The 269,611-nt window shown below is 44.6% G+C and overlaps 3 protein-coding genes and 1 long non-coding RNA gene across 7 annotated transcripts; 2 read left to right on the top strand and 2 right to left on the bottom strand.

Annotated features, from left to right (window-relative positions):
* The first annotated feature begins 36,972 nt into the window (after positions 1-36,972).
* On the top strand, positions 36,973-168,405 carry INSR (insulin receptor). 4 transcript variants are annotated; one of them, XM_032627100.1, is made up of 22 exons: positions 36,973-37,426; positions 54,453-55,004; positions 115,482-115,803; positions 122,601-122,749; positions 123,394-123,538; positions 124,697-124,911; positions 125,876-126,002; positions 127,152-127,402; positions 129,382-129,549; positions 135,096-135,297; positions 137,465-137,500; positions 141,621-141,895; positions 143,496-143,635; positions 148,870-149,029; positions 152,306-152,405; positions 153,822-153,889; positions 156,434-156,678; positions 157,701-157,811; positions 157,900-158,059; positions 160,302-160,431; positions 160,760-160,894; positions 163,423-168,405. In XM_032627100.1, exons 1-22 carry the CDS (start codon positions 37,327-37,329, stop codon positions 163,775-163,777), a joined length of 4,146 nt encoding a protein of 1,381 aa, XP_032482991.1. In that variant the 5' UTR covers positions 36,973-37,326; the 3' UTR covers positions 163,778-168,405. The 4 variants fall into 4 exon arrangements, with proteins under 4 accessions (XP_032482991.1, XP_032482990.1, XP_032482994.1 ...); XM_032627099.1 differs by having other exon boundaries at positions 152,303-152,405; XM_032627103.1 differs by lacking the exon at positions 137,465-137,500.
* Positions 168,406-178,344: 9,939 nt separating this feature from the next.
* On the bottom strand, positions 178,345-188,178 carry LOC116752259. Its single transcript, XR_004349433.1, has 3 exons — positions 188,122-188,178; positions 185,095-185,183; positions 178,345-179,449 (listed from the first exon to the last, which is right to left on the bottom strand). It is a non-coding gene; the product is annotated as an uncharacterized LOC116752259 (long non-coding RNA).
* A 14,199-nt stretch (positions 188,179-202,377) lies between these two features.
* Positions 202,378-206,357, top strand: LOC116752237 (methyl-CpG-binding domain protein 3-like 2B). Its single transcript, XM_032629044.1, has 2 exons — positions 202,378-202,422; positions 205,576-206,357. Exons 1-2 carry the CDS (start codon positions 202,378-202,380, stop codon positions 206,158-206,160), a joined length of 630 nt encoding a protein of 209 aa, XP_032484935.1. The 3' UTR covers positions 206,161-206,357.
* Positions 206,358-211,320: 4,963 nt separating this feature from the next.
* ADGRE1 (adhesion G protein-coupled receptor E1) lies at positions 211,321-257,386 on the bottom strand. Its single transcript, XM_032627090.1, has 22 exons — positions 257,155-257,386; positions 253,963-254,025; positions 247,076-247,222; positions 243,729-243,884; positions 243,486-243,605; positions 241,689-241,835; positions 239,462-239,611; positions 238,436-238,576; positions 238,204-238,350; positions 237,404-237,492; positions 236,054-236,137; positions 233,020-233,197; positions 232,256-232,375; positions 230,090-230,289; positions 229,459-229,629; positions 226,188-226,382; positions 224,225-224,460; positions 220,817-220,883; positions 218,467-218,558; positions 214,762-214,930; positions 214,544-214,648; positions 211,321-211,755 (listed from the first exon to the last, which is right to left on the bottom strand). Exons 1-22 carry the CDS (start codon positions 257,183-257,185, stop codon positions 211,750-211,752), a joined length of 2,814 nt encoding a protein of 937 aa, XP_032482981.1. The 5' UTR covers positions 257,186-257,386; the 3' UTR covers positions 211,321-211,749.
* Between the last annotated feature and the right edge of the window lie 12,225 nt (positions 257,387-269,611).

The following is a 269,611-nucleotide window of genomic DNA, read 5'->3' as shown; positions in this document are numbered from 1 at the left end:
ATTTCCATTTCTCTAGGAGGTGGGTCAAAAAGGATCTTGCTGTGATTGATGTCATAGAGTGTTCTTCCTATGTTTTCCTCTGAGAGTTTTATAGTGTCTGGCCTTACATTTTGGTCTTTAATCCATTTTGAGTTTACTTTTGTGTATGGTGTTAGGGAGTGTTCTAATGTCATTCTTTTACATATAGCTCTCCAGTTTTCCCAGCACCACTTATTGAAGAAGCTGTCTTTTCTCCATTGTATATTCTTGTCTCCTTTATCAAAAATAAGGTGACCATTTGCGTGTGGGTTTATCTCTGGGCTTTCTATCCTGTTCCATTGATCTATAGTTCTGTTTTTGTTGCTGTACCGTACTGTCTTAATTACTGTAGCTTTGTAGTATAGTCTGAAGTCCAGGAGCCTGATTCCTCCAGCTCTGTTTTTCTTCCTCAGGATTGCTTTGGCTATTCGGGGTCTTTTGTGTTTCCATACAAATTGTGAAATTTTTTCTTCTAGTTCTGTGAAAAATGCCATTGGTAGTTTGATAGGGATTGCATTGAATCTGTAGATTGCTTTGGGTGGTACAGTCATTTTCACAATGTTGATTCTTCCAGTCCAAGAACATGGTATATCTCTCCATCTGTTTGCGTCATCTTTAATTTCTTTCATCAGTGTCATAGTTTTCTGCATACATGTCTTTTGTCTCCTTAGGTAGGTTTATTCCTAGGTATTTTATTCTTTTTGTTGCAATGGTAAATGGGAGTGTTTCCTTAATTTCTCTTTCGGATTTTTCATCATTAGTGTATAGGAATGCAAGAGATTTCTGTGCATTAATTTTGTATCCTGCTACTTTACCAAATTCATTGATTAGCTCTAGCAGTTTTCTGGTAGCATCTTTAGGATTCTCTATGTATAACATCATGTCATCTGCAAACAGTGACAGCTTTACTTCTTCTTTTCTGATTTGGAGTCCTTTTATTTCTTTTTCCTCTCTGACTGTTGTAGCTAAAACTTCCAAAACTATGTTGAATAATAGTGGTGAGAGTGGACAGCCTTGCCTTGGTCCTGGTCTCAGAGGAAATGGTTTCAGTTTTTCACCATCGAGAATGATGTTGGCTGTGGGTTCGTTATATATAGCCTTTATTATGTTGTCTCAGTCATGCTCTTGAGGTTATTTATATCTACTGAAACTGCTTGATGGAAATAGTATATAAAGGCGTTATATAATATTCCATATCTATATAGATCTATCATCTATCTATCAAGATATACATTTGCATACTGGACTGTATCTTTGCAATTCTGTATTTGGTGACATCACATTGGTACTTTGAAGTTGATCATGGTGAGGGTATTTACACCACGCAAATGGGCAAATCAGCGTCCTCCGCTCGAGAGCCAGCTGTTCGCCATTTACTAGCACACCACTGCACCTGCACGTGTGACACCTCATACATGAATGCAGGAGCCCCCCCTTCCCCCACAGGACACCAGAGACACACACAGGCACAGCAGGCTCCTGGACTCCTGGAAACATGAACCTGCAGAGATGCATCCAGAGGGGGGCAGGCAAGGAGATACTAACACAGACCACTGTGCTCACGCACACGTGGTCACACATGAGCACGTGCCATCACGCGAACACTCAGGATGGACATGAGGACATACACACAGAGTGCACACCCCTGGACGCACATGGGGCCACATAATGACTCACACACACATACATGCACACAAGGGCAGATGCTGGGCACCTGTGAGAACACACGTGGAGACACGGACACACTGGTTGTCTTGTGACACAACCCCCCCCCCCACACACACAAAAGCCACAAGTACACAGACCCAGGGGCCTTCAACACAAACCCTTGCTGACTGAGAACCTCTGCTTGTCCTCTGGGACCCACACACGACGGTCCACAGAAACGTGCAAATGCAAGATACACCTGGAACCAAGGAGACACGAAGGCATACAGATTCACGTGCACGACACATCCTGCAACCAGTTGATTATTTGTTTAATGCAGCACGCATTGATTGAGCGCCTACTGTATGCTGGGCACTTTTTTTTTTTTTAATTTTTTTTTATTTTGCGGTACGTGGGCCTCTCACTGTTGTGGATTCTCCCGTTGCGGAGCACAGGCTCCGGATGCGCAGGCTCAGCGGCCATGGCTCCCGGGCCCAGCTGCTCCGCGGCATGTGGGATCCTCCTGGACCGGGGCACGAACCCGCGTCCCCTGCATTGGCAGGCGGACTCCCAACCACTGCGCCACCAGGGAAGCCCTGCTGGGCACTTTTGTAGGCGTGGGATTATGGTGAAAAAGACAGAAGCAGCCCCCTGTTCTGGGGAAGCTCACGGTTCATTGGGGAAAACAAACTGTGAACCAGGAAACAGACCCACAAGGTAACTTCAGATGTTGTTAACTGCTGTGACAGGAAGTAAACATCGTGATGTGACAGAAATTGGGTGGGGGTGGTGGCTGCTTTAGCTGGGCACAGGGGGAAGGGCGTCAGGGAAGACCATGGGAGCTGAGACCTGAGTGCCCAGGAGCCAGGCGTATAAATGAAGGTCTGGGGAAAGGGCATTCTAGGTGGCAGGAATTCCCTCCTCTTTCGTTCTCTTGCTGTCTCTCTCTCCTGTACCTTGATTTTCTCTCCACCTCTCTTCTTACTCTTCTCTTCCTGGGCTCCCCCTCCTCCAGAGTTTAAACTCTCTCAGGCTTGTCCCCTGACTCCACTGCCCTCTCCCTGCCACCCTGCCCTGCTGCCCTCTCTTATGGCCCAAGTGCTTGAGAAGGTTGTAGACTCTCAGTCTCCATCCTCATGGCCCCATGTCCTCCCTGCTGAGGTCCCCACTGACCTCCTGGTTGCTGAGCCCTCAGCCGTGTGCCCCTGGCTCCCCTCTCCCCACCCACTACCCTGTCTCACCTGCAGGAGGCTGAGGCTTTCCCCGCGCCCCCCCACCCCGCCCCCCGCCTGTGCTACCCTTTCCTGCTTGCCTTGGTGAAATATACATAACGTAAGATTTACCATGCCAACCTTTTTTTTTTTGCTTTTTACGCGGGCCTCTCACTGCTGTGGCCTCTCCCGTCGCGGAGCACAGGCTCCGGACTCGCAGGCTCAGCGGCCATGGCCCACGGGCCCAGCCGCTCCGCGGCATGTGGGATCTTCCCGGACCGGGGCACGAACCCGTGTCCCCTGCATCGGCAGGCGGACTCCCAACCACTACGCCACCAGGGAAGCCCCATGCCAACCATTTTTAAGTGCACAGCTCAGTGGCATCAAGTTCCTTCCCATTGTTGGGCAACCATCCCCACCAGACACCTCCAGAACTTTCTCATCTTCCCAATGAAACACTGACTTTCCATCCCCTCCCCTAGCCCTGGAACCCACCATTCTACTTTCTTTCCTTTTTTTTTTTTTTTTTTTTTTTTTTGCGGTACGCGGGCCTCTCAACCACTGCGCCACCAGGGAAGCCCCTCTTATTTTTTTTAAGATTTTTTTTGATGTGGACCATTTTTTTAAAAAGTCTTCATTGAATTTGCTTCTGTTTTATGGTTTGTTTTTTGGCCATGAAGCGTGTGGGATCTTAGCTCCCCAACCAGGGATCGAACCCATACCCCCTGCATTGGAAGGGGAAGTCCCCCACCATCCTACTTTCTGTCTCTATGGATTTGACTCCTCTAGGGACCTCATATAAGTGGAATTCGTCCTTTTGTGTCTGGTTTATTTCACTGAGTTTCATGTCCTCGAGTATCAGCACGTCGGGACTTCCCTGGCGGTGCAGTGGTTGCGAATCCGCCTGCCAATGCAGGGGACACAGGTTTGATCTCTGGTCCGGGAAGATCCCACATGCCACGGAGCAATTAAGCCCGTGTATCACAACTACTGAGCCCGCGTGCCACAACTACTGAAGCCCGCGTGCCTAGAGCCCATGCTCTGCAACAAGAGAAGCCACCACAATGAGAAGCCCATGCACTGCAACAAAGAGTAGTCCCCGCTCGCCACAACTAGAGAAAGCCCGCGCACAGCAATGAAGACCCAACTCAGCCAAAAGAAAAAGTTTCATCCTGTCGTAGCCTGTGCCAGGATTTCCTTCCTTTTAAAGGATGAATAATATTCCATGTGTGTGTGGAGAACATTTTGTTTATTCATTTGTCTGTCAATGGACGCCTGAGTTGTTTCCACCTTTTGGCTACTGTGATAACGCTGCTGTGAACACGGGTGTACAAATACCTGTCTGAGTCCTTAACTTCAATCCTTTTGGTATCTGCTGCTGGAGAGTTTTAAGCCCAGGCATGTGAATAGATCCTGCTTTTAGCTTTAAGAGATGGCTTTTTCTTCAGGATGTGGGTGCTATCACTTTGATAGCCAATAGAAGGCAGTGCTTCCCCGGGGCTTCTCTGGCTGAGCTAAGACCACAGAGAGATGAAAAAGGAAAAACCAGACCAGGGATAGAACACCCGAGGCCAAGGGGCCAGACCATGGCTGAGTTAGTGAGGGACATGGGTGTGGAACACACGTGGACCTTAGGTTTACCTTTCTTTCTCCCACTGTTCATAGAAATGTGATTGAGTGAAATACTTCTGTGCTGCAGAAAAATCCAGAAGGGCTAAAGATAAAATGTAAAAACAAAACAAAACCGAGGGACTTCCCTGGTGGTTCAGTGGTTAAGACTCCACGCTCCCAATGCAGGGGGCCCAGGTTCGATCCCTGGTCTGGGAACTAGATCCTACATGCACGCCAAAACTAAAGATCCCAAAGGCAGCAGAGAAGATCCTTTGAGCCACAACTAGGACCCGGCGCAGCCAAATAAATAAATATTAAACAAACAAACAAAAAAACCAAAAACGAGAAACCCAACAAATGTGGTAGAATGAATTTCAAAGCTACTTTTACAACTTAGGGCTAAAAACTGTTTTTTTGTTTTGTTTCGTTTTTTTTTTTTTTTTTTTTTTTTTTTTGCGGTACGCGGGCCTCTTTTTTTTGAGGTACGCGGGCCTCTCACTGCTGTGGCCTCTCCCGTTGCGGAGCACAGGCTCCGGACGCGCAGGCCCAGCGGCCATGGCTCACGGGCCCAGCCGCTTCGCGGCATGTGGGATCTTCCTGGACCAGGGCACGAACCCGCGTCCCCCGCATCGGCAGGCGGACTCTCAACCACTGCGCCACCAGGGAAGCCCTGTTTCGTTTTTTAAACTAAGACAGGAAACTTGGAAGGCATAAATGAAAGAAATATATGATTATATATAAACCTACAAAATTTTAGGGAATTGATATTATAAACAAAACCAATAAGTAAAAATCAATTAGTCTGAGAAGGGTTAGACTTTCATATATAAATATAAAGAGTTTCTACACATTGATAAGAAAAAGACAAAGAACGTAAACAGAAAATTTAGAAAGGATGTGAACAGGTACTTCTCAGACCCAAGAGCCAAAGTATATGAGAAAATAAAATCCCTGGGAGCCCAGAGAGTGCAAATTTCAGTAACAATGAGCTATCACTTCACACCCAAGTGAGGGGCAAAGACAACAACCAAAAAGAGGGAAAAACATGTATTTGATTATCATCTTATTGTAGTTAAATTGTGGTGGAAATCAGAAAATTTGTGAAATTCTACAGGTTTAACTTGTCTATGTTATGGAAAATCCAATATTTTCTAAAACTGAGCAAAAAAATTTTCAAACAATTGTCCTAAAATATTTAAAAAGTGATAAAAAAAACATTAAAAAGTGATAACACCTACTGCTGACAGAGATGCAGAGAAAAGGGTACTGGCACATCTATCATATGTTTAGTTACTCTTCCTCTAACATGTATAGACCATAAACAATCACAGCTGAGGCTGCCCATTTGAAAATTAATAAACAGAAGTCTCATTAAAAATGGAGTCAGATAGAGAACAGATGTGTGGTTGCCAAGGGTGGGTGGGTGTGGGAGAGGGATGGATTGGGAGTTTGGTAGGCATCCTCTTTCTCTAGCCCTGAAAGTCACTGATTTCTTTGTCCCTATAGTTTTGTCTTTTCCAGACTATTAAATAAACGGAATCATTCAGCTTTTTAGCCTTGAGTCTGACCTTTTCCACTCATGCATTCAAGATTCATCTGGATTGTTGTATCAGTGATTCCTTTCTGTCTCTGAGAAGTACTCCATTGTATGATATATACCACTGTTTGTTTATCCATTCACCCACTGAAGGTCATTTAAATTGTATCTAGTTGTTGGCAATTATGAATAATGCCACAATAAACACTTATGTCAAAGTTTCTGTGTGAAGACAAGTTTTCATTTCTCTTGGGACAATATCTAGACATGGCATTGCTGGGAGTCATATGGTAAATGTGTATTTACCTCCATAAGAAAGATGTAAACTGTTTTACAAAATAGTGTTAATAATACACCATTTTGCATTCCCACCAGCAACATTTGAGAGTTCTGGTTGCTCCAAGCCCTTGTCAACACTTAGTGTTGTCATTTACTAATTTTAGCCATTCCAGTTGGTGTGTAGTGGTCTCTCATTGTGTTAGGGCCCCTTTATAACATCAGAAAAAATTTTAATAGCTACATTGTTACCAATGTTGATTTCCTTCCTTTTTTTATTGAGGTATAGTTGACTTACAATATTATATTAGTTTCAGGTGTACAACATAGGGATTCAACATTTTTATAGATTATACTCCACTTAAAGTCATTATAAAATATTGGCTATATTCCCTGTGCTGTACAATGTATCCTTGTAGACTATTTTATTTATTTATTTTAAAAAATATTTATTTAGTTATTTATCTTTGGCTGCATTGGGTCTTAGTTGCTGCACGAGGGCCCTCTCCAGCTGCGGCGAGCAGGGGCCACTCTTTGCTGTGGTGTGCAGACCCCTCACTACGGTGGCCCCTCCCGTTGCGGAGCATGGGCTCCAGGCTTGCGGGCTTCAGTAGTTGTGGCACGTGGGCTCAGTAGTTGTGGCTCACGGGCTCTAGAGCGCAGGCTCAGTAGTTGTGGGGCACAGGCTTAGTTGCTCCGTGGCATGTGGGATCTTCCTGGACCAGGGCTCAAACCCATGTTCCCTGCATTGGCAGGCGGATTCTTAACCAATGAGCCATCGGGGAAACCCCAGGTTATTTATTTTATACATAGTAGTTTGTACCACTTAATCCCTTACCACTATCTTGCCCTTCCCCCTTCCCTTCCCCAACTGGTAACCACTAGTTTGTTGTCTATATTTGTAACATCAGAAAATTGGATGATTGCTCTTGGGGCTTTTACTATCCCTGGATGGAAAGTGGAGGTGATAGGATCTGCAGGGGCTAAGAGTGTGGGGTCTGGATTCAATTCCTGATTCTGCCAATGACTTGCTGTGTGAACAAGCACCTACATCTGTCTGTGCTACAATCCCGCCTCTGTAACAGAGGTTTAGATGAGGTGATGCAGGTAAAGGACTCAGAACAGGATATCGTACACCGTAGGCACCAGGTGGGTTTTCTCTCCACTTCTGCCAATAGCTTTCCAGCCTCAGGGCCTTTGCACCTGCAGATCCCTCTGTTGGAATAGTCCTCTTCTGGTGCCCTTTTAACTACATAACCCTGTGTGTGTGCGTGTGTGTGTGTGTAGGCAAAAAGCTATGATTATTTCATTAATGCCTTTAATCCATTTGTATTTTTAAAGCAAAACCGTACCTGCCCCTTTACAAAGAGACCTACCTATATGCAGGGCACATAGTTTATTCAGGCAGGAGGGGCTTCCTAGCATACCTGTATACTCAGGCTTGCCAAATAAAATAGAGGCCACTGGACATTTTATATATATATATATATATATATATATATATATATATATATATATATATAATATTTATTTAGTTTTGACCACACAGCGTGGCATGTGGGATCTTATACAATAGCTCCCCGGCCAGAAATCGAACCCCCACCTCCTGCATAGGAAGCGTGGAGTCTTAACCACCGGATGGCCAGGGAAGTCCCCGGACATCTTATATTTTTATTTGTGAATTGTGGCAACCCTATTCAGGGACCATTTGGGGTCCCCCTGGGGGCTGAATTCTGAGTTCAGACAGCAACACGAGGTAGGGAGAGGCTGGGTCCCTTCTCATGCCCACTCCTTACTGAGGACCTTCTCCTTCCCCTCCTGTTGAACCCCCGGAGAAACCACAGAGGACATGAGAGGCTCCAACAGGAAAACCGCATCTTAATATAACCCAAGAACCCAACGTTCTCACAACGAGATGCCCACAGAAGCACAGCATCATTTCCTTACATACTTCCAATTGTAAGCTGAGTCCTGAAATGGATAGCCCTGCCTGTCTCTGCTAGTTACCTGGACACGTGAGTCCTGTGCCTTCTTCCAGCCCAAGCTCCCTCTTGAGGTGTGTCTATGGTGGGGCAGGGGTCATCCTCCACTGCATCCTCCACTGCTGGGTGGGGTGCACAGAGGCTCGGGAGAGATGGTGCCAGAACCTGCCTTCTCATGGTTAGGGTCATCAATGGTGAGAGGTAGTGAGCACCCCAACACCAGGGTTAATCAAGCCCCCCCTGCTAGGGAAAGTTAAGCTTTGAACGTTTAGATGCTGATTCTTCCCTGGGCACCACTGAGAAAGTTTCTTTTTTTGGCCCATGAAGCTCGTCTTGGCTAAGAGAGCAGAGGAAATGATCACCTATGTCCACCCTCCGTGTGAACCATGAAGAATTACTAGTAAGTGCCTGGTGACCACTCATCCATCTCAACCATGGAACAGTGGTTAGGACAGCAGCAGGCTGTCCCCTGCCTGGCCCAGTCTCCTGAAACCCACCTTCCTGTACAAGACATCTTGTGTTATCTGTTAGGCATCTATTTTGAACCAGACATCGTGCCAGGTGTGGGAGGCCCCTGCAGAGCTCAAGTCTGCTGGGGAGACAGAGACACGGGTAAGAACAAAGCAATATGGCCTGTGCTCTAGCGGGAGCCCAGGTGGACTTGGACTTGGGAGTCCAGGAAGCCATCCTCAGGAAGCGATGTTCAGCAGACCCTTGAAGGATGGGGGAGGCTGGGGGACCCAGTGACAAAGCTGCAGGGGAACCCAAAGTGATTCCACCTGTCTGCTGCAAGCAGAACCATGAAGGGGAGAGGCTATAACGAAGGATGCTAGAGACAGAGGCCATGGTGTGCTGGGTTGGAGGTCGTGGGTTTGGAAAGAGTTTAGGCTTGGCTCCAAGGGCAATGGGGAGCCATGGGAGGATTTATGCTGGGGGCAGGTGGCAAGGTCTGGGGTTTGTTTTAGAAAGAAATCCCTTTGGCTGGGGCTGGGTGGGGGCAGAATGGAGAGAGGGTGCAACCAGCAGGATGGAAAGCGGGTCGGTGGCGGGGTGGGGAGAGGGTGGTTGCTTGGCCAGGGCACAGGAGGGAGAGAAACCGGTGGCTTTGAGGGGGATTCAGGAAGCAGAATGAGCTGGATTGGATGTAGATATGGAGGGAGGGTATGGAGTGAGGATGCCTCCTGGATATCAGCCTGGTTCCCTAGCAGACAGGCCCTGGGAGAGGCTCCGGGACTCCGCACTTGGGACGCATGGCTTCACTTCCCACCAGTCTATGGGTGTAACGTCCCTGCCTGCTTCCCGCCATTTGTCCGTTTCTATTTCCCATGCTTGGAATTTTCCAGCAACCCCTCTGGCCACCCTGGAGGGGAGAGTGCTGGGAAGAAGTTCCCCCACCCCAGTGGCTGGCCCACCCGACAAGGGAGAGGCTGCCCCGGGCTGACGCTCTTCCTTTTCCTTCCTGGGGAGCCCACTGGCAGGGCGTCTTGGAACCTGGAGGAAGGGCGGGGCATCCCAGCCATGGGGACCTCTCTTCCCACGCCCTCAAGGACTTAGGGGTCAAAGAAGCCCAGGTCTGCGGTGAGGGGCCGGGGAGCTGGTTATCTGGACACGTGTGTGTGCATGTTGCCCTGGGGGTGTGTCTTGCGTGCTGGAGCACGTGTTTCTGCTGTGTGCATTCCTTCCTTCATTCGCCCATCACAGCTGGAATTGAAATGACAGCGCCAGCCTGACTTAAAGTGGTCGTCTTCCCATCTTTCCGCTACTCTGCCTCTCCCCCTCCCAGTCTCCAGACTCACTCCCTGTTTTATTTTCTCGATGGTCTGCATTTTCTTGCCACTTTCTGAAATCATATTTTTTGCACTCTTTAGATTGGACTTAATTTTTTTTAATTAAAATTTTTTCATTGGTATATAGTTGATTTACAATGTTGTGTTAGTTCCAGGTGTACGACAAAGTGAATCAGATGATCACAGCTCTAAGGCTGGCAGATACTCTTCTGTACCTTCACTGGGTGCTTTATTACATTTTATGACGGCATGACTTAGTTCCTTCAGCCAAAAAATAAATTGAAAACATTAACAAAACAAAAACAAAACAAACAAAAAACCCCAAAGTGAATCAGTTATACACATACATATATCCACTCTTTTGTTTTTTAGATTCTTTTCCCATTACAGAGTATTGAGTAGAGTTCCCTGTGCTATACAGCAGGTTCTTATTAGTTATATATTATATATATATATATATATATATATATATATATATATATGTTGATTTACAAAGTTGTGTTAGTTTCTGCTGTATCTGAAATCATTTCTTGCTCTGCACACATTGACCTGCCTTCTTGAATGCAAATTTTTTGGGAGCAGGGATTTTCGTCTATTTCCTTTGCCCGCTAGGCACATAGTAGGTGCTCAATAAACACTTGTTAAAAGAAAGGAGGAGAAAGCCCTCATCCCCAGGGGAGTGAAAGACAGATAGTAGATAGGTTAATAACAGCAACAATGATCTCTAACGTTTACGCAGCTTTAAGGGATATTCATGGAATACGTACTGTGCACCCACACCATTTGGAACGGAGACACCAGCAGAGCATGAAGCCCACAGACATCCTTGTCTGGAGTGACCTTTCAAGTGGCAGGGGACAGAGAACAGACATGAAGACCGAAGGAGGTTAAGGGAGTGAGACTGAATATCAGGGAGAAGAGCTGTCTGGGCAGAGGGCGCAGCCCGCGCAAAGGCCCTGGGGCAGTGCTGTGCCCACCTTGTTGGATGAACAACAAGGAGGCCTGTGTGGCTGGAGCAGAGTGAGCGAGGCGGAGAGAGGCAGGAGGTGAGGTCAGGGAGGAGACAGGAGCAGGCCGTGCAGGACCTTGTGGGCCACGGGGAGGACTTGGGCTTTTACCCCAGGGAGGTGGGAGCCCTGGTGGGCTGTGGGCAGAGGAGGGACGCGACCTGAGTCGGGGGCTCACAGGCGCCCTCTGGTGGCGGCTACGGAGAGGACAGACTGTGAGGGCGAGAGTGGGAGCCGGGGTCGAGGGCTGAGGGGACTGCAGGGGTCCAGGTGAGCGATGCTGGGGTCAGACCGGGTGAGGGAGCGTGGGAAAAGGAAGTGGTTGGATTCTGGGTATATTTTGAAGACTGAGCAGGTGGTGAGATTTGAGGTCGGCTATAGTTCAAGATGGAGGGCAGACAGTTGGGGGGTGAAAGAACGTTTGGTGGAGGCAAGGATGAACCTGAGAGTTTTGGCTGCGAGGAATGTCAGATCCTGAGTGTGAGCGTGTTGGGTGCCAGACACTCCCGAGACCCCGACTTCGGGGTGCCGAGGAGGCGGGAGAACCCACGAGATGGAGGCTGGGGAGAGGCCTGGAGCTGCTTCCCTGTGAGTCGTCCCCCCCACCCCCACCCCCACCCCCACCCCCGCCCCACGTGAGTCCTCCGGCTGCTTCTCTTTACTTTGGGGATAAATATCGTGTGGAGTGGGCCTGGGGGAATGCAGGGGCGCGAGGGAGGTGGGGATGCAAGCTTGTGTGTGCCCTCCAGTGTAAGCACGTGTCCCCGGTGTGGCATGTGTGAGTGTGTCAGCAAAACACACCATCTGTCAAAGTCTTGCTCCCGCATCACCTTTCCTGACTCCCAAATCGAGTTTGGGTCTCCTGCCATGCCCCGACCCTGCCACCTCTGTGGAACTCTGGGAATCCAGGAACTCTGGGAACCCACATGTCCCCCAGACTTTTCTCCCCGCTTCAAGTCTGTTTTGGCAGGTGGCTGGATTTGAGCTTTGGGCTCCCCTCTGGTCTCTCTACTCCTGCAGGGCAAGACCCGCTTGTTTGTTTGTTTTTCTTTCTTTTTTACTGACGTGTAGTTGGCTTACAATATTGTGTTAGTTTCAGGTGTGGAGCAAAGCGATTCATATATATATTCAGATATATATATATATATTTTTTTCTGATTCTTTTTCATTATGGGTTATTCCAAGATATTGAGTATAGTTCCCTGTGCTATCTAGTAAATACTTGTTGCTTAGTTATTTTATATATAGTAGTATCTGTTAATCCCATACTCCTAATTTATCCTTCCTCCTTTTCCCCTTTGGTGACCATAAGTTTGTTTTCTACGTCTATGAGTCTGTTTCTGTTTTTTTAAATAAATGTACTTATTTTTGGCTGTACTGGGTCTCCATTGCTTCGCGCGGGCTTTCTCTAGTTGCGGCGAGCGGGGGCTGCTCTTTGTTGCGGTGCACGGGCTTCCCATTGTGGTGGCTTCTCTTGTTGCGGCTCACGGGCTCTAGAGCACAGGCTCAGTAGTTGTGCACGGCCTTAGTTGCTCTGCGGCATGTGGGATCTTCCCGGACCAGGGCTCGAACCCATGTCCCCTGCATTGGCAGGCGGATTCTTAACCATTGCACCACCAGAGGAGCCCTGTTTCTGTTTTGTATATAAGTTTATTTGTATTATTTTTTAGATTCCACATATAAGTGATGTCATATGGTATTTGTCTTTCTCTTTCTGACTTACTTCACTTAGTATGATAATCTCTAGGTCCATCCATGTTGCTGCAAATGACATTATTTCATTCTTTTTTATGGCTGAGTAGTATTCCATTGTATATATGTACCACAACTTCTTTAGCTATTCATCTGTTGATGGACTTTTAGGTTGCTTCCATGTCTTGACTTTTGTAAATAGTAAGACCAGTTTGTTTTTTTTAAGTCCCCACTGGATCCCAAGAGCAGAGCACAGACCGCCCCCCCCCATACACAAGGTACTCAGTAGACATTTGTTGATTGAATCTGACAGGTGTATATGCAGCAGGGCACTGGGGGTAGTGGCATGAGCAAACAGGATGTGGGTGACACTGTGCTGGTCTGTGCATGGGTCTGAACACATCTCTGCATGCGTCCCGCATGTGTTTGCATGTGCCACGTATGTACCGGCGTGTGCTGAGCACATCTGTATGTGTGCCCGAGGCTGTGTAAGGTGCATGCCCACCCAAGTCCCTGTGCGCCATCCCACACGGGTGTACCTTGCACATAGGAATCTGTGCACATCTGCCCAACAGGCACACGCACATACCTGATCACACCTGTGTGTGCGCCCATGTCGGTGTGTTGGAGCATATCTGTGAGTGTGTGATTACACGGGTGTCCACATGCCCCTGAGCACGTGGGTGTGTGTGTTTGCATGGGTGTTTTGGAGCGTATTCTTGCCTATGTGCTTCCTGATGCACAGACGTATGCTTGAGCATGTCTGCACATGTGCCCACATGAACACACGTGTGTCCCCAACATGCCTGCGTGTGTACCCAGGTCTGAGCGTGTCCATGCATGGTGCCCATGCACCTTCAGAGCTAGCCTGTCCTGAGCTAAGGGATCTCCCGACGCCCTCAGATTGAGAGAAGAGCTTGACAGGCCCTGACTTCCTCTGTCCCCCAGCCTTGACTCTGAACCTTCTGGCTATCCCCCAAGCCAAACTCGCCTTCAGAGAACCAGGATGCACTGGAGGAAATTCCTCCCTGTGGCTTCCGGGCCTCCCTGTGGTTCCCATGGAGGGATCCAGAGCTGTCTGGAGTGGTAACAATCTTCTTGGACGGGGGCCCCGGCTCCCAGGGGGCAAGAGCTGGGACCACAAATTCTGGGATGTTCAGGGTCTGATTCTGCTGGCAGGATCCAGCTCCATGAATTCACTGCTGAGTTCACACGTGGAACTAGACGATACTTAACCAAACAGAGGTGATCTATTGGGCAGCCAGTGGGTACCTGGACGGTGCACCTGGGAGGCCATGGTGCCAAACCCTCAGCACACCCTGAGGGGCATTGTCAGTAGTGTCCAAATTTCAGAGCTAGGGAGACCCAGAGGGATTTAATCCAAGCATGGGTCACTCTGAGCCAGTGGTCCTTAACTGCAGAGTGACTTTGCCCCCAGGGGACATTGTTCAACATCTAGGGGTGTTTTTGATTGTCACTCCCGTGGAGTGGGGTGCTACCCTCATCTAGTGAGTAGAGGCCAGAGATGCTGCTAAACGTCCTACAAGGCACAGGACAGCACACTGCCTTCCCCATGGCAAAGAATGAGCCAGCCCCTAATATCAGCAGTGCTGAGGCTGAGAAACTCTCCTGTAAGTCTTTTTGGGGACAGACAGGATCCTCAGGCATGGGCTGAACTTAGAGACATAAAAGGTGTCTCAGGTGCGAAAGACTTGACAGATGCTTCAGAGCAAAAGAACAGATGAATAGCCAAGAGCCCACGAAAATATGCCCAGCATCCTCAGTGATCAGATGCTTAAGAACAAAAGAACAGATGAATAGCCAGTGAGCCCCTGAAAAGATGTGCAGTGTCCTCAGCCATCACAGATTAGAACCACCGTGAGGTACCACAACACACCCACCAGAATGGCCAAAGTGGAAATTTCCGACGATACCAAATGTTGACAAAATCATGGAGCAACTGGAACTCTCCGTACTTTTGCTAGTGGAACATTAGATGGTACAACCACATTCTATTGGTCAGACCAAGTCATGACGTCACACAACCGGCCCAGCTTCCAGGTCTGGGGAAGTGGATTCCTCTTCCTAACAGACTTGCAAAGAATTACAGTCATATTTTCTGATCAAGCCGAGTAGCCCTGTGCAGCCTCAAGACCAGGGGCTTAGGGTTCATGGTGCTTCCCACTGGAAGGAGGAACCCAGCTCAAAGGCCATGATTCAGGATTTTAAGTCCCTGGTAGACACAAGCATCCGTGAAAACCCTGCCCTGATCATCAATCATCGCAGTGTGCTTTAAATACAGTTAATACCTACAAGCATTTTGAGTAAAGATGAATTTTGAACAAAGCTGCCTCCCTCCCTCCCCCCCTCCCTCCCTCCCTCCCTTCCTCCCTCCCCCTCCCTCCCTCCCTCCCTTCTTCCCTCCCTCCCTCCCTCCTTCCCTCCCTTCCTCCTTCCCTCCTTCCCTCCCTTCTTCCCTCCCTTCTTCCCTCCCTTCCTTCCTTCCTTGCTTCCTTCCTCTCTTTCTTTCTTTTTTTCATTTTTTAATATTTTGGCCACACCGCATAGCATGTGGGGTCTTAGCTGTCCGACGCCATTGAACCCATGCCCCCTGCATTGGGAGCATGGAGCCTCAACCACTGGATCGCCAGGGAAGTCTCTCTTTCTTTCCTTCCTTCTTTCTTTCCTTTTTCCTTCCTTCCTCCCTTCTCTTCCTTTCTTTCTTTCTTTTCTTTTCTTTTTCTTTCTTTCTTTTCTTTTCTTTCTTTCTTTCTCTTTCTTTCCTTTCTTTCTTTCTTTCTTTCTTTCTTTCTTTCTTTCTTTCTTTCTTTCTTTCTTTCTTTCCTTCTTTCTTTCTTTCTTTTCTTTTCTTTCTTTCTCTCTCACTCTCTCTCTTTCTTTCTTTTTTCTTCCTCTTCTTCTTCTCCCACCCTCTCCCCTTCCCCCTCCTTCTTCTCCGTCTTCTTTTTGGTTGTTCCTTTCCTCGGTTTCACTATTGTGTGAAAAAGAGTCACTGACCTCTGACGGAGGCGTCTTGGGAGAGTGGGAAGTTGGTGCTGACTCTCCAGCCCTGTTCCTGGCAGGTGGGTGTGGGTGACCTCAGGGCAGTGTTTGAGGACTTGGGAAGAATGATGCACTGACTGGTCAGGGCTTCCCAGGCAGGGTGTTCCCGAGCCAGGCCTTGGAGAGGTTCCCATGGCTGACACTTGTGCCTCAGCCACACCTAAAGGCCAGGGAACTTCCCAAAGTTCAGCCTCTGAGACAACAAAGGCAGCTCCTACCTCTTTGAATGCAGTCAGAACAATCGTGACATTTATTGAGTGTGGGCTGTGTGTCAGGCCCAGGGCTGAGATGCTATAAATGCTGTTTTTTATTTTCCTCCCAATAACTTGGACCCCTCTCCTCTTGCTCACAGCCCTCCAGACACACCAGCTACATTTTTGTCCTTTGCACGCACCTTTCTCCAGCCTCAGGGCCTTTGCACTTGCTGTTTTTGCTCCCTGGTACTCTCTTCCCTCCTAGATCTTTATGGCTGGTCCCTTCTCATTCTCTGTGTCTTAGGTCAAATGCTACCTCCCTTCCAAAGTGAACCCCCCACCACCACCCCATCACTCACTATCACATCACTTGACTTTATTTTCTTTATTATGTTTATGACACTCTTTGAGTTTCTTTCTTGTTACTGGGCTTATTTTTTCTCTCTCTGCAATTAGAGAATGGAAACTTGTGTGGTCAGGGTCCTATCTGGTCTATTTCCAACTGAATCTCATACTCCATTACTTACCATCCATGTGGGCAAGCACTTTAACATCTCTGTGCCTCCTTTTTCTGGTCTATAAAATGGGTATGATAATATTTCTTAATTCAGAGTAAAGCCATGGGAAGTGCTTAGAATATGGTGTCTGGCACATGTGGGCTCAAAAGTTATCCATTATTATTATCAAGTGCTCAAAAAAATCTTACTAGAAGGAGGGAAGGAAGGAAGATTCCCTGGGCATACAGCTCCATTAATGCAAAGATTCATTCATTCAACAAATGTTAGTTGAGAACCTGCTATGTGTCAACTGTAAAAGAGAGGCACAGACCGGTAAGCTCACACCGTAGAGGCTGAAGTTAAAAAATAATAGTAATCATGATACCAGTGAATATTTGCTGAGCACATACTATATGCCTGTCTCATTGAACTTTCATTCCCTCTTTGGGAGGTATTTTCATTTTCCAGGTCAGGTTGCCGAGGCTCAGAGAAGGTAGGTATTTCCCCCTATCATACAGTCCGTAGCTGGCTCAGACCCTCTCTATTTAACTCCCTTTCAACGTGCTGTTTTCCCTTGTCCAAACTGAGGTTTGTAAAACAAAAACAAAAACTGAATCAAAACAATCTGATATAAAAAAAATGGGTAGAGGAACTAACTAGACAGTTTTCCAAAGAAGACATATAGATGGCCAGCAGGTGCAGGAGAATGTGCTCTGCAGAGTTAATCATCAGGGAAATGCAAAACAAAACCACAATGAGATCATCTCACACCTGTCAGAATGGCTGTTATCAAAAAGATAAGAGACAGCAAGTGTTGACCAGGATGTGGAGAAAAGGGAACCTTCCTGCACTGTTGGTGGGATATCAAATTGGTACAGCCACTATGGAAAAATGTATGGAGATTCCTCAAAAAGTAAAAGTAGAACTACCATATGATCCAGCAATCCCACTCCTGGGTATATTCCCAAAGGAAATAAAAATAAAATATAAAAGAGGTATCTGCACTCCCCTGTTTATTGCAGCACTATTCACAATAGTCAAGATATGGAAAATCTAAGTACCCATCAATGGATGAATGGATAAAAAGATGTGGAATAAAAATACGCTATTCATCCATGAGAAAGAAGGACATCTTCTCATGTACCGCAACATGCATGGACCTTGAACACATTATGCTAAGTGAGATATTTCACTGAGCATGAGTTACATCATGCTCAGTGAAATAACTCATGCTCAGAGAAAGACAAGTACTATATGATATCACTTATACGTGGAATCTTAAAAAGCCAAACTGGGGCTTCCCTGGTGGCGCAGTGGTTAAGAATCCGCCTGCCAATGCAGGGGACACGGGTTCGAGCCCTGGTCTGGGAAGATCCCACATGCCGCGGGACAACTGGGTCTGTGAGCCACAACTACTGAGCCTGCGCGTCTGGAGCCTGTGCTCCCCAACAAGAGAGGCCGCGACAGTGAGAGGCCCATGCACCACGATGAAGAGTGGCCCCCACTCGCTGCAACTAGAGAAAGCCCTCGCACAGAAACGAAGACCCAACACAGCCAAAAAAAAAAAAAAAAAAAAAAAAAAAATTAAAAAAAAGCCAAACTGGAACTTCCCTGGTGGTCCAGTGGTTAAGACTCCATGCTTCCACCGTAGGGGGCATGGGTTCGATCCCTGGTTGGGGAACTAAGGTCCCACATGCCGTGCAGCGCAGCCAAAAAAAATTTAATAAAAAAATAAAACATAAATAAAAAAGCCAAATTTGTAAAAACAGAGAGTAGAATGGTGGTTACCAGGGGATGAGGGGGATGGGAGGATAGGACAGATGGTGTTCAAGGGTAAAAACTTGCAACAAGTAGTAAGTAAAAGTCCTAGGACCCTAATGCGTGGTATAGTGAATATAGACAACTATATTATATTATAATCATTAAAAATATGTAGATTTACATATTCACCATAGCCAAAAAGTGGAAGCAACTCAAATGGCCATTGATGGGTGAGTGGATAAACGAAATGTGATACACATACAATGGAATATTATTCCGTATTAAAAAGGAGGGAAATTCTGACACCTGCTATAACATGGATGAATCTTGAAGACATCATGCTCAGTGAAATAAGCCAGACACAAAAAAGAAAAATAGGGCTTCCCTGGTGGCGCAGTGGTTGAGAGTCCACCTGCCGATGCAGGGCACACGGGTTCGTGCCCCGGTCCGGGAAGATCCCACATGCCGCGGAGCGGCTGGGCCCGTGAGCCATGGCTGCTGAGCCTGAGCGTCCGGAGCCTGTGCTCCGCAACGGGAGAGGCCACAACAGTGAGAGGCCCGCGTACCGCAAAAACAAAAATAAAAACAAACAAACAAAAAAAAACAGAAAAGAAAAATACTGTGTGATTACACTTATATGAGGTCCGGAGAAGAACCAAATTCATAGAGACAGAAGGTTTCATGGTGGGTACCAAGGGCTGGGAGGGGGGTGTTAGTGTTTCATGGGGACAGAGTTTCAGTTTGGGGAGATGAGGTAGCTCTGGAGATGATGGTGGGGATGGTTACTCAACAATGTGAATGTAACTTAAAGCCACTGAGCTGTGCACTTAAAAATGGCTGTAATGGTATATTTCACTTTATGTGTATTTATTTTCCCAGAATTAAAAAAACAGAGCAAATCAGAATGGGGAGGTATTCTGGCCCAGGTTCCTGGGTCTGCCCCTTCAGGAAGCTTCTTTGATATCTCATTCTGGGATGTGACTTGAGTCTGGGGGTGTGGTCCAGAGCTGTACACCCATGGCTTTGCTGGATGTGTAAGGTTAGAGCTAATTTCATATTGACCCCCATCACCGCGGGGCTGAGTGAGTCAGCTGGGCCAGGGTTGGAGGCCAAATCAAAACTCCCAGGTCGGGGAGCTGGGGTTGAGCTCAGGAAGATGGTTCTGACGGAGGGTCCCAACAGGGTCATTGTGTGGACAGAGTAGGGGCAGGGCAAGTGCAGAGAGGAAAAGGCTTTTAGCCCCTCTGAGGAGCGTCTGAGACCAGCTCAGAAAATGCTCATTGACACTTCTTCCCACCACGGTTGGGAGGGGCACTGGACATCAGGGAAGTCTTCTTGGAGGAGGAAGCTACAACTGGACCAGCTTGGTGTAGCATATTGTGATATAATAAGACATATATATTTGGGGGACTTCCCTGGCGGTCCAGTGGTTAGGACTCCGCGCTCTCACTGCCGAGGGCCCGGGTTCAACCCCCGGTCAGGGAACTAAGATCCCGCAAGCCGAGTGGGGCAGCCAAAAAAAAAAAAGAAGTATGTATTTGGTCTTCATCCCTTGTTCTGGCACAGAGCTCCTAGAATGCCTGGAATTTCTCAAGTGCTGAGAGAGACAAAGGTGTCTTTTGTTATGTTAATGAAGTGCTTTTTGGGAAGCCTCCCAGGTTACCTAAGGATGGGGCTGATCACCAGGGGAACCAATTCTGTGATGAGAAGTTTGGAACTTTCACCCCCTGACCTCTGGGGAGGAAAGACAGGCTGGAGGTTGAGTCAGTCACCAGTGGGCAATAATGTAATCAACCATGCCTGTGTAATGACGCCTCCACAGACCGAAAAGGATGGGGTTCAGAGAGCTTCCGAGTTGGTGAACACGTGGAGGTGCTGGGAAGGTGGTGCTCCTGGAGAGGTCATGGAAGTTCCGCCCCCTCCCCCATGGCTTGCCCTGTGCATCTCTTCCATCCGGCTGCTCCTAAGTTACTTTTTATTTTTTCTGTATTCAGTAATAGATATATTAAAAAAATTTTTCTCAGTGCACAGATTTCAAATCTTAAAAATAAAAACTAACTTTGGCCCTATTCTGAGACATATTGTGAGTTGACATAAAACTTGCCTTTGTTATGAATGTTGGTAGGCTAAAGTTCAATGAAGAAAGTTTTAGAATGGTTAAGAGAGATTTATCTAGAATTCATTACATTTTTTTTTCCCAAAGAAAGAAAATGAAAATGTATTCAGGTAATTATATAAATTTCACATTTTGACTGGGTAGGCAAGACACAAGAAGAAAACTTACACCCCTATATTAATCCTGTTCTAACTTTTCTTTTTTTTTTCTGTTTCTTTTTTAAATTAATTTTTATTGGAGTATAGTTGGTTTACAATGTTGTGTTAGTTTCTGCCGTACAGCAAAGTGAATCAGCTATACGTATACATAGATCCCCTCATTTTTGGATTTCCTTCCCATTTAGATCACCACAGAGCATTATGTAGAGTTCCCTGTGCTATACAGTAGGTTCTCATTAGTTACCTATTTTATATATAGTAGTGTGTATGTGTCAGTCCCAATCTCCCAATTCATCACCCGCCCCCCCCCCCGAGTTATCTCCTTTTATAATAAACTAGTAATCTAGTAAGTAAACTGTTTCTCTGAGTTCTGTGAGGGGCTCCAGCAAATTAATCGAACCTAAGGAGGGGGTCGTGGGAACCTCCTATTTATACACTGATGGGTCAGAAGCACAAGTGACAGCCTGGACTTGCAATTGGCATCTGAAGTTGGGGGCGGGGCCAGTTCTGTGGGACTGAGCCCTTAACCTATGGAATCTGACGCCATCTCCAGGTAGACAGAATTGAGCTGAATTTAGGACACCCAGCTGCTGTGTGAGAATTGCTCGCAGAAACATCTTTGGGATAAGTGTCAGAATCATACCTATGTATATATCAGCTTTGACTATACTTGTGAGCTGTGTGCTCTCAGGCAGCTCATAATGTTCTGATGTTCCCAGCCTTAATCCCTGATGGAATCTCTTGGCTGCTGTGTTTGAGATTCTTAGCTAAAATGGGGTTGAAGCAGTGATCTGATTTATAGAGGCAAGCGGATTTTACGTTGCCACGGCTCCACCCCACCGAAGTGACTACCTTCTGGGATTCACATCTTTATGTAAGCCTCTCCTTTGAGTGGGAGCTGGGTCTGTGACTTGCTTCTTACCAATAGAACATTGCAAAAGTGACGGGATGCTTGTGATTATGTGCTCAGGATTATGTGATGTTAGGATGATATGATACTGTCTTCTGCTAGCAGTCTCTCTCTCTCTCTCTCTCTCTCTCTCTCTCTCTCTCTCTCTCTCTCTCTCGACCTTGATGGCTTTGAATAAACAAGCTGCCAAGTTGTGAGCTACCCTAGGAACATATGGCACGAAACTGAAAATGTCCCCTGTCCAACAGCCAGCAAGAAACGGAGTCAATTATTCCAACAATCTGAACAAATTTTAGGGGCTTGGAGGCTATTGTCCATGGAGATGGTGAGGGTGGGGGAGAAGGAAAACTATCGAAAACTTGTGCCCACTTGTTTTTTAAGGAAATTATTGTTTATTCACAGCTCACCAATGCAATTCTTAGAGCATGGGCTCAGATGGACTTGTCTCATGAAATTGATGACTTGGGACAGAAAACATACCATCTATCACTTTGCATTTTTTGTGACGACAACATCTGTCCAAAGGTTGACTCTGTATCTGACACATAGTAGGTGATTTATGAATAAAAAACTCACAAGGTGAGCTTACGAGACCAAGCTTCATGGAAAGTCATACTGGCTTCTTGTTTTTTTGTTTGTTTATTTGCTTGTTTGTTTTTCAATCTATGGCAAACCACAGGCAAGTCCCTGGCTTCTTGTTTTTTATTGTAACACTGTAAAAAAAATTATACATGCATATTTATTGTGAAAAAATCCAAGTGCAGATAGAAGGAATAACATAAAAGCCAGTTGTGATTTTATGTTAACATTTTGGCATACATGTCCAGAGTTCTTATCTATGTCTGTATAATGAATGTTTACACAGTCTTAAAAAGCTCATTTTTAAAATCATTTTGGATTTACAGAAAAATGGTAAAAGCAATACAGAGAGTTTCCATATATCCTGTACCCAGCTTCCCCTAAAGTTACCATCTTATACAGCTATGGTACTTCTATCAAAACGAAGAAATTGGCATTGGTACATTCCTATTAACTAAACTACAAACGTTATTTGGATTTCATCAGTTTTTCCACTAATGTCCCTTTTCTGTTCCAGGAATCAATCCAGGACCCCATATGGATATTCCACAGTCTACTGTGTCAGTCCTCTGTTATTATACAGTTAGATTTTTCTAAATGGTTCATTTTTATGTGTTATGTATTATGCTATGACAACCATCCGTATATACAATTCTTTGCATATACTCTTCCTTAAGAGAATTCTTTTTAAAATTTTAGGTTTATTGAGGTATTGTTTACATACAGTAAGATTCTCCCAGTTCAGTCTATAATTTTATAGGTTTTGACAAATACCTACAGAATTTTCTGTCATCTGCCCAGATTCCTGCAGGCTCTTTTGTATTCAACTTCTTCCCTCCACCCATGTCCCTGGAAACCACTGCTCTGATGTCTGTTACTACAGTTGTGCTTTTTCCAAAATGTTGTGTAAATGGAAGTATGCAATATTTAGCTTTTTGAGCCTGGAGTCTTTCACTCAGAAGAATGTATCTGAGATTCATTCCTCTAGTTGCGTGTGTTTGTCATTTGTTCCTTTTTGTTGTTGAGAAGTAGTCTAGCGTATGGATTATGCCACAGTTTGTTTATCCTGTGGGGGGACATTTGTGTTGTTTCCAGTTTCTAGCAACTATAAATAAAGCTACTATAGTATACAGTGTATATCTGTATACACAGTAGAATACATAAGGGTTTTTTTTTTTTTTGTCTTGCCAAACTGATTGGCAAATACCGCATCTCATTTTAATTTGTAAAATTTTGATACCTAACGAAGTTGAGCATTTTTTATGTGTCTCTTGGCCATGAGTCTTTCATCTTTTCCTTATTGATTTCTAAGATTTCTTACGTATAAAATAATCCACTGGCAAATAGGTTTCAGATAGCCTTTTCTAGTTTTTCCTTTCTTTTTAAAATTTTTGAAGATGGTTTTGGCTCCCAGAATTAAAAAAAATTGTATCTAGTCAAATTTCTCAGTCTTTTTCTTTATTCTTGATACCTTTGGTAAATATTCCATCTTGTATTTTCTTCTAGTGGTGTGTTACTGCAATTTTTTTTTTTTTTTTACATTTTACTTCTCTATCCATCTGGAATTTATTTGGTTGTGAGGGTTGAAGTGAAGGTCAAATGTAACTTTTTTTTCCAAAAGTTTAGTCAGTTGTCCCAGATCCATTTTATTGAATAAGTAGCTGTTTGCCTTCTGATTTGAAGTTCCTCATTTATAAATACGAAATAATTATGTATATTTGGGTCTGTTTAAGGATCTTCTGTTTTTTTTCTATAAAACTGTATTTTTTGTTTTCTGTACCATAGTAGTTCTTCATAATATTCTTCCCATTCAGGAATATTTATTTGATTCATTTTTTATATTCCTTAAGATTTTAATGATTTCACTCACATCTATTCACATTAAATTTTTAATGATTTCGTTCACATTTTATACATATATTGGGTTGCTATTATAAAATGAGTCATTTCCCCATTATATTATTTGATAATTGCTGGTCTATAGGAAAGGGATTAGTATTTGTGTATTTTTTTCTACCCTGTTGCCTTCCCGACTTCCTGTTAACTCGAATAGTTTTTCAGCTAGATTTTCTAGGGCAAATAAGGCTATTACCTGTAAATAAAGATGATTTAATCTCCTTTTCTCTTGATATTTATTTTTTCTTGTTTTATTGTGATGGTTAGAACATCTAAATGTTAACTAATAATGGCAACACAGTCTTTCCTTAATTGTGACAAGAAAGCTTGTGTTTCTCTGTTAAACATAATAGACTGGTTGAGATAAAATAATGTGTTATTAGGAAAGTGTTATTTTTTTCATATTTAACAATTAATAGCTTATGGTTACCAAAGGGGAAAGGTTGGGGGGGGAGGATAAATTAGGAGATTGGGATTGACATATACACACTACTATATATAAAATAGATAATCAACAAGGACCTACTGTAGAGCACAGGGAACTCTACTCAATATTCTGTAATAACCTAAATGGGAAAAGAATCTGAAAAAGAATAGGTATATGTATAACTAATAGTATAACTGACTCACTTTGCTGTACCCCTGAAACTAACACAACACTGTAAATCAACTATACTCCAACGAAAAAAAAAAACAACTTTCACACACAAAAACACCCTAGCAATAACTACCATTTACTATTCTTACTATTTGCTTATCACTTTCCTATGTGTTTTATAGGATGGTTTCATTTAATTCTTTCAATCCTCAGAGGTAGGTACTATTCTTATTCCCATTTTCACAGGAGGAAACTTAGGTTCAGAGAACCCGAGAAAAAACAGCTAATGGAAGAATCAAGGTTTAAAAACAGGGAATAGAACTTCTGAGCCCGTGTGTTTCATTGTACGCTAAAATGCCTTCCTGGACAATAAAAATGTCCTTGCATTAGTAAACTTTTATATGAGGAATGGATCAAGATTTTACCAAATAACTTTCTGACTTCTCTGGAAATGAACATCTACTATCGTTTCTTTCACTTACCGATACTGAATTTTATTTAAAAGATTTTTCAATGTTCGGTAGAGTGCTGGTAAATGGGGGGAAAATTTCAGAAGCACTTGCCAATTTATGTGGTGTAAAGACTCTTCCCACGGATGATTTCAAACTACCAACGTGATATCGCTGAACGAGGAGATGGAGAAATGCACCCTGATGCTTCCTGTGACCCAAATGCCAACATAGATTCATCCTTGCATTCCTGCATAAGCCTCTAAGGTCATGGCAAGTGACTGTTTTTACACACACACACACGTATGCAACAGAGTGCATATACTAAATTGTCACTTGACACCCCTAGTGGGTTGTAGGAGACCTTGTAATCAAGCACATTAATATTTCAGCAGCAAAGATGCATAAATATTCACATTCTGTGTCATAAATACTATAAAGGGGCTCACATCTCTCTGGGTCAAGTTGGCTGTCAACTTAGTTTTGATGCCAAACTTACGAAGAAAAAATGAACTTTGCGGAACTTTTTAGTTTTTCAGAATTATGGATAAGAGTCTGTGAACCTGGGTCGTATTTAGTACTTTTCCTCTTTATTTTTATTTTACTTTTTTGATGAGCTTAGTCTTTAAACATTTTTTCCTAGGTTGTCAGGTTTTGTATCAGGGTTGGGCTGTTTACAGAATGATTAGGAAATTTTCCGTCTAGCTTAGAAATCTTTATCTATTTCTTGACCTTTTGAAGATTGAACTTTTGAAGGTTGAATGGTGAAAGCATTTGAGATTTGACCTTTTGGAGAGGGTTTATTTTTGATAATATCTTTAGGTTTTATTCCTATCATTTTTTATTTATTCATTCAGGTGTTTTCGTCCTTCTTGAGTTAATGCTGGTAATGTATATATTTGTAGAAAGCTCAGTTTCACTGAGATCTTCAAATTTCTCAGCTTAGAGTTGTATGTCATATTCTTTTACTAAAAAAACCCCTCTATATCTGGTTTTAGATAATTGTATTTGTTTTCTCTTTCTGTTTCTTGAATAAATGGGCTAGAGATACGGTTCTTCAGTTCCTGAATTCCTTTCTTTATTCTAGTGTTTTTATGCGTTCTCACTGATGGAGATCTACTCTGTCACTCATTACAAATTCCTTCCTTGCTTGTTTTGTTTCTCTCTTTCTGACTTATTGAATTAAATGCTTCAGCAGTTCATTTATTTCCACAGTAGCACAGTGGAGGGAGGTATTCATCTCATGATGTGGAGGAGAGAGGAGAGTCAGGGAAAGTATACTTTAACTTGGGCTTTGATGGATGAATAGGAGTTTTCTAGAAGGAGAAGAGGTTCTTTCCAGTTGAGACACCAGCCACAGAGGAATGAAAGACCAGTTGTGTTCTAGAATTGATCATTGGCAAGGTGCAGTTGAATGGACAAATAAATGGCATCTGCAATAATTTATTTGTTAAGTTTATCATATAACACAATGAATTAATATATTTATGATGTACTATAATATATTAATATATTTATTTGTGTGATTATTTGATTCAACTGGAAGCTCCACGAAGGCAGAGACCACTGTTTTCTAGTACCAACTTAAGGAACTGGTCCAACGTGGGCATCCACAAATATTTATGGAGGAAACAATTCCTAGGATGCCTGCTGTGTGCCAAACCTCCGTCCAGATGTGGGGGACACAGCAGTGAACACAGCCTATCTGTAGCTGATGGATGGTGCCGAAAGACCTCCGATGGCTGGAACATAGGGAGCCAGAGTGAGTGTCACGGGAGGTCAGCAGGGAGGCCCACGAGTGGCCTTGCCGGCCCTGTGGAGCCCTGGGAGGGACACCACATAAAGAAAAGTCCCATGACTGCAGTGCTGAGAAAGGCCTCTAGGGGGCAGAAGTGGAAGCTCGGAGTTCAGGAAGGGGGCGCTTAGTAGTACCGGAAGGAGATAGAAGGATACGGAAAGTAGTGACCCTCTTTGCCAGCTGTGTGTGCAGGAGAACTACTTTGGACTAAATGCATCTCATTGTTTTTACCTTTAGTTGCTTTGTTGACGTATAACTGGCAAACAATAAACTGCACATATTTAAAGTAAAAAAATGGATGAGTTCTGACATACAGCCATCGTCATAATGAAGATAATGAGCATACATAGACTCAAATGAATAAATAATACCCATACATTTTGCCAAAATGGAATTGTACGATGCATAATTTTTGCAACTTAAAAAAAAAGTAATAGATAGCGTTCGTCTTTCCATGTCATTACCTGGAAAACAAGATTTATCGTGCCACTTTTATTATTTATTTATTTATTTAGGCTGAGCCGGGTCTTAGTTGTGGCATGCATGTGGGATCTATTTCCCTGACCAGGGATCGAACCCGGGCCCCCTGAGTCTTACCCACTGGACCACCAGGGAAGTCCCACTACATTTTTTTTTTAAACATCTTTATTGGAGTATAACTGCTTTACATTGTTGTGTTAGTTTCGGCTGTATAACAAAGTGAATCAGCTATATGTATACATATATCCCCATATCTCCTCCCTCTTGCGTCTTCCTCCCACCCTCCCTATCCCACCCCTCTAGGTGGTCACAAAGCACCGAGCTGATCTCCCTGTGCTGTGTGACTGCTTCCCACTAGCTATCTATTTTACATTTAGTAATGTATACATGTCAATGCCACACCCTCACTTCGTCCCAGATTCCACTACTTTTAAAGAGGGTATATTCCACAGCAGGACTTTGCAAATTTTTCTTTAAGGGAAGGAGAGTAAATATTAAGGCCTTATGGTCTCTGTTGCAATTAAAACCCTTCTGCTTTGGCACAAAAACAGTCACAGACAGTATAAAAGATGAATGAGCATGACTGTGTGCCCATAAAGCCTTGTACAAAAACCAACCCTTGTTCTATGACTTGAATCTTGTTTAGTGTTTATTTACCTAGTCCCCTGCTGATGGACTGTTGGGTTGTTCCTTCCCTCCCCCTGCCTTTCAAGGGATGCTACTGCAAACATGTGCAGAGATCCTAGGGATGGCACAAGATGGAAGGGGGTTACATCCCTGAATCATCATCCATCAACCCAGAATACCCATTTTACAGATGCAGAAAACGAGGTCTAGAAATAAACAGGCACATACATGAGCAAGGAAGGACAAAAACATTGGGGTTTATTTGTTATAGCAGCTGGCACTATCCTAATACAGTCGTTCTCACCTGGTGGTCATTTTGCCTCCCAGGGAACATTTGGCCATGTCTGGTGACATTGTTGACAACTGGAAAGGAGAGCGCTACTGACCTCTGGTGGGTGGAGGCCAGGGATGGTGCTAAACATCCTACAGTGCACAGAACAGCCCCTATGCAAGGAATTATCCTGCCCAAAATGTCAACAGAAAACCTCTCCTAACTGAATGAACACCCCACTTGGAATCACTTTATTTCTTTTTTTTTTTTCCTGTGCCCTTGAATATAGTCACATTTCTCAGCCAAGGAGAGAGAAGTGTCTTTCCATTTAGGGCAGGGCAGTCTGGGTGTGTGGGGACTTACTCAGAATGGAGTTGGGTTTTCAGCCTCTGCTTGTTTGGGGCTTTGCCTGTTGGATAGAAGGAGGACGTGACTTCAAAACTGACCTTTGGGCTCTCCTGGGATGGGAACATGCCTTGAGGTCTCAGATGGACCCACTCCTTGGACTCAGAGGTCGGGCCACTTGGAGAACAGCTGAGGCTGAGTTCTAGGAGTTTTCTTGGCTGTTGGTAATCTGATACGCGCTGGTGGGAGATGGTTATTTTATTACTGGGACCGTTTATGATTTTCCAATGCAATTTACAGAAGGCTCCATTTTGTTTTCTGCTGATGGTCTCGAGAAAGAATCCTTGGCTGGTGTTGGCTGAACATTTGCTATATGCCAGGCTCTGTGTGAAGTGCATGGCCTGTACCAACTCATTTAATCCCCATGATGACCTAGGAGTTGGATCTGAAATCGTCGTGATGAGCTGTGAGACTCTGGGGTATATGAGTACATCCCTCCTTACCTGTCTGATATCTCTGCTCACTTGCTCACTCAGCTTCAGCCCCACCAGCCTCCCTCTGTTCCTCCAACATGCGAGTCATCATCCTGCCTCAGGGCCATTGCACAGGCTGTGCCTTCTACCTCGTATGCCTTTCCTCCGCATACCCACACGAGATCTGCCGCCACTCCCTTCTGATCTCTGCTCGAATGTCGTCATACCAGAGAAGGCCTCCTGTTTAAAATTTCACCTCTTTCTCACCCACTGGTAACTTCTATCCCATTTTCATTTTTCTCCACAGCGTACATCCCAGTCCGACTGAGTCTGTATATGTCAGTCACGTAGTTTGCTTATTGTGTGTCTCCCTGCACTGCTGTATGAGAAAAAGGGAGTTTTAATGGCTCTAATTTCACCTCTAGATCCCCCGTCTCGGCCCACGGTAGGAGCTCAATATCTGCAGAATGAAGGTACAAGGTAGGTGCCGTTTTAACGATGAAACTATCGCACAGTTGAGGTCCAGAGACACGAAGGACTTGGCCAAGATTGCACTCAAATAAGTGGTACAGTGGACTTGAACGGTGCCCTCAAAAATCCCTCCCCCGTGCTTTCCATTTTATTTTATTTGTTTTTAAAAATTTATTTTATTTAAGTATAGTTGATCCACAATGTTGTGTTAATTTCTGCTGTACAGCTAAGTGATTCAGTTATACATAAACGTATATTCATTCTTTTTCTGATTCTTTTCCATTATGGTTTATCACAGGATACTGAATACAGTCCCCTGTGCTAGACAGTGGGACGTTGCTGTTTATCCATCCTATGTATAATACTTTACATTTGCTAATTTCAAATTCCCAATCCATCCCTCCCCCACCCCCCTCCACCTTGGCAACCACAAGTCTGTTCTCTATGTCTGGGAGTCTGTTTCTGTTTTGTAGGTACGTTCATTTGTGTCATATTTTAGATTCCACGTGTAAGTGATATCATATGGTATTTGTCTTTCTCTTTCTGGCTTACTTCACTTAGTATGATAATCTCTAGGTCCATCCATGTTGCTGCAAATGGCATTATTTCATTTTTTAAAGTAAATTTATTTTATTTTATTTATTTTTTGGCTGCGTTGTATCTTTGTTGCTGCCCAAGGGTTTTCTCTAGTTGCAGCGAGCGGGGGCCTCTCATTGTGGTGGATTCTCTTGCTGAGCACTGGCTTTAGGCGCGTGGGCTTCAGTAGTTGTGGCTTGCGGGCTCTAGAGCGGAGGCTCAGTAGTTGTGGCCCATGGGCTTAGTTGCTCCGCGGCATGTGGGATCTTCCCAGACCAGGGCTCGAACCCGTGTCCCCTGCATTGGCAGGCGGATTCTTAACCACTGTGCCACCAGGGAAGTCCATCCCCCTGTATTCTTTTAGATACAGATTTTGATTTAAATTGGATCTGTAAATGATTTTCTTGGAGGGGGAGGGGTGGCCCTTAGACAACACTCCGTTTTCTTATCCAGAAATAAGGCATATTTATTTATTTATGCAAGTCCTGTTTTATGTCCCCTTAAAAAGTACTATAGTTTTTTTAAAGATATGGGTCAGAGCTATTGCTGTTAAAATTTTTCCTCTGTATTTTATTTTATTTCACTTCGTAGATATGATGATGCTGTTCTGAAAAAAGTCTCTGTCTTATGCTGATTTTTGAAAAGGGAATGCACGTACATGGTTAAAACAATCCAAACAGGTAAAAAAGGATTACCAGCTCCTGTGCCTTCTCTGAGGGATATTTCCTGAGAGATCATTCACATCTGTGAATGTGTATATGTTAATTTGTGTTGCTGTAGTCTACTCCCCTTTCAAAATGCAAATGATAGCATTCTATTTACACCATGCTTCACTTAATTCTTTTTGGGTAATAATATGTATCTTGGAGATTTTGTCATCTCTGTACCTGTGGATTTAACTCATTGTTTTCTAAAAAGGTCACAGAACCCCACTGAATATTTTTCCATTATTATCTTTATGTTAGAAAACAGTTATTTTATTTTAATTTATTTTTAATCGAAGTACAGTTGATTTACAATGTTGTGTTCCTTTCTGCTGTACAGCACAGTGATTCAGTTAAACATATATATACATTCTTTTTCATATTCTTTTCCATTATGGTTTATCACAGGGTATTGGATATTGTTCCTTGTGCTATACAGGAGGACCTTGTTGTTTACCCATTCTCTATATAATAGCTTGCATCTCCTAACCCCAAACTCCCACTCTATCCCTCCCCCTTACCAACCACATGTCTGTTCTCTATGTCTGTGAGCCTGGGAAACAGTTTTCTCTCAATTATAATTTTTATGTATATATTTTTCCATCTAGATTTGGGTAACTGTCACTCTAAGCCAGTAGAAAAGAGTCCTGGACATTGCAACAATGAAAGGAAATGTTTCTGAGAAATAAAAATATTTTACATGAGTTTCATCCCGTCTTTCATCTCTCTTGAAAACTACATTGGGAGGAGAGAAGGAGGCAGAAGGAGAGGCAAACACCACAGTGTTAATCCTTTTAGATTTAGTTGGCAGTACTTCCTTAATATTTTTGTCTTATTCGGGTACTTATTCGGTAGTTCGTCTCGGAAGCTTATCCATCTCCTAAGCATTTTATTTGTCAGGTCCAGTCATGATCTAAATTCTCTCTGAAACTGGTTAAGATGAAACTTCAGTTTGGACGATGGCCCCAGTAGCATCAGAAACCAGGGAAGCCCAACACTCAAAAATTCTCATGGGTTGCAGCTCAGCCATGCTGCACATTTCAGAAAGTGTAGTTTCAAGTGTAGGTGCAAAATGGGATCATGGAATGGGCCTGAGGATTCAAAATCCATATCTACATCTATTGATAATGGAATGTCATTCAGCTATAAAAAAAGAATGAGGCATTAATTCATGCTACAATATGGATGAACCTTGAAAACTATTATGCTAAGTAGTGAGAGTCACAAGGTCACATAATATACGATCCCACTTATAGGAAATGTCCAGGATGGGCAAATCCGTATAGACAGAAAGTAGATTAGCAGTTGCCAGGGGCTGAGGGGAGGGAGACTGAAAAGTGATTGCTTAATGGGTGTGGAGTTTCTGTTCGGGGTGATGAAAAAAAATTTGGAGCAAGATAGTGGTAAAAGTTGCACAAATTGTACTGAATGTCACTGAATTGTACACTTTAGGATGGTTTCAATGTTAGATCCTATGTTATGTGTATTTTACCATAATAAGAAAAAGCAACCAAAAACGATAGCCCAGTGTATTTGAATAAGGGTCAGAAGTGAAGACTTTACGAATAACAGAGCTATGTGGAAGTGTTGAAATAAACCCCCACGAGACCAGGATGGGTAGACACCAAGCTGTGTAAGTACAGGATGTCTGTTTTCTTATACCAATTTCACACCCTGCCTTTATATCCTCAAAGTACCCCCAAAGGAAAAGTAAAACCCAGGAAAAAACATGAGAATATTACGAATTACTATAACTTGTCAATGCAAATCATATGTGAGTGGTATCAGAGGAGAAAGAAAAGAGAGAGAGAGAAAAAGGAAAATTTGAAATATTTGAATTGATGAGGCATTTTTGGAGAATGTAGAGGTCTCCCTGTTTCTTGGGGGGAAAATTAATTTAGGGTGATTCCAGGTTGTGCTGCAATGATTATCTTTGAGAATACTTCTTTCTACACCCATGGGAGGATATTTCTGCAGCATATAATTTCCTGGAAGTGCGACCAGTGGGAAAAAGCATCAATGCAATTTACATGTTGAAAGTCTTTGCCAAATCTCCCCCCTGCCACACCCCTTAGTTGAACTCATTTATACCAGTGTTGATGAGAATGGATTCTCACAAATCTTCACATTGTGTTGCCCATTCTCCTGACAGTTGGCAAACTCAGTGAAGATGACATGGGCATATCTCTAACTATGAAGAAGGCTGAACATCCTTTTATATGTTTGAATACCTTTAGTATTCCTTCTTTTTTTCTTGTCAGTGGGTCTGTTTCTGTGAGCTGCCTATTCATGTCCTTTGCCATTTTTATTTTGGCAAATAAGAGTTTGGGCTTTTTTTTTCTCACTGAAAAAATTAGTATTATATATTATGTAAGATCTTATAATGCATACCCTTTATCTGTCAGTTAAGTTGCATATATTTTCCTCACTTTTAAAAATCTGACGTTCAACTTTATGCATGGATTTTTAATTTTACTATTCATATAACTTAATTTTTTCATAGCCAGATTTGTTGTGTTTAGATTTTATTTTATTTATTTAAATTTTATTTTTGGCTGCGTTGGGTCTTTGCTGCTGCACGTGGGCTTTCTCTAGTTGAGGGGAGCAGGGGCTACTCTTCGTTGTGGTGCGCAGGCTTCTCATTGCAGTGGCTTCTCTTGTTGCAGAGCACGGGTTCTAGGTACGCGGGCTTCAGTAATTGCAGCACTCGAGCTCAGTAGTTGCGGTGCACAGGCTTAGTTGCACCGCGGCATGTGGGATCTTTCCGGACCAGGGCTCGAACCCATGTCCCCTGCATTGGCAGGTGGATTTTTAACCACTGTGCCACCAGGGAAGTCCCTATTTTTAGATTTGGGATTTGCATCTTGCTTAAAGAGATTTTCCTTACTTTGCAATTATAAAACAAAATTTCCAAATTGCAGTCTTATGGTTTCATTTTTGAATGGCTATGGAATTCATCAAATACATTTTTAGTAGCATGGAGATGTTCTTGTACCTTCTCTTCTTGGACCTGCGAATACTGTGATCTTGGTGACTAGACTTCCTAGCATTGAACCATCTTTGCCCTCCTGGCCCAAGGTCCACTTAATCCTGGTATAGGTGTTGTGTTCTTTCAATCTTCAGCCTGATTCTGTTGGTAAGTTCTCACTGCTGTGTTTTTGCCCTGTTGTTCACAAATGAAATCAGTTTGCAGTTTTCCCCCCCTACTCCTAAATGTAATGTATTAAAGCAGGTTTCCATGACAACACAGGAGTCAGGATTTACATTTGGTTTCCTGCTTTAATGTAACAGAAAACTGCTAGATTGAGGGAGATTGTCCCAGAGGGACCGGCTAAAGGAAGACCCCAGCAGGGTGGTGGTGGGCTTCCCTTAGCCCTCCTTGATGGACAACAAAAGTAGAGTATTTGGTGTTTATATTCATGAACGATGAAAAGATCTCTCTCATTACATCATGCCTTCAAAGTATGGTGTGCTTAAATGTCAGACCAAAGGCAATCTAAGAGAAACAAAGCCAAACAAAAAGTCCCAAACGGTTTTTCAAAACTTTTAAAACTTTTAATTTTGACATGATGTCAGACTTCCAGAAGAACTGCATGAATAGTACAATCAATCCTTATATGCACACTTTTAGCCAGATTTACCAATTTTATCACACTTTCTATCACATCTGCTTTGTTCCGTCTCTGTCTCATTTTTGTTTTCTGAACCATTTGAGAGTAAGTTGCAGATATTATACTCCTTAACCCCTGCGTACTTCATTCAGTGTGTATTTCCTAAAGCCGGGGACATTCTGCTACGTCACTTCAGTACAATGATCAAAATTAATATTGATACAGTACCATTGTCAGATTGACACACCCTTTTCAGTCTTCCCCAATTGCTCCAGTAATATCTTTTATGACAGAAGAAAATCCAAGAGCAACTTTGATCATTTAGTTAAGCCAGCTTTCTCCTCCATGAAGCTTCTATTTTTCCTTTCTTTTATTATTGACAAGTGTCCTGCAGTGAGATACTGGCAGACCGCGGAAATACCCTGTTACTTTTCAGACTTCCAACCATCACTTAGCATTCGTGGATGGCTCTTGCCAGAACCAGTTATTTTGGAGATTAGCAAATGGTGATTTTCTACTTCCATTCTATTGATTTTAATAAAAGGCAGAGGTTGACTTTCAACTTTTAGATGATTGTATTTTTTGGGGGGAGCACGGTGGTTTACAAAAGAAACAATGAGTTTTTTTCGGGAAGTGGGTGTGTCTTCATTTCCATCCAGCAAGTCACAACTGCAATGATTCTCTTGACTTTATACACAACATGGAAGTCTTGCGTCCTGAAAGATTTCCAGAGAGCATCACGTCCCCTGGAATTTCAGCAAATGCCACTGGCCTGGAATTGTTGGTGGCTTTTGGGGGCCCCTGTGGATCAGAGGGAAGCCCCTCAAGGAAGGGGAACAACATTGATCAGACCCACAATTCTTGGTACTCTGGGACTGCAGTTGCCTCTTGTCTGTTCTCCGTGGGTCCATTCTTGCCCCATTGTCCACAGTGAGATATTATTGGAAAGAAAATCTGATCGTGTTAACCTTTCGGTGTAAACCCTCTAATGCATCCCCGTTGCTTTCAGGATAAAGGTGGTGGTGGGGACAACCCTTCACATGGCATATCAAGATTCTACCCTGTCTAGCTCAGTTTCCCCTCTTTTCTTTCTGTGCTCCAGCTACAATGCCTGGTTCAGTTGTGAGAACACCAACCTGTCCTCCTCTGGGCCTTTGCACATGCTGTTCCCTCTACCTGGAACACTTCCCTGCTGCTTCCCTGGGCTGGTTTCTCCTCAACCTCAGATTTCAGTTCAAAAATCACTTCTTCGGAGGATCCTTCAGTGTCTCCCCACCCCACCTTATAACACATCTGATGTATAATTAATGGCCTTCTCCCCCACTGGATTGTGAGGTCTACAAGGAAATGGATGGTGTTTATTTTGCTCCCTGCAAATCCCCATTACTTACTGCACGTTGATTCTTCCATTCAACAAATATTTATTAAGCAATGGATATGTCAGGCACCGGGTATAAAATTGTGAACAAGACAGACAAGATTTCTGCCTTCCTGGGGTGGGGCGAAGACACAGGTAGGGATACTGGCGTGCTGTCAAGAACAGGGAGGGGAACAAAGGGAGGAAGGGCTGGGGAGCGTTTGCAAAGTGTGGTCAGGGAAGGCTCATTGGGACAGAGAGGTGAAGCCAGACACTGGAGGGACAGGAAGGCAGGAATAGGTTTGAGTTCAGAGGACAGTGAGCCCACCTCCTGGCAAATTAATATTTGTTTAATAGATGAGAGAAAGAACGAATGCCCTCAGACAAGAGCTGTGCTGGGTGCGTTGTCATACTTTATTTCTACTGCAACTTCCCAAATCTGACCCGCAGGTGTTATTCACATACAGGTGAGGCTGATCCAGAGAGAGGACTCTGGGTCTGCAGTACTGAAAAACTGCGTGTGTCCATTTGTGTCATATCCAAGATCTCCACCGCCCCGTTTGCACTTTTGCGAGGTTCTGCACGTTCTCCAAGGGGTCATTTCTCCGACTTGAACCACAGACCGCGCGGAGGGGCCCAGGCCACCAGTACATTGAGCGCACGGGGCGCTCGTGCACGTGGCTGTCCCCAGGGGCCTGCGCTGGGCTGGGGAGTACTCGGGGTAGGACAGGGCGCCCGCGGGACTGGGACGAGGGGGAGGCGAGCACAACATTTAAGGGAGTAACAAAAAACCGAGTAACCTAGATAAACAATATTTTAATGCAATACTTTTAAAAAATCAAAATGAATTTTCCAAAGTCCCATGATGAACAAAATAGCAAAACGTTAAACACAGGATCCGTCTCGCTGGGTCGGGCATCTGGGGCGCCCCCAGGCTCTGAGACGGGAGTCACGGGGCTGGAAGGGGCGCTCCGGCTGGGCAGGGATCTGTGGCGCCCCCTCGGCTAGGGCGCGCCGGGGGCCTCCAGCGCGGGGCCCAGGATAGGGACGCTGGCGGGTGGGGCGGGGCGGCGCCTCCCCCCTGCCGGTCCTCCCTCTACCCCTCTCGGGCCTCTCCCGGGCGCCGAGTCCCTTCCGAATCCGGATCCGCGCCGCCTTTTCCCGCGGCCCGCACGGGGCCCAGCTGACGGGCCGCGTTGTTTACGGGCCGAGCAGCCCTCGCTCCCGCCGCCCGCTCGCCACCCGCCTGCCCAGGTGCCCGCCCGCCTGTCCGCGCGTCCGAAGATCTGAGCCCCCGAGCGCTCGGGGCCGAGAGCCAGGAGGCAGGGGCTCAGCGCCGGGCTCGGGGCCCTGAGGTCGCGGGACGGGGCCCGGTCCGCGGTGGCCCGGAGTCGGGGCCGCCTCCACCGGGCCGCGCTGCCGGATTTGCAGCGGCGGAGGCCGCGCGCCCCTCCTGGGGCTGTTTCAAGGACCCTCCCGGGCGGAGGCTGCGGCCCCTGGGCCGTCCGCGTGGAAGAGAAGGACGCGCGGCCCCCAGCGCCTCTCGGGCGGCCGCTTTGGAGCATGCACCCCTCGGGCCGGCGCCGCGCGCTCTGATCCATCCGGACCCCGCGCTCCCGTAGCCATGGGCGCCGGGGGCGGGCGGGGGGCGGCGGCCGTGCCACTGCTGGTGGCCGTTGCCGCGCTGCTGGTGGGCGCCGCGGGCCACCTGTACCCTGGAGAGGGTGAGTCTGGGGGTCCGGGAGTGGGCGGGGACCAGCGCGGTGGGGAGGGACCCTTTGCCAAAATGGAACCCCTGCTGTGGACTGAGAGCCCTCCTCCGCCGGAGCGCGGGTGGCCGGGACTGTAGCTCCAGCCTCGTGGGGGGCGGGAAGCCGCTGACCTTGGCCTTTGCCCGCCTGGGCTCGCGGCTCCACGCTCCGCGTGCGGGCCCCGGGCTGGAGGAACCTTGCCCCAGTGCTCGCCCCTCCACGGGCGCCTCCCCCGAGCGCTCCTCGGACCTGTGCCGTGCCTGGACCTCCCCGAGCCCAACTGGCTCCGGAGACGGGACACGCGTCCTGAGTCGCCTCCGAGAAGTGGGGTTATTGGACACTCTCGGACAGCCAAGTTCCTGGGGCACAGACGGTTTGGAGCCAGAGTAGAGGGTGACGGACTCGGGAGGGGTTCCCTCGAGGGTCCCTGCTGGCAGGTGACGCTGCCTGGGGCGGGGAACTGTAGAATCCACCCCGCCTCTTCCTCGTATCTAGACCCATGGCTACCCCGACTTCAGGTCCATGTTTACACTCTTGGGTTCTGTTTCCAGATATCGGGAGGCAAACTCTAGCGCCTTGGCAACAGCGCGGTTGTAGTAGCAGAGGTAGTGTCGGCTTTAATGATGACTGTGGTTAGTGTCACCAAATGCCACGGGCGGGTCGGTCTTATCTCTCTGGACCTTTTTTTTGGAGATTTTTTTGATGTGCACCATTTTGAAGTCTGTATTGAATTTGTTACAATGTTGCTTCAGTTTCACGGTTTGGTTTTTTGGCCGCTAGGCATGTGGGATCTTAGCTCCCCGACGAGGGATCGAACCCGCACCCCCTGCATTGGAAGGCGTAGTCTTAACCAGTGGACCGCCAGGGAAGTCCCTCTTTCTGGACCTTTGCGGCGGCCTCTTGAGGCTTATACCGTTGGTGGTCCATTTCGTAGGGAGTAAACTGAGGCTCAGGAAGGACACATAACTCACTTGCCCCAAAGTCAGTGCCAGAGGGAAAAACGAACCTCTCCAGTGGTGCCAGGGCCCAAGGCTCTGGACTGCTGCCCACGGCCCATGTCCCCCCTAATAACCTCCCTCCTCTGCCCTTTTACCTGTCAGCTCCGGGAGGTCTCTAACCTGTGGTCATTCCAGCCCCCAAAGCCTCCCTCCTGAGTGTCCCTGTGCTGGCAGCCACCAGGGGCAAATCCCAGCATCCTTCTTGGGCTTCACAGCAGGTCTTCCCGGCTGCAGGTCAAGGACGGAAGAATCGTTTAAGAGAATGTAGCTGGGGTTTCCCACCATGATGGCTGAGGCCCTGCTTTCAAAATATCTGTTGGGTTACTTCTTCAGATTTCGCCATAAAAGGAGATCAGTCACGAGGAGGAAGGGGTCAAGGAGGGAAGAAACCGAAGCTCCTCAGTTCCCTGACGGTGAGCGAGGGGCGTGAGAAACCACACGCAGGCTCTGGAGCTGACAAACCGGGTTTGCCGAGCACCTTTGCCAGTTAGGCACTGTCTCCAAGCACCCTGGTATACAGTGGGTGCTCCATGAAGGAGGGTGGCAAGTGGTTTAGGGTCTTGTTAAAAGAGTCCGAGACCAGTTGTTAGGCTTTGCGTATGTGTGTGTGGGCTCACCCCTGTATGTTTCCTTGCTTCTCTGTTCCTGGTAGCTTTGGTAATTAACGGTGGATTTGTGCCTGGGTTTTCAGGGGTCCGTAGATGGATTTTTCCGCTTCTTACTTGTTTACAGTTTCCGCAGGAGCAGAGATTTATGTTTCTTTCGTTCACTGCTACATTTCCAGAGCCTAGAGCAGTCCCTGGCACCTAGTAGGTATTTGATAAATATTTGTTCTAGATTCAACTCCTATCCTTCCTGTCCTCCCCAGGAGTCCAAGTCACAGCTGCTTTATTCTCCAAATAACTCCTAACTAACGAGAATATAAGCAAGCACTCAGCGGGCGCGGTTCTATACACTTTGCATAGGTAATCTCAGTTAATCCTCACCGCAGTGCTTGGAGGTAAGGCATATTGTCCTTTTGGAAGGTGAGGAACTTTGGCGGGATGGCAGAGCTGTGATTAGAACCCCAGTCTGTTAATAAAAGGTTTCTTAATAAAAGGTTCTTCTTTGGAGTCTGAACCTCCCCACCCCCGTGGTAAAGGTTAACAAAATACTACTGAATAGATGACATGTGATGCCCTTTGGAGGTTTAGGGAGGGGCGTGAAACTTTACAGATGGCTTATCTCCAACAGCAACCAATATGGCATTTTGGCTGGGGTGGGTGAGGGTGGGGTAGAGGGAAATCAATGGGATTTTTAAGGACTGAGGACTCAGAGATGTCACATGGTATGTGCCATCCCACTTCGTCCCCCCATGGAGTCTCTGTGGCTTGGCTGAACTGGGCAATGGCTTTCCCCTCCATTTCTCCTCGGGTTGATCCGCTCTGGCCCGAGATGACCCGAGGCATTGCAAAGTCAGAGAATGAAGGCAAAGTGGGATTAATTACAGTGAAAACCCACAGAGTTTCCGCGGGGGTGGAGGGGTGGGCAGTGAGTTGTATAGTTGAGGTGTGAGATGTTGCTTTCAGATCCCACCGGATGTTTCTCCTGTGTGTTCTCTTGTGTGCTCCGGGACCCTTAGAGCAGAACTTCTGCTCGCCGGGTCACCTCCCCGGGGTACCTCCCCGGGGTTCTTCCCAGGCTTTGCTTCCCTCCTGGTGACCCACCCCTCGCCCCTGCCCCACTTACTCATAGAGGTCATTGGGGTGAGCCCCCTGGGGTCCCCACCTCACTCCACTCCGTCGTTGACTTCCTTTCTTTTTTGATTAGAGCAGAACCTCTTGACTTCTCTGCTCTCGGCATATGGGGTTGGATAGCTCTTGGTTGCAGGGGGCTGCCCTGTGTATTTTAAGATGTTGAGCGCCATCCCTCATCTCTAGACGCCAGTAGCAATTCCCCTCTCCAAGTCATGACCACCAAAAGTGTCTCCAGACATTGCCAACTGTCCTGAGTTAAGAATCACTGCATTTGGGGAGATAACTTTTTCCTTCTCTAGGACACTTACCCACCTGGGTCCCCTGCTCTCTCCCCTCTGTTTGTTCAGGGATCTCCATCTACCCAGAAGCCTTTCTCTTTTCAGCCTGTAAACACTCAATACTCCCCTGGGCCCCATTACTCACCACTTACCTCTCGCCTTCCCCTGCCAAGCCTCCCCTCCAATGGGTCCCCACCGCCCTCGCTCTCTCACCTTTCACCCACTGCTCTGCCCACGGCATCTGGCTTGTGTCTCCATCGCTTTGCCCATGGCGCTAGAGAAGGTCATCCCTCACCTCCCAATTGTAGCCTCACCCCAGTTGACTTCTCTGGGTTTTGCCTTCCACTGGAAGGCACTGTCTCCTGGTGAGTTTTCACCTGTGTCTGACTTCGCCCATCCTCTTTCTTCCTTTCCTCTGCTCCTTTCCTAGACTAAGATATTAGGCCCTTCTTCATAGAGGGCCATTCTCTACCCTTGACTCTCTCTGTCTCACTCAGTTTTTAATTTATATATGGTCAAAGCCTTTATCTAGAACAGGGGCCAAATCCTGCCCACCCACGCCATTTTTTTTGTAAATAAAGTTTTACTGGCACGCAGCCATGCCCATTCGTTCATGCATCCTCGGTGGCTGCTTTTGTGCTCTCCAGGCAGAGTTGAATAGTTGTGATCGCGTGGCTCCCAACAATATTTACACTTGGGCCCTTTCCAAAGTTTGCCAACTCCTGATTTAGAACAAACTCCTTGAGAATCAGGAAGACATACCTCATAGCTTGTGTGGTCCCTGATACAACTTTGAATGAATCAAGTTAAATGAAGCGCCCGGGGATGCTGTGTTTTCCCCTTTACAGAGCAAGCTGTATTAAAGAAATTTATACCATTTGCTGTGCTGAATGTAGGGGTTCCGATGGCGAGAAAATAACCGTGATGTTCCCTCCTTGTGTGTGTGTTTGTGTGTGTACGATCTTTGGATTTATTTGTTTAAACAGTCTTCTTGGCATTGAATGAGGATTCCGTGCTCCTGGCCCTGTCTCTAGTACCAAAAGAAAGTGGTATCTGCTATGAGATGTTCTCTTGAGACCCGCCCTTATGTTAATTTCTATTAAGAACACATCGGGGTGGCTTGGGTTATGTTTTGCAACTTAAAAACCATATTTATGGGACTTCCCTGGTGGTCTAGTGGTTAAGACTTCCCCTTCCAATGCAGGGCATGCGGGTTCGATCCCTGGTAGGGGAGCTAAGGTCCCACATGCCTCCCGGCCAAAAAAGCAAAACATAAAACAGAAGCAATATTGTAAAAAATTCAGTAAAGCCTTTAAAAATGGTCCATGTCAAAAAAAATCTTAAAAAAGCCATATTTATGATTTTCAAATTAAAATAATAACAGGTAGTGCATTCTCATTGCAAAAAAAATTATGAAAGTATAGAGAGGAAAAAACCAGAGTCCCCCTTTGTCCCTAAAACCATTGCATTTCTGTCCTGGGAAATGACCATGCTATCAGTTTGGTGTATATCTTTATTTATTTATTAAAAAAAAATATTTTTTTAACATAAGTACTGGCCAATGAATTTTTTTTCCTTTTTTTTTAAAGTTTATTTTTTCTTCTGTGACTTTTAAAAAAATAATTTTGTTTATTTTTATTTTATTTATTTTTGGCTGTGTTGGGTCTTTGTTGCTGCGCATGGGCTTTCTCTAGTTGCGGCCAGCGGGGGCTACTCTTTGTCGCAGTGTGCGGGCCTCTCATTGCGGTGGCTTCTTTTGTTGTGGAGCATGGGCTCCTGGCACGCGAGCTTCAGTAGTTGTGGCACGTGGGCTCAGTAGTTGTGGCTCTCGGGCTCTAGAGCGCAGGCTCAGTAGTTGTGGCGCACGGGCTTAGTTGCTCCGTGGCATGTGGGATCTTCCCAGATCAGGGCTCGAACCCGTGTCCCCTGTATTGGCAGGCGGATTCTTAACCACTGCGCCAACCAGGGAAGCCCGGTGCGTATCTTTAAACATTTTTATTTTTAAAATGGTCATACAGTAAAACTGACTTTTTTTTTTGGTGCACAGTTTTTGCATTTTAGCCCCCGCATAGAGTTGTGTGGCTGTCCCCACAGTCGGGATACAGAAGTGTCCCATCCATCATCACCCAGACTCCTTCCGGCCATCCCTTTATCGTTATGCCATCCCTACCTCAAACCCCTGGCAACACTGATCCTTCTCCATCCCTATAGTTTTCTCTAGACTTTAAAAAGTATCTTATGTTTGTCTTTCTCTTTCTGACTTACTTCACTAAGTATGACAATCTGTAGATCCCTCCATGTCGCTGCAAATGGCATTATTTTGTCCTTTTTTATGGCTGAATAATATTCCATTGTATATATGTACAACATCTTCTTTATCCATTCATCTGTCGATGGACATTTAGGTTGCTTCCATGTCCTGGCTATTATAAATAGTGTTGCAAGGAACATTGGGGTACATGTATCTTTTCAAATTATGGTTTTCTCTGGACATGTGCCCAGGAGTGGGATTGCTGGATCATATGGTAGCTCTATTTTTAGTTTTCTAAGAAACCTCCATACTGTTCTCCATAGTGGCTGCACCAATTTACATTCCCACCAACAGTGTAGGAGGATTCCTTTTTCTCCATACCCTCTCCAGCATTTATTGTTTGTAGATTTTTTGATGATGGCCATTCTAAGTGGTGTGAGGTGATACCTCTAAAAAAATGGTACAAATGAACCTATTTACAAAACAGAAATAGAGTCCCAGATGCAGAAAACAAACTTATGGTTACCAAGGGGGAAGTAGGGGAGGGATGAATTGGGATTGACATATACACACTACTATATATAAAATAGATAGCTAAGAATAACTTCCTGTATAGCGCAGGGAACTCTACTCAATACTCTGTAATGACCTGTATGGGAACAGAATCTAAAAAAGAGTAGATATATGTATATGTATAACCAATTCATTTTGCTGTAGAGCAGAAATTAACACAATACTGTAAATCAACTATACCCCAGTAAAAATTAACTTAAAATATTTTTTAAAGTATCTTATAATTGGATCAATCTTCTTAAAATTGAAAACCTGAGTACTCATAAGATTCTCATTATTCCTGGATTCTATATTTGTGAATTCCCCTATTCACTAAAATTTATTTGTAACTCCAAAATAAATAGCGCTTTAGTGGTTATTACTGGACATGCACCAAGTGGCAAAAAATTGGAATCATCTGACACGCATGTTCCAGCTCAGATCAAACAAGGTGACATCTTGCCTTCCTGTTGCATCTCTCCCCTTGTGAATTCATAAATCCCCAAGGATTAAAACAAATGTCCTTTAAAAATTTTTTTTTAATTGGAAGTATAGCTGGTTTACAATTTTGTGTTAGTTTTTGGTGTACAGCAAAGTAATTCAGTTATACATATGTGTATATATTCCTTTTCAGATTCTTTCCCATTATAAATTATTGCAAGATATTGAATATAGTTCCCTGAGCTATACAGTAGGTCCCTGTTGTTTATGTATTTTATATATAGTAGTGTGTATCTGTTAATCCCAAACTCCTAATTTATCCCACCTCCTTCCCTTTGGTAATCATAACTTTGTTTTTGATGTCTGTGAGTCAGTTTCTGTTTTGCATATAAGTTCATTTGTATCATTTTTTAAGATTCCACATATAAGCGATATCACGTGACATTTGTCTTTGACTTACTGCACTTAGTACGAGAATCTCTAGGTGCATCCGTGTTTCTGCAAATGGCATCATTTCATTTTTTTTTTTATGGCTGAGTAATATATTCCGTTGCATATAAGCACCGCATCTTCTTTATCCATTCATCTGTCGATGGACATTTAGGTTGTTTCCATGCCTTGGCTCCTGTAAATAGTGCTGCAATGAACATTGGGGTGCATTTATCAGAGTTTTCTGCAGGTATATGCCCAGGAGTGGGATTGCAGGATCATACGGTAGCTCTATTTTTAGTTGTTTAAGGAACCTCCACACTGTTTTCCATAGTGGCTGCACCAATTTACATTCCCACCAACAGTGTAGGAAGGTTCCCCAAAAACGTCCTTTTTTGTGATGTATTTAGTGCCATGTTTTTCACACTTTCTTGTGCTTTTTGTTGGTGATTTTGTGGTTTACCGTGGTCCGCATGCATCGTTCTGAAGTGCCGTCTAGGGTCCCAAGCACTAGAAGGCTGTGATGTAGCTTCCGGAGGAAGTACATTTGCTGGATACGCTTTTCTCAGGCGTGAACTATATGGTGTTTAGTGAATCAACAATGTATATTAAATAAGGTGTTTTTAAACAGAAACACACACACAACAAGGTTATGGTATTGATGGAGTTGCAAATTAGCGTCCTTGAGAACACTGTAGAAAATAGCTTCCATAAACAAAGAGAATCTGCTGTAGGTGGTTTCCTATCACTGGGGTTTAAAATTTGTGAAACTGCGTTTGTCAGCATCCGTGTAGAATCCTTTTTGAATGCATCCGCCCTTTTTGTCGTATTTTCATCTGGGCACAAATCCTTGGTTACCTCTCGGAAAGTTCATGAGATGGCACAAAACCCCTGGCCTGTGTCTTGAGGAGGGGTCTCCCGTGTTCTGCTGACCCTGGTGCCAGGGAGCGCCCCAGTGGCTTTCAGGGGTTTAGGAACATATTTCGTTTCTGGCAGAGCGAGGTTTGCTGTTCTGTGTTGCCCAGTGCAGACTGGATATGAGTTCCAGTTGGAGTTCACGGCAGACGGATGAGGATTAAAATTTGATGTCAAATCTGAGTTTTTCTTTCAGTTCCTTAAGGGTGTGGTGTCCCGTCAGGTTTATAGGTTAGCTTATGTTTTGTGTTCAGAAAGAGCAGCCTGTTACCAGGAGGTTCTTGCTTCTCTCCTATGCCTTTGTGGTAATGTGGAAAACATAGGTACTTTCCAAAAACTGTGCTTGTTAACAGTGCGGAAAAAGGTAGTGGTTGGACACAAAGGGATAGAGGGCAGGGCTCCACCTGTTTTCTGATGGCCTTTCTTGATTTCTAATCTGTTTTCAAAGATGTATCCTGTTTCCTTACAGAAGATCAGAAAAGGGGTGAATTTTCACTGAGCTGTTCCTTCCTAATTATATCCAGTTACATTGTATCGAAGACATCTGCTACTTTTTTGTTCTTGCAAGACTTCTCTAGGTTTTCTTTCTGGTGTCTTCCGTGGGCAGTATCCATCCTTACTTGTATACACGAGGAGGTAGGACTCCTGAAATGTCATGGAAGCCCCTTATCATCTTGTGGTTTGATGTGTGATGTCCTTGGGATAACAGAACTGTGGAACTGACTGGAGGAATTAGTCTAGATGTTCCAGAGCTTTCAGACAGGCTTGTAGAAGGTGTTGGTGTCAGGATGACTGTGGGTCTTTGGTCCCCTCTCTGGTTCCCTGGCCTTAAATATTGTGCTCGCCAGAGGCACGCCCCCCTTCCATCCTTTTCTCCTCCTGGTTTTATCACCTACTCTCATCCCTTCTGCCAGCATCCGCCCCTTTTCCCAAGCTCCAGGTCCACATCTTCCCAGTGCCCACTGGACCCACATCTGGGAGCATCCCAAAGCCCCTACAGACTCAACATGCCCCAAACGGAGCCTGTTGTCCTTGCCACCCTAAACTTGTCCTATCTGGTCCTCTCCAGGTTCGCTAAGAGAGGACCCTCACTTCTTCCCCCTCTCTTCCACCTCCCTGGGGACCAAGTCCCATTGATGCTAATCCCTGGTACCCACCCCCAGAATAGGCCCCCTAGGCCATGCCATAGATGTGGTTCCAGAGTGCCTCGTCCAGTACCTTCTCTTCCCTGCTGCCAGAGAGATTTTTCTACTTCCTGCTTTGGTCCTTCTATAGCTGCCAGCTCAGTCCATTCCCCTGGCAGTGGAGCCCTAGCCTCAGCTGTGTGGTGTGCAATCTCTCTTTGCCAGGCTCGTGACTGCAGTTCCTTGGGGCTCCCTCTTCTTCCATGTGCTTGCATTTGCTTCCTGTGCCCCAAGCACGCTTCTTCCCCCTTTTCACCCATGGATGCCTGCTTCCTCCTTATGGAACTGGCTCAGAGGCCTCCTTCCTCCCCTCTCTGGCTTCATCACCCACCCCATTCTCCTTCCCTTTCAGTACAGACTGGGTATATCTGTCTGGGTCCCCATAGACATTGGTCTGCACATTGGAGGTGCATTCTAGTGAAACACTGACTGCATGGGAAATGAAACCATACTCGTAAGTATGGGTTGCAGAAGGAATTGATACATGTTTGTCCAAAGCAGGAAGCAAAGTCTAGCCCAGAGCGGGCAGGTCCTGGAGAGGACAGGATGGCTTGAAGTTAGGAGCAAAAGGTCTGGCTGAAAAAGAACTGCTATGGTCTGAATGGCCACCTCCCTCCTCCCCATTCATGGGTTGCAACCTTAACCCCCAACGTGACTGTATTTGGAGAGAGAGCTTTTAGAAGGTAATTAAGGTTAAACGAGCTCATAAGAGGACGGCCCTAAACAGATAGGACTGGTGACCTTAAAAGAAGAAGGAGACAGAGAAAGATCTCTCCCTTTCTGCACGCATGCACCAAGGGGAGACCATGTGAGCACACAGTGAGAAGTCGGCCGTCTGCAAGCCAGGAAGAGAGCTCTCACCAGAAATTGACCATGCTAGCTACCTTGATCTTGGACTTCCAGCCTCAGAGCTGTGAGAAATAAATGCCTGCTGTTTAACCCCACCAGTCTATGGCATCTGGTTATTGGAGCCCAAGCTGACCGAGACAAGAACTGAGGTCAGAAGTGGCTCTGAAACACAGCATCTAGGAACTCAGGTAGAATAAATGGGTGTGGGTCTAGCTTTCTTTGAAATTCGTGGGGGCCAGCCCACCGTGCTTATGCGGTTCCCTCTAGCAACAATCAACAGCCCCAAAGAAGGCATCTGATGGCATTGATCCTGGGGCAAAGTGCTCAGAGGAATGGGTGGGGCAGAAGAATGGGAGCTGGAAAGAGCCCCTGCTGGAGAGGTGGCCCAGGTTGGGTAGACAGTACGTCTGTCCTACTTGAGGCCCTATCATATCCTCGGGGACCTTCTTTAAAATGCAGATTCTTGGGCCTGGCTCCCAGAGATATTGATTCATTTGGTCTAGAGCTGGGCCTAGGGATCTGCATTTTAACATACACCTGCCGCCCCAGGTGATTCTGATGCTGTCGGTCCACAGAACACACTTTGAGGAACCCTGTGTGATGGCTAAGGGCACAGGCGCTGGTGCCCTGGGGACCTATGTGATGGACTGAATTGTGTCCCCCCCCCACCGCCCCCTGCCAAATTAAAGTGTTGAAGTCCTAACCCTAACACCTCAGAATGTGACCATCTTTGGAGATAGGGTCTTTAAAGAGGTAATCAAGGTAAAAATGAGATAATTAGGGTGGCCTCTAATAAGACTGATGTCCTTATAAGAGGAGATTAGGACACAGACACACACAGAGGGACGACCGTGTGAGGACACAAGGAGAAGACGGCCATCTACAAGCCAAGGAGAGAGGCCTTAGAAGGAATCAATCCTGCTGACACCTTGTTCTTAGACTTCTAGCCTCCAGAATTGGGAGAAAATAAATCTATCTTGTTCAAGCCACCTGGTCTGTGGTCCTTTGTTAGGGTGGCCCCAGTAGACTCATATACTGGGTTTAAATCCCAGGTCTGTCTCCTCCTTGCTTTGTGACCTTGAGGAGGACATGTTCCTCTCTGAGCCTCAATTTCTTTCCTCTTCTAGAAAATCTGTCTGGGCGACAGTTTGCCTGTTGCCTGCACCCTCGGGATATTTACTGCCCTTCCGTTTCCAGCAATTTGCAACAGAATCCATCTCACACACTCTGGCTGAAGTCAATTTTTATTTTTTGGTTTTGGCTGTAACCCATGGCATGTGGGATCTTAGTTCCCCGACCAAGGATCGAACCCGTGCCCCCTGCATTGGGAGTGCAGAGTCTTAACCACTGAACCACCAGGGGATTTCTTGGCTGAAGTAAATTTTAAAGAGCCAGGCTTTCAGGCAGGTGGAGAATCTTAAGGGTATCTGGTACCTCGGTGTGCCCAAGTTCTAATTTATGAAGGGAATAAATCTGGGAATTGGTTCCATGTATCTTAGAGTGGAGAACTAATATACACACGTGGCCAGACCCCAGTTCTCATCTGTTCTTCATACCTTTCATCATGCGATCGTCATCATTTACAGGTGAGGAAACTGAGGCACACGGAAATTGAGTTTATGGCTCAGGATTATACAGCTGACAGGTGCCCATGCTGGAGTGGGAAGCCAGATCTGTTGGGTTTCTGGCATGCCCTGAAACTGGTGTGGGTGGTGGCCAGACCCCTGAACCCAAGGCTTGTTGGCTAGCATGCCTGAATTTTGGAAGAAACCCTGTTAAGACTGGAAGTAATGCAGGGAGGAACGTGTGGCCCCAGATACGTCACCAGGGAGCGTTTGAAGAATGTCGAGACTAAGGAATGAGTACATTCAGGCTTGAAAGCAGAAAGTATAACTCTTAGCATTGTAAAGGAGTTTCAGAACCTTCTAGATACCTCTCTCCCAGATCCTTAGTACCTCTTTGCTGTTTTCATGATAGAGAGAAAACCAGGGGAGAGGGGACACTTTCCAAGATGGCTCTCATGTCAGTCTTCTCTCCTTCTGGAAAATTTTTAGATTCTTCTGGCCGAGGGGGAACTTCTAGACCAGCGCTGTCCAACAGAACGGTCTGCTTTGATGGAAATGGTCTATAGCTGTGCCATCCAATATGGCGGCCACTATCTACATGGTGCTCTTGAAATTGTGGCCAGGGCAGCTAAATTTTTACTTTTATTTAACTTTAATTCATTTAAATGTAAAAAATGTGAATGTAAAGTCTCATTTAACATTAGTTGATTGAAATGTCAAAAAAAATCAATGCTTGATTCTGTTATTGAACGACTCTTCTGCTTGGAACAACTTGGGGATACAAAGAATCTACCTTTTCAGTGATTCATTTTGTGAAATCTGCGTATAGAGATTGAGTATTTCTGATAAAAATGTAGCATCTGAATTGAGACCTGGTGCAAGTGTATAAAACATGTGGCGCTGGGGAGGCGTAGTGTGAAAAAAATCCCATAGATTTTTTTTTTGTATTGCTTACATGCTGAAGTGAAGTTTTGGGATACATTGGGTTAAATTAAGAATATTTAATTTCACTGTTTCTTTTTTACCTTTATAGAGAAAATTTTAAATTCTGTGTGGCTCGCCTCATGTTTCTATTGGATTAAGGCTGCTCTAGGCCCTATACACCCTTGTGACCTACAGCGACAGGCTACAGCTCTTGACCTTCCAGTGAAGTAGGCAGAACTTATTGCACTGCTTGTGTAGCTTTTAGTTCTGGTGTTACCTCCTCCGGGAAGCCCTCCTTGATTGTCCTGGACTTAGTCAAATAGCTCATTTTCATGATCTCTTCTAGCTCCTGAAGCTGTCCTTGAATAACTGAGATCTCCTCCTCGGTTATACTTTCAGTTGACTTGGGTAGTTAATAGCAACTAGTAGTCTGTGAGATCCAGGGCAGACTCTGTCTTATTCCTTTTATTTATTTTTTTAAACATCTTTATTGGAGTATGATTGCTTTACAATGTTGTGTTAGTTTCTGCTGTATAACAAAGTGAATCAGCTATATGTATACATGTATCTCCCTATCCCATCGTCCTATCCCTCTTGTCCTATTCCTTGAAGCACTTCCAGTCCTTGGAACAGCAGAAACAGGTCCTCAGCAGATAGCTGCTGAAGGAGTGAACGAAAGAAACTGTCTTTAACAAGCTTCCTCCAGGTTGTCACTGCATGAACATTATTTCATTGTTTCCTTATTTAAGTCGGATTCACCTGCTTCTTAATTTGGTATGTTTTTTTTTTTTTTTTTTTTTTTTTTTTTTTTTTTTTTTTTTTTTTTTTTTTTTTTTTTTTTTTTTGCTGTACGCGGGCCTCTCACTGTTGTGGCCTCTCCCGTTGTGGAGCACAGGCTCCGGACGCACAGGCTCAGCGGTCATGGCTCACAGGCCCAGCCGCTCCGCGGCATGTGGGATCTTCCCGGACCGGGGCACGAACCCGTGTCCCCTGCTTCAGCAGGCGGACTCTCAACCACTGCGCCACCAGGGAAGCCCTGGTATGTTTTTAAAGGACAAAGATGGAGAAACTGTAACATAGTTCAGGCATAAACTTTGCATTTAATTGCTGGGTTGAAATCCTAGCATTACCCCTTAAAACTCAGCCTGTGTGAGTTCGATTTGCTCATCACAAAAATGGGCATGGACCACATTTCGTTTATCCACCTCCTCTGGGATTATTCTGAGAATTCATCAAGAGAATGTGCCTGCCAGAACATGGCCAAGTGCTTTACATGGTAATTGTTATTAGCTGTCACCAGGACCCCCCCATCCTCCCCCGGTCCTCAGGGTCCTTCCCTTCCTGTGTGTAGAGTGGTGATTAACCAGGTGTCACTTACTGAGGACCTGAAGCATCTTTCAGTTCCCACCCAGAGGTATTAAAAGCCAGTACAAGGTCTGACATCTATTGCTGGCACCATCTCTAACATCCTCTGGGTATTTTCTGTTCACGCAGTCAATTGCTCTATTGTCTTAGACCAATAGGGACACATACAGCTTTAATGAGTTGAGTTAGAGTCATTGGAGATTTAAAAAAAAAAAAGCAGTTCTTTGTGGTCCACTACGGTTATAGTTGTTTACTTTTTTAATAACAACTTTATTGAGATCTAATTCAATACCATACAATTCACCCATTTAAAGTTTAAATTTAGTGGTTCTTAGTACATTCACAGAATTGGGCAACCATCACTACAATCAATTTTAGAACATTTTCATCACCCCCCAGAGAAATCACATACTCCTCAGCTGTCACTCCTCATTTTCCCCTCTCAAAGCCCCTTGAAACCACTAATCTACTTTCTCGGGATTTGCCTATTCTGGACATTTCACGTAAATGGAATCATGCCACAGGTGGTCTTTTGTGACTGGCTTCTTTTACCGAGCCTGATGTTTTCAAGGTTCATCCCTGTTGTAGCAGGTGTCAGTGCTTCTCCCCTGTTATTGCTGAATTATCTTCCTTTGTGTGGACATGCCACATTTTGTTTATTCATCTGTCAGTTCATGGACATTTGGCTTGTTTCCACTTTTTGGCTATAATGAATAATGATGCTCTGGGCATTTGTACACACATTTCTACATTTCTCTTGGGTATCTACCTGGGAGTGAAGTTGCTGGGTTAAATGGTAACTCTTTGCTTAACCTTTTGAGGGACTGCTAGTCTATTTTCCACAACAGCAGCTGTACCATTTTCCATTCCCACCAGTAATGTAGGAGGGTTCTGATCTCTCCACATCCTCGTCAACACTTGTTATTGTCTGTCTTTTTAATTTTAGCCATCCTGGTAGGAGTGAAGTCGTATCATTGTGGTTTGGATTTACATTTCCTGGATGTCCAACAGCTGGTTAATCTTTGAATACATATTCATATCTGATTTTGGTTCTGACACAGCTTGGGGAAGATGGTGGGCTGGTGTTCTTTGTACCTGTATCAATTTCACAATTTCGTGTGCGTGTGTGTGTAAAACATAGAGTGTGAGGCTCAGGCTTGAGAAGCCCAGACCTGTGGCTGAGTCTAAGCTGTATACTGCCAGATATAATACAGGACACCAAGTTAAATTTGAATTTAACATAAACAATGAGTAATTTTTAAGGGTAAGTATGTCTCAAACATCGCATGGGATATACTTATCCTAACATGTACTTGCTGCTCATCTGAAATTCATGGTTAACTGGGCGTCCTGCTTTTTTATTTGCTAAATCTGGCAACCCTGAATGTTACTGGTGGGTCCTATGTCCTTGGCTGATTGGCTTTGCCTCCTAGAGATCCAGTTTTCCCTTCTGTGGGGTGTGGATGAAGCTTGTTGGGAGGTGTCAGTGGCGTGGTACCTGTCCAGACCTCTGTATGTAGATGCTGTTTAATGTGACTGAAGCTCAGCCTTGGGTGGCATGAGTGCGTGGGGCTGGAACTGCCGTCCTGGTCCCCTTGAAGCTGCCTCCCGATTTCTGAGTGAGTGAGTATATGTGTGTGTGTTTGCGTTTTGGCAAGGAGAGGCTGTCTAAAGAATTCAGTTCTACTGATTAACTCCAATATAAGGAACACAGGAGGAGGGAAAGATCCAAATAAGTATATGGAGGAAAGGAAATCAGAGAAGGCTTCCTGGAGGAGGTGACATTTGAACTGGATCTTGAAGGATGATGAGCTGGATTTCAAAATAGGGAGCTAAGGTATAAAGGACTTTGACAGTCAAAGGGGCTAGGGCTACCCTGTTTAGTCCAGTAGCCGTTAGCTACATGTGTCTATTTCTGTTTACACTATCTAAAGTAAAATCAAATATTCAGTTCCTCAGTCTTATATCAGTCGCATTTCAAATGCTAGACAGCCACAAATGGCTGGTGGCTTCCATAGTGGCTAGTGCATATATAGAACATCTCTATCATTGCAGAAGTTCTGTTGGACTTTGTTGGACTAAGGCAAGGGTCACCAAACTACCACCCCAGGGGGAAACACCAACCCACAGCCTGCTTTTATAATAAAGTTTTATTGGAACACAGCCATATCCACTCACTGTCTCTGGCTGCTTTTGAGCTATAATGGCGGAGTGGAGTAGTCTACACAGAGACTGACTGCAAAGCTGAACATATTCACTCTCTGAGCCCTTATAGAAAATATTTTCCCACCCTGGTCTAGGGGAATGAAGGCACGGAGCCTAGAGGTGACACCGTGATATGTTTGGGAGAAATAAACAACAACAAAATAGCTGACATTAATTGAGCACGTACTGTGTGCCAGCCACTGCTTGGGTGCCTGCATTATTTCACTTATTCCTCTTCATAGGTCATGTTATAGGGAAGACTTGGGAAGGCCCCCTTGGAATTGGAGAGTAGCGGGCAGGCCTGTTTCACATGGTGCAGGGGGTGGTGGGGCAGAACCTTGAGGGCCGCGAGAGGAAAGTGCAGGGTCATGGGGAGACATAGAGGGTGTCAGAGCAAGGGAGGGACCACCTGCAGGAGAATGGGTGTGCAGGGTGTTTGTGCAGGGGAGATCAGAGTCTCTGGGAAGCCCTTGCCACACCCAGGTAAAAGGTAATTAGACCTTGGCTGCCTGCCAGGAGGGCGGGTTGGGAAGGAGTGTTAGGAAAGTGGGAGAATTGACAAAACAAAGTCAGCTCTCCTTGCCCCATTTCTGGTTTTTTTTTTTTTTGGTACACGGGCCTCTCACTGTTGTGGCCTCTCCCGTTGCGGAGCAACAGGCTCCAGACGCGCAGGCTCAGCGGCCATGGCTCACGGGCCCAGCCGCTCCGCGGCATGTGGGATCTTCCCGAACTGGGGCACGAACCCGTGTCCCCTGCATCGGCAGGCGGACTCTCAACCACTGCGCCACCAGGGAGGCCTTCCTTGCCCCATTTCTGATGTGGGCACCTTTATCCCCATAAATCCATTTCCTGAAGATCTTCCACACCAACTCACTGGGGACGGCTCCCCTTTCCCCTTCCACACCTGCTGCATTACTCAATCCCCTGTAATCCCAATGTCTTCGTTGCATCATATTTGATGCGATGCTTTTAAGGCTTCTAATGGGTACTGCCAAAGGAATGATTATGATGGGGATTTGCCTTTCAGGAGTAATTACTTAGGCACAGACACCTTACAGAGAAAGCCACTGAACTGGGCTGGCTGTAGAATTTACAGGGTGCAGTTCAGAACGAAACCTTGGGACCCCTCACTCAAAAATAATTAAGGATTTCAAGACGGAAGAGCATTAAGCCAAGGGCAGGGCCCTTCTGAGCGGGTGTGGGACCCAGGTCACATGCCCATGTGGCTGGCCCTGCCACTAATTCTTATAAACCATCCGTGGGCTGTTTGTTCACCTGTCTTGCTCTCTGCTTGTTTGCCCTTCTAGTGTGCCCCGGCATGGATATCCGGAATAACCTCACCCGGCTGCACGAGCTGGCCAACTGCTCGGTCATCGAAGGACATTTGCAGATCTTGTTGATGTTCAAAACGAGACCTGAGGACTTCCGAGACCTCAGTTTCCCCAAGCTCATCATGATCACTGATTACTTGCTGCTCTTCCGGGTCTACGGGCTGGAGAGCCTGAAGGACCTGTTCCCCAACCTCACGGTCATCCGGGGCTCCCGCCTCTTCTTTAACTACGCGCTGGTCATCTTCGAGATGGTTCACCTGAAGGAGCTTGGCCTCTACAACTTGATGAACATTACCCGGGGCTCCGTTCGCATCGAGAAGAACAATGAACTCTGCTACCTGGCCACTATCGACTGGTCTCGCATCCTGGATTCCGTGGAGGATAATTACATCGTGCTGAACAAAGACGACAATGAGGAGTGTGGGGACATTTGTCCAGGCGCTGCGAAGGGCAAGACCAACTGCCCTGCCACCGTCATCAACGGGCAATTTGTGGAGCGGTGTTGGACGCACAGCCACTGCCAGAAAGGTACGTTGAGGTTTTGGGGGTTCTAAGCCATTTCTCGTGGCTTGTTCATTAGAAAGCAGCTGGAGACATTCACTAGCTCAGGTGGTGGCAAACCGTTTTTGCAAAGACTCAGATGTTAAATACTTTAAACTTTGCTGTCTGTATGGTCTCTGTTGCAGCTACTCAGCCCTGCCATTGGAGCGGGAAAGCAGCCACCCTGCAAGGAGGCGCAATAAACAAGTGGGCGTGGCTGTGTTTCAATAAAACTTTATTTACAAAACCAAGTGTTGGGCCGGATTTTGCCAACTCCTGAGCTAGATGGTTGAATGTTCCTCTTGCTTGAGAGACCAGATGAGAATGGGCTTTACTGTCAAAAGCAAAACAAAACAAAAACAAATGTGTTTCTTATCTGATTCTAGAAGTATGACTGCTTGGGGTAGACATTTGGAAAAAGAACTGTGTAAAGGATAAAAGCAAAACACCGTTATTTCACAGTTTTGGGGGGATACTTCCTGCTAGTGGCTCTGCTGTATCTGAATTTAGTTAACTTTCTCTGTCGTTGGGCATTTAGATTATTTCTAGTTTCCACAAAGAGGGATGAACGTTTTGGTGTCGAAGCTTTATCGAACATTTTTTTTTTTTTCCTTCGGGTTTTGCTCTTCCAGAAGTGAAATTTCTGGGTCAAAGTTTCTTGATACCGATTGCCAAATGGCTTTCCGGAAACGTACCAATGGGCACTCCTCCTAGCATTGGCTGAGAGGGAACACCTTGGCTAGCTTTGAGTGTTGTTTGAAAAATCTTTCATAATTTACTGGAAGGAGGAGCTGGTGTGTTGTCATTGTTTCTATTTGCATTTCTTTGATTGCTATCAGGGTTGAACCTTTTAAAACATGTTTATTTATCATTTGGGTTTTCTCTTCCTGTTCATATCCTTTGTCCATTTATCTTTTAGTACCTTAGTGGTTTTTGAAGTATTAATCTGCATGTTGTTTTCATAGCGAAGACTGTTAACTCTTTACCAGTTATGTTTTCAGGTGTTTCTGTTCAGGTGTTTTTGACGAATATACTCTGGCTGTCAGTTGCCAGAGAAGCTTAAAATGTTTATGGAGTTCAGAGCTGGGTTTTTGCATGCCTCTCATTATTTTATGCTTAGAAAGTCCCTTTCTATCCATAAAACGAATGTTTTTTTCCTCCAAATTTTCTATCTTAACTTTAATTATTATCATTAAAAAAATTTTTGTCCCGGCCATTTGGGACCTTTTTGTGTGCGTGATTCAAAAGGGTATCCATTTCCCCCAAAATAACTAGTTGGGGTCTCAACCCCAGGTATTGCAGAAATTTACCTGTTCGTCATCGATTTGGGGTCTGTTTCTGGGTATCCATAAATATGTCTGCCCTTCCTTGCACCGTGGCTGTTACTTTTCTAATGCGTATAGTTTTATAATGTTTTGATATCCAGGAAGTCTAGTTCCACACACACACTCGTTACTTGTTTATTGTTTTATTGACTCTTTTCACACGTTGTGAAATTCCCTGGGAAGACTTAGCAAATGTGAGATGGAGAAAGTGGGGGGGGGGGGGAGGGGGGGCTTAAGGGTTGTATCACAAAAGATAAGGGAAGGGAGAAAGGAAGGTCTTCTCACCTGAGCCCAAAGCTATGGGGAAGCCACACAGGGTGAGTCCTGAGTAGAATCTATAGACTCAGCAGGGAGGACTCCTTCGAGCCCCAGGGAGTCCTTCCATTCTGTGAATGCTGGAAGGGAGGAAACAGGAGGTGAGAGAGTGGAGACCTCTCTTTTGAGAGGGCGGTTGGTGAAGGAAAAGAGAATCTGGTGGTTTGTAGATATAGGAGGGAACGATGATTATTATATTATGGAAAAATCTTGAGAACGTCGGTAGGTCAGGGACGCAGAGAAGCCAAGCTATGACCAAGAAGAAGGATCATAGCTGGGGCAGAGTCTTGGCTGAAGTGGAGGACCACCCGTGGGTTTGGAATTTCATAGAACAGGGAGACTTCGAGGTGGGGGTGGGGGTCGGGGTGTGGGTGAGTAAGTTGGGTGGGAGAGACCATTCAGATGAATTTGGAAGTGAGGGGGTGGTGTTCTCTGATGGTGAGGGGAGGAGAGGCTGTGTAGGACCTACCATGTTACAAGGACACACAGCTGCAAGGGGAGCCCCGTTATCTTTGTTTTAGAGACCAGAGAGGTTACTTAACTTGCCTAAAGCCACACAGCTAACAAAAGATGGCTGGGGTTTGCACCGCATCTGAGACACAAAAATAGTGTGTGTGTGTGTGTGTGTGTGTGTGTGTGTGGTGTTGTGTGTGTGGGTGCCCCCCTCTGTTTAAAGACGGGTGAGCTACTTCTAGCTGGGGTACCAGGGAAAACAGTGAATAGTCTTTTATCTCAATGCTCCGTTTTCCAAATTCAGGTTCTTGTTTGAAATGCTCCAGGCTTACATATCTTGAGGTATAATTTAAGACATTCCTCTGTGGATTTATTTCTGTACTCATTTTAGTCAAAATATCCAGGATGGTGTTATCTGCAAAAATGTCCCTGATGTTTTGAGCAGGTTTTTTTATTTAAAAAAATTTTTATCTTGTGCTTTTGAGAGTAGGACTTGTTTTGCCAGCACTGGGGGTTTCATCACTGAAGAGGGTGTGGTTCTGCACGTACGGCTGTGGCGGAGACCTGCCAGATACCTGTTCCTGGCATCTGGCATCGATGTTTGCTCCTGGTTTGTAATCAGTGGTGGTGTCCCCTAGGGGAAGCGTTGTCCTGTCCTGGTCACAGATGTCAAGAAATGATTGTTTTTTGAACCTACACTCTTGTCTATCAAGTATAACTCAGCTCAGGCTTTTTTCCCTTTCAATTTCTTTAATTGTGGTAAAATACACATAACATAACGTTTACCATCTTAACCATTTGAAATACACAGCTCAGTGGTATTAAGTACATTCATACTGTCGTGCAACCATCCCCACCATCATCTCCAGAACTTTCTCATCTTCCCAAACTGAAACTCTGTCCTCATGAAACACTGACTCCCCATCTCCTCCCCCAGCCCCTGGCCCCCACCATCTACTTCCTGTCTCTATGGATTTGACTTCTCTAGGGACCTCGTATAAGTGGAATCATGTAGTATTTGTCCTTTTGTGTCTGGCTTATTTCACTGAATATAATGTTCTCATGGTTCATCCATGTCGTAGCAGGTGTCAGAATTTCCTTCCTTTTTAGGGCTGGATAATATGCCATTGTATGGATGGACCACATTTTGTTTATCCATTCTTCTATCAACGGACACTTGGGTTGTTTCCCCCTTTTGGTTATCGTGAATAATGCTGCTATGAACCTGGGTGTACATTTCTGGCTTTTAAAATGCTTATGTTTCTTGAAATGTTTATGTTTCTTTAAATGCTTATGTTTCTTTGTTGCTGTGGCTTACACACCATTTCATGGGATTTTTGAAATCTAAACGGACCAAAATGAGCCTTTAGAAGATACCTCCCTGTCTTAGGAAACAGACACAGACCTGTGAAAACTATCTGGCAAGTCCTCAATTCCCCTAGAATCCTCTCCAACACCTCCTTGAGCCATTTTCTTGCATGATTGCCAGGTTCTGGAAACATCTAAGGTCTGGTCAGCATTTGGGATGAAGGTGTTGGGTTGTCCTCTGAACCCAGTTTAAACATTCTCTAATATGTCCCTTTTTCCACCTGATCCCAAAACAATGCTGCTTTTGGCAGAGAGAGAAAAAGAAGGTTCTCAGTGGTGAAAGTATTTAAAAGGAAAGTCACCGTGGTGTATGTCTTGAGATGCTTCTTCTCCATCACTCTGTCTACATATTTGGGGTGGAGATGCCAACGGAGGCCAAATGCAAGGAGCCTTGGATGGGCAGAGTGGAGATGGAGTCTTTGTGAGCTGGGTCACAAAATGTGTTTATTGTGAACCTACTATGTGCCAGGTATTGGGGTCCTCAGGGCCACAGTAGGGACAAGCCCCTGCATCCTTGGAGAGGACCTTCTGATGGCAAATATAGACATTGAATATGTGACTGAATGCACTTGTAGGAAGAGTTACAAGAGGGGGATCTGTGGGTGAAAGCATGGGATGGAGCCCTAAACTAGTCTTCAGAAAATATCTCCCCTCCCCCCACATAGGTGTGTCATAAAGACCCGAAGGTCAGCCTCACTGGAGCCGTTTCCAAGTGGTTACGAGAATTGTTTGGAGTCCTGTTTTGCCGGTCATGGCTCATGAGCTGGACCAAACCATTGTTTCCCCACCTGAAGAGTGAGGATAATTATGGCACCTGCTTGTCAGGGTTGCAGTTTTGGGGGCTAAATGAAATGATGCACGGGGTACACTTATCCCAGCCCTTGACACTTTGTGAATTTTCTGGAAGCTTCTCCTAGACGCCATGAGTCCACTACCCTTTCTGGGCAGACCAGCCACTGGGTAAGTGTCTGCCAAAGCTTGGCTCCATTTCTGACTTTGGTCTTGGGGCAGGCAGAGGAAAGCCCACCGTGTGACCTGCTGATGAGAGCTGGGTGCTCGGACCTGTGGCCCCAGAGGGAAGATCACTGTGCTTACCTGGTGCCTCAGCTTCTGAGGCTCTGGGGACCCCAAGCTCTGGGCTTTCGGTGGGGGGGCGGGGAACAGAAACCACAGGACTTGCTTGACCAGCTGCCCCAGGAAAACCCACTGGCATTTTTTTTTTTTCCTGGGAGGCCACCCCAGCTGCTCGCTGCCAGTTAGAGGGGTGGGTGAGTCTGGGGCACGATGGGTGCCAGGAAACTGGGCGTTGATGCCACATACGGCAGGAGCAGGAGGCAAAGAGAGGTGAGTCTCTCCTTCCTGAGTTTGAGTTTCCATCCATGTTTCAGAGTCTCTGAAAGCTGAAGTGCTCTATTTATATTAAACACTACCTATTTAAGTGCATGTACATTCTCTCTTGAAGGGTTTGCTTTTATTTATTTATTTATTTTTAAAATTAATTTTATTTATTATTTATTTTTGGCTGCGTTGGGTCTTCGTTGCTGTGCGGGGCTTTCTCTAGTTGTGGCGAGCGGGGGCTACTCTTCATTGTGGTGCGCGGGTTTCTCATTGCGGTGGCTTCTCTCGTTGCGGAGCACGGGCTCTAGGTATGTGGGCTTCAGTAGTTGTGGCACACGGGCTCAGTAGTTGTGGCTCACGGGCTTAGTTGCTCCGCGGCACGTGGGATCTTCCCGGACCAGGGCTCGAACCCGTGTACCCTGCGTTGGCAGGCGGATTCTTAACCACCGCGCCACCAGGGACGCCCGAAGGGTTTGCTTTTAGACAGAGGTTTGAGCTTCAGATTACAACTGTTCTCCCCTTCTTCCATTTTTCTTTTTTTTAACTTTGCCTTTGGTACTATAGTAATCGGAATCTTCTCGACAGTGAAGGCTCGTTTTGTGCCAGACACTGTTCTAAGCGCTTTGCTTACCATACTGCAGCGAGTTCTCCCAGCGATTCCTCCTTACAGATGAGGTCCTGGAGGCCCCAGGAGATTAAGCCACTTGCCCAGGGTCACATCGCTAGTAAGTAGTAGAGCTGGGATTTGAACCCCAAACCCAGGTATTCTGGCTCAGAATCTGAGCCCTTAACCGTTGTGCTTTCCTAGCTCATTGTGAAAAGTTGGGGAACTGCAGAGAACAAAGAAAGCTGGGGTGGGGAGATGCCCTAGAATTTGCCCCTGCCGACATTCTGGCTGCTTTTTCCTATAGCCCTTCTCATCCCCTCTTTTTCTTTTCTTTTTTTTTAAAATTAATTTTTATTGGAGTCTAGTTGATTTACCATGTTGTGTTAGTTTCTGCTGTACAGCAAAGTGAATCAGTTATACATATATCCACTTATACGATACGATATCCACGTATATCTACTCTTTTCTAGATTCTATTCTATTCTATTTGCTGTATAGCAAAGTGAATCAGTTATACATATATCCACTTATACGGTACGATATCCACGTATATCCACTCTTTTCTAGATTCTCTTCTATTCTATTTGCTGTATAGCAAAGTGACTCAGTTATACATATATCCACTTATACGATATGGTATCCACTCTTTTCTAGATTCTATTCTATTCTATTTGCTGTATAGCAAAGTGAATCAGTTATACATATATTCACTCATACGATACGATATCCACGTACATCCACTCTTTTCTAGATTCTATTCCCATAGAGGTCATTAAAGAGTACTGAGTGGAGTTCCCTGGGCTACACAGTAGTTCTTATTAGTTATCTGTTTTATATATAGTAGTGTGTATATGTCAATCCTAATCTCCCAATTTATCCCTCCCACCCCTACCCCTTGGTAAACTTAAGTTTTCTACATTTGTGACTCTATTTCTGTTTTGTAAATAGGTTCATTTGTAGCATTTTTTTAGATTCCACATATAAGCAATATCATATAATATATATTTTTAAAATTTATTTATTTATTTTTGGCTGCATTGGGTCTTCGTTGCTGTGCATGGGCTTTCTCTAGTTGCGGTGAGTGGGGGCTACTCTTCATTGCGGTGCGTGGGCTTCTCATTGTGGTGGCTTCTCTTGTTGCGGAGCACAGGCTCTAGGCACGCGGGCTTCAGTAGTTGTGGCACACAGGCTTAGTTGCTCCGCGGCACGTGGGATCTTCCCGGACCAGGGCTCGAACCCGTGTCCCCTGCATTGGCAGGCGGATTCTCAACCACTGCGCCACCAGGGAAGTCCCTGGAAGTTTTTAAATGAACTTTATTTTTGGAGATGATCAGATTTTGTATAGCAGGAAAGAACAAGAGCTCTAGAGACTATGTTTCTGAGCCTCCCCTACCTTCCCCGAGATTGATGGTAAGTTGTCACGGGCATCTGTAGAAAGAGAGAGATTGTTTCAGATTGGAGTGGTTGAAGAGATGTGGTTTGGTTTGGGTGGTAAATGATGCTTAGAAAGAGGGTAAGGGGGAAGGGTGTTCCAGATGGGTGGAAAGGCGGTGACAAAAGCACAGAGGTCTTGTGGGCAAGAGTAAGGAGGTTGCCTCATGCTGTGAAGAAAGGCTTGTGCCCTCGTGTGCTCTGAGTGCCAGAAGTTTACCTGCAGGTGTGGTGGAGTGATCACAGAAGTTACATTTGGGGCTATATTCAGGATGTGTTGTTTCCACTGATATTGAGTGGACAGTTGTGCTGAGCCAGGTATGTTGCTGGGACCCCAAAGTCCTTGCTGAGCCTGGGACAAAGTCAAAGAAATAACTCTAAGGAAATAAGCTAGGCAGGCAGAAAGTGTTTCAGTAGGCTCATGGATGCGCTGAAGAATGGTAGACCAGTTAGCCTCATAGTCACTTGGCATCTTGGGGACAGTACTATCCAACAATTTATTAGTGAAGGTACAGACTTACAATTCTAACAAGTGCTTGGCTTCCTGGAGGAGACATAGGGATACCCATTTAGCTACCTTTTCACTTAGAGAAATAAATTGACCCAATCCTTTGGAAGAAGGTAGGGTGGGGTTAAATAATTATGGAAATGTGGCTGTCTGGTAACTTGGTAACTGCTCTGACGAGTTTTTCTTTTTCTCCCTCCTACTTGATGAAATTCATTGACCAGTTATTTCCCACTGTGACACCAGACCCTTTGTCAGAATTAAAATCTGTTCTTTGTGGCTGAACACCTGAAATGCCCCAGGGAGGTCCTGTGGACCTCAGCTCCTGTCAGGCTGGGAGCCCAGATGCTCTTTGTGGTCAGTACTTCTCTCTCCACACATCTGTGCCTGATAGAACATTCCCTTTCCCAGTAAAAGAGAACTGATGTGGGTGGTGGGGTTTGAAAATTGTATCCTTTATCTCCTCTCCCCTGTCTCCATCTCCCCTCTCCACTCAATCTCCCCACCTCCCCTTCCCCCTCTCCCCTCTCTTTGTCTTGGACTTAGAGTCTTTGCTAGCTCAGGCTAAATGTCTGCTTACACTTAGAGATAAATAATGTCGAGAGTGGGAAACAAACAAAAAGAATTGCTTTCCTCTGGGACCCTGTTGTCTGTCGTGGGTGGGGCCATCTGAGTAGCAGTACGTTGGGCCACTTTCCTCCAATTCCAGGTTTAGGAAAGTGGATTGAGGTCTCCCAACCCAGACTCAAGTCACAGGACACAGAGGCACAGGATGAAGTATGGTTATCAAATTGGCTCTGGAGGGGCAGCTGGTCTATAAAACCCACAGCTGTCAAATGCCTGGAGGGTTTTGGGTAAAGGATCATTTGACCTTTATATTATACAACTTTTTTTGCTTCTTTTTTGTCCCATCAAGGAGGGTCTCGGGTCTTGAATGATGGCTGCAGTCTAGGAAGGGGGTTTGATGGACAGGCTGTACCTATGGAGTGTTTCCAAGTGCTCGCCTATGGAAGAAACTGTTTTCTTTGGAAGATCTTATAAGGACAGGGTTTCAAACCCTGGCACCTAGTCACATTGGCACCCAGTGTGTGAAGCACCAGCATTGTTTATCGACTACTTGCAACGCTTGTCCACAAGCAAACAGGACTCTTGACACAGGTATCTCATTAGTGGTGACAAGGTTAAGGTTTTCATGTGCGCAGAGAAATCGGATATCATAGCAGGAGATATGCAAAGCAGGCTTGACATGAAACATTCAAGATTTCTTTTCTTTAAAAACAATCTTTTTCACTGTAGTAAAATACACATAAGATTTAGTATTAGTGACGTTTAGCACATAAGCCGTGCTGTGCAATCATCACCACTATCTAGTTCCAGAACTTTCCATCACCCCCACAAAGAAACTCTGTGCTTTTAGCAGTCACCCCCATTCCCCCTCCCACCAGCCCCTGGCAACCGTTAATCTTCTTTCTGTCTCTGTGGATTTACCTGTTCTGCATGTTTCATATAAATGGAATCATACAACCTGTGGCCTTTTACATCTTGTGTCTTTCACTACCTGTGGTTTGGAGCTTTTGCCACATTGTAGCATATACCGGGACTTTATGCCTTTTTCTTGCTGAGTAATACTCTGTTGTATGGATAAACCATGTCTTGTGTATCCATTTACCGACTGACAGACATTTGAGTTATTTCCACCTTTTGGCTATTGTGAATAGGGCTGCTACGAACATTTGTGTACTGAATACTTCTTTTCAATTCTCTTGGGGGGATATATCTAGGAGCAGAATTTCTGGGTCATTTGGTAGTACTATGTTTAAGTATGTTCTATGTCCTTGTATAGAGTCAAGGTTTCTTTCTTTTCCTTTCTTCCTTTTTTTTTTTTTTTTTCTTTTGGTTTTATTTTTTTAAAAAATCATTTTAGGGACTTCCCTGGTGGTCCATGCTCCCAATGCAGGGGGCCCGGGTTCAATCCCTGGTCAGGGAACTAGATCCTGCATGCCACAACTAAGAGTTTGCATGCCGCAACTAAAGATCCTGCACTCGGCAACCAAGATCCCACGTGCTACAACTAAGACCCAGTGCAACTAAATAAATAAATAAACATTTGATTATCAAAGAACACACAGATTCAGAAAACGCACAAACCAAATGTACACCCTAATGAATTTCTTTAAAGCAAACAACCTTATAACTCACCTCCCCCAGTTGGGCTGTAGTACTTTGCCAGCAATCCTGTCTCCAGAGACCCTACCATGGTTCCCATCCCAGACACAGCCCCCTCTCTCTCCCTAAAACGGTCACTGTCCTGTCTTTTCTACTGGTCATTTCTTTCTTTCTGTATAGTTTTATCACTCGAGTGTGACTCTCTAGACAATATAGTTTAGTCTTGACCATTAAAAAAAACGGATATCTCTCTTTGGGCCTACAGCAGTGATTCCCTTGGTGATTTTGCCCCCCCACCCCCACCCCAGGGGACATTTGCAATGTCTAGAGATATTTTTGGATGTCGCAAGTTTTGGGGGGTGGGTACTACTGGCATCGAGTGGGTGGAGGCCAGGGATGCCGCTCAAACCCTACAATGCAGATAAAGCCCTCACCACCTAGAATGATCCAGGGCCAAATGTCTTAGTGCTGAGGGTGAAAACCCTTGTCTACAGGTTCCCCCTCCATCCCTTTCTTTTCTTTCCCTTCTTCCTGTTGGAGAACTGGGCGTTCCATCTGGGGCATGCCCCCCAGTGTGAATGTTGCTGACTGCTCTCTCATGGCACAGTTCGGCATGGTCCTCTGTCCTCTGGACCCAGAACCAGGGTCAGACTCAGGTTCTATTCCTTCAGTGGACTTTATTTAACACCTGCCCCACCCCCACCCCAGCACTATTTGCGACAGACCATTTTGAGAGGTGATCATTTCGGCCACTTCTTCTCTGGAGCATGGCTATGGGTGGTGGTGTGCTCTTCAATCATTATTTTTTTCTTTTTCAAAAATCTGAAAATCTTGTTATGTAGTCGAATAGTACTCACTGGCCTCCCTTTTTCAGTTTGTGATAAACAAGGCACAGACTGAACTTTGTAACAAAACTCTGTGTTCTTTACCAAGGCAAGTTTTGCTAAGAAAATTATTTTTATAAGCGAGGGAGGTATGAAGGTTATTTGCAGAGGAATTTTACAAGGGCGAGAAAAAAAAAAAAAACCCAAGAAATTGACCTCAGGATTCGTGGTTGTACAGAAGACAGCATAGTCAGAAGACCTTTAGAGACATGTCAGAAGTAAAGCAGTAGGTGAATCTGCGAAAGGAAAGATGTCCCACGTAGGGATGAGTTTGATGGAGAAAAAGCTGGAGAATTGTCTTAAAGAGGCCCGTGTGGTTCAGATGAGGGCGTAATTCTTCACGGATTTTCACAGTTTCGAAAGGATGTCTTTGTGACCCACAGGCCTGGTGCACGGCCTGACTTGATTTGAGGACTCCTGGCCATTGGGAGGGTTATATTTATGCGATAGTGTCTCCTATTGGGGAATGCTAATAACAGCAGTGGGCATTTGGTAGAATGAAAAATAGGAGATGCGGGACCTAAAGTGAAGGATATGTTGGCCCAAAGGTCTTGGAAGGAAGGAGGAAGGAAGCTAACATAGACCCAGTTCATAAGAGTTACAAATTCAGAATCAAAGAAGTCTGAAAATGACATCAATTCTTTCCCTCTTGATGAAAAGTGCAAATGTTGCCTATACAGAGGTCAACGAACGTCTAAGTTTTTCCTGACTCCATGAAGTAGCTCTAGGAAGGGGTCTAGCCAGCCGGGAGTGGACAATGTTAGTCAGTTCTTCAGAACCTCTTCTTGCTAGCTGAATAAGTGTAGCATGGCATTGTTTTGTAAGCAGATAGGGTAGGGGGTCCCTGGACAAAGAGAGCCAGGGATGGCTTTCTTGACACAAGAGAACCCATTTTGGCCTAAGCCCTTTTGTGATTTAAGCCCAGCTGTAATGCTTACCTTGAATAGGTCTCAATAATTAATAATTTTTTTTTTTTGGCCGCTCAGCTTGCGGTATCTCAGTTCCCCCGACCAGGGATTGAACCTGGGCCACAGCAGTGAAAGCCTGGAATCCTAGTCACTAGACCACCAGGGAACACCCAGCAATTAATGATCTTAAGGGAGGGAATGCAGAACCAAGGGAGGAACAGTCAAGAAACAATAGTGCAGCCTTAGGGCAGGGTCCTGGTTCCTCGTAATATACATACGTGTATGTATATTATGAGTTCTGCAGGAACTAAAGCCCCCACCCAGGTGGACGATGTCCCGACTTCAGCCAACTAAAGCTTGGACTCTGTCAACCTTTGGCCCAATTCTATCCGGAATTCTCCTCTGCTCAAGTCCCCTCATAGATATGCATGTACCCTTAGCTTAAAACTTCCCCAATTTTGCTGTCTGGGGAGACACTGCTTTGGGAAAGATCCCCGGTGTTCTCCTTACTTGGAGCAAGTAATAATAAATTTCTTTCTTCTCCCGATCTTTGGCTTGGTTGTGTCCATTGGTTCAACACCTACCCAGAGGGGAACCCAGTTTTCGGGTAACAAATTGTCTATTTGTTTTATTTTAGAGGACGTTTGACTGGGGCGTTCCAGTTTGGAGGGCTTTGCTAGGCTTGGTCATAACCCTCATGCTCTTTTCCCCTTAAGGTCTTATCATCTTTCAGTTGCCACTGCTCCTGGGTGGGTGAATGGGATTCAGGGAGGGTAAGGATGTTGAGGGTCCCACCTTGGATGGTGGTGTGGAACCAACTTGGTGGCATTCTAGAGCTGTGCTGTCCAAAAAGGTAGCCCCAATAGCCACACGTGGCTAAGTGAAAATGAATTAAAATGAAATAAAAATGAAGCATTTCTCCCTTGGTCCTACTCACCACATTTGGACAACACAGACGTAGGACATTTCCATCACCACAGAGAGTTCTATTGGGTAGCACTGCTCTGAAGCATTTCATTTCATGGTTAAAGACAGCTCCAGAGTCAGACAAACCTGGTTTTGAATCTTGAGTCTATTGTGTGACCTTGGACTTGCTCTTCTCAGCCTCTGTTTCCTCATCTGTAATGAGGAAATGGTAAGGGAACCAGCCTCAAAGTTTTTTCCTTACTTTTAACTGATACCTCTTCTTTTTTTTTTTTGCGGTACGTGGGCCTCTCACTGTTGTGGCCTCTCCCGTTGCGGAGCACAGGCTCCGGACGCGCAGGCTAAGCGGCCATGGCTCACGGGCCCAGCCACTCCGTGGCATGTGAGATCTTCCCGGCCCGGGGCACGAACCCGTGTCCCCTGCATCGGCAGGCGGACTCTCAACCACTGCACCACCAGGGAAGCTCTGATACCTCTTCTTTTGATAAAAAATTTAAAAATCCCATTCCTCTTCTCTACTTTGAGTTTGATTTTTTCCCCCTTAAAGATAAGGTATAACAATGAATTTTTTTTCGACCTTTGTAAGCCCTTGAGAGTCTCTGGAATAGAAGAAGGAGTGTCTTAGGAAAGTTGAACGTAACAAAGAGGCCATTATAGGGACATCTGAGCAAGAGGAACAAGGAAGGGGTAGGTGTGTCGACTGGGGGTGAGAGTGTCATCATGTCTATGGGTGACCAAGAGTGAGGAATGTGTCAGCTCCTTCTCGGCTTCTCCTCTTTCTCTGGGGAACAGGGAACAGAGTGCTTTCAGTGTAAGCAGAATAGAATGGGTGTGGGTAGAGAGGAAGTAGACGCAGGATGGATAAGGGAATGAGGGAGGGAACCTCAGCCTGAGTTTGTCTTCCTGGCTCAGCATTGAGCACCAAATTCAGTGCTGGCTGTCAGCTGGGATGCTTTGTTTTTTCTCCCTGCAGAAAAGACATCAATGTTTTCTCCCTCCCTAGCTTGGGTTTGGATCCTATGATGGTCTCCAGCTTCCAAGAGCAGCAAGAGATCAATGCCCAGCCCTCAAGTGCTTTTCAAATCTCTTTCTGCATCACGTATGCTAATGTTCCGTTGGTCACAGCAAGTAACATGGCTAAGACAAGCTTGAAGGAAGAGGGTGGATATAGATGGCACCTGTGGATTGGAGGGGAAGCATTTGTGACCTTTTTTTTTGCCACAAAATCCCAGGGTGGGAAACAACAATGGGACTCATGAAACATTTTAGCCAGGACTTAGAGCTTGATCAAACACCCAAGACTGTGTATGGCATAACTGAGAATCTAAAATGATTTTCCCTAGTAGTTATTTAATTTCCCGGATTCCAGTTGTTGAATAATCAATTCCTTTCCTAAAGACTTTTGATGTTTTCTTTATCTTTTATTAAGTGCAATAAAAAAACCAGGATCTGCTTCAGAGATATCAATTCTGTTTCATTCATCTGTGCCTCTTCAGTACCATATGCTGGTTTTATTACTCTAGATTTAGAACATGTTTTATTGATGGTAGATTCAGGTTTCTTTCCTATTACACTTTTTCAAAGTGTTTCTTCTTCTTGTTGAACTTAAGAATCTCCAAATCTACCTCCTCCGGTACACATGAAATCCACTGAAATTTTGATTAAAAAATTGCATTAATCTGTAAATCTATACATTAACTTGAGAAATTGATACCTTAATATTTTTCCTTTCCATGCAGGTATGTGATCAGTGTCTCTGTTTTTTCAAATCTTTTCATATGGTGCTTTTTTTTTTTAGATTTTTTTTTTTTTTTTTTCTTTTTTGTGCGGTACGCGGGACTCTCACTGTTGTGGCCTCTCCCGTTGCGGAGCGCAGGCTCCCGACGCGCAGGCTCAGCGGCCATGGCTCACGGGCCCAGCCACTCCGTGGCATGTGGGATCCTCCCGGACCGGGGCACGAACCCGCGTTCCCTGCATCGGCAGGCGGACTCTCAACCACTGCGCCACCAGGGAGGCCCCCATATGGTGCTTTTAAAAATATTTATCCCATATATTTCTTGCTGTGATGATTTCTGATCCTTTAGTGAAATTGATTCGTAGGTTTTAAATATTTTTATTCATTGTGTGCAATTTTATTCTCTACAATTAAAAAAAAAATCTCGTCTAAATGTTGTACCTCTCATTTCATTTTAAATCTTATTCTACTGACCAGGGCTTCAAGACTAATATTAAATATTTAACAATGGTATTATCTGACAATCAAGTTTAATAGATTTCCTAGTATAAAATCACCCCTGCTTTCCTGTGTGGTAAACCCTACTTGGTTGTGATGAATTATGCTTTTAATAGAATGTTGAATTTGATTTGCTAGGTTTGCTTTGTTTTGCTTTTATGGATCTTTGCCACCTGTGATCGCGAGATAAACTGTGTTATGTTTTTGGTCTGTTTTATTCTGCAATCTCTTCATCAGGTTTTGTTATCTGATATCCGAGCCACATAAAATGAACGAGACAAGTTTCCATTTTAAATGTTTTAGAATTATGGCATCAGGACTAACACTTCCTTGAAAAACCGATTCTTTGTTAGAGAAATCACATGGTGCAATAAACTTTTGAGGAAACAATTCTTTAGTAACTTAAAAAATTTGTATACCAGCTTGTTAGAGAATTCAGTCTAAAATTTTTTTTTAACCTCTGGTGAGATCTTTTTGAGTCAACTTTTGTGATTTGTATTTTATTAGGGATCATTTCATTGAAATGTTCAGATTTAATAGCATGTTATTGAATATCTCGTTGGCATATTCTCCTTTACATCTATTTAGATTTGCCAGTTTTGCTCTTTTTTTTTTTCTTCAGCAAAGCAGATCTTGGATTTATTTATCAATTCTCTTTTCTCACATTCATTAGTTACTGTTATAATCTGAATTCTTTTCATTTTTAGATTATTCTGAGTCATGATTTTGCTTCTTTTTTCCCCTCTGGTGTGAAATGTTTAGATGACTCGGCAGGCACCTAAATCCTTTTTGGAATAAATTGGGGAATGAATGAGTGAAGAATTTAATACCATACCTTTTAAAATTTAAATAAGGAGAATTCTTTCATATGGAAAGAGCTAGTGCTTTTAATACAATTAAAGCTCTTAAGGCCATGAATTCACCCCTGAACGTGGCTTTGGCTGCCTTCACAGATTTTGGCTATATAACATTTTTGTTTTCTAAAGAGTTTGTGAAGTTAATTTTGATTTCTTATTTTTGATAATCATTATCATGAAAGCTGCTTACTATCTTTTTTTTTTTTTTTTTTTTGCGGTACGCGAGCCTCTCACTGTTGTGGCCTCTCCCGTCGCGGAGGACAGGCTCTGGACATGCTGGCCCAGCGGCCATGGCCCATGGGCCCAGCCGCTCCACGGCACACGGGATCCTCCCGGACCGGGGCACGAACCCGCGTCCCCTGCATCGGCAGGCGGACTCCCAACCACTGCGCCACCAGGGAAGCCCCTGTTTACTATCTTTTAATCGCTTTATATAAATTATCTCATTCTGTCTTCATAGGCATCCTAAGAATAGTCCTTGTTTTACAGCCTGGCTTAGCTCCAGAAGTGGTAAAGTGACTTGCCCAGGGTCATACAGATAATGGGATGGGGGTAGGGTAGGACTGGAATTTAGTTCATGGTCTTATTTCTAAACCACGGGCCTTTTTGACTATGCTACACTGCCTCTCCAGTTGAGTGAGTTAGGGTTTTAAAAACAATTAACTGTTCATTTTAATGGGTTGTCTCAATTTCCAGTTGATAGGGTTTAAAAAAAATTTAACTTGTTGTGACCTGTCGAGTTTCTGCATTTTATAATTGCTTGTGGCTTCTTGGTAGCTGAGTGTCTGTTTACTCTGGCTTCTGTAATTGTTGTACACAAACTGGAAGAGTCAGTGAACTTAGAATCAAAGCTCAGAATCTACAATGCCACAAGGAAACATTCCCCTGGGACCCACATGCATGTGGAGTGTGAAAATAAAGGCTTAACTTCACTGGCAAAATGTCTCTGCCCTACGAGAGTTAGGAATTGTTTCTGCAGAGTTCTTATTCCATGCTCCCTCTGTTATCCCAGCTGCCTTGCCTCTCAAGACATCTGGAACTAGTTTTTCCAAACACACTTTCTCTCTCCTTGCCTCGTCATGTGCTTAGGGTTTTGTGATGCTGGCTTAAAAGTGTGAGGGCTGGGCCAGGGCTGAACCTGACCTGTGGGCTGACCTGCCGTTTGGCCCTCATTTCTATTTCTGGGTCTTGCTCTCAGCGTGAGGACGCTGAGAGTCAGTGTGACTTGCTGTGACGTAATGCAGTCAAACCTTTCCTTTAAAATGGCTTGTGATTCATCTTTATTTTTAATGGGACTGTGTGTCACGTTCAAAATATTACAGTAGGAGTTTTCATTTGAAATCTAATAGAGGTTTTAATCTGCCATCTGGAATCTGTGTTTCTTACACGTTTTTATTGTTCATGACTAAGAGTGGTGTTGGGGAGGGTGGGTTTGGCCATAGACTTTAACATCCACCCAGAGGATTAGGTCTGTTATCCAAAACCTCAGTTTCTCTGTCTTGGCTGCAGCCAGAGACTGAGGGTGGGTTGCTGATCCTAAAGGAGTCCTCCCTTGTATTTATTTTCTTTTTCTTTTTAAACCAAAACCTTTTATTATTTGTTTGTTTGCGGTACGCGGGCCTCTCACTGTCGTGGCCTCTCCCGTTGCGGAGCACAGGATCCGGACGCGCAGGCTAAGCGGCCGTGGCTCACGGGCCCAGCCGCTCCGCGGCACGTGGGATCTTCCCGGACCGGGGCACGAACCCGTGTCCCCTGCATCGGCAGGCGGACTCTCAACCACTGAGCCACCAGGGAAGCCCTATTTTTTCTTTTTTAAATGTAATGAGTTTAGGCAGGGTTTCTCAACCTCAACACTACTGATGTTTTGACCTGAATAATTCTTTGTCATGGTGGGACCATCCTGTGTATTGTAGGGTGGTGAACAGCATCCCTGGCCTCCACCCACTAGATGCCAGTAGCACCCCACCAAGTGGTGTCAATCCAAAATGTCTCCAGACATCATTGCCAAATGTCCCCTGGTTGAGAACTACTGCTCTCAAGCAGATAACCTTGTTTCTTTCACCTAGTTCAAGAACCCTGTTTCTTTTTGCCAGTTCCCACTTAATCCGCTCTATGGGCCATGTCCAGCCCAGTCCCTTTCACGTTTCCCAAAGCAACAAGTGTCCTGACTTACAGTAAGCACTGCCTTGCATTTCTGTGTAGCTGTACCACCCAAAGGGCATCCCTACATTCTATGGTTTATTCTTGCCCATTTCAAAACCTTTTATTATGTCTTTTTAAAAACGCATAACCTGTATTTCATAAGTTATCTATGTGTTTTTCAGAAAAATATAGATAAAGGTATCAGGTTGCCCTAATATCCACTGTCCAAGAGCTATGACTTCTTAATTTTGATGCAAGATTTTCCATACTTTCCTCTGCAAACATTTATGTGTCAATTGGAATCCTATTATGCATTAAAGAAAACGAGATGATATGATGCCATATGATACCAATGTTGCCTGTTTTCTCCCCCTCTTACATCTATCAAGGCCCTTTCCATATAAATATGAATCTATGCCACATGTTTTAAAAATAAATTTATTTATTTTTGGCTGCATTGGGTCTTCGTTGCTGCGCGTGGGCTTTCTCTAGTTGTGGCGAGCGGGGGCTACTCTTCGTTGTGGTGCGCAGGCGTCTTTGCGGCGGCTTTTCTTGTTGCGGAGCACGGGCTCTAGGCGCGCAGGCTTCAGTAGTTGTGGCACGTGGGCTCAGTAGTTGTGGCTCGCGGACTCCAGAGCGCAGGCTCAGTAGTTGTGGCTCACGGGCTTTGTGGCTCCGCGGCATGTGGGATCTTCCCGGACCGGGGCTCAAACCCGTGTCCCCTGCATTGGCAGGTGGGTTCTTAACACAGTGCCACCAGGGAAGTCCCTATGTCACACTTTTAATTCCTGCGTTGGTGGACATTTTGAGGTTGTTTACAGTTTATCATTGGCATGGGAGAATGCTGTGGCAAAGATTTGTGTACTTATTTTCGTTTACTTTTCTGATTGTTTTCAAGTTCTGTTTTTCCGCAGCTTGATTGAGACATAATTGACAAACAATAAAATGCACACATTTGAAGAGTATCGTTCAAAGAGTTTTGACAAAATTATATACCCGTGTAACTACCACCCTGTTAAAGAGAGATTCTCCCCATCACCCCTGGAAGTTCTCTTGTGCTCCCACCCTGGCAATTCCCAACTTCAGACAAACTTGGCTTGGCCTCAAGCATACCCCTTGTCTGCAGTCCTGCTGTGCACAGACACCCCTCATCACTCACGTGGGCCCCCACTCTCCCTCTGACGCATCACCTACATTTCCAAACTCTCTTCCTCAATGTACGACACATCACGTTGGTCCCTCCACATAGGTTTTCAGAGGCTTTCATTTTCTTCCAGTTGGAATCAGATCTGGATACAAAAGCTGCCTCCTTCTGCAGCCCACATTTCCTGGGGGCTTACCCTGTGCCGGACGCTATCCTTAGAGCTTTGCAGGCAGACCTCGGAGATACTGTTGGTCGAGTTCCAGGCCCCTGCAATAAAGTGAATATCCCAATAAAGCCAGTCACATGGATTTTTTGGTTTCCCAGTGCATACAAAAGTTATGTTTGCTCTATACTGTAGTCTCTTAAGCGTGCAATAGCATTATGTCTAAAAAAAAAGAAATGCACATAACTTTTTTTTTTGGCTCTTCCCCTCGGCTTGCGGGATTTTAGTTCCCCGATCAGGGATTGAACCCCGGCCACTGCAGCGAAAGCACCGAGTCCTAGCCACTGGAACGCCAGGGAATTTCCACAACATACATAACTTAATTAAAGAATCCTTTATTGCTACAAAATGCTAGCCATCATCTGAGCCTTCAGTGATTCATAATCTTCTTGCAGTAGCAACATCAAAGATCACTGATCACAGGTCACCCTAATAAATATAATGAAAATGACAAAGTTTGAAGTATTGCAGGCATTACCAGAATGTGACACAGAGACACGAAGTGAGCCAATGCTGTTGGAAAAATGGCACCAATACACTTGCTTGAGGTAGGGTTGCCGCAAACCTTCGATTCGTAAAAAACGCAACAAAGCAAAGTGGAAGAAAGCAAAGAACAATAAGACAAGGTATGCCTGTATGCATGTTGATACATTTCATCTTCTCGATGACCCCAAATCGATGCTGCTGTTACCCACATTCTACAGGTGGGAAAACCGAGCACAGAGAGATTACGTAGCTTGCTCCGGATCACACACTTCTTCCACTAATCCTATCGTGAGCCCCCCACCCTCATGGCCTCATCTAACCCTTATTACTTTCTAAAGGCCCCATCTCCAAATACCGTCACGTTGCGGGGTATGGCTTCCACATGTGAACTTGGGGGGCACACAAGCATTCAGCTCATAACGTTGCAGGTGACAGTCTCATATGCCAAGGTATCAGGGTGAACAATTGAGAGACACGTCTTTATTCCAGCCCTGCCCTGTGTCCAGTCCAAGGCTGAGAGGTAGGGGATACACACGTGGAAGGTGGGTTGACTGTCCTCTGGGACCTGTGATTTTGGGGTGCAAATAAAACTCACCTTTATTTAGATCTTGGTTTTTAAAATTTTGGATATTTGTTTTTCAAAGCTAATTTGGAAAAATATTACACATATTTTATGTTTATGGGATGAATTGTGTCCTCCCAGAATTCATACGTTCAAGTCCCAAGCCCCACCCAGTATCTCAAAATATGACCATATTTGGAGATGGGATCTTTGAAGAAGTAATTAAGTTAAAATGAGGTCATTTGGATTCCAGTATGACTGGTGTCCTTCTAAGAAAAGGGAATTTGGACACAGACCTGCGTGTGCACAGAGAGATAGCCATGCGAAGACAGAGGGAGAAGACGACCATCTGTAAGCCAAGCCATGCAAAGAGGCTAACCCTGCCAACACCTTGAGCTTGGACTTATAGGCTCCAGAATCATAAGAAAACACATTTCTGTTGTTCAAGCCACCCAATCTGTGGTAGTTTGTTATGGCAGCCCTAGCTAACTAATACACACACACACACACACACACACACACACACACACACTAGTTGGTTTTCATGGATGAGTTTTGACAAAAGTGCACACCATGTAACCACCACCACAATCAAGATACAGAATGTTTCCATCACCCTCAAAAGTTCCCTCATGCTCTTAACAAAATTTTTTTTTATTGAAGTATAGTTCATTTACAATATTGTGTTAGTTTCAGGTGTACAGCAAAGAGATTCAGTTATACATATATTCATTCTTTTTCAGATTCTTTTCCACTAGAGGTTATTACAAGATATTGAGTGTAGTTCCCTGTGCTATACAGTAGGTCCTTGTTGTTTATCTATTTTATATATAGTAGTGTGTTATCTGTTAATCTCAAACTCCTAATTTATCCCTCCCTTTCCCCTTTGGTAACCATAAATTCATTTTCTATGTCTGTGAGTCTGTTTCTGTTTTGTAAATAAGTTCATTTGTATAATTTTTTGTTAGATTCCACGAATAAGTGATATGATATGGTATTTGTCTTTCTCTGTCTGACTTACTTCACTTAGTATGATAAGCTCTACATCCATCCATGTTTCTGCAAACGGCATTATTTCATTGGTAGTATTCCATTGCGTCTATACACCACATCTTCTTTATCCATTCATCTGTCAGTGGACACTTAGGTTGCTTCCATGTCTTGGCTATTGTAAATAGAGCTGCTATGAACACTGGGGTGCATGGATCTTTTTGAATTAGTGTTTTCATTTTCTTTGGGTAAATGCCCAGGAGTGGAACTGCTGGATCATATGGTAACTCTATTTTTGATTTTTAGAGAAACCTCCATACTGTTTTCCACAGTGGCTGCACCAATTGACATTCCTGCCAACAGTTCACGAAGGTTCCCTTGTCTTCACATCCTTGCCAACATTTGTTATTTGTGTTCTTTTTTTTATATGTTTAATGATGCATGATTTTTTAATATCTTATTCAAAATCTGATTTTTTTAAGAAGCTACCATTTTGTTTTTTCCTGTTTATTATTAACATCTTTATTGGAGTATAATTGCTTTACCATGATGTGTTAGTTTCTGCTTTATAACAAAGTGAATCAGCTATACATACACATATATCACCATATCTCTTCCCTCATGTCTCCCTCCCTCCCAGCCTCCCTATCCCACCCCTCTAGGTGGTCACAAAGCACCGAGCTGATCTCCCTGTGCTATGCTTGATAATAGCCATTCTGACAGGTGTGAGGTGATATCCGATTGTGGTTTTAACTTACATTTATCTGATGATTAGTGATACTGAGCATCTTTTCATGTATCCAAGGCTGCATTTTTTTTTTTTTTTTTTTTTTTTTTTGGGGTACGCGGGCCTCTCACTGTTGTGGCCTCTCCCGTTGCGGAGCACAGGCTCCGGATGCGCAGGCTCAGCGGCCATGGCTCACGGGCCCAGCCGCTCCACGGCATGTGGGATCTTCCCGGACCGGGGCACGAACCCGTGTCCCCTGCATCGGCAGGCGGACTCTCAACCACTGCGCCACCAGGGAAGCCCAAGGCTGCATTTTTTTAGATTAATTTTTATTGGCGTATAGTTGATTTACAGTGTTGTGTTAGTTTCAGGTGTACAGCAAAGTGATTCATTTTTACATATATCCACTCTTTTTTAGATTCTTTTCCCATATAGGTCATTACAGAGTATTGAGTAGAGTTACGTGTGCTATACAGTAGGTTCTTATTAGTTATCTATTTTATACCATAGTATATTATAGTTATCTATTTATATTATAGCAGTATGTATATGTCAATCCCAATCTCCCAGTTTACCTCTCACCCCAGGCTGTATTTTTAAAGCTGTTCAGAAGTTTCCATCAACAGGGTTGTGTCCACAAACATCAAATTGTCAAATTTAATTTGTTTTAGATAAAACAACTCGGATGTCAGGTTCAAGGAAACACTTTGTCCTTGTGATGAAGGGCTCAGATGAGTTTAAATCTCAGCCCATTGTTAACTGACAACAGCTCTGTTTATCCTTTTGGGGCCTTTGCTTTCCCACCTGTAAAAGATAAAACTCCTCATGGAGTTGCATGGTAACACGCATAAAATATGTAGCACATAGTAAGCAGTCATTTATGATACCGCAGTTCAGATTAAGGCGTGTGAAGGAGAAAGCAGTCGTCTATCAACCATGCTTTAAAAAATAGTTGTCTAATTTGTTTTGTTAAAAACAAAACACCACATACACACATACAGAAATGTATACTCTGTATCCATTCACCTGTCGATGGACATTTAGGTTGCTTCCATGTCTGGGCTATCGTAAATAGTGCTGCCGTGAACATTGGGGTACACGTATCTTTTTGAATTAGAGTTTTGTCTGGATCTATGCCGAGGAGTAGGATAGCTGGATCATATGGTAACTCTACTTTTAGTTTTTTGAGGAACCTCCGTACTGTTCTCCATAGTGGCTGCATCAATTTACATTCCTTCCAACGGTGCACTTTGCTAAGAGTCAGAATAAATAGATCTTTTAATAGTTGGGAGAAAATAAATAAAAGATAGCTTTCCTGGGCTGTTCAAATTTGCAGGGACTGGACAGCCTTGGTATGAAGGTATTGAATGTCAAGGATGATAGGGAAGTTCAGTGGGCTGTGTGTGTGTGTGTGTGAGATGGAGTTTCTATCTTTGTTGGTGATGTTCTGTCATTGGCAGTGGCTCAGAGCACTTGGCTTCAGGGCTTTAGTGGGGACATTTCTTGAAACGTGTAGTCATGTTTTAATTTTTTAATACCCCTACCTAGCACACGCCAGGGGACACAGGAAGCTACTGTAAACTGGGACTGCCACTTACTAGCTGTGGGATCCCAGTCAAGTTACTGGAATTCTCTTGGGGGTACCTCAGTTTTCTCATCTGTAAAATGGGAATACACTAGTCCCCCCTGCCCCCCCAATCCGTGGTTTCACAGCTCATGGTTTTGGTTATCTGTGGTCAACTGAGGTCCGAAAATAGTAAATGGAAAATTCCAGAAATAAACAATTCATAAGTTTTATTTATTTATTTATTTTTAAACATCTTTATTGGAGTATAATTGCTTTACGATGGTGTGTTAGTTTCTGCTTTATAACAAAGTGAATCAGTTATACATATACATATGTCCCCATATCTCTTCCCTCTTGTGTCTCCCTCCCTCCCACCCTCCCTATCCCACCCCTCTAGGTGGTCACAAAGCACCGAGCTGATCTCCCTGTGCTTTGCGGCTGCTTCCCACTAGCTATCTATTTTACGTTTGGTAGTGTATATATGTCCATGCCACTCTCTCACTTTGTCACAACTTACCCTTCCCCCTCCCTGTGTCCTCAAGTCCATTCTCTAGTAGGTCTGAGACTTTATTCCCATCCTGCCCCTAGGTTCTTCATGACCTTTTTTTTTTTTTAATTCCATATATATGTGTTAGCATACGGTATTTGTCTTTTTCTTTCTGACTTCACTCTGTATGACAGACTCTAGGTTCATCCACCTCACTACAAATAACTCAATTTCGTTTCTTTTTCTGGCTGAGTAATATTCCTTTGTATATATGTGCCACATCTTCTTTATCCATTCATCCGATGATGGGCACTTAGGTTGTATCCATCTCTGGGCTATTGTAAATAGAGCTGCAATGAACATTGTGGTACATGACTCTTTTTGAATTATGGTTTTCTCAGGGTATATGCCCAGTAGTGGGATTGCTGGGTCGTATGGTAGTTCTATTTTTAGCTTTTTAAGGAACCTCCATACTGTTCTTCATAGTGGCTGTATCAATTTACATTCCCACCAACAGTGCACAAGTGTTCCCTTTTCTCCACACCCTCTCCAGCATTTATTTTTTGTAGATTTTTTGATGATGGCCGTTCTGACTGGTGTGAGATGATATCTCATTGTAGTGTTGATTTGCTTTTCTCTAATGATTAATGACGTTGAGCATTCTTTCATGTGTTTGTTGGCAGTCTGTATATCTTCTTTGGAGAAATGTCTATTTAGGTCTTCTGCCCATTTTTGGATTGGGTTGTTTGTTTTTTTGTTATTGAGCTGCATGAGCTGCTTGTAAATTTTGGAAATTAATCCTTTGTCAGTTGCTTCATTTGCAAATATTTTCTCCCATTCTGAGGGTTGTCTTTTGGTCTTGTTTATGGTTTCCTTTGCTGTGCAAAAGCTTTGAAGTTTCATTAGGTCCCATGTGTTTATTTTTATTTCCATTTCTCTAGGGGGTGGGTCAAAAAGGATCTTGCTGTGACATAAGTTTTAAAGTGCATGCAGTTCTGAGTTGGCGTGATGAAATCTCGCCACTCTGTCCCACCCAGGACAGAAATCATCCCTTTGTCCAGCATATCCACATATACTGCCTGCCCATGAGTCACCTAGTAGCCATCTCAGTTATCAGATTGACTGTCATGGTATCCCAGTGCTTGTGTCAGGTAACTCTTATTTTACGTAATAATGGGTCCGAAGCATAAGATGAGTGATGCTGGCCATTGGGATATTCTCTTCTGTGCCTAATTAATAAGTTGAACATTATCGTAGGTATGTATGTGTAGGAAAAACATAGTATGTATAGGGTTTGGTACTCTCCTTGGTTTCAGGCATCCATTGGGGGTCTTGGAAGGTGTCCCCCATGGGTAAGGGGGGGACTGTTGCAGAAATACATCACGTGGTTGTAAGGACCAAATGAGATAATGCAGGAATGATAGACAGTATAGTTACATTGTTATTACTGTACTATGTTGTAATTATAAACTGCAGTTCCCTTGTTGCTATCATTTCACTTATATTGAACTTATAAACTGTAGTCATATTGTTGCTGTTTTGTAATCCCTTTTAGTTAATTTTAACAACCGAGACATGTAACATGTAATAAAATGCACAGATCTTAAGGGCTCAGTGAATTTTAACAAGTGTAACCACCACCGTAAACAAGATGACATCACCCCAGGAGTTCACTCACACTCTTCCCGGTTAATTCCTTGTTATTCAGACTTCTCATACCTTTCATGCAAAAAGTGCGTGGCCGAGCCTGAGACACAGCCTAAGAAAAGTTTTGTTGGAAAAGTTTGAGAGATGTTGGCAGGTCGTGGTCAATGAGATTCACTGCCATGAGCCATCAGGATTCGAAGACCAAGAATTTGGCGGCAGGGGGAAGGACAGGTGGCAGGCTGCTGGGTGGTAGATATACACCCAGACTTTGAACTTTATCAAGACAATGGGAAGAGTTTGAACCAGAACAGTGCTGACAGAAGCAATTTCAGGATCAGGAACTTTCTCCCCTCTTTGCTGAACAGCTAGAATGTTCCACGGAGATTCTTCAGTTTCCTCGGGCGCAGGCTGTGCAGATGAAGTGGGCAGTTAAGCAGGCTGGTGCGCCTCGCGGCTCCTGGCTCTCGTTCTGGAGGCCGCCCAAGGTCTTGGACCAGCCAAGGGAGTGAGTGCCCCGAGCCAGGCAGGGAAGCTGGAGGCTTTTAAAGGCCATAGCTCCGGCTATAGACATGTGTTCCTTTGGCGTTCACTTTGTTGAAAACACATTCCCTAGATAGTTTCTCTTCTGCACAGACCTCTGGGGTTCTTGGGCGTGCTGGAGAGGCTCACTGTGTGAGGAAGGGCCTGATTTAATCTGTCCTAGGGGAGACCATGAGCTAACGTGGATGGAAGGCAGTGTGCCGTGCTGTAAGCCAAACCCTTTGCGTGAATTATCTCACCAACTCTTTGGTGACCCAGTGAGGTGGACACCATCATCATTCCCCTTTTATAGAGGAAGAAATTGAGGCTCAGAGAAAAAACAGGAACACGCTTAAGGAGACCCAGCTGCTACCAAGATGGGTCGCTCCGCCCCTAAGATACAGCTCCACCCCACTCCCCCCGCCCCTCCCCTTCACAGCCCAACCTGGGTCTGGAGCTGGAAACCCTTCTCTCCTTATCCTTTTACCTGATCGGTCAGGGAGGCCTGTCTCTTTAACTCCTTAAATATCCTTCCAATCCGTCTTCCCTGTCCAATTTGCTCTTTAGTTGACTTTGGCTTTCAACCTACCTACCAAGTGCCAGTTACTGTTTTAGGCCCTGAGGGTGTAGCTGGAAACAGTAGAGATCAGAGTTCCTGCCCTCACGAGGCTGACGTTCCCTTGGGGAAGCGATAGATGCCCTTGATTAGCTGTAGGCCAATGAGCTATCACTTCACAGCCACTAGGATGGCTACTATCAAAAACACAGAACATAACAAGTGTTGGCGAGGGTGTGGAAAGACTGGAACCCTTGCGCGCTGCTGGCGTGAATGTAAAACGATGCAGCCTCAGTGGAAAACAATATGGTGGTCCCTCAAAAAATTAAACATAGGTTTACCATCTGATCCAGCAATTCCACTTCTGAGGATATACCCCAAATCTTTGAAAGCTGAGACTTGGAGAGACATTTGTACACTCATGTTCATAGCAGCATTATTCACAATTGCTGAAAGGTAGAGGCAACCCAAATGTCCATCGTTGGATGAATGGATAAGGAAAATGTGGTATATCCTTACAATAGAATATGATCTAGCCTTGAAAAGGAAGGAAATTGCGACATATGCTACAAATGAGGACTTCATGCTAATAAGCCCGTCACAAAAAAGACACAAATACTGTATGATTCCATTCATAAGTAGTCACATTGATAGAGACAGAAAGTAGGATGGTGGGTTCCAAGGGTTTGGGGAGGGGATGGGGAGTGAGTGTTTAATGGGGACAGAGTTTCAGTTTGGGAAGATGAAAAAGCTCTGGAAATGGACGTGGTGATGGTTGCCCAACCTCATAAATGTACTTAATGCTACGGAACTCTACACTTAAAAATGGTTGAGGGCTTCCCTGGAGGCACAGTGGTTGAGAGTCCGCCTGCCGATTGCAGGGGACACGGGTTCGTGCCCCGGTCCGGGAAGATCCCACATGCCGTGGAGCGGCTGGGCCCGTGAGCCATGGCCGCTGAGCCTGCGCGTCCGGAGCCTGTGCTCCGCAACGGGAGAGGCCACAACAGTGAGAGGCTCGCGTACTGCAAAAAAAAAAAAAAGATTGAAATGGTCAATGTTACGTTCTATATATTTCATCACAGTTGAAAAAATAAATTAAGAAAGGAAGAAAAGAAAAGCAAAAGAAATAAAGAAAGAAAGAAAAAGGAAAGAAAGAGAGAAAGAAAAAATGCCATAGGCCTCAGGGAAAAGCTGGGATTTCATTCCAGTGGGTCATGAAGCCCAGGAAGCCTGTGGCAGGCTTGCAAGTATCTTGTCTCACTTGGAGAGCTCTGTGCCCTTTTCGTCTTTTGCGTCTCCGGCATTTCCTTGGTGGCTGCAACATGGCAATCAGCAGTGACACTCAGTGGATGAAGGAATGAGGAATTTGGGTCTGTTTGGGGAAAGAAGTAGGCACTGTTAAGTGTGTTCAGGGCAAGGGGGGACTGGAAAGTGGAGGAGAGAGGTGGGTTCTGTGTTCCATCCCTGGTGGGCTTGCTGTGGTCTGGAGGGGGCGTGCACCACATCCTGGGATCCCACCCACCACTGTGGCCCAGAAGGGCTCTGTTCTGGGTTGGATTGTGTGCCCCCCAAAAAGATATGTTGGATTCCTAACCCCCAGGAGCTCAGAGTGTGACCTTATTTGGAAATAGATTCTTTAGAGAGGCAACCAAGTCAAAATGCGGTCATTAGGGTGGGTCCCAATCCAATATGACTGGTGTCCTTATAAGAAAAGAAAATTTGGACACAGAGATGAATGTGTACAGGAAGATGATGTGACAAGGGATAGAGGAACGACAGTCATCTCTAAGTGAAGGACAGAGGCTTAGAACAGATCCTTTCCTCAGTCCCACAATAGGAACCAACTCTGCTGACAGCTTGATTTCGGACTTCTGGTCTCCAGAGCTATAAGATGGTAAATTTATGATGTTTGACCCACTTCATCTGTGGTACTTAGCAAATGGATACAGGCTCTATCTCTGAGAAGAAGTGGGTTGGAAACCTCAATACAGTTCACGCGATCAGGGTCTGGGGTTTACACTCCTGTCTCTTTTGTGTGTGTGTTTAACTTTTATTGGCGTATAGTTGGTTCACAATGTTGCATTCGTTTCTGCTGTACAGCAAAGTGAATCAGTTGTACATATATCCACTCTTTTTTTTTTTTAATTTTTATTTATTTATTTATTTTTGACGTGGACCATTTGTAAAGTCTTTATTGAATTTGTTACAATACTGCTTCTGTTTTATGTTTTGGTTTTTTGGCCGCGAGGCATGTGGGATCTTAGCTCCCTGACCAGGGATCGAACCCGCACTCCCTGCATTGGAAGGTGTACTGCCGGACCGCCAGGGAAGTCCCCAGTTATCTATTTTATATATAGCGGTGTGTATATGTCAATCCCGGTCTCCCAATTTATCCCTCCCCCCTCCAACCCATAACCATAAGTTTGTTTTCTACATCTGTGACTGTATTTCTATTTTGTAACTAAGTTCATTTGTACCATTAAAAAAAAATTCCACATATAAGCAAAATGATATTTGTCTTTCTCTGTCTGACTTACTTCACTCAGCCTGATAATCTCTAGGTACATCCATGTTGATGCAAATGGCATTATCTTTTCTTTCTATGGCCAAGTAATATTCCATTACACTCCTATCTCTTAAGTCTCCTAAATTTGGACTTGGGTATCCTGTCAACCCCCCAATCTGTGATGTCACCACCGCTTCTATTCTGAAAAGTTTTCCTTGTACCCTGTATATGAAGTATCTGGGGTCTATTACACCTTTGCTTAGAGGTGAGAATGTGACATAAATTTGTACAGCTATGGTCCACCTCATGGCCAGGTGGCTCACATTTCCTTTATTTATTTTGGGGGTGGGCGGCGTACGTACATAGCAGAAATCCGTTTTTAGAGCCATGTATGCTAAACCATCCATCTTCGCATTCCTTTTGGCCTTCATGTCCTAATGAAAATGATTGTAAAATGATCCTAAAAGGATCTTCCAGGTAATTCTTCCTTCCCATTTTTGGAAAGCACCCTAGCTTTGTTTATTCTTCTTAAAATGTAAAAAAAATGTAGCCAAGCGTCAAGAAAGAAAAAGGAGAGAAAGTAAAAGAAAAAGAGAAAATCCAGAGGCTCTTGGAGAGTTTTCTTGTGGGATGTTAAACCTATAAATTGATTTGGAGGGAAGTGACATCTTGATAATATTTTCTTGTATCTCTGTTTCCCAAGGGTTCTTTTGGTGGATGAGTAGGTGTGTCGATGGACAGATGGATGGATAGGTAGAAAGCCAGCCAACCTACAAATGACGCACATAAGAATTAGATTCTGTCTGAAGAAAAATCATAAAATAATTCTATTCTTAGAATAGAATAGAATGGTAGGTTGGCTGACTTTCTGCCTACCCATCCATCTGTCTATCGACTCACCTACTCATCCAGCTGTTACCCACCCATTCTTTCATCTAGACATCCATCTACCTACTTTATCTATTATCTATGTATCTATGTATCTATCATCTATTTATCTAACTATCCATCTATTATCTCTCTCTCTCTCTCTCTATCTAATGTGACAGAGCTTTTAAAAAAAAGCACTCAATGAAATAATGCCATTTGCAGCAACATGGATGGACCTAGAAATTAGCACACTAAATGAAGTCAGACAGAGAAAGACAAATATCATATATCACTAATATGTGGAATCTAATAAAAATGATACAAACGAACTTATTTACAAAACAGAAACAGACTCACAGACATAGATAATGAACTTATGGTTACAAAAGGGGATGGGGGGCAGAGGGATAAATTAGGAGTTTGGGATTAACAGATACACACTACTGTATATAAAGTAGATAAACAACAAGGACCTACTGTATAGCACAGGGAACTCTACTCAATATCTTGGAACAGCCTATAATGGAAAAGAATCTGAAAAAGAATATATATAACTGATTCACTTTGCTGTGTACTGAAACTCACACAGCAATGTAAATCAACTGTACTTAAATCAGTTTTCATCCCCCTATTCCCCCCAAAAAGCATCGAAAGTGGTAATTTTTCAGAATATGGGACAGGGATTGTGTTTTCTCATTTCACTGCTACTTTATTAAGTGCTTGCTAATTCTAAAAGCCGTGCGGTCGGTTCCCTTCAATTTTCCAACGCTATAATCATAGCACCTGCAGATAGCGACGATTTGCTGCCCTTTACCAATAATTATGTCCGTTACGGATGTTAATTAACCTCATTAGGGCAGGAGCCTTCGGAACAGTGTTAAATGACAGATTTGAATGTGGTTAGCCCCGCTGGCTTCTAATTGGAGTGGAATGCTTCAATTGTTTTACTTCAGAGGATAATTATATAATGGTTAAGAATCTTGACCTTCCTGTTTTGAGCCTCTCTTAGTAAATGGGATGCAATCAGGAACTCTTGACTGTCTCATATATCCGAGAGATACAGATGGCATTTGTCCATTTGTGAGGACGGCAGAATCAATGTGTTAAGCTGTTAAAATAGCCTTTAAGACCCAAGCCCGGTTTTCAAGTAGAGTCCAAATGGCCAAATCATTTCTGGGGCAGCTTTCCATGGAGTGGGGGGTCCTGGTGGGCTCCAGACCTGGGAACTCTTGAGACCCCATGGGTAAGTTTCTGAGCTGCCCTACACAGTGGTGGCCAGAGAAAAACTGCCTTTGTGCGCAGGACTTATTGGGTCCTTTTGTAGCTCTTTCTTATGCCTTGAGAGAGGCCCCAGCTTTGGGACAGTCTGGTCCAGGTTTGCCAGTGGTTCTTCTAGGTGATGCCACCCTAATTCTTGTGTTGAAATAGGATCTTCGTGTGAAGGTACAGGTGTCAGACTACCATGTTCCAGGTATATTAAGAAACAGAAAAACACCTTTCAGGATGTTACGTTAATAGTTGGCGATAAATGATGGTTTTCAGGAAAAAAAACCCCCTACAAAACCGAAACAGTCATGCTGCTGGTACGGTTATCACGGAGGTGGACTGCTTTTCTAATCCATAATCCTGTGTGGCTCAGTGGAGAAACTGTTGTGTAACTTGCAAGAGAACGTGTAAGAACAGCAGTCCTCTTGGTGAAAGGGGAGACTGATGTCAGGAATCGTTCTGAGCCAGCTAGAATCGATAGTAAACTCGAAGTGCTTTGGAAAACACAAGCGATTCTTAGGCAGGAATGCAAGTTTTCCCTCGATTTCGAAGTGGTTATTTAACACGCAGCTCACTTTGTCCCAGAGGGGCGCTCCAGCAGCCAACAGTGAATGTATTAATTTTCTAATCGTCTCCGTCACTTATTTCCTGGTCGTCTAATCTTTCACACCCAAGCCTCTTGAAAATAAATGAAAAAAAAAATACATATGCTGGGAAACTCATGCCATTCTTGAAACATCCATATTTATCGCCTCAAGAGCAAAAGTTACAGAAAGTCTGATGCTTAGCGCTGAGAGGAAAGGATCCTGCCTGGCCCTGGGGCTGGCTTTCCTTGTTTCATGGGTTTCCAAGGTAAGATTTGAACTGTTTACTAAAGGAAATGAGCGTAATAAGTCTCCTCTGGCATATATTTCCAGTGTCCTAGTGGAATTGCTGAGATGTTGCTTAAGGGTAGCAGAAGGCGGGGTGGGGGGCGGCATCCTGTCGGCTTAAGGGATTTTTTTTTTTAATCAGTGTTTTTGCAATTTGGAAACCTGTTAGGAGCAGGGGTAAAATTGGGCTGGTTTCTGGGATTTACCTCCGCTTTGGGGCATTTTTTTAAAAAAAGTGTTGCAGCCAGCCATTTGAAAGACATACTTTTCCCCTTAGCTTGTTTCAGAATTGGAAACATCGAGACCTTGGCTTTCATGCCACTGAGAGGGCATCTTCTCACTCTGGGTCGGAATTTCTCTGCCTTGGCGCTTAACGACGTTCAAGGAGGGATAATTCTCCATGTTGGAGACTGTCCTGTGCCCTGCGTGCGGGTTGTTTCCACCCTCTCGATGCCAGAAGCACCCATCGCCCCAGTTGTGAAAACCACAAACGTCTCCAGACATCACCAATGTCCCTTGTGGGGGGTGCAGACTCACCCCCCGTTGGAGGACCACTGGACGAGGATGATGGAATGCGGGGAGGGAGGGCACTCTGCAGTTGTTTTCTATTCCTTTTCACGGCAAAATGGAAACCAGGGCCCAGTTGTCAGCCACGTGTGTGTAGAATCAGTGGTTTGGCATCGCAGTGCTGCCTGCTGACAAAAACCACATCTCCACCCTTGGGGGACCAAGGAATCTGAGGAAATGTGATTACAATCCAGTGCGGGTGGGTTTATGGATTTCCCAGGTGCTGTACGAGGAGACAAGGAGGACACAGAAGCGGGGAGCAAACAGGCAGATGCCCCCCCCCACCGCCTTGGAAGCCATCTGTTAAACACCTGATCAGTGACATCGGAGACTAGAAAAGTCCAGGATGCCAGTTAAGTTTATTTGGTGCAGGGTGGGTGCTGAGAACTTGGGCACCCCTAAACTGATCTGGAGGAAGAGTCAGGGAAGGGGACTTTCAGCATTTTCCCCTGAGTACATCACACACAGTAGGGCGGAACACAAAAGAATCATCTCATACCCACGATGGCAACTGGCTCACGGTAACGCTGGATTGTCCGACTCAGGCCCGGCCACTCACTAGCTTTGTGACCGTGGGCAGTGACTTAACCTCTCTGTGCCTCTCTTCTCATCTGTTAAATGGAGATAACAGTAGTGCCTAAGGTTGTTGGGAGGAATAAATGGTTAGCCATCGGAACGGTGCTTGGCAGGTAGGAAGCGCTGTCCGAGCGTCAGGCAGTGCATGGGGACAGACTCTCCTTTCTCATGCTGCCCTGATGGGACAGTCACCTGTCTCTCCATGGTCTTCTTGTCTCTCCTCAGTCAGCTGTGACCTCCCCACCACCCCCTTTTGCCCCTTAACCTTGCTGTTTCTCCTTCTCTCCCCACTCCTCTGGTGCAGTTTGGCCGAAGACCTTTTTCAGCCAGCCAACTTAGAGATAAGTGTAACCTGGATATTTCATGGAGTTTAGAATCTTCTGCACGGTCCCCAGGCCCCTGTGTAAAAGGCCCTGGTTTATTTGTGCAAAAGCCCACCGGTGATTGGTTAGCCAGGACCATCTCCACTTTCATACATGATCTTCATCAAAACACTCCCCGCTATATCGAGCCACAGTGCGTTTCCTTGGGACTGCACGTCTTTCTGCTTTCTCTGCCCCTCCCTGGGTACTGCCTAAGACCTGTATCCTCCGGCCGCGACAGTGTCTTTCTTTGTGCATTCTTGTTCCTCTGGTCCAGATGTGGCTTGGTTGCCCGGAGTGGGACCGTTGGCAAGTCTCCTCAGCTTCACGGAGCCTCTGTCCCCACAGCTGAAGACTCGGCGGCGGGACTCTTGGGCTGCCCGACACCTTTGAGCTGCCCATAAATGGGTTTTCAGAGCTTCTCTTGTTTACTTCGCTGCACGCCTCTCTGTGGGCTCTTGTGAAGTCACTGGGAGAGGAAAAACCAAGTGAAAAACAGCCCTGCTTGGTGTCAGGGCTTGAGGGTGAGGGGGAAAGACTGCAGTGGAGATTTGCATTAACTGGTTTGCACGTTACGAGATTTTATCTTGTGTGTGTGTGTGTGTGTGTGTGTGTGTGTGTGTGCTAGTTTGTTCTGGTGGTTCAGGCAAGGGAAGATGGGGAACTCTGGGTCCAATGGAGGACAAGGACAGGAAACAGATACAGCAGATTAAGGGCTCTGAAGCACCTGGGAACATCCACAAGCCAGTATTTATTAAGCACCATCTACCAGGTACATGGACCTCATAACGATCTTTTCATGGACCTAGGATTTGAACCGAGGGTATGGCTTCAGAACCTCAGCGTTTCCTGCTATACTCTGCCTTATAGAGGAAGGGTCCTTCTGCACTGGGTTTTGAAGGGTGAATAGGAGTTTGATGAAGAAGAAGCACATCCTGTACTGACTTCAGCCTCCTGTTCCTCTTAAAGCTGGCCAGAGGTCAATACCTAGAAGCCAGAATTAGGTTACTAGAGTGACCAAATTGTCCTGGTTTGCCTAGGACTTTCTTAGTTTTGGTACTAAGAGCCCTGCTTCTTGGGAAACCCATCAATCCCAGGCAAACCGGAAAAGGTGGTCACCCTAGGTTTCACCCAGCAGCAGACTCTTACACCAGAGCCCGGAGACCTGTTGAATTCTCTTTGACTCATCCCCAACAATGGTCATCACCCCAAAGGCCCCCTCGTATCTTCATGCTGGGCTTCTTTCTCTAGACGGTTCCATCTCTTGGTTTGGGTGAGAATTAAATGAGGTAATTAATGCTTATGATGACCTAAGCAAAGCATCCGGCACACAGTAACCCCTGGGGTTTTAGTCAGTGTTGTACATTGACCTTCCTCTTTGCCCTGTGTGGGAGCTGGCACCACGTCCCTGGCGTGGTCAGGTTTCCTTGTAGCATAATTCCTCCAGCCTGGCTCTCCCCAAGGATGGAGCTGCCTCCCTGCAAGAGCGAGGGGAGGGCATAATCATCATCCACTAGCGAAGTTGCCTGTGTCAAGTGTCAGGACTTAGCAGAGTAAATAGGAAACAGGTTCAGGGCTAGGATTCAGAGCCAAGACCGCTCAAGGTCATCGGAGGCCAGGGATCTCCGTGGAGGCTGCAGCCCAAAGGGTCAAGCTGGGTCAGATGTTGGTTAAGAGTCCCTTCTCCTTCCTAGCGCCTCTGCCATCTTTCCTCCTTTCCCAGTGCTGTTCAGTGGACCACCGGGCACGCTGCTGGCTTATTGAGGACGTGGTCTCTGTGTGTCCTCCCTCCTTCAACCCACCCAGACTCCGATGCAGCCTCTCGCAAATGGTGTCATGCAGAAGAACCATGACTCTTTCTTGGGTGTTTACCACGCGCCGGCACAGGGCTATGTTTTCTTCTTCACCATGTTCCCCTAAGATGAGGCTCAAAAAACCTCTTTCAGTTTGCATCCTAATTCCCAACGGAGCTGTGTCTCGTGGTGTGAACATGGCATTGGAGGAAGAGTGGGGAAGCAGAAAGGGGAAATGTCCTCAGCAAAGGAGGCTCAGTATTTTCTGACTTGCTGACCATTTGTGCAAAGTGTCGTGCTTTGAGTCTTTCTCTGTCTTTGGAGGCGTGATGACGTGGAGCGGGTTCCTTTGCATCCTGGTTAGAAGCTTTTGACACTCTGGAAGAGAGAGTGCCCGAGCTGACTGGTGATGACATTAACATACGTGGACAGGAGCCCTAGTCCCGGGTTCAAATCCAGGTTTGACTACTTCTTTGATGTGTGACCTTGGGACTGCCTTAACACCTCTGTTTCCGCATCTGTAAAATTGGGATAGGGCTTCCCTGGTGCCGCAGTGGTTGAGAGTCTGCCTGCCGATGCAGTGGACACGGGTTTGTGCCCCAGTCCGAGAAGATCCCACATGCCGCGGAGTGGCTGGGCTCGTGAGCCATGGCCGCTGAGCCTGCGCGTCCGGAGCCTGTGCTCCGCAACAGGAGAGGCCGCAACAGTGAGAGGCCCATGTACCGCAAAAAAAAAAAAAATTGGGGATAAATAATATCATGTGATGTGTATGGTTGTTGGGTGGATTTCATGAGACAGTGTTTGCAAATTCCCTAACACAGTGCCCGGCATGAAGCTGGCCTCTGTTCTGTCTCCCTGGGCTTTAGCTATGGTAGGTTTAAAACCTCCAAACGTTTTCCCACCTGCAAAGGAAGTCATGGTCTAACCTGGGTAAGCCCAGCAGAGAGGAACAAAGACCTCAGGCCAGGTTAGACTCCCAGCTCCGTGACCTTGGGGAGTCTTTTAACTTTTAACTTGAGTGCATACAACTGGTTCCCTCCAGTCAGGCAAGCTGATGACCCATCGTCTTGAGGTTTCTGTCACCTCCAACCCATTTGTTTATTTGTTCAGTAAACGTGTATGGAAGGCGGGCACAGGGGGAAATTTGACCCAGGCCTTGCTTTCTCGGGCGCTGCGGTGGACGTAAATGACAAGGCCTTGGGAGGAATGAGATTAGGGGCTGCGGTAGGAAAGGAGGTCACCTCCTCCCTTCAGGGAAAATGTTTCCTCTCCTACCTGGTTTGCTTCTTAGACCGAATTTCCCCCTTCGGATGAGCGCGTAGTTTAATTACAGTGAGAAAACCCTTTCACCAAGTTACCATCCTTAAAGGGAGCTGATTCATAGAATGTTTGGTGAGGACGTTAATAGCTGACTGGCCGCCTGGGTCTTAGGAAGTGCAAGTGCCTCTGTCCTATGTATTAGCCATTGTTTCCTTAAAAAACCCGTATTCCCGTGTATCTCCTCCAGGATGCCTTCTCAGACATAGAGAATTCCGTCTCTTTACTCTGGGTCCTGTTTGACTATAACTAGGATTGTTAGAGATTTTTAATTTCGTAATATGATATACGACAGTAGCATCTTCTGTTGATCAAGGGTTTCTGGTTTTTCTAGGACCTGGACTAGTTGCTTTCCATGGTTACATGTGTTTAACTTTCTAATCAGTTGCTATGGAGGGAGGGTTATTCATTACGTCTGTTTTCAGATGGGGAAACTGAGGCCCAAGAATTTGCAGGACCTCACATACGGGCAGGGAGAGTTGGTTATTGAACACGTATCTGCCTGACCTCAGAGTCTGAGCTCTGAGCTCTACTTGGTATCAGTTCTGTCCTGCTCCCCACTGGACTGGGAGCCCCTTGTCCCCCTGTGTTTCACCAGGGCCCAGCTCAAGGCCAGTCAAACTAGAGAAAGAGCAAGTGTGGTCTGGCTGGGGGTCCTGTGATTGTCACACTTCTCACGTGTTGTCGAGATGGTCATGGGCAAAAAGGCAGCTATGGGAGATTCGTGCGAGGAAGTGCAAGGAATTTACTGGAAGGCAGGGGGTATCGGTGGATGTGAAGAGTCAGGAAGCCTGAGTTTGAAGACTGTACGATGTGGACATTAAAAAGTTACAGCTCTGGGGCTTCCCTGGTGGCACAGCGTTTGAGAGTCCGCTCGCCGATGCAGGGGACGCGGGTTCGTGCCCCGGTCCGGGAAGATCCCACTTGCCGCGGAGCGGCTGGGCCCGTGAGCCGTGGCCGCTGAGCCTGCGCGTCCGGAGCCTGTGCTCCGCAATGGGAGAGGCCACAGCAGTGAGAGGCCCGCGTAACGCAAAAAAAAGTTACAGCTCTGGAGCCAGACTGCCTGGGTTCAAATCCTGGCTCCATATCCACCACGACTTTGATGTGTGACCTTGAGCAAATGACCGAACCTTCTGTTCCCTTATTTACAAAATGAGGATAATTTTGGACCTGATGTGGTGAATGGGAGAATGCAGAGTCCCCTACTACAATGCCTGGTATAGGGCTGCCTACCATTATTGCTTCTTGAGTTTTTTTTTTTCTCCCCTTTTTCGTGGTAATATATACATAATGTGAAATTTATCATTTTAACCATTTTTAAGTGTACAGCTCACTGTCATTAAGTCCATTTACACAGTTTTGCAAACATCCCCACCATCCATCTCCAGAACTTTCTCATCTCCCCAAAATGAAACTCTGTCCCCATGAAACACTGACTCCCCACCTCCTCCCCCAGCCCCTGGCACCCGCCATCCTACCTTATGTCTTTATGGATCTGACTCCTCTAGGGACCTCGTATAAGTAGAATCAGACAGTACTTGTCCTTTTGTGATTGGCTTCTTTCACTGAGTTTCATGTCCTCAGGGTTCATCCATGTTGGAGCAGATGTCAGAATCTCCCTCCTTTTTAAGGCTGAATAATAATCCATGGCATGGATGGACCACACTGGGTTTATCCAGTCATGTGTCAATGGTGCTCCTTGGGTTTTAAAACCCAGCTCTGCACTGACATCTCGCACACGTGTACCCAGGCTGTGGGCAGCTAGTGGATTTTCCACCACATGCAAGTAAGTACAGGATAAAGCCCTGTTTTTCCACCCCCTGGCTGTGTGTGCCCTCAGTCAAGTCTCTAGGAGAAATGAGAAAACCCAACCCATTTTACAAGATGACCTTGGGGAATGGAATGAAACAAGACACTCAAAATTGCTCGGAAATGTCCAACAAACGTGGACCCCCAAGAGTCTACTTCCTTCTCACATCGAGCGGTTCTATTTAACTTTTTCTGTTGGAAGCCTTTCCCCGCTGGAGTTGGGTCGCGGATGGTGTCCTTTTTCTTCGTGAGTTCTTTTAGCAGCCCACGCACCCAGGCTAAAGATGATCTGACTCTAAAGGTGGGCAAATGACTGCAACCTTTGCTTCTGGAATCGTCCTGAGACACTCTTTGTCTCCAGGTATTAAAAACCCAGAAAGGAGAATTTAGCCTGAGTATTCCCCGGTGAGAGAAACAAAAGGAAAATGGATCTTTAGTAATAATTCTTTGCATACTTCATCGAGGGTGGGTTCTTGCAGTGCCCTATAGTGGTTTGAGGAAATCCTCAGCATTTGTTCCAAGGCTTATATTTTAAATGGAGCTGAGAAAGGACCCTCACTGCTGGCCTGGGGTCCCCCTCTGCTGTAGGAAGTCACTGAGGGACTGGGGCTGCTGGAGGCTGGCAGCGGGCGGCTGAGAAGCAAGTAGGAACTTCTCTCTAACTCTGCCTCGCTGCCTGCTAGGCTGGAAACATCACGAGGGCCGTGGCCACAGGACACCCATGGCCTGGCGTGTGGCTGGCTCTCAGCAAAATTCCGACAGGTGGATGGTGCTTCCACGCATGTGTGCAAGTTGGGAGCTGAGCTGGCATTGCAAGAAGTGGAGTGTGGGGATGACCAGAAACTGGGGAGTGACCTGCAGGGGGGCCTGGGGGGGAGGTGCTGGAACCTCTGAAGCTGTAAGTCAGGGCGAGGTGGACATTTCAGCCACCTCTGTCTTTGCCACGGGTGGCGCTCTAAGGCCGTGGTTCTCACCCGAGGGTGATTCTGGCATCTGTGGGACATCTGTGGTTGTGACAACTGAGGGCGACGCGGCGTTTCCTGGCATCTAGTAGGTGGGGACCGGGGATGCTGACCCACACCCCGTAGTGCCCAGGACAGTCCCCCATCACAGAGAACGCTCTGGCCCCAGACGTCAACAGCTGAGAAACCGTACTCTAAGACCACAGAGATGGCATTCTCAGTCTGAGATCTTTCTTGGTCCAAGTTGGTGACTTGGGAAAGTACCCCGGAGTTACCAGGTGTGAAACTGGCAAGGATAAAGGAAGGGGTGGTAGTGGCGTCCTGCCCTGCCTCCATTACCCAATATCCCCTCCAAAGTCCTGTTGGGCAGAAGGTGTGTTTGCTGCCTCTTGCCCAGACCACCTCCCTCAATAAGCTCTGTGGATTGGTCCAATTTGTGTCGATGGGCACAGCGTCCTACCCCATGACTGCCCACCCCATAGCTCTCTATCCGTGGGAGAGGACACAGCTGCTCTGCTTATAACTCTGGCCCCTGTGTAAATGTGCTTGTGCATGTTTTGGTTCAGAGGGTCACTGGGTTGTGTGCTTTGCTTTCGTCGTTAGTTAATTTAATTTGTTGCTAATAATAGAACCCGGAACTGACCTGGTCCTGATGCCCCAGGTCACTCATTGAGGAAGCTTGGCATGCACATCCTTCTTAAAGGCTGGCTTTGGAAAAATCAGAGGGTGGAATAAAATCCTTCCCTGGAATGGAAGGGCTGGCAGCATCAGCTCCTGAAAATGGAATTTAGCTTATTGCTAAATAAAGCAACAACTTGACCCCAAAGGGGTCAATTTTTCTAGAATTACCTGGTTGTTTCAAGGGCAGTTTGACTGAAGTCTCTGGATGGGGACCGTGGAGCACAAAACATAAAGCAGCACCAGAACAAACAAACAAAAACACCAAACCCCTCAGTATTTTTTTTTAATTAAAAAAATATTTTTTATTTTTGGCTGCGTTGGGTCTTCGTTGCTGTGCGCGGGCTTTCTCTAGTTGTGGCGAGTGGGGGCTACTCTTTGTTGTGGTGTACAGCCTTATCATGGTGGTGGCTTCTCTTGTTGCGGAGCACGGGCTGTAGGCGTGCGGGCTTCAGTAGTTATGGCTCGTGGGCTCTAGAGCGCAGGCTCAGTAGTTGTGGCGCACGGGCTTAGTTGCTCCGCGGCACGTGGGATCTTCCCGGACCAGGGCTCCAACCCGTGTCCCCTGCATTGGCAGGCGGATTCTTAACCACTGCGCCACCAGGGAAGCTCCCCCCTCAGTATATTAATGCACTATTTTTTTTCTTTTTTAAAATTTTATTGAAGTATAGTTGATGTACAATATTCCATAAGTTACTGGTGTACAGTATAATGATTCACAATTTTTAAAGGTCATACTCCATTTATAGTTATTATAAACTATTGGCTATAGTCCCCGTGTGGTACAATATATCCTTGTAGCTTAGTTTATACACAGTACTTTGTACCTCTTAATCCCCTACCCCTATATTGCCCCTTCCCTTCCCTCCATTCAATTTAAAAAATGCAATGGTCAAACCCATTTTAAAGAGATTTACAAGAAAAAGTAAGTAAGGCCTTTCCTCGTCCACTCTCTCCCCAGACATTTCTTGTTCACCCCGTGGAATTTTATGTGTACACGTGTGTGGCTGTTACACACATCTGCCTGCCCCCCTTTTACACAAATACCCTTTTTACCCTGTTGCTCTGTGGCTCGGCTTTCTCCTTTAACAGCAGTTCCTGGAAGTTGTCAGAATCTTTTTCTTCTGTGACCACGGTCCTTAGTGATGTATTTAATCAACCCACAATCCATGGACATTTCCAGCCCTTTGTTATTATCCATGGTGAAGCTGCTGAGTATCCTTCTCCTTGAAAGGTACAGCATTTTTTGTTTGGGGGATGCTGACGGCATCCCAGACCTTGCTCTGGCACTGGAAGGTGTGCAGGTGAATTTGTATTCAAAGATGGGGGGTGATGCAGAACATTCTGGATTTTAACCTGCAAATTATTCACGTGTGATTTTTATCCTCAAACCCACACAGCTCTTTTATGCAGTCAAATACATGACTTCTGCAGAGTCGATCTCAACGTGTGCACACTTTTAAGAGCGTAAGCTGGAGATTCCAAATAAATGTCTAGCCTCTGCAGGCTGCCCAGGGGAGGGAGGTGTGTTGTACATTCACTGCTCTCTGCAAGGCGTGCTTGGAGGAATTAAGCCTTAATTATGATGGCGATGCCAGGCTTGTGCTGAGACCCACGCTGGCCTCAGGTGGGTCATGCATCCAGGCTCCAGTGTGGGTGACATCACACTGGACGCTCCCACCTGGTCTGTGTTGTTTCCAAGGCTGTACGGTCAGCCCTGCTCTAAGGCTCGATTTGAAGACTTGAATTTATTCCAACACTATACAGGACCAATATGAGCGTGATGCAAATTTTGAGTTTGCCATCGTTAATCATTAGAGAAATGCAAATCAACACTACAATGAGAAAAAATCATCTCACAGCGGTCAGAATGGCCATCATCAAAAAATCTACAAACAATAAATGCTGGAGAGGGTGTGACGAAAAGGGAACCCTTCTGCACTGTTGGTGGGAATGTAAATTGATACAGCCACTATGGAGAACAGTATGGAGGTTCCTTAAAAAACTAAAAATAGAGTTACCATATGACCCAGCAATCCCACTACTGGGCATATACCCAGAGAAAACCATAATTCAAAAAGAGTCATGTACCACAATGTTCATTGCAGCTCTATTTACAATAGCCAGGACATGGAAGCAACCTAAGTGTCCATCAACAGATGAATGGATAAAGAAGATGTGGCACATACATACAATGGAATATTACTCGGCCATAAAAAGAAACGAAATTGAGCTATTTGTAATGAGGTGGATGGACCTAGAGTCTGTCATACAGAGTGAGTAAGTCAGAAAGAGAAAGACAAATACCAATATGCTAACACATATATATGGAATCTTAAAAAAAAAAAATAAAGGTCATGAAGAACCTAGGGGCAAGACAGGAATAAAGACACAGACCTACTAGAGAATGGACTTGCGATATGGGGAGGGGGAAGGGTAAGCTGGGACAAAGTGAGAGAGTGGCATGGACATATATACACTACCAAACGTAAAATAGATAGCTAGTGGGAAGCAGCCGCATAGCACAGGGAGATCAGCTCGGTGCTTTGTGACCGCCTGGAGGGGTGGGATAGGGAGGGTGGGAGGGAGGGAGAGGCAAGAGGGAAGAGATACGAGGACATATGTATAGCTGATTCACTTTGTTATAAAGCAGAAACTAACACACCATTGTAAAGCAATTATACTCCATTAAAGACATTAAAACAAAAAAAATTTTTTTTGAGTTTGCTTCTGTGCGATCTCATCTCCGAGAAACACCAGGGGAGCTGAACTCTGAAAACTCCACCCAGGTGACACAAAACGCGGGCACGCACCTCAAACACCCACCAGCCCCCTCAGCGCTCCTCATGGGTTACGAGCCGCCACCATCTGCATCTGAGGTTCTGACTTTGCATCCGATTTCAGACAACCCTCCCTCTCCATCTTTTCACCATCACTCACAGGCTACAACCCTCCGACACCCACTTCCGTACAAGCAAACTTCAGGCTCTTTCAAGATCAAGTGTCTTATATCTTGCCGTGATTGTGTATTTCTTAACCATTTAACATGTGTAGAACTGTTACTCTTTTTTTAAAATTAGATTCTTGTTTTATTATGTGCCACTGACGATGTGCTTGACTGCTGTGGACCTAACCCCATTTTCCCAATAAATACGGTGAGCAGAAAAGGCTGTAATTCACTTCTCCGATAGTAACAGGGAGCTGAGATGTGGCATTGACCTGTGGCCCAACCCATCGCTAGGGAAGCCTCAGTTTTGTCACCCTTCAGGTCTGTGACTGGCCCCCATGTTTACCGTGGGCTGGCAGAATCCTTAGCCCACATGAGGACATTATTAAAAGCAGCAGCAGCTGTTTGTGTGGCTCTCCCTCTCTGCTGGGCTCTGGGGTCTGGCAGTGAATTTAAAAATGCAAGGGGTCTGCTCTCCTGTAGCCCATGTTCCAGTGGGCCAGGCAGCAGTAAACATGTTCACGGAGAGATGGACAAGACAATTTCAGGTGGCAATAAATCCTGGAAGCAATTACGTCAGGGTGACAAGATGGGGTGAGGTGAGAGGGGTCTCTTTTAGATAAAGAGGTTGAGGGAGCCCCTCTGAGGCTAAGGTTTGAGCTTAGACCAGAAGGATGAAGGGGAAGTTGCCATGGGCGGCACGGGGTGGGGTGGGGGGCAGAGTGAATTCTAGGTGGTCAGGACAGCATGTGCAAAGGCCCTGAGGTTGCAAACAAGGTTTGGAGAAGCTAAGACACTTACCCAAGAGCCCAGAATCAGGGAATGGCAGAGCCCACCTTGGATCTTATTCTCTGGCCTTAGTTTCTAACCACTGGCACACCCTACCCTAAATAAAATACCAAGTGGGGTGTAAGGACCACCTGTCTCACATCCCTCCATGAGACCACCCTCCCTCAGCTTAGCACCTGCCTCCTGGCTTTCTCTTGGAGGGGTGGCTGACTCTGGCACCAATGGATCAGTCCTTATCTTGGCCATCCCCCACCCCGGACCCATATTTTAATTGACTGTAGCTTTGTTTCTCTGCATGAGAATTTCTTTCCAATCTCTTTGTGCCCCATCCAGCTCTCTTTCAGTGTCTGTGTGTGTGCGTGAAGGGACTTAGCTACACCTCTTGCTTTGGGTCAGACTCATTTTAGTTTGAGCCCAAAGTTGCTCTCGGTCCAAATTCCCAACCTTTCCTGGCGTTCCATAATCACAGGCCTCGGGGAGGAATGCACCCCATAGCCCTCCAATTATGGTTTCCTTAGGAGGCTATTAAATCTTGATTTCTGAGAGGAAAATTGGGCATCTTGTGTTTTCCCTTTCAGTCCCAGTGTTCTGCTACTGTGGGAGAGCCCTTCTAGAAACTTCCAAGTGGTTTCAGAGGCCATTGCGATATCATTGGGAAGTGCAGTTATTTTATGGCGTAGCTGGGCTTCAGAAGGAGCATGCAGTGTGTTTTATTTAGAGCCCTGGGCACTTCTTTTTTTAAAACATGTATTTATTTATTTATTTTGGGCTGCGTTGGGTCTTCGCTGCTGCGCGCGGGCTTCTTCTAGTTGTGCTGAGCGGGGGCTGCTCTTCGCTGAGGTGTGCGGGCTTCTCATTGCGGTGGCTTCTCGTGTTGCCGAGCACGGGCTCTAGGCGCGAGGGCCTCAGTAGTTGTGGCACGTGGGCTTCAGTAGTTGTGGCTCGTTAGGTCTAGAGCGCAGGCTCAGTAGCTGTGGCGCACGGGCTTAGTTGCTCCGCGGCATGTGGGATCTTCCCTCACCAGGGCTTGAACCCCTGTCCCCTGCATTGGCAGGCGGATTCTCAACCACTGCACCACCAGAGAAGTCCCCCTGTGCACTTCTTTTAGGCTATTTCCTTTTGAGGAAGAGGGCGGTGTGGGGTTGATGGGAATGTGCAGAGACTGGGTTCAGGTCCCGACGGACATACAGAAGTGTCCAGCTGGGACCTTTCTGTGCTCAGTCGTGGGACTCCTGGAGGGCAGGGACAGCCCATTCGTTGCTGCCTCCCATGCCTGGCACAGAACAGGTATATATTTGCATTTGTTGAATTGGATGGAGCACAGCGACGAGCTGGATTTGCAGGATCAGCCGTCAGTCCAGGGTCACCAGCGAAACCATGTCTCAGTCTGTCCCTCCTCCCATACCTGGCAGATTTGTGGAGCGACATGCAAAAGTGAGGATGAACACATTTTACCCAAGAATGCCTCAAGGGGAAGGAAACAAATGTTTCTGGGGGCACGCTTTAAATGTGGTCATTTAGGGCTTCCGTGGTGGTGCAGTGGTTGAGGGTGCGCCTGCCGATGCAGGGGACACGGGTTCGTGCCCCGGTCCGGGAAGATCCCACATGCCGCGGAGCGGCTGGGCCCGTGAGCCATGGCCGCTGAGCCTGCGCGCCCGTAGCCTGTGCTCCGCAACGGGAGAGGCCACAACAGTGAGAGGTCCGCGTACCGCAAACTTCCCCATAGGATGTTGGACACTGTTATAGCTGTTTTATGGAGGAGACTGAGAGAGGAGATGTCTGAAATTGTTGCTGGTGCTGATGACACCTTTGCAAACCCTGCAAGGGGCCAGATGCTGTGCCAGGCACATTTCAGGCATTATCCCATCTGACGCTCAGGACAGCCCAAGGTACTATTACGGTCCCCGTGTACACATGGGGAAACCAAGGCACAAAAAGTGGAGTCATGTAATGAGGAAATGGCTGCATCCACTCCAAGCCCAGGTCTGCCTGGCTTCATAATTCTTTGCCCTCCACCCGTGAGTGATTTGAAGCCGTGGATCCCAGGTGTGACGGGTGAGCCTCGAGAGAGCCCATTTGGACGATCTGAGCCCATCACACCTTCCCCATCCCAGGCCTGGAGGCCGAGGGACTGGGAAGCATGGTTGACTGTCCGTCTGTCCATCAACTCGATCACATGGCAAAGATGGAGGGGGAAACTGGCGTGACTAAGGTAAGGCAGAGGGTTCAGCCGGTAGATGGCATTTGGCTCTCTGGCTGTTCAAGGCAAGAAAGAAACTCTTTTAGCTTTTACAGAATAACCAGCTGAGGAAATGAACAGGTTAGGCCTGTTACAGCCCCGCTGTGAACTTGCTTGGAGTATGATTTGTAACAAAATGTCCTTGCGCTGGTGCACTGATTTCTGTCTCCCTGGGAGGCGGTCGAACTGTGTCTGTTCTATTCACCAGTTTGCGTTCAGCGCCCAGGGTGGTGCCTGCCACTGAGTAGGAGCTCAGAGCTGTTGACTGAGGGACCTAGAAGGAAGATGGTGATGGGATTGGCAACAGGGTGTGTTTTGCTGCCTAGTCAACGTTTTAATTAAGAAACTAAAAGTTAGTAGTCGGAGAACCTGTCTGTAGGGGTCAAAAGGGTTTCTAGGGCACCTCCATGGTGCAGAAGACAATCCACCTGTGAGTAAATACTGACGGGAGAGTGAGGGAGTGGCTATTGTGGATCCCGGTGGGGAAAGAAAATTCCTCCACGGTCGTAGTATGCATGTAAAAGAGGCTTTTTTTTTTTTTTTTTGCGGTACGCGGGCCTCTCACTGTTGTGGCCTCTCCCGGTGTGGAGCACAGGCTCCGGACGCGCAGGCTCAGCAGCCATGGCTCACGGGCCCAGCCGCTCCGCGGCATGTGGGATCCTCCCGGACCGGGGCACGAACCCGTGTCCCCTGCATCGGCAGGCGGACTCTCAACCACTGCGCCACCAGGGAAGCCCAGAGAGGAGTTTTTTTACCAGTAAGCTTTCTCGCCATCAGGTGACTTGGTTTGGGAGTTGAAATGCTATCCATCTTTCTTAGAACTTTCTTAGATGATACCTTGCATTCAGTCGGATGGAAAAGCATTTGCACAGCTTTAATTTCCTTCATGCAGTTCTCCCAAGTGTGTGCTGGGGCTTGGCATCGTAGATAGAAGCAGAGCCAGGAAGTTCCAGGTGTACGGGGTGTTTACTCAGGTAGATGGAGGGCTGCAAAGTGGAGCCAAAGACCCAGTAGAAGTCTGAGGATCCAGTGGCAAAGGCACAAACACATTCTCTTCTTAAGTCGAAATAAACATGGGCAGCAAATGGGTACCCCCACCCCCATCAGAGAACTCCATCTCTTTCTAGTAGAATAGCAGTGTCTGAAGTGTACATACTGGAGTGTCCCAAGAACAGCCACGGGGCTCCTGGAATGGACACGCCACACCAAGCTTCTCATTTCTCCTAGATGGAAAAAGAAAGCAGCCAGACTGGCTTTAGGAACCAACTCAATAAGGAAATAAGCCGAACGTTGTCTCTTTTTGGTCACGATGGAATTTAAAATAGGTGTTTTTTTCATTCTGATGATTCCATTTCATGGTGTCTCCACAGAAAGGCAGTACATTCTACTGTTTATTTTTGTCCTTTAGGAGTTGAGGACATTTTCTCCATTCCCTGTCACTGTACCTAAACTCTGCCAGCCCGTGGGTGTAGCAGCTCCAGGGAAACTGGCTTCTGTCGACCTGTACACTATTCAAGACCACCGTGTACTTGTTATGAGAAGCCATCAGTCATGTGAGTGGACCTTTTTATGGTTGAGATTGTCCCCAGGGAAACCCTTCTTGCAATTCAGACCTTCCACAGAGACAGATTTCAGACTCTGACATTTCCCATTCCCACTCCCTTGTTCCCATGGAGGCTGTGGTTCTTTCTCTCTCTCTCTCTCAACTCTCCCCACTAGAATATGGTTATACCTATTAACACAACATTGTAAATCAACTATACTTCAATTAAGAAAAAAAGAAAATGGTTATATCTAATTCCAAAAATGACACGGAAAATTTAAACCTGTGGGCAAACATGAATGAGGAAAATATGCAGAGAATTCAAGGCAGCGGGCATTATCCGGGAGGAAAGGGGAGAGAGGTTTTCCACTGGTGAAGGGACAGTCTTTAATGAGGGTAGAGTATTCATAGAACCAACTTTAGAGAACAAATTGTAGGAAATACAAGGAGAATTAAGAAACCTCAGGGGAGGGACGTCCCTGGTGGTGCAGTGGTTAAGAATCTGCCTGCCAATGCAGGGGACACAGGTTCGAGCCCTAGTCTGGGAAGATCCCACATGCAGTGAAGCAACTAAGCCCGTGTGCCACAACTACTGAGCCCATGTGCCACAACTACTGAGCCCGTGTGCCTAGAGCCTGTGCTCCACAAGAGAGAAGCCACCACCATGAGAAGCCCGCGCACCGCAATGAAGAGAAGCCACCACAATGAGAAGACTGCGCACCGCAATGAAGAGTAGACCTTGCCCGCCACAACTAGAGAAAGCCCGCACACAGCAACGAAGACCCAATGCAACCAAAAATAAATTAAAAAAAAAAAAAAAGAAACCTCAGGGGAGTCACAAACATAGCCTTGATTATGTAGATAAACCTCAATTAGGCAACAAGGAGTTTGAATAATACAGTTAATAAGATCGTGGTAAAAGATATGGGCTGAACTTTGTATTCTGCAAACAATACACATTTTAAAGTGCTCTTGGAATATTTAGAAAAACTAATCATCTGTTAAATCTCAAATAAAAACAAAAACAAAAAAGATGAAACCCAACGCATTCCAAAAAGCAGACGTTGAACTGCCTAATCTCTGGCTGCAAGTACACGTAACTGGAAATTAATTTTTAAAAGCTTAACCAAACAAGCATGCAAGACAAACTCCCACCATGTGATAATTAAAAACAAAACACAACTCTTAACTTTGGTCAAAGGTGGATCTCAGCACTGCAAGGATAGATGCTTTAGAAGACTGGGGAGATGCGAATGCAGACTTAAATAATTATATAGAGAAATCACAAAAATGAGACTACGAATAATGAAACAAATCTACACAGGAAGAAGGAAATAATAAATTAGCAGGGACTAACTGATTAGAAAACAAACAGAACTGACAAGTTCAAGAGCTGGATCTTTTAGAGCTGCAATGTGCAATAGGGTAGCCATTAGCCACAGGAAAATTAATTCAGTTTCTCAGTCATACTAGCCAATTTCCGACACCCAGTGTCTACATGTGGCTAGCGACTACTGTCTGCACAGCACAGATACAGAACTTTTCTGTCAATGCAGACTGTTTATTGGACAGTGCTGTTTTAGCAGGAAGACTCTGAATATAGAGAGTCACACTATATATATAGTATAACTAAGAAAAAAAAAGGATGTGGGAAGAACAAGTACATAAAATAAAGAAGGAAAATGGAAATGTAACTTAAAATCCATGAAAAAATTGTAAAGCCAGCTCTGGTAATAAATAATTGGGGGAATATTATTAAAATAACTTCATTTACTGGTTTAAGTGCTTATTTTATTTAGGTTAATCATTTCCTTTTGCAAGAAATTAAGGCTCTGAATTTGCCCCTGAGAACAGCTATGCCCACATCTCAGAAGTTGTGCTCTCTTGCCATTAATTTCTAAATCCTGTAAAAGTTACATTGGCTCAAGAAGTAGAAAACACAAGTAGGCTAAAACTTAACAACTTAAAAAAAAAAATTAGCAATTTTTAAAATAATTAATTAATTAATTATTGGCTGCGTTGGGTCTTCATTGCTGCGCGTGGGCTTTCTCTAGTTGCGGTGAGCGGGGTCTACTCTTTGTTGCGGTGTGCAGGCTTCTCATTGTGGTGGCTTCTCTTTGTTGCAGAGCATGAGCTCTAGGCACGTGGGCTTCAGTAGTTGTGGCATGTGGGCTCAGTAGTTGTGGCTCGTGGGCTCTAGAGTGCAGGCTCAGTAGTTGTGGTGCATGGGCTTGTTGCTCTGTGGCATGGGGGATCTTCCCGGACCAGGGCTCGAACCCGTGTCCCCTGTATTGGCAGGCAGATTCCCAACCACTGTGCCACCAGGGAAGCCCTTAAAACTCAACAACTTTTAAAAAGTCATTGCTACAGTTAATTGCCTAAAATGCGTATGTATTACATACATAAATGAGGGGGAAGTTCTAAAATGTCCACAACAAACAAGGGCCCAGGCACTTTAGCAAGAGTGGTTTTCAGGAGCAGGCTGCGGTTGTTTGAGGTGTAACTTAGCAACTGCAAACAATCAATCATTTGCAGAAGCCCTGACATCCTGGACTCCACACCTCAAACCCAGATGGTCCAAGTTTGAGCACCTAGTTTTTCTTCTTAGTTCATCTGTGAGCCTTGTGCACTTGCCCAAGGTGGAAACTTGGGAGTCATCCATGTGATAAGTCCTGATGACTCCACCACCCTGATGGCTTCAGAAGCCAGCCTGTTCCTCCCTGTTCCCTCTTGCCTTCTTCAGCCACCCACCAGAGAGCCAGAAAATTGGCCCCAAATGTGGATCCGGTGGTGTCTTTTCTGGTTGAAGCCCTTCTTCGGCTCCTCCTGTGATGCAAAGTCCAAGCCCCTCAGCTCCCTAACCGTCCTGCCTGGCCTGATGTCCCATACCTTTTCCTCTGTACTTTGCCCTTCATCAACTCTGAACTGTTCATAGTTAAAGGCAGCCCTGATGATTCACACATTTGCATGTACTGTCCCTCTCCTACTGGGATAAAGCCAGTCACCTGATTCCCTCCACTCCCCCCCCCGCCACCCCGGCTATGAGCTTCACTGTGCTCCTGCTGTGTGTGCCTGGCACTGGGATGCAGTAAGAAGACAGACGCAGTAATAAGCCTCCCCTTCATGGGCCCTACCTGTCTGTCTCTTTCGTGCATCCTGGGAGAGTAGAGTCAAGGTCACCATCCCTTTCTGAATCCCAATGCCAGGAAGGTGCCAAATCCAGGTGGGTCAGAGTGGGAAACACTGTGAATTAAACCCCCAGTGTCACAAGTCCCTGATGCCACACGCCGTCCCAGTCTCCCTGGGAGAGAGAGCTGGGTTCCAGTTTGGCCCTGCTGCTTGCTAGCTGAGCTGGCATTAGCAAAGCCGCCTTCTGTGCTTAAGTTTCTCCGTCTGTAATGGAGATGGTGGTTTGAATAATAGGGTTAATAAAAGCTTATTAACCGATATGGGTTGAATGATGTATTCTGCAAACGGAATACACATTTTAAAGTGTATTCACGTGGAATGGGTTGGGGGGCGTTAGTGAATGCCCATTTGCTGCTTCGGTCTCCTGGAACTGCAAGTATAGGTGGACATCTTCAAATGCTGGGGGAACAGTGGCCGGAGGGCACCCCGAAAAGAAACCTTGTAAGTTTTATTAAGAATGTAATTTATGAGTATGGTCCTTGGTATTCTGGGCGAGTGAGGGGTCGAAACCTTGTGGGTAGGGTCCGACAGAGTGGGACTCTCCCCTTGCCACGCCCCCCTCACCCCCAATTTGGGAGACTGTGCTGTGCGACCCCTGGCGAGCCGCTGCCCCTCTCTGGGCCCCTCTCGAGTGAGGCCTGGGGCCAGGGCCCCCCTCGGCCATCCCAGGCGCTGCCTGCCACGCGGTGACCCGATCTCCCGGGCACAAGCCCAGCTCCGCGCGCGGCCCAAGCCACCCGGTGGCTGCTTGAGGCGGCCCGCACACTCGGTTTCACCTTTTCTTTAACTTTATCCAAAGTTCCATCCTCTGCATACCCGCCCTTCAAGGTCTGCACCCTCGAGAGGCCCTCCCGGAGCCCCCAGCGCGGACCGCCCGGCGGCGGTCACTGCCGGAGCGCCAGTCGGACGAGCGGAGCCCCGAGCGCCCGGGGGCGGGGCCAGCGCCCCGGCAGCACGCCCGCCCATTGGTTGAGCGCGAGGGCGGTGCTGCGGCCGCCGTCACTGCCTGGCCTGGATTCCCAGGAGCGGAGTGCGCCTCGGGCTTTGTGCTTCGCGGCCGCCACTGGCTCGCGGGGGCGGGGCTTCTCCTGCCCAGCGTCCGCCCCTCCTGAACACACACATAGATGCCTGGAACCAACCAATCCTGAGGCTGCCTTAGCGGGGAGGCCCCCACCCCGTCGGGGCTCCGCCTCCTTTCTGGCCTGCATGCGCCGTATTTCTCCGAAGAGCTCCGCCACTCGAGTCCAAACGCATCTGGGAAGCGATTCTACTCGCGCCCGCGGGGGTGGCATCGTCTGGGGAGGAAAGGGGGAGCTTCCTAGCTTCAAGGACGCGACCTCCTGCGGTCGCCGCTTCTCAGGGAGCGCATACCCGAAAGGGCGTTTAGTTGACCACCCAGCCGTAAAAAGTTCACCTAGCGCTCCCCCCGCCCAATCCCACCATTAAATCAACTAGATTCCAAGGGGAGGAATTTCCCGACTAAGTGCTGCCCGCGCCCCGGGGCTCCGGGGATTCGAACCTCGTCTGTCACGGTCTGGGGCGGGCGCGGGAGAGAAAGGCTTAGGATGGAAACAAAAGTAAATTACGTTATGGAGTTTATAATATTCACACTTTCAGGGAGAGCCACGAGGCCCTGTGGTTAATGTGTCTGCAGGCCCATGACGCAACTGTTCCGTTTGGAAATTTCTGGAAAGCAGTAATTTTTGGAATAATAAATCTTTTTTTTTTTTAACCACGGGCTTTGGAGAGGAATGTAGCAAGATGTTATTAACATATGTCGTGCTATGGAAACATTTAAAAGGGGTTTAAAAAAAAAGTTTTTGTTTTGTTTTTACCATATATCTCCTTAACTGAGAAAAACCAAATTGATTTGAACTTAAAAAGGCAAAGAAACCAAAAGTGGCTGTGTTTTTATAAGCATGTTATTTACCGCAGGGCCTTTGTTTTCTCCCAGTATTGCAGCTTTTAACCTTGCTTGGTTAGAAATTGGTAACGTTTAATTTTGATGTAGTTTGCAAGTTGACAGAAAACTGGCAAGAATTGTATCTAAATTCACTAGTTTTACCCCATTTGTTTTATTATCTCTCTGATATATTTATGTACACATAATATACATATTAATTTTTTCCCCCCCGAATCATCGGAGAGTCAGATGCACGCATCTGATGTTCCTTTGCCTTTAATTCTTCGGGGGTATTTTCTAAGAACAAGAAAATGCTCTTACACGACCTCTGTATGATGCTTAAAATCAGGGCATTAACACGGACGCAGTATTTGAATCCACAGTCTGTTATATAAATCTCATCTGTTGTCCCAGTGTTGTCTATCATCAATAATACTTCTACCTGGTCCAGATTCCAACCTCGGAGCACACTTGGTGTTTAGTTGCTTTGACTGTTGATTTTGTACTAAGGCAAAAAAAGATCTTAAGAGAAACTTTGTAAAGCTCTCGTTGATGCCTGGTGGCTATTCTGACACAGTCACTACAGGAATATTTGGGGGTAGAATGGTATAATGGATCAAAAACCTTTCTTAATCATCTAGCAGAGTTTCTGAAAATGTATTTTTAGTTTTCAAATTTTTATTGAAGTATAGTTATTTACAGTGTTGTGTTAGTTTCAAGTGTACAGCAAAGTGATTCAGTTATATTAAAAATGTATTTTTAAATAGAGGTCAGTTTTAGAAGGGCGTACACATACATAGGAAAAAATTTAAAAACTTGTGCTGATATGCAAGGATGTTGCTACCCACCCTCCACTTCATCCACATTCCCCTCCCCACAGGCAGTCACGGGGCACATTTCTTGTGTCCCTTCCAGACGGACATATGACCTATTTGTCCTTTTCTTTCCCCCTCATTTTAAGATGTAATTTCCGTACAGCAGAGTTCACCCGTTTTGGTGTAATGTTCTGTGAGTTTTGACTGATTATATAGTCATGTAACCACTTCCACAGTCAAGATATGGAATCGTTCCATCATCTTCCAAATTTCTGTGTGTCATTTGCAGTTCCAGCCCCTGGTTACCACTAATGTGTTCACTGTCCCTATAGTTTTGCTTTTTCCAGGATGTCATATAAAATGGGATCCTAGAATGTGTAGCTTTGGAGACCGGCTTCTTACACTCAATACCCTGCATTTGAAATTCATCCCTGTGTTGTGGAAATCGGCACTTCATTCTATTTTGACGGCTCCCTAGAGTTTGTTGCATGGAGATACAATGTTTATCCATTCCCCAGTTGAGGGATATTTAGTTTGTTTCTAGTTTGGGGTGATTACAAATGTAGCCACTATAAACATTCAAATACAGGTCTTTGTGTGTACATAAGTGTTTTGTTCTTCACTTCACCCGGGTAAACCCCTAGGTTCTGTGGTAAGGATCAGAAGTATATGTTTAACGTTATAAGAAACGACCAAACTGTCTCCCACACTAGCTGTCCATTTTGTATTCCCACAATGTACATCTCTTTCTTTTTCCACGAACAATCTATGTTCTTTAGACACTTTTTTCCCCTTAAGGCTATCTTGGAAGTGACTACAACATCAAAATACATAGAGCCACTTCCATTTTCACAGCTGAGTACTATTCTACTTCCTCGATCCACATTAATTTATTTACACAGTCTCCTGCTTTGGACTTTTACATTGTTTACAGGCTTTTGCAGTTATAAACCCCAATGGTTAATGTCCTGTAGGGTAAAGAATATCCTCGTCTAGGTGTCTAAGTGCACATATGGTCCTTGTCTGCAGGATAATTCGTAGCAGTAGAAATACCGAGGTCAAATTGCACCTGTCTCCTTTGCTTTATACCACATCTCTTGAACCAGTTGGCATTTCTGTAGATCTCTCTCTGGGGAAAGCATCGTTTGGTGAAGAACCTTCCACTTATTTCAGAGGGTCCAGCCAGAGGATGCTGACTCTGCTCCCTCCTTCCCGCTCTGCCGGTCTGCTTAGAGTTCAGTTTTCAATCTTCTCAGCGGGGTGTAGTGAAAAAGCCACTCGAGGTGAGAGTTTCAGGAGGGTAGTGGCTGCTTCTGCTAGTGGAACTGGAGACCAGGGGCTTTTGGAAACTTTAGGGGAGAATTGGGAGGAAATTGAGGCCAGCAGCCCACGGCAGCTTGGGTGGGGGGTGGGGGACGGGAGAGGGATGAACAAGGAACTTGTGTGTTTGGAGGAGGGAGGTCTGGGCGTGTGGATGTCGCATACACACACATCATGTACCTGTCCTGGGAAGGTCCATAGCTCCCAGACTGCTGGGCATTTTCTAGAGAAGGCTGCCATCGTCTCTGGCAGAAACAGCCTGGGTGTGGTGGCCCTCTGAGCCAGGGCTGCTGGGACTGTGGCTGTGGCTCATATGGTGTCTATAAAAGGGCAGGGCAAGGTGCACAGGGAGAGGAGAGTCAGACGCCTCCTCCATTTTCATCTTGCCAGATGTGTGGTTTTCATAATTCAACTTGGGTGGGGGACACCCGCAGTGGCATTTCTATTAAATAAGATAAAGTACTTGGAAACGGAATGGGAGACACCCAGAGCAGACTTGTCATTATCAAAGTATAGTCTTCAAAAGTTAAAATACACAACTCTTATGCAAAGAAAAAAAAAAGCACCTGTCAACACTTTTAACCCTTTAGTGAGGGCACCGGCTGGATGGTAAAGCCAAAGCATGTATAGTCACTGAACTAGGATTGCAAAGTTAGATATGGGGACACTTAATGTCCCAGGGGCAATAAACCTGTCATTTTTGGAGGTTATTTCTTCTATGGGATAAAAAATGATTTACAACGTATCCATCTATAAGTTGACATCTGGCTTCCTGGAGTTGAGGCGCTAATAGAAATAGTGAATCAGGGACTTCCCTGGTAGCGCAGTGGTTAAGACTCCACGCTCCCAAGGCAGGGGGCCCAGGTTCAATCCCTGGTCAGGGAACTAGATCCCACATGCGTGCCGCAACAAGAGTTTGCATGCTGCAACTAAGGAGCCCTCGAGCTTCAACTAAGGAGCCTGCCTGCTGCAAATAAGACCCAGCACAACCAAATAAATTAAAAAATATTAAAAAAAAAATAAATCAATCACAGGTAAGTTTCACTGTATTGAAACTTACCTGTGATCATTTGCCTGGGTTGGCAAATGATCCAGCCCATTGCTTGCTTTTGTAAATAAAGTTTTATTGGACACAATGCATTTGTCCCCATAAGCCTTCTCTGGGCTGTTTTCACGCCACAGCGGCAGAGTGGACTAGTTGTGACACCGAGCATAAGCCCCGAACATATGCTTTGTGACCCTCCATGGGAAAATGTTGCCAGCTCCTTTGCTGGAGAATGCAGTTGTTCTCACATGGGCCTCTTAGGCAGGGCTCCAGAGGAAGATTGAATAGCCCTGTGGTTAACCTCTGGCCTTGTTTGTGAGTGTTGGATCGTTTTTCTTAGCATTGTCTAGGCCGGAAAGCTTATGTGTTTGGGAAGTTTTTGTGAGGTCTTTGCTGACACCTCTTTTGAACTTAAGGGCTGACCCTCAGATGCAGCCCCAGCCCAGGAAACAGGCCCTTTCCTGCTCGCACATGTGCTTTCCCAGAGGGTGGAGTCTTTGTGGGTCCTAAATAGTTGTCTGCTTTCTATATTGCTTCCTGCCATGGAGTTCCTTGGGTCCTCGTAGACAGATTATTAATGACAATGGAAATAATAATAATGCCCAGAGTAGCTAACTGATATCCAGCCTACACTGTGTCTATCAAAGAATCCAGTTCCTTACCTGCATCCCCTCTTTTAAGTGTGAGAAGGAGTTAAGGGTTTATCATCCCCATTTGACAGACAAGAAAACTGAGGCTGTCATGGATTCTTTAGAGAAAGCTTCGTGGCATGCCTGTGGGTGGAGAGCTGTATGCATGTTACTCCTCCCCCTGACTGGGTGGACCCTGTGGATGGCCGTGTCCTTCTTGAGACCCAGGAATGTGGGGTTCATGCTGCATCTCAGCTGAGCAAGTCTTCTCTCCTCTGTGAGATGGAGACAATGTTACTTACCCCGCTCCCTCCCAGGGTCTTTGTTAGAATTAAGTAAGAATCCAATGGGGGGGTGTATGTAAACGCCGAAAATCCTACACAGACATTGGTGGGGTTAACTCCATCCTGTTCCTATTACAGCTTCTTAATTCTTTCTTGATCCATGTAGAAAATCAGACTATGCACCTAGGCATGGATGCTCCAAATTTTCCATGTAATTTTTTATGGTGTTTTGTGAAGCTCCTGCAACTCGGAGTTCTTGGATGAATTCCTGAGCCACTGGCTAAGAACTGGGGGCTTAGAACTGCTCCAAAGGCCTTTCTTTTGCCTCCTTTCTGTCTTTTCAGACCTGGGTCTACTGAGCTCCTGTTGGGTGCAAGGCCCTGTCCTAGGAGTGGGTGTCGTGGGATCCAGTGCACTGAATGGAGCAGGAGTGGCCCTGCCCCCTAAGCTCCCCTCCAGACAGACAGTCAACAAGCACCCAAGATAATTTTCGAGAGTGATAAGTGCTGTAAGAAAAATGTCATAGGATCATGTGTTAGAACGTGGTTCAAGAAGGAGAAAGTGACTTCCAGAAGGGAGGTCAGAGAAGGTCTTTCTAAGGGGTTGAGACCTGAAGGTTGAGAAGGAGCTAGTTATGGGAGGATAAGGGGAGGATGCTGCAGCCAGAGCAACAGATGCAAAGGTCCTGTGGTAGGGCTGAGCCTGGGTGTGTGAGGGGCAGGAAGGATGCTGGAGTGGAGACTGCTTTGCAAATATTTTCTCCCAGTCTGTAGGTTGTGTGTTCATTTTGTTTATGGTTTCCTTTGCTGTGCAAAAGCTTTTAAGTGTAATTAGGTCCCATTTGTTTATTTTTCTTTCATTACTCTAGGAGACGGATCCAAAAAGATATTGCTGTGGTTTACGTCAATATTTTGTAATAACCTAAAAGGAAGAGTATCTGAAAAAGAATAGAAGTATATATATATAAAACTGAATCACTGTGCTGTACACCTGGAACTAACACAACATTGTGAATCAACTATACTTCAATAGAAACATTAAAAATAAAAGTACCACATGATCCAACAATTCACTTCTGGGTATATACATAAAAGGACTGAAAGTAGAGTCTTGAAGAGATATTTGTACACCCATTATCACAGCAGCATGGTTCACAGTGAGCAAAAGGTCTAAGTAACCCTAGAGTCAATTGACAGATGAATGGATAAACGAAATGTGGTATATACACACAATGAAATAGTATTACCTTCAAAAAGGAAGGGACCTTTTATTTTTATTTATGGCAAAACCAGCTCTATTTATTAATCATGATTTGCACATTCCACATCTCTTATTCAATGACTCTTTTTTCCCCGGCACCTTTGGATCCTGACAAGCTTGGAGAGAATTAAAATTCCAAAAAATTTTGCCTAAGAACCTATACAAAGCTTGGATTCTCCCCTTTTTGACATACATGACTGACTTTCATTGTATAAATGTAAGCAGCTACAGTTATTCAAGCTAGCTCATCTTACTGTGTATAGATGTTTTCCTCCTTATCAAGATAGAGTCGAGCACCCACTGGTGATGTTGTCAACAAGAATTCTGCCTTTGTTAAAAAGGAAGGAACTTCTGACACCTGCTACAACATGGATGAACCTTGAGGACACGATGCTCAGTGAAAGAAGCCAGACACGAAAGGACAAACACGATCTGATTCCACTCATAGCAGGTCCCTAGAAGAGTCAAATCCATAGAGACAGGAAGTAGATGGTGGGGGCCAGGGGCTGGGGAGTCAGTGTTTCACGGGGACAGAATTTCAGTTTGGGAAGATGAGAAAGTTCTGGAGATGGACCGTGGGGATGGTTGCACGACAATGTGAATGTCCTTAATGCCACTGAGCTGTGCGCTTAAAAATGGTTAAGATGGTCAGTTTTACGCCTATTTTGCTGCAATTAAAAAGTAATTGGTTCCTTGTTGCACTAACCACACTCCACAGCCACGGGGAAGTGGCTACCGTGTTGGACAGTGCCAGTGGAGACCATTTCCATCATCACGGAAAGTTCCATCCAACAGCGATGCTCGTGTGGGAGTGTGGCTTCAGAAGCCTCTTCAGTTCCCTGGGTCTGGTTGGTGGGGTCCACGTGGGCCGGAATGTTCATTGCAGCAATCAAAGGGCCTGAGGATTTGGAGTGAAGAACACTCCCCAGCTTCCAAAACCACGTTCCAAGGTGTGCACGGAGTGAGCAAAGAAGGCATCCAGGGAACAGGCTCTGCTGTGGCCGAGGTCTTTCCAGCCTCAGGGAAGCCATCGGTCCAGGGACAAATTTGCTGGCAGCCTGGAAAGGGAGGGCTGGTCCTGGAAGCCCAGGTCAGATACTGAGGGACCAATACTAAGGGGAGTCAGGAAGTCATGAGTAGTGAGACATCGGGAGAGAGGGGATGTGTTCCAAGCTGCTGCAGGAAGCCAGGGAAGAGTCCAGCCTTCAGTGGACATGTTCGGTTGCATCAAATAAGAAACTCCAGCTGCAAAATCCATGCACAGCCTCTGCCCGCCATCCGCAGAGCCCCCTCCTTTCCCATTCATGATCTCCTGCAGGTCACAGCAGAAATGCCACCTCCTTACTTCCAGCACGGTGCTTGCTGTTTATGCAGTTATACTTTTAAATAATGAATATGTCTCCTCCATTGGACCATGTGGTCCCAAAGGCAGGGTCTGTGGCCACCATGTTCCTGCAGCAGCTGTAATATCTAGATCAGTGCAAGCAAATGTGTGTTGAAGCAATGAATGACCTTTGGGCCATTTGCTTAACCACCTTGCGCCTCAGTTTCCCCATTTGTAAAATGGAGAAAATGGAGATCATTATCTATTTATTTATTTTAAAGAGCTCTTACCTTTAAAAAATTTTTTTTTAATTAATTAATTTATTTTTGGCCGCATCGGGTCTTCGTTGCTGTGCGTGGGCTTTCTCTAGTGCGGTGAGCCAGGGCTACTCTTCATTGTGGTGCACAGTTTTCTCATTGTCACAGCTTCTCTTGTTGTGGAGCACGGGCTCTAGGCATGTGGGCTCAGTAGTTGTGGCGCGGGCTCTAGAGCGCAGGCTCAGTAGTTGTGGCGCACGGGCTCAGTTGCTCCGCGGCATGTGGGATCTTCCCGGACCAGGGCTCGAACCTGTGTCCCCTGCATTGGCAGGCGGATTCTTAACCGCTGCGCCACCAGGGAAGCCCCAGATATATCTATTTACACCAGTACTGCAGCTGCGTGCTGGAGCTGGCTTGCTAAAGCCAACTGTGTGATTTTCAGGAAATCTGGTTCTTAAGCTGTTGTTAAAATTTAAATGACATCAACTTACAATTAAACAAATTATGTTGAAAACAAAGGTAATAAATACTCCAAACTCACCACTTCCTAATCATCTCACTACATTTTCCTATGATTTATGCTTTTGAGGTTATTTGCTACTATTGGATGTATACAATAGATATACTATTTAATGCTGTGATACTATGTATCTCTTACTGGCTCCACGTTCAGTAACTATAGGTGGGGTAGCTTGAAAGGAACCGTGGTGGGAGTATTTACACCATAGAAATTGGCAAACGCTATAAAGCAGAGCATCTCTGCCCTGCTCCCTGAAGAAGCTGTCAAGCATCTACAAGCACGTCACTGGCTTGGGGGCTGAAATGAGTTAATAGTTGTGCCTGGTACGTAGCAAGTGCTGTAGAAGTGAGCTGTTACTGTTATTATTTTGTTTGGCTTGCACTTCCTCGTCCAGATTCGCTGTTGTGCAGACAGGAATCGGGCAAAGCCACTGACCAGCTGTTTTCTTTCTCTCTCCAGTGTGTCCGACCATCTGTAAGTCTCACGGCTGCACCGTTGAGGGTCTCTGTTGCCACAGTGAGTGCTTGGGCAACTGCTCTGAGCCTGACGACCCCACCAAGTGTGTGGCCTGTCGCAACTTCTACCTGGATGGCAGGTGCGTGGAGACCTGCCCGCCCCCCTACTACCACTTCCAAGACTGGCGCTGTGTGAACTTCAGCTTCTGCCAGGACCTGCACAACAAATGCAAGAACTCTCGGAGGCAGGGCTGCCACCAGTATGTCATTCACAATAACAAGTGCATCCCTGAGTGCCCCTCCGGGTACACGATGAATTCCAGCAAGTGAGTCCTGGGTACGGGTTCCGGGGTTGGGGGCAGGCGGTAAAGAGGGGAAGGGGCATGGGGTTGGTGTTGGTGATGCTGCCTATTAAAACTGTGTGGAAAACTAGAGTTAACTGACTGTGAGTGAGGAAGCTGCTGGTGATTAGTGACACGCGTGGGTGTCTCGGATGCCATCTCTGCTTCCTGGTTTTGGTGCTGGCCTTTGGAACAGGAGTCAACAAACTTTCTCTTGCAAAGGGCCAGAGGGTAAATATTTTCTGCATCTTGCATACCGAAAATGTAAAGCTTTCTATGCTTAGCATTGAAAATAGAAGTCTTGGGCTTCCCTGGTGGCACAGTGGTTGAGAATCCGCCTGCCAATGCAGGGGACACGGGAAGATCCCACAGGCCGCGGAGCAGCTAAGCCCGTGCGCCACAGCTACTGAGCCTGCGCTCTAGAGCCCGTGAGCCACCACTACTGAGCCCGCGAGCCACAACTACTGAAGCCCGCGTGCCACAGTTACTGAAGCCCGTGTGCCTAGAGCCCGTGCTCCGCAGCAAGAGAAGCCACCGCAGTGAGAAGCCCGCGCACCACAACGAAGAGTAGCGCCCGCTCACCGCAACCAGAGAAAAGCCCGTGTGCAGCAACAAAGACCCAACGCAGCCAGAAGCAACAAATAAATACAATAATAAAAAAAAAAGAAAATAGAAGTTTTGGTTTTGTATACAGCCCTTTAGATGGTCCGATTGTTCCCACTGATGTAGCTGTCTGACTCTCACAACCAAGGTCAGAACTCAGATGTTTTAAATGTTTTCTCCAAGCTGGATCTGGGTGGTGTCCTGAGATTAACCTGGAGTGCCAGGAAGAAGGACTCAATTCTAGATTGTTCTCAAGCCTTTGTTGTCTTTTGAAGGACGATGCCATCAAACCATTTCCTACTATTTAGGTGAGAAAAAGCAAGGTTTTCTCTCCCCGACGGTGAGTCAGATTTCCTACCCACATCTCAGACTTTTTGTTCATGCTGTTAGCTTCTCAGATGAGCTATTTTGGTGTCTCAGGGCTGTAACTGAGTTTTAAAAATCTGTTTCCTGATTTTTATGTTGAGGGTCTGAAAAAAACAAACCAACCCACAAAACAACACAAAAACAAATCAGAAACAGACGTACGTCTAAGGGCCTTGAGCTGACCTGCATACGTAAAAAACCTTCCTCTTCAGACTTGAAAATGAGCCAAGTGAGCAGGTTCTGGTGGGAAATTTTATTTCCCTGAGTGGGGAGGGTGGGAAGGAAAACAATCTTTATTCCGGTTCCTAGGAGCCTCTCTTTGAGTGTTTGTGAAACCTGCAAGTACAGTATATTTTGTTTTACTCATTTTTGATAAAACCTATCAAGTGGCTTTGTTGACCAAAAATAGGCTTCTATAAATCACCTTTGCATGCCAGACAGAGGTATTTTTTCTTCTTTGGAGCCAGTTTATCAGTAAGATTGGGAAAATCATCATATTCCTCTTGATTTATTTGGTTTTTTTTTTCACGTTTGAGATAAAGCATGGATATTAACATCTTCCACTAAAAGACTCTGGCTTTAAAGTTTTTTTTTTTTTTTTGATCATAACAAAGATCTGAAAAATAGAACAGCTTCCTTTGATGTTTTGCTGATGCCAGTGACCCCAGGATTGAAGCCCCAGGAAATTGACAGCTTGTCCTGTGATGCTTGGGACGTTTACTGAGTGAAAGAGGGGATAGTGAGGGATGTTAATTATGACCCATCATGGCAGTATTGTACTTTGTAGGTTAAAAAAATTTTTGTTTTCCTTCTGAAGCTTTTATTTTATTTTGTGAAAGACGTCAGTGCTGTCGTGTTTTCTAATGTGGTTTGTTATTAAAAAGGGCCAGATATGTTTTCTTCCATTCTTTTGGCTTATCTGGGAACTAGTTCTTTTTTTTTTTTTCTTTTAATATGTATTTATTTATTTATTTATTTGGCTGCACTGGGTCTTAGTTGCGGCATGCGGGATCCTTCAGTTGCGGCACACGGGATCTTCGCTGTGGCATGCGGCTCTTTTAGTTGCATCATGCGGGATCTAGTTCCTTGACGAGGGATCAAACCCAGACCCCCTGCACTGGGAGCGTGGAGTCCCAACCACTGGACTGCCAGGGAAGTCCCTGGGAAGTAGTTCTTGATATTATTAGAGCAGAGGTCTGGGAACCCATGTGGGTTCATTAAGAAGCGTCACCGCCTATGGTCGTTCCCAGATACCTGGTGGGGTGCTCTTTAGTGAGATGAGGAGGATTAGATATTTGGGGTGCATGTTAAGGGTGTGGAGAATTCTCTGCCTCTTGATCTTCGCATGGCTGGTTTCTCCTTGTCAACCAGGTCACAGGCTTAAACGTCACTTCTTTAGAGACTCCTTCCCTGTATGACCTTCTTTCTGAACTAGCCATCTGGTTGCTCTTGGGCACAACACTCCATTTTAACTCTTTTCATGCTATTTACCACCAGCTGATATTTTAATTGTCAATTTATTAATTTTCCCCAACGAGACCATATGCTTCACAAGTGTATCAGCTAGCTTATGCTGTGTAACAAACCACCCCAGCACTTAGTGACTTAAAACAACACTCATTTATCATTTCTAATGAGTCTGTGCATTGACTGGAGGTTTGTCTGGCTTGGGCTGGGTCAGCTCTGATGAGATGGTACAAGCTAACCTCTCATATCCTACATGGGCAGTTGGGACCTCTCTCCATGTGTAGCCAGGAAGGGCATGCTTTACTGGGTAAGTACTTCTTAAGCCACTGCTGTATCACATTTGCTAACCTCCCATTGGCCAAAGCAATTCATATGGCCAAGCCCAGATTCCATGGATGAGAAGGCAGACTCCACTTCTTGGTGGGAAGGGCTGGAAAGAACGTGTGGATTTCCCACAGGGAAAGTAGGTCGTTTGTTCACTCTTGTGTGCCTGTGGTTTATAACTGCCATTGGCAAAGGGCCAGATAGTAAATATTTTCAGCTCTGAGGTCTGTATGGTTGCAGCTACTCTACTCTGGCCTTATAGAGTGATAGCAGCCATTGATGATAGTCAAACCATTGGTTGTGGGTGTGTTCCAATATAGCTCTATTTACAACAACCAGTGGCCAGCTGGACTCGGCCTGTGGGCTGTAGTTTGCTTACCTTTGGCTTAGAGCATCATCTATCACATGATAAATGCTCAGTGAATATTTGTAGAACCAACAAAAGAACCCAAACATTTGATCATTATTCTGTTTCCACCCCAGCTGCTCTGACACCAACTGGGTGTACTGCCGTAGAGCTCAACCTCAACCACCTGGCATCAGACCCACAGGTTAAAGCCTTGGTTCTCCATCAGACCAACTTTACTTCACATGCCAGCCACAATTTGGGGGTCCCCAGGTCACCCACACTTCTGATTGGCTGGCTATAAATTTTTTTTTTTTTTTTTTTATTTATGGCTGCGTTGGGTCTTCATTGCTGCGCGCGGGCTTTTCTCTAGTTGAGGTAAGCGGGGTCTATCTACTCTTTTATTATTATTTTTTTTTGCGGTGCGCGGGCCTCTCACTGCTGTGGCCTCTCCCGTTGCAGAGCACAGGCTCCGGACACGCAGGCTCAGCAGCCATGGCTCACGGGCCCAGCCGCTCCGCGGCATGTGGGATCTTCCCGGACCGGGGCACGAACCTGCATCCCCTGCATCGGCAGGTGGACTCTCAACCACTGCGCCACCAGGGAAGCCCAGCTGGCTATAAATTTTGAGGCTCCCACAAACCCCCTGGGTTCAATAATTTGCTAGGACAACTCACAGAGCTGAAAAAAAAAAAAGTCTATACTATTCTGTTGGTCCAAACCTATTGATGGTAGCACCTTGGGTTAGGGATGCTTGCAGCGCTTACCTGGGCATGTATCACTCATAGCGAGCTCTACAGACAGTCTCCCGTGGGGGCCCCTATTTATGGCTGGGCCAGCTCTGAGGTTCCTGTTATGATCCCAGAATGCACTTCAGTGAGAAACCATCAGGGAACCTCGAAGAACAAGATTTGTTACTCACAGGTCCTGGAGGGCCACACAGTGGAGTCGTGGGGAGCAGGAGTGGGGAGAGGGAGAGAGGGGAGAAAAAGAGTGGGAGGGAGGAAGGGAGAGAGAGAGAGGAATCCTTGGAGGGGGTCTGCTTTTATTAGGGTATGAGGGTGGGGTGTCTAGGGTTTTATGGGTTCACTCTATGGTGAATTTAAAGCTTAAGAGCAGGAATTAGGGCACAGGAAGGGGGAAGCAGGGTCAGTCAAGTGGTCAGTTATCTAGGTTCCCCAGGGCTTTCTTAAAGAGCCCCCTTCATGGGTGGGGGCAGCCTAATTCCTTATCTGGTTGTTTTGCTAGTGGCTGGGTCGTAGACCCGGTGTTACATTTACTCAAGACAGATGTCTTTTTTTTTTTTTTTTTTTTTTTTTTTTGCGGTACGTGGACCTCTCACTGTTGTGGCCTCTCCCATTGCGGAGCACAGGCTCCAGACGTGCAGGCTCAGTGGCCATGGCTCACGGGCCCAGCCGCTCCGCGGCATGTGGGATCCTCCCGGACCAGGGCACGAACCCGTGTCCCCTGCATCGGCAGGCAGATTCTTAACCACTGCGCCACCATGGAAGCCTGACAGATGTCTTTTGAAATAGATGCCTCAGCTGTCAGAAAGCTTCATGTCAGGCTTACAATTGCAATTACAATTACAATTACAGCTTTATTATTATGGATGAACAGAGGCTGGGAGAGTTCCAGACGCAGGGCTCCTATCCCCTCATGGAATCAGAGATATCACCCTTCCAGCATAGCTGTGTGTTCACCAGCCAGAAAAATGGACCGAGTTGGTGTCCAGAGTTTTCCTTTGGGTTTTACTACATAGGTGTTATTGGTTGAATCATTGGCCGTGGGTTTGAACTCCATCTCCAGCCCCACTTCTCTCTCTGGAGGTCAAGTGGTTGATGCAACCCTCCAAATCACATATTTGGTCTTTCTGGTGACCAGCCCCTACAAGTCACCTCATTAGCACAACAAAGATGCTCCTATAACTTAGGAAATTCCAAGGGCTTTTGAAGCTCTGCACCAGGACCTGGGACAAAGACCAGATGTGTTCTTTTTTGTTTTTCTGTTCTTTCAATTTTCTTTCTTTTTTTTTTTTTAACATCTTTATTGGAATATAATTGTTTTACAATGGTGTGTTAGTTTCTGCTGTATAACAAAGTGAATCAGCTATACATATATCCCCATATCTCCTCCCTCTTGCATCTCCCTCCCACCCTCCCTATCCCACCCCTCTAAGTGGTCACCCGTGACCAAGATCTTTCTGAAGAATCGAATATGCAGGGGTGTGGTAACAACAATCACTGTTGTCATTTACAACCGTAGCAACAATGATACCACTAATAAAAAGTGATCATCATAGCAATGGACCAACGATTTTTAGTTCCTATGTGCTGAGTGCTTTAGGTGGTATATATCATTCAGTCCTTATCACTACCTGCCCCGTGAAGATTGCCTCCGTTTCACAGATGAGGACACAGACCTTGAGAACGTAACAGTTGGGAATCTTGAGGTTTCATACGACAGAACCCCAATTCAAACTGGCTCAAGCAAGATTAAAGGAGTTTACTGATGACTGTAACCAAAAAGTTCAGGGAATCGCTTTAGGTGCAGCTGTATCCAGGAGCTCAAGGGACGTATATGATCTGTTTCTTTCCATCCTCAGCTTTATTTCTGTCTCTGTTAGTTTTGGTCTCAGGCAGCAGCCTCTCCCTTGTCCCTTGCTCCATGCTAGCAACATAGCCATACCCTCTTAGATACTGCAGAAGGAAAACAATTTTTCCTTCCAGAAAGTTCTAGCAAAACCCTCACTGGGTTGGCTTGGGGGTGTGCCCACCTCTGAATTCCCAGCGGGATGGAAGATTGTGCTCAGCCTGCCCTGGATCCTGTGTCCTGCTTGGACCTAGGAGGGCTGTGCCAGCCAAGAACTGACCTCAGAGGCACTGCGTAGAGGAGGGCTGATTCCCAAAGGACTCCTGGGGGCTATAAATTTGAGGACATCAGGCTGCAGGAAGGCAAAGCCAAAGTCTGCCTCCAGTTACCCACTATCAAATGTGAGGTTGTGCTGTAGCCCGTAGGTTGTGTCGTCACATCCTATATAGTTGTCTGGTCACGTCAGACCCCACACAGAACAGCAAACATCCCATCACCTTGCAGGAGCAGCCTAAGTTCCACCAGTTGGGGTAGCAGCATCAGCTCAGCCACTTTCGAATAGTGGCAAAATGAGTTCTACGTAAGGTCCATGAGCTCTGCATCATTCCCGTCACCATGGTAATGCCGGGAGTCCCATCAGTTCCATGTAATGGCATGAGTCCTGTCTCCACAGGGTAGAAGGTGATTCTCCATGGGGTACAGTGTGAATCCTATCGCTTTGGGGTAAGGCAGGAGCCCCATCATTTTGGAGTAAAAGCATGAGTCTCCTGACCTTGGGGTAATGCTGTAGGACCTGCCACCCTGGAGAAACACCCTAAACCTATCACTTTAGGCAGTTGTTCTTACCTGGGGGTGATTTGCCCTTCCATCCCCCAGGGGACAATGTTTGGACAGCCTCCCACAACAGAGAATTCTCCGGTCCCACATGTCACCAGCTCTGTGGATAAAGCATCCTGCCTTATGGTCACTTGGGACCCTGTGCAACACACTGTCTGCTCTGTGTGTGTGTGTGTGTGTGTGTGTGTGTGTGTGTGTGTGTGGTCCTGTGTGCCCTGACCTCTCTCTCTCTCCACTCTTTCTGCAGCTTGATGTGTACTCCATGCCTGGGCCCCTGTCCCAAGGTGTGCCACCTCCTGGAAGGCGAGAAGACCATTGACTCAGTGACATCTGCCCAGGAGCTCCGAGGCTGCACCATCATTAACGGAAGCTTAATCATCAACATTCGAGGGGGCAGTGAGTGCTCTGGGGGGAGGGGTTGCTGTCTGCTGGGATCCACTCTCCCTGCGAGCACGGAAGGAAAACAGTCCAGAGACTCATGCAAGGAATCTGTTTCCAAACCTGGTGGAGTTCACAGCTCAGTCCTGGCCTCACTCCCCCCGAGATTCTGATTTTCAAAGCTGGGAGTTGGGACATCAAGAATTTGCATTTTTAACAAGCAGGCAACACGCCCTCTTTTGCAGGTCTGGGGACCATGTCTCCAGAAATTCTGTCACAGGCAAAAAGGCATTTCTCTGTTTATTTATTTAGCGAACATTTATTGAATACTCACAGTGAACAAGGCAAAGTCCGTGCGTGGTGGATATTGCAAATAAACAAATTAACGTATAATGTAAACCCAGGCAGGGGTTCATGCTATGAAGGCAAGCAAAGCAGGGTGATGGAGGGAGCAAGGGTTGGCATCTTAATGTAATAAATATATTCAAATTTGCAGGCAGGACAATCTCTGTCATAACTACTCTGCCTTGTAGATGTATTTTGAGCAGGGCTCGTGAAAATCATTTTCAGCCTGTAGGTTAACTCTTCACTCTGGGGAATTCTGGAAAGGTTAAAATATTTTGGTAGAAGCCCACTGGATGTTCATTCTCTCCTTTCCCTAGACAACCTGGCAGCTGAGCTAGAGGCCAACCTTGGACTCATTGAAGAAATTTCAGGGTATCTGAAAATCCGCCGATCATATGCCCTGGTGTCGCTTTCCTTCTTCCGGAAGTTACGTCTGATTCGAGGGGAGACCTTGGAAATCGGGTATGTGGGCCTGCTGCTGTATCTGTGGGCTCATTAGGAAGTTTGTGAGTTACTGTAGAGAAACTTAGGTTTTTTTGCCAAGACATGAAAACAACTTAAGTGTCCACTGATGGTTGCATGGATAAAGGAAATGTGGTGTATATGTGTGTGTGTGTGTGTGTGTGTGTGTGTGTGTATACATATATATATATACAGTGGAATATTATTTAGCCATAAAACTATCTTTTTGCCGAATCTTTCATTTGGAGTGTTCATTTGGATTAGTCCAATGACTTTCTTGCTGGTTCTAGAACTACCAGGGCCATCCAACAGAAATATAATACAGGTCACATATGAGACTTTAAATGTTCTAGTAGCCACATTTAAAACACTTTAAAAGACATAGGTGAAATGGATTTTAATAATGTATTTTACTGAACCCATTACATTGAAGCTGTTATTTTGACATGGACTCAATACAAAAAATTATAAAGAAGATCTTTTACATCCTTTTTTTTTAATGCAAAGTCATTGAAATCTGTGGGTTTTTTTACTTCTGGTACAGTTCAGAATGGCCAAATTTCAGCTTAATAGCCAGATGTGGCTGGTGGTTTCAGTGTTGGATAACACAGATCTAGGTGCTGCCCTTTTCCCATTCACCATGTACTGCTGGCCCACTCATAGTTCTAAGACACAGGTCTAATCGAGTTACTGAGTTGTTATAAAACCTTCAGTGGTCCCCCTCTGCCTACCAAGGAAGGCCACATATTCTTGGTCTCGGTCTGGCATGCAGTATACTAGAGGGTTTGGCCCATGGCATCTCTTTGGTCTTGCCCGTCACCTGTTGGCCAGAACAGGCCACTTTGCTCTTCCCTGGGCCCAGTTGACGTGCCTCCGTGTCTTCAGTCTTTCCCCTTTTCAAAACCCATATCTCAATCCATCACAGTCTTACCCTCCTTCCCCACAAGACTGATCTCACATACCTTCCTGGCCCTGAAGACTTCCTCAACTTCCCCTGTCCCTCTAACCCTCCTTTCAACGTGTAATGAGTGTGTGTCAAGCAAGTGGTTAGGACTGGGGACGGAGCACTGAACAAGATCAACTCCAGCCGTGGCCCCGCCATCTTGGAGTTGGAGACGACAAGCTGATGAATGATTAGGCATGTGTGTGTTTCCATAGGAACTACTCTTTCTATGCCTTGGACAACCAGAACCTAAGGCAGCTGTGGGACTGGAGCAAACACAACCTCACCATCACTCAGGGGAAACTCTTCTTCCACTATAATCCCAAACTCTGCTTGTCAGAAATTCACAAGATGGAGGAAGTTTCAGGAACGAAGGGGCGCCAGGAGAGAAACGACATTGCCCTGAAGACCAATGGGGACCAGGCGTCCTGTAAGTGGTGATGCCCTTGTCCTTCCACGGACCAGATAACGTGGCTGCCCTCCCCCACCCCCACCACACTGGCCCCCGGGGGAGTGTCACTTCCCCCCAATGAGCTAAAACAACTATGTGTGTGAAAGGCTCTCTGAAATACTGAGGAAGAATGTACATGTTATCTCTTTGCCAAATATTAAACACAGTGCCTGATACTGGAAGATGCCACATAAACATTGAGTGAATGAATGAATGAATGTCACTTATCTTACATATGGCCTTGGCTCAAATGCTACAGCAGGGTCTACAGTTGCTACAGCTGGAGACTGTCAGCTGACTGCCCTCCTCTGACAGGTTTTCTCTTGAAGCATTGAGGTGTCAAGGCTTCCATAATGCCCTCATGCGAAGTTGGTTCCTTATGGCAGAAGCTGTGAGAATTCAGGGGAGGGAGAGAGCAAGGTTGGAACTTAAGGGGTGGAGCTTAAGGGAGGGCTTGCAATCTAGTCAGAGGGAATTACTCTCTCCAAGGCATTGTCCTTCCAAGGAATTGTCACTCCAAGGTACGATGAACTGCACGCTCCCTAAACCCACTTGGCATGTGTCCATTTGCACTGGAGTTATGTGTTCTGACGTCGGGCATGAAAATTCACACGCAAGACAGAATTGTGTCAGGATAAATGCTATTCTTGAAAGTCCCTTTTTCCAGTAGCGATTAGCCACTTGTCCTTCTGTTGGTGCCGACCGTGGTTCTTTGGTGGAGCACGTCTGGCCAAGTACCTGACTTGTGGTCAGGGCCAACTTGCATGACCTGTTCTTGACTCTGAACACAGGAGGGGCATGTGGAAATAAGACCTCTCAGAGGAACAGCAGGTTGCCATCTTCCTTCTCGTGGATACTCTTGGAAATATGGGATCATCTGCTTTGGGTTGAAATAAATTATTTAATTCTGATACTGGTTTTTTTTTTTTTTTAACATTTCTAGGTGAAAATGAATTACTTAAATTTTCTTACATTCGGACATCTTATGACAAGATCTTGCTGAAATGGGAGCCGTATTGGCCCCCCGACTTCCGAGACCTTCTGGGATTCATGCTCTTCTACAAAGAGGCGTAAGTAGAAGGATAAAGAGGCGTGTTTGTTGTGTATGTTCTCAGAGGCTCCCCTCTGAGGTTCCTTTCTATCTCCTTACTTGTGGAATAAATATCATAGGTTCCTTGGTCAGATCTCACCAGTTGATGGTGTATGACGTCAATAACATTCCCTATTGTCAAAAGCCAGAAACCGAAGCAGGCAGGTTTCTTTTGGAGGTCCCGATTGGGCAATATTCCGTTTTGCTTCTTATATGTACATCTCACCAGACATCCTCAACAAAAAGTCACTTAGTCTACTTAGTAGGTGTCTTAAAGTTTATTTTTTTTATCTATTTTGTGTTTTTTCCAACATTTGAAGAATTGTGATAAAACATACATGAGATTGACCATCTTAATGATGTTTAAGTGTACCACTCAGTGACATTAAGTACATTCATGACATTGTGTGACCATCATCACCATCCCTCTCCACAGTTTATTCATCATCTCACACTGAAACTCTGTCGCCTTTCAATAACACCTAGTCGTTTTGAGTATCTGACTGCTGAAATTTAAAAGGAAGACAATGGAAGTGGTGATTGTGTTAATAGGAATAATTGTTCCATCCCTCAAGATTTTTAAAAGTATTTATTTACTTATTTATTTATTTGCCTACATAGGGTCTTAGTTGTGGCACATGGGATTCTCTCTAGTTGCGGTGCCCAGGCTCCCTAGTTGTGGCCCACAGGCTGTAGAGTGTGTGGGCTGAGTTGCCCCGCGGCACGTGGGATCTTAGTTCCCCAACCAGGGATTGAACCCGTGTCCTCTGCGTTGGAAGGAGGATTCTGAACCACTGGACCACTACGGAAGTCCCCATCCCTCAAAATTAGCTGTGTGTCAGGCTGTGTGTGGAGAAGTCAACACACATCCTCTTGTGGAATCTCATCAATAACTGGTAGTTAGTATCATCATCCTGATCACTGTTATTATTATTGTTGGGAAACTGAGGCATAAGGGAAGCGGTCCCTTTCTCTTTGGCTATTCCTGTGTCTTTTTTCCTCGTGGTAGAAGATTATTGGTGAACAGGGTGCAAGCCTGTAGGAGGTAACTTCGCCCGGCCACATCTCTTTGGTCTTTAGAGCTATATTTGAGAGATGGTAATCGACTTTTCCTATTTCGTCTTGAAAGCCCTTATCAGAACGTGACGGAATTTGATGGGCAGGATGCATGCGGCTCCAACAGCTGGACCGTGGTGGATATCGACCCGCCTATGAGGTCCAACGACCCCAAGTCGCAGAACCACCCCGGGTGGCTAATGCGCGGTCTCAAGCCCTGGACCCAGTACGCCATCTTTGTCAAGACCTTGGTCACCTTTTCTGATGAACGCCGCACATATGGGGCCAAGAGCGACATCATCTATGTCCAGACAGATGCCACTAGTAAGCATTTCTTGTGGATATGAATTTGTGCGTGAATCAGACGTCTTGCATTTAACAGGCTGACCCGGTGATGTCCTATGAAATGCCTTTTTTTTTTTTTTTTTGGATGGTTATTGGCTTCTAAAAGAGCCGGGCACTGAGGTTTATAATTTCAGAAGATCAGGCAGTAGCAACAAGACATCAGAGGGGAACATACATTTCTTCTTCCCATTATGGAAAATTTTCAAATATTTACAAAAATAGGAAAAAAAAAAAAAAGATTCCCCCCACCGCCACCCTGTAACCATCTCTCGGCTTCAACAATGATCAATATTTTGCCATTTTTGTTTCATCACTATGCCTTTTCCCCCATCTCCATTTTTTGACGAGTATTTCATAGCAATTTAGTTGTATTTTCATAAAGCATAAGCCCTATCCAACCACTGGGATAGGAGACATTTGGTGATACCTGGAGATATTTTTGGTTGGCATGACTGGGGAGGCGGGGTTGGGGACCAGGGATGCTGCTCAACGTATCACATGCACAGGACAGCGCCCCCCTCCCCCGGCAAAGAATTATCTAGCCCCCGCAAGTCAGTCGTTGAGAAATCCTGTCCGGTAGGATCGAGTCCAAACTTTATGAACCAGCCCCAACTTTATTGACTACTGCCCTCTCATCCTGTATCCTCCAGCAATACCTCCAGCAGGACTTATAGTTTCTGGAAACTTCCAGCTTCCAGTCTTTTGTACACACTGTGTCCTCTGCCTTGAGACACCCCACTCCCACCCCTCACCGACTCCCTCAGCCACCTCCGTTCTCGAGGGGGAGCTTTTGTGGAGCCCAAAGGGGGTGCCTTTGGGGGGAATGTTAGATGGGCTGCCAGCTCAGGGATAAGATTGAATGGCATCCCACTGCCGAAATTTGCCCCAGGACTGGGTTCAGTTGGGGCTAATGTTAACCAGCAGATGTGGCTTTGTTTATTCCCACGATCCTCCTTTTCCCCAGCGCCTTTTCAGTGCCCAGAACAGAGAAAGCTTGGCACGTCATTGGAGCTCTGTAAATCAGGGGTCCCCGACCTCTGGACCACAGACTGGTACCAGTCTGCCGCCTGTTAGGAAAGCTTCATCTGTATTTACAGCCGCTCCCCATCCCTCACGTTACCACCTGAGCTCCGCCTCCTGTCAGATCAGCGGTGGCATTAGATTCTCATACGAGCGTGAGCCCTACTCTGAACTGTGCACTCGAGGGATCTGGGTTGCCCGCTCCTTGTGAGAATCTAATGCCTCATGATCTGAGGTGGAGCTGAGGCGGTGACGCTAGCGCTGGGGAGCAGCTGCAAATACAGATCATCATTAGCAGAGAGGTCTGACTGCACAGAGACCATAATAAATCAACTGCTTGCAGACTCCTGTCAAAACTCCATCAGTGAGTGGCAAGTGACACTTAAGCTGCATTTTACAGAGTAGACTGGACGTAAGCAACACACGTCGGGTGTCACTATCTCCCATCACCCCCAGATGGGACCATCTAGTTGCAGGAAAACAAGCTCAGGGCTCCCACTGTTTCTGCGTTCTGGTGAGTTGTGTAATTATTTCATTATATATTACAATGTAATAATAATAGAAATAAAGTGCTGTAATGTGCTTGAGTCATCCTGAAACCGTCCCCGCCTCCAGTCCGTGGAAAAAATTGTCTCCAACGAAGCTGAACCCTGGTGTCAAAAAGGTGGGGGACTGCTGCCGTAAATGTTTGTTGCAGAAATGGTGGAACATGAAATCTACATAGTCTGTCCTACCCATGGATTGTAATTTTGTAACCCATGCTTTCACTGGGCAAGCATTGCACGTGTTGCCGGTTTTCTCTGGTGTTAAATAACACTGCAGAGAACATCCTCGTGATTTCTCGAACTTGGGTTTTCCCCCTCATGCCCACCCGATGGCTTGCACCCTCCTCCTCCTCCTCCTCCTCACAGCGGACCTGTCTCCTTTCTCCTTGGCAGATCCTTCTGTCCCCCTGGATCCCATCTCGGTGTCTAATTCTTCGTCCCAGATTATTCTGAAGTGGAAGCCTCCCTCTGACCCCAATGGCAACATCACACACTACTTGGTATTCTGGGAGAGACAGGAGGAAGACGGTGAGCTGTATGAATTAGATTACTGCCTCAAAGGTGAGTGCCGGCAGAGGCGGGGGAGGGGCCTGTTTCTTTTTCAAGTTTTTTTTTTTACATTTTTTTTAAATTGAAGTATAGTTGATTTAAACCGTTGTGTTAGTTTCAGGTGTATAACGCGGTGATTCCGTTACGCATATAGAGTCTTTTTCAGATTCTTTTCCCTTATAGGTTATTACAAAATGCTGAGTGGAGTTCCCTGTGCTCTACATTAGGTTCTTGTTATCTATTTTATACATAGTAGTGTGTATAACATCTGATCCACTTTGTTCTCCTTTTGGGGAAGCATCTCTCCCCTTCTGCTTCCCAGCGTGTGCATATGGGTACACACACTCTGTTTTATCTCTGACGAAAACACACATACAGGCAGACCTCAGAGATACAGCGCAAGGACTCCTGCAAGGAAGCGAATATTGCAATAAACTGAGTCACGTGAGTTGTTTTTCGGTTTCCAGTGCCTATAAAAGTTATGCCCACACTATACTGTAAGTGTGCGATAGCATAATGTTTAAGAAAAAATATACTTAAAATATACATATTACTGTATTTCTCTTTCTGGCCTATATGTGGAATCTAGAAAAATCACGCAGATGAACCTATTTGCAGGGCAGGAATAGAGATGTAGACGTAGAGAACAGACATGCGGACACAGAGGGGAAGCGGAGAGTGGGACGAACTGGGAGATTAAGATTGACACATATACACTACCATGCATAAAATAGATAGCTCGTGGGAACGTGCTGTGAAGCATAGGAAGCTCATAGGAAGCTCATGCCCTGTGATGACCTAGGTGGGTGGGATGGCGGGGAGGGTGGGAGGGAGGTCCAAGAGGGAGGGGATATAGATATACATAGAGCTGATTCACTTAATTGTACAGCAGAAGCTAACACAACTTTGTAAAGCAATTATACACCAATTAAAAAATGATTAAAAATATACAGGGCTTCCCTGGTGGCGCAGTGGTTGAGAGTCCGCCTGCCAATGCAGGGGACACGGGTTCGTGCCCCGGTCCGGGAAGATCCCACATGCGCAGAGCGGCTGGGCCCGTGAGCCATGGCCGCTGAGCCTGCGCGTCCGGAGCCTGTGTTCCGCAACGGGAGAGGCCACAACAGTGAGAGGCCCGTGTACCGCAAAAAAAAAAAAAAATATATATATATATATACAGACTGCTGTATATAAAATAGGTAACGTAACCAACAGGGACCTAGTGTATAGCACAGGGAACTATACTCAGTGTCTTGTAATAACCTGTAATGGAAAAGAATCTGAAAAGAAAATACTGAATCAGTTTGCTGTACACCTGAAACTGACACAACATTGTAAATCAACTCTATTTCAATAAAAATTTAACAAAGAAGAAATCTAGACTAAAAAAAAAAACAACCCAAACAATGCACATACCTTAATTAAAGAATACTTTATTGCTAAAAAAAAAAAAAAGCCCAATTACAATAGTAACATCCAAGATCACTGATCACAGATCACCATAACAAATATAATAAAATTGAAGAAGTTTGGAATATTGTGAGAATTACCAAAGCGTGACACAGACATACGAAGTGAGCAAACGCCGTTGGGAAAATGGCACTAATAGACTTGTTTAACGCAGGGTTGCCACAAACTTTCCATTTGTAAGAAAAACACAATAAGAGGAGGAGGTCTGCCTGCCTGTTCGCATTTCTAAACATCACAGCGTGAGGACACGCTCTGAAGACTCCTGTCAAAAACAGACACTCCCCATGTCTTGGCATCATTTCCCTCTGGAATTTTCTCCTCCTTCCCTTCCTTATCCACCTCCCCTGGTAGGGGTGTAGCTGTGTTAACCCACGCAAGACTTCCCTCCGAAGTTAGAAACACAGCCGATGTGTGGAGTGGTGATTGGCAAAGTCAGGGAAGAATTTTCGCCCCTAATTTTAGACCCTTAAGTTGTAAGGACCAGAGAAAGCAAAGAGTGATCATCTCTTCCCTCCTGGGCTTTCCATTCAAAATTTATACTAATGACACATTTTTTTCCAGTCTTTAATCTCATTTACTTAATGGGCTTCCATCCATCTACAGGAAAAGGGAAAAATATTTGAAGCCTCAAACTAGTGTGTATAAATTAGTTTAAGATTATTTTAAAAGTGGGTTTTAAAAAAGCCCATCAAACTGGAGAAACAGAAGTCTTTTTTTTTCTTTAGTTATTTTGTTTTGTTTGAGTCTATATAAAGTATTTTTCCCCCAATCCCTAGACTCTTTTGTATTTTTATTTTTAAAAAATTTTATTGGAGTATAGTTGATTTACAATGTTTTGTTAGTTTCAGGTGTACAGCAAAGGGATTAAGTTATACATATACCTAGATTCATTCTTTTTCAGAGTCTTTTCTCATATAGGTTATCACAGGGTACTGAGTACAATTTCCTGCGCTATACAGTAGATCCTTGTTGGTCATCTATCTTATATACAATAGTGTGTGTATGTTCATCCCCAGCTCCTGATTTATCCCTTAGTTGTCTTGTTGTTGTTGATTGGTTGGCCTGTATTTATTTTTCTTTAGATGTTTTGAGTTACCGGTATCCTCAGACCTTGGGGCCACTGATGAGACGTGGCTGGGGTCGGGAGCCTGAGGTCTTCTCTGACCTGCTGTAGGGCTTTGGGCAAGTCACTGAGCTTGTCACTGGCTGCCTCCTTTTGGGGAGAAGGGGCGGGAGGCCAGATAATCTCTGGACGCTGTCCCAGCTCTAAGATCATGTGCTATATGTATGCCTGTGACCTCATTCCCCGCCTGAGCAGAGGGTTGTAAACGTGATTTATCTCCTTGGATGCTTTATATAACTTGAGAGCAAGCAAAGTCATTGGCTCAGCTGTCAGCTGTAACAGAAACCGCCAGCTAGAACTGCCAGCAGCATCAGGATAGGCAATGTTTTCTTTTTCTCTTTCTTTCTTTCTTTCTTTTTTAGAGCAACGACTTTTATTCTGGAAGTCTGAATCTCTCATTACAATATGACAATTTGACATGGTTTTATTTGTAATGATGCCCAAGTTTATGTAATTAAAAAATAAACTTAACCAAGGACGGATATCGTGTGATGCAACTCTTAGGAGGTCCCTAGAGGAGTCAAATCCACAGAGACAGGAAGCCGGATGGTGGGTGCCAGGGGCTGGGGGAGGAGTTGGGGAGTGAGTGTTTCATGGGGACAGAGTTTCAGTTTGGGAAGATGAGAACGTTCTGGAAATGTTTGGTGGGGATGGTTGCACAAGAACGTGAATGTCCTTAATGCCGCTGAGATGTGCGCTTAGAAATGATTAAGATGGAAACTTTTTTGTCATGTATATTTTGCCACAATTAAAAAACCCAAATACACACACAAATTAATAAGCTTTCTAACACACACAAGATCAATAATTTACTAACCGTGCCCAGTAGTAGCTGCCTTTAGTATCACAAGTGGTTTTTTTTTTCCAGCTTTATTGAGGTGTACTTGATAAGTAAATGGCAAGGTATTTAAAGTGTAAATTGTGATGATTTTATATACATACACATTTTGAAAGGATTCTTCCCATCTAGTTAATTAATACATCTATCACCCTGACATATTTATCTCTTTTTTTGGTGAGAACTTTTAGCTTCTCCTCTGATATCGAATTGTTTATTTCATTTATACAGTACAGTCTTATCAACTATATGGCTTTTTATTGTGGAATATATATAACATAAAATTTACCATTTGAACTGCTTTTAAGTGCACAGCTCAGAGGCATTAAATACATTCACACTGTCGTGCAACCATCCCCAGCGTCCGTCTCCAGCACTTTCTTGTTTTCCCAAACTGCAAACTTTGTCCCCATGAAACACTGACTCCCCTCCCCCATCCCCTGGTGCCCGCCTTTCTACTTTGTCTCTATGCATTTGACTGTCCTAGATACCTCACTATACTTTAGTCACAGAAAATCCATGGGGCACCAAGTGTCATGCAGAAGGGGTGACAGGTGTCAGGAGCTATGTCCACGCCTGATCAAAAGTCCCTTCCTCCCCACAAAAAAATCAGGACCCCCCCCTCAACCTTTTACTAAGGAAATCTGAAGTGGTTTTTTTTTTAATTTTTTATCCATATTGCCATCAATAGCCCCTCTAACAGCTAACCCACACAGGTTATTCCATGTCTATTAATAAACGTTAAGAAGAAGTATTTTTTAAGGATTTTGCAAAGCTTCCGAGTGGGTACTCACCATTCACAGGAAGATACTTTGAACTCATTGTCTAGCAGAGCCACTGAAAGGGAGAGGAAGAGATGGAATTTCCCTTGCTCAATAGACACGAGTAGGCACCCAGGATCGGGGCATGCCTTTTTGCCCTTAAGGAGTAACCTACATCCTCCAGGTTGTACCAGAAGTGACAGGCAGCAGGCATCCCCGGGACTGGACCTCAGGGGTCAAGACACACCAGCTGTGATACTTAAAAAAACAGTGTGGTATTTTTAAGAGCATGACCTTGAGAAGTTGTTCTTTTTTCCCTTTTTAAAAAATTCTCTTTTCTGTGCTTCTTGGAAAAAGTTCTTCCCCCAATTTCATTTCATGTCTTTCATCCATCACTGTTGACATTGGGGACCAGATAATTCTTTGAGGTGGGGGCTGTCTTGTGTCAGGTAAGATGTTGAGCGGCATCCCTGGTGAACACCAACATGTCACCAGACCGTGCCCGTTGTCCTGCAGAGGGGGGTGGGGGGCAGTGCTGAATCACCCCTGCCCTGGTGAGAACCACTGCTCTGCTCTGACTTCCGTTTTCCTGAACGAATTGTAGCTTCTTTCATTTGTGCTGCAAAGTTTGGTTGCTCAGTATAAACACTGGGTCTGTAAGTCTGACCCCTTAGAATTCCATTGGAATTCTGCTCTGTCCTCTTATCCCTTTATAGTTACCTGGTTGATTGATGATCCATTCATTCAACTGTGACTTGGTCCCCAGTCCTTTTCTAATGCCACCTCCCATCATTCTCTCCCTTATCCCCTTCCAGCTACACTGGGTCCTTGGCGTCTTCTGGCATGCCAAGTAAATTCCTACCTCAGGGCCTTTGCACTCGCTCTTTGCTGTCTGAATTGCTTTACACCAAGATATGTGCATGGCTCATTCTTTTACTTCCTTGGGGACTGCTTAGTGGTCACTTTCTCGGAGACATTCCCCCCCACCGACACCCTTTGTCCTTTCACCCCACCATCGGACCCATGGCATATGTATTTATTAGTTTATTGTGTATTCCTCCCACCCCCACGTACCTCGTCCACTGGAATGTAGGTTCTGTGAGGGCAGGGACATGCCTCGTCACCTTCAGCATCTAGCCCTATGGGGTTGTGGTGTCTGACATTTTCCTGCTGCACATCCACAGGCACCTTCTCAGTTGTCAGGACCCTCCAGTGAGAGATCTTATTTTTCCCAGTAGACCTTGAACCAAGACCCTGGCCCCGAGCTCTGTCCCCTGTGCCCAGCAGCTCTGAGAAGGCCCCTTGTGCTCTGCGTGTATGTATGTGTGTAGTGGGGTGGAACTTGAGCCCCCGCTCTGGCTTTCTCCAGGGTTGAAGCTGCCCTCCCGGACCTGGTCTCCGCCGTTCGAGTCTGAGGGGTCCCAGAAGCACAATCAGAGTGAGTACGAAGAGTCTGCCGGTGAATGCTGTTCCTGCCCGAAGACCGACTCTCAGATCCTCAAGGAGTTGGAGGAGTCCTCATTCAGGAAAACATTCGAAGATTACCTGCACAATGTCGTCTTCATCCCCAGGTCAGCATTTGTCCTTGGCTTGGGGTCTGGGGTCCTTATTTAGGGAACAAGATGAAGTGCAGACGCAGAGGGTGGGCAGAGTCCACGCTGAGCCACTTCCCTGGAGGGAGGGAGAGATCTTGCGATTTCAACAACTACCGTACCAGGAAGAGTGAATAATCGCCAAAAAAGGTGGGGGGGGGGTGTTTTAAAAAACTCAACCTTTGCTTTCTTTCATTTATTTTTGGCTGCGTTGGGTCTTAGTTACAGCACATGGGATCTTTGTTGAGGCATGCGGGCTTCTCTGTAGTTGTAGCATGCAGGCTCCAGGGCGTGTGGGCTCTGCAGTTATGGTGCACGGGGTCCAGAGCACGTGGGCTCTGTAGTTTGTAGCAAGCGGGCTCTCTAGTTGAGGCGCGTGAGCTCAGTAGTTGTGGTGCACGGGCTTAGTTGTGCCACGGCATGTGGGATCTTAGTTCCCTGACTAGGGATCGAACCCGTGTCCCCTGCGTTGTAAAGCGGATTCTTTACCACTGGACCGCCAGGGAAGTCCCTGAAGACATTGCTTTCTGATGTCTCATGAACTCTTTACCCCAGCCTCTGGCCTCATTCTGAGTTCTGAAACGATCTCCATTAGATTACCAACAATTGATTATTATCTAATAGATGATTATAGATAATAATCAATAATCGATAGATTCAATTATTAGATTATATGACCGAGAAGTGCCTGCCTGGCCCCATGCTTGATCTGTGGATGAGTCTCAAGCTCAGTGCATTCTCTTTTTAAAATCTGTGTAACCTTCTTACCCTTCCAGAACTTTCCATGACCTCTTAAAAACTCCGGAGCTTCTCCTATTTAAATATTTTTCCTTTAGTGAGTGAAGGGGCTTGCTTGCTGATGTACTTCTGATCTACAGAGAGGGCTTGCCTTAAAAATGATTCTGTTTTTTTCATACTTCTTTACCTTTCCTGCAAGCAGAGACACTTAGGTAGAATGCAAATTTCTGTGGGTCACGGGTTAGTTTACCTCTCTCGGTTCCTCAGTTTATTCATCTGAGGAGTGGAGAGAAAAGTAGCTCCTGTTTTTTAGGATTGTGAGATTATACGAGTGATATGGGGATTCTCAACCTTGGCGCTATTGACATTTGGAGCCAGATCATTCTCTGGGGTGGGACCATCCTGTGCGTTGTAGGATGTTGAGTAGCATCCCTGGCCTCCACCCACTAGATGGCAGTAGCACTGCATCTTATGAATTCATGAATTTTTACAGTAACCCACTGAAGCACTTGCCATCTCCTTTTTAGGGGTCCAAAGCCTGTGGTTTTGTTTGTTTTTTGCTTATGAATGACTCTGCCCAGGTTTTTTGTTTGTTTGTTTTTTTGTGGTACGCGGGCCGCTCACTGCTGTGGCCTCTCCCGCCGCGGAGCACAGGCTCCGGACGCGCAGGCTCAGTGGCCATGGCTCACGGGCCCAGCCGCCCCGCGGCACGTGGGACCCTCCCGGACCGGGGCATGAACCTGCGCCCCCTGCATCGTCAGGCGGACTCCCAACCACTGCGCCACCAGGGAAGCCCTGCCCAGGTTTTTAATCAAATGTGTGCTGAGGGCTTTCAGCTGCCCCTCCCTCTCCACACTTGACCTCCCCCTCCCGCCATGGACTTCACCAGAAGGCTACTCAGAAATGTCCAATACAATTGGCCATTTCCAAAGTATATCGACACCCCCCCACACCCCACATTTACATCAGGATAAAACAAGATTCTAAAATGCGTCTCTTCAAAGGCCCAGCAATGCTCCTGGGAGAGGTTTCCCCAGAACCATTAATATAAAACATTTCTTCTTTTCTCTTTCTTGCATTCTTATCTGGCCCTGAGTCCAGAAGACCACTAAATGGCACAGCCCAGGCCTGGAGGCAGTTACTGTTTTACCGGTTCAAACACTGCCAGACTTTAGGATAATGGCTGAGTCAGCTGTGAGGTTTAAAAGTAGTGTTAAGCTTGACATCCATGGGAATCCCAGATGACCAGGTCTCTGGGGGGGGGGGGGGGGTTTTCTCTGCTTCCCCCCTGCGCCCCAGCCCCTGGCTGTGTTCTCCGCATCTGCTGGGGAAGGTGTGGTTCAAGTGATGGGAACAAGCGGTCCATGGTCCAGGGCTGTCCTCAAAGCGGCTGGTTTTGTTTTCACAGAAAATCCTCTTCAGGCCCTGTTGCCGAGGACACTAGGTACGACTCACCTGTGGGACGTAGGCGCGGCCCGTGGTGGCTGCACAGCGCGGGGCCAGTGGGCCAACGGGTCAGGAAGCATGTTGTGCCCCTTTGAGACCCCAGGGGGCTTCTGTGGTTTGATGCATGCATTGCTCAGCTCTGCCGCGACCAGGCGCTTCACAAATCCACACGTTAAGTGCCTTCACCCTGAAATGGGATCTGGGCGTGAATGTGGGGGGAAAAAATCCTAACTAACACACTCTTACTAAAACATAGACTCGAGGGCGTACTTTCTGGGCACCTCCTGGGTGCCGCCCAGTTTTTCCTCCCTGCATTTACTAACTACACATTTATTTATCTAGCTGCAGAACTGTGCCTGGTGCCCAGAGTCGAAACCACTTAGCGGCAGGTGGTGGGGAAGGCTGATCCGGGAGCGGAACATTTTTATTGGGCGTGACAGGTGCGGGATGACAGGTGTGAGTGAGCACAGGTGTGCCGAGTCCCTCAATTCCACTGAGGATCGTCAAGGATGCTCGCCTTTGACGTGTGTCTTAAAGAATCAACTATGCTTCAATATTAAAAAAAAAAAAAAAAAAGAAAAAAGAAAGAGAAAAAAAGAATTAAGCAGGAGGCGTGTCCTGGAAGAGAGTACAGGCAGAGAGAACTTGGGGAAAGGCAAGTCGGTGGAAAGAATCCTGGACTCTTGGAAAGAACAGGAGAGACTGGAAAGGCAGGGTAGGGGCCATGCGGAGGGACTTTATTCTTCCAGCAGAGGGTTTATTTATTTATTTTTAGGCCGTGTGCGGTCCCGATCTGCCCTCTAGTGGTCGTTAGGAATATAATCTGTAGTAAAGAAAGGTCTAGAAATTTTGAGGCCTGGATCCAGACGAGAGTTTATCAATGTCAGACCTTTTGACATTTGGGGCCAGATCATTCTCAGTTGTGGGGACTGCCCTGTGTATTGTAGAATCACGAGCTGTATCCTTGGTCTCTACTGCTTTGAAGCCAGTGTCACACCATACCCCAAATAGTGACAACCAAAGCTGTCTCCAGACAGGCCAAACGTCCCCTTGGTGGTAGGACCATGAGCAGAGTCACTCCTGGTTGGGAACCACTGGTCTACTGTGAGATTGTGGGATAATAAAGTGCTGTGTATGTAGGGAGAGAGAGAAGTCAGTTGATGCTTTGTCATGGGGGTGTCTTTCATGACCACGTGGTCTTTTGGGGTATGATCCTTCTGGTGTATGCATATTTAGCCTGTTTGAGGCCATTTATGTTTCCCTTTGTTCAGATATCAACTTCTCAGTGGTTATTCATGAGGCCCCAGTGTCTCTGTCATATTTGGAAGGCCCATCTGTGCTTGCACAGAAATGTTCTGAACCTTGCTAATATGCGTGCATCTTTGGTTTAATAGCTTTGGTTTCCGTTCAAGAATGTCATTGGTCTTTTCACACAGAAAAGACCACAAAGAAAATCTTAGTGAGTGCTCCCGAAGTAGGGTTTGATTTCTGACTGCAGCGCAATAAAAACTAAAGGTAAACTTCAAAAGATTGAACAGAAAACTCTACTTCCTGGTGATTAAAAGTGGATCACTTAGGCTTCTGTTGGGTGAAAGTCGAAATGGAAACTTTCATTAAAAACCGTTTGGAAGATAACGGAGACGTGAACATCACATACCTTCACTTGTAGAATATTGCCAAAGCTGAACTTTGTTGCAAATTAGTAGACTTAAATGGTAAATTAAGAAAAAGCTTCAAAATGTAAGGTATAATGTATTAGGAAGGGAGGGGAAAATCAATATAGCTTAACTTGTGGTACATGTAATCAAAGGGAGATACCCACAAATAACTAGAAGAAGGTGATGTAAAACTGAAGTCTGACAAAGATTTTACTATGTTGCAGTCTATGGATAATCACGAGCTATTAGATTTGAAACTTTCAGAGAGTTGAGAAATTTTAACTTGTCCAAGCTAATGCAAGAAGCAGCAGAAAGATATCCTAATAACCTTGGGAAAAGACTTTAAAAAAAAGTGTCAATTAATTTCTTCAAAAAAAAAAAAAACAAGACCTCAGGCTTGGAGAGTTTTCTAGTTGAGTTCTTTCACACTCTCAAAGAGCAACTATTTTCTGTAATACAGAAACTTTTCCAGAGCATAGAAATCTATGGAAAATCTTCCCAGTTCATTTGATAAAACTAACAAAGAACCCCTTAGCAGAACCTGACAAAGATGCTATGTTGAAAGAAAACCCAGAACCAGCTAATATGGGATTTTAGATCCACATGTCCTAAATAAAACACTGTGCTGGCAATATCATTTATCTCACAATGCAAGGATGGTTCAAGATCAGGCATTCTGCTAATAGAATCTAATTCATTAAGAGGTCCAGTGAGGAAAATCACAATAATATCATTCAATAGCATTTATTAAAAATTATTAATTTAGAGAAAGGGAGGGGGAGAGGCCTTTTATAAAACTAGGAATAGAAAACTTCTGCAAAAAGATAAATATTACCTAGATGAAACCAACAGCTGAGCTAACATCTTTCTTAAAACTATTCCTGTTAGCTTTGGAAGGAAGCCAATCTCATCATTACTAAGGAACATTTCTCTGGGTATCTAGCCAATGCAGTAATACAGAAATTAGAATTGTAAGGAATGGATTGTGGGAAATAAAATCATTGATATTTTCAGGTATTCTAGTGCAAGGGTAAGCAGACTACCTGTTTTTGTCAAGGAGTTTTATCGGAATGTAGCCACGCCCATTTGTCTACATTGTGTCAGTGGCTGTTTTCAAGCTGCCATGGCTTGAAAGCCATTGGAAGTTGAATAGTTGTGACAAAAATCACATGTCCCGCAAAACCCTAAATATTTACTATCTAGCACGTATGGGAAAAGTTTGCTGACCCTTTTTCAAGTATGTTCCTTGAAAACCTAAGAAAATCAACCCTGAAACTCTTAGAATGAGAGTTTGGGAAAGTAGGTACAATAGAAAGAAACAAAAATGCAGTAGATATACTAGCAACAATTAAAACATAACTCAGGGGAAAGGTCCCTTTCATGATTGCCCTAAAACCTTAGTAACCCCATCTAAAATTAGCTATAAAGGAAAAAAAATTATTTAAATTGCTGAGATATAAACTTACATAGATAAATGTGGAAGATTCTTTCAAGAAAACTCACTGGCACACAGCAAACCAGGGTGAATCGATAAAGGATTAATGTCCTTTGTGAATGAATGGAATATTCTACAGTTTTCCAGGTTTTTCTGCAATGGACACGTGGTACTTTCGTAACAAGGAGGGAAAACCTTTACACTGAAAAAGAAAAAATGTAAATTCTGTCCTACTTCACACGTTATGTTTTCAGGGAAATAGTTGAGAGTGCTTCTAGTACGAGTGAGCAACGTGGATCATAAAACTAGCTTGGTCCCCATCATACCCATACCTAATAAAAAAATTGCCCAAAGGACACAGTGGCCAGCAGAATAATGAGTAAATTCACACTTTCTTTATACCGTTTTTTTTGGATTTATATGTTTTTTAGGCTGTTAACATTTTTCATCTATCTTTTTAAGGGGGAAAATGTGCCAATCGTGTAGACATTTTTTGAGTTACCGTTAGCAACCTGTGTGATAAGATTCTCTTACCAAGAACTGAAGTATAATCACTTAGATTATGCAGGTGTCCTAAAGGGTCATAGGATCAGAAGCATTTCTCCTGATTAAACTGGTGATGTTGTCAAGTAGCTTGGACCATTTGGCAGGGCTTCCTGAAAAGCTAGACTCTTACACGCTTTCGGCATCTTATTTTTAACACTGACCCTGGCTGGGCTATTAACCTGCAAAATGATAATCTGAAATCAAGCATGTTGAGGGGAATATTGGTGTGTCTCCTATGGATGGTCCTGGAGCCCTTTCCCCCCCTACTCCCCTCTTGGGGTGCACCTGCCTGACATGACACCTATGAGGGCATCCTGAAAACTGCTCTGGGTTGTAATTCCTGGAAATTAACATTGTAATCCACACTCCCCGTGGAATCTCACTGCACCGCTGTCTTTGGTTTCAAGCCTTTTATTCTCCGGCAACGTTTTTTAAAAGATGGTGGTTGCCTGACCGGGTGTGTCCTACTCTCGTGACAGGCCGTCGAGGAAACGCAGGGCCCTTGGTGATGTGGGGAATGTGACAGCGGCCGTGCCCACCATTCCGGGATTCCCCAATACGTCCTCAACCAGCGCACCTACGAGCTCAGAGGAGCACAGACCGTTCGAGAAAGTGGTGAACAGGGAGTCTCTGGTCATCTCTGGCCTGCGTCACTTTACTGGCTATCGCATTGAGCTGCAGGCTTGCAACCAAGATTCCCCCGAGGAGAGGTGCAGTGTGGCTGCATATGTCAGTGCCAGGACCATGCCCGAAGGTGGGTCAGCTCACATCATGGGGCCAAGAGCCCCAGGCTGACCAAGGAAAAGCCTTCCACCCTCTAGGCAGCGTATATGTGATTTTGACTTATTTGCCTTAATCATTTTTCATTTTCCTCCAGCTTTATTGAGATGTAATTGATGTATAACATCGTGTAAATTTAAGGTGTACAATGTGTCGGTTTGCTACACTTACATATTGCAAAAGCATTCTCTCAGTAGCGTTAGCTGACATCTCCGTCAGGGCACAGAATTACCATTTCTTTTCTGTGGTGAGAACATTTAAGATCTACTCTCTTAGCAGCTTTCAAGTATACAACAGAATATTGTTAACTATAACCACCATGCTGTACATTAGATCCTCAGAACTTATTCAGCTTATCAATGGAAGTTTGTACCCTTTGACCAACATCCCCCCATTTCCCTCACCCCCCCGCCCCTGGGAACCACCATTCTACTCTCTGTTTCTATGAGTTCAGCTTTTTTATCATCCACATATAAGTTAGATCATATACTATGAGTCTTTCTCTGTCTGGCTTTTTTCCCTTAACATAATGCCCTCAAGGTCCATCCATGTTAACCTATATTATTTTGTAATTATATGAGTCATCATAGCCATTATATAAACTTTAGAAAGGACACACGAGCCATAAGAAAAATAAAGTAAAATTAAGGAATACTTATACAGTGTGTTAGGGTTCTCCAGAGAAACAGAACCAACGGTGTAACTGAAAGTGGGGTCCGGCTGCTTGCTGCTCAAAAGCCAATAAAGGGGCAAGGTTGGTGGAAAGGAAAATTTGCTTTATTTTGGATGGTGGCAACTGGGGGGTGAGGGGAGGGCGGACACTTGTCCAAAGGCCGACTCCCTCCCAACGACAGTCAGTAGGCAAGAGCTTTTCTAGACGGAGGGAGGGGGCTACATGCAGAAACAGCACAGCCAGCTCTGACCGTCATCTTGAAATTGGTCATCAGTGGTCTGACCAGCGTCATCTTGATTGTTTTAAGTATGGTTAGCCTTTAGTTCCAGGGTTGGTTTGTTTCCATCACTTTGAGGCCAATTCTTGGAATTGTGGCGGCTTATGTCATGGGTACAGTCTGGTCATCATGTAGTTAACGTCTCCACCTGGCGAGGGTTTCAGTATCTACAAGACAGTTCACAGGATAGGGCTCAGAATATTATCTGTAGCCCTTGAGAAGGAACTCAAGGTCCCTGACTTTGCTTAATGACTAAATTATTATTATTTGGTCTCCTTTGACTGTTTTCCTTTGTTTCTGCATTTTCTCCCTTCTCTGATTAAACTTATTCTTTGGCTACAGTTTTTCCACAGAGAAAAGACAGGCGGAGGACATGGGGGACACAGGCCATAGGGCACCTGCTCCATTTCAACAGAATGTGACATAGATCAATCGATTGATAGACAGACAGACATAAATATGTAGAGCATCCCATGAGACGAGCTCTATACGTCCATTCTCCAATATGGGAAATGGAACACAAGAAAGTTACGTACCCAGTTTAAGGTCACTCAGCTGCTAAGTGGTGGAGGTGGGATTTGGTCCAGGGATCGGGTCCCTGCCTCTAACCGCTGCCCCTTACAGCCAAGGCAGATGATATTGTTGGCCCCGTGACCCACGAAATCTTCGAGAACAACGTCGTTCACCTGATGTGGCAGGAGCCCAAGGAACCCAACGGTCTGATCGTGCTGTACGAAGTGAGTTATCGACGATACGGCGAAGAGGTAAGATCCTTGACGCCTGGGGATGTGCCTTCAAGGCTGTCATTGGTACCTCCTTTTTCTTCTTAAGTTCTGGCTCTAGTGCTTCTCTCATTAGGTGCTTTGTCATGAGGACTCAAAGCCTTGATATATGACTTTCCAGGGAGATGGGTCAGAAATGCCAGCGTACAAATTTTATTGTAGCTAAACTATCCCCAGGACTTACCGTGTGCCCTGTGCATGCTAAATGCTTAACACACGGTGTCTCATTTATCCTAAATGCTTAACACACGGTGTCTCATTTATCCTAAATGCTTAACACACGGTGTCTCATTTATCCTAAATACTTAACACACGGTATCTGATTTATCCTAAATGCTTAACACACGGTATCTCATTTATCCTAAATGCTTAACACACGGTGTCTCATTTATCCTAAATGCTTAACACACGGTATCTCATTTATCCTAAATGCTTAACACACGGTGTCTCATTTATCCTAAATGCTTAACACACGGTATCTCATTTATCCTAAATGCTTAACACACGGTATCTCATTTATCCTAAATGCTTAACACACGGTATCTCATTTATCCTAAATGCTTAACACACGGTATCTCATTTATCCTAAATGCTTAACACACGGTATCTCATTTATCCTAAATGCTTAACACACGGTATCTCATTTATCCTATTTCCACCATATCTAAGACGTGATAAGAGGCCCTGTTATTCTTATAGAACGCTAAGAGAGGAAAAGCTGTTGCCAATTCTAATTGTAAGATGCGTTCCAATTTCAGAAATGTCAAAATGTGAAAATCATATGTCTCTCGGGACCAATGAAGTGCAATAAACCCTCAGAATAACCCAAATGAGCTTGGTACTGACTGAAGCATCCAGAATTTAAACATGAGGCATCCAAGGTTTATAAGAATAGAGTCAGGATTCAAACCCAAGACTATCTGATGTTCTAATCCAGGGGTTGGCAATTCTTTTCTGTAAAGGGCCAGATAGGAAACATGTTTGGCTTTGTGGTGAGACGGTGTCTGATACTCAACTCTGCCTTTGCATTGTGTAAGCTGCCGTGTAGACAATACGTAAATGAAGGGGTATGGTTGTGTGCCAATAAAACTTTATTTGCAAAAACAGGCAGCAAGCAGGCTGGGATTTGCTGGTCCCTACTCTTAAGCCTGTAACCACTGTGGGGCAGGTCTCTATCCCTAGAAAGGGCTTGGGGTCTACACCTGTCAAGAGAGGCACTCCTGGGGTGTGGACCTGATTAAGGATATTTCTCCCCTTTACTGGGTGACTTCAGGCAGATGTCAAGTTACCTACCTGAGTTTGACCCGGAGGGTGTACCCTGCCATCAACTGAGCCCTTTGCAATGACCCATTTATACCTCACAATGACCCTCTAAGGGAAAATCTGCTAGTGTCTCCATTTATGGCTGAGAGAATGGAAATTTGGGGAGCTGAATAGACTTTCTCAAGGTCATACACCCAACACTCAAACCCAGATCCTTGGGCTCTGAGGCCTGACATCGGCAATTAGGGGTGATTAGGTGGATCAGAGGTCATTTTCCATAAGGGGCCAGGGAGTTAATATTTTCAGCTTTGGGAACCATACAGTCTTGGATCAACTGCTCAACTCTGCTGTTAGAGCTCCAAAGCAGACACAGACAATACAACAATGAATGGGAGTAGTTGTGTGCTAATAAAACTTTATTTACAAAATCAAGCAGTGGACCGGATTCAGCCCGCGGGCCCTAGTTTGCCAACCCCTAACAGAAGTTGTAGCAAAAGTGTCCGACTTCTTGGAACTTTGAGGGAGAGTCATCCTGTAACCAGGTGGGCAGAGCTTGGCTTCCGCAAGCCAGAGAGGACAGACGGACCTCTCTCTGTTGATCCTTCCTGGGACCACATCTCTTGATGTCCAGATATTCAGCTTTGATGATGATTTAGAACTGAAATCTGCAAACTATCGTCTGTGGGCCAAATCTGACCCTCGGCCTGTTTTTATATGTCCTGCAGAGCACTGTCAAAAGAAACAAGGAAAACTGTGCACCAGTGTGAGTCCAGTGGCCAAGCCCAGCATCAGTATAGGAGGGGAGCCCTCAGGGGTGTATAAAGAGAGGCATGATTCATAAGGAGCCGTTATTGCAGTGTTGATTTAATATCTTATCCCAATGCCTGTTCTAAGGAAATAATTCAAATTTGGGGTGGCGGTAAAGCTTTCTGCATAAGATTTTCACCACTAGCAAAAAGTACAAGCCACTAGATGTCTGTCCATTGGAGAATGGATACATAGAGGATGGTATATCCATAAAACTCGTGGATGTACAGCCCTTTACAATGATGTTGGGGGTGACCATTGTCCAGTATAATGTAGAGGTTGAGATTACAGGCTCTGGATTTCAGATCTTCCAAGCTGTTATTCTTCATCTTCCACCAGCAGCCAAGAAACACCCCCGCCCCACCCCATCCAAAGTAGCTTATGACAAAAGGGAAGCTTATCAGCTCCCATAACTGAACAGTCGAAGGACATCAGGCGCAGCTGGATCCAGAATTCCTTTGGATCTGTTGCACCTCAAGGGGTCCTTGCAGTGATCCCAGCAGCTCCTGGTCGTCCTGTGATTTTAGCGGTTCCAATCTTCATATCCTCTCAGTGCCAAGCCTAGAGGGAGAGAGAGTCTGTGTCCCAGCATTTCCAGCCATGCTGAGGTCACGTGACACCCAATCGTATGACCATGACAGTGCTGTGTGCTGATTGGCTCAGGCCTGAGGGTTTTAAAATAACAGCTTAATTGCGGTAACTTCACATACCATAAAATATACCCATTTAACATACAATTCAATGATTTTTAATATAGTCACAGCTGTGCAACCATCACCACAATTTCAGAATATTTTCGTCACCCAGCAAAGAAAGCCCACCTCCTTAGCCATCAACCCCCAATCTTCCCTGCTCCCTCCTCCTCCAGCCCCTGGCAATCACTAATCTGCCTTCTGTCTCCATGGAGACAGGTCTCTGCTACTGAGGCCAGCTCATCCCCACTTGCCTGGAATTTCCCAGGTTTGAGCATTGAAGTCCTGCATCCCGAGATAATCTGGGTAAACTGGGACAGTTGTTACCCTACTGGCACTGGACCCAACCCTAACTTCTCGCAGCCGCCTTCACTGGCCTGTCTCTCTCATTCCTGGAGCCCAGGTGTTGCCGGTAGGAATTCTCACCACCAATCTCCACCATAACCTCTGCCCTGCATAGCCCTGGGACCTGCATGGACCCTGATCCTAGACAGACGAGCCCTATTTGCTCTTTAGGGGAACAGAGGGATAGAGGGAAAATTAGGAGTGAGAGGTTACAATACGTTAAAAGAAAAAAAAAACTTATAAGCAAAACTGGGCGATTATCTCCATTTTCCATGATTGTCTAGTATCGCTTTGATAAAGTAAAAAGTAATATTAAAAAAAGCTATTTTTATACCGTTTGTGCTGTTGGGATATGATTTTGCTAGTTTTACAAAATTCTCTCCAGCATTTGGTGGGAGGTCATTTTTTCCCCTTATTTGCTAGTTTAACAGCCAAAATCACCTCTAGCTGCATTGTTTTTGATTCTGCCTCTCCTTGAACCTTGCATTAGAGTCATTTTTCCCCTCACCACTTCCCTTCCCACCTTGGGGGACCCTGGTACCAGAGACCACCCGCATCCTGGAAAGAGCATCGATTTTCAGTTTTTGCGCACTTATATCCTTTGCTGCAGTACGTTTTTGCAGCTTTAGCTGTTTTTTTTTCTCTTGTTTGCACAAACTTCTATAATTGGCTTCGTCACTCTTCATCAGATTTGCTTCTTTTTTGTTTTGCTTTTTTGGTGTCTATGGAGAGAGCTGCCTCTAGTTCCTTCCAACATTCTCCCTTCTCCATCCCCACCCCTCGAGGTACATGGCCAGCACTGTAGGATGTATTTCCCCTTTATCCCGGAGAGCAGCTACCTTTGATTTCTATATTTGCTTATTTGTCCCTTTCCACTTGGTGACTCTTCCTACTTGGAAGAACCTTTGGACTAGACTTCCCCACCCCTGCCGCCAGCCCGATCTGTTTTCTTGCTGTTATTGTCACATGATAAGCACGGGAGTTTTTATGTTTCTCTCTCTCTGCACTCCTTCCTGAAAATTTCCAGTCCAGTTCTCTGCATGCACTATTAGCCTGGAGCTGTTTTGGAAAGTTTTCAAAATTTGGCCGACGTTTGCAAGTTTCGTGGTCGTATTTCCCAGTAAGCCTCACGCCTTTCCTAATAAGCTCTGGGTTTCTTTCTTTTTACATGTTTATTGCTGGGGCATGTATGCTTTACTTATCTCCTCTCTTCTTGCCAGACACTTAAGTAGATCCCAACTCTTTTAATGGTGGTAAAATAAATCAAAAGGAAAGGAAGGTGTTTTAAAATTTGTCCTTAAGACATTAAGCCCATGTAACGGGTTGGTTCTTCGGTGATTTAGGTGATCTGGGTCCCTTTTTTCCTGACCTTCTGGAGTCCTGGTGAAAATGCCCCATGGTGGTTTCAAGGAGAGGTTTGGAGCCAGACAGTTCTGGGTTCGAGGGCTTCCCTGCCACTTATCAGCTATGAGATCTGGGACAAATCATTTCAGCTCCCCAATCAGGGGAGGGCAAGCTATTTATGTAAAACCTGTTTTTGTGCAGCTCGTGAGCTAAGAGTCACTTCCACATCTTCAAATGGTTGAAAAGAATCCAAAGGAGAATAGCATCTCTTGACATGTGTACATTTCTATGAAGTTCAGCTTTCAGCATCCACCGTGTTTTGTGGGCACACAGCCACATTCAGTTGTTTACGGATGTTATAGATTCAGGATTCAGGATCCGTCTCTGGCTGCTTTTCAGCTATGATGGCCGGGTTGAGTCGGTGACAGTGACCGTCTGGCCCCCTTGAAGCCAGAAATATTGACTCTCTGGCCCTTTACAGCAAACGTTTGCCAGACCTCCACCCCAAGCCTCAGTTTTCCTGTTTCTAACATGAGGCTAAGCGTGAGGTGGTTATAAGAATTAAATGACGTGATCTGAGCCACAGGCTTGGCTGTGGTTTAGGAAGATTGGCTGTTATCATGTATCAATGATAACCTCTCTGTCTGTGCCTTATCCATAGAGCTAAGGTTCTGTAATTCCTCGAGTCTCAAAGTCGCTTGCCTGTTGCAGCGTTTGTGGCTAACTCCGTCCGTGTCACTTCTGAGTGGGATCCTTGTTTTCTAGGAGCTGCATCTCTGCGTCTCCCGCAGGCATTTTGCTCTGGAGCGGGGCTGCAGGCTGCGTGGTCTGCCACCCGGGAACTACAGTGTGCGAGTTCGGGCCACCTCCCTGGCGGGCAATGGCTCCTGGACGGAAGCTACCTATTTCTACGTCACAGACTATTGTAAGTCTGCACGGCCACTTCGACTGGTAGGGTCTGTGCTTGCTGCCGCACACAGCAGAACATTTCAAAGGATGGTTGGGGGAGCGTGGAGGCTGTGGGTACTGGCTCTGTCTTGACTCCTGGGTCCAACGGCTGCTGCTGTGTGACCAGGGCAAGAGGCATGCCCTCTCTGAGCCTGCACTTCTCCATCTGATCATGGATATAATACTAGGACCACCCCTGGAGGTGAAGGGACGTTTCAATGACATCACGAATGTCAAGTGGCTGGCACAGGGCATATCAGATAAACACATTAGCTCCGGTTACTGGTGTCTTCATCTTTGTTTTTAGATAGGCCATGCCCTCCGAGGGAGGATGTGGGCGCTTATCTGCTCGGCCTTGGGTGTGCTCTTGGCCTGGAGGCAGGAAGTGCCACCATGGGGTGAGCTGGATACACTGTGGACAGTAGGGTGAGGACAGGTGGGGAGAGCTGAGCTGGTTAGGGAGTGCTTCCTGGAAGTGGTGATATCTTGGCGGAAACTGGAAGATTGTATGAGTTGGGGCGGAAGATGTTCAGCCCGACATGTGGTAGGAACCCAGACACTTGGAAGGAAGGGAGATTCTAGCCCAGGAGGAGTGGGAACTTGGGTGGTGTCAGTGTTCTGACACCAACCGGACATATAGCACTACAATTCTGATGCTTTCCACTGGAGTTAGCACAGACTCTACAAATTAAAAAGAGCGTTGTTCCCACCAAGACTGCCCTCTCCTCAGATGCCAGATGCAAGTTTTGGGGGTTCTCCAGGCCACCTGTACTTCTGACTGACTGGCTACAAATTTGGGTGTGATCACAGCCCCATCAGATTTGATCATTTGCTAGAATGGCTCACAGATCTCAGGAAAGTGCTATATGACAATGACAGTTTTATTACAAAGGATGTAATTCAGGACCGCCCAAATGAAGAGCCCCATAAGGTGGAGGCTAGGAGGGTCCTGGACACGGCTCCTGTGTCTTCTCCCCATGGAATCAGGACACATCACACCACCTCCTGGTATACTGATGTGTTCACCAGCCAGGAAGCTCCTCTGAGCTCTGGTGAACTGAGTTTTTATTGGGGTTTCACTACACAGATGTGATTGGTTGAAGCACTGCCCACATGATTGAACTCCACCTCCAGCCCCTCCCCCTGTCTGGAGGCCACCCCACCTCTCTAATCACACACTTGGTTTTCTGGTGACCAGCCCCCATCCCGAACCATCTCATGTCTTAGCATAAACTCAGGTATGTTCCAAGGGGATCATCAATAACAAAGACACTCCTAAGACTTAGGATTTTTCAAGGATTTGGAGGGACACCATGAATAAAATTCAAAGGAAAATATCAAAGTGGGAAAAACATTTGTAACATCATTGACAAACAGTTATATCTTTCATACAAAATGAGTACGTATATATGTCTCCTATGAGTTAAAGATATATGTCCTCACACAAAATAAGCAAAGGATCTAAATAACCTATTTAAAAAGAAATAGAAAAAATAGAATACGTAAGGAAGAAAAGGTCCAGCCTCACTCAAAACCACACCAAAAGAAAGAAAAGCAAGTCAAAGTGAGATAGAATTGTTAACTTATCAAATTTGCAAGGTTTTTGTTTGTTTCTGTTTTTTAAGTATGTACTTAGTGTTGTCCAAGAGTGCAGACACACGGGCATTCTGTTTCATGGTAGACAAGTCCTAAAATGTAGTCCTCTAATAGTATGTATCAAAAAAGCTTACGAAGGCTTTTACTATTTCAGCCAGCAGTGCTGGCTCTAGACGTTCATCCTAAGGAAATGACCAGAGATGTCCAGAAAAGATAAATGTTCAAGGAAATCCAGCACTGCTTACTAACAATAGCAAAACAGCTGGAGAATTAAATGTTTGACACATTAGATTACTTTAAAAAATTCTTTCTTAAATAACAAGGAGGCAAGCAAGGCACCTAGGGTGCAAAATTTAAAGAGGCACTCACCCTCAGGGGTTGACTCTGCCCTGGCATGGCCAAGTGCACGAGCTCCTCTCAAATTTTGCACTCTGGGTGCTTCCCTTCCCACACCCTAGTTCTGGTGGCCACTGGAATCTGAGGACTGTGGGATCTGGGACACAGAGACGGGGTGGGGCAGGCAGCATGGATCTCAGATTCTACCATGAGATGTGTTGGGTTCTGAGCAATCAGTAGCCTCCAGCTTCCCCTGCCAAAGGATGGGGAAGAGAGACATTACCGACCACGGCACGTGACCAGACGGTTTCCATTTTTCGTGTCCCATTCAATCAGCAAATATTTAGGGAGGCTTTCTCCATGCCAGGAGCCACCAGAGGTGGAAGGAGGAAGTTTGCTGTCAATTCAGGGAGGTCCAGGAGGATGAGATGTCTCTGGATAGAGATGGCCACCAAAGGCAGCATGGAATGGTGGTCAGGAACTTGCTCAGATGGCCCGAGTTCAAATCCCTGCTCCACCGTGGATCAGCTCTTGGACTTGGGCATGACCCCTCACCTCTCTGAGCCTCTGTTTCCCAATCTGTTAACTGGCATTGATCATAGCACCTCCCGCCTTGGCTTATGGGATGATTAATTAAGATCTCCCGGGCAAAGCACTTCAAACAGTGTTCCTAAGTGTTCCTGGCGTGTTCCTAAGTGTTCAGTAAACTACTATTATTAAAGACCTGAAGGACTAGGTTCCTTCTCTGGCTTCCCAGAACTCACTTTCTTCCTTGGCTTGGAAGAATCTGAATACGTGGATGCATTTCTAATTATAGACAACTCAGCCTTGTGTGTGAATTAAAAAGAATTAAGGCTACATAGCATGTCTTCCGTTGGTTTCGTTTTTTGGGACGCGACCCCCAGCAAACACAGGGCACTTCTGGTGAATTTTTCATCTGCCAGAGGTGCTGTTGGGATTAAAATAAGCTATTTAATTTGCAGGGTCCAGTGCAGAGTGAAAATGCAGGGCTCCTTCTTTAAAAATTATTAAGACTTTGCAGACAGGGACAATAGAGCATTAAACAGAGAGCAGAACCTTCTGAGTGTGCGGACCTGCCTGATGGCTTGGGTTGCGTGCCCGTGAAGGTGGCCTTCGATGGTGAAGGGAGAAAAGCTGGTGATGGGCAGTAGTCTGGGGTCACCGCAGGAGAGGTTCAGGGACTAGAGAAGGGGGACAAGTGTGTGTGGCCCGTTGGACATGTAGATGTGTTTTCCGGTGTGACCTTTGATGTGAACACATTTTGATGTGAAACCTATATTTTCTTATTCTATTTCAGTAGACGTGCCATCAAATATTGCAAAAATTATCATCGGCCCCCTCATCTTTGTCTTTCTCTTCAGTGTCGTGATCGGAAGTATTTATCTATTCCTGAGAAAGAGGTGAGCACAGAGGTGTTCTGGTAAATGGTTAACAAGCAGCTCTCTCGGGGAAAAGTATGCCTACATGTAGATAGAGTTATATCTAAATTTCCTGTAGGGACTTCCCTGGTGGCACTAGTGGATAAGACTCCATGCTCCCAATGCAGGGGGCCCCGGTTCGATCCCTGGTCAGGGAACTAGATCCCACATGCATGCCGCAACTAAGCGTTCACATGCCACAACCAAGGAGCCTGCCTGCCACAACTAAGACCCAGCGCAACAAAATAAATAAATATGTTTAAAATAAATAAATTTACTGTAAATCTTACTGATCTAAAGGATGTATAGCATGCGACTTACAGATAATTCTCATAATACAATATACAGTACTCGCTATCATAAATTCCCTACAGCCAGTTGATCCTCACCAAATGTTTTTGTCAATTTTTTCTCCCCTGAACCTTTGTGTCTATAACCAACCTATGAGTGCAACTGTAGAACGGCTGTAGTTCCAAGATGAATCTTGATTGATATTTTGTTTACATTTAAGAGCAAGATAAAAATGAAATAAGGCATATATATTCATCGACAATAGGAATGACTTTTGCAGAATCAGATAATAATTTTTAAATACTGAAAGCATATTTTCTCAATTTTTGTGCCATTGGCAATGTCATGGCTACAGAGATGACACACATTTAAGCTTAATCCGCATTACTGACATTCTTGCCATCACTTTCTCAAGCCTGGATGTACAACAGAACAATAAACCGGTCTTGGTATGTAGCGTTTGCCTATTTACACCCGCTGTGAATACTCCCACCGTGGCCAATTTCAAGCTACAGCCATGACGTCACTGAACGCAGAGTTGGGAAGAGATATGCAGTCAATCACAGATATGTAGTATTTCTGCCATATGGATGCAATCATATAAATAAATAAGGTAATACAGAAGGGCTGAAGAGTGTCCAGTCCATCAAAGTAAGAGGTAGCATGATAATTGGTTTTGAATATTCATTACCTTTGCTTTGAATATAACGTATTTAGCTGTAAGCCTGTGTAATTTAATTTTAAATGGTGGTTGTATTTAACAACTGGCTTGCAGATTTCCTGAAAATTCAACAGTTGTTTCTTACGAGCTGGAATGAGATGGTTCCGGAGCAGGAGTATATGAGCAGTTTTTAGATGTTATATTGACAACCATAAATTGTAGCTTACGAGTGAGCGGTTCCATGGTGATGCACTTAAGTGGCCATCTGATGGGCTTCTGCTAAAAAAATAAGGGTCCCCCATCCTCACCCCAAACTGTATCCAGGATTACGTGCATGCTGCTAATAAGGGTGGCTGTTTGCACTGGGGAGGCTGTAACCTCCCGCTAATGACCCACAGAGTTCTGTGAGGATATCAAGATGGAATGTCTCCATTTTTCTCATCCAGGCAGCCGGATGGGCCACTGGGACCACTGTATGCTTCTTCAAACCCCGAGTACCTCAGTGCCAGCGATGGTGAGTATGATCCCCTCCCTTGTGGGTGACCAGAATCCCGCTGTTCAGCTTCCTTTGCCATCACTGTCAAGTGACAGTCAAGAGCTGATACCCTGGGGGGCTGAGAAGAGTCCTTTCATTCAGTTGAGTCTGCAGACCTGCCCCTTGCTGCAGAAACCCTGTTACCGGGAGCAGTCGGACACCTGCTGTCTGGCACTTGTTGGAATGGGCTGATCTAGCTGGTCTGGGACCCATTTGTGGGCTTGGCTGAGAGGCCGTGAACTTGGTGCCCCAGCTGTGGGGGTATAGAGCTTGGATCCTGTGCCAGAGAGAGTGCCGAGGGTCAGAGCCAGAAAGTGGTGACCAAACTGGCCATCCAGGCTCGGAGGTGGGAATCAGAAGCCAAGGTGAGAGACTGGGGATCAGGGATGGGGCAGACAAGAAGCAAGGACAAGATGGGGAAGGTGGGAGGCTGGGTGTGTACCAGGGGCACATCTACTATTGCTGTCAGCTGACCATGGGTGTGATGCTGACGCTGATATGGCAGGATCAATGGCCATATTCCCCTGGATTGTACCAAAAGGCAGTGAGTGACCCCTGAAGAAAAGGCGTGGCTGTTCCTTCAGATGTGAACGCAGCTGTTGCACTTACAAGTTTCTAAAATGCTTCGTGCAGCAAATTCAGAAAGCGACTTTCAAGGCATGCGCACCGTTGCCTGACAGGATGCTGCCTTGGGGTACAGGGATGGTGTTTCTAAGGGTACCCGGGATTTGTTTTAAATAAGTCTGGTGAGACGTGCAGACCTGCAAGTGACTATCATGAGGAAGAAGTTTAGACTCACAGAGTCCGTTGAAACAGGAGGCAGGGCCACATGGGGAAGCACCAGGGTCGGCCAGGAAGCAGAGGGAGTGATGGAAAAATGTCGGCAAGAGGCTTTATTGTCTTTTCCATGGGAAAGGAGGAGTCAGGCAGGGTAAGACATAGGATGAGCTAGTTTGAACTGTTTCAGCAGGGTCTGGGGCATAGGGGCTGTCCTTGGTTGTCTGCAAACTGGCCCTGGGGTGATCAGGGCAGGGGGATAGTGGCCCAGAGTGTGAGAGCCTGATCACGGAGGGGGTTGGGGTGTGGGCTGTGGATTGGTTGGTCTGCATATGAAAAGCGGACTCACAGGCACGTCATTTACTGTCGGTAGGAATTGGCCACCCCTGGGGTGGGCAGTCCTGGCAGGTTCAGCAAGACCTCAAAGCATCAGAACAGAGAAGCTAGACAAGGAGTTTATTCCGAGTGGGAATATACACAGAGCCCAGGGGCAGGAGTGGGTGAAAGTTAATCCAGAGCATCCCCTGCCTGTTTGAGAATGGCATTGTTAACCGTATCAGAGATGGGGAAGCTGAACCTCAGGACCACCTCTCCACCCTACTGTCCTGTTTCCTTCCGGGGATGCAGCAATGGCCGAGAGCACAGGGGTACTAAGTGAAAGCTAGAAATTGGGGCTCATGGGTCTTTAAGGCCAGGAAGTTCTGGGCCAAGGGATACACACAGGGAAAGGTCCAAGCTCAGAAGCCTGAGGGGCCCCCAGTGAGCATCTGTGAGTTCATTTGGGTGCAGAATGCTTGTCTGGTCCAATGTCCTTGAAAGAGCCATTGGTGACCGTATCGTGTTGCTCAGACTGCTGTGATCAGACTGGGTGGCTTAGTAAACAGTTTGATTTCTTCACAGTCCTGGAGGCTGGAAGTCTGAGATCAAGGGGTCAGCAGGGTTGGTTTCTCCTGAGGCCTCTCTCCTTGGCTTGTAGACAGCCATCTTCTCCCTGTGTCCTCACATGGTCTTCCCTCTGTGTGTGTCTGGGTCCTGATCTCCTCTTCAAGGACACCAGTCAGACTGGATTAGGGCCACCCTAATGACCTCATTTTACCTTGATCACCTCTGTAAAGACTCCATCTCCAAATGCAGTCACATTCTGAGATACCAGGGTTAGGATGTCAACAAATAAATTTGCTAAGGACACAATTCAGCCCATAACAGGTGCAGAGGAGGGCAGAAAACATCTTGGCTTTTCTTATGAGGACTATGTGTATTTGTCTGCAGATTATTTGCTGCGTAACAAACCACCCCAAACTTAGTGGCTTAAAACAAACACCATTTGGTGGGTTCGCCACCTGGGTTCTTCTGTTCTCACTTATGTGGCTGCATCCCATCTGCAGATCCACTGGCACTGGGTGGTCTTGGGTGAGCTCACTCACCTGTCAGACAGGGTCATCCCCTATCCCCTTGGTACTTTGCAGAAATAACAGGCTCAGCTGGGAATTAGCATCCTTTGGTAACAGGGCTCTGAAATCAGACAGAAAGGATGGGGATGCAGGCTCAGCTCAGCGTTTACTGGCCAGAACCCTGGACTCCTTCCCCAGTCTCTGCCTGTCCTGTTCCTGGCTCTGTGCCCACTGCCCGGCACAGGGTCTGGACCACAGGAGTCAGTGAACGTTTGGGAGGGGGAGCTCAGGTGGGAGATGGCCAGGGACCCCTGAGGGATCCTCCAAGCGTGCTGCGTAGATAAGTGAGGTGTAGTGTTTCCCTGCTCTGTGTACGTGCCGGATGAGTGGGAGGTGCCTCGAGAGAAGATCACGCTCCTGCGAGAACTGGGGCAGGGCTCCTTCGGCATGGTGTACGAGGGCAACGCCAGGGACATTGTCAAGGGCGAGGCGGAGACCCGAGTGGCGGTGAAGACGGTGAACGAGTCTGCCAGCCTGCGAGAGCGGATCGAATTTCTCAACGAGGCCTCAGTCATGAAGGGCTTCACCTGCCACCACGTGGTGAGTCCCGAGTTGGCTCCAGGAGCAGAAAAAGTCTTCCTGTAATACCTGTCCTTCCTCCTATCGCATAGAGCAGTGGGGATGCTGGGTGTGGACCTCCTGCCCAGCCCCGACTCTGCTGAACATCCAAATAAAGGTGGCCCTTCCCTTCTCATTTCTCAAATCCCATCCTCTCCCACCTCACTCAGAGCAATACCCTTTTCACTGTACCATTGCTTTCCAGAATCTTCCATCTCTTCCCTCTTCCTGGCTCCTTTGTAACCTTTAAACACAGTGCTCCACCCCTTCCCTGCTCCCCCAAGTCAGCACAGACTCTCCCTGCCTTTCTGTTCCCACCATGGCCCCTTAATTTCTCCTTGAGCCTGTGTCCTTTCATCCTTGCCCCACACATATTCAAGGAGCACCTGCTCTGTACTGAGCTCCATTCTCCTCTCTGGGATGCAGCAGATGTCTGTCCTCCTGGAGCTCTCAATCCCGCGGGTGGAGACAGAATCTAAACCCAGTAGATTAATGATGTTGTCCACGAGGAGATGATGCTATGGCAACAGGGAGAGGAGGGCAGAGTTGGGGAACTGGGAATGCAGCAGTGGCAAAGGTACATTTGAGCAAAGACTTCAGAGTGTAGGGACCGAGCTGTGTGGACAGCTCAGCCGAGGACAGTCAGCTCAGGCGAGGGAACAGAGGGTCAGGCAGTGGGAACGGCTATGCAAAGGCCTGGAAGTGGGCCTTTGTGTTCAGAGATACGAGGGTTTGCCTTGACATGTTGCTGTGTGGGGGCAGGTCTGTCTGCTTCCCCCCTCCCACCAGACTGTGAGTTCTGAATTCTCCCACTCCCCAACCCAACAAGACATTGACCTTGGTGTTTCAGCCAGGCAGACCAGGGCTTTCCACAGTCCAGTCAGGAGCAGGGCGCTGTGTGTGATGTAGGTACCAGACAGGGAGACCCGGGTGAGTGGACATCTTCCCACAGACCCTCATCCAAGAACTGCCCCCCTGCCCCCTCCCCCATGCTTGTTCCACAGGTTCGCCTCCTGGGGGTGGTATCCAAAGGCCAGCCGACGCTGGTGGTGATGGAGTTGATGGCTCATGGGGACTTGAAGAGCTACCTCCGTTCCCTGCGGCCTGAGGCCGAGGTGAGCTGCCTCCAGGTACCCGGTGGGGTGCCCGCTCCCGGCCTCCGGCACTGGTGTCGCTGAACACAACCCCATGTTTCGACTTTAGAATAACCCCGGCCGCCCTCCCCCTACCCTGCAAGAGATGATTCAGATGGCTGCGGAGATCGCCGACGGGATGGCATACCTGAACGCCAAGAAGTTCGTACACCGGGACCTCGCAGCTCGAAACTGCATGGTCGCCCACGATTTTACCGTCAAAATTGGAGGTGCGTCTGGCTTTCTGCTTTGAAATGTATGGGCCAGGCCTTCTGATTTCAGGAGGAGTTGTCTGTAGCAAGTGCTTCAGTCTTTTCTAATATTGGGAAGGGGCAGGGTTTGGACGGGGACCTAGTCCTCGTGCTGTAGTTTAATTGCATTTGTTCATTAATTCACTCATTCACTTCTTTAAGTAGTATTTGTGCCGGCCGCTGCAGGAGGTGTTACAGGGGTGAGGTTGAATGAGTCGCCGTGATTCTTCTGCTCTTGTGTAGCTTGCAGTTATTATTTGCACATTGCAATTTGTATCTGCACCACCCAGCACAGCAGCCACTGGCCACTGCGTTTAATGTAAATTCAGTAAAATAACATAAAATTTAGTAAAATAAAATAAAATAAATTCAGTAAACTGATTTAAACTAATTTAAATTCAGTAAAATAAAATATATTCAGTAAAATAAAATAAATTCAGTAAAATAAAATAATTAAAATGTAGTAAACTAATTTAAATTAGTTTAAATTCAGTAAAATAAAATGAAATTAAGTAAAAATAAATAAAATGATTTAAATTCAGTAAACTAATTTAGATTAATTTGAATTCAGTAAAATAATTTAAATTAATTTTTTAAACATCTTTATTGGAGCATAATTGCTTTACAATGGTGTGTTAGTTTCTGCTGTATAACAAAGTGAATCAGCTATACATATATCCCCATATCTCCTCCCTCTTGCGTCTCCCTCCCTCCCACCCTCCCTATCCCACCCCTCTAGGTGGTCACAAAGCACCAAGCGATCTCCCTGTGCTATGTGGCTGCTTCCCACTAGCTATCTATTTTACACTTGGTAGTGTATATAAGTCCATGCCACTCTCTCACTTCGTCCCAGCTTACCCTTCCCCCTCCCTGTGTCCGCAAGTCCATTCTTTACGTCTGCATCTTTATTCCTTTCCTGCCCTCTAGGTTCTTCGGAACAATTTTTTTTTTTAGATTCCATACATAGTAAAATAAAATGAAATTAAGTAAAATAAATAAATAAATTCAGTAAAGTAAAATAAAATGACTAAAATTCAGTGAACTAATTTACATTAATTTAAATACAGTAAAATAAAATAAAATAAATTCAGTAAAATAAAATAAAATATTAAGTCGAACTGGGAACCTTGAACAATATTAGACAGTGCGGTATAGACCACGTTCACCATCACAGGAAGTTCTACTGGGCAGAGCTGTTCTAGTTGAACAGTAAAATAGTTGACATGTAAATAAGATGATGGAGACTGGGAAGAGAGCGCTGAAGGAAGTAAAGAGTTCAGTTCCATGATGGAGAGGAAAGGCCTCTCTCTCCATAAGGAGGCGACGTTTTAACCAAGACTTGCAGGGTTAGAAGTTGACCTGAGAGATGGCGTCTCAGGGGGAGCTACAGCACGTGCAGAGGCTGTGAGGTTGGAAGGATGGCTGATGTGGTGTGAATAAGGTGAACGTAGAGGGGAGCAGAGCAGTGTGAGATGTGAGGTTGAGGAGAGAAGCAGGAACCAGGCTGGGAAGGTCCTTGTCGGTCATGGTGGGTCATCTCGATGTTATTCTACGTAGCCAGTGTGAAGCAGGAATTGACATCATCCTATTTATGTAGCTTCTCTTGGGCAGTGGGCTGTCAGGGTCAGGATGGAGGGAGGGTCCTGCAGGTGAGAGATGGTGGTGGGCCTGGGGACATCCAGGGCTGTGGAGAGGAACAGACTAGAGAGGGATGTGGAGGTCGAGGGGGCAGGACTCGCCACTGTCTTTTCTGTGGGGTGTGAGGAAAGGGGGTGGCCAAGGGAAGACCCAGCACTGGGTTTCTGGCTGGGCAGCTGCGTGGGTGGTGGGACCAGATCCAGTGGCAAATAGTAGGTGGGTTGCAGAGCGTGAAAAGTTCAGTTTGGGGTGCCTGAGAGGTATGGGTTGGAAGGAAGCATTGCTGAGGGTGGGATTCCCAAGCTCCAGGTCAGAACATCACTTCTTTGCTACTTGGTGGTTCTTTTTTTTCCCCTTTAAATGGTGGCCCATCCTCTCCCTCCACATCCCCATGAGTACCCTCAGAATCCATTCTTACTGGATTTGGCTGTGACCCAGGTGAGCACACACCTGAGGCAGGTGAGCTCACACCTGGGGCAGGTGCCTTCATCTGAGGGCTCTGCCAGGGGTGGGGCAGAAAAGATGGCAGACAGCTGGCCACAGGTTGAAGGCTAAGAGCATGTGAACTACTGTTTGTTGTCAGACTTTGGAATGACCAGAGACATCTACGAAACGGATTACTACCGGAAAGGGGGAAAGGGTCTGCTCCCCGTGCGGTGGATGGCACCCGAATCGCTGAAGGACGGGGTCTTTACCACTTCTTCGGACATGTGGTGAGTCATGTGTGGGTTGGTGGACAGAACACTGCACTTGGATTCCAGGTTGCTCTGCTAGTATGACCAGTGTGAGAGGGGTCACTTGAAAACTGCCTTCCTCAGGGCTTCTCCATCTAGAAAAAGAAGGGATGGCATGTCTGGGGACCCTAGCACAGCCACTGTGACATTTCAATGGACACTAATCTTACAGGCATTTCTGAGCTGCAGCATGAATTGTTTAGTGAACTGGCCAACCAGGTTCTAGTAAACCAAGAAGGGGTGTGTGTGTGTGCGTTGTGTGTATTTTAACGGCTTCTTTGTTACTATTCCCGACTGTCATTGGCAGGTCCTTTGGCGTGGTCCTTTGGGAAATTACCAGCTTGGCAGAACAGCCTTACCAAGGCCTATCAAACGAGCAGGTGTTAAAATTTGTCATGGATGGAGGGTTTCTGGATCAACCCGACAACTGTCCTGAGAGAGTGTAAGTGTAGAAATGGGGTACAGTGTGTGAGGCGCTCATTCAAACGTCTATGCCCTTTGCCGGGATACTCAGGTTTGTGTATCGTGTGTCTACATGTCATTGTGTTTGCAGATTTCTTCTTCGCGTGCACATTTGTGTCTGCATATTGTGTCTACATACATGCTTGTGTTTGTGTATTATATCTTTAGATGTGTGCTCTACTGCGTTTCATATTTTTGGAAGGTTGTATAGGAAATTGCACCGCAGTTGTTACTTTGGGAAGGAAACTGGGGAGCTGGAGTGGAGGCTTAGGTTTAACTATCTATTCTTTCTACACTTAACATTTTTGTCAGGAAAATAATACAATGGTATATGTCAATTATATCTCATTAAAAGTGGAAAAAAGAAATCGCTGAGCATAAACACTAAAAAAAAAAAAAATTGTCAGGGGTATGTATGACATATTCCTCTCCCAATATTTGTCTTAAATTTTTGTGGTAGGAACAACTGGACAACACAAACACCAAATGCACATCATTAAACACTTACCAAATTATCCAGTGTCATAATAGCCCAATAAATGTAAAGTAAAATAAAGAAAGTACTATCTTCCTAAACTAGCAATAGAAGGAAGGAAGAAAGGAAGGAAGGGAAGGAGGGAGGGAGGGAGGGAGGAAAGAAGGGAGAGTTTTAATATTCAATTCTGTCAATGGTATGGTTAGATAATCTTTCTTATCGCCCTGTTGTCATAGCTACTCACAGCAATGTTATTTAAATCTCAAAAAAGAAAATGATCAAAACACCCACCAATATGAGAATTGCCTGGTAAATTGATAAAATAATATGAAACAGAAATTGACATCTCAGATGATGCTTATATTTTATAACTCAATGGATTAGCGTATGTTAAAATAAGTGTAGTAAATGTGTGTAAATTACATTTCCAAATGTATCCAGATAGAAAAGACAAGAGGTTATATCTGAAGGAGAGTTGTGTGCAAGCTGTATTTTCTCCATATTCTGGGGTGTTTTCTAACTTTCTACAATAAGCATTTACTACATATAAATTCCCTTATCACTGTTTCTTAAGAAAAAACTTTGCCCTCCTGAAAAAAAATCCATGGAGGGAGGCCATTTTGATGCTTCATCCTCAAAAGAATAAGATAGCTCTTTAGAAAACGTAGTTTGAAGAAACATCATATGCAACAAAAAAAAAAATATGAAGCAGAGTTACTTAGAAACTCTGAGTAAAATATTTTTAAACATCTCCTCATGAAGGACCTTTCCTTGCCAACCCAATTAGCAGCTAGGTGTAGTTCCAGGACCAGGGAAATTACATGTAGACCCTAGGGTGGGAACCTGCAAACTTTTCCTCTAAAGGGCCATAGTGTAAATATATTCAGCTTTGTGGGCTGGGTGGCTCTCTGCCGTGTAGCTGGAAGCAGCCGTGGATGATGCATAATTGGATGGGTGTGGCTGCGTGCCAATAAAACTTTATTTACAAAAACACTCGGGGCCATATTTGGTCCAGGGCTGAAGTTTGCCAACCCCTGCCCTAGAAGAAGTTACAGTGGGGAAAGGACGAGGTAAAATGGAAATCCCAAGCCCTCTGGGCCTGTCCTAGGTAAAGTCATAGTCTCCACCCGCCCGCCACCCCGCACCCTCCAGAGAGCGGGGGCTGGGCCTGCAGGACAGCCACTCAGAACTAGCCCTCTAGGGTCAGTCCACCCAGCTGCCCTCATCAGGTGCAGGGATGTACATATAGAGTGAGGAACCGAGAGAAAATAGAACCACAGACATAGAAAACAAACTTACAGTTACCAAAGGGGAAAGGGGGAGGAGGGATAAATTAGGAGTTTGGGATTAACAGACACACACTACCATATATAAAATAGATAAACAACAAGGACCTACTGTATAGCACAGGGAACTATACTCAATATTTTGTAATAATCTATAAGGGAAAATAATCTTAAAAAGAATATATATATGTGTGTGTGTGTGTGTGTGTGTGTGTGTGTGTGTGTGTGTATATATATACATATATATATATAACGGAATCACTTTGCTGTACACCTGAAACTAACACATCATTGTAAATCAACCGTACTTCAATATTTTAAAAAATGATGGGGACTTCCCTGGCGGTCCAGTGGTTAGGACTCCACGCTTCCACTGCAGGCGGCATGAGTTCGATTCCCGGTTGGGGAACAAAGATCCTGCAAGCCGGGTGGCGTGGCCAAAGACATAAAAATAAATAAATAACACAAATTAAAGAGTTAAAAGAAAAAAAACGGTGAACCATGGTCTTCAGCACGTAGCAACATCAGGAGAGGCCCTTCTGGATCTGGTTTGGGGAGGAGACAGCCCCCTTGACGCTCTTTATAAAACCACCTTTCAGCGCCCCTAGAATCGCTGTTTCTGCTTGACTGTCACCTTCGCGGTGTCGGCACTTGTCCCCGTGGGTGTGGGCCACAGGCGAGGGGTGGGGAGGGGCCGATTGGCGGGACGGCGCGCGCCTCACCCTCCACGTGCCCTCTGTCCTGCAGCACCGACCTGATGCGCATGTGTTGGCAGTTCAACCCCAAGATGCGGCCGACCTTCCTGGAAATTGTCGACCTGCTCAAGGACGAGCTGCACCCCAGTTTTCCCGAAGTTTCCTTCTTCCACAGCGAGGAGAACAAGGTGCCCGAGAGCGAGGAGCTGGAGATGGAATTTGAGGACATGGAGAGTGTCCCCCTGGACCGGTCCTCACATGTGCAGAGGGAGGAGGCCGGGGGCCGGGATGGAGGGTCCGCACTGGGGCTAAAGAGAAACTATCAGGAACACATCCCCTACACCCACATGAACGGGGGCAAGAAAAACGGACGCATTCTGACTCTGCCCCGGTCTAATCCTTCCTAACGGCCCCTGCTCGGGGGAATGGTTCCTGTCTTCGCTTTCCTCTGGTTTGAAGGCCTTCAGAAAACTCAGGATTTTCACACGACTCAGCCACAGTGTCAAATGGAGCTCAGAGATCATGACTATCCATTTCTGTTCCTCTTCTGACTTAAAACACATTGGTTTGATTGCCAATTTGACTAGTCATCTGAGAGCTTAACTGTGAACCTAGATGGGAAAGGGGTTTCCATGGCTGCTGTCCTTTTGGACCACCAAGGTTTCAAGCCCGGATGTTACTTTTTGTTTTCTTTTCCTAGCAGATTGAAAGAAAGCACCTGTTTTTACAAAGTTTTTTTTTTTTTTTTTTTTTTTGCCGGTGTCTGAGCTACAGTGTAAAACATAAATCTTGTTTGTGGAACAAAAGTTAGAAAGAAAGAAAAAAACAAAAAACAAAATCCTGTCCTAGTAGAATTCCAAACTTTGCAGAGTGGGCTTCAGGAAAGTTTTTTTCATCCAGAAGGATGTTTTTTTTTCCTTCACAAAATCAGTTCCTCAAATTGACCAATAGCTGCTGCTTTTGTATTTGGGATATAGTTTTGCAGTCCTGGGGTGTGGCTCACGTGTGTACTCGTGTGTGCGTGTGTGTGTGTGTGCAAATCATGCGTGCTGAGTGGCCGCTTTGGGGATCAGCCCATGAAGGTTCTGCCCTTCTGGAGTGTGTGAGCCCCTGATCTGCTCCCCCCACCTCCCTTCCTTCTTACCTACTGGGACACTGTGCCCTCAAGAGTCTCCTTCAGTCCCAAGTTTAGCCTCAGGAGTCTTCTCTCCCTTAACTTTGGTGAAAAATATTTTCCAGGAGCCATGGGAGTGGTTTGGAGTGATAATGGATCTTTTCAAGACCAAACAAAGCCAGGACATAAAAAAAAAAAAAAAAAGAACTGAGATGATGAAGAGTTTTGAGAATATATTTGTAACATATTTAATTTAAAAAAAAAATCTCCAGCATCAGCCTCATAAGTTATTGACCATTTCCCGGGGGGGCGGGTAGGGCATGGGGGTCTGTCTGCCTGTGTGTGGGGAGGGGGACCCAGGCACCAATGGCCTCTCTCCTTGGTCTTCAAGGCATCCATTTTTCTGGGACTAAAGCCACGTTAGCTGCTAACCCTTCTGGACGTCGTGATCAGGCCACACTGAGCATGTGGGTGATGGTGTTTGATGGATAGTTTGGTTTCTGGTAAGCTGAGCCCTGCCTTCGAACACACTTGTGGCCCTTGGATCTTCTGGTTCCCTGTACGTACCTCTGGAGCTTCCTCGGCTGTGTGCGCACGTCCTACAGGGATTGTGCAAACACAGCACCATCACATCCCAAAGTGGGACAGCACAGGTGGACTTTGAGAACACTAGCCATATGAAGACGTGCCTGTTGGTCCCCTCCGCCCTCAGGGCATCCGTCTGTCCTCAGAGCTGACTTCCCAGAAGCTGCTTTGCGCCCAGTGACCTCAGCTGGGCCAGGTGTGGGGCCCGAGCTGAGTTCTCAGGTACTTCACGATCTTGCAGTCCCTAAGAGAGTACAGTCCGGAGGAGAAACCGCTAAGGACCTTCACGCTACCAAGAACTTGCGAAGGAGCGTGATGCCACAGTCGCTTCCCTTTGGGGAAAGAACGACAGCTGCTCAAATAAGGAACACGGTGAACTCATCACTTTGGTTCATCCAAATCATCACTCACGGGTTATCCCTTGAGTGCATTTTCTCACAAGTTTTTGATTGCTTCCTTCTTCTCTTCTCCTCTTAAAGCGTTGTGGGCTTAAGAACAGGATAGAGATGCCATGGTGACCTCCGAACCTTCTCAATTCTTGATGAAGAACACAGGTAGACACACATCCTAGTGGCCTCTGGCTATCTTATTTATATGATTTGAGAAATGACAGCATGTCAAAATATTTCTGGGGAGCCTCAGTGATTGGGTACAAGGAGCACAGAAATTATTTTCGCCAAATTTATTTTGTACATAAAAGAGGGTCTGTACGTAAATTAAAAAGACAAAACACGTAGATCTAGGTATTTTGTTCTTTTCGTAGTAAATTTGTAGTGGCCGTATACTACACTAGCAGCAATTTTCACATTTTTCTAATTCAGAAAGGTTTTCTTATATTAGGGGAAAATTATTTATTTTAATATATAAAAATCACTGTAAAATATCACTTTCATAAGAAATGGAGTGCATGTAAATTTTTTTTTCAAAGAAAAATAAACAGGTGAATGTGGGGTAAAGATTTTTTGTTTTTCCCAGCACAATCTACCTCAGTGTATTGTTAGGATGTGATTCAATAATGGACATCTTTGAGACTTCAGAATTCTTCCTGGATCCGATCTGAATCAGGGAAAAGTTGTATCAGCTGATTCTGAATGCCAGGGACCAGTAAGAATTTTGAGGGAGGGAGTTGGGCTGAAGTATGGCTTTCACGTGAGCATAGATCCTTCTTCTGGCTGATAATACGCTCCTCTGAATTTAATCTTCCTTTTTTTTTTTTTTTTTGATCCTCCATCCATTGATACCGTGGCCCTTGAAATGAACCAAGTTTCAGGCCATCACGATGTATCTGATGTATGGGGGGCATCCAGTCCTGAGTTACCCTTCTTTGGTAAGGGAAGTTCCCCTGTTGGGGCAAAGACAGGCTTTGGTACAGAGCCAGCATCCCCATTGTCCCATGGCATCCCCCTGGTGTGAGCACCTAGGTTTATTTCCACTCCTTTCAGATTGAGATGCTTTTTTCGGGGGTTGGGGGTGGAAAAAACCACTGTCATGGGCACCTCACACACAAACACCCAATGCAGAGTCCCTTTATTTTCTGAGTGGGAAGGGAGCATGTTGAGAAATCTCAACCCCAAACCCACCAAGATGCTGAACACATCTTTTAGCAACAAAACCTTGGACCCCCTGTATTTTGGTTCAGTTGACCTCAAGCTGATAGTGTTTGACCTTGGGGCACTTTGATAACCCGTGTGTAAGTCTGGGCAGGGCCAGCAGGGGTGGTGTCATACTCACCAAACCTCGCTGCCCTTCCCATACCTATAGGCACCACCCCTGCAGAGTCTCCTTTCTTCCACTTTCCCTGGAGAGGTACTGTAGAGTGCTGGGCCCGCCCTTTGTAAACTGGAGTTCCCTAACTTCATTTAGCTGTCTCTGCTGCTGCAGTGAAAGAGGAAGCAGGCTTGGGTCACAGCCTCCTTTTGCATCAGATAATGTTGACTCTGTCACAACAGAACTTTTGTCCTAGAAATGGATGTCCTGGAGGATTGTAGTGATGGGTTACAAAAAAAGCAACAAAGCCAGCTTTGGATGACACTTTTTGTTGTTTGTTTTGAAAGGTGTCTCAGTATTCTAAAACCCCTTTTTATTTATGTGGCAAAATCCACATAGTTGTTTCTCTCTGGACCAGTGATGTCAAACACACGTCTGGAAATGTTTGTATACTGGGAGCTGTTCTGGGTGATTTTCTGTCCTTTTAAGCTAGTAAGAAGCAAGAAATGCTGCTGGTTCTCTGGATAGACGTTGAGCACAACTGAAAGAAAATGTGGGAATTGGTGCAAAGATCTGCACCAACAACGCCGAGACCATTGGAGACTGCCTCTAACTGATGGACAGATCTTCCACTCTCTCCAACCAGAGTGGATGGTCTGCCATGAAATGTGCTTGTTGGGTTGGGAGGTGTTTATTTGTAGCCGTCATAACATTGGTCAGTGGGCAGGAACCCATGCTCGCCATCTGGGTACATGATGGGATGTGCTGGAGTCCCCCAAACGACAATCTTTTCCTACTTTGTGGTGGGTGGAAGTTTGAGGTTCGGATGCCACTTGGCACCATAGGCGATTCAGAAATGATGGTTTTGTTGGGAGTGGGGAACATGGACATGCTGATTGTATATAAATGATACCTGTAGAATGGTGTCCCTTCGGAAAATCTTCTGGAATGTTCTTCAGAATATTGATTTATACCAGAGTTGAGGTTGGAGAGAAAGAACAGATGGGCATTTGTTCTTTCAAAGACATGAGAGAATGCAATGGACATTCAGAGGCTGCGCCTGGAAGTGAATGTTTCCTTAGGGGGTCTCCCAGAAACAGAGGGAAACAATGACTTTTTGAGCTCACTATCAACTTCTCATACCAGTCAAGGTCCAGAACTAGCCTCCAGCCACGTTTTAATCTGGATGTGGGCCCTAAAAATCCTTGTTCAAACTCAGACCAGGGATCTGGGGCTCTTGGTCCCATTTGAGAAGAAAGGAACTGCCTCCCCCAACCCAAAGCGTGTGTGTCCACACACACATTCAGGAATGGCTTATTTACTCTCTACCTTGTGGGCCTGGGGGTCCCAGGCCCTGCGTGTGAGTGGCAGACACCTCCCATCCAACGTCAGCCACGCAGGATCGAATGTGCCTCGGCTTATGCAGAAACCAACTCGGAGACGCAAAACCCACCAAGAGATCAATTCTTATTTTTTCAATGTTTTCCTTACAAGAGCCAAGTGGCACCATGTACAGAATTTGCCTTTTTTTTGTTTGTTTGTTTCTTGGAATATCAAAATTGCTCTGCATGTAAACTATGGGATAATTACCTGTTTATATGAAAATTCAGAATAAATTATCTGAGAATACTCTTGTTTCTGTGTGGTGTCCAAGCGAGGACCTATGAACTGGGTGGGGTTGTGACTATGGGGTGGGTGAAGGGAAATCTCCCGGGATGTTGTGGGTATCTGTTTTGAGAGGGAACAAACCTCCAGGTTCTTCATAACAGTGAAGCAGGAGGTTAAATATTGTTAGCAGCAGGGCTGATGATCCACTGACACATACCTGTAGAGCTGAACCAATGCTTTAAATATTGAACTATTTCTATACTATTTGGTAAGTTACTGCTACCTCAAGGACCCCAGACCTCCCCAGGATCCAGATACTAAGCAGTTGACTACAAGAATACAAGGGGACCCCCAAGACACTGCTCCATGGCACCATGCTGGAGACTTAGATGCTAAGGTGTTGTATATGTCATCCTGGGAACATGGACCTGCTCCCCAGGGTGAGTGGTCAGTGCAGTGTTTGCTACTGTCCCGTTGCCCAGAGGAAGTCATGTAGATGACCCCAGAGTCAGCATGGGGGGAGTGGAGGACTGCCTGAGGGTTTACATTCGGGGAGGTGGGGGAAGCCTGAATGAACTGAGTCAATCCTGCAACAATTGCCCACATGTCTCACTTTACCCTTCTATGATTGAGGATGAGAGACCTTCCGTCATATGACCATAGTGAGGATAAAGTGAGGTAACGTTTATCCTCCATGCTCCCTCCAGGGTGTCCTTCCCACACCCCCATATCCCTCCAGGTTCCCCATCCTCCAAAAAATTGATGCCACTGCTAGGTGGTAGCCTGAATTGTGCCTCCCTGGGCTTGTGAAATTCAATAGAAGCCTTGTGGAAAAGGGAAAATGCTTTCCTCCTCGGGAAAGAATCTCAAGGATGCTTCAGCCTCAGGTGTGCAGGTGGGTGGGTGGTCTCTTTGCCCAGGTGGGCCATGCAGACTCCTCAAACTTGTGGCCAAGTGATGACAATGCAGCTTAGGGTCCCTGGGGCCCTGGCCCTGGCTCCGACTCAAGTGTGAGCAGCATGACAGATGAGACAGTTGTCACCAGCTTAGTATACAAGCAAAAGGAAGCACATGGAAGCTTTGGTATCTCTGAAGTACTCAACAGAAGAGAGAAGTGATACTCTTATCAGGAATAACAGGGTTGGCGGGTGGTCTAGACTCTGAGATGTGATGAGATCCAAGTATTCTAGCTGTTGATCTCCAACCTCCTTGACTGCTGGTGACCCAAACCCCTGGGTCATGGTTTCACCCTGCCCCCCGCCCCATGAAGCTGACTGTTCTGCCTGGGATTGGGTCCTCAAGGTGACTCACCCAGAATCTTCAATAGGAGGTCCTCGTTATAATCAGAGACTCACAGGAGTTGATGCCATGCTGTACCACCCATGCCACCTCTTTGGAACCCAGGGGCTCACTCTTCCAGCTACCAGGAAGGTTGTCTGCTGGGGGCTCACAACCGAGTCCTTTTTGCCGGAACTTTCCTCAGCTTAAGGGAGCTGCTTGGTCCAAGGTTATGTCCCCTCCCTAGGGGCAGCCACATCTAACAACCGGCCAGGGGTACAAATGCCTGACCCCTGTGCCTAAATGCATGTTATGGGTTCAATTGCTCCCCCCACCCCACAAAAAAGATACATTTAAGTCCTAGTCTCTAGTACCTCAGAATGACGATCTTATCTACAAAGCAGAAATAGAGACACAGACGTAGAGAACAAATGTATGGATACCAAGGGAGAAAGAGGTGGGAGGAACTGGGAGATTGGGATTGACACATATACACTACTGATACTATGTATAAAATAGACAACTGATGGGAACCTACTGTATAGCACAGGGAACTATACTTAATGCACTGTGTGACCTAAATGGGAAGGAAATCCAAAGAAGAGGGGATACATGTATATGTATATGTATAGCTGATTCACTTTGCTGTACAGTAGAAACTAACACAACATTGTAAAGAAACTATACTCCAGTAAAAATTAATTAAAAAAAAGAATGTGACCTTATTGGGAAATTACACTGCAGATGTAATTAATTTGGTTAAGGTGAGGTGGACCTGGAGCGGGCTGGGCCCCTAATCTGATATTAGTGGCGTCCTTATGAAAGGGGGAAATCTGGACACAGACATGCACACGGGGAGAACACCATGTGAAAATGAAGGCAGAGATTGGGGTAATGGGTCTGCAAGCCAAGGAATGCTAAAGATTGCCAGCAAAAAGTCACAAGCTAGGAGAGAAGCAAGGAACAAATTCCCTCTCGCAGCCCTCAGAAGGGACCAACCCTGCAGACACCTTGATCTCGGACTTCCAGCCTCCAGAACTGTGAGAGAATAAATGTCTGTTAAGTCCCCCGGTCTGTGGAGCTTTGTTACAGCAGCTCTGGTAAACTAATACAATGTGGGACAACTGGGATGAATCACCACCATTTTAATGCTCCGCAGGGGATCAGGTAAGGTGCTGGTTGCAGCTGCTTTGAAGTTGAATCTTTCCCTCATTCAGACTTACTTCCCTTACTTATGTTGATCCCAAGTTATCCCAGACAAATGTCCTCCATGTAAACCTCTGTCTATTGCTGTGTAACAAATACTCCAATACTTAGTGACTTAAAACAAGCAACAGTGATTATTTATCACGACTCCATGAGCCAGCCAAGCAGTTCTTTTAGTCCAGGCTGCCGTGTGTGATCTCTTGGGTCAGCTGATGGCTTGGCTGGGTGATGATTTGAGTTGGTTCACCCATCTGTCAGATGATGGCAGGCTGAAAGATCTCAGAGTCTTTTTCTCAGAGAACCCAGTCTACCACAACCAGAGATGTTGGGACCTCAAGGAGCTTCTTCTCATTGGCAGATTCAGGAATTGAAACAGAGAGGGAGAGTGAACTCCCAAAGGTCACAGAGCAAGTTACTCTGTCTCACACTAGGCGTTTGATACACCTATGGGTAAACGTGGCATTCCAGCATTGGGAGAGACAAAGAGATACCCTTGTGAGATTTCTGACATAACACCTCCCTGGAGGTCCTGGAAATTACAGAATGCTGAACAGTAACCTGTAGAGGAAGGGAAAGGAAGGGTTCCCATGGTTAAGGGTATCACAGGGGTATGAACTGGTTCACCACAAGTCTTTAAACTTAGAGATCTGTGAATTGCCTGGTTTTTTCACCAGGTGATCTTAGACAACTCATTCTACCTCTCTCAGCCCCAGTTTCCTCATGTTTTAAAAGGAGGTCATCATAGAACCTCCACTCCGTAGGGTTGTTGTGAGATTAAATTGTATAAGACTGAAAAGGCCTTAAGAACATTTTTATCATTGATAAATACACACTTTCAAGCCTCAGGGAACGAGTACCATGGTGTGTGGTGTCATTGCATGAACCGCCCATGGTGGAATGCTCAGGACAACTCTGTGTTCCACAGATGGGGGACCCCAGCCTCAGAGAGTTGAAGGAGCATCACCAGGACACCCCTTTTCTGTGTCCTGTCACGTTGGGGATTATAGCTGTGATGGACACACTTTAAGGTGACCTCTGATCAATAAGTCCCACTTTCTGGTATCCACAGTTTGTATAATCTCCTCCCACTGAGGATGGGCAGGATATATGACTAACTAACTGTGGGAAAAATGATGAGATGTCTCTCTCATGTTTATGGAACATTGTATGAGTCCAATCTTAGCAAGTCGGAGAGAGAGATTTTACTGGTGGCCTTGAAAAGGCTATGAAAAGGACTACTTGTAAGGAACTGTGGCAGCCCCAGGACCTTAGAGTGGCCTCCAACGAATAGCTGGTACAAAGCTGGTGTCATCTGTCCCCAAACCTGGAGGTAATGAACTCTACCAACAGTCTGAATGCACCTGGGAGCCTATTCTTCCCCAGTCGAGCCTCCGTATGAAGATGCAGCCTGGTGGACACCTTGATTGCAGTTTTGAGAGACAATGAAACCTAGCTAAGGGGTGCCCAGACTCCTGCCTGGTCCACAGAAATTGTGTAACAATAAATGTGTGTGTTGTTTCAAGTTGTTAAATTTGTTACACAGCAATAGAAAACTAATACAAATTAGGAGTTTGGGATTAACTCCTAGTGTGTATACATAGATACATACTATTCTATATAAAATAGATAACCAACAAGGACCTACTGTATAGCACAGGGAAATATACTCAATATCTTCTAAGAACCTATAGTGAAAAAGAGTCTAAAAAGAATCTATCTATCTATTATCTATCTATCTGAATTACTTTGCTGTACACCTGAAACTGACACAACATTGTAAATCAACTCTATTTCAATAAAAATTTTTTAAATTTTTCATGAGAAAAAAAGTAGAAAACTAATACAATAGCAGAGTTACCCGATTCGAGGTATCGTGTAGATTAAGAGTTATTTTGTGTATGGGGCATAGAGGGTCCTTGCTAAGTGTTAGCTAATACTCATCACCAGCGTTGATATTGTCAAGATGCTCCTGGCAGAAGGCATCCTCATGTGTCAGTCTTTGTTTATATATACTATGAAATTATCACCACGATAAATTTAGTTAACATCTGTCACCATACATTGTTACATTTTTTTTTCTCGTGATGAGGACTTTTAAGATCTCCTGTCTTAGCAACGTTCAAATATACAAGAGTATCATTAACTGTATCACCATGCTGTACATTACATCCCCAGGAATTATTTATTTTATAGCTATAAGTCTGTACCTTTTGACCCCCTTCACTCATTTCACCCACCCCCACCCCTTTATAGGTTATTAAAAAATATTGAGGGGCTTCCCTGGTGGCGCAGTGGTTGAGAGTCCGCCTGTCGATGCAGGGGACACGGGTTCGTACCCCGGTCCGGGAAGATCCCACGTGCCACGGAGCGGCTGGGCCCGTGAGCCATGGCCACTGAGCCTGTGCATCCGGAGCCTGTGCTCCGCGATGGGAGAGGCCACAACAGTGAGAGGCCCGTGAATCGCAAAAAAAAAAAAAAAATATATATATATATATATATAGTCCACTGTGCTATACAGTAGGTCCTTGTTGTCTACCTATTTTATATATAGTGGTGTGTATATGTTAATCCCAAACTCCTAATTTATCCCTCCCTGTATCTTTGTTTTAAATTTTTTGCTTTGTCGTCTTTATTATTGCCCTCATTCTACTTGTTTATTGTGTTGTTCTGTTTATAATTTCTTAAGCTGGATATTGGTCTCATTTGTTTTCAGCTTTTATTTTTCTTTTCAATCGTAGGCATCTCAGGTTGTACATTTCTGACTATGAAAACAGAAATAAGAAAGTTATATACAGTATGTTAGAAGTGATCTGTTCTAGGAGGAAAATACAGAGAAAGTGGGTATGGAGTGTATTAGTTTGCTAGGGCTGCCGTAACAAAATACCACAGACTGGGTGGTTTAAACCACAGAAATCTTTTTTCTCACAGTGTTGGAGGCTGAAGGTCCCAGATCCAGATGCTGGCTGATTCAGATCCTGGGGAGAGCTTTCTTTCTGGCTTGCAGACGGCTGCTTTCTTGTTGCATCCTCACATGGCCTTTCAGTGGGAAAGAGAGTGAGCTATCTGGTGTCTCCTCTTATAAGGAAACAAATCCTACTGGATTTGGCCCCTGCTGAGTTCATTTAACTTTAATTACTTCCTTAGAAGCACCATCTCCAAATACAGCCACACTGGGGGTTAGGGCTTCAACATATGAATTCTGGGGGGACACAGACATTCGGTCCGTCACAGGGGGGCTGAGGGGTTTCCGTTTTAAATAAGATGACCACAGAAACAGTGACTGTTGGGCAAGTGATCATGATTTTCACAAATGTCATGGCTATCATGTTTAAGAAACTTCCCTTGTTCTGAGTGAATCATTTTGTAGTTGGATTCTAGAAGATCGATTTATGGTTCTTAATGGGAGGATGAGAGAAATCAAGCACTAATTGACTTAAATGTCTAATTGGTGATGGTGGGTTTCAGAGGATGGTCATCAGGCGAGGCATTTTAGTTAGTCATCAGGGGAGGCATTTTAACAAGAGCTTGAAGCCACAAAGAGATGAAAAGATGATTCTGCTGGCCAGCGCCAACAGACAGTTCACTGCAATCATTAACTGTTTTTGCTCTGTTATCTGGGTTGTGAACAAAGAAATGAGCCTGAAATGTAGATGCTTCTCATACATTGTAACCAGGCTGTTTGACACCATACTAGGATCCCAGTTTCTTTTGTCACCTCATGTCCATGGGGACCACCTGTTACCAAAACAAATGTGAATTAACATCTCTCATACTGATGACTATAGAGAGCATTCCCATTTCTTGCTTTTACTTTGTTGCTATTTTGGGTTTGGGTCCTCTGATTAGTTGATACATATGCTGAAAGAAAAAGAAACTTCTTTCTGGATTAGTTAACCAATGTGTACTCTACAATCAGTATCTGCAGTTTACAAAACAAAGTATTGCCTCACTGGTTACTACCCTTGGTTCTAGAAACATTTTGGTCTGTGGGTTTAGAGTGGTGAAACACTGCCATCTTCAGGGCATATTTGGGAATTAAAAAGAAGGGTGTTCTACAGGTGTTTTTGTTTTTAGCCTTTGGAAAAATGGATCAAAGTAGCAGAAAATTCTAATTCAAATGGGCTAGAGAGATTACAAAATCATGATGATAAGGATCCTTTCAGATGTTTTGCTTCTCTTCTGTTTCTCTCTCTCTTTCTCTCTCTGTCTCTCGTAGCAGAATGCTTAAGAGTACTGATCCTGGAGTGAGATTGTCAGATTTTTAATCTCTTAGGAGCTGCGTGACCTTGGGCAAGTCATTTAATCCCTCTGTGCCTCCCTGTCTCAGTTTCCTCATCTGAAAAATCGCATCATAACTCAGGTTCTCTGAAAAGCAGACACCAAAACAGACCCAGATGTGTGGATAAATGGGCAAAGGAGCTCTCAGCGCAGTGCTGAGAAAGTGTAAGGACAATGGGGTGCCCCAGGGCAAAGAGTGCCTGTCAGAGGGGTCCTGCATTGGGCAGAAATGACCTGGCTCTGGTCCTCCCATCCATCAGGCTCAGGTATTAGTTGGGAGCAGACCAGGGACAACGTGGCTTTGGTGTGAACCCTGAAGCAAGTCTGAAGGTGCAGCAGCTGGAGGTGGTCAATTTATTGTACCCTCATGACAGGTTCTCAAAAAGGGAGATCTGAGCAGCGCATGATGGCTGAAAACAGGGATAATGATATCTTCCTTATAGGGATGGTGAGAGGGTTAAATGAGTTAATACCTGAAAGCCCTTAGCACAATGCCTGGTGATTGAAGTGTGAATTTATATGCTTTTCTATCACATTGGGGAAGTAGTGCAAATTCCTATTTTATTCACTGTTTGTTTATCAAGAAGGGAGTTTGGATTTGGATCAAATGCTAAGCTGATGGCTTCTGTTTGTCCCTCCCCAGGACCACTCTCCATGCTATTTCACCATGTTCTCTGCCCACAAAGGCCGACCTATGGGGACTGCAACAGGCACCCTTGCCCTCTGGCTTCAGTGGGTTCTGACAGTAACATTGCTCTTCATTGTCAAGGTGGAGACCTGGAAGGGTGGAGAGTGGGGAGAGGGAGGGTGGGGTAGTTATTCCCCTGGCTCATTTCTTGTGTTACCGAGTCCAAGCTCGTACTGCTCGCTGCACGGCAGGCCAAAATATCGAGAGATGAGTTGTTGGGTCAAGGAATAGCGACTTTATTCAGAAAGCCAGCAGACCGAGAAGATGGTGGACTAGGTCCCAAAGAACCATCTTGCCCAGGTTTGGATGCTCGTTTGTTTCACAGAACAAAGAGTGGGAGGTGAGGAGGTAAAGTAAAAAAGACAGTAAGTTGTTGCAAATATCAATATTTCTTGGTTCTGGCCAGACTCTTGAGGGGATGTGTTAATTTCTTCCTTCCTGCAGCCATTCACAGGTGGGACTGGTCAGGAGGTTTCCTGTGAGCTGAAAAAAGAGGTATAATAGTTTAGCTTCGTGCTCTTCACCTGGGAAGCAGGGTTCCCAGAGATGGGCCATTATGTATAATTTAAGCTTATAGGCAACATCCCTTTGTAATAGAATACAAAGGTTCTTCCCTATTACAACACTGAAGCTTACTCTTTGGTCTCTTAAGTTGCTGCCTTTCTCGAAGCCATCCACCATACCATGAAGATACTCAAGCAGCCCCAGGGAAAGGTCCATGTGGAGGGGAACTGGATTAATTCACTTCCCCCTCATTATGGTATGTGATTGCCATTTTCCCCACATCTTGGCCATTACATGATCTTATTAAACTTAAAAAAAATTCTCATTGATAAATGATGAAAGGAATTTTGGTGTTTCACTTTATAGTTTTCTTTTTACGAGAGCCATTTGAATTTTTTGGTGAACTGTGTGTTCTTAAAATTTGCCCTTTTCTCTCATGGATTCTTGGTCTTTTTCTTATTGCTTGGTAGGAGTTCTTTAATATTAATAAATTAGCCTTTGTGATGAGTTGCATTTCCCTCTGTCTTTTGTCTTTGCCATGTGGGGTCTTTTTGGTTTGTTTGTTTTAATGAACACAAATTTATTACTTTTTAACTTGTGGCTTCTTGTTTGGTTGAGGGTGTTGGTTGCTGGTGTTTCTACCAATTCTTATTTTGGGACAAAGAGAGGAAGTATTCTGGGACTCTGTTTGTCACTTAGGTTGGAGAACCTGATGGGTTGCCTCTTGAACACTTGTTGAGATTCTGATCATTGCTGGGGATACTCATATCTTGTCTTGGGAAGACAAGAGAAGCAGACTGGGGTGTGAGTTGCGTGAGGATGGTGTGGTGTTTCCTGGGTGTCCTTTTTTCTTTGGTGTGTAGGGGATTGGTTGTTCCTTTTGGGGGTTTCCATCATCATTTACTTTGGATGGATATGGATCATTTGATGAAGTTCTTCTCTCTCTAATGTTGGGATAAGTGGGGGTGGGGTGTCATAGGCTGAGGCTCCTGCCGTTTCTGGTCTGGAGATCTGGGGGGGGTGGTTATTGCTTGGTGCTCTTATCTTTTCTAGTGTTGGGTGGACTTGACACAGTTACTGGCTGGAGATTCTCTTGTCTCTAGTTTGGGGACAGGTTTGGGGGCATTAGATGGGGCTCCACTTATCTCTGGTTGGGGGGCTGAAAGAGTCACTCTCTGGACTCCCCTTGTCTGTATTGTTGGTATAGGTTGGGTGGGTTACTGGAGTGAGTTTCCCATTCTCTAGTGATGCAGGGAAGCTGAAGGAGTCCCTTCTGGGGCTGTTGTCATTTCTAGAATTTGAAGTGACTAGGGGGTGCTTGTTGGAATTCCCAACATCTCTCATTTTGAAGGAATAGTGGTGTTGCTTGTTAGGACCCTGTCTTTTGTGCTTGGGTTGACTGGGGGATTGCTACCTGAGATCCTGTTGCCTCTAGTGTTGGGAGGGGATGGGTGGTCACTTCATAGGGCTTCTGTCAGCTCCAGAGTTGGATGCAGACTTTGAGCATCACCTTGTGGGCTTCCTATAAGCTCTAGTCTTAGAGGGTGAGCTGGGGTGTCACTTGCTGTGTCTCTTCCAACACCCCTAGTTTTGGGGGGGTCGGTTCAATGAGTTTTTAGAACATTCTTTTAAAAAATTTTAGATTTCCAAAGAAGTTATAAAACCACACAGGGTTGTTTTATATGGTCAATATTTATTTATATTTACTCATGTTTTATGTTTCCTGCTGACCTCCATCTGGCTGCATCTTTTTATTTGTTTTATTTATTTATGGCTGTGTTGGGTCTTCATTGATGCATGCGGGCTTTCTCTAGTTCTGGCTGTATCTTTTTGTTTATTTATTTATGGCTGTGTTGGGTCTTCATTGATACGTGCGGGCTTTCTCTAGTTGTGGCGAGCAGAGACTACTCTTTGTGTGGTGTGCGGGCTTCTCATTGTGGTGGCTTCTATTGTTGTGGAGCACAGGCTCTAGGCGCGTGGGCTTCAGTAGTTGTGGCGTGCAGGCTTAGTTGCTCCGCGGCATGTAGGATTGTCCCGGACCAGGGATCAAACCCACACCCCCTGCATTGGCAGGAGGATTCTTAACCACTGTGCCACCAGGGAAGTCCCCTGGCTGCATCTTGACTGCAACTTCATGAGGGAGCCTGAGCTAGAACTACATAGCTAATCTGTTTCTGAACTTCTGGCCTACATAAATTGTGAGATTATGTCTGTTGTTTTAAACCAATGAGTTTGGGGGCTCATTTGTTACACAACAGATAATTTATACATCCAGCAAGAGTTCCCAAGATGTCTGAGGGATAAGAGGTCAGCAAACGCTTTCCCAGAGCCACTGCATTCATATCTACCTATTATGGATTCTCTCGTGCACATAAAGGTAGGAGTTACTACTGAAAGATTTCCCACAATGATTACATCCATAGGGTTTTTCTCCAGTGCGAGTTCTCATGTGTTTCTTAACAGATGAGAGATTATTAAAGGTTTTCCCACAGTCACTATATTTATAGGGTTTCTCTCTATTATGTGTTCTCTTGTGCACTGTAAGAGAAAAGCTACTGCTGCAGGATTTTCCACAATCATTAAATTCACAGGGTCTTTCTCCAATATGAGTTCTCACGTGCTGCGTCAGATGTGAGCTCTTCCTAAAAGTTTTCCCACAATCACTGCATTCATAAATTTCTCCCCCATATGGATTCTATTGCACCCAGTAAGGGAGGACCTCATGCTGAAGGCTTTCCACACTGATTACATTCATAATGATTCTCCCTTGTATGAATTCTCTTGTGCCTTTTGAGGATACATCTGGTGCGGAAAACAGGTAAACACTGGTTACATGAATAGGGGTTTTCTCCAGTGTGAGTTCTCACATGCAGTCTGAGGGATTATTGAAGGTTTTCCCACAGTCGTTGCATCCATAGGGTTTTCCCCCATTATGTATTCTCTTATGAACAGTGAGGTAGGATCTGCTGCTGAAGGATTTGCCACATTGATTACAATGACAGGGTTCTTCTCAGTATGAACTGTCTTCTGCTGAGTAAGGTTTAATTTTATGCTGAAGACTTTAAAACACTGATTACATTCCTTGAGTTTCACTCCAAGAAGACGTTTCTCCTGTTGATTATGAGATGAATGACAACTATAATTTACAATACTTTTAATATTCAATGCTATCATAGGAATTCTCCCTCCCAGGGACTCTGTTATATATAAAATTATTATAATTTGTGTGTTTGCTACACTGAGTGCTTGTATATGGTTTCTGCTAGTCTGAGTTCTTAGAAGCTAAAAAAGATAGATGTTTTGCCACATCAAAGCCTTTATCCTATTCACAGAGCATTTTCTGATAAGTTTAAGACCAATTTATGTTTGAAACACTCAATATCTGAGTCACATTTATGCAAACAATTACTTGTAGGAATGCTCAAAGAAAAAATAATTTTGGAGGTAACTTATACTTTACTCCAAATTCACAACAGTTTCATGGTATCTCTCCAGAGGTAACATTTTCTCTTGGGAAAATGACTCTCTTGGTAACTTTGTGGCTTTTCTAATTTATGGCATTTTTCCACTGTGGAAAATCAGAATTCTTACTATTGTGATACCTTTAGATTGCTCTTTTCTAAAAACATGCTGCTTAGAAGTTAACCCTTTGGCTTTAAGTAGAACCTCCAAATCTGAAAAAAATTGAAAATAAATTTAAGTTGATGAGAAAAGAAAAGGTATAAAGCATATATTAGTGAAGGCAGACCCTTCACTAGGGGATTAGGGTTTTTTAGGAGGTTTGCAATAAGAGGGACATGGGTATGAAGTTTTAGGTATTCATCTGAAGCCAAAATAAGGTGTGAGATGATGAACAGAAAGTTAAAGAGAAAGGAAAAGAAAGTACACAAGGAAGCTCATACCAAATGGTCTTGGCCTTGTCAGAAGAAAAGGGCATTTTACAGTGTTTCCCAGGACATTTCCTAAGGTAATACTAAACTCCCAAGCCACGGGAGATATTCCTCACAAGGAGTCATATCTACCTTGTACTCACCTGGACAGGTGTCTGGGGTAATTCCTCTCTTCTCTGTCATCACTTTATCTTCTTGCTCCAATTTGGAGATCTGACTGGGTTTATCAATTTGATTACCAATATATGGAGAAAGCACACATGATATAGGGAGACTATGTAGGGGAAAACAGTGAAACTGAAGCCAACACTTCTGAAGATGAGCAGCAGGAGCAATGGAATATTTATCCCTAAATTTGAATAATATAGTAACCGCTTATCTTTCATGAAAAAAAAATGCAAGTGTCCTCAGTCAATATATCTAGGGTGATTTGGGGATAACTGGTTCCAGAAGCTCATGCACAAATTCAAATGCAGACTTAAAAGCCCCAAAACTTTTATCCATAGTCAGGGCATGGAATAGATCTTCAGTTCATAGGGAAGAGATTAGATTACCCATGAGGGTAGGGACCATATCTGTCTCCTTCACCACTGTATGCCTAATTCCTAGCACAGACCTATGTACATAGAGGTGCTTAAGAAAAGACTTGTGAAATGAACCTATCTATGAAACAGGAACAGAATCATGGACATAGAGAACAGACTGGTGGCTGCCAAGGGGGATGGGGATGGGGGAGGGATGGAGTGGGAGGTTGGGGTTAGCAGATGTAAGCTTTTATATAGAGAATGGATAAACAACCAGGTCCTACTGTACAGCAGAGAGAACTATATTCAATATCCTATGATAAATCATAATGGAAACGAATATATAAATAATGTATATATGTGTATAACTGAATCACTTTGCTCAACAGCAGTAATTAACATAACATTGTAAATCAGCTATACTTCAATAAAAAAAGAATTAAAAAAAAGACTTGTGAGAAGTGGTGTCAGTAAAAATGGTGGAGCAGGGAACCCCCAGAGTCCAATACACCACAGAAAAACAGCAAATAAACTGGCAAAAACTGTCAGCATCAACTTTATTGAAAGTCTTGAAAGTTGTCATAAGTTTACAGCAATCAGGAAAATACTTAATCAAGACCAAAAGGTGAATCTGGTAAGAGAGCTTTGTGACATTTTCACTAACCCTGGCCTCATCACCTGCTCCTCACTTTGGCAGCCACACTGAAATCAACAGTCTGCGTTCCTACTATTGGTGAGAGCAGAATGGATCTTGTGCTCAAAGAATTGTGGTTGTTTGTTTTGACCTATCTGGTGGCTCCTGAAGGACTGGCTCAAAGGGTTTGCTTTTATTTTGTCTAACTTCAAACTCTCCCAGGGCTGAGGTGGCAACAGGGAATGGAGGACCAGAGCATGGGCTGAACACATTTAAATGTATCAGCCACTGCTGCCTGGGGCAAGGGAAAATCATTGAAGCAAATGTAAGACTAACCAAAAGGTCTGGGAGCAAAAGTAGGGAATTAGATGCTTTGGGGAAAAAGGGCTTTGAAAAGCTCTCACATATTCCTAGGAATATAGAAGGCCATGCACATAGCCACAGCTGGATACAGTTGGGTACATGTTCAGGAAAGACCTGAGAAGGCACTAAGACCTCACCTCTGATTGACCTTCAGGCTCTGCACAAGCAAGAAGTAAAGGCTAAAGCAGAGTTGTAAACTGCCTGTTTTGAAGGCATGGTCCTACATACACACAGAGATCATCTAAAAAGACTGAGAGTTTGGGGATTCCAGGGGTTTAAGGGAATCTATGACAAATCACTAGCTGACCATTAAGCTAACAGAATAGAGATTTCAGTGGCCACACACAACAAACACAGACATTACGAAATTAGTTCAGAAATGTCACCAAACAACACCAACAGCAACAAGTAACAACAAGCCTTGGGATGGGGGAAACTTTGATTTATGGAATTGCCATATTATAATATTCCAAATGTACAGTTTTCAATAAAATAATTATGAGGCATGCAAAGAAACAAAAAAAGCATGGCCCATTACAGGAAAAGAAAATTAATAGAAACTGTCCCCTAGGAAAGAACTTAGTAGACAAAGACTTCAGATCAGCTATTTCTAGTATGCTCAAAGAGTTAAAGGAAACCACATTCAAAGAACTAAAGGAAACTGAATTCTCACCAAATATAGACCATCACAAAGAGAGAGAAACTATAAAAAGGAACCAAATAGAAATTTGGGAGTTGACAAGTACAACAACTGAAATGAAAATTCAGTAGAGCAGTTCATTAGCAGACTTGATCTGGCAGGAGAAAGAATCAATGAACCTGAAGATAGATCAATTGATACTGCCAAATCTGAAGATGACAAAAAAAAAAAAAAAAAAAAGAAAAACAACAGAGCATAAGAAACCTTTGGGATACCATCAGACATCCAATATATGCATAATGGGATTCCTTTTATGCAGGAGAGACAGAGGAGACAGAGAAAGGGGAAGAAACAGTATTTGAAAAAAATAACGGCCCCCAAAATTCCCCAATTTATGAAAGTCATGAATCTACATATCTAAGAAACTTAAAAAACTCCAAACAGGATAAACTCAAAGAGATCCACACCGAGACACATAATAATCAAACTGTTGAAAGACAAAGACAAAAAGAGTATCCTGAAAGCAGCTAGAGAGAAGAAACTCTTCATGTATAAGGGATAATCAATAAGATTAACAGCTGATTTCTCATCAGAAATCATGAAGGCCATAAAGCAGTGGAGCGACATATTCAAAGTACTGAAAGCAAAACAAAAAAACCTGTCACACAAGAACTCTATCTCTGGCAAAACTATTCTTCAAGAAAATGAAAAGACAATCCACAGAACCGAAAAAATATTTGTGGACCATATATCTGACAAGGGTCCAGCATTCAGAATATATAAAGAACTCTTACAACTCAGCAACAAAAAGACAAATCAGTCCATCCCTCCCAAAATGGGCAAAGGACTTGAATAAATATTTCTCCAAAGAAGATATACAAATGACAAACAAGTATATGAAAAGACGATTGATCTCATTGTTCTCTAAAGAAATAAAAATAAATCAACAATGAGATAGATAACTACTTTGCACATACAAGGATGACTATGGTAAAAAAAAAAGAAAAGAAAAATAAATAAGTGTTGGTGAGGATGTGGAGAACTGAAACTTTCATATATTGTTGTGGGAATGTAAATGGTGCAGCTACTATGGAGAACAGTTTGGAGGGCCCTCAAAGAGTTAACAGAATGACCATATGATTCAGCAATTCCATTCCTAGGTATACACTCAAGAGAACTGAAAACAAGTGTTCAAGCAAAAAGTTATACGTGAATGTTTGCAGCAGCCCTATTCACAATATCCAAAAGGTAGAGACAACTCAGATGTCCATCAGCTGATAAGTGGATACTCAAAAAGTGGTTTAGATATACACAACAGAATAATATTCAACCATAAAACAAGGAATGAATCCATGCTACAGGATGGCTGAACCTTGAAAACATTATGCTAAGCAAAAGAAGCCACACACAAAGGCCATTTATTATATGATTCCATTTAGATGCAATGACTAGAAAAGGAAAATCCATAGGGCAGAGAGTAGATAAATGGTGGCCAGTGGCTGGGGCTAGGCATGATGATAATGGGGTTTGTTTTTGGTGTGATAAAAATGTTCTGGAATTAGATAGTAGTGATGGTTGCCCAACACTGTGACATTACTAAAAGTCATTGAATTGTACATTTAAAAATAGTAAAATGGGCTTCCCTGGTGGCGCAGTGGTTGAGAGTCCGCCTGCCGATGCAGGGGACAAGGGTTCGTGTCCCGATTCGGGAAGATCCCACATGCCGCGGAGCGGCTGCGCCCGTGAGCCATGGCCGCTGAGCCTGCTGCTCCGCAACGGGAGAGGCCACAACAGCGGGAGGCCCGCGTACCGCAAAAAAAAAAAAAAAAAAAAAGTAAAATGGTGAATTTTTCTGATCTGTAATAACATAACATCTGTTAATGTTATATGAATTTTTTTTTAAGTCTTGTTACCTGAGTCATTAAATAAATGCAGGAATGATGTTAGGCTTACCGAGTGATACCAGGTTCCTGCAGTTCTCCAGCACCACATCTCTATACAGTGTTCTGTGAGAAGGGTCCAACAGTGCCCACTCTTCCTGGGTAAACTGTATGGCCACATCCTTGAAGGTCACAAAGTCCTAAACCATCACTAACATCATGGCTAGCCAAGGACCACCTTCACCAAAGTTGAGAGGAAAAGGGCCGAGGATGACAGAACTAGGGATGAGAAACCCAAAGCACAAGTTGTGTAGACTGGGTTCTAAGCTCTGCTCTCATTTGCTTCTCAGCTCAGCCCTCAACGCTCATCTCCTGTCTACTTATGCCCACTCCCGAGGTTCAATGCATCTCTAACATGCAGGCGATTTTCATTTCCTTTGAGAAAAAAAATGTGTGAGCTCCTGCAATCTTATTTCCCCCAATCTTCAAGTTTGAGCATAGGCCTGGGATACTGTCAAAATCAGAGAAACACTTGGTAAATGAATGAATGATTTCTCAATGGTCATCATCAATTTCTTGAGTTTAGGACACAGTCAAGTCTTTGCTTCAAAACTCTCAGCAGAACATGGTGTAGACAGTGACCCTGGAGGAAGCTCTACATTGCAGTAAATGCTGACATATGCTAACACTGTTTGGGTTGCCCCAAACCCTCCATCAGATGCCTGAAGACCTGATTTGGCTCTGATGCTGCAGGTCATTGAAGGATAACAAGTCCAACTTCTGGTCAAAGGAATAATGATTTGGAAACAGGAATATCTGACTCACCTGTAACCAGTCTGTCAGGAAGCCATTAGCCAACCCTTCCTCCTCTGTGCATCCTTTCTGGTGAGAGGCTGGGTATAGGGAAGACTGAGCTGGAGAAGAAGAAATGTCCCAAGAATCCAGGCTTACCCCCTGTTCTCACACTCACAAACCTGGAGGCTCCCTCACCTACTTGTGACTGACTGTATCCCCAACACACACACACACACACACACACACAGCTTTCGTAAGAAACCAGAGCACAGCCCTGCCTCACCCACAGCCAGAAGAGAGGGCCAAGCATCTTAATGCACTCAAGGAAGAGATTATCATTCCCATTTCACAGATGAAGAAACTGAAGTTCGAGGGATATCATTGTTATTTTATCAAGTTTATAGAAAGAATCAGAGGTACAATTCAAAAGCTTCTGCACATTCACCACCAAGGTGACATCTCCACAGACACTCAAATCACCACAAAGTCTCAAAGCCCTGAACCACATAATCAGGTACCAGAGACCTCAGGGCTCCTGAGACTCCGCTCCTACCTCACCTGCTCAGCCCCCTCCCCTGCATGTGCTCTGTGGTGCAGGGGCCTTAAACGCCTGGGCTGTGAGGATCCCACAGCCCACCACAAGTGGGGGACAGAACCATGGTTGCCATCCTGTGATTCAGACAGGAAGTTTTCCTGAACAACAGGGAGCAGAAGAACAAGGATGCTCCTCCTCTTTTCCCCACAGTGCACTCAGGACAGGGCTCTGGAATAAACGGGAAAGCACAAAGTCTTCACAACCAACTTCCCTCTCCAGGGTACTGAGGACGAATCTTTAGCCTGTCCACCATTTCCTCCTTCAAAATGCATCTGCCTCTGCCCACAATGGTGGATACCGTTCCATCCACCTTAAAACCTCATCTGTGCTGAGTCTCGGGGCACATTCTTCCCATCTACGTGGTTGCTACAATCCCTCCTGTGTTTGTTTTGAGTGACTAAGGTTTGGGAGAATTTTTCATGCAGCAATAGATAATGAATACGTCCTCACTTTTAGTAGATGATCCTGCATCTCAAACCAGGGCTTGAACCTGTGTCCCCTGCATTGGCAGGTGGATTCTTAACGACTGTGCCACCACGGAAGTCCCTCAATGCGGTATTTTTGGTAGTGAAATAAATCTATCCTAAGAGCCGTTTTCTTTCCAGTTACCACCCAGTCTCTCTCCCTCGTCAGCCAAAGTTTTTTTCCACTTTATCTCATTTTCTCCCCTATAGCTCACTCAACACAGTACATTCTGGTTTTCTGGTTTCTACCAACAACAATCCAAGGACAATGTCCTTGGTAGACTCCCTGGTGATATTCTTCTAGTAACACAGATGCAGACTGCAACTCTACTGATACTATTTCTTATCTATCAGATCAAGAAAAATCCTTTATTGAAAAGTCTGTCTGGAAAGGCACTCTCATACCCAGCTGGGGTACAACTCCTACAGAAGGAAATTTGTCCCCATCAAGAAAAACTGCAAAATCTTTTACTTCTTTCTCCATCGATACCACTTCTAAGACTTTATCTCAAAGACACAGAGCTAGTAAAAGACACGTGTAAGACTCTTTAATGTGGCATTATTTATAACAGCAAATGACTAGAAATGACACAAATGACCATCAATAGGGAACTGGTGGAATAAACTATGGGCTATCCACATAATAAAGAATCATGCGACCATTAAAAAATAAGCATATCTCTAGGTATTCATAGAGATCATTTTCCCCAGTAAATATAAGGGGGGAAAATCAAGGTACAAAACACTGTATGGAATGTTTCCTTTCTATAAGAAGGGAAAGGCCAGGAGATATCACACACACACACACACACACACACGCACACACACACACCCCTACCCGCTTATACAGGTATATGCAAAAGACATGCTGAGAGGATAAAACAAACGTATGTAAATGGTAACCAATAAGGGAAGAAGAATAACTGAGGAGACAGGAATTGAATCTAGACTTCCCTGAACACGTTTTTTTATATGTTTTTGACTTTGGAACTATATTTGAAAAATACAACTGCAATCCTCAAAACTGAAAACAAATAACTAAATGAGCCTAATTGCACATCAGCTTGGAAACAGGATTACAACACAGTTTGAAAAAGAATGCTTTCACCTGACTTTCAAACAAAGCACATTGCTAATTCAGCCAGTTTCCTACTGATGGACGTGTGAGTTGTTTCTCATCTTTTGCTTCTGCAAGTAATACTCCCATGAATAAACTCGTGTGTATTATGTTGTTTTGTACTTTGGGAGGTCTATGTTCAGAGTATCTTTCCAGAAGTGAGACTGCCAGGTAAGAACAGCAAAATTTCTGAGTGTAATTTGTTATATATACTGAGGGAAAATATCATTCATTAAATACATTAATGTTATTAGGAACCTATATTTTTAATATAACATATAAGGGATTAATATAAAATCAAAGAAGAAAAAAACCACTGTGAAGTTAAATTTCAATTAGAAATATCATCTTAAATTCATGATTAAAAAAACATATATAGGGCTTCCCTGGTGGCGCAGTGGTTGAGAGTCCGCCTGCCGATGCAGGGGACACGGGTTCATGCCCCGGTCCGGGAAGATCCCACATGCCGCGGAGCGGCTAGACCCGTGAGCCATGGCCGCTGAGCCTGCGTGTCCGGAGCCTGTGCTCCGCAACAAGAGAGGCCACAGCAGTGAGAGGCCCGCGTATCGCAAAAAAAAAAAAAAAAATATATATATATATATATATATATATTTCCTAGCTATATCCAGTGGAGAGGTCCTAGAAGCAATGATACTTCATCTGCCCCCACCCTCACCCCATTTAAGGGACCAGCCTGCACGCCCTCCATCCCACTCTGGGAGCGAGCAAGGGAACTGATTACTTGTTTTCTCTCCCTTGAGTCCCAATAAAGCCTTGCCTCAATTCCTCGTCTGACCTCTTATCGATTTCTATTGATTAAAGAGTCCAAGGGCCCTGGTCGGCAACAGAACCTGTCGTTATAAGTTGCACATAATACTCACCTGGTCACATAGAAAACCACAGAACAGCGAGCACAGGTAGAACTTGAGGCTATTTTCTTTTTTTTTTTTTTTTTTTTTTAATGGTACGCGGGCCTCTCACCGCTGTGGCCTCTCCCGTTGCGGAGCACAGGCTCTGGACACGCAGGCTCAGCGGCCATGGCTCACGGGCCCAGCCGCTCCGCGGCATGTGGGATCCTCCCGGACCGGGGCACGAACCCGTGTCCCCTGCATCGGCAGGCGGACTCTCAACCACTGCGCCACCAGGGAAGCCCGAGGCTATTTTCAAAACAAGCTTGAGCTCCAGAGATGAGTTGCTTGTCTGGGAAAAAAAAGGTACAAATATTGCTTTTGAGGCTTTTCATAGCGAGTAATACAGTTATTGGATAGAAAGACCCCCTCCCCCCATTCACCTTTTGTGTGTGTATGTACTGATTTAACGGTTGACCATGGCTGGGTTTTCCTGAATCCTAGCCAGCCATTTGCTCCCCAAGTGGAGAAGACAGCGTCACATTGTGTGCATTTGACTTGCTCAACTCATTTGGCTGCACAGAGATTTTATGGCGACTCCGGACACTTTAAACATAGCTTGTCACTCTGGGACCCTATACGTGACTCAGCTGAATTGCAAACAATTTCCACAGTTCATTCAGGACTTTGGAGCATTTAAGGCTCTTGAGCTGGGTTTCCCAACCTGGGCGCTGCTGACAATTGGGGCTGGAAAATTCCTTGTCGTGGGGGCCGTCCTGTGCACTGTGGGAGGTTGAACATCATCCCTGGCCACCACGCCCTCTCTCCTTCCCAGTTTGCGACAACCCAAAGCATCTCCAGACATGGCTCAAAGTACCCTGGGGTAGGGATGGGGCGCAGAATGGCCCATAGGTGAGGGCGATGCGGGGGACTCTCTGAGGAGGTGGCAGCGCGTCCTGAGCTGGTTGAAAACAACAGCTTCTCCAACCTGAGGGAATGACCTGAGGCCTCAGGGGAGGTATGGGGGCTCCGGAGCCGGTGACCGGGGGCTGCGCGCGGCCCACGCCCCCTCCCCGAACTCCTATCAGAGCCCTCTGCCCGGCCGCCCGCCGCTCACGAAGTCCTGCCCGCCATTCGGGCTTTGGCTAGGACATCCCGACAACAGGAGACCAGCTGCCCTCGTCGAGACTCCAAGCTCCCACCCCCGCGCCGGCCCAGCCCCTGGCCCCTACCCCGACGCCACCGCACTTCCGCTTCCGGTCCCGGCTCTTGCTGAGTGTGCGGGCGGGGGAGGCTCCTGCGCGTCCCAGTCTCTGGACGAGCCCTTTTAGTTTGCTTAGTTTGTACAAGGTTGGGCTGTGGGCTGGGTCAGCTGTGGGGTGGGATCCACCTGGGAGTGACTGTGCCGAAGAGGGACGCCGTGGGCGGGGACCAGGCTGTGGGTGGCCCCCGGCCCGATGGGCGTGGCTCTCCAGGGGCGGAGCTGGGAGCGGGTGGCAGGTTTCCGAGACGAATGTGTGGCAAGGATAAGGCTAGGGTGGAGTGTGGGATGGGATGGGGCTCTTTTCTACATGGAAAGTAGAAGGAGGGAAACTTACACCGTGCAAACACTGATTTTAAAAAAAGCCAAGTGTCTATACGAATGTCAAATAAAATGGTTTACCGATCAAAGAAAATTACTAGTGACTCAGAGGGATGATGTACCGTGAAAAAAGGGTCAATCCATCAAGAAGACGGTAATTGCAACAGAACGTCAGTATACATGTATTAAAAACTAATATTACTGAAAGGAGAAATAGACAAATCCAAACTTCCACACCCCCTCTCAACATCTCCCTCCACAATTGATAGTATTATTAGAGAAAGCAAGAATAGACAAGTACCGAACAATGCCATCACACAACAGTATCAATTGACTTTTTTTTGTTTGTTTGATGTGGACCATTTTTAAAGTCTTTACTGAATTAATTACAATGTTGCTTCTGTTTTATGTTTGGTTTTTTGGCTGCGAGGCATGTGGGATCTTAGCTCCCCGACCAGGGATGGAACCCACACCCCCTGCACTGGAAGGCGAAGTCTTAATCACTGGACTGCCAGGGAAGTCCCTCAATTGACTTTTGTAAGCCACTCAGTTGACGTTTGTAGGACACGTCACCCAACATCACACATTCTATTCAAGCACCCATGGAGTATTCACTAAGATAGATCATATTCTGGGTCATGAAATAAACTTCAACAAATTTAGAAGAATTGAAATCATACAGAGTATGTTCTCTGACCGTATCTCAAATTAATTTTGTCTGGAAAATCACCAAACAATTGGAAATCTACACATTTGTAAATAATCCATGGTTCAGATAGGAACTCTCAAAGGAAATAAAAATAAATAGAACCAAGTGAAAATGAAGATACATGTCAAGATTGGTGAGATGCAGCTAAAACAGTGACAAGAGAAAGATTTACAATACTAAATATGTATATTAGAAAACAAGAAATGTCTCAAATCAGTCATCGAAACTCCCACCTCAAGAAATTAGAAAAAGGAAAAGAACACTATAAACACAAAGTAAGCCAAAGAACAAAAATCAATGACCTCGAAAACAAATACAATTTATATGGACATGAAAAGGATCACGAATATCCAAGGTGTTCTCAAAGAAGAAGTAACGTGGAGAATGTATACTGCCGGATATCGACTTAGCATGAAACTACAATAGTTTAGAGTGTGTGGCTTGTGTGCAAAGATAAAAAAGATGGAACAGAACATAGAGTGTGCAAAAACACATGCTGATTAATGGAACTCTGGCTTATGTCAAAGGTGCCACTGCAGAGAAGTAGACAGAGGACAGTCTTTTAGTCAGTGGTGCTCCATAACTAGATATTTATATTAAAAAAAGAAGCATAACTCCTATTTCACAATATGCATAAAAAATCAATTTGCAGTGGATTTAAGATCTAAAGGTAGAAGGTAAAACACAAAACCTTAGAAGATGTCCAATATCTCTATTGTGGGAGGCAAAATATAAAAAAAAATTTTTAACAGGAAATCAAAAGAACTAACCATGAAAGAAAAGTACCAAACATTTATTTTATTTTTTCCACAATATTTTTAATTTAATAAATTAAAAGGCAAAGACTAACTGTATCTCACAATCTTAACAGGTTTGGTGGAAACCTCCCTGGCGGTGGCTGGATTAGAAACATCAAGAGATCCAGCTTTCTTCTCCTTCTGGGATCCCTATTATGTGTAGATAGGCATGCTTTATATTACCCATAGTTCTCTTATATTGCTTTCATTTTAAAAAAATTTAGCTTTCTGTCTGCTGTTTTGATTGGGTGAAAGGGGGTTGGGGAAGGGAAGGATTGGGAGTTTGGGATTAGCAGACACAAACTGTTATATGTAAGATGGATAAACAACAAGGTCCTACTGTACAGCACAGGGAACTATATTCAATATCCTGTGATAAACTGTAATGGAAAAGACTATGAAAAAGAATATATATACTGTATGTATAACTGAATCATTTTGCTGTACAGCAGAAATTAACACAACATTGTAAATCAACTTAAATTGAATAAAATTTTAAGAAAGAGAGAGAGACCCAGTTTTGCCTGTCTCTGCAGGCCTGGTCTATGGCGGGCTCAGTTTTGCCATGGTCAGAGTTTCCAATTTCCCAGAAGTACCAAACATTTAAAGGTTAATAAAATAAAGAGGCTACAATATAGGAGTTCCAGGGAGACATACGTGAGATAGGAATAATACAGATAAAGTCGAGAAATAAAAACACTCAGAAAGTAGAGTCTTAAAGACACAGCTGTCAGCTGGACAGTGAAGTAAACACTGCACAGTGAAGTAAAATGAGGATTAAAAAGAAAAACTGTTGAATTTGGCTTAATAGAAATTTTCGACATCCTTGACAGCACGGATTGGGTGGTGTAGTTGGAACAGACCTGATTTCAGTGGGTTGAGAAAAGAATGGAGCGTGGGAGAGAGGAATATTTGAACAGTAACAATCCTTGCAAATGTTTGCCTTGAAGATTAGCAGAGAAATGGGAAAACAGCTATGGAGGAAGACTTTGGGTTTAGGAAGGACAGATTTTATTTTATTTTTTATTTTTTGGCAGGGGGTCCCAAGGAGTATGAGTCCAGGGAAGTGTTTATTATTATTATCATCATTATTGTTCTATTATTGCATTAAATTATGAGACCCAAGGTATGTGGCATTAGAAATACACTGGATTGAGAGAAACCTATAAATAAACAAATAACAACTAAACAACATAATAAGGCGTCTGTACTTAAAAATCACCATGGGGGCTTCCCTGGCGCAGTGGTTATATTTATTAATTAATTTTATTTTAAAAATTTTTATTAATTTATTTTATTTATTTTTTAAAACATCTTTATTGGGGTATAATTGCTTTACAATGGTGTGTTAGTTTCTGCTTTATAACAAATGAATCAGTTATACATATACATATGTTCCCATATCTCTTCCCTCTTGCGTCTTCCTCCCTCCCACCCTCCCTATCCCACCCCTCCAGGCGGTCACAAAGCACCGAGCTGATCTCCCTGTGCTATGCGGCTGCTTCCCACTAGCTATCTACCTTACGTTTGGTAGTGTATATATGTCCATGCCTCTCTCTCGGTTTGTCACAGCTCACCCTTCCCCCTCCCCATATCCTCAAGTCCATTCTCTAGTAGGTCTGTGTCTTTATTCCCGTCTTACCCCTAGGTTCTTCATGACCTTTTTTTTTTTTTCTTAAATTCCATATATATGTGTTAGCATACGGTATTTGTCTTTCTCTTTCTGACTTACTTCACTCTGTATGACAGACTCTAGGTCTATCCACCTCATTACAAATAGCTCAATTTCGTTTCTTTTTCTGGCTGAGTAATATTCCATTGTATATATGTGCCACATCTTCTTTATCCGTTCATCTGATGATGGGCACTTAGGTTGTTTCCATCTCCGGGCTATTGTAAATAGAGTTGCAATGAACATTTTGGTACATGACTCTTTTTGAATTATGGTTTTCTCAGGGTATATGCCCAGTAGTGGGATTGCTGGGTCATATGGTAGTTCTATTTGTAGTTTTTTCAGGAACCTCCATACTGTTCTCCATAGTGGCTGTACCAATTCACATTCCCACCAGCAGTGCAAGAGTGTTCCCTTTTCTCCACACCCTCTCCAGCGTTTATTGTTTCTAGATTTTTTGATGATGGCCATTCTGACTGGTGTGAGATGATATCTCATTGTAGTTTTGATTTGCATTTCTCTAATGATTAATTATGTTGAGCATTCTTTCATGTGTTTGTTGGCAGTCTGTATATCTTCTTTGGAGAAATGTCTATTTAGGTCTTCTGCCCATTTGTGGATTGGGTTGTTTGGTTTTTTGCTATTGAGCTGCATGAGCTGCTTGTAAAGTTTGGAAATTAATCCTTTGTCAGTTGCTTCATTTGCAAATATTTTCTCCCATTCTGAGGGTTGTCTTTTGGTCTTGTTTATGGTTTCCTTTGCTGTGCAAAAGCTTTGAAGTTTCATTAGGTCCCATTTGTTTATTTTTATTTCCATTTCTCTAGGAGGTGGGTCAAAAAGGATCTTGCTGTGATTTATGTCGTAGAGTGTTCTGCCTATGTTTTCCTCTAAGAGTTTGATAGTTTCTGGCCTTACATTTAGGTCTTTAATCCATTTTGAGCTTATTTTTGTGTGTGCTGTTAGGGAGTGATCTAATCTCATACTTTTACATGCAGCTGTCCAGTTTTCCCAGCACCACTTATTGAAGAGGCTGTCCTTTCTCCACTGTACATTCCTGCCTCCTTTATCAAAGATAAGGTGACCATATGTGCGTGGGTTTATCTCTGGGCTTTCTATCCTGTTCCATTGATCTATCTTTCTGTTTTTGTGCCAGTACCATACTGTCTTGATTACTGTAGCTTTGTAGTATAGTCTGAAGTCAGGGAGCCTGATTCCTCCAGCACCGTTTTTCGTTCTCAAGATTGCTTTGGCTATTCGGGGTCTTTTGTGTTTCCATACAAATTGTGAAATTTTTTGTTCTAGTTCTGTGAAAAATGCCAGTGGCAGTTTGATAGGGATTGCATTGAATCTGTAGATTGCTTTGGGTAGTAGAGTCATTTTCACAATGTTGATTCTTCCAATCCAAGAACATGGTATATCTCTCCATCTATTTGTATCATCTTTAATTTCTTTCATCAGTGTCTTATAATTTTCTGCATACAGGTCTTTTGTCTCCTTAGGTAGGTTTATTCCTAGATAGTTTATTCTTTTTGTTGCAATGGTAAATGAGAATGTTTTCTTGATTTCACTTTCAGAGTTTTCATCATTAGTGTATAGGAATGCAAGAGATTTCTGTGCATTAATTTTGTATCCTTCAACTTTACCAAATTCATTGATTAGCTCTAGTAGTTTTCTGGTGGCATCTTTAGGATTCTCTATGTATAGTATCATGTCATCTGCCAACAGTGACAGATTTACTTCTTCTTTTCCTATTTGGATTCCTTTTATTTCCTTTTCTTCTCTGATTGCTGTGGCTAAAACTTCCAAAACTATGTTGAATAATAGTGGTGAGAGTGGGCAACCTTGTCTTGCTCCTGATCTTAGTGGAAATGGTTTCAGTTTTTCACCATTGAGAATGATGTTGGCTGTGGGTTTGTCATATATGGCCTTTTTTATGTTGAGATAAGTTCCCTCGACCTACTTTCTGGAGGGTTTTTATCATGAATGGGTGTTGAATTTTGTCGAAAGATTTTTCTGCATCTATGGAGATGATCATATGGTTTTTATTGTTCAATTTGTGAATATGGTGTATCACATTGATTGATTTGTGTATACTGAAGAATCCTTGCATTCCTGGGATAAACCCCATTTGATCATGGTGTAGGATCCTTTTAATGTGCTGTTGGATTCTGTTTGCTAGTATTTTGTTGAGGATTTTTGCATCTATGTTCATCAGTGATATTGGCCTGTGGTTTTCTTTCTTTGTGACATCCTTGTCTGGTTTTGGTATCAGGGTGATGGTGGCCTCGTAGAATGAGTTTGGGAGTGTTCCTCCCTCTGCTATATTTTGGAAAAGTTTGAGAAGGATAGGTGTTAGCTCTTCTCTAAATGTTTGATAGAATTTGCCTGTCAAGCATGTTGTCCTGACCTTTTGTTTGTTGGAAGATTTAAAATCACAGTTTCGATTTCAGTGCTTGTGTTGATCTGTTTATAGTTTCTGTTTCTTCCTGGTTCAGTCTCAGAAGGTTTTACTTTTCTAAGAATTTGTCCATATCTTCCAGGCTGTCCATTTTATGGGCATATAGGTGTTTGTAGCAATCTCTCATGGTCCTTTGTATTTCTACAGTGTCAGTTGTTACTTCTCCTTTTTCATTTCTAATTCTATTTATTTGAATCTTCTCCCTTTTTTTCTTGATGAGTCTGGCTAATGGTTTATCAATTTTGTTTATCTTCTCAAAGAACCAGCTTTTAGTTTTATAGATCTTTGCTATAGTTTCCTTCATTTATTTCTGATCTGATATTTATGATTTCTTTCCTTCTGCTAACTTTGGTGTCTTTTTGTTCTTCTTTCTCTAATTGCTTCAGGTGTAAGGTTAGGTTGTTTATTTGAGTGGTTTCTTGTTCCTTGAGGTAGGATTGTATTGGTATAAACTTCCCTCTTAGAACTGCTTTTGCTGCATCCCATAGGTTTTGGGGCATCGTGTTTTCATTGTCATTTGTTTCTAGGTATTTTTCGATTTCCTCTTTGATTTCTTCAGTATTGGTTATTAAGTAGTGTATTGTTTAGCTTCCATGTGTTTGTATTTTTTACAGATTTTTTTTCCTGTAATTGATGTTTAGTCTCATAGCGTTGTGGTCGGAAAAGATACTTGATACGATTTCAATTTTCCTAAATTTATCAAGGCTTGATTTGTGACCCAAGATGTGATCTATCCTGGAGAATGTTCCATAAGCACGTGAGAAGAAAGTGTATTCTGTTGTTTTTGGATGGAATGTCCTATAAATATCAATTAAATCCATTTTGTTTAATGTATCTTTTAAAGCTTGTGTTTCCTTATTTTCATTTTGGATATCTGTCCATTGGTGAAAGTGGGGTGTTAAAAGTCCCCTACTATGATTGTGTTACTGTCGATTTCCCCTTTTATGGCTGTTAGCATTGTCCTTATGTATTGAGGTGCTCCTATATTGGGTGCATAAATATTTGTAATTGTTATATCTTCTTCTTGGATTGATCCCTTGATCATTATGTAGTGTCCTTCTTTGTCTCTTGTAATAGTCTTTATTTTAAAGTTTATTTTGTCTGATATAAGAATTGCTACTCCAGCTTTCTTTTGATTTCCATTTGCATGGAATATCTTTTTCCATCCCCTTACTTTCAGTCTGTATGTGTCCCTAGGTCTGAGGTGGGCTCTTGTAGGCAGCATATATGGGTCTTGTTTTTGTATGCATTCAACCAGTCTATGTGTTTTGGTTGGAGCATTTAATCCATTTACATTTAAGGTAATTATCAATATGTATGTTCCTATTACCATTTTCTTAATTGTTTTGGGTTTGTTTTTGTAGGTCTTTTCCTTCTCTTATGTTTCCTACCTAGAGAAGTTCCTTTAGCGTTTGTTGTAAAGCTGGTTTGGTGGTGCTGAACTCCCTTAGCTTTTGCTTGTCCGTAAAGGTTTTAATTTCTCCATTGAATCTGAATGAGATCCTTGCTAGATAGAGTAATCTTGGTTGTAGGTTTTTCCCTTTCATCACTTTAAATATGTCCTGCCACTCCCTTCTGGCTTGTAGAGTTTCTGCTGAAAGGTCAGCTGTTAACCGTATGGGGATTCCCCTATATGTTATTTGTTGTTCTTCCCTTGCTGCTTTTAATATTTATTCTTTGTATTTAATTTTTGATAGTTTGATTAATATGTGTCTTGACATGTTTTTCCTTGCATTTATCCTGCATGGGACTCTCTGTGCTTCCTGGACTTATTAACTATTTCCTTTCCCATATTAGGGAAGTTTTAAACTATAATCTTTTCAAATATTTTCTCAGTCCCTTACTTTTTCTCTTCATCTTCTGGGACCCCTATAATTCAAATGTTGGTGTGTTTAATGTTGTCCCAGAGGTCTCTGAGATTGTCCTCAATTCTTTTCATTCTTTTTTCTTTATTCTGCTCTGCAGTAGTTATTTCCACTATTTTATCTTCCAGGTCACTTTTCCATTCTTCTGCCTCAGTTATTCTGCTATTGATTCCTTCTAGAGAATTTTTAATTTCATTTATTGTGTGTTCATCATTGTTTGTCTACTGTTCTTCTAAGTCCTTATTAAAACGTTCCTTGTATTTTCTCCATTCTATTTCCAAGATTTTGGATCATCTTTACTGTCATTACTCTGAATTCTTTTTCAGGTAGGCTACCTATTTCCTCTTCATTTGTTTGGTCTGGTGCGTTTTCACCTTGCTCCTTCATCTCCTGTGTGTTTCTCTGTCTTCTCGTTTTGCTTAACTTACTGTGTTTGGGGTCTCCTTTTCGCAGGCTGCAGGTTCGTAGTTCCCAGTGTTTTTGGTGTCTGCCCCCAGTGGCTAAGGTTGGTTCAGTGGCTTGTGTAGGCTTCCTGGTGGAGGGGACTAGTGCTTGTGTTCTGGTGGATGATGCTGGATGTTGTCTTTCAGATGGGCCGGACTGCATCTGGTGGTGTGTTTTGGGGTGTCTGTGACCTTATTATGATTTTAAGCAGCCTCTCTGCTAATGGGTGGGGTTGTGTTCCTGTCTTGTTAGTTGTTTGGCATGGGGCGTCCAGCACTGGAGCTTGCTGGTCGTTGAGTGGAGCTGGGTCTTAGCATTGAGATGGAGAGCTTGGGAAAGCTTTCACCATTTGATATTTCGTGGGGCCAGGAGGTCTCTGGTGGACCAATGTCCTGAACTTGGCTCTCCCACCTCAGAGGCACAGGCCTGACACCTGGTCAGAGCACCAAGATCCTGTCAGCCACACAGCTCAGAAGAAAATGGAGAAAAAAAGAAAGAAGGAAAGAGAAAAAAAGAAATAAAATAAACTTATTAAAATAAAAAGTAGTTATTAAAAAATTAAGAAGTAATAAAAAAAAGAAGAGAGCAACCAAAACAAAAAACAAATCCACCAATGATAAGAAGCGCTAAAAACTATACTAAAAAAACAAAGGACAGACAGAACCCTAAGACAAATGGTAAAAGCAAAGCTATACAGACAAAATTACACACAGAAGCATACACATACACACTCACAGAAAGAGAAAAAGGAAAAATATATATATATCCTTGTTCCCGAAGTCCACTGCCTCAATTTTGGGATGATTCGTTGTCTATTCATGTATTCCACAGATGCAGGGCACATCAAGTTGATTGTGGAGGTTTAATCCGCTGCTCCTGAGGCTGCTGGGAGAGATTTCCTTTTCTCTTCTTTGTTCGCACAGTTCCTGGGGTTCAGCTTTGGATTTGGCCCCGCCTCTGCGTGTAGGTCGCCTGAGGGCATCTGTTCTTTGCTCAGACAGGACAGGGTTAAAGTAGCGGCTGATTAGGGGGCTCTGGCTCACTCAGGCCGTGGGGAGGGAGGGGCACGGAGTGCGGGGCGAGCCTGCGGCGGCAGAGGCCAGCGTGACGTTGCACCTGCCTGAGGCGCGCCGTGCGTTCTCCCGGGGAAGTTGTCCCTGGATCCCAGGACCCTGGCAGTGGTGGGCTGCACAGGCTCCCGGGAGGGGAGGTGTGGAGAGTGACCTGTGCTTGCACACAGGCTTCTTGGTGGCGGCAGTAGCAGCCTTAGCGTCTCATGCCCGTCTCTGGGGTCCGCGCTGTTAGCCGCGGCTCGCGCCCGTCTCTGGAGCTCGTTTAGGCGGTGCTCCGAATCCCCTCTCCTTGTGCACCCCGAAACAATGGTCTCTTGCCTCTTCGGCAGGTCCAGACTTTTCCCCGACTCCCTCCCGTCTAGCCGTGGCGCACTAACACCCTTCAGGCTGTGTTCACGCCGCCAACCCCAGTCCTCTCCCTGCGCGCCGACGGAAGCCCGAGCCTCAGCTCCCAGCCCCGCCCCGGCGGGTGAGCAGACAAGCCTCTCGGGCTGGTGAGTGCTGGTCGGCACCGATCCTCTGTGCGGAAATCTCTCCGCTTTGCCTTCCACACCCCTGTTGCTGTGCTCTCCTCCGCGGCTCCGAAGCTGCCCCGCCTCCGCCACTCCCTGTCTCCGCCCGCGAAGGGGCTCCTAGTGTGTTAAAACCTTTCCTCCTTCACAGCTCCCTCCCACTGGTGCAGGTCCCGTCCCTATCCTTTTGTCTCTGTTTTTTCTTTTTTCTTTTGCCCTACCCAGGTACGTGGGGAGTTTCTTGCCTTTTGGGAGGTCTGAGGTCTCCTGCCAGCGTTCAGTGGGTGTTCTATAGGAGTTGTTCCACATGTAGATGTATTTCTGATGTATCTGTGGGGAGGAAGGTGATCTCCGCGTCTTACTCCTCCGCCATCTTGAAGGTCTCAAAGGTATCACCTTTTAAGTGATACACTGCAATAAATGAGCAATTATAGCTTAAGATTCCAAACTTTCCCTCCGTAATCCAATCATGAGATTCTAGACACCATCATCAATCTAAAATGCAAACCTGATCAGTTACCTTACTTTTAAAAAGTCTTAAATATCTTTTAAAAAAACTTTTATCTTTACATTGGAGTATAGTTGATTAACAATGAGGTGTTAGTTTCAGGTGTACAGCAAAGTGATTCAGTTATACATATACATGTTTCTATTCTTTTTCAAATTCTTTTCCCATTTAGGTTGTTACCTAATATTTGAGCAGAGTTCCCTGTGCTATACAGTAAGTCCTTTTTGGTTATCCATTTTAAATATAGCAGGGTACTTTTAATCTTTCATTTATGTCTTCAGCAGATATTTACCCTGTTTTCCTATCATAATTATTAACATTGCCCTTTTCATTCCCCAATATATCCCAGTTGAGAAGGACAACTATTTGGTCTCCCTTTTATAGAGCACACACATTATGTGCAAACTCTGGGGTAAAATCTGTGATCCAGAAATAAACTAAAGAGACTCACTGCCCCTGTTGAAGTTAACCTTACTGAGAGGAAAGAGTTATAAAGAGTGCACAGAATTTATAACACGCTGTATAGAAATAACTTCTGTGATGAACCGCAAGGTTTTATCCAGCCAACAGCAGTAGAATTAGAACGACGTGGCCTACATAATTTTAAATTTGGTGGAACACACATTGAGGAAAGTAAACACGGATAGAGGAAACTGTTTTTTAACCCTTTTATTTAACCGAAGAAATTTAATATTATCATTCAAAATGTAGCCCCATCAGAATGAAGTGCAAGATATGTTATATCCTTTTCTTGTTTCTGAGCCTTGAAAGAGTATTTTAACATTACAGCCCATCTAGTTCAAAAGTTAGATTTGATCTGTATCTAGATTTTATAAGATTTCCAGTAGCAAGAAAGATTCACACAAAGTATTTTTTAATCCTCTTTTATGGATGTCTATTCTAGAGTTTGACTCATTTTTCTAGAGCAGTTTTAGCATTGTTTCATGACAGAATTACTATGTTTATATAATCTCTTGATGTACTTTACCAGATGAGGGTAACCCAGAGACTTTCCTGGCGGTCCGGTGCTTAAGACTCTGCCCTTCCACCGCAGGGGGCATGGGATCAGTCCCTGGCTGGGGAACTAAGACACCACATGCTATACAGTGCAGCCAAAAAAAAGAATGTGACTCTCCAGATGTATGTAACTCAAAATTTTTTCCCACTCATATTTTCCATCCCTTCTGTCTTCCTAGTGAATTTTGGTGAACTTTGACTCCGAATATAGCTTAACGTGATGGAAGTTACAATTTTTTATTATCTATTTGCGATTAATTGTATCAAAAGGAATAATTTCCCCCCTCATTGTGAAACTGCTCTCTCTTTTCTTTAAAAATAAAGCTATAGGGCATCCCTGGTGGCGCAGTGGTTGAGAGTCTGCCTGCCGTAGTGGTTGAGAGCCATGGCCACTGAGCCTGCGCGTCCGGAGCCTGTGCTCCGCAACGGGAGAGGCCGCAACAGTGAGAGGCCCGCGTACCGCAAAAAAAAAAAAAAAAAAAAGAGAAAAAAGCTATATATTTTGTTTTTGTTAGAGTGAAATTAAGCATTTAAGTGATTATGAAGGTGTTGATTCCAGCAAAAGACCGGATTAAAACTGCAAGACAGTTCAAGAGTAAATATCCCAACAAAAGCACAGTGTGGACAATATTGAAAAACTCAGGACAGAGTAAAAAGAGAAGTGGGATGTGATTAAAAGGGGGAGCAGAGGGAATTTGATGAGAAATTGATATCACAATGAAAATATACACAAACATGTTCCAAACGGATGAAAGACGTCAACCCATACATGCAATTAACTCAACATTCTTTAAGCAAAGAAAATACATGGGAAACAATAATGAGCTACACTATGGTCTAAAAATCAGAGTGAATATCAAAGATTTTAGAAAATGCAAAGGCCAAATAAGCAAGAAAATTCTAATTGGGGATGTCTAAACATAAATAAGATATAGATCCACAGAGCACCATTTTTTTTTCGGTATGCGAAAAAAACTAGTTTATAGAGAGAAAATGTAAAAATAAAAGAATTAAATTATAGTGAAATAAAGACAGTAAAGTGACTGTTTATGTCAGAGGGTAGGGAAGGAGTAAGATGGTTGAAATCATCTCGAAGTTACCAGTAATTAGGTGAAATGTAGATGTACAAAATATTGAGTTCTTTTCAATGATTCTGTGATATAGACTTCACAGACTTGTTAGTAAATATTTTGGACATTCTTTTATTGATAAACATTTATACAATCTGTAGTTTTCTCTATGAAAACATAAGTTGTGTGGAAATTTTAGCATATAGAAACGTCCATAACTATTTTTGTAGAAGGCATCCATACTGAGTGAAAAAGGAAACATTAAATTTTTGATAGAAAGTACAAACAGCACCCCCATTCACAAATGTATTAAATTTTTTCATATAGTATTTCATATTATTCAATAGTGTCTAATATTGTCAATAGCCCCAAACTCTTGTGTTTGTGTGGAGAGATTTGGGAATCTCTCCAATGCCTCTGATCTGAGATGGAGTGTGTCCTCTCGATTGAGTTGTCTCCTGATTGGGTTGTCCACTCTCTTCCCCTATAAAAGGGGTAATCAGAGGCAGAAGTCACTGAACTTTCCAGCAAGACACAGGCTGTCTACATCTCAAGGGTGAGTCCAAAGACAGCTCTCGGAAGATGGGGGAACCTGAATGGACCAGTTTTCCAAGCCAGCCTCTTCTGGTGAGTGTGGAATCCATACTGATGGCAAGAGTGTACATTAGAATGCTTTTTTCTTCTGTAAAATCTAATTTAGCAGAATTTAGCTCTAAAAACAAGAAGGTATGTCATTGAAAGTTATTTCCCAGGTATTAATATTTCTTAAGAAACAGTCAAGATTGTGTATATTTTTGTATATGAAGTTTTTTTGGATAATAGATGAAATGTGTGTGTGTGTGTGTGTGTGTTTTAACCAAAATCACGAGGTAGTGGAAGTAGTATTTGGCCCTAGAGTGTTTAAATCGTTCTCCTCTATGGACAATTATTTGCCCACAATGTGTTTGGTCTTTTTTTCTTCTTCTTTTTTTTTTTTTTTTTTTTTTGCGGTACGCGGGCCTCTCACTGTTGTGGCCTCTCCCGTTGCGGAGCACAGGCTCCGGACGCTCAGGCCCAGCGGCCATGGCTCACGGGCCCAGCCGTTCCGCGGCATGTGGGATCTTCCCGGACCGGGGCACGAACCCGTGTCCGCTGCATCGGCAGGCGGACTCTCAACCACTGCACCACCAGGGAAGCCCTTTTTTTTCTTCTTTTTAAAAAAATTCTGTTCTCTGCTTCAAATAGGGCTCTCCAGTTTCTTTGTCATCCATCATTGTAGTTAATTTCTTTTTCCTACTCTCCCTTCTCACTTCTATTCCTCCCTATTCTGCTCCTTCCCTCTCTGTCTTTGTGTTGGCCTTGCTGTAGATCATAGCACCTAATTATACCTAACGCTATTACTAGACATTCCTTAGTCTATAACCCTTTTCTCTCACCAAGATTAAAATAATCTAGGGCAATGACTTTGTTAAGTTAAATTCCGAGTAGTGTGTTTTAGTACACAACTTGGCATATAACAGCTGCTCTATAAATAGGCAGATCATTTTTCTATCAAACATTTTTCTATCAAGCATTTTTCTATCAAACATTTCATTACACTTTGAGTAATGAAAGGGGTAGTATTAATTATAATGTCAGGACAACAGGAATAAAGTGAGTTTTATGTTTTCCCTTTAAAAAAATATCTTCGGGGCTTCCCTGGTGACGCGGTGGTTGAGAGTCCGCCTGCCGATGCAGGGGACACGGGTTCGTGCCCCGGTCCGGGAAGATCCCACATGCCGCGGAGCGACTGGGCCCGTGAGCCATGGCCGCTGAGCCCGCGCGTCTGGAGCCTGTGCTCCGCAACGGGAGAGGCCACAACGGTGAGAGGCCCGCGTACCGCAAAAAAACAAAACAAAAAAAAAAAAAAAAAAAAAAAAAAAAAATCTTCGAAGACAGAAGTGTGAGATTTAAAAGGAAAGGTGCACTGATTAGGTTCACAGTTTAAACAGATTATTGTGAGGAGACTTAGAATGGATCACAGAGAGAAAGGATTGAAATCTTTGATTGCAGTCCACCACAAAACAGACTAACTCATTTTATCATTGTAGTTGTGTGCATTTATTAGAAAAATTTGGAAAGTAGTTTTGGAGTTTGCATAACTTCTCTTCAAAAAAGATATCTGAGCACCTTGGAAAGCCAAAGCACTAAATGACTATATCAGTGGAAACATTAAAATTCTTATTATCCTCTCTTCATTGAGTACCCAACTTAGTGAGAAAAGCAATCTCAAATAAGTAGATAATAGTCCACATAAAATTAAAATTTACACAGAGAAAATGTAAGATTAATTTTGATATGGGAACAGGAAAGGTTATTCTGTGGCATTTTGTAGGTCAAATGAAAGGTGCTCAAGAATTATTCAAAAGTTGGGAATCTTCAGGTAGATTCAGGAGGGCAAATGGACGGCTAATTGGTATAAGAATGTGGGGTGGTAGGGCGTCCAGAATGCCATTCAGGGGCAAATGTGATATTACTTCCAACAGGTGAGTTTGTGGAGACATTGAGATAAGGATGAACTATTTGGGGAATTGGCTGGTTCAACTTGGGACCTGGTCACAGTGAATTGAGTCATGGATATTATCACTGATCTGGTGGGTAGGCAGATGGATATTTGGGTCTTAGAGTTGAAGCCAGATCGGTGAATCTGTGAGCATTTCTAGTTCATTAATGCTATTTGAAGGCAGGGAAATGGATGGGATTTCCTAGAAGAAGGCTTGGATGTAGAACAGATGTGAGAGCAGGACCGACTTCTAAGAAGCATCAATTGTTGTGTTGAGATGGTAGAGAGAGGGTAGGAGGAGGGGAAGGATGGGAGTCAGGGAGTAAACATTGTTATTTACAGGGCTTCCCTGGTGGCGCAGTGGTTGAGAGTCCGCCTGCCGATGCAGAGGACACAGGTTCGTGCCCCGGTCCGGGAGGATCCCACGTGCCGCGGAGCGGCTGTGCCCGTGAGCCATGGCCGCTGAGCCTGCGCATCCGGAGCCTGTGCTCCTCAATGGGAGAGGCCACAACAGTGAGATGCCCGCGTACCGAAAAAAAAAATGTTATTTACAGTGGAAAAAAGGAACTTTATGATGAGAATGTGACCTTTCTAAGTTATGTTATGAGCAGGAGAATATTTGAGTGAAGATGGGACTTGGGTTTGAAAGAAAAGTATCGGAGTGTTGAGAGGTACATGATCTCACTGAAGATGAGGCACTAAAGAACTATGAAAACTAGGTGATTGCATGTCTTAAAGCAAAGTAAAAAAGAGATATCAAAAAGTTTAATGTCTTGGTATTCAAAGAAACCTGTGATCTCTTTGTGCAGATAATGTTGGATTAGCGGGTACCAGCATGTGCGGAGTTGACAGTGACAGGGGTGGTAAGAGGAAAACATCCTCCAAGGAGGATGGAGGAGGGGAAAGTCTGGAATTGGTACTGGGCAATGACCTGGAGCTTTCTGTCCTTGACTCCTATCTGTTTGATGTCCCAGACTTCAGCTCTCAATGCGTGGTGCCGGTACTAGCAGCATCAGCGTCAGTTGGAATCACCTAGAAACGCAATTTCTTGTCCCCCACCCCAGACTGACTTGCATTGAGATCCGGAAATCTGAGTTCTAACAACCCTCTGAAAGACTGTGACGCGGAGTAAATTGAGATTCATTTCTCTAGGGAGACAGGAGAGTGACTATCCAAACGAGCTGAGGACATTCTCCATGACTGGCAGTGGTTTCCTCCCCCACGTTATTCAAATGTTACATTTCGTTTTGTTTTCACAGGGGAAGCTCCAAAGAAATATGATGCCTGAGACGTTGGAGAAGAGAAGACAAGACCGTTTAGCCAAGGCCAGGCAGAGACATCGTGACGGAACTGCACTTCCTATGAGGCTGACCAGCTGCATTTTCAAGAGGCAAGTCACAAAGATAACTTCTCATCCTGACAATGCAGTCAGGCGCCGTCGATGCGAGGGGACCTTGGAGAAGCCCCAGCAAGCCTGTGCATTCAGAAGACTGCAGGGGCTCCAGGTCTACAGCCCTGAAGGAGAACCTTTCAGCACGTTGGACAGCACAATTATTTTCAGAGTAATTGCCCTGCGTGGTGCAGGTGAATCCCTGGGCCGTGCTGGTGCCGGGTCTCTGCACACCAGCCCTGAAGCCATCACTGCCCAGTGTTCAAACGGGGCAGAGATGATCCCAGGATTGGATCTCTTCCTCCCACAGACCCTCTGCAGGCAACGAGTAACCTATGCAGATATTCGCCGACAGGCTCGGAAAGTGAAAAGAGCGAGGGAGAGACTGGGTATGGCCTTGAGGGCAGACAGGCTTGCCAGGGAGACAGAGAGAACCAGGAGCCCTGAGAACTAGGTGCAAAATGGACAAGACTGTGCTGAAGAAGCCGAGTGCTGCGGCCCCTGGGAAGTGGTTCACTGCATGACAGCCCTCCGTTCTACTTGCCTCTTTAAGTGTCAACCATGTTTCTGGACTGAGATGCTTTGTTAGATTAACATTGTACTCTATTAAACTCTCGTTAGACAAAAACGATAAGAGTAAACGTTTTTGTGAGTGAGAGATTGGGTTTCATGTGACAAGAAAAATGATTTTTCCTTACCTTTGTACACTTCAATTTCTGTCAGGATTTCTCTATTGAATTCTACAGAGGTAATGTAGTCTGGCGGGATTATTTAATGTTTTTTGTTATAATATTTTCTTACCTTGCTTACACCTAGGCAAAAAATGATACCTTCTGTAGAGATTATTTTTTATTATTAATGCTATAAAATTTTATTAAGCTTGCTTTTTACTTCTCATTTTAACATCTTTCTTTTGTCATTGTGTCAAATGCTAAATCAGACATGACTTTTTTTTTTAACATCTTTATTGGGGTATAATTGCTTTACAATGGTGTGTTAGTTTCTGCTGTACAACAAAGTGAATCAGCCATACGCATACGTATATCCCCATATCCCCTCCCTGTTGCATCTCCCTCCCACCCTCCCTATCCCACCCCTCTAGGTGGACACAAAGCACCGAGCTGATCTCCCTGCGCTATGCGGCTGCTTCCCACTAGCTATCTATTTTACGTTTGGTAGTGTATATATGTCCATGCCACTCTCTCACTTTGTCCCAGCTTCCCCTTCCCCTTCCCCATATCCTCAAGTCCATTCTCTATTAGGTCTGTGTCTTTATTCCCGTCTTGCCCCTAGGTTCTTCATGAACAATTTTTTGTTTGTTTGTTTGTTTTAGATTCTATATATATGTGTTAGCATACGGTATTTGTTTTTCTCTTTCTGACTTACTTCACTCTGTATGACAGACTCTAGGTCCATCCACCTCACTACAAATAACTCAATTTCATTCCTTTTTATGGCTGAGTAATATTCCATTGTATACATGTGCCACATCTTCTTTATCCATTCATCTGTCGATGGACACTTAGGTTGCTTCCATGTCCTGGCTGTTGTAAATAGACCTGCAATGAACATTTTGGTACATGACGCCTTTTTTTTTTTTTTTTGCGTTACGCGGGCCTCTCACTGTTGTGGCCTCTCCCGTTGCGGAGCACAGGCTTCGGACGTGCAGGTTCAGCGACCATGGCTCACGGGCCCAGCCACTCCGCGGCATGTGGGATCTTCCCGGACCGGGATACGAACCCGTGTCCCCTGCATCGGCAGGCGGACTCTCAACCACTGCGCCACCAGGGAAGCCCCATGACGCTTTTTGAATTATGGTTTTCTCAGGGTATATGCCCAGTAACGGGATTGCTGGGTCGTATGGTAGTTCTATTTTTAGTTTTTTAAGGAACCTCCATACTGTTCTCCATAGTGGCTGTATCAACTTACATTCCCACCAACAGTGCAAAGGGTTCCCTTTTCTCCACACCCTCTCCAGCATTTATTCTTTCTAGATTTTTTGATGATGGCCATTCTGACCAGCGTGAGATGATATCTCATTGCAGTTTTGATTTGCATTTCTCTAATGATTAATGATGTTGAGCATTCTTTCATGTGTTTTTTGGCAATCTGTATATATTCTTTGGAGAAATGTCTATTTAGGTCTTCTGCCCATTTGTGGATTGGATTGTTTGGTTTTTTGATATTAAGCTGCATGAGCTGCTTGTAAATTTTGGAGATTAACCCTTTGTCAGTTGCTTCATTTGCAAACATTTTTACATACTCTTTTTTTTTTTTTTACATACTCTTTTTAAATGTACTTTTTAAAGGTTCATTTTTTTTTCCTAGAACTTGATTTTGAAAATATTGTTGATGAGTTGGCTTCTAGTAAAACAAAGAAAGTAAAATTTCCATAAATTCTGGTTGTTATAAATAAGATATTTAAATTTAAAATAATATTTTACATCCTAATATCCTTACATTTCAACTTTTCAATTTTTTTCAACTACTTTAATGATCAGAGATGGGAAGGCACATTGTCACTGGTCAATAAATATTACTTGACTGGATGGATTTGTATTTTGCAGTGGAAGGACGCCATAAATTATTTGGATTGTAAGAAGACAATGTTATTGCACTTTATGGGATTTAAGAACTATGCAGGTTTTATCCTGTGTCTTTTCTCCCTCTAGTGGAGGCATATGAGACATGGGGGTGAAGAAATACACCAAGCTTGATGTTTATAGTAAGAAAAAATCCTAGTGTGGAGATCACAACTTTACCCACTTACTTTAGAAATATAGGATTCCTGAAGGTGACTGTATTTTAGACCAACACGTAACACTGTTGCAGAAACAGATAAAGCCTTGCACAGATCTTCTTCAGAAAGAACTTTAATTCAACCATTATAGATTTATAGGTCCTAATAACTAAGAGGAAATGGAGATCCAACCTTTCTCTTTGTCTATTTCAAGTTGTTGTAATCAAATGCAAAATGTTGACAACCCATTGGCTACTGTGTCAGATGGGGCAATTGTCACAAGTAATGTTTCATAGCAAACCACCCATGAAACTAAGTGTCTGAAAAAAATGAGGTTTCATTGTTGCTGCTGAGTCTGTGGGTTGGCTGGGGCAGTGTGCTGATCTTGGCTGGGCTCACTCATATGACCACAGTCAGCTACAAGCTGGCTAAGTGGCTGATTATGGAAAACCTCAGCTGGTATAATAGGACTACTAAACTCTCTTCCATATGTTTCTCACATATGTCCAGCAGTTTATCCTGGGCATATTCTCATGGCAGAGGCAGGTATGCCAAATCAAGTAAGATTAACCATGTAAAGGGAAAAAAGGATGGCACACTCACTTTTGAAACCTCTGAGTCACACTTGCTAATATTCCTTTGGCCAAAGCAAGTCTCAAAGCCAAGTCTGAGTCAGAGTGGGAAGGAGTTACAAAGTTGCAGGGAAGGGGTGTGGAGACATGGAGACCCGTCTTGAGGCCACTGATGCAATCAATCTACCTATATTGGCTAAATGTAAGAGCTGTGCTATCTCATTTCAATATCCCTTAGAACTGTCACCGCTGTACTGAACACTCTGGATAAGCCAAGCATTGAAGACCCACCCATCAAAAATGAACCCTCGTTTGTAAACATGTGTCAACCCCCTCCCAAGTTGTGGCTGCCACAAATGAAAAAAACCAAGCCTCTGACAACCAAGTTTAATGTTGCTATCAAATTTTCCAACACATGATTATTACTGAGCCAATTGAATCCTAAGTGGTAAGTTGATTCAAACTAAATATTTAGTCTCTTCTCTGTGTCCCCAAGAATTCATGAGGTCAAAGGAAGAGAAGGCAAGGGGCCAAGGATCTGGAAGAGGAGCTCTGTTATCAAGAGCTCAAAGCCCAGCTCAGCGACCTACAGCTGTGTAATGCTGAGAAAGGTACTTAAGCTCTCTGGGTCTCAGCTTAAAAAGGAGAGAATTCATTCATTCCCTCATTCATTCAACGTATTTATGGAGAACCTACTAAATACAATTCTCTGTACAGATGGAGTTCAGAGTTTGTTGGAGACACCCCCCCCCCCAAAAAAAGGGAAATTATAGTACAGGGCTAGAAAGCATGAAGTTGTACAAAAAGAATTAATAAACAGAAAGCTAAAGTAAATAGATTTGGGAGGTTAAAAAAGGGAGTTCTCAAGTCCTGTGTTGATAGCAGAGCCCAAGAAAAAGAAAGACTTCTCTTCTTTCCTGGCAAGGACTCAGCCAGTAAAAGCCTTGGACTCTTTGTTTACTATAGCCCTCTTAACTTCCTTTTCCTCTCTTTAAAAGAGTTCTCTTTCCCTTGCTGTACAGGAACTTGCATGTGGCTCACCACACGTTGCATATTGCAGACCCTGAATTGCAATTCTCCACTGATACCAAATAAACCCATTTTTGCTGGAGAAATATCTGGCAGTCTATTTGTTTCAGCTCAACAAAGCCTTAGGAGACACACAGAGATGATATCTAATCCTACTTCAAGAGATTCAAAGAATAATATAATATGGTAAATCAACTATACTTCACTTTTTTAAAAAAGAGAGATTCAAAGAATATTTCCTAGTGGAAGGGATGACTAAGCTGAGACTCAAAGAGAGGATAACAATGAATCAGATTTTGAGGAAAAATGTCATAGGAAGAGGGAATGGCAGGTGTAAAGTCCCAAAATAAATGTTTCCTTTCTGGCTTTAAAGACAAGCTGAGCTATCAGCATGGAAAACAGAAGAATATTCTAGAATATTCTAGAACATTCATGAGTACAACACAAATCCCCTGAGGATCTCATTAAAATGCAGGCTGTCTGTGCTCTAAAGCCCGTGAACCACAACTACTGAGCCCACACGCCACAACTACTGAAGCCCACGTGCCCTAGAGCCCACGTGCTGCAACTACTGAGTCCATGTGCTGCAACTACTGAAGCCCGCATGCCTAGAGCCCATGCTCCACAACAAGAGAAGCCACCGCAAAGAGAAGCCTGTGCACCACAACGAAAAGTAGCCCCCACTCACCGCAACAAGAGAAAGGCCGTGCACAGCAATGAAGACCCAACGCAGCCAAAAAGTACATAAATAAAACAAAATAAAAAAAAAATGCAGGCTCTGGTTCAGCAGATCTGGGGTGGCACCTGATGTTCTACTTTTCTAACAAGGTGAGGCTGATTCTTCTGGTCCACAGACTACACTTTGATTAGGGAGCTATTAAAGTGGCCACAGAGGGGAGATCTACATGTTGAATTTTCACTTCCTTCTTTTTTTTTCAATTGAAGTATAGTTGACTTACAGTATTATGCTACTTTCAGGTGTAGAGCATGGTAATTTGATATTTTTATAGATTATACTCCATATAAAGTTATCATAAAATATTGACTATATTCACTCTGCTGAACCTTACATTTTTGTCACTTATTTATTTTACACCTAGAAGTTTGTACCTCTTAATTCCCTTTGACTGCTCCTACTTAGCAACATAACTCTTTTAAGTGTTTCTGCCTATAAGTGTGTGTGCTTTATTTATCCCCTGAGGCTCTCCTTACAATTTTACTGACCATTTCTATAAAAGCAGGAGGGTTCTTTGTTGAAAGGGAAGGCAGTCAGTCAGAAGACACATCATTTATTGAGGGCTACTCTCTGTGTCAAGCATGTGATAGATGCTGGAGAGGCACTCTTGAAGCCACACATCAATGGACTTAGGACAAAACAAAATGGTAGCCAGAAGTTCTTGGTCCCGCCATTGCACTGCGATCTGTTATCTCTGCAAAACTCTGGAAAGTCAAAGAGTTGCAGAACACAGAAGATAAAATGGTAAGCTGGAACAGGAACTCTTGTTTCTCAGCAGGGCGTGAAGCCATGGGAAGACCATCCCACATATCCGTCCATGATCCGAATTTCCCAGAAAGTTCTGGTGCTGGCAAGATCCTGCATTTCCATATTAAGCCGAGAAGAAAAGATTTCAGAGAAGGCTCCTGCAGGCACCTGCTTTCCTGAAATGTTGTTTCATAGTGTATTTGAAAGCAAGAAAGGACTTTAACCCTGTGAGAGAAATTAGAATCAGAAACAGTGGCAGGATTAGTACAAATGTGGGTCCAGGGATCAGATCTATGTGGGCATGGGTCTTATAAATACAGACAGAGATAAATATGGCAATAAAAACTATAAGGATAAACACTTAAATGTTAACAGTGATTACGCCTAGTGTGGCAGGCACTGTTGGCAGACTCAAAAGCTATTCTCAACCTCTTTACTATTGATATTCCCATTCCAGAAGCTAGAAAGCAGAATACTTGTTTTTTCAAATTCCTTTGTAACTATGAGTAGTCATGTGATGCAGTTCTGACCAATTAGGTGAAAGGGAAATCTGCTAAGGGGCTTCTGGAAAAGCTTTTGTTTCCTGTTAAAGGGAGAAGGTTGAAAGGAGAGTTTACCACTCTGCCCCATCCCTCTCCTTCCTGCCTTGAACGTGGTCACAATGTCTGGAGCTATGGCAGCCATCTTGCAACCATGAAAATAATTGACAAAAAGTCAACATGCTGTCAGTGGAAAGGAAATCTAGGGAGAGCTTAGATCCTTAACAATACCACTAAGCAACAGAACCAATACCAGCAACACCTAACTCTGGACTTCTATTCTTGCAAGAAAAAGAATTTCATATTTATTTAAGCCACTGGATCTTAGTTACTTGTGCTTGGAATACATCAGTGAAAAAAAAATAAGACCTTCTAGTGGGGGATGGAAGACCATAAAAATTAAATGAGATGAATAAGGAAATTATAGTGTTAGAAAGTGGACAGCATGGAAAAGAAAATCAAGGCAAGGTGCGTGGAGGAAGCATGAACACCAGGGTAGGGGAATAGGAGGCTGCACAAAATACAGTTGTCAGAGGAAATTTCATTGATAAGAAATGACTGGAACAAAGATTTGAAGGATGTGAGGGAAGTGAGGGAGTTGTCCATGCAGGTATCAGGACAAAAACATTCAAGGCATTCAGTTCAAGGTTCCTAAGGAGGAAATGAGCCTGCCATGTTTGAAGAATCTTGAGCAGGCCAGTGAGGGTGGAGCAGAGTGAAGCGAGAGGTCAATTAATAGAAGACAAGGTCAAAAAGGAAAAGAGAGTCAGATTAGACAAGGCCTTGTGGGCCACCAGGAGGACTTTGACTTTTACTCTAAGGTGGGAGCCATGGAGTGTTGTAGGCAGAGAAGGAATGTGACCTGACTCAGGGGTTCACGAGTGCCCTCTGGCTGCTGTAGGGAGAATAGACCAAAGGTAGGGCAGGGAAAAGGTAAGAGAGGCAGCAGAAGAACCCTTTTGTGGCTATTTCCATCATCCTGGCTAGAGACTTGGACTTGGACCACAGTGGAAGGAATGAAGGGAAAGAGAAGCGATCAGACTCTGGATCCATTTTGAGAAAAAGTCATCAGGATTTGCTGATGAATCAGAGATGGAAGAGAGTGAGAAGAAAAGCAGAGTCAAGGTTAACTTCACACCTTCACTCCCGAGCAATAGAAAAATAGAGGACCCTATGTGGAAATGAGAGGCAGGGGAATCAGAAGCTCATTTGGAACGTGTTACATCTGCGACATCTATCAGACATCTAAGTGGGGGCATTTGGAAGGTGGCAGGTCATATGAGTCTAGAATTCAGGAGAGGGGGCTAAACTGCACATTATTTATAATTTGGGGGTCATTGCTAATAGATGGCGTTTGTAGCCATAAGATTGGATGAGATCCATTGTGTAGAGGAAAATGTGCGCTTCGAACAAAAATGATGCATTGTTAGAGGATACCCCTTTGGGTATTATCTGATCTATGGTGGAGCTATTTTACAATTCTGTAAATTTTAAATAACTGACAGTGATGGAAAATAATTTCATGGAAAAATCTGTTTTTCCTTTACTTGCACTCTCATTTCAATATTATTGAGATTATATATGTATTTAATTCACATATATTAATACATCAGTAATACACATATATGAATTTTAAATATATTATATGATACTAATAATTATATATGTCTGTATATTTATAATTATATGTATGATTATATTATATAATATTAATAATTATATATAATGCCTTTATATTTATAATTATGTATAAAATACAATTATGTATAATTATGTATAATTTATAGATATTATATAGGAAATGTATATATAATATATATATTATATAATATAAAATTTATATATTGTAATGTGAATAATTATATATAATGTCTGTATATTTACAATTATATGTATAATTATATAATATATAATTATATGTTCTATATATTACATATAATTATCAATGAGGAAACCAGGCAGATGTTATAATTGGTTCAAAAGAGAACACAAAGAACATACATATATATAAAGTAGTAATATTATGGATTATGTATACATTGTGAACACTGTGTACATTATATGTGTGCTATGTATTATGTGTACATTATATACATTGTACACATTATATGTATGGTGTAATACACACACACGTCTGTTCTTTGCGTTCTCTTGTGAACCAGTTATAACACCTGCCACTTCCCTCACTGATTAATGAGCAGAATAAAATCCTTGACAGATGCTTATTTTATATCTGTGAGTCATGACTTTGTCTCTTTTAGTCTGCATAGCTACTGAGGGGCAGAGCTGGCATTTAAACCCAGGCAGTCTGGCTCCCAAACCCCCACCCTTGAACCCCAAACTTTATCAAATGAGTTAATACCCGTGTACGTGTTTAGCTCACAGTAGGTACTCAACATACGGTGCTGTCTAGTATTGCTAAGAAGCAGACTTTCTGTCTGACCAGAACCTGCGTACAACATGCAGACTCTCACCATTTTGGAAGTGGAGGGAACGGATGACAGTACGATCCCTGAGGTCTCGGACTGGGGGCTGGGTTTGATCTTCCTGGTCATGCATCTTCTGTATTCTTCCCGTACCTGAAGGTGGAGACACATCACGGGGAGTTGAATCACTCTTAGATGCAGGGCCATGTGTGGGCAGAGGCATGAGCCCTGGAAGGAAGGGGACTGGGAAGGCGGCAGCTACCTACCTGGCGGTTGAGCAGACAATGAATGAGGAAGATGAAGGCTCCTTGCAGGCTGTTGATGATGGTGAACAAGTAAGCCATGATATTGGCCATGGGTCCAATCTGGAAAATGCCCAACACCCAGGAACACCCCAAGATGAAGATCTGAGCAAAGGCTTTGAATGTCAGTAACCTGGAGGGGAAGATTTGCAGAGGATAAGGTTCTAGGAGGTGGCTGTTGTCCTCATGGGCCACCACTCTCCCAGGTTTAGCCTGAGGCTGCCACCATGTGACCCGTCACCTGGGTGAGAATAAATGTGGAACAGAGGCTCCAAGCCTAGAGGTAGGAAAATCAAATCCTACAGACATTGAAAAGGCAATTGGCCTACAGATACACGTGGACACAAAGATGTGTGGACACATGTATTTAATGCAATATTGTCTGTAGTAATAAAAGGCTAGAAGGCACTATTTACAATAGACAAGACATGGAAACAACCTAAATGTCCATCAACAGGGAAAGAAGATGTGGTTTGTGTGTGTGTGTATATATATATATATATATATATCTCACATATATGTTGTATATATATGTATATATGTCTGTATATACGTGTACATTTCTATGTATATATATATACACACACAAAGGAATATTTACTCAACCATTAAAAAGAATGAAATAATGCCATTTTTATCACACTAAGTATGATAAAGTATGTAAGTCAGAAAGAGAAAGACAAATACCATATGATATCACTTACATGTGGAATCTAAAATACGACACAGATGAACTTATCTACAAAACAGAAATAGAGTCACAGACATAGAGAACAGACATGTGGTTGCCAAAGCAGAGGGAGGGGGAGGGATGGATTTGGGGTTTGGGATTAGCAGATGCAAACTATTATATATAGAATGGATAAACAACAAGGTCCTACTGTATAGCACAGGGAACTATATTCAATATCCTGTGATAAACCACAATGTAAAAGAATATGAAAAAAGAATATATATATAAAGCTAAGTCACTTTGCTGTACAGCGGAAATTAATACAACATTGTAAATCAACCGTACTTCAATAAAAAATTTTTTAAAGGCTAGAAGGACCTACCTGTCCAAGAATTTGGGACCCATCAAGTGAACCGTGAAGCCATCATATGAAATACTATGAAGCTTTCCTTTTTATTGGAGGCAAAACTCACATACCATAAGATTAACCAACTCAGTGGCATTGAGCTCAATGTACAAACATCATCGCCATCCAGTTCCAAAACATTTTTATCACCCCAAAAGTAAACTATGTACCTATCAAGGAACCATTCCCTATTTACTTATCCCGCAACTAAAACAACCCAAATGTCCACCAACAGATGGATGGATGCACACAATGTGGTCCATCCATATACTGGAATATTATTCAGTCATAAAAAGTAATGAAGCACTGACGCTCGCTACAACGTGGATGAACGTTGAAAACGTGCTGCTCAGTGAGAGAAGTCAGACACAAAAGGCCACATAGTGTATGATTCAATTGATAAGAAATGTCCAGAATAGACAAATCTATAGAGATAAAGAGTAGATTATAAAAACTTTTTTTTTTTTTTGCGGTACGCGGGCCTCTCACTGTTGTGGCATCTCCCGTTGCGAAGCACAGGCTCCGGACGCGCAGGCTCAGCGGCCGTGGCTCACGGGCCCAGCCGCTCCGCGGCATGTGGGATCTTCCCGGACCGGGGCACGAACCCGTGTGCCCCGCATCGGCAGGTGGACTCTCAACCACTGCGCCACCAGGGAAGCCCCTTGTTAGTTGTTTTTAATCTTAAGTATTGATATGATGTAAGCTACATAATATGTGGAAAACACAAAGTGCAGAATAATACGTACAGTATCCTATCATTTATGTAATGGGTATATAAGTATAGAATATTCTGGAAGGAAGGTCAACTTAAGTGATAATGGCTGCTTAGGGTAGGAGGGATCTGGGGACCCAGGGGGTCAGGGGAGAGATAGAGAATGACTTTATATGTGTTCCCTTTTTCACTACTTAATTTTTCTTACCATTGTATGTATTAACTTTGTTTTAACTTTTTGCACTAACTTTTAAAAAATAACTTTAAAAAAATATTCAAGAGGAGTGAGGGATTGGACACTGACAGGAAAATAAGTAAAGGACGTTATCAGTTTACTGCTGATAAAAGCTAGACAATGTCTGGTTTGAGTAGGTTCTTAAAATGAACTTTAGTTGAATGATGAAGTTAAGAAAACAAATGGCCTATAAGAATATGAAAAAATCCCACATCTGTAAGATAAAATATATATATATGAAACTAAAATAATGAGATTGTAAATTTCATATATTAATTCAGGAAAACAATAAAAATGATAAACACTAGTTTAGTGCAGGTAAACAAGCACTATTGCAAATGCAAACATTTTCTGGAAAACGATTTGCAATATATACTAACAGTGTTACAATGCAACCTACTCTGACTTGGGCAATTTCATGCCTATTATTGTATTTTTTTTGTATTTTATTTAATTTATATTTTTATACAGCAGATTCTTATTAGTTATCTATTTTATGCATATCAGTGTATACATGTCAATCCCAATCTCCCAATTCATCCCACCACCATCCCCCCTCCCACTTTCCACCCTTGGTGTCCATATGTTTGTTCTCTACATCTGTCTCTATTTCTGCCTTGCAAACTGGTTCATCTGTACCATTTTTCTAGATTCCACATATATGCATTAATATACGATATTTGTTTTTCTCTTTCTGACTTACTTCACTCTGACAATCTCTAGATCCATCCACATCTCTACAAATTACCCAGTTTCATTCTTTTTTATGGCTGGGTAATATTCCATTGTATATATGTACCACATCTTCTTTATCCATTCATCTGTCGATGGACATTTAGGTTGTTTCCATGACCTGGCTATTGTAAATAGTGCTGCAATGAACATTGGGGTGCATGTGTCTTTTTGAATTATGGTCTTCTCTGGGTATATGTCCAGTAGTGGGATTGCTGGGTCATATGGTACTTCTATTTTTAGTTTTGTAAGGGACCTCCATACTGTTCTCCATACTATTATTGTATTTAATAACAACAGATGTGTAAGAAGATTTGCCTACAAGGGTATTTCAAGATAGGATGGTTTATAATAGTAAAAAAAAAAAAAGAAACAACTTAAATGTCCATAAATAAGGGATGATTTAAATAAATTGTGCTAGGTCTTTACACTGAAACACTATATATAAAAAAAAGATATTGTCAACAATTTCTAATTAAATAGAAAAATATTCATTACATGTTGTTAAGAGAAAAATGGTTATAAAAATAAAATAGTATGATTCTGGTTTTGTAAATATGTACATATAAGTATGCACAGTAGAAGAATTAGAGAATATATTAATAGTTCTAATACAGGAAACACTCACTCCTCCTAGGAACTGTACTAAATGCTTCATAAGCCACATGAAATGGGCAGTGTTAGCATCCCCGTTCTACAGATGAGGAAACTGAGTTTCAGAGAGGTTATGTAACTTGCCTAAGGTCACACAGCTTTTAAGTGGCAGTGCTGAGGTTTGAGACAGCCTGATCCAGACACTGTGCTATTCCATTTGGGGCACAGGACCAGGCTTACAAAAGGTACTCAGTGAACATTTGGGGAAAGAAGGAAAGGAGACTAGAAGAGGAGGGGAAAGGAAGGATGGACGGTACCTGGTGTCTTTGAGCTTGGAGACTTCAGTACTGACGCTAGAAATCTGCTGCCTCAGGATCCACAGTGTCCCAGTCAGGAGGATGGAATTGATCTACAGAGTCAAGCAGAAGGGATGGAGAGACTGGATATACAAAAGGATAATGGCCAGACCATCTATAAAAATAGAACTCTGACCCACAGTCTACAGTAACCACTGCAGGAAGCCACACAATAACTGACCCCAAATGACCAGGACTTGACTAATAATTGACAGCCTCCCTCATTTCTGCCCCTGCTTTCAATTTAGGGCCAAAAGGAGAAAGCCAGTACGTAACCCTAACCAATCACATAGAATGCCTTGCTTTCAGTTAGCCTACCCATAGGGTCCCCATGCCTACAGCCTCCAAGCAGGGCACACATGAAACCTTCCCTTTTTTCCTCTATAAAGCTTTCCCACTCATCTGCCTGGTTTTTAGTCCCTGACCAATGCAAGCGATTTGACAATGCAAGTGGTTGACTCCCATACCGTAGCAATCTCCTAATAAACAGCCTTTGCTTGCTCTTGGATGATCTTGGTTTATTCCCACTGGATGCATCTGGGAAGTTAGTATCAAGACCAGTGCCCCATCATGGGTTGAATTGTGTCCCCCCCACCACAAAAAATAAGATATGTTGAAGCCCTAACCCCCAAGACCTCAGAATGCTACCTTATCTGGATATAGGGTCTTTACAGAGATGATCAAATTAAAATGAAGTCATTAGGGTGGGCCCTAATCCAATATGACTGGTGCCCTTATAAAAAGGGGAAATTTGGACATAGAGACAGACATGCACAGAGGGAAGACAATGTGAAGAGATACAGGGAGAAGACAGACACCTATGAGCCAAGGAATGCCTGAGACTACCAGAATTTGGAGAGTAGACGGGAACAGATTCTTCCCTAGAGCCTTCAGATGGAGCGTGGCCTGCTGACCCCTTGATTTCAGACTTCTAGCCTCCAGAACTGTGAGTCAATAAAATTCTGTTGTTCTAAGCTACCCAGTTTGTGATACTTTGTTATGGCAGCCCTAGGAAACTCACACATGGACCCCCAAAACCTGATAGAAGTAAGCAAAACCCCTCTGGAGGAGTAAAACCTCAAGAATTCCCAAGATTTAGATCAGTCAAATATGAACTCACAATTAACAATTACAAATGACTCAAAGAAACAAGCCACCATGAGTGAGAGTCAGAAGACTCTCATCTTGCAGGACTGTAGAATCTAGATTGGAGGCAAGGAAGCAAGGAGATGGTACTCAACCTCCCCAGGCTTCCCAGAGAGTAGAAGGGTGGCTCCCAGGGAATGGGAAGATGTTGGTCTAAGGGTACAAAGTTTCAGTTATGCAAGGTAAGTTCTAGAGATGTAATGTACAACACGGTGACTTCTGTTAGAATACTGTATTATAAACTTGAAATTTGCTAGAAGGGTAGCTCTTAAGGGTTCTCACAACAAAGAAAGAAAAGGGGAAAAAATGGTAAGTATGTGAAGTGATGGATTTGTTAATTAGGTTGATTGTGGTGATCATTTCACAGTGTATACCTACGTCAAAACATCAAGTTGTACACCCTAAATATATATAGTTTTTGTTGATTAAACCTCCATAAAACTTTTTTTAAATCTCCATGGGGCTTCCCTGGTGGTGCAGCGGTTAAGAATCCGCCTGCAGGGGACACAGGAGCCCCAGTCCGGGAAAATCCACAGAGCAACTAAGCCCATGCTCCACAACTATAGAGCCTGTGCTCTACAGCCCGCGAGCCACAACTACTGAGCCCACGTGCCACAACTACTGAAGCCCGTGCGCCTAGAGCCCATGCTCTGCAACATGAGAAGCCACTGCAATGAGAAGCCCGTGCACTGCAACGAAGAGTAGCCCCCGCTCGCCACAACTAAAGAAAGCCTGCGTGCAGCAACAAAGACCCAACACAGCAAAAAAATAAAAATAAAAAAACCTCCAGGTTTCCCTTTGCCTCTTTCCCACCATTTCCCTCTCCAACCCTCCCCCCACCACCAACCAATTGCTCTTAATTTCTTCCTACCTTTTCTATTATTCAACATCTGTACTCAGAAGAGAGCAATAGACCCATTCTTACTGAAGCACAAAGGATTGATAAGATTGCGGTCCCTTCCAGGGGATTTGCACGCTGGCATTAAAAAAAAAATTACAAATCAAAGAAATTACACTCTCGGAAATCTCAGGAATCATGGATCAGAATGGTGCACGCTTTTGAGGAATAAGTGACCAGAGCTTTGCAACATCCACTGGCACTTCTTGATCCCTTGGGTCTCCTTGATCCTCCTCCAAAACACACTGCAACAAGCAATCAGCTTACCACTATAATTGTGCACACTGGCCCCAGGAAACTCCAGATAAAGCCTGTCTCTGTATTCAGCCAGCAGCTATGGAGAAAAACAGGAGTCAGTGATTGTCTCAGAGTCCTGACCCTAAAATTACTCACACCCTGCCAGACGTACTAATGGGAGAGAATATTGGCAGATGAGACTGACATGAAAATTTTCATGATGGACCAGGTCACATTTCGGTTTTCCTCTTTCAGACCTTCTTCCTGGGTGAATGTTCCTGAAATATTCACTTAATGCCTTGTGTAGAGCTCATTTCTCAAGTCATAACCTCTGTAACCCCTTTATCCAGACCTCTCCACTAGTATACCTTGTCATTCAAATCTCAGCTCGAACATCACCTCCTCTGAAAAGCCACTACCCTGGTCCTTTCCTAACAGAGCTTGCTGCTTTTTTGGATAGCACCTATCATAAATTATCTTCTTCAGTTGTTTATATATTGTAAATTGTCCAATCTTCCCCTACTAGACTCTGAGCTGCATGAGAATTTGGACTTTGAACGTTTTATTCATCTCTGAATACCGAGCACTCATTGCAAATCCTGGCATGGATGAGGCATTCCATAATTATTTGTTAATAGGAATGAAGCAATAAAGGGACGGAGGGAAGGAGGGAAGGGAGAAAAAGAAGGAAGAAAGGAAGAAAGGAGGGAGGGAGGGAGGGAGGCAAGAAAGGAGGGAGGGAGGGAGGGAAGGAAGGAAGGAAGGATGGAGGAAGGAAGGAAGGAAGGATGGACGGAAGGAAGGAAGGAAGGAAGGAAGGAAGGAAGGAAGGATGGAAGGAAGGAAGGAAGGGAGGAAGGGAAAGGAAGGAGGGAGGGAGAATTAATTGCCTTTTCCCATCATGCCTCTAGCAGATATTTGCTGTTTTCACCACCTGACAACTATTCTGCCATGTTTCGTAACAGCACCCCAATATTCCTTTAGCAGAAGTGTGCCTTCCAAGCAAGAGAAGGAAAATAATCAAGTTTGGCCAACCAGATGTTCTCTCCCTGGAATGTAAGTCACCAGTAGTAGAGTGATCAAAAGGCAAGAAAATGTTTGCATCGTGAGAAAATGCTGCCCATATCCTTTCAAGGATAACTACTTCAGTAAATACGGGCCAATTTCCTCATTAGCATCTGCATCTCTGCCTGAGGGCATCAGACTAAAAGCTTTAGAAAATTTGTTCCCCCAGGGAGCAACCCTCAACCAATGGCTGATGGGAGGTAGCTGGATAAATATGCCAGCTCCCTCACCTCGTGGGTGGGATAACTGTGGTATGTGCCCTACACGGTCCCCCAGAGGTACCTACTGGGATTGAGCCCCAGTTACCTACAGCAGGACCTGCTCAGGAATGCACCCTGTATTTCCTCCTTCTCTTCCCTGTCTCACTTCCCCACTCCCTAGTGCCTCCTGAGATCATTTCAAATCCTTGCCAATGCTACTCCTCTCTTCCAAAACTTTCTGTAGTTCCTACTACCTAGAAGGTATTCACCAAATTCCATGCCCCCTCCAATTTCCTCTTCTTCCAATCCAATCCATCTATTCTCCAAATACAGCTTGAGCTCTCCCTTAGGCAAGATTGGTCCTCACTTATGTGTACATTTCAGTAGAGCTTTCAAGGCTCATTCAAAATCTACCTCCTCCAGGAAGGCTTCCGTGAACTTTCCAGCTCCCATATGCCCTCATCCTTCTCTGGTCTGTGTCAGGGCTTATACTACCCACACCAACATCAGGCACTTCATCATGGTGGCCTTGCATTGTCACCACTATCTCCTGACAAGATAGTCAGACCTCACAGACATAAAAAACAAACTTATGGTTTCCAAAGGGGAAAAAGGGGAAGGGATAAATTTGGAATTTGGGATTAACAGATACACACTACTATATATAAAATAGGTAAACAACAAGGACCTACTGCACAGCACAGGGAACTATATTCAATATCTTGTAATAACCTATAATGAATCTGAAAAAGAATATATGTATATATTCTTATGTATAACTGAATCACCTTGCTGTACAGCTGAATCATTGTAAATCAATTATACTTCAAAAAAAATAAATAGATGAATATTTTTTTAAAAGGCAGTCAGACCTGAACTCAACTTGGACACTTACTAGATATGTGACCCTGGGCAAATCCTGCAACTGTGCTGAGCCTCAGTTTCCTCTGTAGCTACCATTTATTAAGCTGTTACTTTAGTCACTGTTGGTCTTGGGGCCGCCATGTACCGTAGCACAGGTGGTGCACTGCACAAATCTAGAGGGCAGTATTAACACTGTAGTGTCATTGAATGGTGTTGCTGTACACAGTGGAAACATAGGAATTTTGTTGAGAAATACCAGAGATAATATATATTTGTAAAGCTTGCAGGGTTTAGATTATGAAGGGCACTCCTTTAACATGAATTCCATTCCCTCAGCCTTTATCTCATGACCTTGCCTGAAGTATAAGCCATCAGCAGGCAGGGAGGAAACCTAGATATTTAATCCCCCAAACACAGCTCAGCAAAGTGCCTATAGCACCAGGGTGATAAACAGGGGCCCTGGGATTGGAAAGACCCAGATTCAAGTCCTCACCCTGCCACTTTTTCACTGTGTGATAGTGAGAAATTCTTTTCACCCTTCTGAGGCTCACTTTCCTCATCTGTAAATTACAATAACAAGGGTCCATCCTAGGATGAAATGAAGTAACTCACTGAATTAGTCTCTACCCTATCCACATACTACTTGTCCTGTCACTTACCTAATTTTTCCCTCAAAATTGACTCGACTTTTTACTTATACAATGGAATCATGTCTATACAACGGAATCATGTCTGTGAAATCATGAGTTTGATATGCCAGCAATTTTTTTCTAATGCCCTACAAAATAAATACAAAAATATTGTTTAATCAGGGCTCACTAGCATACTACCTAAAATCTTCTCACATAGAATCATGTGATAAACCTACCTCACTTTAAAACAGTCCATGGCAATAATGATGGTGGTGAAAATAACATATATAATGCTTTACACTGTGCCCAACACGGTCTAAATGTTTTGCAGATAATAACTCACTTAACACTCACAACAACTATGATACAGGCATTGTCATTCGCTTGCATTTAATAGATAATGAAATGAAAGCATACAGAGTTTAAGTAACTTGCCCAAGGTAACACGGTGGTGGAGCCAGGATTCAGACCCAAGCAGGTTGGCTCCGGAGTCCACGAATTGAAACCTTGTGCCATCAAGTTCATTGTTTACATCACCACCATCCACGGTTACTACAGTGCAAACAATGGCTCCTGGATTTGTGCAGTGCACAACCTGTGCTACTGTATATGGCAGCCCTGAGACCAACAGCACATAAAGTTAATAATTTTCAGGGAGAGAGAAGGTTGTCACTTACCGATTATACATCCCATAACCTTGTGGTTGTATGATGGCAGAGACAGCCACCACCAGCGCCGGGAGCCCATAGCCAAAGGCACAGATATACCTCATCTTGATGTTTCGAGAGCTGAAGTAATTCACCACTTTCAGGTTCCTGGCCATAAGGAAGAGCATCACAGCCTCCACCAGCATCCAGAAGAAGCAAGCGAGGAAAAGGTAGTGCAGAAAGCCCGCGATGATGGCACAGCCCCTCTGCAGGGAAGAATCAGGCACGTTCAGGGTCCCCTACTCCAGAGAGCAGGTTCAGAGGAAGAGGGCAAAGGAGAAGCTACTTTGATTGGAGATCCCCAAACATGGCCCCTTCATTCATTCCACAAGTACTTATTCTTCACCAAGGTGGCTCCATCCTTTTGGTAGGGTAACCAATCATCCAGCTTTGCCTGGTTTTCTCAGAACATATAACTTTCAGTGCTAAAACTGGGAGAGTTTGGGGGGAAACAGATATATGATCACCCTTCTTTAGGGGATGGTTGAAGATATGGGGGAGGGGAAAGGGTCCACAAACTACAGCCATGGGTCGGCTGCCTGTTTTGTAAAGAACGTTTCATTGACATACAGCCACCCCCATTTATGTATTCTCTATGGCTGTTTTCACACGAAAACAGCAGAGCTGAATAGTCACAGCAGAGACCATAGTATCTGCAAAGACAAAGATGTTTATATCTGCCTCTTTACAGGAAAAGTTTGCCCACCCCTGGTCACGTGATAAGAGTGAGGCTCACTACTAGTCTTTAGTTCTCAAGGGATCTGGAAGGCGAAACATCCCGCAGTGAGAGGGGTAGTTCTGCATCAAGAATGATCACCCCACCTGAAATGTCAGTAGCGCTCCCTTTGGAAAAACCCCGAGAGCCTACTGTTTCTGGCACAGTTACTGGGGGTAAATTGGCTAAAGTTCTTGTTCTCACGGAGCACACAGCCTCCTGGGGGAGGTAGATACGCAATCAGTAAAATAACCCCAAAAATCAATATGGTTTCAAATAGGTGCTGAGAAAGGAAGCAAAATAGAGTGATAAGGAGTAGAACTTCTCAGCTGTGGATGCAACTAGAGATTATCATACTAAGTGAAGTAAGTCAGAAAGAGACAGGCAAATACCATATGACATCACTTGTATGTGGAATCTAAAATATGGCGCAAATGAACCTACCTACGAAACAGAAACAGAATCACAGACATAGAGAACAGACTGGTGGTTGCCAAGGGGGAAGAGGGGAGGGAGAGGGATGGACTGGGAGTTTGGGGGTGGTAGATACAAACTATTAAAGATAGAATGGATAAACAACAAGGTCCTGCTGTATAGCATAGGGAACTATATTGAATATACTGTGATAAACCATCATGGAAAAGACTATAAAAAAGAATGTTTATATGTGTATAACTGAGCCACTTTGCAGTACAGCAGAAATTGGCACAACACTGTAAATCAACTATATTTCAATAAAAAAAAAAGAATTTCTCCACTGTAGCATTAATGATATTTGTAACACTACTGCCAGATTATTTTCTGCTGGGGGAAGGGGGGCGGATGTCCTGTGCATTGGAAGGTGTTTAGCAGCATCCCTGGCCTCCACCCATTAGCTGCCAGCAGCATCCCCTCCCAGGGGTGACAACTAACAACGTCTCCAGATATTGCCAAGTGTCCCCTGAGTGAGGATGGAATCATCCCAGGTGAGCACTAATGGCTTAAAGAGTAGTAGGAGGGACCACTACAATATATAACATGATCAGGGACATGATTTTAAACTGAGACCTATCACAAGATGGAGTCAACTAGGTGAGAAGCTGGGGAACGAGTATTGAAAGAGGGCACAGCACATGCAAATGTCCTGAGGTGGGAAGTAGCATAGAGGGAGTTGGATGAGCAGGGGCAGATTCGGAGATGATGGGGCTGGATGGGGACACAGCCTGAAGGATATGAGACCTGATTGTCGGTCTTGTCCACACCGGTGAGGAAGAGAATCTTGGCCAAGAAGAGGCACACGCAGAGGTGCAGGTGGAGGTAGGTGTTGTGGTTTCGGATGGTACGACACAGCAGGAAGGTGATGATGGCCACGGTGAGACACACCAAAGAGATGACCATACCCACGTGGCTAATGATGTACAAAGTGAACTCCATCTGTCAGGAAAGAGATAACTGTTGGTCTCAGAGAAGGACCAACATACCCCCCAGGCAGGAAAATGAATTATCCAGTCTCCTGGCTTGGATATATAGAGCTTGGAGGCCTTTTCTCCCTCTGACACTCAGCGTGAACAAGATATTGTTCATCGTCATCCTTTGGCATCCATCAGCACCCATTCTCACCCCTGTCCTATGCCCTGTTCTGCGAGGGCAGGACGTTTACAAATGACATTTCCCATGATCTCTTGGGGGTTAAGATCCTGAATGTCATTTAGGTTCTCCAGTGAGACGTATGCATGAAGGTTTTGAAAGGCAGGATGGAGGCAGATACCAGCCTTCTGCAGACAGGAGTGAGCTGTGGCTGGACTCCACCTTCCGACTATCCGATCTTTAATCTTTAATTTCCTGGATGTGGGGTGAAATGACAGCTGCAATTTTTGACCTCTGCATTATGGCTGCAGAGGGGTGATCTTGAAGCCAAAAATCCAAAGGGCAGCCCCCTGACTTCAAGTCCTCCATCCCTTCCTGTGATTCTGTGAGCATCCAAGTCCCTGTATTAAATACTTTTCTGCTTGAAATACCTTGAGTGGTTCCTGTTTCCTGCGCTGAACCAGGACTGATAATAGGTGTTCAGAGATGCCCCAACTTCTGGGAGTAGAAATGACAAGCTGAGTCCTTCTCTATGCCATAATTTGTAATTAATTTTAAGTTTATTTGGGTGCTTTCTGTGTGTTAAAGATATGCCAGGCACCATCTCATGAGCTCTTCTCTGTGATATTGTGATGTAGCAGTTAAGAGAACTGACTACAGTTTTAGCTGTTTGAGCTTGGGCGAGATACTTAACTGCTCTGTGTCTCAGTTTCCTCATCTGTTAAAAAGAGGATACTAACAGTAACTACCTTATGGAATTGTTCTAGGAGGATTCAGTGAAAATACTTGAAGTACTCACAACAGTGCAGGAAACATGTATGATAGAAGCGTTAATTTTCATCATTCTTTTTTCTTTTTTTTTTTAATGAGATGTTGATGCTTTTTAGTTTTGGTTTTTGGCTGCACTTTGTGGGATCTTAGTTCCCTGACCAGAGATTTGAACCCAGGCCGTGGTAGTGAAAATGCCAAGTCCTAACCAGTGGACCGCCTGGGAGCTCTGACATCATCATTTTTTACTTGTTCTCATTTATTTATTTATTTAGGCCGCATTGGGTCTTTGCTGCTGCACGTGGGCTTTCTCTAGTTGTGGTGAGTGGGGGCTACTCTTTGTGGCAGTGCGCAGGCTTCTCATTGCGGTGGCTTCTCTTGTTGCAGAGCATGGGCTCCAGGCACGCGGGTTTCAGTAGTTATGGCACACGGGCTCTAGAGCACAGGCTCAGTAGTTGTGGCACACGGGCTTAGTTGCTCCGTGGCATGTGGGATCTTCCTGGACCAGGGCTCAAACCAGTGCCGCCTACATCGGCAGGCGGATTCTTAACCACTCCGGCACCAGGGAAGTCCTTCTTGTTCTCAGTTTTAAGGTGAAAGAACTGGGCTCAGCTCAGAGAGGTTGAGTGACTTCTCCATGGAAACACAGCTAGGAAGTGACAGAGATGGGGCTTGAAACTAGACTAGTCTTGCTCTGGATCGAATACTCTTAAGTTCTAAGCCTTACATTCCTCTAAATAGCATTTAGGACCTCCCTGACAAGGAATAGAACCTCCCACCTGGTAATATAGACAAGGATACTCACCACAGCACTAACGTCTATTCTCTCTATCGAATCTAACCCCTCACCAAGGCTTATTTCAGGTTCCATCTCCTCCCTGATCTATCCCCAGTGCTCACTGACACAACACCCAGTTCCTACAGCACAAATTCTTACACCATGTACAGGCAGACCTCAGAGATATTGGAGGTTCAATTCCGGACCACCACAATAAAGCAAATATTGGCAATAGAGTGAGTCACATGAATTATTATCCCCAGTGCTTATAAAAGTTATGTTTACACTACAGCCTATTCTACTAAGTGTACAATAGCATATGTCGAAAAAATGTACATACCTTAATTAAAAAATATTTTACTGCTAAAAAATGCTACCATCATATGAGCCTTCGGTGAGTCTTAGTCTTTTTGCTGGTGGAAGGTTTGAAATATTGTGAGAATTACCAAAATATGATGCAGAGCGTGAAGTGAGCAAATGCTGCTGGAAAAATGGCGCCAGTAGACTTGCTCAATGCACACAGGGTTGCCAAAAACCTTCAGTTTGTTAAAAAAAAAAAAAAACAAGTGTCTGCCAAGTGCAATACAACGAGGTATGCCTGTAGATGATTCTGTAGAAAGAGACTTCTGGACTCAGACCATCCTGGGTTCAAATCACAATTCCACTAATTACTGGCTTCATGACTAGACTGGCTGCTGAGCTCCAGTCTCCCATCCTGCAAAATGGGTCTAAAAACACTTAAAACAAAGAGTCCAGGGCTTCCCTGGTGGTACAGTGATTAAGAATCCACCTGCCAATGCAGGGGACACGGGTTTGAGCTCTGGTCCGGGAAGGTCCCACAGGCTGCAGAGCAACTAAGCCCGTGTGCCACAACTACTGAGCCTGCGCTCTAGAGCCCCCGAGCCACAACTACTGAGCCCAGATGCCTAGAGTCCGTGCTCTGCCACAAGAGAAGCCACCACAATGAGAAGCCCACGCGCCACAACGAAGAGTAGCCCCCATTCGCCACAACTAGAGGAAGCCCACGCGCAGCAATGAAGACCCAATGCAGCCAAAATTAAGTAAATAAAAATTAAAAAATATAAAAAAGGAAAAAATAAATAAAGCGCCCAGCCCATAGGAGGTGCTCAGTAAGTGGGGTCCGTGATTGTCATCGTGCCTGCACCTGTTTAGGGTCATTTATCGTTTTATATATGAGTGTCATGGCTTCCCAACCAGACCATGAATTCTCTAAGGGCAGAAGTATGGCACACACCCCTTCTATCCCCCATAACCCCTTCCCACAACACCCAATGCCATGAGAGGCATACCATGGATGTTTAGTCAATGTTTTCCCACTGGATCTGGGGAGCTAGAGTACAGAGCATCAGTACTGACCGTGAGCTCCCCAGCAGCCATGATGATGGCCAAGTTCACCATTCGATTACAGCTGCAGCCAGTGTGCGTCTCAGAAGCTTCAAGGATTGCACAGCCAGACGGTGTCCATCTACCTCCTTCAACATCTGTGCTCCAGGAAACGCAGATGGGACTCTCAAAATTCCGCTTTGGCTGAAAATTCAAAGGCTTTGGTTACCTGAGAATCCCTCTATTCAGGAATCCATTGAGGATTCAACTTGATCAACCTCAAGAAGGTGTGGGTATGTTCTGTAGGGAAGGGAGAAAAATGCTGATATTTCAATGTGCCGTAATGAAAAGAAATGTCTTGGGTGCCAGACCTGTCTCTACCACTAACTTGGTCATAGCTAATGTAAATGCCCGTGTAAATGTTCCTGCATCAACATGACTTAATATAACCTAAACCTTGCCCATTGATGAATGGGGAAATGCCACATAGAAATAGGAGAGCTCATTTTTCTAGTGGTGGATTTTGGGAAGTGGCTTGAGTTATCAGAAATTGTGGACACTTGCTGCTTTAATGGGTCCCCATCAAAAATGAGAGTTAAGCTCACTTGAGGATGGGGAATTCTCAGAATGCAGATGGGGGTCCAATGGAAACCTCTTCACAAACCTCAATGTTCTCCAGGGTGTAGATGACTGGTTTAGAGAACCCATCTTTCTTCTCTCCTGTTATGATGCCCCCAACAATGCGAGAATTCAACTTCAACTTCCTCTTGGAGTTGGCCAAGGGGATCTGAGGGTCTTGGAAGAAGCGCTCATCCAAAACGGACTCCATACCCGCAAAGGAGACAAAAGCCACCCCGTTGATCCCTGCAGTTTCCCCCAAAAGCAAAAAAAAAAGGGGGGGGAATCATTTGCTCAGTAGTTATTATAGATGACCCAGCCCATCCACACACATACACACTTTCATATCCCATGCATCTCTGCACCACTGGCTTGCTCTGAGAATTGAAACACCAGCGGACTTCCAGGTAGGTGAGCCTCACCTACCAGAGGCTCTGGTACCAAAGGTACCATAACCTTTAAAAAAAAAAATCTGGAGGTGCTATCACCTGGAAAAAATCTTGGCTACATTTAAAAGTAAATTTGAATTTGTGTTTTTAAGGGACAATTCAACTCAGCAGCGGGAAATAAGTTCCCCTCCCACATTTATGGTTATTCTTGTTCAGTCTCTTTGGTGGGCTTCCGCTTTCAATGTTGGTGGTCTCCAGGGATGTGTCCTAGCCTGTTCCTTGTGCCCTCCAGAGAGCATATAGATCAGGGAGTGATGAACAATGACCTACAAGCTAATCTGGCCATTGCCTGTTTTTTGTAAATAAAAGTTTCATTGCAACACAGCCTCACCCATTCATTTACATACTGCTTATGAATGCTTTTGCACTATGACGGTAGAGCTGAATCATTGAGACAGATTGTATTGTCCTCAAAGCCTAAAATATTTACTAACCATGCTCTACGGGAAAGGTTTGCCAATCCCTGATACAGATTAGCACTGTCTGCCAGAAATATCGTATAAACCACATACGCAATTTTACATTTTCCAGTAGCCACATTTCAGAACAGTAAAAAAAAAAAAAGGTCATTTTAATTATATATTAACTCAATACCTACAAAATATTACCATTTCAACATGTAGTCAATATAAAAAATATTAATAAGATAGTTTACATCCTTCATCTTTGGCACCAAGACTTTGAAATCCAGTATGTATGTCACCTTCACAGCCTAACCACACTCGAAGTGCTCAATAATAAAACATGACCAATGGCTGCTGGATTGGACAGGAAATGGCTTGACACTCCTGTACTGTGAGATTATTTTTTTTATTAATATTTTATTGGAGTATAGTGGATTTACAATATTGTGTTCGTTTCTGCTGTACAGCAAAGTGAACCAAACATACATATACACATATCCACTCTCTTTTAGACTCCATTCCCAGAGATAATTTATTTAATGTCTGACTTCCCTAGCAGATGGAAAACTCCCTGAGGGCATGGGCTATTTCTACCTCTACCATCATTTCATTTTTTTTTTTTGGACATGGCTTGCGGCATGTTGGATCTTAGTTCCCCAACCAGGGATTGAACCCGTGCCCCCTGCATTGGGAGTGTGGAGTCTTAACCACTGGACCGTCAGGGAAGTCCCCCTCTACCGTCATTAATTCCCTCACTTCTTGGCACAGGTCTTGGCACCTAGGAGGTGATCAATAAATATTTGCTAAAGAAATTAAAATTAAAAACAAAATAAATACATGCACCCCAATGTTCACTGCAGCACTGTCTACAATAGCCAAGACATGGAAGCAACCTAAATGTCCATCGACAGATGAATGGATAAAGAAGATGCGGTGCACATATACAATGGAATATTACTCAGCCATAAAAAAGAATGAAATAATGCCATTTGCAGCAACATGGATGGACCTGGAGATTATCACACTAAGTGAAGTAAGTCAGACAGTGAAAGACAAATATCATATGATATGCCTTATAGGCAGAATCTAAAAAACAATGATACAAATGCACTTATTTACAAAACAGAAACAGACTCACAGACTTAGAGAACGAATTTATGGTTCTCGGGGTGGGGGGAAGGGTGGAGAGGGATAGATTGGGAGTTTGGGATTGACATGAACACACTGCTATATTTAGAATAGATAACCAACAAGGGACTGCTAGAAAAAAAATTTTTTGTTTTAAAAGGTAATAAATAAATATTTGCTGCTTGAATGCATAATAACCACCCTCTCTGATTCTCAGGAGTGGGTCTGTACCTGTGGGTTCAGATTCTTCGACTGTGGAGCACCAAATCTTCATCTCATCCCCTTTCGCTTTCAAATTAAAGGCCTCATTCTCTTCAGTGCATCCTTTGTTGATAATTTTGCTCTCAATGTCTAAAAGGGAGAAAGGGAGAATTTACAGGAGGTCACCCAGAAAGTGGGTCTTGAATTTGGTTTCCGGCCAAGAAAGGGACGCATCCCTGGTTGCAAGAGAAGGAAAGGACAGACAGAACGATTGGTCATGGGAAAGATCCTGAGGCCCTTGATGAATGACAGGAGGATGGTAGCACCAAATAAATGAGAAACCCAATTGTAACTCTAGGAGTGAGCGCTCACATCCTTAGGGGATGCATCAGGGAAAGATGGGCTTGAAGTCAACAATGAGGGAAAGCAGCAGAGTCATGGCCCTCTGACTACTCCAAATTTAGACAGGTTTTCCAAAGCCAAAGGAAATTGAAAGAGTCTGGAGCATGTCCAGCATAGTGGACAAGAAGGGTTCAGATTCCACAGTCACTAACTAGGAGGCCTGGCTCCGCCACTCACCAGCTGTGTAAACTTGACCCGTGACTTAACACAATGCCAGGCACTCGATAAATGGGAGATGTTGTTACGATAATTGGACTTGCTTTGCTGTACGTTCAGAGGTTTGAAACAGCTGGGGAAATGGTAAATGGGAAAGCCATGCAGAATCACATGGCCAAAGTCACCCGTCTAAATCAGCCCCCAGGTGTGACCTTGACACGAAGGCTATGTCCTACCTAAGTGGTCCGTCTGAATCATCTGACTGACATTCGCTGAGGGTTTCAGAAGAGCTGCCAAAGTGGTGCTTTCCACGCTCTCCAGTAAGACTGTGGCCAGGGTAGATGTCTTCTCTTTGGTGAAGTTGGACCACATGGATGTTTGTTCAATCACAGAGGCAAAGCTCTCAGCCGTACTCTGAAAGGAAAGGTGTGTTTGCTCTCTCTCGCGCGCGCGCTCTCTCTCTCTCTTTCTCTTATCAGTGAAACAGCAGCTGTCCCCTCTCTCATCAAGAGAACGGGTTGACAGTCTAGGATAATGAAGAATGTAAAAGGACATTCACTCAGCCTCCTTTTCCTGATTCAAGAAGCCCCACTGGGAATGCAAATTGGTATCGCCTTCATGGTGTGCAGTAAGTCAGCACTTGTCATGGCATACGTTGTACATATACTTTTGACTCAGCAATTTCCCTTCCAGGAATCCCTCCTGCAAGAAATACTTAAAAATTGTGCAAGGATCTTGGCTAATCACGTGAATTTCAGTGTGGATTGTGATAGCAAGAATTCGGAAAGCCTGAATGTCCAACTGATTGGTTAAATAAAAGATGATAGAGTCAAATCATGGGATAGTACACAGCTGTTAACAAAAGAATGACTTGTATCTATGTATATTAACAAGCAGAAAGGTCCACGAGCTACGATTAAGTAAAGCAAATTACAGAATCACATGTTATATTATCTCCTTTCGTTTAAAAAGAACAAGTACTTTAATTTAAAATTTTATATTTATGGTATTTATGTTTCTGGCACTAATTGAGATTTTAAAATAAATATAATTAATACTTATTATGAGCCAAGTATTAAGTGCCTTATGTATACTAATTGATTTAATTTTATGAAGATACTTATGAGATAGAAGCTATTATTATTTCCATTTTGGATGAGAAAACAAAGATACATATCTAGTAGGTGGCAGAAGCAAGATTTGAACTTTGGCAGTCTGGTATCAGAGGTGGAATCCTTAATCACTGCTCTAAACCACTCACAGTAGGTACTCAACGTGTGCTTCAATGTGTGTGTGTGCGTGTGCGTGTGTGTGTGTGTGTGTGTGTGTGTGTGTTATACAATCATTCACAAAGTAAAAAAAGATATGGAAAACTATGCATCTAAATGTTAACATTGGTTATGCCTATGGAATAGAGTTAAGGAAAGACTAGCAATACTAATATTAATATTAATGCTGATACTGTGCCCTTGATTATTGATTATTGTTAATAAACTGACTATAAAAATGTAATCCCAACAAAAAAATATGAAGAGAATTCACAAGTTCACAACCTAATAAATGGAGGGAAGAAATTAGTTGAATCCAATCCGACGGTGAAGGAAATTAACTAAAATCTTAGCAGGGAAACCAATTTCTATGTATCCAAATTTGATGATAAGAAGATGAAAAGAATTTCAATAAAAACTGGATCAGAGTGAAACTTGAGAGATGTTTGTCTGGGAAAAACAGGATGCACTGAGTTTTGTAACCATATCCCAAATGAAAGGCATGAGTTTGGGGTCCCTCCCCACCGACAGAGCAAAAAATCTCAGCTAGAATCATCCTGAAAAACTGTGGTTCTCAATTCTGTGGCTGCTGAAATCTCATCAAAATCCCCTTTGACATTAAATCTCTTCTTCTTAGCTAGGAAGTTTATTTTATAGCCTCAGGAAAGAAAAAAAAATAGCAAGCAAGCTAAAATACTTTTGTGTTAATTTTAGAAGGTTTTGTAATCTTTGGCATAATTTGGAAATCTATTGTTTAAAGGGCTGGAAAACTTTGACACATTAAAGGAGACCAATTAACCGCATGATTTCATGGCAAAAAGCAATTAGATGTGGTTCTAATATGAACAATTTAAGAGAACATGGCTGTTGATACACCGTATTACACATTTTTTTAAAACTCTGAATTATTATATTTACGCATGTGACTGAGTGGATTTATGAATCCCTTAAGGGCATAGTGACCTTGCCTTTTAGGTTTGTAAATCTTCCTCATTAAGTACTTAAAATCTGGGGAGAAATGAGGATATTTGTAAACATGGTAGAAAATGTTTGAGGGAATTTAAATAAATTTGTTGAAAGGGTTCATTGTTTATCCAAATTTCATCTGAAAACCCTATGAATAAGTGTACACTTCATGAATAAATATGTTATACTAATAAATTAATTTAAAATTCACCAGAATACAAATGAAAGTGTTCTTCTTATTTTCATACAGATTTATAAATGACGTAACAACATCCATAAGTTGCAACTTAAAGTCTTAAGATAAACTATTTTTTTAAATCTGCAATTGTAATGACCTAGTCATCCCACTCCTAGGTATTTACCCTAGAAAAATGAAAATTCAGGTACACACACACACACACACACAGATAAATGTTTACAGTAGGTCTATTGATAATCGCCAAAAGCTGGGGTGGGGGGCTTCCCTGGTGGCGCAGTGGTTGAGAGTCCGCCTGCCGATGCAGGGGACACGGGTTCGTGCCCCGGTCCGGGGGGATCCCACGTGCAGCGGAGCGGCTGGGCCCGTGAGCCATGGCCGCTGAGCCTGCGCGTCCGGAGCCTGTGCTCCGCAACGGGAGAGGCCGCAACAGTGAGAGGCCCGCGTACCGCAAAAAAAAAAAAAAAAAAGCTGGGGTGGGGAAGGAGGAATGAAGAGATCTTGAGCCAAAAAGTTTTTTAAAAATTAAGTTAAAAAAAAAGAGGAAGCCCAGTGGCGTTGGTGGGGGTGGGGGGAGGAGAGGAGGGTCAGGGGAGAGGGATGGAACTGTTCTGTTGTCCGACTGTGGTGATAGTTACACAAACCTACTCAGGTAATAAAACTCACAAAACTGTACAGAAAAGGGCAATATTCCTGCATGTTAATTTTTCAGACCTGACAACTGGAGTAGATTAAACGTTAACTCACAACCCATTCATGATAAAGAGGATTTTGTGCACCCGAAGTGTGCCCCCAATATGTTCGAAACTCGAAACATGATTATGAAGACTTCACTGTTACCTTCAGAGAGACGACGGTGGTTTGGTTTTTACAGACGTCATCCAGGATGCCGAGGGTGGCGTTCATCAATGCACAAAAGGAAACCTGCATCCCAGAGGGAAGAGCATTTGTGAGCATCGATCAAGTATGCAATGTACAGACTGGGCCATTGAGCCCACCACGTGGGATGGTCCTGGATTCCTGAGGTGTCACAAGTCTCTAGAATTCTCAGGGAGATGAAAACTCACCTTTTGATCAGAATTGGAATCATAGCATCTTTCTCTTCCATAAATAAGAAGAGAAAACATCAACCAACAGCAAAACTATTGAGTGGGGTGGAAAAGACCAGTGGTCCAAGTGGAATATAATTCAGCCATGAAAAGGACTGAAGCACTGACACAGCTACAACACTGACGGACCTTGAAAGCACGAGGCTCAGTGAGAGAAGCCAGACACAGAATGCTACATAGTGTGTGATTCCATTTATAGGAAATATCCGGAATAGGTAAATCAATGGAGATAGAAATTAGATTACTGTGTATCGGGGGCTGACGCCAGGGGGGAATACAGAGTAACTGTCAGTGGGTACATAGGATTTCTTCTGGGGGTGATGAAAACGTTTTGGAGATAGAGGTGGTGGTTGCACACCATGGTGAGTGTACTAAATGTCTCTGAATTGTACACTTTAAAATGGTGATTTTATGTGCATTTCACAATTTAAAAAAAAACAACAGTGAACCAAAGTGTATGGGAATTCCAAAGCTAATTTACAAACTCGTATTTAATACAGTGACATCAATACCTGAAGATGCTTCTGGAGCCTTTACTTACTAGAACGACTTCATTAGAGAACCAAGACATCCAAATTCCTCTGCCTGGCCTGGAGGCTGCGTTATCACCCATCCCATATCACACAGATACACCTTCACTAATAGTGAGACTCCAATACCATTTCTTCTTTTAGTAAACGAATCCCCAAGTTTTAGATAGACAAATGTCCTTCCCGTCCAGCTGTCCTTGAAGCTATGTGTAAGCAAAAGTGATACTGGGTCATACTCTTAAAGGGAAGGACTGTGCCTTTCACTTCCCCTTCTCTTCTGCCCACCAGCTGGAATGCAGACGTGATGTCAGGAGCTGGAGCAGCTATTTTGGACTAAAATGAGGGAGACTTGTGTTGCTGATGGTAGAGTATTATGAAGCCATCATGTCAGCTCTCAGCAGCTTATACTCAGACTGTTACAAAGAGAGAAATAAATTTATACCTGGTCTAGGCCACCGTATTTTTTGACTTTGTTAAAGCTGCACAGCGACCTTCTACCTAAGTGCCTTCTGGGAAAACTTCAAGAACTAGGAACCTTCAAAAATACTTACATATTCAGGCTCCACTGCTGCTCCCACTTGGCATAGCTGGGCCCACTCATTGTTGGGTATCACATCTTCTTTACACTTGAAGGGAACCCCTGAGAAGAAAAAACAAAAACAACCAAATCAAACGTAACCACAGCAAGATATGATTAAAAGGCAAGTCTGATTTCTTCACCCCCTGCTTGAAATCCATCCATTGTCATATTATACAACAGTGGAAATGAACAAACTACAGCTACATGCTACGTCAGCAACTCTGAGAAGCATGACGGTAGCTGAAAAAAGCAAATCAGAAAAGACTATACATAATACGATACCATCGTTATAAAGCTCCAAAGCAAACCAAACTAAGGAAGGAATGTTTAGAGGGGGAATATTTTAAGTAGGGGAATTACAAAGTTCCATGTGGTTCCCTCTGGGGAGGAGTCAGGGGTACGGAGTAGGGAAGACACATGTAGGAAACTCAATGGCATTGATGATGTTCTAGTTCTTATGTTGCCAAGGGCCTCAGATATACTCATTTTATTATTATACTTCATTGCCTCCATATAAGTTATCTATACTTTTAATATATCAAATAATCCATAATTTTTAAAAAATGTAAACCTTTCAAACTTCTCCATGGATCGATGCTTCAAAAATACTTTATCAAATGAGTGATTAATGAATGAGTAAATGAACAGAAAAAGAGAGAATATGTGGACGAGGTACAAAAAGAAGAGGGTACAGAGGTTGGGAAAAGTGAGGATTCTACAACCAAAGCAAGACACAGATTCCACTGCCAAGACATGCAAGGAGATTATTACTTTTGCAACTGAAGTTGCCATATTTCCAGGAGACTTCTGGATTGGGATGAAAGCCCACCATGCAGCCACAGCTGTAGGAGCCCAGGGTATTGGTGCAGACAGAATTTGGACCACAGGGTGATGGATCCTGGAGGCATTCGTCAATATCTGCGAAGAACTCAAGAATATCAAACAACGCAGAGGAGTAAGGAGATACTTCTTTCCAGGGATGTCCAGCAAACCCTCCACTCACCTATGCAGTCCACTTTTGGGTCTATGGAGTTGAGCTGTCCGTTGCTTGGTGCAAAACCAAGGTGGCAGGTACAGAAGTAGCTCCCGGGGGTGTTGGTGCATGTCGCATTGAAAAGGCACTTATCAAGGCACTCATCAATATCTGTGGAGTAGAGAATGGGCATTAGCAGAGTGGGCCACCAAGCCAACAAAAATCATGCTTCGCCTTCCAAAGCAGAGAGTGGTCGCTAAAACGTGGCATCCCAACCAGGAACTACATTTCCCAGAACACTCCGCATCTAGATGGGATCATGTGACTAGCTTTCACTTATGGGAACGTGACATATGTCACTTCTGGGCCAAGGTGGTTAAGAAGTGGGTGTGCCTTTTCTCTCTTTCCCCACCCCTGGCTGGAACCAGGAATTCTAATGCCCTAAGGGATAGAAGAACCAAGAGATACAAGGAGACTGGACACCTGTGGAGGAAAGCTGCCCTTTGGCCAAGTATATCCATATTGGATTCATTTGAGAGTAAGAAATTTCTATTATGTTGAACTAGTGGTTCTCAACTGAGGGAGATTTGCCCCTCTGGGGACCTTGGGCAATGTCTGGAGACATTTTTGTTGGTCGCTGGGATCCAATGGATCGAGGCAAAAGATCCTATAATGCACAGGACAGTCCCCCAGAACAAAGAGCTATCCAGCCCCAAAAGTCAATAGTACCAAAGTTGAGGAACCCTGACCTAACTAATCTCCCTCAGAGGGTTTCTGAACCAGCTGCCATGCTCTGAGGAAGCCCAAGCAGCCATGAGGAAAAGTTCATAAGGAAAACTGAAGGGCCAACTGAGCTTCCAGCCAGAGACCAGTACCAACTACCAGCCATGTAAGCAAGGTCGTTTAGCACCTGCTAACCATCCTACTGCCCCAGAAACTCCATACGGTCAACCCACAGAATCACGGGCAAGAACAATTGATTGTTGATATAAGCCACTACATTTCAGGGTAGTTTGACCTCCGCTGAGAAGTCCCCAAAATGGCTGGAAGAGTTACCTGTACACTTGAAAGCCTCAGGTTTGTCAGGGCTCCACAAATCAGGTGAAAAGAACCCTGGCAGGCAGGAGCAACTGTATTTTCCCAGGATGTTGGTGCAGACGGAACTGGGACCACAAAGTGTGGAGTTCCTGGAACATTCATCCACATCTAAGCAGAAAATCAAAAGGATGAAGGAGGCTGAGGCTACAGCAGCAGTTCATAGCCCTACCACTGACCTAAAGCCAATGGGTTTCCCCAGCTCCTCCGGGCTCACCTTCTTAAACACATTTGCATCACTATGAAAAGGAAACATTTAGAGGCGTGTGTATGACCCATGCAAATCTTCTGATGAGGCTCCCCACAGCTCAGGATAGAATCCATACTCCTCATTAGAACATATAAGACCCTAAGAGTCTGTTCCCAGCTGAGCTCATCCTTTCCTTCTAATCCCTTCATAATTCATGACCTGGATTCATCGATTACCTGTAGGTGCACAAAGGCTCATTCTCTCTCACCTGTGTTCCCTCAGCCTCAAACCCGTTGATGAATCTCAATTCCTCTCCAAGAAATCACTATATCAGAGTGGAGGGGTAAAGAGCATGGACATCTTGAGTTCAAAGCCTGGCTCTGCCCCCTTATAATCTGTGTGTTACTGGGTGCTATGGAGTGAATTATGTCACCTCCCCCCAAATTCATATGTTGAAGCCCTACCCCCCAGTGGGATGGCATTTGGATGTGGAAAATAATTAGGTTTAGATGAGGTCATGAAGGTGGGATCCTCATGAGGGAGAAGGAGAAGAAACACAAGCGCTCTCTCTGCCATGGGAGAACACAGCAAGAAGGCAGTCGTGTACAAGCCAGGAAGAGAGCTGTTTCCAGAACCCTACCATGCTGACACCTTGATCCTGGACTTCCAGCCTCCAAAACTGTGAGATAATAAGCCCCCCAGTCTCTGGTACTTTGTTATGGCAGCCTGAGCTGACTAATACACTGGACAAGAGAATTCATCTCCGTGTCTCCTTTTCCTCATCTGTGAAATGAAAGTAATCATAGAACCCACCCCATAGTGTTGTTCAGAGGATTACATAAGATGATACATTATCTTTAAACACTCAGAACAGAACCTGGGACAGAGCAAGTACTAGGTTAAGTATTTGTTGACTAAAATAAAAAGTTAATGGCAAACGTGTTGAGCTTTCTTTGTGGCAGGCAATGAGGAAGATCCTTTACATTCATCCACTCAACAACGCTCCCAGCAGCCCTGTGAGGGGCAAACTAATATTTCCATTTTTCAGAGGAGGAAACTGAGGCTTCAGAATTGTGCAAAGTCACATAGGTTGTGAAAGGCACAACCAGGATTTAAATTCAGGTTCTATCTGGCTCTGGAATTTTTACATGACAGCTTTCCAGGCTGTCTTGAGTCTCAGAGACTGGAAATTTGGTGATTAAATTGATATCTGTCCTGCACAAGCCCACCCTGAGTTACCAGCAGGTGTAGCCTCATTCAGAGGCAGCAGATCATGGTAGCTGAGGTATGAAGTCATGCTAGGCATAGTTCTACCATGACTCTCTTATTTCCTTTCTATTTGACCTTGGGAGAGGTGATTCCACCACAAGGGAGCCTCAGTTTCCTCATCTATAATATGGGTATAAAATACCACTGATAGCATCAGGTTGTTGGGACGACTGAATGAGCACATATATAGAAGAGTTTAGTGCCTTGGCTGGGATCCTGCCTTTAGGACTGTGTACCTGCTGTTTCCCCCTCCTGGAACACCCTTCCCCAGAAAACCCGTCTCACTCCCTTCAGGTCTTTTCTCAAATATCAACTTCTCAGCATGGCCTTTCCCTACCACGCTCTTAAAACTACAACTTCACCCTCGAGTATTCCCTACCCACCTCTCCTGCCTTCTTTGTCTTCATCTCTAACTATCCCTGACACACAATATGTCCATGAACGTATTTTGTTTGTTCCCTATCTCTCCCCACACTGGATGATAAGTTCCATGACAACAAGTATTTTTGCCTGCATTACACATTGCTGCATCCTCCATCCCTAGAATAGTGCTTGGCATGTAGTAGGTGTTCAGGAAGTGTTTGTTGAATGAATGCATGAATGATTATTGACTTCAGCTTTGCAGATGGGGGCTTTGAATTCAGCTGAGACCCACCTCAAATCCTCCCCCACCACTGGTGTCTTTGCAAACAGATTGGACTTGATTCCCCAAGAGACCCATGAACCTACCTTCACAAATCTCTCCCAGGTCCTGGAAACTCATCTTTCCCCTGCTGGATTCAAATCCTGGGTTGCAGGCACAAGAGTAGCTTCCAAGACTATTGTGGCAAGTTGAATGCTCTGGGCAAGTTCTGGGATCAGCACATTCGTCCACATCTGGTGAGTGGAAATGGAAACCCCAGTCAAGGCAGAGGAAGCAGTGAGGACAGGAGACTGCAATCAGGAGATTCACTCCACCTGTTCTCCACCTGATGCTCCCCAATGCCCAGACTTTCCCCTTCTCTCTAAAGTCCTTGCATCTAAGCATGGTCTTGAGAATAATGCTGGCCAACCGTATGCAAGCAAAATGGTGGCAAATAGTTTCAAGTCACAATGATCATAGATTGCAGAAATGGCTGTCATCCTTTACTCCTCCCTGTGTCCACAACTTGGGATGAGGTTTGTGCTGTACCATGCGACATTGCCACTCCTCTCTTTAAGATGTGGAGTTTGTTTCCCCAGCCCTTGACTGTAGCTGGCTCTATGACTTGCATTGGTCAATAAATATGGCAGAAGCAACGTGGTGCCAGTTCCAAACTTAGACCTCAAAAAACTTACTTGCTTCTGCTCACACTTTGGACCCCTTCCTCCTGCCATATGAACAAACCCCAGGTTAATTTAAAAAAAAAATACAAAGTGCAAGAGAGTTGGATCATCCCAGATGAGCCCCAGATATGTGAGACCCACAGCTGTCCACAAACACATGAACAAGCCCAGTGGAGACCCAAAGAACTGACCAGCAGAGCCCAACCTAAACTGCCAACATGTGGAATCCAGAACTAAACAAATGGTGGTTGTTTTAACCACCAACTTCTGGGGTGATCTGTTACTCAGCAATAGCTAACTGCTACAAATAGATCAGAAAAGTCAGAGATGACTTCAAATATCTCTAAATCCAAGTCAAGGGGGTATGTTGAGGGCTTGATCACTCCATGCCTTGCTTGATAGAGTCACCCTCCCTTTAAATAAATAATAGTGCTGCAGCAGACTCGGGAAGATGGAGCCCTTGTCTCTTGGAGAGAATAATCTGGCTGCAGTGCAGAGGATAGATTCAAGGGATCAACACTAGAAAAAGGGAGAGACTAGTGAGGAGGCTGTTGCAATATTGATGAAACCTAAACCAAGGATGGAAAAGAGTGAAGAGATTCAAGACATATTTCGCAGGCATTTTGCCCAATGACATGATGACTGATTTAATATGGAAGGGGAGGGAGGATCAAGAGTAACTCTCAGGTCTTCATTCAAATACCTTTCAGGGAAAAGTTTTGAAGTTTGGGTCTGAGCTCTCCCCAGGACAGAGTTTATCTCAGTGCTACTGACACTTCAGACCAGATCATTCTTGGCTGTGGGGAGGCTGTTCTGTGCATTGGAGGATGGTTAGCAGGGTCTCTGGTCTCTACCCACCAGTTGACAGTAACACAAACCACCCGCCTCCACCACCAGTTGTGACAACCAAAAATGTCTCCAGACATTGTCAATATCTCCCCCCCACAGGGTGGTCAGTGAATCACTCTAAGGATCGAGCTCCCCCCCACCGTTACTCTCAAGTACTGCCTGACCCACTGCTTAACTCATAGTAGACCCTCAAAGGGAGTTCAAATTCAGGTTCTTCTACTTAATAGCTGTGTATTCTTAGACAAATGACTTTACCTCTCTGAGCCTCGAGTGGATTATTTCTAAAATGAGGATCATAATCCCTACCACATAGGATCACTATATGAAGTTCTTAATTAATCGAGTAGGTAAAGAAGATCAGGTTCTCTATACCTTCACAGATGGAGTTTTTAGAGGTGAATCCAACTTGGCAGCTGCACCTGTAGCTTCCCAAAGAGTTGATACACTCAGAGTGCTCTGGGCAGACCCCACTGTTGAGGCATTCATTAATGTCTGAGGAGCAGTGGAGGACATCGGGGAGACAAAAGATTAGGTGTCTATGGTTAGAAACACAGGTACCCAACTCAGTAGGAGCTGTCCACCAAAGACCCGTGCCTGAGAGCCTGAGTGCATTACCTGTACAGGCGAAATGACCTGACTTTCCTGGGTTCCAGTTATTTCCAGTGGGAGAAGAGAAACCACGCGAACAATTGCACTTATACCTCCCCGGCAGGTTTCTGCAGACTGAGTTAGGACCACATGGTGGCTGGCTTTGAGAACATTCATCTATATCTGGAGAGAAGAAGAGTCAGAGTGTTACAAATTTTCTTCATCTTGTGAAACAGTTTGTATTTTCCAAAGTTGGTTGAAACAATGTCTTCCATCCCATATGCCCTTAATTCAAAGCCCTTTCATTGGTATTCCTTCCGTCAAGCCCTGGGGTCTATATTTCCTCCCCTTGAATCTGACCACGCTTGTGACTATGGTGGTGGTGACACTAGGTCCTAAATATACCATGCAAGTCATAAAAATGTCACACACTTCCACCTTGCTCTCTTGAGAAGCTGGTGCTCGACTCAGCCGCCACACTGTGAGGAAGCTCAACCAGCCATGAGAAAGCAGCCCACGTGGAGAAGAACTAAGACCTCCAGCCCACAGCCCTGGCAGAGCAGCCAGCCAACAGCCAGCACAAGCTTGCCAGCCTTCTGAGTGAGCCCCCTGCAAACTGGATCCTCCAGCCCCAAGTTGAGCCGACTCAACTAACAATGTGTAGAACAAAGTCAAGTCATCCTCAGCAAACTCAGTCCAAATGGAAGATTCATTCATGAGCAAAATAAATGATTGCTGGTGTTTTAATACACAAAGTTTGCTGCTCCCCAGCAATAGATAACCAGAACAGTTTCCACACTCACCTCTAGGAATTTACTCATTGAAGCACCCATAGAATTGTGCAGTCATGGTACCATGGGGTGGTCCTCCCCTAATCTCCTTCAGACCTACTCTGTCAAGTCACCCTAAATAAACACTTACGATGCACTTGTTGTGCAAACAGAACTTAAAGGCAAGTTCCCTATAGCTCCCTCCCAGCAAACTGTGCCTCTCCTAGAGAGAAATCTGTACCTGCCACTATATATCAAGATAAGATCACAGGAATGTTCATTCCAGCTTTAAGTCATGAAACATTAGAAAGACCTAGTGTCCATCAATTGCAGGCTGATTAGGTCTGGAGTTGACATAAAGAATAAGGTAGCATGGTCCTTCATTTGATAAATATCTATCAAATATTCACAATGTGTTAGATAACACAGGTCAAAGACATAGAGCGGACAAGATCCTTGCTGTAGTATCCACCATTATGTAGATGGGGAATGTTGCCCTCACCCCTTATTTAAAAACAAGGGACCAACAAGACTACTGTGGTTACTGAATAACCCATGAACTGTAGCCTAAAGATTTTGAAAAGTATGTTTGTACAGATGACCAATGAAAAGATGCTCAACATCACTAATTATTTGAGATATGCAAACCAAAACTACAATGAGGTATCACCTCACACCAGTCAGAATGGCCATCATTAAGAAGTCTACAAATAATAAAGGCTGGAGAGGGTGTGGAGAAAAGGGAACTCTCCTACATTGTTGGTGGGAATGTAAATCGCGGCTGCCACTATGGAGAGCAGTACGGCAGTTCCTCTTAAAAACTAAAAATAAAGTTACCATATGATCCAGCAATTCCACTCCTGGACATATATCCGGACAAAACCATAATTTGAAAAGATACATGCACCCCAATATTCGTAGCAGCACTATTCGCAATAGCCAAGACATGGAAGCAACCAAAATGTCCATAAACAGATGAATGGATAAAGAAGATGTGGTCCATATGTACAATGGAATATTACTCAGCCATGACAATGAATGAAATAATGCCCTTTGCAGCAATGTGGATGTACCTAGAGATTATCATACTATGTGAAGTCAGACAGAGAAAGACAAATACCGTATGATACCACCTGTATGTGGAATCTAAAATATGACACAAATGAATTTATTTGCAAGCCAGAAATAGACTCCCAGACATAGAGAACAGACTTGTCATTGCCAAGCGAGTGGAGGGGAGGACGGAATGTGAGTTTGGGATTAGTAGATGCGAAGTATCGCACATAGGATGGATAAACAACAAGGTCCTACCGTACAGCACAGGGAACTATATTCAGTATCCTATAATAAACCATAATGGAAAAGAATCTGAAAATACACACACACACACACACACAGACACAGACACACATATACATATATATATATAACTGAATCATTTTGCTGTACAGCAGAAACTAACACAACATTGTAAATCAACTATACTTCAATAAAAAATAATTTTTTAAAAAAGTGTGTTTGGGGTTCCCTGGGAACTATAATAATACAAATTTACAAAATTATCTTGTTCAGAGCTCAGCAAATGATTTACAACCCATAAGTCAAATCCAGCCTGCTCCCTGTTTGTGTAAATAAAGTTTTATTAGAACACAGCCCCACTCACTTATTTATGTATCATCTATGGCTGCCTTTGCACTACCCCTGGAGTCAAGAGAGATCATTCAGCCAGCAACCTCCAAAATATTTACTATCTGGCCCCTTACAGAAAAAGTTTGCAGACCCCTGCAAACGATGTCAGAGACATAGTCGGACCTTTACAGTCAAGAGGAGAGTTTGGGTCTAAATATAAGGAGTACATGTGCCTAACACACGGCATACACTACTGCATATAATCACAAATATCCTTTAATGTAGGTACTCTTATACTCCCATTTTACAGATGGAAATAGTGAGGCTTAGAGAGATTAAAGACAATTTCCCAACGCTTCACAACTGGACTGTGGCAAATAGGTAAGTGGTTGAGAGATCGCTGTTACACTCAAAAAGACCTGGGTTTGAATTCCAGTTTGACTGATCCTAAAGAAGTCGTTTCAGTTCTCCAAGCCTCGGTCTTCTCATCTGTACGGTGGAGATCATCACAACGACTACACTTGACGTAATGTGAAAATGCACATAAAGCCCCTCTCACAGGGCCTGGCACTCAATACATGCAGAAAATCTTGTGATTTGCATGGAGAGGCGACCAGAAGGAAATCAGTGGTTATTTCCAGATATTGACAAACAGCATAATTTTGTTTCTTTTTATGCTAACACTTGTCTCTAGTCATTGGAGGTTTTTGTGACTAGGAACAGTAAGAAAGAAAGAGAGGGGGAGGGGGAGGGAGGGAGGGAGGAAGGAAGGAAGGAAGGAAGAGATTAAGAAAAAAAGAAAGAGAAAGAAAGAAAGGAAGGAAGGAAGGAAGGAAGGAAGGGAGAGACAAGGAGGGAAGGAGGGAGGAAATAACGCTTGGGAAAAAAGAAAAAGTACCTACATCTGCTGCCCAACCAGCTTCCACCTGATTTTCCAACTAAATGCTAGCGGATTTTGAGGGGGCATGAACTCACCTTTGCATTCCACTTGTGGGTCCCTGAACTTCGTCTGTCCATTGCTGGACAGGAAGCCTTTTTTGCAAGTACAGTAGTAACTTGTTGAAGTGTTGGTGCAGGTTGCGTACGCCGGACACATGGTGGTGTCAGCACACCCATTCCTATCTAGGCAATGGAGAAGAAAGGATTTGGGTTAGAGCACCGAGTGGGGCTGCAAGGGAAGCCAGCGCAAGAGAAGGAAGGTGACTGTTATGGGTTGAATTGGGCCCCCCTCCCCAAAATGTTGCAGTTATTGAAGTCCTAAACGCTGGTCCCAGAGAATGTGACCCTATTTGGAAATAGAGTCTTTGTAAATGTAATGAAGACCTAAATTACGATGAGATTATACTGGAGCAGGGTGGTCCTTTAACCTGATAGGATTGGTGTCCTTCTAAGAACAAGAGGCGAGGCACAGAGACAGGGAGAACAGCACGTGATGATGGAGGCAGAGATCAGAAGGGTGCATCTACAAGCCAAGGACCACCAAGCATGACCAGCAACGCCAGAAGCTAGGAGAGCTTGGAATAGATTCCCCCCTACAGCCTTGAGAGAAAGCACCTTGATTTCAGACCTCTGGCCTCCAGAACTGTGAGAGGATACATTTCTGTTGTTTTGAGCCACCTGGTTTATGGTAATTTCAGCAGCCCTGGGAAACTGATACAGCCACCAAGGGAGCTCAGTGAAGGACCTTATAGACCCCAGACCCTTGCTGCTCCAAGTGTGGTCCACAGACCAGTAACATCTGCCTCATCTGGGATCCCCAAGAGATCTTGGGAAATCAGATGCTGATTCGGATCTCAGGATGGACTTAAGATTCTGCATTGTTAACAAGTCCCTGAATGAGCATCAGTGCTCTAGACAGAAGAGTTATGAGCGAACATTACAGCCCTGCAACTGATTTTATTGCAGCCCCTGCTGACATCCTTTTTTTTTTTTTTTTTTTTGCGGTACGCGGGCCTCTCACTGCTGTGGCCTCTCCCGTTGCGGAGCACAGGCTCCGGACGCGCAGGCTCAGCGGCCACGGCTCACGGGCCCAGCCGCTCCACGGCATGTGGGATCCTCCCGGACCGGGGCGCGAACCCGAGTGCCCTGCATCAGCAGGCGGACTCTCAACCCCTGCGCCACCAGGGAAACCCACCTGCTGACATCTTGATTTTAGCCCAGTAGGACCCATTTCAGACTTCTGACCTCCAGAGCCGTAAGATAATGTTTTTGTTATTTTAATCCACCAAGTCTATGAGAATTTGTTACAGCAGCCACAGAAAACGAATCCAGTTCCGATTATACAGCTGTGGAAAACTGAGGGTCAGATATGTTCAGTGACTTGCCCAAGGACACACAGCTGGTGAGAGGTGGCAGCAGATCTGTCAAAATCCAAAGTGCGTGGTTTTCACTACTGCCGGGCAAGAAGAGGTGGGTCTGGCTGGAAATGGAATAAATCTTCAGGCAATTTCTAAGACAATTCTATGCAAAAACTTTTTCAGTTGGTTGTTTCAAGTCTTTTGTCTTGATGGACTGTAAGCTCCCAGGAGGCAGGGGTTTGTGTCTGTCTCATTCGGTGGGTGCTCGGTAATGAAGACCTCACTGAGAAGGTAACATTTGAGCAAAGACCTAAGGGAGCTGAGTGAGTGAGCTATGAAACTATTTAAGGCAGAGGAAACAGCAAGTGCAAAGGTCCTGTGGCAGGACCATGCCTAGTGATGTCATGGAATTACAAGATGGGTGTGGTTGGAGCAGAGTGGATGATAGGTGCATGGGAGGAGGTGATATGACAAAATCACGTAGGATCTGCTGGACCATTGTAAGGTTTCAGCTTTTTATCAGAGACAGATGGGAGCCATGGGAGAGTTTGAGCAGAGGAGGAATACAGCATCACTTGGGTTTTAACATGATCCTTCTGGCCACTGGTTGGGGGATGAACTGTATCGGAGCAGAGGTAGGATGACCAGGTAGGAGGCAACTGCACTTGTCCAGGTGAGCGATGATGGTGGATACAGCCCAGGTGAGAACAGTGGCGCACCTAAGATTCTGAATTTATTCAGACGGTCATGCTAATGGGATTTGCTGATGGATTGGATGTGGGATGTAATAGAAAGAGAGAAATCAACAGAAGTTCCCCCATCAATTAGTCAGATTTATAAAGTGCTGCAAAAACAAAAGGGACAGATTTTCATTACTAAGGTCTTGAGAGTCAGAGTCTTTGCTACCTGCACACTGCCTTATTTATCCCTTCCCTGCACTATGCCTCAGGTTGTATCTCTCTTCTCATTTCCAGCTTCCTCTTTCATCTGCAAAGGCAACATTTCTTTTTGCAGATTTACTGTGTGTTACCACTTGTGATCTCTCAACTCTGAGTTTCCCATTACTTTCTTTCTTCCTCTAGCTCAATCTCTCAGGACTCAAATCCACCCCAAACCAGAATAGCAACACGGTCCTGTGTGACCGGCCACCTGCTAGCTTCTCTGGCTCATCTTCTACCTGGTCGCACCACCCACACTCACCTCTGCTCAGTTCTCCAAATTCTTTCTGGCCTGCAGATCTTGAAACGTGCCAGAATCATGTGAGCCAATTCCTTACAATAAATATTTACATATACTTATATGTAGCTATCCATTCTATTGATTCTGTTTCGCTGGATAACCCTGACAAATACAAACACCTACTATATGCCAGGCAATATTCTAAGCCCTGTGGATTCAGCAGAGGAACAAGACATACAAAATTCCCCACCTTCACGGAGATGATAATCTGATGAGACATACAATGTCAGAACTAGGGTAGTCACTGAGAAGGTAACTCATGAGCTGAAGCATACAGAAGGTGAGGGAGGGAGCCATGTATATATAGGGAGCAAAAGATTCCAGGCAGAAGGAACGGCACATGCAAAGGCCCTGGGGCAGGACAGTGCCTGGTGTGTTGCAGGACCAGCAAAGAAACCCAGGTGGCTGGAGCAGAGTGAGCGAGGGGGAGAGAGAGGGAGGAGGGGAGGGCAGGGAGGAGACAGGGCAGGTCGTGCAGGACTTTGTGGGCAGCAGGGAGGACTCAGACTTTTGCCCTGAGGGAGGAGGGAGCCCTGGAGGGCTGTGGGCAGAGGTGGGGCAGGACCTGACTCAAGGGCTCACAGGCACCCTCTGGACATTCTTAGAAGGGCAAGGAAACAGGAGACCGGGGAAGAAGCCACTTCAACAATCCAACCGAGACATGCACATGTTCCTCAACCGTGAGCACAACTTAATAGATGGTCACTTAATTGACGAACATAGAAAATGAGACTCAAGGAGGCAAAGAGACTTTTAAAAATATAACTAGAACTACCATTTCCTAGGTGTCTTCCACCTGCCCAGCCCCTTCCTTAGATGTTGTGCAGTCCTCACGATAATGCTTTGAGGAGAGATGACCAAGCCATCCTGGTTTTCCCAGGACTTTCCTGGTGTTGGCACTCAAAGTCCAGCATCCTGGGAAACACCCCTTCCCTCCAGTCTGGGTCAAGCCAGGATAGTGGGTCACCCTACTTCAAGGTAAACGTTAGGACTCCTTTCTACAGATGTGGAAAGGGAGGCCCAAGAGAGTTTGTAAAACCGTTCCCAGGTCACACCACGAGTCAGGATGCAAGAGGAGAGCCAAGCAGAGTGGACGGGTGTTAAGAGCGAGACCTGTGCATCATCCTGGCCGTGCTCCACCACTGGCTACCAGCTTTGGCGCAGCTGTAGCCGAGCCAAGTAAGAACCAGGTAATTTGTGATGCTCAGAGGAGGAGACAGAGGAGGAAGGGGGGAAGGAAGAGGGAGGGGAGGAAGAAGATGAGGGAGAGGGAGTGGAAAGGGGGAGGGGTTGTCATTAATCAGGTGACAAGGGAACTATATTCAATTTCTTGTAATAACCTATAATGGAAAAGAATCTGAAAAAGAATATATATACACGTGTGCGTGTGTGTGTGTGTGTGTGTGTGTGTGTAAAACAGAATCACTTTGCTGGATACCTGAAACTAACACAACATTGAATGTTAACTATACTTCAATTTTTTAAAACAGTTTAAAAAAAAAAGGGGGTGGGGGGAATTCTCTGGCAGTCCAGTGGTTAGGACTCTGTGCTTCCACTGCAGGGGGCATGGGTTTAATCCCTGGTGGGGGAATTCAGATCCCGCATGCTGCGCGGTGAGGCCAAAAGAAAAAAAAAAAAGTTTTAAAAATATGGGTGGGGGGATAGCAGCGGCTCTCGGCCCTACCCCCATCCAAGTTACCTGATTGGCATCGCATCCCCGCCACTGTCTCGCTGGCCTAGAAGTACGGCCTGACAGATGCAGGAGTGTAACGGTCTCTGAGCAGGTGAACCTCTGTGATGTAATTCACACTCCAGAGCTCCTCCTGGGGTCAGGCTGTGGCTGAAACTCTCCTGAAACACCTTCTGAGTGGCTAGTTCTTCCCCTGTCCAATCCTGCTTCCCTCCCTCCCCTAAAGTGTCTCCTGAGAGTCCTTCCTTACTAAATTACTCACACAAGAACCCTCACCTCAGACTCTGCTTCTATAGAAATTAACCAAAAGCAGGTGGTGGGCTTCCCTGGTGGCGCAGTGGTTGAGAGTCCGCCTGCCGATGCAGGGGACACGGGTTCGTGCCCCGGTCTGGGAGGATCCCACGTTACGCGGAGCGGCTGGGCTCGTGAGCCATGGCCCCTGGGCCTGGGCGTCCGGAGCCTGTGCTCCGCGACGGGAGAGGCCACAGCAGTGAGAGGCCCCCACACAGCAAAAAAAAAAAAAAAAAAAAAAAGCAGGTGGTGATCCTTATTTTTGTTTCTTTGGGTTTTAAAAAAAATTTTTTTTATTGAGGTATAGTTGATTTACAACGTTGTATTAGTTTCGGGTGTACAGCAAAGTGATTCAGTTCATATACATATATATACATATTCTTTTTCAGATTCTTTTCCATTATAGGTTATTCCAAGATATTGAATATAGTTCCCTGTGCTATACAGTAGGTCCTTGTTGCTTATCTATTTTATATATAGTGCTGTGCATCTGTTGTTTCATTTGTCTTTACCTTTTTTTAAGAAGGTAATAATTACTTATAGTAAAAAAATTCAAACAATGCAGAAGTATATAAAATTAGAAGTGAAGATTTCCCTGTGTCCCATCGTTATACTCAGGGGTCACCACTAGGTTAGGTCCTATTCACAAGCTCAGTCATGTAAATATAACATCAAATATAATTGAATTTATAAGTTCACACAATTTTCTGAACACAAATGGTATCACTTAACATACAGTCCACTGTGCTGTCCAACACAGTAGCTACTAATCATATATGGCTGTTTACACTGAAATCTATTAAACTTAAATAAAATGAAGCATTGATTCTTCAGTTGCACTAGCCTCACTTAAGTTCTCAGTAGCTCCATTGACTGGTGACTACTGTAGATCTAGAACATGTTCATTGTCATAGAAATTTCTTTTGGACAGCTCTATTCTACTATTACTTTCTTTTTCATGTAACCAAGAGCAGCAAAATTTGCCAAGGGTTGAAGTTGAGCAATGGGCACATGGGAGTTTGTTATACTATTTTTCCTACCTTTGAATGTTTAAATACTTCTATAGTTAAAAAAATTAAGAAAATAATGTTTGGGGCAATTTTCCAAGTCAGTTCACATGACCAAACTTAAGCTTTTTATCAGCCGTATAGCATTCCATTATATCCATGGGCTCTAACTGTGCCAGAGATAGCTAGGTAGCCCAAGATCAAACAAAAACTTCACACTCTCCTTTCCGTGGTGTAGAATTGACAGTAGGAGGCAACTACCCTGCCATGGACTACATTTCCCAGCTCACCTTGCATCCAGGTATGGTCACGTGACCATGAACGGCCATTGACGTGTGTCACTGCAGAGCCTGAGTTTTAATAATGTGGCTTCGCCACCGTCTGCAGAGTCTCTGAGATACTAGTATGGCTGAGCCACGAAACAGAAAGCTTCTGGGTCCCCGAATCACTACATGTAGGAATACCACCCACCAGCCAGAAATATCCTCATTGGGCTCTTAAACAAACAAGAATGAAATTTCTTTTTCTTAAGCCACTGACAGTTTGGGGATTATTTGTTACAGTAGCTTGAGCTGGTCTCACAAATGCAACAATTTATCCAGCCAGTCCCCTGGTGTAAGCATACGTTTAGTTTATTCCAAGTTGTTACCATGTTTTTTTCCCCCAGTGGACAAAACACCCCATTCAGAGGCCACACTTCACTGCTGCAAGATGCCATGAGCTATCCCTACGCCAACACCCACACACCATCTCGGGAGGAACGAGAGTAGGGTGAGGAGGTTTGAAAGATTAACTCTTCGTACCATAAAGGCTGAGTTTCCCAAATAAGGCTGGGCCAGGAAACTGAGACACTGAGAACACAGAACTGGCCATGTTTCTCCTCCTGGATCCAGCAGGAGCTTGTGTGGAAGATCAGAATACCGAACAAAACATCTAAAAATGCACTTTTTTTTCCCGCGTTGAGTTGTAGTTTAAATAAATCCCATCCCCCTCCCCACTGCCCCATCATTCATGAAGCTCTTCTCACACATGCCAGGTAGTATACAACGTTACCTCTTTGGTTTTAAGCTTCACAACATCCCTGTGACATAGGAACCCTCGTTACCTGTATCTCGCAGCTGAGGAAACTGAAGATCAAAGAGGTCGTGTGACCTGCCTGAGGTCACACAGCAAGTTTAAGGCACAAGAGAAAAAGCTTGGGTGGGAACCAGGAGACCTGGATGTTATCCCTTGCTCAGCCACGGACTAGTTTGTGACAAGTGTCCAGCTGTGTCTCAGCCTACTGGGTCAGAAGATTCTCCTCCCTGCCACACTGGGCATATAGATTCCCCAACTTACGTCTTGCCGTTGATTCCACTGAGGGTAATGTGAACATTCCCCAGGTGTATATACCACAACACCCTGTGAAGAAAGAAAAGAAAAACACCATGACCCATCAAGAAGCTCTTTGGACTCAACCTGAAAAACTACTCTTGATGTAGCCTCATAGAAACGGGTTTGATGAGCTTAGATGAAAGCCTCAAGCGAATGACAAGCATACATTATTTTATATAACATTCACAGCCACCATTCCTGCTTTTCTGCACTTCATTTTCGTTTTTCATTTTGTTTGTATTATCTTCATTTTTTTTTCATTTACAAAGAGTTCCAGATGATTTTCAAAAACATACATTGAGGAAATTCCCTGGAGGTCCGGTGGTTAGGACTCTGCACTTCCACTGCAGGTAACATGGGTTCGATCCCTCATCAGGGAACTAAGATCCCGCAAGCCGTGCAGCACGGCCAAAAAGAAAAAAAAAAAGAACCTACTGTATAGCCCAGGGAACTCTACTCAATATTTTGTAATGGCCTATATTGGAAAAGAATCTAAAAAAGAGTGGATATATGTATATGTATAACAGATTCACTTTGCTGTACACCTGAAATTAACACTACATTATAAATCAATTATACCCCAATAAAAATTAGAAGGAAAAAAAAATCCCCATACATTGAAACATGCATTCTCAAAAGAAATGATATCTGCCCCCAAGAGCAAAACTTGGTTCTTGGAGAGAGATGAAAAAATCTTACTCTTCATGTATAAGACACATACAGATATACATATAATATATAAATAAGTATATAGTATATCTGTAGTATTAAATTTTAATGGGAGGGTAAGACAATTTTTTTAACATCTAAAAGGCAGTGCAGCCCCCCCAACATTCAGCTCCTCTCCATCATCACATCATATCATCATCACCACCATCATCAATGTCAACATCACCACTCTTTGCTTATTAAGGGCAGAATAGAGTACTAATGGCCAGCACCAGTGCTGACACCCCAAAGAAACAAGTCTGCATCTTAGCATTTGAGGTCCACAAATTACCTGCTCCTTCTAATGAAACCCGCCAGTCGACAAGTCCCATGGACCCAAACTCCCAACTTTCTTCTTTTCACTAACTGAAATTCTCTCGCTCTTTACTTATTTTAAAGGCAACAGTACATCGTGTTTTAGCATACCAGCACTAGGGTCAAAATGCTTGCGCTTAAAACTCTGGCTTCACCAATTACAGACTACGTGGCCTTGGGAAAGTTACCTAATCTCTTTGTGACCACATTTTCTCCTCAGTGAAATAAGGCAAACGGGTCCAATGTACAACACAGAGAAAACCCACACTTGTTGCTTAGATAAGGTCTCCCATTCTTCGAGTTGAACCAAAGACCAAAACTCACGAGACCCGTGAAGGAAACCATGGCATGAAAGATAAGCAAGACCCAGAAAAACTGAGAGCTGAAGAAAAGAAAATGGCTCCATCTCATTGTTCAGGCCTTAGCACAAACATCACTTCTGCAGAAATACCTTCCCCTGACTTCCCTCTTCTACGTAAGCCCCAGTCACACACTATGACGATTTCCTTCAGAGCGCTGGCCACTCCCTGAAATGCTTTTGTTTATTTGCTATTTGGAGCGGCATAGTTTAGAGATGTACAGACTCTGGATCCGGGATGCCTGTTTTTAAATCCTAGCTCTACCCCTTACTAGCTAAATGGTCTTGGGCAAGTTATTTAATCTCTTTTGCCTCATTTTTCTCCTCTGTAAGATGGGACTATTTTATTGGAATTGGGGTAGAGTTGCTTTACAATGCTGTGTTAGTTTCTGCCGTACAGCGAAGTGAATCAGCTATGTGTATACATAGATCCCCTCTCTTTTGGATTTCCTTCCCATTGAGGGTGCCACAGAGCATCGAGTAGAGTTCCCTGTGCTATGCAGAAGGTTCTCATTAGTTATCTATTTTATACACAGTAGTGTATATCTGTCAATCCCAATCTCTGTATTCATCCCACCCCCACCCTTTCCACCCCTTGGTGTCCATATGTTTGTTCTCTACATCTGTGTCTCTATTTCTGCTTGCAAATAGGTTCATCTGTACCACTTTTCTAGATTCCACATACACGCGCAAATATACGATATTTGTTTTTCTCTTTCTGACTTACTTCACTCTGTATGACAGTCTCTAGGTCCATCCACGTCTCTACAAATGACCCAATTTTGAAAATAAAAACAAAAATAAACAAACGGGACCTAATGAAACTTAAAAGCTTTTGCACAGCAAAGGACACCATAAACAAGACAAAAAGACAACCCTCAGAATCAGAGAAAATATTTGCAAATGAAGAAGCTGACAAGGGATTAATCTCCAAAATACACAAACAGCTCATACAGCTCAATATCAAAAAAGCAAACAACCCAATCAAAACATGGGTGGAAGACCTAAATAGACATTTCTCCAAAGAAGACATACAGATGGCCAAGAAGCACATGAAAAGATGCTCAACATCGCTAATTACTAGAGAAATGCAAATCAAAAGTACAATGAGGTATCACCTCACACCGGTCAGAATGGCCATCATCAAAAAAGCTACAAACAATAAATACTGGAGAGGGTGTGGAGAAAAAGGTGGGAATGCACTGTTGCACTGTTGGTGGGAATGTAAGTGGGTACTGCCACTATGGAGAACAGTATGGAGGTTCCTTAAAAAACTAAAAATGGAACTACCATAGGACCCAGCCATCCCACTAGCCTGAGAAAATGGGACTATTAATGACCCAATATCAGAGGCATTTAGCGAAGACTGAATGCATTCTCTATTTGAGGAACTTAGAACCGTGCTACTTGGGAGGTTGCTATCACCGTTAGTGGCTTTCTTTCTTCCTATCTCCTCCCACCGATATGTCAGGCTCACAAGGGCAGAAACCTTGTCTGTTTGTTCACCGCTCTCTTCTCAGTGCCTAAAACAGCACCCAGCATACCGTGGGTGCTCAGGAAATACATGTCAACTGAATGACTATAACGAAACTCTTCCTTGACAGATCAATTCCCTGAACCGACTGATTTTGGTCAAAGGCTCCCCAGCGAAGATGTTTGCAGTGTCCAGCCTAGAATTATGATCTCTTGGCTGGACAGTTGAGGCCCTCCCTTTTCCTTACCGTCTATTTCCAGTGCAGGCTCTCCCCAGACCCCCTATTCAAGCTCATACTCACCCCAAAAGAGGAGAAAACTGAAGCTCCACATCGTGCAGGTTCTGTCATTCAATGAAGAGTACTTTCTCGCTGTTCCCACGGTTTTCAGTAACAGAGGGTGTGGGGAGAGGGGAAGGGCAGAGCCAGAATTGCTCAATGCAACCGAGGCGTCATGGCCCCTTTTGCTGAGTTGCCTCCACTCATAAAGGAGAGTCTGACAAACCTCTAATCCTCTCCTTTCTCCACAGTGAAGAGAAGTTTGTCTGGCTGATGGGTCCCTGTGTGGGTCTATCTCCCTCTCTCTCTCTCTACTTCCTTCCTACTCACTTTTTTCTTCCCCCAGCAACATCTATCTCCTGTCTCTCATCACCTTATTTTATCGCACGCAATAATAAATAAGCTTCCACTACCCAATGAAGCAAGCCCCAAACTCAAAGGTCTCCTCCCAGCCTGCCCCCATACAAGCCGTCATCAGAGCCCTCAGGTACCAGGCACTGTGCTAAACACGTTTCCAATAAAATTTAGTTTCACCGTCATGTCAACATCATATACTAGGGATTCCTACCCCCACCTATTTCACCAAAAAAGTACAATTAAAACGGAAACCAAGGTTGAGAGAGGAGATGCGACTTGTCCAAGATTACCCGGACCCGAGCTTTGAATCCGGAACCCTCTGGCTCCAAAGTCTAGAGCTTTCACCATTTCATTTGCCTTTAGCTCCCCGCAATATCTGATCACTGGACAGTGACACACCCCATTCCCAGCACTGCCCCCAAACCAACCCAACACACACACACACACGTGCCATCTCATAAACACGGTGATCTAGGAATGTCTTAGTTAGGGTCCCCCAGTTGCAGATGCTCAGACAAGGATTCTCGTGAAGGTAGTTCATCAGGGAGGTGACCCCAAAAAACTCCACCTGGGGATGGGGGAAGTAAGAGAGGGAAGGAAAGAGCCTGCAGTGAATTTTATCAGGCAAGTTACCCAATAAGAAACTGAAACTTAACGTGGCTGGGGACCTCTGGAAGGTAACCTAGAGCACACTCTTCAGAGTTATCCCAGCTGTCAGGGGAGGGAGTTGGGGTATTTATCCACCAGCTACTGTCAGTCACTGATTGAGGCTTGTGTCAACCCAAGACCTGGCCTCCAAGCAGATAGAATGGGCTCCAGTTCATAACCCTGTTGATAACAAAATGCAGTGGCTGGCACATGTCAGTCTAGTGTGCCTTAAGGGTTGAAGGTCATAGGTGTGGACGGGCACCAAGAACACCTGCTCCAAGCCAAAACTTAGGTGCAAAGACCAGTCCCACGTTCTTGGGAAGAAGAGCCCCACTTGCTTTTATATTCTCCTTTTTTGCTCTGTGCAAGGCAAAATATACACCTTGGAGTGATGATCGCTGAAACAGATCCATCAGTGGTTCCATCTGTTCATCAGGAGACCCTACCCAATGAGGCTGCAATTACGAGCCAGCACAGAAATACAGTAGAGTTCACCAAGAAGGGAGATAAATGGAGCAATGTTAAGAGAAGCTCTGGAGGATAAAAACACTCTAGCACCAGATCGCCAGGGGTCCAAATCTTGTCTCCACTGCTTGCTAGTTATGTGTGGTCCTGGGCAAGTTCTTTTTTTAATTTTTTTTAACGTCTTTATTGGAGTATAATTGCTTTATAATCGTGTGTTAGTTTCTGCTTTATAACAAAGTGAATCAGTTATACATATACATATGTTCCCATATCTCTTCCCTCTCGCGTCTCCCTCCCTCCCACCCTCCCTATCCCACCCCTCTAGGTGGTCACAAAGCACTGAGCTGATCTCCCTGTGCTATGCAGCTGCTTCCCACTAGCTATCTGTTTTACGTTTGGTAGTGTATATACGTCCATGCCACTTTGTCACAGCTTACCCTTCCCCCTCCCCATATCCTCAAGTCCATTCTCTAGTAGGATAAAGAAGATGTGGCACATATATACAATGGAATATTACTCAGCCATAAAAAGAAACGAAATTGAGTTATTTGTAGTGAGGTGGATGGACCTAGAGTCTGTCATACAGAGTGAAGAAAGTCAGAGAGAGAAAAAGAAATACCGTATGCTAACACATATATATGGAATCTAAGAAAAAAAAAGTCATAAAGAACCTAGGGGCAAGATGGGAATAAAGACACAGACCTACTCTTTTTTTATTTTTTATTGAAATATAGTTGATTTACAATGTTGTGCTATTTTCAGGTGTACAGCAAAGTGATTCAGATATATATATATTTTCATTTTTTTACATTCTGTTCCATTATAGGTTATTGCAAGATATTGAGTATAGTTCCCTGTACTATACAGTAGGTCCTTGTTGTTTATTTAGTTTATATAGAGTAATGTGTATCTGTTAACTCCAAACTCCTAATTTATCCCTCCCCTCCCTTTCCCCTTTGGTAACTATAAGTTTGTTTTCTATGTCTGTGAGTCTATTTCTGTTTTGTCAATAAGTTCATTTGTATCACTTATTTAGATTCCACATATCAGTGATATCATATGATATTTGCCTTTCTCTGGCTTACTTCACTTAGTATGATAATCTCTAAGTCCATCCATGTTGCTGCAAATGGCATTATTTCCTTCTTTTTTATGGCTGCGTAATATTCCGTTGTATAAATATATCACATCTTCTTTAGCCATTCACCTGTTGATGAACATTTAGGTTGCTTCCGTGTCTTGGTTATTGTAAACAGTGCTGTTGTGAACATTGTGGGTGCATGTATCTTTTCAAATTATGTTTTTCTCTGGATATATGCCCAGGAGTAGGATTGCTAGATCATATGGTAAGTCTACTTTTAGTTTTTTAAGGAACCTCTGTACAGTTCTCCATAGTGACTGCACCAATTTATATTCCCACCAACAGTGTAGGAGGGTTCCCTTTTCTCCACACCTTCTTCAGCAATTAATTTCTCTATGCCTCAACATGCCATCTGTAAAATGGGCTTGATAAGCAGGACATATTTCATGGGGTTGAGGCGAGCATCAGAGGAATGGCTGTATGTGACAGATCCTGACACACAGGAAAATCTCCAAGGCTTGGCTATTACTCAAATTCTTTGATAGTCCTTCCTTCAAGAGGGGGAAACCTAATTCTTCTCTCCTTGAGTATGAGCTGGACTTAGTGGCTTGTTTTTAAGGAACAGAGAAAGGAAGATGTGACCTTGTGTGGGATCTGAGACATCTGAGGTTGTAAGCATCATGGTGGTTTTCCCCTCCCTCTTTCTTTCCAGGATCATTCACTGAAAGGACATCAGTTACCATGTTGTGAGGACACTCAAGCAGTGCCATGGAGAAGCCCACATGAGGGGGAACTCAGATTCCAGCCAACAGCTTGACTGTGACCTCCTGAGAAGACCCTGATCGAGCTCCACCCAGCTAAACCACCCCCAGATTCCCAACCCTCAGAAACTGTAAGAAAATTAAAAATGTGTTGTTTTAAGCTGTTACATTTGGAGAGTGATTTGTTACGCAGCAGGAGATAACTGATACACTTAGAAGCGATTGTCCCTGTCAGTTAAAAAAAAAAAAAAAAGAATCATCATAACATCATAGGGTTTGAGGTTTAATGTGATAAAGCCATAAAATCCAGCCTGGCAAAAATTATACTCAATATTATCAGTTATTATTGACATTGTGTCAATAATAAGTGGTCACAGCTACTGATCGGAGGCATGGTGCCGGCAGTGACTCAGTTAGAAGAGTCAGCAAGTCCATTTCAGGCAGGACCTTCCATTGAACATGAAAGCGTTTAGACCGTCTCTGCAGGGCAATAAAAGAGATTTTAGCGAGGAAATAACGGTCACATTGGTATTTTACAACACTTGTGTTGTGTAGTATGGGTGTCAGACAGGATGTGGTCACGGGTGGGGAGATGGAGAGAAGAAAGTTGTGATGACCTGGAGGAGGGCAAGGGCTGTGGAGACGAAGAGGAATTTAGGAGGCAGGAACAGCAGAATGGGGGGATGTCTGGATGTAGGTGGGGAGTCTGGGACCGAAGGAGGAATTGACCTTTGGAGGTAAGGTTTTTCAACCAAGTCCAGATTCCTCAGGGGGCCTGGGGGCGAGACGAGGTTGTGGATGAGTTTCCTGATGCTCCCAAAACAAATCGCCGTAAACATAGTGGCTTGAAACAACACAAATTTATTACATTACAGGTCTGGAGGTCAGCATCCCAAATGAGTCTTAGCGGGGCTGAAATCAAGATGTCAGCAGGGTTGCGATCCTTCTGGAGGCTCTAAGGGAGACTCTATTCCTTGTCTTTTCCAGCTTCTGGAGACAGCCGACATCCCTGGGCTCAAAGCCCCTTCCTCCATCTTCAAAGCCAGCAATGCAGTATCTCCAAAATCCCTCTCTCTCTTTCTCTCTCCCTCTCTCTCTCTCTCACACACACACATTCACTCCATGGATGGATGGATAGATAGGCGGATGGATAGATAGGCAGATGGATAGATGGATAGATAGATAGATAGATAGATAGATGGTAGATAGACAGATGATAGATAGATAGGCGATAGATAGATAGATAGATGATAGATTTGTCTCATTCCCTCTGTCTGCAGTCTCTCTCCCTCTCTCTCTCCGTCTCCTTCTCTCTCTGACCCTCCTTCCACCCCCCTTTAAAAGGATTTTGGGATTACATTAGACCTACTCAGATCACCCAGAATATTCTCCTGTCTCAAGACCCTTAACTTCATCACACCCGCAAAGTCCCTTTTGTGGTAGAAGGTCATATATTCACAGCCTCCAGGGACTAGGATGTGGCCAGCCTGGTGGGGGTTGGGGGGAGCCTCATTATTCTACCGACCGCAGATGGGGTCTGGGATCCTGGTGAGTGATTGGGGATGCAAGCTGCCAGTCACCCTTCAAACGCTAAAGAAGTGACCGAGGCTATGAAATCTGGACGGCAGAGATCCTCCAGGGATGAGGGCAGGTGTAGGGGGTGAAGAAAGGGAAGGAAATGCACAATTCTAGTAAAGTGGCTTGTGGAAGATGAACTATTGTGACTTTCCCAGCAAAGGGGAAATTGAGGGACACTCAAGACTACAGAAGTCAGTCTGGAGGAGCCCCAGAGACGTCACTCATCTGTACTTCCTTTTTCTTTATTGGAGTGTAGTTGTTTTACAATGTTGTGTTAGTTTCTGCCGTACAGCAAAGTGAATCAATCATGCGTATACATATAGCCCCTCTTTTTCAGATTTCCTTCCCATTTAGGTCACCACAGAGCATTGAGTAGAGTTCCCTGTGCTCTACAGTAGGTTCTCATTAGTTATCTATGTTATACATAGTAGTGTATATATGTCAATCTCAATCTCCCAATTCATCCCACCCCCCTTCCTCCCTTGGTAACCATAAGTTTGTTCTCTACATCTGTGACTCTATTTCTGCTTTGCAAAGAAGTTCATCTGTACCATTTTTCAAGATTCCATATATAAGCGATCTTATACAATATTTGCTTTCCTCTTTCTGACTTACGTCACTCTGTATGACAGTCTCTAGGTCCATCCACATCTCTGAAAATGGCAGCACTATTTCGTTCCTTTTTATGGCTGAGTAGTATTTCATTATATATATATGTACCACATCTTCTTTATCCAATACTCATCTTCACTCTTAATGAGGGTGTCGGAGGGAGGGTGGCTCCAGGGCAGCCCTACCCAACTTGACGTGTTCCTCCTGTACTCTAAAACCCCCCATGGCTCCCTAGTACCCTCAGGATGAAGTGCAGGCTCATTAATACAGCACTCAAGACCTTGCCTAATATACCATAATTCAAAAACAAATATGCACCCCAATGTTCATAGCAGCACTATTTACAATAGACAGGACATGGAAACAGCTTAAATGTCCATCGACAGAGGAATGGAATACTACTCAGCCATAGAAAAGGATGAAATAATGCCATTTGCAGCAACATGGATGGACCTATCACTCAGATTGTCATCCTGAGTGAAATAAGTCAGACAGAGAAAGAAAAATATCATATGATATTGCTTATACGTGGAATCTAAAAAAAAACGGTACAAATGAACTTACAAAACAGAAATGGAGACACAGATGTGGAAAACAAACTTATCATTACTGGGGGGGGTGGTAAAGTGAGGGAGGGATAAATTGGGAGATTGGGATTGACATATACACACCACTATATATAAAATAGATAACTAATAAGGACTTACTGTATAGCACAGGGAACTCTACTCAATACTCTGTAATGGCCCATATGGGAGAAGGATTTTTAAAAGAGCAGATATATGTATACTTATAGCTGATTCACTTTGCTGTACAGCAGAAACTAGCACACGTTGTAAATCCACTATACTCCAATAAAAATTTTTAAAAAATAAAAACCACAATGCAAATACAAAAAAAAAAAAGACTCTGCCTAGTCTTATATCGGTCCCCCTCTGACTTCATTGTTTCCTTCTCCCTCCAAAGCCCCCGTCATCCTAAACTAACCAAAGTCTCCTGTAGTGGACACTGTCGATGGCATGTCCAGCCACCCTTGAAGCTGGACACCCATCCGCCAGCTGCTGTGGGTGTCGCCTGCTAACGGCTCACAGCTTCCTGTTCTCCAGAGAACTGCTCTCCAGTTCAATGCCTGCACAAACCCTCAGAACCAGCCCACGGCCAATAACCGATGGTCATGGAGGTCAAAACCTCACTCCAAAGTGAGGTCAAGGGCTTCCCTGGTGGCACAGTGGTTGAGAGTCCGCCTGCCGATGCAGGGGACACGGGTTCGTACCCTGGTCCGGGAAGATCCCACATGCCGCGGAGCGGCTGGGCCCGTGAGCCATGGCCGCTGAGCCTGCGCGTCCGGAGCCTGTGCTCCGCAACGGGAGAGGCCACAGCGGTGAGAGGCCCGCGTACCGCAAAAAACAAAAAAAAAACAAAGTGAGGTCAGCTGGGTGGTGTTATTCAGGCTCCAGGGATGCCCGTGGGGTCAGGCAGAGGCTGGGCTCCAGCTAGGACTACCTCCGTGCTCAACTCTTTCTTCTAGTCTACCCTGTTCCCCTCACTTGTCCTCTGCTAAATGCCCTCCCTCAATCAACCCTGAAACAAGAATCCTCATGGCAGAGTCAGCTTCCAGGAGGGCCTAAGAATCCCTCCCAGCCATTAAACATTAAGCTGTCGCCTGACCCCAGGTCTGACATGGGTACTCACCCCATATCCTATGCATCTTTCCCATGTAAATATCATCTCCTCCCGTGGGGAGTGGGGGAAGGAGCTTTCCAATATAAATACCACCTCCTCCAGGGAGCCTTCCCATGTAAATTTCACCTCCTCCAGAAAGTCCTCCCTGCCCTCCACTTCAGGATTAGCACAGACCTCCTCTGTGCTCCCCGAATCCCAACACTCAGTATGATCTATGCTTGTTTGAATGTCTGTTTCTCTCCAAAGACTGGGCGCATCCCCTGGGGTAGGGAAGGAATTCCGTTGGCTGTTGTATCCCAGAAATTTAAGAAACAAATGAGAAGGAAGAAAGAAAGAGGAGCTGATGAATCTCCTGACCCTCCCCTGGTCCCAGAAAGATGACCAGAGATTTGAGGGCGTGGGAGCTGGACAAAAGGAACAGGAGTCCTAGGAGGGATGCAGTTGATGAAGGACAGAGCCACAGCTTCCTTAGAAGGGTTCATAGTTATGCGGGCTCCTCAGACCCCTGCCAAGCAGGGGTGGTTTGTTGACAATCCCCGAGAACCACACCCGGTTCAATGACTCCTTAGGATGACTTACAGAACTCAGCCTATAGCCATCGTCACAGCGAGATACAAAGAAAATCAACAAGAGGAAAGAGTTGAGGTCCAGAGGAAATTAGGTGCCAGCTTCCAGGGTTGCCTAGGGCCAGGAGTGGAGGGAGGGAAGGATTACAAAAGGGCTCGAGAAAACTTAGGGATATGATGGAAATGTTCTGTACCTTGACTGTGGCAGAAGTTATCAAAATGCATCCAATTTTACACTTGTGAAAGGAAGCAGTTTGTTGTACATAAATCACCCCCTCAATAAATTTGGTAAGATGGGCTCCAGAGTAAAGAGTACCCAGACCCAGCGTTCCACCAGATCATTTTGGTGTGCATGGCGCGTGAAGGGACCCAATTGTTATATTTCACATACTGTGTATAAAGGGACCAAATTATTTTATGTTATGTAAAGGGATCAGAAGACATGAGTTTAGAGTTTCTCTGGTGAAGTGTGGTCTCTTTTTCATTTAAACATTTGTTTAACTAGAAAGCCGATGTTATTTCACAATGATGAATACACATGACCTTAGCAAGTTTAGGAACGATCTAAATCTATACTTCCTTTAAAACTAAAATGAAACAACAAAAACTAGCACAGTTCCTGTTTCCTAACTGCACCCTGACAGGTAAGAAATGTTTCTTGGAAATCCTTCCACATCAATAGTTAGAGCCTGGGTACACCCTTGAACCTACATAGTGAATGTGTAATGATTTGCATTTCCATCTCCCCGTGGGTACATCACTGGTGTTTGCAAGCATTGCTGTACACCTACTCTCCCTCTGCAAAATATCTGCAGAAACTCAGTTCCCTGAATGGTTTTCTAGTTATCATTCCATCTCACAGCTAGAGGAACTGTAACTAGACTTCGTGTGGACAGAACCAGAAGAAGATGTGCATAGACAGAGCTATGAGAGAAAAATAATACATCATCATATTTGCTCCCTAAACCTAGGGGCCCCCCAGCACAAAGTGCAAGCAAGTAGGAGCCAGTATTTGAGGAAGCAGCTCTCCAACAATGTAAGAAGAAAGTGGCCCTCGAGGTCTGAGCCTCTGAAAGGAAGGAAGATTCTGGAAGGAGAGGAACTTCAGGAGACAGCCCAAACAAGAAATATTCTAAACTCATGTTCCATGAGCTTAGAATATGCTGGCAGATAGAACTAGTTTCAGTGTATTCGTTTGCTGGGGCTACCCTAACAAAATACCACAGTCTAGGTGTCGTGGGCTTACACAACAAATATATATTCTCTCATGGTATAGAGGCTGGAAGTCCACAGTCAAGGTGTTGGCAGGGCTGGTTCCCTCTGAGGCCTCTCTCGTTGGCTTGTAGATGACCGTCTTCTCCCTGTGTCCTCACGTGGTCATCCCTCTGTGTGTGTCTGCATCCTAATCTCCTCTTCTCTTAAGGACACAGTCCTATTGGATCAGGGTCCATCCTCATGAATTCATTTAATGTAATCACCTCTGTAAAGACCCTCATCTCCAAGTACAGTCACATTCTGAGGTCCTGGGCGTGAGGACTTCAACATATACACTTTGGGGGGGGGACACAGTTCAACCCATCACACTCACATTCCAGCTCCAACCACTTAGCATGTGACCTTAAAACCTGATAGCCTCTTTGACCCTCCCTTTTCTTATCTACTAAAAAAATATGTCTACTCCCGGAAGCAACCTAAATGTCCATCAACAGAGGAGTGGATAAAGAAGATGTGGTACATATATACAATGGAATATTACTCAGCCATAAAAAAGAATGAAATCATGCCATTTGCAGCAACATGGATGGACCTAGAGATTATACTAAGTGAAGTCAGAAAGAGAAAGACAAATACCATATGATATCACTTATATGGAGACTCTAAAAAAATTGATACAAATGAACTTATTTACAAAACAGAAATAGACTCACAGACATAGAAAACAAACTTATGGTTACCAAAGGGGAAAGGGAGGGGAGGGATAAATTAGGAGTTTGGAGTTAACAGATACACATTACTCTATATAAACTAAATAAACAACAAGGACCTACTGCATAGGACCTACTGTATACTGGAACCTGCTCTTCCAGCCTGGTTGGGGAACAGTCTAAGCAGAAAGCTTAAAGTCGGAGAAGGCAACAAGGGGGCAGCACACAGCTTCAAACTGGTGAAGTGAGGACACAGTGGGGAAAGATTTCACGGGACCTGAGCCCCTCCTGCCCCGTCTCAAACAGCGTGCTGGGTCCCCGAGGAGAGGATTTCGTCAACAGTCCCCATGAAATGTAATGGGGTCCCAACATGAAAATCCACCGCAGGAGTAAACTTTGGGAGGTGATGGATATGTTGATGACCTTGATGGTGGTGACGGTTTCGCAGGTGGATAAGTATCCCCAAACTCATCGCGATGTATACACTCAACGTGTATAATTTTTCATGTCAATCATACCTCAGTAAACTGGGTTTTTAAAGAAAGAAAGAAAATTTGCCCTGTGCCTGACTTCATTGGCATTCCACCATTAGAGAGTCATTTCTTTGGCTTAACTTTATCTTCCAGGAGATACAGGGTACTAACTGAGCCCTGGAAGGGATTAAAGAGGAAGAGTCTTTGGACCACAGTAAAAGGCTCTGGGTAGAGCCCACTCCACCTACAATAGGTGCCTTCTCAACAGTATAAACACGTGCTTACCCTTCAAAGACCCAGATCCAACCTCTCCTCCCAAGAAATTCATCCCTCTAGGCTCCTCCGACTCTGTGTTTCTCCCTCTTGCCCCACCCACATGAGGCTGTGAGTGTTTGTATCCAACAAGACTCTGAAATGAGACCTCTATGGATCCCTTCCCTGTGCTTTTGGGTGAATGAATCGGGGGTGGGGGGAGCGTACCCCTGGGCAGTGTGATGATGCTGCAAAGCCAAAAGCATCAGGGGCCCTTTCTGGTGCCCAAACCTAGGCCCATATAGACAGGTTTGTGAACAAGCACACACACCACACACACACACACACACACACACACACACACACACACACACACACCCCTACCTTTCTCTGGTCTCTCCTCCCTGCCCTAAGCAGAGATCCAGGTATCAGCCAAAGAGGTTGGGGCACTACTGCTAGTGTCCACCAGGGGGCAAGCTTGGCTTAACTTTGTTGCTATCTGCCTTTGTAATGCCCTCGTGTGTGTGTGTGTGTGTGTCTTTGTGATGTTTATAAATGTTTGATCCAATGGGTATCTGTCCGATTTCACCTGTGGATGCCTTCATTGGAGTTAGTAAAGTCCCAGGGCAGGGTGTATGAGTGAATATGTTTGAGGTGTGTAATCTGTCAGTCTGTCTTCCTATTTCAGGTACCATCTGTTATGTGTTTGGGGTGTGTTTCCGTGCCCGGCTGAATAGATATATGTCTCCGTATCTATAGCTTTATACGTGCACCTGTGAATTGCAGGTTGAAAGGAGGTGTCAGTATTTTTACATCTGTGTATGTGTTTCTGTTCATATTTCAGTCCGTTTTGGTGTTTGGGGAGGGGAGTATTTGGGTCTGGGGTCTGTCGGCCTGTCGCAGTGCGGGGGAGTATTTCTGTGTCTGTGCATCTCTGGAGCTGTCTGCTTGCTGCTGTGGATGTGGGTAGATCCTTTTTGTCTGTCTGTCTGTCTGTCTATGACCACCTGTGAGTCTTCTTGCCAGTTTCTATTTACTGTATTTGCCCGTCTGTGTGTATTTGGGGGGCTGTGTTTCTTCATGACAGTCTGTGCATATGCTTGGCCTGTTATGTGGGTGTATCTTCACAAGGGGCTTTGTATCCATCATGTGTGTTATGGGTTAAATCGCACTCCCCCCCCCCGAAAAAAACCAAATTCACATGTTGGAGTCCTAACCCCCAGAACCTCAGAATGTGACCTTTTTTAGAAATAGGGTCTTGGCAGATGTGATGAGTTAATTTGAGGCCATGCTGGAGTAAGGTGGACCCTTCATCTAGTATAACTGGTGTCCTTATAGGAGGGAAAAATTTGTTTTGTTTTGTTGTGGCTTCGCAGCCCTCGGCCCTGAAAGCATGGAGTCCTAACAAATGGACAGCCAGGGAATTCCCTAGGAGGGAGAAATTTGGGCACAGACAAACGCATACAGGGAGGACACCATGTAAACACTGGAGTTTTGCTACCACAGGCTAAGAAAACTCCCAGGAGGTGAGAGACAGAGACGCCTGAAATAGATTTCTTTCGGGCGTCTTCAGAGGGAGCACAGCCCCACTGAAAACACATTGATCTTGGACTTCCAGTCTCCAGAACTGTGAGACAATACATTTCTATTGTTTAATTAAGCCACTCAGTTTGTGGTACTTTTTTACAGCAGACTGAGCGAGCTAATACAGTGTGTGTGTGTGTGTGTGTGTGTGTGCGTGTGACAGCCGGATGTAACTGACAGCCAGCACCAGAGAACTTCCGAGTTAAGGCATCATGGGATTGCCCTGTGTTCTTTTCCTTTCTCTGCCAGTATATTCGGGTGACAGCTGTTCCCTGGATCCAAAGTCTCCAACCATCAGCAGGCCACTCCAGGGCACACCTGAGGCCCCTCCTCCACCAGCCAGCAAGAGGTGGCTTCCTCCGGCAGAGGTCTGCCTGGTCCCTCTGGGGGCACATAAGGAAGCAGGTCCAACCACTTCTCCAGACCCTCACTCTCTCCCTCCCCCTCTAAGCAGAGTTAATGCTCATTTCCACATTCCCCGAGATTCCTCCCATTT

The sequence above is a fragment of the Phocoena sinus genome, chromosome 3 (assembly GCF_008692025.1).
Source record: "Phocoena sinus isolate mPhoSin1 chromosome 3, mPhoSin1.pri, whole genome shotgun sequence".
In the NCBI taxonomy this organism is placed as follows: Eukaryota; Metazoa; Chordata; class Mammalia; order Artiodactyla; family Phocoenidae; genus Phocoena; species Phocoena sinus.
The sequence above is the reverse complement of the archived record's forward strand: the minus strand, read 5'-3'. Positions and strand labels throughout refer to the sequence as shown.

Bases quoted from the DNA above. Each gene is read 5' to 3' on its own strand.
- INSR (XM_032627099.1), top strand. From the start codon at position 37,327: ATGGGCGCCGGGGGCGGGCGGGGGGCGGCGGCCGTGCCACTGCTGGTG. The intron at 37,427-54,452 runs GTGAGTCTGGGG...TTGCCCTTCTAG, and splicing joins CCACCTGTACCCTGGAGAGG to TGTGCCCCGGCATGGATATC. The intron at 157,812-157,899 runs GTGAGCTGCCTC...TTTCGACTTTAG, and splicing joins CCCTGCGGCCTGAGGCCGAG to AATAACCCCGGCCGCCCTCC.
- LOC116752237 (XM_032629044.1), top strand. From the start codon at position 202,378: ATGGGGGAACCTGAATGGACCAGTTTTCCAAGCCAGCCTCTTCTG. The intron at 202,423-205,575 runs GTGAGTGTGGAA...TTGTTTTCACAG, and splicing joins TTCCAAGCCAGCCTCTTCTG to GGGAAGCTCCAAAGAAATAT.
- ADGRE1 (XM_032627090.1), bottom strand. From the start codon at position 257,185: ATGTGGAGCTTCAGTTTTCTCCTCTTTTGGG. The intron at 241,836-243,485 runs GTATAGAGAACC...TCCACTCACCAG, and splicing joins TAAAAACTCCATCTGTGAAG to ATGTGGACGAATGTGCTGAT. The intron at 239,612-241,688 runs GTAGGTTCATGG...TTTTCTGCTTAG, and splicing joins CCTGGGAGAGATTTGTGAAG to ATGTGGATGAATGTTCCAGG.